At 44.2% G+C, this 288,358-nt stretch overlaps 4 protein-coding genes across 9 annotated transcripts in view; 2 read left to right on the top strand and 2 right to left on the bottom strand.

Annotated features, from left to right (window-relative positions):
• POU4F3 (POU class 4 homeobox 3) overlaps window positions 1-1,993 on the bottom strand; it is a 3,038-nt gene extending 1,045 nt beyond the window's left edge. The window contains exons 1-2 of the mRNA XM_053298495.1: window positions 1,836-1,993; window positions 1-1,519 (exon numbers count right to left, since the gene is read on the bottom strand). The exon at window positions 1-1,519 is cut by the window's left edge and continues 1,045 nt beyond it. Of these exons, the coding sequence (XP_053154470.1) occupies window positions 578-1,519; window positions 1,836-1,955 (1,062 nt within the window). The 5' untranslated portion in view covers window positions 1,956-1,993 and the 3' untranslated portion in view covers window positions 1-577. The remainder of the gene's footprint in view (window positions 1,520-1,835) is intronic.
• A 70,296-nt stretch (window positions 1,994-72,289) lies between these two features.
• Window positions 72,290-152,667, bottom strand: RBM27 (RNA binding motif protein 27). 4 transcript variants are annotated; one of them, XM_053298490.1, is made up of 22 exons: window positions 152,383-152,667; window positions 143,049-143,167; window positions 140,358-140,482; window positions 130,111-130,202; window positions 129,137-129,348; window positions 128,118-128,372; window positions 120,010-120,240; window positions 117,761-117,895; window positions 115,802-115,831; window positions 115,030-115,179; window positions 112,457-112,604; window positions 108,524-108,677; window positions 107,749-108,012; window positions 107,460-107,603; window positions 105,490-105,612; window positions 104,445-104,519; window positions 104,138-104,302; window positions 98,494-98,598; window positions 93,176-93,361; window positions 90,708-90,794; window positions 89,378-89,488; window positions 72,290-75,807 (listed from the first exon to the last, which is right to left on the bottom strand). In XM_053298490.1, exons 1-22 carry the CDS (start codon window positions 152,439-152,441, stop codon window positions 75,721-75,723), a joined length of 3,057 nt encoding a protein of 1,018 aa, XP_053154465.1. In that variant the 5' UTR covers window positions 152,442-152,667; the 3' UTR covers window positions 72,290-75,720. The 4 variants fall into 4 exon arrangements, with proteins under 4 accessions (XP_053154465.1, XP_053154469.1, XP_053154467.1 ...); XM_053298494.1 differs by lacking the exon at window positions 152,383-152,667 and adding an exon at window positions 152,282-152,360; XM_053298492.1 differs by lacking the exon at window positions 152,383-152,667 and adding an exon at window positions 144,415-144,455.
• A 5,930-nt stretch (window positions 152,668-158,597) lies between these two features.
• LARS1 (leucyl-tRNA synthetase 1) lies at window positions 158,598-239,496 on the top strand. The gene is made up of 32 exons (XM_053297446.1): window positions 158,598-158,841; window positions 163,187-163,305; window positions 165,357-165,444; window positions 168,097-168,177; window positions 171,067-171,201; window positions 171,424-171,585; window positions 172,338-172,450; window positions 173,237-173,300; window positions 175,189-175,256; window positions 176,286-176,511; window positions 177,273-177,360; window positions 178,454-178,530; window positions 180,898-180,951; window positions 183,267-183,407; window positions 185,041-185,118; window positions 190,896-190,981; window positions 191,062-191,127; window positions 191,214-191,296; window positions 192,379-192,517; window positions 198,818-199,030; window positions 200,874-200,931; window positions 201,667-201,730; window positions 202,301-202,484; window positions 202,685-202,775; window positions 204,446-204,586; window positions 206,372-206,512; window positions 206,601-206,711; window positions 212,424-212,534; window positions 219,350-219,454; window positions 221,067-221,162; window positions 221,521-221,653; window positions 239,121-239,496. Exons 1-32 carry the CDS (start codon window positions 158,836-158,838, stop codon window positions 239,324-239,326), a joined length of 3,528 nt encoding a protein of 1,175 aa, XP_053153421.1. The 5' UTR covers window positions 158,598-158,835; the 3' UTR covers window positions 239,327-239,496.
• An 11,491-nt stretch (window positions 239,497-250,987) lies between these two features.
• PLAC8L1 (PLAC8 like 1) lies at window positions 250,988-268,778 on the top strand. 3 transcript variants are annotated; one of them, XM_053297447.1, is made up of 5 exons: window positions 250,988-251,140; window positions 259,571-259,676; window positions 260,020-260,092; window positions 265,645-265,781; window positions 268,516-268,778. In XM_053297447.1, the coding sequence occupies exons 1-5, from the start codon at window positions 251,013-251,015 to the stop codon at window positions 268,669-268,671; spliced, it is 600 nt and encodes a 199-aa protein (XP_053153422.1). In that variant the 5' UTR covers window positions 250,988-251,012; the 3' UTR covers window positions 268,672-268,778. The 3 variants fall into 3 exon arrangements, with proteins under 3 accessions (XP_053153422.1, XP_053153423.1, XP_053153424.1); XM_053297448.1 differs by lacking the exon at window positions 259,571-259,676 and having other exon boundaries at window positions 260,020-260,153; XM_053297449.1 differs by lacking the exon at window positions 265,645-265,781 and having other exon boundaries at window positions 268,516-268,647.
• The last annotated feature ends 19,580 nt before the right edge of the window (window positions 268,779-288,358 follow it).

The raw sequence follows: 288,358 nt of genomic DNA, 5'->3' as shown, positions 1-288,358 counted from the left end.
GGAAAATAGCATTTCCCCATATAATTCACATATCTGGAGAAATCTTCATTCTCTCGTGGGCTAATTTTTTAAAAAAATGTCTAAAAAGTTTTTATTTCCTTTCCAAACTACTTATATCATTATATTACTTATTGCGTTCTTTTTTATTTTAGAAACTATAAGTACCTCTCAAGTTTCCACTCTTCCAGCAAAAGTGACAAGCGTCACTTCTGCGCTCTAGTTCACAAGAGGACACACAACCAAGTGGACCGTAACCCAGAATGCTCAATCAGGTCCAGGGGACAAACCAAAAATGACAATAAACTTCTTGTCGATAGATCGGTTGGTCGTTCTCATTTTCAACCGATAAGCCACGGAAGCACAACTGAAGGCAGGCAAAAGAACTTCTGATCACGAGGCCGAGCGCAAAAGGGAAGGGAAGGAAGAGATGTTTAAGGTCCAATGGCTTTGTTGCTTGGTGGGACTGTCCTTTCAGAGATCCCTGCTGTTTGTTGTTTAAAGTTAAGCAATGTATGTATGTTTATATACGTATGGTAGATCTCCCTGTCCAGGCAGGCAGGCAGACGGGCGGGCGGGCTCAGTGCACAGCCGAGTACTTCATGCGTTTCTGTTTTTGTCTCTGGTTGCAGAACCAGACCCTCACCACGTTTTTTTTGAGGTCCAGTTTCTCGGCTATGGCGGCGATCTTCTCGGAAGATGGTCGCGGCTGGATGGCGAAATAGGCTTCCAGGGAGCGCTTCTCGGGCGCCGCGATAGAGGTCCTCTTGCGCTTCCTCTCGGCGCTGTTGAAGAGCTCGGGCTTGGCGTTCTTCTCCCGGTAGGCGGCTTCCGCCTCCTCCAGCCATGCTTGCAGGACGGGCTTGAGGGCGATCATGTTGTTGTGCGACAGCGTGAGCGACTCGAACCTGCAGATGGTGCTCTGGCTCAGCGAGCCCACGCCGGGGATCTTGAGGTTGGCCAGCGCCGCGCCCACGTCCGCCTGGGTGACGCCGAGCTTGATCCGCCTCTGTTTGAAGCGCTCGGCGAATGCCTCCAGCTCCCGCGGATCCGACTCGACGTCGCTAATGCAGGGCAAGCCGTTGTGAGCCGCAGCGGAGACCTGGGCGGCAGCGGAAGGTGGCGGCGGCGGCGGGTGGCCCATGCTAGCCATGGCTTGGTGCAGGTGGCCCATGGCGGCGCCCAGGTGGGGATGGGCATGGGCGTGCGGGTGGATCTGAGCGGCCATGACCGCCCCGTGCTCCGGGGCCCCCATCAGAGTGGGCGAGAGGTGGTCCAGGAGGTCGCCGTCCAGGCCTTGGTGTGCCACGGCGTGATGGTGGTGGTGGTGATGGTGAGCAGGGGCCGAGATGGGCACGGTGGGCGACGAGGTAGACGTGCATGGGACGCTGCTCATGGTATGGTAAGTGGCGTCCGGCTTGAAAGGATGGCTCTTGCCGTGGGAGACCAGATCCACAGCCGCCAGAGCTTCAGCCCGGGCCAGCAGACTCTCATCAAAGCTTCCAAATATATTGCCCTGGAGCTGCAAGCAAGAACGCGCAGAGCGGAGTCAGTGGGGAATACTGTCAAGTCAGGATTCAAAAACATTTTTTTTTTCCTCCTCTCTCTCTCTCTCGCTCGCTCAAGCACAGAGATTCCTCCTCAAAGCTCAGGTCATAAAAATTAATATGAAGGCAGAAGATGCTTTGCTTGAATAGACATGTGGATCAGAGAGGGAGGGGAGAGAGAGACAGAGAGACACAGAGAGACGCGATTGTTCTAGTGACATGAAAAAAACATTAAGCCGGGGCCTGTCAAAAAATGTGCCTTAAAGCAGTAATTATGCTTCATCTACATACCTGCGGGGCTGGGAGGCACACGCGGCGCATCGCCTCCGAGCTGGAGTGCAGGCTGGAATACTTGGCTTCCTGCAGGGCAGGGTGCATGCTGAACGGCTGCTTGGCGTTCATGCCCATCATCTTGGCGCACCTTGCAGGTAGGCAGCCCCTGACATCGAGTCAGGGTTGGCTCTCTGGCTGGCGACTGGCAAAGTGAGCGATTTTCAATGACAAAGCTTCCCTCTCTCTCTGCCCCCCTCCCGCCTGCTTCCACCTCGGCTTCTTCACTCATCTTACAAGCCGCCTGCCTGTGATGGGACCAGCACCCTGTGCGCAGGCGTGCTGGTACTGGCAAGAGGAAAGGGGAAGTGAGCCTCAGGGACGCGAGCCACGCAGGTGAGAAGAGTCGCGGACCGGCTGCTGTCCCGGCCCAGAAGCCCAGCCCAGCCAGGAAGAGGAGCTAGTACCAGGCCGGCCTTCCTTGCCCGCTTGCCCATCCGGATGGAATGTCCCACCCGTAGTATATGTCAAGAGAACTTCATCATCCCAAATAGCTGACCCGCTGGAATAAATGAGCGGATCGCAGCGGACCAAGTTTGGCCATTTCCCCGCAGCAGCAGCAGCAGCAACGATTCGTGTCACTGACGAGAGGGGAGTTCCTAAGTCTTGGTCCGGCCAACTTTGGGGCACGGCTGGCTGCCAACAGCCCAGCTCGCTCCACAGGTTCTCCCTCAGACATGGAGCATGCTTCCAGTAGCAAAGAACGGGGCAGACATTTCTTGCGGGGGAAACGGGCGCTTTACTATGCCGCGCGCTGCAGGTACTGCCTCCCCCCCCCCCCCCCCACACACACACTTAATACCCATTTTCAGTTTCCACTTATGCCGCCTATGAACTAGGGTATTAAGTGGGGGGTGGGGGGGGGAGAGGGCAAATTACATCAATATCTGTTTCTTGGAAAGAAGGCTCAAGTGTTCACGACCTCTGACCGAGGAGGCCTTTTAAAAGCCTGAATGCCCCACATTGCCCTGCCCTCGGATATGGCCCGGCTTCAGCCTCCTCAGCGTTGGAATAAGAAATTGTTTGGCCGCGTGGCTAGTTGCCCTAGCCAGATCCAGGGAAAGGCGACTGGGAGGAGCCTTCTGAGGAAGGAATAGGAAAGAAGTTATTCGGAGGGTGATGAAATAAGGATGCTTGACTGACCAGGAAGGGGACGGGTTGACTTCATGTGTGACTTGCCTCCCTGCCTCTGCAGGAGTCTCTCTGTGTAGTAGGCAACAGCCCCAGACTGGTGGAGGTGGAGGTTTGCAAAATGAAGTTGTTACCACGGTATAAGTTCGTGTTACCTCTTGCTGATGGTTCCAGAGGGCCTGTACTTACAAGCCCCGAGGAATCCGAACTCCTCCTCTTGACTGATTGGCAGTGAAGGCAGGAAGCAGGTCGCCAAAAGATTCAGAGCCCGGCGCGACCCCACGATACTATAGCAAGTGGCACGCTCGCTCCCCTGGGACTCCCAGCCCTAACTGTCAGCGGGGATCGCGGCTTTTGCCCCCAAGCCTGTTTTGTCCAGGCAGCTGCAGGCTCTTCCCCACCCGTGTTTACTTCTTTCCTGGAAAGGGAGTCCGTCTCCAATCCCTCTCTTTCTCGCAAACTCCTTGCTCAGTTCAGGGGACCTCGTTTACTTTGCAGCTCGACTTCGCTCTCTCCCTTTCGCCCAAGGAAAGCGTGCGCTTTCTGGTTCAGTCCTGGAAGTAACACAGAGGAACGCGGGAGAAACCATCAATAATGGATGCAGGAGCCTGTGCGAGGAGCCGCTTGCTAAAAGCGGAGGCCTGGGGCGGCTGGCCGGGTGGGGGGAGCGGGGAGACGTCCAAGCGGTGCGGAGCCAACACAGAGCAGAGTAAGGCAAAGAAACCACAAAGGCCACAGGGGCGTATGCGTGTGTGTCCCTGCCCTGAGCATATTCTACTTACCCCTATTTACCCGAATGGAAGACGACTCTGAATTTAAGAGGACTCGCTTAAAAAGTAGAGGTTAAATACAGGTTATACCTGCATTTTCTCCAAAGAAACAGGGCTCTGAATTTAAGATGACCCCCTGTTTTCTAATACTTTTAAAAAACCCTAGTCTTGGATTAGGGTCAATACAGTAGCAGTGTCCTGTGTGGGAAGTCTCTCGAGTTACCCTTTCAACTGCACCCTCAAAGGCCTATAACAGTGATCAGCAGTTACAGGCCTCTAAGAGTATCAGCTGGTCCTGCACAGGGGTGCAGACTCCCCCCCCCCGAAAAAAACAGGGGCCCTAAGCATTTCAGAAGTCCCCCCCTAAAAACCTAATAATCCATTTCTTCAGTCCCCCAAACTTGTCTTTCTCCCCTCGTCTTTCCTCTCCCAGCAAAACTTAAGTGAGGAGTTTCTAGGAGGAAGAGAAGGGTGAGGAGCATGGCCTGGTCATGAAAACTGGACTTCTGTTCTTCGTCCATGCTGAGGTCAATCCGTGGATGGCTCTCTGGCCAACAACCCTCCTTCCACGCCTCAAATTGGCCCTCCCATAAACTAGTTGCTGAGTCAGAGCTATCCCTGCTGTTTCCAGAACGGAATAAAACCGTACAGACTATTGTTGGAATCCAGGGCATTAAGGCAGACAAAATAATATAGGCACTATTTTTTTTGCTTTAAGAGTAGCATACCTTCTAGTTACACAGACATTTTCTAACCTAGGCCTGTTGTGTAAACAGAAGGTTTGCTTCATTCTGAGCCAACAGACGCAGCGCCAATAATCTCTGTCCAGGTTTGTTTTGTAACTCCTGCACTGTTTTCGTCAAGGAACCGCTGCCACACTGCAGCCACCCTGTGACGTTAAAAGGGTTTCTCTCCTTCCTTCAGTAGTTTGGGACGATATAAATTAGAAAACAAATGAAATAACATTAATACAAACTTTTATACGACCTACTTGTTGATGTCAGAGAGAGTATGCAAACTTCCGAGTGTCACGAATTCTTGGAATTACTTGTCCTGATCTTGTTTTGTTATTAACTTTGAAAAAGTTAATCTACAGGGTTTTAAAAAATCTCTTTGAAGTGACATCCGGAGAATACAACACACGCCAAGACTTTGGTTTCTAGTTCTGCTAATTGATAAAGTGATGACTTATTTGTTTCCGGGAAAACCACGTATCTGTCACTTAAACAAGAACAACAGCAATCTGATACAAACAGGAAAAGGAAATAACCTTCCGGTCCTTTCGCTCTTGCTTGTTTTTTGCTACTTTGTCACAGTTGCGGATTTCTGACTGCACAGGGACCAGAAAGAGAAATTCCCAAAGTCTGCACAGAAGTATTCAAAAGGGCGATTATTTGTTGTCTCATACGTTGGAAAGAAAGAAGGAAAGAAAAAGAAAGAAAGAAAGAAACTTCAGAGAGGGTCCGATCATGCTTCTCAAATGGACTCAAGGTAGGATAGCAAGATCGGACTCAAGATGCCGGGAAATATTGGATAGCGATGGAAAGTGGCCAACTATCCTTTCAGTGGATGTCCTACAGAACAACTGCAGGGAGGGTGACACATCAGTGCCAGGTCACTGGCGGATGGGAGGACACCTTCTTTCATAGGTGCTATGGGACGCCTGATTTCATTCTAGGAATCTACAAAGCTTTGCCTTACCATATCCGAAGTTACTCCAAAGCTTTTCTTGACTACACTTGAAACAGCTCTTTTCAAAGAGAGCAGACCTCTTCCTTGTCCGATTTTGGTTTTTTAAACAGGGGTGTAGCTATAAAAAAAGAACCCGCCGCCCCCCAGCTCAGGAGGCCCCCCCCCAGCTCCACCCCTCCCTATTTTCTTCATTATCTCCCTCACTCCGAGGGGTCGGAGAGAGGGGTGAACACGGGCTTCTTCTCCACTAGCTGCGTCCTTGCAGTGTCCTCCATGTCTGCCGTCAACAAATGTATGGCAATGTCAGTGCAAGGTTCACAACGTCTGACTATGATGCCTGGGAAGAAGTAGGGGGTGGCTTCTTCTTTGCTCCAGCTTGTGCCCTTTGCATGGATGTCTGACTCTTGAAGTCAGGGTGCTGGCCTGGATGCTCTGATCCAGCAAGCACCTCCCAGCTGAATTCTCCAACTAGTCATCTATGAAGTGGCTTTACTACTGGTCAGGCTAGCCCAGTTCAGGGGTGTAGACTTAGTGGGGGCGACAAGGCTCAAGCCCCTTTCAGAATTTCTTGGAGGGAGCAATGCCCTCTCCTGGCTGCCATGTGGGGGAAGCCGGGCTCAAGCCCTCCTCCAGATTTCCTGGGGGAGGCAATGCCCCCCCCCCCCAGGTAGCATCAGCAAGCTCTCATGCTCAAGTTCATCAGTTAGTTGAACAACACAGTCAGTCCTGTGTTGTCTTTGTCGCAACTCAGCAAATTCTTAGGAGGCACAGCTGCCTCTCAGGGCCCTTTCACTCTATAATTCTCTGTTTAGAAGTAGCCTAACAAAGGGGGGAAACTAGTGGTGCTCTATGCATGCAGGTGCTCTGCCCAGAACGACCCCATCCCCTAAGGAAAATATCTTAGAGTGCTCACATGTGGTCTCCCATTCAAATGTAAACCAGGGTGGACCCTCTTAGCAAAGGGGAGAATTCATGCTTGCTACCACAAGACCTCTCCTTCCATGTCCCCCCGCCCTCCGGAAATTGAGAAGTTTATGCCCCTGGCCTAGTATTGTCTACTACTCTGACAGGCTGTAAAGTCGCTGACCTTTCCCAGCATGATTACCTGAGATCTTTTTAACTAGTTATACTGGGAATTGAACCTAGGACCTTCTTCAGGCACGCAAGACAGATGTAGGCGTAATTCAGCCATCCTTCTCTAACAATGACACGCTTCTAATCCAGTAGTTCTTTTCTAAAAAAGAGAAAAGGGCTAAAACCTAACTGGAAGCCGAAGAGCAGAGGGGTGTGTGTGTGTGTGTGTGTGTGTGTGTGTGTGAGAGAGAGAGAGAGAGAGAGAGAGAGAGAGAGAGAGAAATTCCCGAGGAATGCAAACGTCCTTTGCATATCGTTATTATTTATTCGATTTCTATACCGCCCTTCCAAAAATGGCTCAGGGCGGTTTACACAGAGAAATAATAAATAAATCAGATGGATCTTGGTCCCCAAAGGGCTCACAATCTAAAAAGAAAAATCAGTCACTGGAGGATATGCTCAGAGGATGATGATGATGAAGAAGAATATTATTTTATTTTTCATATCATAAGTTATTTTAGTATTTTACATAGATCTCTCTCCAGAATGATTTCAGGCGTTTCAGTTTGTGTCCTGAGACTTGGGATCGTCTTTAGGGCTCCGCGCTCCGGTCCGGACTTGAATCGCGCAAAGCCCTTTTTTTAATGGAAGACTCACTAGACGGCCGAGTTGTTCTTTACATCTTGGACGGCTGCGGCTGTCACTGGTAAAGAGACGGCAGGCTTCTCGCCGGTGCCCAGTTCTTCCAGAGCTGGACCGGACGTTGGCCACAAAGGCCTGGGCACCGCTCCTGGATCTGGATGCCAAGGTCTTCGCTTCGTGTTAGCGTCCAGGGATGGCGAGGTTTGTACCGAAGGGAGGCCAGTCTGAGGCCTCGGCGGCCTCGGCGAAGCTCTCGGTGGAAGGGAAGGGGCTGCATCTTAAGTGCTGGGGTTGTTGACAGGACCCCTGGGCTGCAGGATGCGGGCGGGAGGGCGCCGCTTCTTTGATCCCTTCTCAGCAGGCAACAATACACAACCCGCATAATCCGTGCCTGGTCTTGCGCTCCAGGCGCTGGTTCTTACAAGGGGCTGCCAAGCGGTGCGTGCTCCCATTAAGGAGCCCAAGGAAGGAGAGCGCCTGCCTGACTTGTTGGGAAGCCTTGTTGTTAATGCTGTGCTGTTGGTTTCTTCCAGGTTTCTGGAAGGGCAGGGCTTCGTGGGGCTTGGCACATGGACATCTTGCTAGGAATCAACGGTGTGACCACGCACAGCGATAACCTCTCCCTTCCGCCTCCAGAGTGGGGAATGGAAATGAAAATTCTCAGTAGTTTTAGCAAAGAGGAATGAGGCCTGTCGGAGGAAAATGCAGAGCAAACTCTTGTCTCTGGAACGCATCGGAAGCTGCCTTATACCGAGTCAGGGGCCACATTGAGTATCCACGTTGAGTGGCAGGGGCTTTCCAAGGTATCAGGCAAGACTCAGGAACCTCTCCCTACCTGAGATGCCAGGGATTGAACCATGCCCCTTCTGTGTGCAAACAGATGCTCCACCACTGAGTTATGGCTCTATCCCCAATCTCTGGGCAGGATCCCCATCTTTGGGCAAGGATTCTCATATTAGATTAACATGGGTCCTTCGAGATGGGGTCTTTAGTCCAGGATTCTTACACCTTGTTCAGCCATTCTTTGGGAAAGGGCAAGGGGGATTTGTACACCTCCCCCTTCTCTCCCCTCTCCCTCCCTCCCCCTCCCTCCCTCCCGGTGTGTGTATGGAGAGAGAGAGAGAGAGAGAGAGAGGAAGAAAATAAATAATATTTTCCTTGTGCTTAAATCGTCGCATTTATTAACCTTAGGGAATCCTTTCCCTTTTTTGATCCAGCTGGGCAATGACTACAGGTGTGGACTGTTCCATCTCTTTGGACAGGTGTAGTTTTGATACTGCATGTTTAACATAAACAGGAGGAGGGCTGATTACACCACAGACTGCCCACAGCTGTGAATGGAATACAGCACTATGAAACCGCACAAAAACAGACTGGTGTGGAAGGCACAATGCAGTTCCACTTGGGACTCATAGAGGAAAAGCAACAATGGGATGCTCTGCAAGGAGCACATCTGGAAGTTCATGAACAGGGTCTCCGACCAGGAACTTTTCAAGTGACTGGCCATGGAGGCACTGGCAGTGGGGAGGGATGAAGACGCTATTGGGCCTGACAAATTTGTTCCTATCAGGCTACTCCAGGTTACTCCAGTCACTTGGTGAGTCTGGAGTACATGGTGTGGGCTGGCAGAGATGCAAGAGAAATGGTTCCATTGTTGTGAGTGGCCACAGAGTTCCCAATGTACTACAAACTAGGATGATGCATGTTGTGTGATCGGACACCAGGCATTTTCTTGTCTGGGGTTAGTAACTATTGGTTGATTTTGACTGGTTGCCTGCTTAAGCCTCTGCAGAGGCAGGAAGTAAATTACAGCAAGGGAAGGCATGTCATCTCTTTATCCAGCTAAACACCAAGCAGCAGCTGAGGAAATCTGCATACCTGGCCCTTCCTAATGGATGTAGCCACATCATGAGGGAAAGATGTATCCTGTCAATTACAGGGTCTGGAGAAAAGATTTTGATGTATGGGATTTCCCATTAGGACAGGTAAAAGAAATGATAAAATCTGAGGATCAGAAAAGCAGTTTGTGATGTTGACATTGGAATCAATGACATCTGAAACACAGTGTTGTATTTGTACATTGGTAACATATTCATTTTTTAAAAAATTTGAAACAATGCTTTTAAAATGTTTTAAAAAATGTTTTAAAATTCCTTTCTCTCTTTTCTTTCTGCTGTGCATTAGCTTATGAAGAGTGTTCTTTTTGTGATATGTTATAGTGCCAGTTATTTCTACTCACTATGGAAATAAAATTCATTAAAATATACATTTTAATGTCTAGTTTAAAATGGCATGCAAGTGAGATGTTCTACATTATGATTATGGTCATTTGCAAACCTTACCCTATAATCCCATTCCTTTCTTAAAAGTCCTTATTTTATTACAACTGGGCTTCTAAATGGAGTTTGACTTGTACAATTCCAGATTGCATCCAACTAGTTACTTTGCTGGAGTATTTTGGTTCTTCAGAACCAATTAATCTTGTATAAGTCTGAGGATTCTGTTGTAATCCAGAACTCAGAATGCATTTGCTGATGAGGCAGGGCCTGTGGTAATCTTAGAGGAGCTGCTTTGCTGCCAGAATAATCTGGATCAAATACCCATAAAGACCAGGGGAAAGGGTGCAGGTGAAGCTTGCTTGTACTGGCTATAGGGAGCTTATGGAAATAAAAGGGTTTTAATGTACTCAGTGTAGACTAAAACAGTGCAAAAAATAGAAAAGTGATTGATGTCACTCCTGACATCAGAGACCTCACCCTTTCCATGTCCTCTATAGCATGTTTCAGACTTTTTTTTTTAAGTGGTTCTCTTTAAAAACAACAATAACAATCAGATACGCTCTTACCTCTGGACTTTGGGGCTGAAGTCTAGGGCCTCCACACCCCCTGTGGCCCCCAAATCCTCTTTAGTCTGTCCTGGGTAGTGTGGCCACAGCGCCTGCACTGTGCTCAAAATACTACAGACTTGTTTCCGTCTGAGGCTTTCTCAACTTTTAGTTACAGGAAAAAGGAAAACCCAGTAGCTACAAGAATACTTTAAAAAGCACCCTCAGGTGATATTGGGGTGGCACACTTTAAAAACCATGGTTACCCAGCTGCAAAGAACTTGGATGTAAGAAAATACCAAAATACCTTTAAGAATTTACATAGACTTTTGCATCACCTTAGCTGGATAGATGGGTGTAGGCTATTGTTTCTTAGCGTAGTTACGTTACAGATAAAACACAATAGAACAGTTGCAAGGATATACAAGGCACACACAAAAAAACCATAAGTTTCTGATGCAAACTGTTTAGCAAACTGTTCCCTAGACTAAATCCCTGCACCGGGTACTTTAGAGATGGGTATTACAAAGTATTACGAAGTGTGTTGAAATGTTTCTGCTACCTGTTTTTATATACTTACATTCTTATAAGTTCAGTTGCTGTTTGAACTCTCAAAAACCTTCATGTTAAAAATACTGTGTGTGTCACAATGTGTGTAGGGGGATGATGCTTAACTTGCCGGGCAGGGGGAGAAGCGGGGATGGGGTGGGGTGTCCAAAGGCCTTTAAGATCAGGCTTCAAAATTACCTAGGTGCACCTCTGATAACAACACCAGAGTAAGAATTTCACATCAACTTTCCTGTTATATATATATATTATTCATTTAAAAGCAAAAACAAAAAACAAATGTCAAAACAATACTTTCACTTTCTATACTCCCCTCACTTTCTAAGCACCCAGAAGCAATGGAAGATGGCAGTGTTTCAAGAATGTTTCAGGATTGTTTAGTGGGTGGGAGAAAAATCAGTGGTAAAAAAAATGAGCATGGGTGGACAGATAATTTTTTTTGGGGGGGGGGGATATTATAGTGTCCTCCCAGCAAACAATCCTAGGCAGAACCAAAGGATTAAGGGTCAGATTGGGGTCATCTTTCCAGGTTGCATTCAATAGCAGTCTAGTAGTTGATAAGCATGGAAAGTGCTCTTTCCCTCTGTATTCCTTTCCCTTTAAATTCTTGCAAACCACGGGCAAAAAGGCAGGGCAGCCGAGAGAGCAGAAGCCTGATGACAAGATTGCATGCCACAACAAGCCCAAGAGCTGGGCAAATGGAAGTGGAACATGAACTGGGCTTTGAAAGGCAAAAGGCAGCGAGATGGAGTGAAGCAGCTTCCTCCCATCAGGGGGGAAATCGGTGTGCTGTCGCATAGCTCCATGCCTTGATTTATGATAAAAAATTTAAAGGAAATCATTTATATTTCAAAGGGCCTAAATAGCTGCATGAAAGTTTTATCTAAAGTGGCACGGTATTTACAGACGGCCCAACTATGCTAGAGGTAATTAATAGATGGATAAATTTCAGGCCTTTGTCTTTTTTTAAAAAAAAAAACCCTCCTGCTACTTGGAACTTGTAAGTTAAAGTAAATAAATAAATGAGGGAATGTAGAACTGCACACAAGAGCTCACAGTGATGGTTTCTCATGCAGGCACATGCTGTTCAGCTGGCTGTTGCTGTTAAGGACTCTGATAATGAAACTGACACTTGATCTTCAGAGTTTCACGTACCAGAACTTACCATTTCTCTCTCAGCCAGGATTGTTGTGTGGGGGAGAAGATGATCTTGAAGGGAAGGCACTCTTTTAGGGACACATTCCAGGTAAACATAACAAGCTCAAATTTGTCAAAACCTGAATGAGTTTGTTTCCTTTTCTTTAAAAACAACAAAACAAAACAAAACAAACACACATCTAATTAAACTGATTCTTCATTAAACAAGTACATTGCATCATCAATCATCATCATATTATTGTTGTTGTTATTACTTTTCAACAGACAGTGAGCCGGGTCTCACGATCAATGAGACCTGGTTTCGGAGAGTGTGTGGGGAGAGCGGGCTAAGCCTGCTCTCTCCGCACATGAGCAGGGAGGGAGCCCTGGGCGGCTGGATCGGCTGCCCACATGATTGCTGGCTCCGTGACAGAGCCGGCGGGGGCTGGGGAGCTTGGGGGCAGCGCGGCCCCCGGAAGCTCCAGTATGCCCTGCGCGAGAAAGTATGCCTTGCTTTCCGCTTCCCCTCTGGGGGTCTACTTGTGAGTAGCCGTGGCATGGAGCTGCACCGCAGCTACTCACGATCGGGAAGCCCAGGTTTGCGGAGTGCTCGCTTCGCAAACCCGGGCTTAGGGGAGGGCTACAAAAGCGGGCTAGCCGCTTGTAAGCCACCGGGCTTGCCTGCTGGTTTACATGAGCAGCAAAAATCGGGCTAGGCTCTCCTAGCCTGATTTTTGCTGCTCGTGAGAATAGCCCCAGTGTTTTTCAACAAAAAAGGTTCTCAAAGCAGCTTACATAGCAAAATGAATGCGATAATGAGGCTATTCTCATGAGCAGCAGAAACTGGGCTAAGGGAGCTCAGCCTGGTTTCTGCTGCTCGTGTGCTGCAACAGGAGCTGTGTGGCTCCCGGCAGCCAGCCCTCTTAAATGCTCCCTCCATGAAATGAGATTAGTGGAGTGAGTGCTCTGCTAACCCCATTCTCCTGGTCTTGTGTCACCATGGTGCGGCTTCATGCTGTGGTGACTCATGAGTAGACCCCCGACGGGAAGGCTACAACAAGCTTCCACGTGCTGGGGGACTGAGCACACCAGAATGCCCTGCACACTTGCGCGGGACACTCACGTGGGGCATTCTGGGACTTCCAGGGGCCAGGAGATGCCCGATCCCCACTGCCCCAACTGGCTCCAGGATGGAACTGATAACTGTGTGACCAGTTGATCCGGCCACCCAGGCCGAGCTGCCTGCTCGTGTGCAGGGAGAGCGGGTCAAGCCCACTCTCCCCACAAACCCCCTGCAGGCTCTCCACACTGCTCGTGCAGAGAGCCTCAATGGTTCCCTCTTGCAAAGGTAATCACAATCTAAAATGTAACGCAAGAGTGGCAACAGCTACAGCCACCGGAGAGATGCTGTGCTCAGCTAAATAGGACATTTGCCCTGCCTCTGCTAATTATAAGAGAGACACTGTTCTAAAAGGTGACACTAATAAGCAGTTAACTTGGACACCCCACTGCATGCAGGAAATGTGTCTAGTCCTGTCTGTCCTCTGCCTTCACCTTGCAGACAAGGGAGTCCATAGGATAAACAGGAGCAAGTTAAGAGCCCAGATGGTTTGCCATCGTGAAACTATATTCACATGAATAAAGGGCCCCCTGCAATAGATTTGACAGATCATTCACCTCCTGGTAAATTATTCATGGTATTTCTGGAGAGGGAGGGGGGACAACACACTGACAAGGCTCCATTCATGTCTCATTGTGAAGATAAAATTAGGTGAAAAGTGTGAATTTTATTCTCTGAGTGAGTTCAGAGGCTAAAAGAAAATAAGCAGCTATAATGGAAGTTTCTGCTACGGTCACAGCGATGGAAAGGATAGATCTAGAAACCTATGGCTTTCATAGTCTCAGAGTTCAATATGTATAGAGTTGACATAAACCTTTGGGGCAGAAAATACTGATCTTTCCATGTCTAAATATCACATTATACATCTCATTTAAGTGACCAGATGTATCAAGTGCACTCATTTATTTGAGCTGACAACCAAATGCGTTCTGCAGGTAATCAAGCACTCATTGAGGAACATACATCAAAATCTATGCCTTTTCCTACACAATTGGCAATCTTCTGAAGCCCTCTCCCCTCCAGTGGGGTCTTCCAACAGGCAGCCCTGAGTGTTTTCAGATATTTCCAGTGTCAAAGCCCAGCTGGAAGTAATGATGAAGAGCATGCCCTACTCCTATGAGCACGTCAAAAGTGCCTTTCCTGCACTGACACAAATAGACTTCAAAATCTGAGATTGCAGAGAATGACCACATAAGCAGAGACTGCAACTTTGGGGTAGTTTGACCCACAGTCTAGAAAGGGAGCATATATTGCCCATCATATTTCTATGGTGAAAATCAATATTGGGGGCAATGGTTCAAATACTTTGCATGAAGCTATAATTCTTCCTTCTTTCACAGAGGAATGTCAGTAGATGTGGGTTTTAATTTTGTTTTTAATGGCTATTTTTATTTTAGATTAGTATTATAATTTTGAATTTGCCCTATTTTTTAATAAGCTGCTTTGACTATAATGTGGAAAGGCAGGCTATACAATTCAAGGAAATGAAATAAATATTGGGCAGGATCCAGACTAGTGTTGCACTAGAATTATACACACCTCTATGTGGTTTTTGCAGATCTGAAATGTTGCACAACTGCTGGCAGAAGACCTTCTCTGGGACATTAAAAAAATATTCTGAGTATAATGGTGGTGGTATAGCACCATTTGTGCATAGTGGTACATTGAGCTGCACATCCAACAGGGATGCAGGCTTTCATTATAACCACTATGCACAAATGGTGCTATACCACCACCATTACTACTACTGCTGCTGCTGCTACTACTACTACCACTACTACTTTAGCAGTAGGGTAGTAGACCAAGAGAACTGGTCTTGTGGTAGTAAGCATGACTTGTCCCCTTGGCTAAGCAGGGTCTGCCCTGGTTGCATATGAATGGGAGACTACCTGCTATACCACCGCCACCACCATTACTACTACTACCACCACTACTACTGCTCTTCTTTAGCAGTAGGAGTAGTAGACCAGGATTGCTGGTCTTGTGGTAGCAAGCATGACTTGTCCCCTTAGCTAAGCAGGGTCTGCCCTGGTTGCAAATGAATGGGAGACTACCTGTGTAAGCACCATAAGATATCCCCCTCAGGTGATAGAGCCATTCTGGGAAGAGCATCTAAGTTCCAAGTTCCCTCCCTGGCTTCTCCAAGATAGGGCTGAGAAAGATTCCTGCCTGCAACCTTGGAGAAGCTGCTGCCAGTCTGTTAATACTGAAAATCCTGTAACACTCTTGTTTTGACAGTCCAAGTTCTTGCATGAATCTACATGTGCCTCTTCTTTTTGGGAAGAAGACTACTCTCTTTTAAGTTCAAGATAGCAACATAAAGGAGACTGCATATAAATGGCACTCAGTGTCCATCTCAGTTTGGTAGATCTGAATATGATATCTTTCCTAACCCAAATCCAAATATTTAGCAAATATTCTACACCTCAGCAAGTGCCTTACTTCTATGCAGTTTCTTGGTTTGTGGGAGGAGAAAAGACTAGACTTTTCAAGTCTAGGTTAAAAGCAATGAAATTAGTTACTGTATTTGTGTCACGAGCCATGGCTCAATTCATTTACTTAAAAATGCATTTTGCTCTGTAAAGAATAGCTAAGGGTGTTCCTTGTCACTGCAGCATGTCTTTTTGAATTGCATTTGAAAAGCAGATTTCCTTGACATTTGGAAATGGAGAGAAACTCCGCACGAGAGATGACATGGCTATTCCATTGTACAATCTGATCGAGGAACTGTCTATTGTTACCCAGACTGTCAATTATTTATCAGCTAAATAGCCAAGCATCAATTACCTGGCTTGATTCTCTTATTCATTAGGGAGATTGAACAGCCTAATTTAACAAAGCAAAAGGAAAGTTGCTAAGTTACACTGGCTACCTGGCTGAGCTGTTTGTACATGATGAAAGTTCCTCATCCCAAAGAAGGAAAAAGACAAATGACAGGGTCCTATGTAAGGAACTCTGGGAATATCTGTGTAAGGCTACAGCCTCCAGGTAATACGGCCAAATGATAAACAAACCTACCAGTCTTTCCTGAGAAACTGGAGTAGTGCAAATCAGGGGGGGAAACCCCAATAATGCAATTATTAGGCATATTGAAGTGGTATTTAGAGCATGAAACAGATACTAAATGGATACTAAAGGGATGCCCATTAATTATGTAACACCTTTCAGGTGCTTTTTCCAGGGCCCACCCTCACATGATCTGAAAACACATCATGAAAAAGATAGCCCAATGATGAGGCAAGATACCCCATCAGCTAAGGTGGCCTCTGGCATATGCCAGTTCAGAATTTGGAAAGGGAATTTCCAGTCTTCAAAAAATGGCTTGATATGTCTCAGAATAGAATAGATGTGTCACCTTTGAAGAGTTGTTAAAACTCCAGCAATAGGGATGTACAAGAATTGATTTTTCTGATTCAATTTAAGTTCAAATTGAATCAGCCTGATCAGATTTTAGCTTGAATTTGCTGCTCTCAAATCTGGGTCAATTCAATTCAAATTTGGTTTGATTAGATTTGAATTCAAAACAATTCATCTGAATTTTTAAGGCCTAGGGGGCACCAAAGTGGGTTGGGTGCAGGGCCCCATGGGTTCACCCCTGGCAGTGATGGCAGAAGCTCAGAGAGGACAACATGGAGCTTGCTGGTGACAAAATGGAGGCTCGAATTACCAAATCAATTCAAGCTAAGCCTGTGCCTAAGTCCATCCAGGGCACTGCAAAAGTCTCTGAAACCTAAAGGGGCTTTTAAAGGTTCCCATATCCCTGTTCCTTGCTACTGGGGTGCTTTTGGAAGTATTCTTGCAACTACTGAATGCTTCTTTTACCTGTAACTAAAAGCTGAGAAAGCCTCAGATGGAAGCAGTCTGTAGCATTTTGAATAAAGTTTTTCTCTTTTTGTTCTTTGGATTTTACCTGATTTTTTACTCAGGAAAAGGGGTTTTACTCTGGTTTTACTCTGGTGTCTAAATTTTAATTGCTCATCAACTCTACCAAGTGTTCTCATCACGTGTAGGCTTGCATGTGGAGGTTTTGGGGTAATTTTCCAAAGTGGTGCAGTGGGGAAATGCTTGACTAACAAGCAGAAGGTTGCCAGTTCGGATCTTGCTGGTACTGTATTGGGCAGCATCTATATAGGAAGATGTTGAAAGGCATCATCTCATACTGCATGGGAGGAGGCAATGGTAAACCTCTCCTACCAAAGAAAACTACAGGGCTCTGTGGGCACCAGGAGTTGAAATCGATTTGATAGTACACTTTACCTTTACCTAAAGAGAAGGAGAGTTCCCTGGAATTTTCCCCACACCGGGGGGGGGGGATTAAACTCTGTAAAAAGTGGCCATGGTGGCAGTAATTGAGCTACTAAAGGGACGGTTTAAGTTTAAAGAAACAGCCTTTGTGGGTGAGAGACAAAGGCTGAGTTAAATCTGCTATCCCTATGGAAACCACAGAGGAGAAAACTCAGGCTATTATGTACTTTAAGGCCTACTGCTCACTCTGACTCCAGGTGGAGGCTCACTTGAATGCTCCTCCATACAAAATGGCTAGAGTAGAATACTTCAAGTTTCTTAGGAAGAGGGTTTGGGGTTTAAAAGAAAAACACCTTTGGAGGAGCCAGGAACATTGAATTATCCCTAGGGACATATTTCCACATTTGGTGGATATCTTGATAGCTATACCAATAAACAATCAAAACCAGGTCCCTCAAAAGCATGTTTAGGAAGAACCAGCTAGATTATATAATCTAATGAGATTTTTAAAAGAGAAAGAAAAAGAGTGTTACACTGCACTGAATCAAAGACAAAAATTAAAAAGACTCCTGTCAATAAGATAGATATTTCCAGTAAGTCAGTACCCAACTTGTCTGCAGTATCGATCTATTCTGGTAACACATGTTCAGGTGCCACATAATTCAGCTGTTGTTGTTGAAACAGATCAATGGACAATGTGAGTAATAGAAGGCTTTCACCAGCAATTGAGCACAGTTTCATTCTCCTGTGCTCTGGGATGCTGCTTCATCATCATTCACTTTGTTGTGAATGACAAAATAGCTATAGAGATACCATGGCATATGCCATTTCCAGGCTGCTTTCCAGATTAGACCCTGAAACAGGATCACAGAGGATCTCGGAAGTGTGCTTCCACACTTCCTTCATGGACAGCAGGGTGCCATTCACATTGCCAGTGCCTTGTCTCGAATTTAATCGCTACAATATAGAGCTATGGCGTTGTATATCCAGTGTAATAAAGTTGCTGTTTGGGAGTGGGGGGTTGTTCATTGCTGCAGACTGCTCGCCCTGCTGTTTATGTTTTCAATGCGACTTGCCTGAATGGAGGCATTTTGCTGCTGTTGAGCAGCTAGGCTGGAAAGTGTCCAGGTTACATTTATTGCAACTGATTGGTTGGAGCCATCTTCTTCATTTAATTGCATTTAGACATCGTACTTCCAGCTCTCATTATCCTTAGGTAGGTAGGTAGGTAGGTAGGTAGGTAGGTAGGTAGGTAGGGCTTACTCATGAATAATTTAGTAACCTTTCAAGGGGCAGGAACATTGAGCTATTTGAGTTCTCCCTCGCAGATACAGGTTTACATCTTCAAGTGAGAGGCTGAGAACTGTCACAATTCTTTAGGTGCCTAGATTCTGATTGTGCTCTGTATGTCTGCAATTATTCTTTGCCATAGAAAACAGTGAATAGTCATGGGGGATGGGGCTGTACCTCAGGGGTAAAGCAAGGTCACAGGCTCAATCCCTGGCATCTCCAGAGATGGGAAAGACTCTTGCTTGAAACCTTAGAGACCCACAGCCAGTCAATGTAAACAATATTGAGCTGTATGGTCTGATGAACTGACTCGGTTTAAGGCAGCTTCCTCTGTTACTATGTAGTCTGGATGTCAGCCAATGTATACATCCAAATATGTTTATTTTTTGTAAGTAAGTATAATTATGTAGATGTCTTTTGAGCATAATCTTGGGACAGGTTCCTGTGATGTCCACTCCATGACACTGACAGTCTAATCTGACTGGTACTGGTAGTGCTCCACCTACATGTAATTTTGTTCTTGCAGAGCAATTCAGACATTGGGGCTATTCTTACGATCACAAAAATCAGGCTAGGAAAATCCTAGCCCGATTTTTGTGATTGTAAGAACCACCGGGCTCGCAGCTGAGCCTGGTGGTTCTGGAGCGGCTAACCCACTCCTGTAGCCCGCCCCTAGCAAACCCGGGCTATCTGCTCACGAGTAGCCGCACCGTGGCTCTGTGCTGTGACTACTTGTGAGTAGACCCCCGGCTGGGAGGCTTAAAAGCAGCCTCCTGGCTCGGGGTTCTCCCCAATATGCCCTGCGTGCTTGCGCAGGGCATACTGGGGCTTGCGGGGGCCATGCGGCCCCCGCTCCCCCCACCCCCAGTTGGCTCCGTCTCGGAGTCGGCCATCATGTGGGCAGCTGATCCGGCCGCCCAGGGCTCCCTGCCTGCTAATGAGTGGGGAGAGCGGGCTTAGCCCTCTCTTCCCGCTCACGGCTAGGAACTGGGTCTCACTGATCGTGAGACTCAGTCCATTGAGAGATATGAAGAATTACCCCATGCATGTTTAGCTGGTTGAAGGTAAATTTCACTGAATTAACTGAAACTTATGCCCAAGTAAGCATGCATAAGATTACAGCCTGAAGATCCTTTTAATCTCTCTTCTTCAGAAAAATGGAAGCAATCCTTCACCCAAAGCATTGTGGCTGACTGTGTTTCACTGAATCAAACAGGATCAACCAAAGAAAAGAAAAAGTCTCCAAATTAAAAAAAGAGCTTTAAATGTAAGAACAGAAAAAATTATAGTTCATATAATCAAGTCTGTTCTCTCCTATTAGACCTTTTCAAATTATAGTTTTCACTTCTACTTAATGACATATGTATGGCTGTACGTCTTAATAATTTCCAGTTTGTAAAAAACTTACCTCTGTGTGAATGCACTCAAAATTGGTGTAACCATGAAATGAAACTAGGAAAAAATACCGCTCCTCCTATTGCTGTAGAATGGAAGACCTAGCTTTCTAAGCCCTAGCTTTCAAATAAACAAGCTCTATACATTCTAAATAGCCAGTCAAACTAGTATGAAGGTAGAATGCCCACAGAGGAGGGGGTGCTTCCCAGTGCATTGCACGGAGTGCTGCATGTATGCCTATCTGCCTGAGGGGCAGAAGTCATGGGTGAGTGCTTGGTGCAAAGAGCTCCTGGATCTCAGGTCTGTTCCCTGAAAGCCAAGGTGGCTGACCTGGAGAAGCTCAGGGAGGCAGAGAGGTGTGTGGGTGAGATCCTCAGGGATGTGACTGAAGTGTCCCAGATGGGCAGCTCCTCTGCTGTCATGGAGAATGAAGGTCTTGGGAAAAGAGGACATTAGTCTCTTAGAAGGGAGCCCTTCCTTGGTTGATGAACCCATATCCTCTCACACAGAGGATACTCGTCCAGGGGGTGGGGGCCTCCTAGCAGTGGGCGATTCTATTGTTAGGGGCATAGAGGGATGGGTTTCTGACTTGCATGAAGTCTGCCTGGGGCGAAGGTTGAAGGTGTCATGCAGTGTCTAGAGAGGATGTTAGGCAGTTCTCGGGAGGACTCAGTTGCCGTGGTGCATGTCAGCACCAGCAATGTTGGGAAATGCGGGAGGTCCTGTGATCCAAATACAGGCTCCTAGGTAGCATATTGAAGTCCAGGACCAGGATAGTGTTCTCTGAAGTGCTACCTGTTCCACATGCAGGGACAGCAAGACAGGAGGAGCTGAGGGACCTCCTCCCAGCACCTCAATGCATGGTTGAGGTGCTGGGAGGAGGGGTTTAGATTTGTTAGGCACTGGGATACATTTTGGGGCAAGCAAAGCCTGTACAAAATGGATGGGCTTTACTTGAACCAAGATGGAACCCAAGTGCTGGCGCTTAAAATCAAGAAAGGTTGCAGAGCAGCTTTTAATATGACACCTGGGAGATTGCCAACAGGAACCATGTGGTATCTGGTTCAGCAACCAAAATCCCCTAAGGTGTGAGGGTGCAAATGTTTTGGATAAACCAGAAGGGGACGGAGTAGAACCAAGAGTAGAGCAGACAGAAATACATGGCAGACGGTCAAAAAGATCAAATAAAAGGGAGAGAGATAGCACTTGCCAATGCCAGCTAAGACACTTGGTGTATAGGTGTTTATATACCAATGCCAGAAGCCTCTGAACCAAGATGGGCAAGCTGGAGTGCTTGGTTGCTAATGATAACATAGATATAGTGCACATAACAGAAATCTGGTTTAATGATGAGAACCAGTGGGACACTGTTATTCCTGGAAACAAACTCTACAGAAAGGACAGGGGAGGAAGGATTGGGGGTGGAAGAAGGGATAGAATCCAACAAGCTAGAAAACCTAGGAGGACCAGAACCTTCCACAGAATCATTATGGGTGACAATATGAGGACTGAAATGAAGTGTGTTACTAGGGCCATGCCACTGCCCTCCGGATCAAAATGCTGAGAGTGACCTGGAGTTGGAGAAGCAAATTAGAGAGGCATCAAAGAAAGGAAGAACTGTAATAATGGGTGACTTCAACTACCCACATATAGACTGAGTAAATTTTCATTCAGATAATGACAGAGAGGCTAAATTTCTAGACATACTAAATGACTGTGCTTAGAACAGTTGGTCATGGAACCAACTAGAGAGAAGACAACCTTGGACTTAATCCTGAGTGGTGCCCAGGACCTGGTGCAAGATGCCAGAGTTGTAGAACACTGGGGAACAGTGACCATAGTGTGATCCAATTCAGCTTATACGTGAGTGTAGTACAGTATTGCCAGGGAAGTCCAACATGGATATGTTGCACTTCAGAAGAGGAAACTTCTCAAAAATGAGAAGATTTGTAAAAAGGAAGCTGAAAGGGAAAATCACGAGGGTCAAATAACTCCAGAAAGCATGGAACTTATTTAAAACAACAATAAAAGAAGCTCAATTGGAATGTATACCAAAAAGGAGGAAAAGTACCGCCAAATTCAGGGGGACTCCAGCATGGCTGGTGCCCCCCAGGGATAATTACTGGGGTCAGTGCTCTTTAACTTGTTCATAAACGATCTAGAAGTTGGGGTGACCAGCAAAGTGACCAGATTTGCAGATGACACTAAACTGTTTAGGGTAGTGAAATCCACAACGGATTGTGAGGAACTCCAAAAAGATCTCTCCAAACTGGGGGACTGGCGACAAAATGGCAAATATGGTTCAATGTAAGCAAGTGTAAAGTGATGCACATTGGGGCAAGAAACACCAACTTCACATATACGCTGATGGGATCTGAGCTGTCGGTGACTGATCAGGAGAGAGATCTTGGGGTCATGGTGGACAGCTCATTGAAAGTGTCATCTCAGTGTGTGGCAGCTGTGAAAAAAGCTTATTCTATGCTCGGAATCATTAAGAGGGGGATTGAAAATAAAAATGCTAATATTATAATGCCCTCATACAAATCTATGGTGCTGCCACATTTAGAGTACTGTGTACAGCTTTGGTCACCGTATCTTAAGAAGGATATTGTAGAACTGGAAAATGTGCAGAAGAGGGCAACCAAAACGATCAGGGTCCTGGAACACCTTCCTTATGAGGTTTATGTTTTTATGGCTAACAAGTAGAGTCAGGGAAGCTATGAAAAGAAAGAAGACTTCCCTCAGAAAATGGAAGTCCTGCGCAAATGAAGAGAACAAAAAGGAACATATACTCTGGCAATAGAAATGCATGGAGCCAATAAGAGATGCAAAAAGGGAGTTTGAGGAGCATATAGCTAGAAGTGTCAAGGGGAATAACAAAAACTTCTTTAAATATATCAGAAGCAGAAAAACTGCCAGTGGGGCTGTTGGACCCTTAGATGACAAGGGTGTGTGAAAGGGATTACTAAGGAGGCTAAGGAGATTTCAGAAAAGCTGAATGAATTCTTTGCATCTGATGTCACATTGGAGAATACTGACCAGAGGCACTCTTACCCCTCGACTTTGGGGCTGAAGTCCAGGGCCTCCACAGCCCCTAGGGCCCCCAAATCTTCTTTAGTCTGTCCTGGGTGGTGTGGCCACCCAGTGTGAGTATGATGATGCTTAATGTGCGGGGAGGGGGGGGCTCCAAAGGCTTTTAGATCCAGGCTCCAAAATTACCTAGTTAATGGATACTGATACTGAATACACTCTCCTCAGAACTGAGCTTCTCAGGCTCAGAAGCTGAAGAAATGGGCTAATTTGAGGTGATGAGGGAAGATGTTCTAAACTGTCTTGAAAAACTAAAAGTGACAAATTGCCAGGGTCAGATGGCATCCACCCAAGAGTTCTGAAGGAACTCAAATGTGAAATTGCTGACCTCCTAGCAAAAATATGTGTAACTTGTCCCTACAATAAGGCTTGGTACCAGAGGACTGGAAAGTAGCTAATGTAACTTTAATTTTCAAGAAGGGATCCAGGGGGAATCCAGGAAATTACAGGCCGGTTAGCTTAACGTCTGTGCCAAGCAAATTGGTGGAAAGCATAGTAAAGGACAAAATTGTTAATCACATAGAAGAATGGGTCTTGCTGAAGGAGAACCAGTATGACTTCTGCAAAGGCAAGTCTTGCCTCACTAACTTTTAGGAGTTCTTTGAGAGTGTCAACAGGCACTCCAGGGATCCAGCTGACATAGTATACATAGAGTTCCAAAAAGCTTTTGACAAAGATCCCACCAGCCTCACATATACACTGATGGGATCTGAGCTGTTGGTGACTGACCAGCAGAGAGATCTTGGGGTCCTGGTGGACAGCTTGTTGAAAGTGTCAACTCATTGTGTCGCAGCTGTGAAAAAGGCAAATTCCGTGCAAAGGATATTTAGGAAGGAGATTGAAAATAAAAAAGCTAGTGTTATAATGCCCTTATATGAATATATGGTGTGGCCACATTTGGAGTGCTGTGTTCAGTTCTTGTCACTATATCACAAGAAGGACATTGTAGAACTGGAAAAGGTGCAGAAGAGGGCAACCAAGATGATCAGGGGCCTGGAACAGCTTCCTTATGAGGCAAGGCTACAGCATCTGGGGCTCTTCAGTCTGGAAAAGAGGTGACTATGGGGAGACATGGTAGAGGTGTATAAAATTATCCATGGAGTAGAGAGAGTGGGGGTCATCCCATGAAACTGAAGGTCGGGAAATCTAGGACCAACAAAAGGAAGTACTTCTTCACACAGTGCATAATTAACTTATGGAACTCTCTGCCACAGGATGTGGTGATGGCCACTAGCTTGGATGGCTTTAAAAGGAGCTTAGACAAAGTAACAGAGGACAGCTCTATCAATGGCTACCTGTCTGGTGGCTATAGGCCACTGCCAGACTCAGAGGCATGATGCTGCTAAATACCAGTTGCAGGGGAGCAACAGCAGGAGAGAGGACATGCCCTCACCCTCTTCTTGGAGGCATCTGGTGGGTCACTGTGTGAAACAGGATGCTGGGCTAGATGGGCCTTGAGCCTGATCCAGCAGGGCTGTTCTTATGTTCTTATGAAGGCTCACCACATTTCCCAAAGTGACTGGAAGTTCCAGGGATGGGGGTGGCCTCCCTTCAGCATCTGTTTCCTTGAAGTGAGATAGCACAATAGGTAGATCCAGAGGGTGGTGAGGTGAGGCAAGCATCCCCCCACACAAATACATTGCCCTCCCACCCGCCCCCTTTCTTTCTGGATCTATTGCTAAATTATAAACTGAAAATTGAATAGACTCGCATAAGAGAAAATATGTTTAGAATGGGAGTTTTAATGCAAAATATGCAATTCCTTTTCTTCCAGAAATCTAATATGTGGAACAAAGCCCCATCCTAAAATGCACTTTGCATTTTAAAATGCACTTTGTCTTCTGTGCCCTCCATATTTTTCTTATGGAGAGTCCACTAGAGACTTATGGTGTATTTGTAATATATTTTTATAAGGAAAATCTTATGCATATATAAGGAAATTGTATATAAGGTGTCTACAGCAAACAGAATCCTAAAGCAGGCAGCATAACTGCTTATCCTGCAGCAGCAAGTCCTTTGAATGCTACAGCTGAATTCCTCCAGCAAAATTATTATCTGCTGTCTCCATCTCCAACTTCAAGCTGCAAATGCTCTCTCTCTCTCTCTCTCTCTCTCTCTCTCTCTCTCTCTCTCACACACACACACACACACACACACACACACACACACACACACACACACAATCATCCATGATCAAAAACAAGCAATAAGCTTGAATAAAAGATGGTCACTTCTTTGTCAATACACCAGGAGGATGGCATTTCTGTTGTATCTGGCAATTTCATCATTCAGCAATAAGTCAGTCTGGGACTTCGTAACTAGTGAGTTTGGTATCAACCAATCAATCAATCATCTTTATTACGGTCCAAGACCAGCATAAGATAGAGCAGTAGAGCATGCTTAAAAACAGATTATGGAACCATAAAATTAAATTACTTTAAAATTACTGCTCTCATATGATAAAGCAATAATATAATTCTAAAAGGCTGCTACCTTTAAAAAAGAGGGTAGCTGTGAAATTAAGCATATAAAATGTGGAATATATAAAATGCAAAAAGCAGTGGCTAAAACAGAGTATATAAAACAAAACATCTAGACAGGAACATGAAAAATAATAGTACAATCAGCAGTTTAAAACTATGCAAAGCTGATGCATAAAACTATATTACTTTAAAATTACTACTCTAATAGTAAAAAGCTGCTATCCTTGGAAAAGAGGGTAGCTATGGGGTTATTAAAGAGCTATTTTAAAACAATTATGAACATATAAAATGTAAGGCATCTACATAAGAACACTGAAAAAGATAGAATAGTCAGCGGTTTAAAACTATGCGGAGCTGATGCAAGGGAATGGCTTGGCAGTCACGACCTGGTGGATCCTACACGCCGCCATGCAGAACTTGGAGGTGTTATACATGAAGGCCAGGTCTTCATCTGAGAGCAGCAACAGGGTATAGACATGGTTTGGCCGGCCAAGGTACTTGCGAAGTAGCAGAGATATAAGCTTTGCCCAGATGTCTCTGCAAAAGAGGCAAAAGAGGAGTACATGTTCTGTGGCTTCTACCTCCCCTGTGTCACAAGGAAAAGTCTTTCTGCAGTTGGGATCTTTCTGTATTTTCTTTCCAATACAGTGGAGGAAAGGGCATGGCAAGAGGTGAGGGCAAAAGACCTTCTGTGGCTTGGGATTCCTAGCTGTGAGTGACAGGTATTATTATTTACTAGTGGGCCCGGGCACAGAACATCTGAGTCTCTAGTTGAGAGTGTCCCTGCCGCAGCGGCCGGGCCTGCCGCCTTGCCTCCGCAGCCGCCTGGCCAGGCAATTCTCCTGGGTGTGCCAGGACCAATCAGGCGCCCCCGCAGCCCAGCCAATCAGCTGGGCTGCTGGGACGCACGTTCTAAAGGCACACCCAGGAGAATTATATATATAGATTATTATTTAACACATTTGTATACCGCCCAAAACGCAAGTCTCTGGGTGGTTTACAACGAAACAATAAAAACAACAGATAAAAAGAATAAAATATTAATCTTTGTTTCTAAAACATTATTCGTAGGGCGAGGCAGAGTTTCTGTATCTTTCTAAGGACAGGAAGGTTGGAATCCTGCCTAGGTCAGCCTGGCACTCAGTGTCCTTCATTCATTCATTCTGTTTCTATACCACACTTCCAAAAATGGCTCAGGGCAGTTTACATTAAAACAAAACAATTAAAATCAATTAACAGTTAAAAATAGAGACTATAAAACACCATAAAACAATTAACAATCAAAACATTCAACACAGTTTTAAAAACCCTGGAAAACCAGGTTACAGCAGATTAAAAACATTTGCAACAATTTAAAAACCCTGTAAGGCCAGGTGAACAAATAGGTTTTGAGGCCTCTCCTGAAGGCCAATAATGAATTCAGATTACGGATTTCTTCAGGAAGTACATTCCACAGCTCAGGAGCAGCTATAGGGAAGGCCCCCCTCTGAGTCCCCACCAGATGCACTGGTGGTAATTGGAGACAGACCTCCTCAGATGACTTTAACTTGTGAAGGGGATCATGCAGAAGAAGGCGCTCTCTAAGGTAACCTGGACCTAAGCCATTCAGGGCTTTAAAAGCAATAACCAGCACTTTGTGTTTTGCCCAGAAACATATCGGCAGCCAGTGCAACTGTTTCAAAACAGGCATAAATATGGTCTCTCCACTCCAGGTTGCCTCAGAGACCAATCTGGCTGCCGCATTATCCTCTGCTTGATTAATGCTTTTGCCTGGTCACGGTCCATAGCAAGTGTGGGGGGGAGCTCAGGAGTGACAATTTAGTCCACATGGCCCTTTTCCAGGAAGACTGAAAATTGTCCTGTAGGGTCAGAGGGGCCAGACCCCAAGGGTTGAGGGATAATTTAAGCCAGAGGTTAAGAATGGACAAGCACACTCTGGCCTCAACCTTAATCATGCCCATTTCCAGGCGTAGGCCAGCATTTGACAAACAACAAGGAACTTAGAGGGTCGCTCTTAGAAATTTGGACTGCACCCACTCCAAAGGGGCAATATTGGAGAAGGGGGGGGGGTTGGGGATCATAGAGGAGTCCCACCAATGTCATGGTCTCAAATAATTTGAGTGCTGTGGGTACGTATTGGCCCCCTCTAGTCCATAGGAATTTTAGAATGGCGGTGGAGCTCATTTGAGCAGAGAGGGCAGCATGATCTCAGTGAAACTTTCTTGAGCCAGAGGCATGTAGGACCACTCCCAGATATTTGAAACAAGTGACCTGTTTGACCTTGTGGCCATTTATACTCCAGGTATGGATTTTGGGTCTTCTGGTGAAAGCCATAACTTTTTTTTTTTTATAATTAGTTTCTAGTTAATCATTCTGGTAGTACTGAACTAGAGCTGCCAATGTTCTTCTGAGGCCTATCGAGGTCTTAGAGAGGATTGAAGCATCGTCAGTGTAGAGCAGGGAGGAAATGCTTCTATCCTTCAGCTTGAGAGGATGAAAGTCTGGGCTACTAAGGTGTCTCACCATGTAATTGATGCAAAAGTTGAAAAGGAGCAGGGCCAGGATGTATCTTTGTTTGACTCCCTTCTGTGTCGGGACAGGGTTTGTGAGGTGCCCTTGTGGGTTGCACCTTACTTTAAGGGTTGTGTCTGCATGAAGAATACGGAGCAGATAGAGCAGGTGTCAATTGATCGAGGAGGCTTCCAACTTTTCCCATAGCTTGACTTGGGAGATGGAATCAAAAGCTGCCTTAAGATCAATGAAGGCAGCATAGAAGGAGGCTGAGTTGTTAGAAGAATATTTCTCAATGAGGTGCTGAAGCACCAGGCATTAATCAGTTGTGGATCTACCCTCCCTAAAGCTGGCTTGCTCCTTTGCAAGCAAAGTGAGTTTGGTAATCTATTATATATTTTGAAGAGTTTGTGCAAAATAAAGTCACACTACCCAATTACCTACAGATACCAAATGTTGCTTAAACAATCCTTTCACTTAAATTAGCTCAGTTCACTAGTTTCTACATTGGAATATGCTTGGTGAAAGGTTTAAAATAATTGTTTTTGTTTTTCATTGAGGAAAAGTAATGACTATTGTTATTAGAATTCATAAAAATATTTGCTAACAAAATTAAAATTGAGTTGTCCATTCAACTGTCATTTTAGTGCAAAAAACATTTGTACTGTTACAAATCACAAAATAATTCAAATTAGTTATGGAAAGGGTAATGGAAGCTTTATTTGAGAGGAGTTACCATTTTCATCATTCAAGAAAAATGACTTGCTTTGTGGCCACAATTGGTCTTTTAGTCAAAGTAGAAGTTGTTCTATTCAGAAGGTACAAGCATCGGAGTGGTCTCCTGGCAGGAGATGGCTTTGAAAGGGTCACTTGAGCCACACAGTGGGAAGAGGTTATAACTGAAGGGTTCTGTCAGTGAAAGGCACATTAAAATTTGATGAGCTACTGGATATTAATTGGCCTCCTCTTTTTTTATTTTACTTTGATGTCAAGCAGCCCTATAAACAGAGTGCAATACTAAATATACATATATATTAAAGAATAGGACCTTTCACTGAGAAGTGTTATGGAGTCATGATGCAAGTACTGAACAGAGTCAGACACTGGGACATTTCTAAAGGCATGGGTGGGAGATTATATTTAGTGGGTAAAGTACATGGGATGAAGGGCCCAAGACACAGACACTACCTTTAGGAAACACCGAAGAATCTGAATACCCGTTCCAAAGTGGGATTTTAGCATGAGGTGGGAAGTCTTCATATTCCAGCTGTGTCTTGAATTGCCTTCTTGAGCTGGGGCTCATCAGAACCACTCTGTGATTCTTGCACCAAGGAGACTTCCTTAGTACTGGGGGTTAAGGCTGCCACCTACCTTCAGCAATTACAATCCATGTTCTCTACCTCAAATGTCAGGAACCGCTCCAATCTGCTGGCTGAGGATACCTGAAGAATCTTTAGCTCCAATGGCAAATGGGTGAGCTAGGATTAGGAAGAGGTTACAGGATAAACAGGAGAACAGTCCATTTAAATGATAAAGACCCCTTCAATAGCAGCAATGGATACTGAAGAACATGTATGAAGTTCATGTTCACACTCTTCAGTCCATTCACTCATCCATCCTTCCATCTATCCATCCATCTGGCAGTCAAGAGAATGCCTATCAGGTCATGCATCAGGCCATGTATTTCAGCACATGTACAAACAGATAGTGGGGGAAAGATTTTTCTTGGATCAGGACACAAATCTAGGACCGTGAAATAATGAAGGGCAGCAGGAACCTGTGGGGCCAAAGAACATGGGGCTAGTTCACATGTTTGTTCTGCATTGGGTTGTTACATTCATTTAGGATCTGGAGAGTCCACTCACCATCCTGACTTGTATGTAGCATATGGTACCAGTTTCAGCCATGGAAACCTTCATGAACTCCAATACTTCAAAATGTATGTTGATGTTTTCAGAAGATCTTGTAGCTGTGATCTCTAAGCTGCATACATTTCTTATAATGGCCACATGGATGTAGTTGATGGAAGGTCTTACACAAGGACGCTGTTATATCTGTTCTGACCCTACTTGGTAATGGACTGTTCTATGCAAATATATGTATGCATGAATGGCTACATTTATTTCTTGTATCTTTCTCTCAAATTATAATGGTAACAAAGGCACATGCAGATCTTTGCTAATATCTTGTTTAAAACTGTGGCTGGTATTGGATTCTCAGTTCTATAATGTTTTCCAAGGAGGAGAGGACAATTAAGAGTCCAGTAGTCAGCTTTTGTCAAATTTACTCTGTCCTAATGTTAGAAATATATCAAAATGTAGAATAACAACAGCATTTCACACGAAATTAATGAGGAGCAAATGTGAATTATTTATGGCCTGAAACAGCAGGCCTGCTAATGTTTCTGCTAATCACCAAAGCCAAACAGATGTATGCTTATAAAGGCAGTCCTGGAGAGTATGAAAAGGATGAAAGAATTACACTGAATAGTCTGCTCTATCATCCTCTGTACTAATGCAGCAATTTATCTGAAGTCCGTTTTTACCTGTGGCTTGTGCAGCAAAAAGCAACGATTCCTGCTCCTATTGTAACATTTTCATTCTTAAAATGTTGCATGTGTAGTAGACATAGCTACTAGATGAGGTAACATAAAAAGATCCCATCAGGTGTTGTTGGAATAATAGAATCTTGTTTTCATTGACTGTAAGATAATACATGGCAATCATATGTCATACAAAGTACAACCATTACAAATTATAATGATCCACACAGTACATGGATTTGAATGTGATTAAAATGCAAGTCCATGTCCAGTTTTTCATACACCTTCAAGGAGCCAAAGGCTGGTTGTGTAGCAGGGGCGTAGCGTCCATTGGATAAGGGGGTGCAAATGTCCCTGGGCCTGAACTGGTCAGGGGCCCCACAAGGGGGCCTGCTAGTGTCCACCGGTGCCCTCCGCACCCACCGCTGTCCTGCTGCAGCCCCACCACTCATACTGCCCATAATCTTCACCGCTTGGGAGAGCAGCAGCGGCGGGTGGGCCTCCCCGCCCTCCCGGCTGGCCCAAGGCTTTTCTCAGGCCTGTGCGCCTGAGCACTCCAATTATGATAGTGTCATGTGTTGTGTCCATCCTGTCACTGAGGGGGAGCAATTTTCAGCAAACTACTCTGCCTCCAGAAGCACCCTGTGCTTTCTGAAATATGTCCCTGAGAGTAACACAGCCCTTAGGAATGCATTTCTGGAAGGCAGAGAGCACTTTTAGAGGCAAAGGAAAAATGCCGAAAACTGCTCCACCAAATTCATGTATGGGCGTAGTGACAGTGGGGAAGCCTCTAGCTCTGTTAAGAGGAATCTCCCACTGTGAGGACTCAGCTCTCATTTCATCCTTGCTGCATTCGTCAGGATGTCAGCCACTGAATGCTAGGGCTTTTTGACAAAGTCCCTCACCAAAGACAGTTGAGCAAACTTTACAGTCATGGGATCAGAGCACAGATCCTACTCTGAATTGCTAGCTGGTTAAAGAACAGGAAGCAGAAGGGCAAATGTATGGACAATTTTCACAAAAGAGGGAAGAAAGCAGTGGCATAGCTAGGGGAGAGGAGGCCTGTATTTGCCCCTCTCCTCAGAGGCCCCTCAGAGAGAGGGAAGATAATGAAGACAATAATGAGGGGTGGAGCTGGGGGGCCCAGGTTCTTTGAACCCATCCACCCAATTATAGCCACACCACTGGAAGTAAGAAGTGAGTTCCCTCAAGAATCTGTATTGGGGTTAGTGCTTTTTAATGTGTTCGTAAATGTTCTGCAGAATGATGAAGTCAAAATAGAATGCAAAGAGCCCCAAAGGATCTCTCCAAACTGGGTGAATGGACAACAAAATTGAAAATGTGGCTCAATATAAATAAGTGTAAAGTAATGCACACTGAGGCAAAATAATCCCAACTTCACAAATACACTGATAGGATCTGATGTGTTGGTGACTAACTAGGAAAGAGATACTGGGGTTGTGGTACATAGATCAGTGAAAATATTGATGCAGTGAGACAGCTGTGAAAAAAGCAAATTGCATGCTATGGATCATTAAGAAAGGGATTGCAAATATTATAATGCCCTTATAGAAATCTATGATGTGGTCACATTTGGAATACTGTAACAATTCTGGTCATAACATCTCCAAAAGGATATTGTAGAACTGGAAAGGTCCAGAAGAGGTCAATCAAAAAGATCTGGGGGCTTCCTGATGAGCTTTTTCCAGATAAGGAAAGGCTACAGCGTTTGGGTTTTTAGTTTAGGAAAAAGGCGACTAAGGGGAACACACTATGGAGCTACATAAAATTATGCATGCTGTGAAGACCATGGATGGAAAAATGCTTTTACTCCTCTCTCATGATGTGAGAATCAGGGATCCTCCAATGAAACTTATTGGCAGGAGAGTTAAGATTGACAAAATGGAGTACTTTTTCCTCACAGTGCATAGTGTAATTAAGCGATGAGATTCACTGCCACAGGGTGTAGTAATGCCACTAACCTACAGTAGATGACTAGGGATTCAGACAAATTCATGGAGAATAAATCTACCAATAGCTATTAGTCTTAATGCTATATGCTACCTCCCGGTTCAGAGGCAGGATGCCCCTGAATACCAATTTCAGGAGAGCAACAGAGGGGGGCCGTGCCTTCATCTCCTTCTTGTGGGCTTCCTAGAGGCATCTGATAGTTCATTATGGGAAGCAGGATGCTGGACTTGACTTGTTGGTCAAATCCTGCAAGGCTCTTATGTTCTTACAATTAATGGATCTTCTGAAATGAAATGTTAGCTCATTTCAGTTTTATATCCTATTACCAAATATTCCAAAATGGGGGGGGCAGGCTGGGGGGGGGCCTGAATGGTGGGAAATAGAATGGCGGTAAATAGAATGGCAGCAAATGACGGTGATGCATTGTTCCGATAATCTGTTTGCCCCACAAGCATGGTATGGTAAGCACTATGCTGGTGCCCACTTGTCCCACATTCACTAGACACAAAATAGCATCCATACTGGCCCCGTGGCTCTTTTAAATGTGCATTGCATTAGTGTTGCCTTCACAGGCCTTTAACATTAATGCTCACTGAAACCTTCATTAAAATTTGAAATTAAAATGTAACAATCAAAGTAGGAGGGGAAGAAACCCTTGTCACCTGAAATTAAAATCATCGCTTCACATTTGCATTCTTGGGTTCCTAATTAATTTTAAAAGCCAGGCTTAACACTGTACTGTAGTATGCCAGAGTTTAGGGGAAAATAAACAGTTGCGTACCGGCCAAAAGGACACACATTGTAATAGCTGTGTGCTTGTTGAAATCCCATGTATGATGTCAGTGCTGACAAGCCCAAGCTTCCTCTGCCATTCCTCTATGTTTTATTAAGGACTAGAATGTGTTGTTGGCCCTTGGAGCTGGCAGTGCTTCCTTTTCACACACCGGCTGAATTCCCTCTGCAGCTGCCTCAGAATCTCTCTGGCTGTATGCATTTCAAGGTATTTTTAGAAGCCCTGCGTGCCATCTTCTGTCAAATGTCTCGCAGGATTTCACACTGTTTTTCACCCATCAAACATATCCTGTTGTTTCATGTGGGCTTCAGCACTTGAGGGAAGGAAAGAGGGAAGTCTTGGGCCATCTTAACATGTAAACAGGAAAACTAAATGTTAAGCAGCAAGATGTGTGCAAGTTACACATGTTGTGATGGAAAACATCACAGCTAGGTGGGAGACTTCCAGAATGTCCAAGAAATTCAGCACTGAACACACAATGGGGATGAATTGGCACATCTGAGTGCACTTTTTGACAGAGGGCCCCACACGCCATGGGTCTGAAAACACAGGAAACGAAACACTTCAACAGCCGTGGAATGGTAAGGTTTGAAAGTAGTTACAATGCACCACAGTTCCACTGGCAAGAATCCATACGTAACATTTAATGGCAAGGAGGAGAAATGACTATTCAATATTCCAAGAGAAGTCACTTTCAAAAGAAGCTTGTGGTGGGTTCCCTGTAATTGTTTATAACTATAGTGGATGGATGTTTGTCTGTGGTAATACTGATGATAAAGAAGTGTGCATTGTAAGTGTCCACATAACCGGAACAGTTTGCAGTGATGTGTGGTATAGTTTAACCATGTTTTTGAACTACTTCAGTTCACCATGCTATATAAGATAGGTCAAAATAATTTCCATAATATCAAAATTGTTCCCGACTGCCTCCATTTTATTGTGTTGTGTGTAGGGTTTTTTCTTTCATTTATTAAAAGAGAGAAAAAATGCTGTGATTGTTCATAACTATCTGCAAATTCTGCAGGTTGAAAGTTCTGTGACATAGATTAAATCTTCTAAATATTAAACCTTGTAGAAATGTAAAGATTCATAAATATAAACATTCTGCTCACCTAGGAAAGATTCAGCCTAACAGTCCTTGCATATATGCTGTTTCATGGTCCCATCACAGGATCAATGTTTCATGAATGAAGCATTGCATTCTTTTAGTTGAAGCCAGCCCCCAACCTGGTGGTGCTGCCAGAGCAACTGTGATAGGTTTGGTAGGCAGCCAACTCCAGGGATGTGCATGAGCCGTTTGTACACCCACTGGCGGGGCGGGCAGCAATTCCCTTAAAAACTAAAGCAGGTAAGGAACTCCTCACCTGCACTTCTCCACCCACCCACTTTTCTGCCAGCGGCACCCACTCTCCAAACTGCCACTTGGGGTTGTGGCTCTATTCCCTGCAGCCTCCGTTTGGTGTTGGCATGCCATGGCCAGTGCACCATGTGCTTGCTGATGCTGCGCGGAGGTTGCAGGAAACAGCACCGCAGCCCTGTATGGCTGTTTGAAGAGTGGGCACCGCCAGCAGAAAAGCAGAGGGACGGGGAGGAGCTGGTAAGGATTTCCCTTCCCTGCTTTCTAAGGGAACCACTCCCTACCCCGTCAAGCCCGTTCAGATGCCAGTGCCCAAGCCAGTTCAGCACTTCCCAGAGGTGGCACCAAACCGGCTTGTGCACATGCCTAGGCAGCTCCACTTCCAACATTCCCAGAACTGAGAGAAGGAGTAGTTCTGTATTTTACTCCTGCTTCTCAACTTCACATCTGCCTCTTCCCCCTATGTTTCCTGTTCCAGGCCAAGGCAGGGATCCAGGAGCTTACCAGACCATGGACAGCTCCAAGGGCCAGAGCCAGAATTTTCATTTAGAGCCAAGCAGAGGAACATGAGCTGGGCAATGCAACACTGTTGCTCCAGCGAGGTCTTGCAGCCAACTGCTGTTCCTTATAGATGCTACCTAACCAGGGTGAACTGGACTTGGGTTTTTCTTTGGAAAGGCTCTGCTGGGCCTTTCCTAATTTTTCAAGCACTGGCTCTGGCGGCCTTTGTGGGGTGGGGGTGTTTACTAAAACTGGTAGGTCTCAGGGGTTTCCTCCAAATCAGAGGATGAAGGCAGGGCTGCAGTAGGTGTGCTGGCTCAGATATCCCTGGTTCTCCTGCTGTGGACAAAGGGTTACCTGAGATCTGGATCTTAGGTTGATCGCTTCCTGTTTTATTCCCTGAACTTTCTGCCTCATCCCCCAATTGGGAATACTACTCAACAGTTAAAAATCCTAGCTGTACTCTATTACATATAAGAAGGGAATGCCTCATTGAACTGCACCTCATTTTTGTAATGTAATAAAGCCAGCGTTTCTTCTTCTTCACCCCCATTGGGTTCACACCAAAAATCAGTTATTAAACATAAACAAACTTAAGACCATTTTTAAAGAAGGTGGTGGTGGTGTATGGATTTCAGCAGAATTCAAATGATATTTTAGCAGTTTTTCAGCATTGTGTTTTGTGGATTATCAAACACAATTTGCACACGCTTGCATGTTAAAAAGATATTAAAGAGATCTGCTTAGTCTGTGTATCCTGACAACAATACAGAAATCACTCATGGACAGCCATTCAGGTGTAGGAGTTCAAAAAGGTTCAGTGAATTTATTTAAATGTTTGGCTTTAGTGTTGCCCCCATTCTCCATGGGTGAATCACTTGCAGCTAGGAGGACAGCAACCCAATTCAAACTATTAAACAACTAATTGGCTTCTGTAACCAGACAGTTACAGTTACGGAATATTTAAATTATTGTGCAATATTTTGATATTTCTCTATGGGATTCCCAAATCCAGTCATCTTGCTATGCTTGTTTATATAGACTGAAGTACAAATCTGTTAGATTATTAGACTTAAAATGGATTTGGACCTTTTAGGGGGAGCAAAGTATTTTGGATTAGGATGCACCGTGGCCTCAGAAAACAAGGTGATTGACTGAGACACGTCTCCCTGTCTTCCCCTGCTGAACTGAGCAAAGAGGCACCTTTTAAAAGGGGAGAGTCTCTTTATTTAGCAGGGCAACTGACCCTATCCATTCCTAGCACAGCACCCCTCGAGTGGCAGTGGCTGGTGTCTATCTTATGTTTTGTCTCTAGATTGTGAGCTCTTTGAGGACAGGGGACATTTTATTTATTTATATCTATGTAAACTGCTTTGGGAACTTCTGTTGAAAAGTGTTATAGAAATATTCATCGTATTTGTATTTGTATTCTGAACCTCAAGTCAGCGGATTAGACCTATGTGTATCATTTTATATCAAAATGGCACTGGGCTTTTGGAGACACTGGTGGAGTGAGTACCCTGAAGCCGAGATTATATATCTATAACCTTTGTGATCCCCCCCCAATACAGTATATCTAATAAAAGATTAGTAAATGTGCTAGTACTAGAGCAGGGGTCCCTAGCCTTGGGTCCCCAGATGTTGTTGGACTATAACTTTCATCATCCCCAGCCATGAAGGCCATGATGGGACATTGCAGTCCAGTAAGCAGAGAAATGGCTTGATTAGCAAGCCAGAGGTTGCTGGTTCGAATCCCCGCTGGTATATATCAGGCAGCAGCGATATAGGAAGATGCTGAAAGGCATCATCTCATCCTGTGCGGGAGGAGGCAATGGTAAACACCTCCTGTATTCTACAAAAGACAACCACAGGGCTCTGTGGTCGCTAGGGGTCAAAACTGACTTGACAGCACACTTTACTTTAACATCTGGAGACCCAAGGCTGGGGACCCCAAGATGACAACTTTTCAACAAAAAAAAGGGAAGGAAAAGAAATTTAATTGGTTTATTTCGTTTCTATCAAACAACAGAATATAATGAATTGAGTTCCTGGGACTGCCTTCACGTTAGAATATATACATCAAATCTGATCCCTTGGTTGTTAATGCACATTCATTTTGTGGTCTGTTTTGGTAGGTAAGATGCCATGGCTGCAGTGTCTGGTCACAGGACCCAGGAGCTGATCATGAGCCATCGTGGTAGCCTGTAGAAGAGGGAGAGGCTGCTGGCCTCCTCTGTGCTGCGCAGCAGCTCCACCACTGCAGATGGCCAAAGGGCATCATTGCAGCTACCAGCTTAGCGGAGATCAGGTGGGGAAATGGCTTCTTCTAACTGTTCTTTTAAAGCTTGGGATTCTGGCCTGGCTCCTCTGTCTGAGCAACTCGCTGCTCCCACAGTTGCTTTCAGGGTGTTCGTGTCCACATCTGCTGATTGGCATGAGTGCTCACCCATTCCCTAGTGTGATATCTGACTGGCAAATACTCATTTGCATCCCATCCACCAGCCCTGACACAATAAATATAAAACAAGCGATTGCCAAAGAAAAAGACACAGTAATACAGTTTTATATTAGGTCATGCCCTCTTGCATTTATATTGAGACCAAGCCAGTGTGTGATGGTAGACAGTGTTGTGCTTGAGCTAGGGAGACCTGTGTTACTGTCAGGAAGTTCAGTCACAGGCCTTGAACAAATCACTCTCCCTCAACCTAACCTACCATACACAAGCTGAACAGTTGCAATGCTTTGTAGTGTTTAGTTTACTCATACTTTCAGAGCCATGCAAGACCCGGAGCTGTTTGGAAGAAGGGCAGGATACGAATGTGACCAGTAAATAAGCAAAGGCTTCCACTCAATATGAAGAGAAGCAGCCAGGAAACTTTTCAGACAAAAGTTGTTGCCATTCTCAACTCAAGAACAGGTAGCATAAGTACAGAACAATGTTAATAGGGGATGCTCACCCTCACCATTTATCAAATGGATTTCAAATATTCAAGGCCTGCTTGGTTAAAAACGTGTTCCTTAGCTTTCCCTGACCTATGCATAACCCAAAGTCACTCTAAGATGTGAAACCAGAGAGTGGATGGAATTGTTGTTTGACATATTTTTGGCCACAAGAGACCATGCAGGAGTACATTATAGTGAGTTGACTCCAAATAATTTTCACATGAATTACTAGAGTGCCAGAAATGTATAATTTATTAGCATTTAAATAAATCACAGAGACTAGGAGTGCTTTAAGGTTATCAGTATAAAGATGCACAGAATACGAAATTAAAATAACCTAAAAAGATTACCCAGTATGATTGCCTTGTGTGTACTACAATCCAGAATTGGAAAATTGTGCACGAAAATCATGCACGATCCAAACCAGATGCACCAATTTAAGCATCAAGTTTGTGGAACAGTGGCTTCCAAGCTGTGCTCTGGAGAACCCTGAGGTTCCTTCTTAGTGTGACAGGAGGTCCTCAAGGAGAAGACTAGCAATGGTAAGCATTGATTGCTGAAAGGCAGCTTGCCTGCCACTATGAACCACCCTTGCATCTGCTGGGGAACACTGAGTGTATCTGGAACACACTCTTTGTCCACACCTTAGAATATAAGAACTTAAGAACAGCCCTTCTGGAACAGGCACAAGGCCCATCTAGTCGAGCATCCTCTTTCACACAGTGGCCCACCAGATGCTTCCGGGGAGCCCACAGGCAAGAGGTATGTGTATGCCCTCTCTCCTGCTGTTACTCCCCTGCAACTGGTATTCAGAGGCATCCTGCCTTTGAGGCTGGAGGTGGCCTTTAGCCCTCAGACTAGTAGCCGATGACAAACCTCTCCTCCATGAAGTTATCCAAACCCCCCTTAAAGCCATCCAGGTTGTTGGCTGTCACCACGTCTTGTGGCAGAGAATTCCACAAGTTGATTATGTGTTATGTGAACAAGTACTTCTGTTTGTTGGTTCTAGATTTCCTGGCAATCAATTTCATGGGATGACCCCGGGTTCTAGTGTTATGAGAGAAGGAGAAGATTTTCTCTCTATCCACTTGATCCACACCATGCATGATTTTATGGACCACTACCATGTCTCCCCAAAGTTGTCTTTTATCTAAACAAAAAAGCCACAGGTGTTGTAGCCTTGCCTCATAAGGAAGGAAGGTGCTCTAGGCCCAGGATCATCTTGGTTGCCCTCTTCTGCACCTTTCTCAGTTCTACAATATCCTTTTTTAGATGTGGTGACCAGTATTGTACACAGTACTCCAGGTGTGGCCGCACCATAGTTTTGTATAAGGGCATTATAATATTAGCAGTTTTATTTTCAATCCCCTTCCTAATGATCCCTAGCATGGAATTGGCCTTTTTAACAGCTGCCGCACACTGAGTCGACACTTTCAACGAGCTGTCCACCATGACCCCAACGCAAGATCCCTCTCCTGGTCAGTCACCGACAGCTCAGATCCCATCAGTATATATTTGAAGTTGGGGTTTTTCACCCCAATTTGCATCACTTTACACTTGCCAACATTGAACCACATTTGCCATTTTGTCGCCCAGTCCCCCAGTTTGGAGAGATCTTTTTGGAGTTCCTCACAATCTGTTTTGGATTTTACTACCCTACATAATTTAGTGTCTTCTGCAAATCTGCCCACCTCTCTGCTTACCCAAACTTCTAGATAATCTATGAATAAATTAAAAAGTACCGGTCCCAGTACGGATCCCTGCAGACCCCACCCCACTGCTTACCTCCCTCCATTGTGAAAACTCTCCATTTATCCTTACCCTCTGTTTCCTGTCCTTCAACCAGTTACCAATCCACACATGTACTTGTCCCCTTATCCATGACTGCTAAGTTTCCTCAGGAGTCTTTGATGAGGAACATTGTCAAAAGCTTTTTGGAAGTCCAGGTATACTATGTGAACCGGATCACCTTTATCCACACACCTGTTGACACTCTCAAAGAACTCCAAAAGGTTTGTGAGACAAGAATTACCTTTGCAAAAGCCATGCTGTTTCTCCCCCAGCAGGGCTTGTTCTTCTATGTGCTTTATAATTTTATCCTTGAGAATGCTTTCCATCAATTTGCCTGGAACAGACATTAAGCTAACCAGCCTGTAATTTCCCAGATCGCCCATGGATCCCTTTTAAAATATCGGTGCTACATTTGCTACTTTCTCTGGTACAGAGCCCAATTGTAGGGATACATTATATATTTGTGTAAGGAGGTAAACAATTTCACATTTAAGGTCTTTATGGACTCTTGGATGGATGGCATCTGGCCCTGGAGATTTGCTAGTTTTCAATTTTTCCAGACAGTTTAGAATGTCACCTCTTATCACATCTATCTGACTCTGTTCTTTAGCCTCCATCCTTGTGAAGCCCAGTTCAGGAACACGTATAAGCTCAGTATCCTCTGCTGTGAAGACAGATGCAAAGAACTCATTTAGCTTCTCTGCAACCTCCATATCCTCCTTAATAATCTTATTTATTTATTATTTTTCTGTATAAACTGCCCTGAGCCATTTTTGGAAGGGCGGTATAGAAATTGAATGGATGAATGAATGAATGAATGAATGAATAATCCCTTTCACTCCGTCATTGTCTAACGGTCCAAATGTCTCCCTGGCAGGCTTCTTGCTTCTGATGTATTTTTAAAGAAGTTTTTGTTATTTCCCCTTTATGCTTTTAGCTAAATGTTCCTCAAACTCTCTTTGATGCCAGCTGCTGTCCCCCTTGTGTGCACCCTCCTTCCCCTATTTGTTTCCTCAGTTTCCATTCCTGGCTTTGGTTTGCTTCTGATCTTGGTTCCTGGTTTGGCTGCTTGCTTTTAATGCCTGACTTTGGCTTCAGTTCTTGGCTAATGTTGAGCAAAGAGGCACCTTTTAAAAGCGGAGATTCTCTTTATTTAGCAAAGGGAGAGCAACTGGCCCTATCCGCTGCCTGCACAGCATCCCTCCAGTGGCTGTTGCTGGTGTCTATCTTATGTTTCTTTTTTTAGATTGTGAGCCCTTTGGGGACAGTGAGCCTATCTATCTATCTATCTATCTATCTATCTATCTATCTATCTATCTATCTATCTATCTATTATTTCTTTATGTGAACCATTTTGGGAACTCTTGTTGAAAAGCGGTATATAAATATTCATAGTCATAGTAGTAGTAGTGTTCTGATCCTGGTTAGTTTGACTTCAACTCTTAGCTTGCTTTCTGATTCTGGTTAATGGCTTGTGTGCTTGGCTTTGACCTTAGTGGTGGCTTTGTCCCTTGCCCAAGACTAATCCTGGTTAGTCTGCTTGTCTCACTCAGTCCTGACTTCTGAGGCCTTCCAAGGCTCTGCACTGTCCAGTGGTGGCTGCCCATGGCCCAGATCTTACGTCCACCTTCTAATTCATATAACTCATATCTTGAGTTCAGTTTTTTTGTCCTGTTGAAGCAAGTCTGCACAACTTGCAACCCACAAGTTCAGTTCAGCCTAGAAGCAACCTGTGGAGGCCCACCAGGGTTTTGATAATCCTCTTGCTTTTTCTGTCTTCCTGACTCAAAAGTAGAGAAGTTAGGCATTTGACAGATGATATAATGTGGCTTGTGGGCTATGTGGTTCAGTGGGTAGCAGTCATAACTTTTAGCAGTGTGATCAGGGCTATACTAGTTAAAGGCCACTAATTGCCCCAAAGGGGAATCTGTGTGAAGTAAGCAAAACAAAAAACAAAACAAAACAAAACAAACAAAATCACACTAAAAGGCCAATCATAGTGGGAATTCAAAAAATTCTACTTGCCCCCAGATATGCAACCAGCTAATTCCACATTGAGAAATGGGGTCAGCACCAAGAGACCCTAACAGGGGGCAAGGCTAGCTTATCAAACAGCTGCCCCAAACACCGGTGATTGGGCACACAAGGCCCAATGGACAGAGAAGACATGTTCCATCTCCAGAGGCAGGACACAACTCTAGATCTCCTGCCACCATGCTGGGCAAAGGGCAGCATTCTTTTTTTCAGCTGATCTTATAATCTCTTCAAAAAATAATCTATATCTGACATCCAAATGTAATACAATTATATGTTTTATGTCTTGTGAACTGAAAGACAAAAAACCCCTATTGGATTGATTTGCAATGGACAGGACTCATTATGCATATGGGAACTTCTTTCCATGTTTCATCCACTCAGGCTGCAGTCCTGTGCATACTTACATGAATGTAGGCTCCAATGAATACAGTGAGACTTACTTTTGAGTAAATACTCATAGGACCAGGATATAAATAAAATATAATGTTAAAGGATATTTTTACACAAATTGCAGATCAAAACAACAAGATGATAAGATCAGATTCCTCCTCTGAAGTCAATAATACAGTAAATGAAGTACGGGTAGATCCAAAGTGCTGAAATTGCTCCTGGTCCTGGGTTTACAGTACAGATAACATTCAGTGTTAAAGGATCTGATCATTTCACAAACTGAAGCGTAGCGCTACTGTCCACATTGATGTGGCCCACTTCATGTATTAAGTCTGCGGCAATCGCTCCCATAGGCTTCCCCAAAGGGCCTTTAAGGAAGTTTTTTTTTAGAAGTATGAAAACAAAACATATGATTCAAAGAACTGCCTACAGGTGTTGAGGGAATGGAAATGTCATTGTCAGGAGAATCCTGTGTTATGCATGATGTGTCAAGGCAGACCAGCTAAATATGCAGCATCAGCCTTTTCTATCTATTGCAGTAATGCCATCACCAAAAAATTGAAATCCACGATAACTCAAATAAGTTGATGAATGTTCATTTTACGATATGGTTAAAAGAAAAGTCTAGCTGGAGAAATAATAAACACCAGTACAGGCACTGTCTAGAAACTGAAAGATCATCATAATCTGTCTTGCTACTACAAAGCCACATGTAAGTTTATATTGAAAATAAAATAAAACAGCCAAAATATTATGAAGTGCATCAAATTTCTTGGGTGAACATTGCTAGGGTCACAACAGATATTGCTTTTAAATATGTTTATCTACAGATTAACATAAAGCCTGTTCTGTATGGTATCCAATAAAAGGGACTTATTTTGTGCTTCACTCTTCTCCCAGGGGATCAGGACTCAAATTCAACATACAAATGAAGATGGATGAAGTAAAGCCTGACAGATATAAATAAAGTGGCTTGATGGAAGTGACATGCTAGCATACCTATACATACTCCTTGGGAGGGAAAATGGGATACAATAATGATTAATAATAATAATAATAATAATAATAATAATAATAATAATAATGCTGTGTAAACAACAACACAACAATAATCCCCCAGTGAGGCACTAACTTGGCGTGGTTGTGGGGCTTGCGTGCTCTGAGGAAGGTGAGAGCTATGCCAGAGGTCGAACCATACTGGACAGGACTCACCAGAGGAGCCAGACAAAGAGTGCCTCTCCCATCAACAATATGGTGAGACGTAACTTTAATAAATCTATACCGGATCGGTCGTCGCCCGGGTCAACAAGGACTGCGCCAGGTGCTGGAGTCCCTGGACATCTGGTGGCAAGTGGGCAACAAGACTCAGGATCTTCAGTTGAGCAACCAGGGCTGGAGAGTGCAAGGTTACTGGAAGAAATGTTGCTTAACCGGAAAAAAATATACGAAAAATGCCAACAAGGAAATAATGATCTGCTATTACAAGTCTAGTCCAACTAGAAGAGGTTATTTAAAAAGAATGTACCAAATTTGGAAAGAGAAGCATCCAGATACAGAAATAACAGAACAAAGGCTAGCAGCCCGGAGAAGATTCATAATTAGAAATAAAGTATTCACAGGAGTTGAGCTGGAAGAACTGCAAAGAGCAACACAGGCTCAAGATATGGAAGAAGAATTACCACCAACTGAAGAAGTTGCTCAGGCACAGGTGGAGGAGGTGTTGGAAATAGAGGATACCACTGTTGCTGAACTGTTTCAAAATCAAAACCAGGCAACCTCCCCTTTGCCTCCACCTCAAAAACCTAAATGCCGTTTAACAGAAAAGCCACAAGAACTAAAGCAAAAAATAACTGAGCACATGAACCAAACAACCACCAGGGTTCGACTTCCAGCTCTAAAAACAGTTGCCAAAAAACAACTTGCTCAGGCATTAAAAGATGTCAATGCTGCACTTGCAGAAATAATAACCAATAACTTGCAAGAAACAAACCAACAACACAAGAGCTCGGATATAAGATCAGTGGACCTGTAAAAAAAGAAAGTAGAACATCACCTCAATGGAAGATTAGATTAGAAAATAAAATCTCCAGGCTTAGATCAGATGCTAGTAAACTGAAAGATATGAAAGACAAGAAGTTGACAAATGAAAACACCAAACAGTATCTGATCCAAAAATATCATCTAGATTCAAGGAAAATTAGAGAAGTCCTGGAAATAATAAAGCAGCAAATAACACCAGTGTCAAAGAAGATTAGCAGATATGAAGCGAGAATTACACAACACAGGCAGAATCTCCAATTCCAGTTAAATCAGAGATGTTTCTACCAAAGCATAGAAGGAGAAACTGCAAGAAACCTAGAAACACCAAATAAAGCCCCTGGTGGCGCAGTGGTAAAACTGCCGCCCTGAAACAAGTTCGATCCTGACCAGGGGCTCAAGGTTGACTCAGCCTTCCATCCTTCCGAGGTCGGTAAAATGAGTACCCAGAATGTTGGGGGGCAATATGCTAAATCATTGTAAACCACTTAGAGAGCTTCCAGCTATAGAGCGGTATATAAATGTAAGTGCTATTGCTATTGCTATTGCTAAAGAAGAAACAGTGCAATTCTGGGGAGAATTATGGGACAATCCAATAGATTATAATAAAAAAGCAGGCTGGGTGAAAGAGGTCGAAAAATGTAACCAACAAATGCAAGATCTAATAATAACACCAGAATTAATAAGTGAAAGAGCAAAGAAAATTAAAAAATGGTTTGGCTTTTGGCTTAAACACCTAACAAGCCTTCATAAACAACTATCAAAACAGTTCAATCACATTTCGCAAGGAGGTTATATTGAACAATGGCTAACAACTGGGAAAACTCATCTCATCATGAAAGACCCAGCAAAAGGTGCAGTTCCAAGTAATTATAGACCGATAACCTGCCTGCCAACCATGTTCAAATTATTAACTGGAATAATAGCAGATGAAGTAATGCAACACTTATTACCTAATAAGCAGCTTCCAGCTAAACAGAAAGGAAATTGCCTGAACACCAGAGGCACAAAAGACCAGATGCTGATTGACAAAATTATTTTAGAAAACTGCAAGAGAAGAAAAACCAATCTAAGTGTTGCATGGATTGACTATAAGAAAGCTTTCGACTCACTGGCTCACACATGGATACTAAAATGTTTAGAAACAACTGGTGTCAGGAAAAACATCCAGATATTTATAAAAAAAGCAATGAGCATGTGGAGTACACAGTTAACAATCAATGGCGAGACACTTGGACAGGTTAGCATTAGAGGAGGTATTTTCCAAAGGGACTCACTATCCCCTCTGTTGTTTGTAATCACCATGACCCCACTTTCACAAATACTAAACAAAACAGGCCTCGGATACCAAACATCTAAAACATCAAGTAAAATCAACCATCTGCTGTACATGGACGATCTGAAGTTGTACGGAAAGTCCCAGTCAGAAACTGAATCACGGCTAAACACTGTCCATATATTCAGTAGTGATATAGCAATGGAGTTTGGACTAGACAAGTGTGCTGCATTAATAATGAACAGAGAAAAAATAAGAAAAACAGAAGGAATAGAACTGCCCAATGGAAGCAAGATCAAGAACCTGGAAGAGAAAGAACCTTACAAATACTTGAGCATTCTCCAGTCTGATAACATTGCACACACTGAAGTTAAAAGAAAAATGGAAAGTGAATACACCAGGAGAGTTAGAAAATTCCTAAAGACCGAACTCAATGGTGGGAATACCATACAAGCCATAAACACCCGGGCTATACCTATTATCAGATACAGTGCAGGAACAATAGACTGGAACCAGGCAGAGCTAGAGATGCTAGATCATAAGACCAGGAAAATAATGACCATCAATCATGCTCTGCACCCCCGCAGTGATGTAGATAGGCTATACCTCCCTTGCAGTTCAGGTGGAAGAGGAATGCTGCAAGTCCATCAAACAGTAGAGACGGAGAAAAGAGGCCTTGAAGAATATATAAAGGACAGTGAAGAAGATGCACTTAAAATGGTCAATAATGAGAAACTCTTCAACACCAATGAAACAAAGCAGGCCTACAAGAAAGAACAAGTCAAGAACCAAGCAGAAAAATGGGAAAATAAGCCACTGCATGGTCAATCTTTGCACAATATACAGATGAAACTCGGAAAATTAGAATATCGTGCAAAAGTCCATTAATTTCAGTAATGCAAATTAAAAGGTGAAACTGATATATCGGACTTCTGAAAAGTATAAGCATGCATATGTATTCAGTACTTGGTTTGGGCCCCTTTTGCAGCAATTACTGCCTCAATGCGGCGTGGCATTGATGCTATCAGCCTGTGGCACTGATGAGGTATTATGGAAGACCAGGATGCTTCATTAGCGGCCTTCAGCTCTTCTGCATTGTTTGGTCTCATGTCTCTCATCCTTCTCTTGGCAATGCCCCATAGATTCTCTATGGGGTCAGGTCAGGCGAGTTTGCTGGCCAATCAAGCACAGTACACTGTATACTTTTCAGAGGTCCGATATTGTTCTATTCTACAATCCTTGTCTTCTTGGTTCCATGTAATATTCTAATTTTCTGGGATTGTGGATTTGGGGTTTTCATGAGCTGTATGCCATGATCATCACAATTATAACAAATTAAGGCTTGACTTATCTCGTTTTGCATGTAATGCGTCTGTCTCATATATCAGTTTCACCTTTTAATTTGCATTACTGAAATTAATGGACTTTTGCACGATATTCTAATTTTCTGAGTTTCACCTGTAAGTGGAAAATCAGACATCACCAAGACCTGGCAATGGCTTAAGAATGGCAACTTGAAGAAAGAAACAGAGGGTTTAATACTGGCTGCACAAGAACAAGCACCAAGAACAAATGCAGTAAGAGTAAAAGTCAAAAAATCAACAACAAACAGCAAGTGCCACCTTTGTAAAGAAGCAGATGAAACAGGGTCCCACCTAATCAGCTGTTGTAAAAAGATCGCACAGACTACAAACAAAGGCATGACGAGGTAGCAGGGATGATACACTGGAACATCTGCAAAAAATACAAGCTACCTGTAGCCAAAAATTAGTGCAACTATAAAACTGAAAAAGTTGTAGAAAATGAAGATGCAAAAATATTATGGGACTTCTGACTACAAACAGACAAACATCTGCCACACAATACACCAGATATAATTGTAGTTGAGAAGAAAGAAAAACAAGTTGAAATAATCGACATAGCAATACCAGAGGATAGCAGAATAGAAGAAAAAGAAATAGAAAAAATCACAAAATACAAAGATCTACAGATTGAAATTGAAAGGCTGTGGCAGAAAAAGACCCAAATAATCCCGGTGGTAATTGGCACCCTAGGTGCAATTCCAAAACAACTTGAAGAGCACCTCAACACCATAGGGGCCACAGAAATCACCATCAGCCAATTACAAAAAGCAACTTTACTGGGAACAGCCTATATTCTGTGACGATATCTATAATAACAGCAACGACATTGATAATAAAATGCAGCCATCCCAGGTCCTTGGGAAGGACTCAATGTCTGGATAAAACAAACCAGTCAATAACACCTGTCTGACTGTGTAAACAACAACAACAACTCAATTATTAATTATTAATTTATTAATTTATTTGATTTCTATACTACCCTTCCAAAAATGGCTCAGGGTGGTTTACACAGAGAAATAATATATAAATAAATAAAATGGATCCCTGTTCCCAAATGGCTCAAAATCTAAGAAGACACATCAGATAAACATCAGCAACATTCACTGGAGGTACTGTGCTGGGGGTGGATAAGGGCAGTTACTCTCCCCTTGCTAAATAAAGAGAATCACCATGTTAAAATGTGCCTTTTTGCCAAGTTAGCAGGGGTTGTATACAATAGGTTGTATCTAAGGAATTTTTCTGGGAATGGAATGTGTTACAAAATGGAGAGGAATAACTCACCAATTCCTCTCCACTCTGCCCTGGAAATTAGTTCATAAGGGCTGGGGGACCACCTGGAGCAAGATGGTATGCAGCATGATGGTGGTGGGAAGTATTGTAGCACAAAGGAGGATCAACAAAAATCCCTCACCTGGCATAGAATTCTTCATGAGACACCACCTTAAGATACAACCTAATAATAACACTGGCTGATCGGATGAGGAAGATTACTCCAAGTAGCTCCATTGAAATTAAAAGGACAATTTAGGCACCAGGTTCACTCCCTGGAGTCTCCAGGTAGGGCTGGCAGAAACTCCTGCCTGAAACTTTGGAGAGCCACTGCCAGTCAGTGAGGCTATTAACATGCGTGTGGCAAACCTGCCTATGTGGCTACACCCTTAAGTGAACGCTGCCTTAACCCCATTTTCTTGATCACATGGCAGCCACAGCTGCTTTCAGCCGCAGCTGCCACACTGTGGGGAGCCAGGGGAGGGGGTATCCCCATGATGCACTGCACACTTGTGTGGTACATAGTTGTATTTCCAGGGGCCGGGGTGACACATCCCACTCCCAGCCCTCCCTGCTGCCTAGGCGCATGGGGAATATTTTGGGCATGCAAGGAGTGTACCCAGCAACGGCAGCTCAATTGTCTGCGGGGAAGGTAAGCTGATCCTGCCTTCCCCGCAGACCACCCTCTAGGCCTTCTCCATAATTGTGACAAGAGGCTCAGTATAGACAATATTGAGCTAGATGGACCAAGGGTCTGACTTGGTATAGGGCAGCTTCCTGTGCTCCTAAGAGAAATTTTCCTCTCGGTCAGCCCATAATATTTATACAATGCTTTCTCTATATGCTCAGATAAGTTCACAAAATTATCTCAGTAACCTTTAGAACAAATTGTATAATGGGTTGGCCAGTGGCCATGCTTTAAGGTCCAAAGCAGCAACTGTACCTCCCACTCTGCTGTTCCACTGATTCTTTTGCCTGCTTATCTCCAACCTGCGCAGGGGCATAGCAAGGTTGGAATGGGCACAGAGACAAGATTTTAAAATGCACCCCCCACTGAAGTAAAAAATTAACACACACACACACACACACACAGACACACACACATACACACTGTGTATCACAATAGAACATCATCTTAATTTTTTTTTTTTTAAGGTTTTGTAAATTGTGGACGATGCAAGTCATTTAATGGTACTAGAGAAAGACATGCTGTTCTGGTAGCTCCAGGTCTTAAAACTCACATCAATTTCGGAGGATGAATACAACTGAAGGAAGCCTGGGTGGGTGTGCGGCTGGGGAAGTCAGTCATGTGACTTGCCTCTGGGAGGCCCCCAAGGCAGTGAGCCCCCAGACAACTGTCTCCCCTTGCCCTATTATAGTTATGCCCCGGAACCTGCGGTATAAATTCCTGTTTGTTACAACACTAGGGAGGATGATGAGCAAAGAGTCGAGCTGAGCAGCAGATGAAATAGTTTCATTTGACTGCTTTATCCTTAAAGTTCTTCTACTTCAGACTTCTTTCAAGTTACAAGCATGATCTCTGTGTTGACACCTTTTGACCTTAGTGCATACTAAGTTCACAACATCCTCAAGGGGATCTCTATCCCCTCATGTCCAAGAGCTGGAACTGCGCAGTCTTTCCTGCTTGGTGTGCAAGCACAAACCAAGGTACTAGGTGGCAAAGAATAAAAACTACAGCAATTTCCTTCTATTGTCATGGCAGAACTGCATTTATGTATTGGGATCAACTATATTTAAACATTTGACACTTTTGGATGCAGTCTAGCTTAGGGCTCAAGTAGTCCCTTGAGCACCACATTGGCAAGAATTTGTGGTGGAGGGGAGGTTGTCATATGTACTTCTCTGGTTCAGGGGCTGTTTTCAAAGTTGTGTGAGTGGAAGCAGTAAGAACATCCTCGCCCCATCCTCCTCAAAGCTGTCTTCTACTTGTGTAATGGTAAGAGACAGAGGTAAGAATCAAGAAGTCTCTGGTTTGAATCTCAGCTAGCTCCCATGAACTTGTGGCTTAAGCAAGCCACTCTCTCTCAACTTCAGCCTCACACTCTGCAATATGGGGGTGATATTTCCTTAGCTTTCTGGGCTGTTGTGGGGATAACAGGATAATGTAGTTGAACTGCTCTGAACACTTCAAGTACTAGAAAAATGCTTCCCACCCCCCAAAGAATGGGTTCTTTGCAGACAAAATCTCTTGTATTCGGGCCGACTTGGACGCCACTGTTTTTGCAGAGTTTATTAAGGTGGTGTTCAGCAATCCCTCTTGATAATTATCAAGCAATCCCTCTTGATAATTAGATTGGATTAGTTTCAATGTGTGATGCCTGAGGACATGGACAAGCTGTGAGGCAGCCTACTACTTGCTCTCTGGACCCTTTCCCGACTTGGCTGCTTCTATCTAGCAGGGAGATTGTTGGAAATGGCCTTGTTAATATCATTAACTCATCGCTGAGGGAGAGTAGGATGCCTCCTTGTTTGAAGGAGGCAATGGTTAGACCACTTCTTAATAAGCCTTCCCTCAATGATGGATAGTTATAGGCTGGTCTCCAATTTCCCATAGTTATAGGCTGTCTCCAATCTCCCACTTGGGCAAGGTGAGTGGTGGCTAACCAACTCCAGGCAGTTTTGAAGGAAACTGACTATCTATACCCATTTCAAACTGGCTTTAAAGCAGGCTATGAGGTTGAGTCGGCCTGATGGATGACCTTTGGTCAGCCTGATGGATGACCTTTGCCAAGGAATTGACAGAGGGAGTGTGACTCTGTTGGTACTTTTGGATCTCTCGGCGGCATTCAATAACATTGGCCATGGTATCCTTCTGGATTGCCTGGGGTTGTTGGGGTTGATGACACTGCTTTGCAGTGGTTCTGCTTCTATCTCTCAGGCAGATTCCAGATGGTGGCGCTTGGTGACGGTTGCTCTTCAAAGTGGGAGCTATTATATGGAGTACCTCAGGGCTCCATTTTGTCACCAATGCTTTTTAACTTCTACATGAAACCGATGGGTGAGGTCATCAGGAAATTTGGTGCAGGTTGTTATCAGTATGCTGATGACACCCAAATCTATTTCTCCTTATCACCATCACCACCATCAGGAAATGGCACTCACTCCCTAAATGCCTGCCTATGGGCAGTAATGGGCTGGATGAAAGGATAACAAATTGAAGCTGATTCCAAGCATCCAAGAATCCAAGCTCATTGTGGGGACTGGAATTTGAGGAATGAGTTAGATCTCCCTTTGCTGGATGGGGTTACAGTCCCCCAGAAGGAACAGGTACACAGCTTGGGAGTGCTCTTGTACCCAGGCCTCACCCTGGTATCTCAGGTGGAGGCTATGGCCAGGAGAACTTTCCATCAACTTTGGCTGATTCGACAGCTGTGTCCATTCCTTGAAAGGAACAATCTCAAAACAGTGGTGCATCAGCTGGTATGCCTGGAGATTACTATTGCAATGCGCTCTACATGGGGCTGCCTTTGTATGTAGTTCGGAAACTTCAGTCAGTTCGAAATGCGGCAGCCAGACTGGTCTCTAGGGTAACCAGAGATCACCCCAGAGCCATTTTGGAAGGGCTGTATAAAAATTGAATAAATAAATAAAAATAATAATAAATAACCTGGAGAGATCATATTATGCCTGCTTTTAAAAAGTTGCACTGGCTGCCAATATGTTCCCAGGCAAAATACAAAGTGCCCATTATTACCTTTGAAGCCCTGAATGGCTTGGATCCAGGCTACCTTAGAGAGCACCTTCTTCCGTATGATCCCCATCTCACGTTGAGGTCATCTGGACCGTCTCCAGTTACCATTGGTATGTCTGGTGGTGGCTCTTAACCAGGCCTTCTCTGTAGCTGCTCCTGGCCTGTGGAATGCACTTCTGGCAGATTTCCGCAGTTTAGGCTTGCTGTTGGCCTTTCAAGAGAGCCCTGAAAACTTATTTGTTTAGCCTGGTCTTCCAAGGTTTTTAAATTGTTTGGGGGTATTTTAATTGATTTTAAATGGTTTTGAATTGTTTTAAAATTGTTTTTATATTGTTTTAAGTAGTGTATGTTAGATGGCATGTGTTTTATGTCTTTTTAAACTAGTTGTGCACTGCCCAGTTTGAGGGCAAATGGGAGGGCTTTGTTTGCCCTATTACATATCCAAATCTAACTGGCTACATGGTACCATTATGTATTATCATGTTCACTACGTACTTGGCTGAGATCACACAGTGAAGAAGAAGAAAAGAGGCATCCAAGCAGCTGCAGATAAGGAATAATGGTTATGAATGTATGTAAAAAAGTATGTATGAGGACATAAGGTAGATGTTTTTTTGCAACCATCTTCACCCCTCTAAACAGCCGCTATTGCAGGGGAAATAAATCTTTGTGAAAATATGGCACAGCATGTACACATGGAAACAGTGTGTGCCAAATTGAGATGGAAGTATAAATACGCCATTGAGGCATCGATCACACTGCATTTTAGGGAAGACAGCAACGTTCTCCTTAATTAAATTCATCACACTTAAAGATGGTTCTTCTAAGCTGCTTTGTTGAATTTTAGTACCTCAAAGTAAGTGTGTGTGTGTGTGTGTGTGTGTGTGTGTGTGTGTGTGTGAGAGAGAGAGAGAGAGAGAGAGAGAGAGAGAGAGAGAGGGGTGGGGATCAAGTAGACATTAGTATGGAAAGCCATGCCCTCCATAGGAAAACTCTGGTAACTGCAAGGTATCTTTCTACTATCTGAATCTTCCAACAGTTTATAAAATGACTCCAGCAACTCCACTGCATAACCTGAAAATGTTTTAGAACCAATATCTAGTCCTAGTCCCAAAAGGAGTCACAAGAACAATATTTATTTATTTCCATTATTTATAATTAAAACATTTTTATACTGCCCAAAACTTACGTCTCTGGGTGGTTTACAACAGAATAAAAACAAAGTAAAACATTCGTTAAGACAAAAATGGGGTGGGGGGGGGACACACACACATTACAACAATATTAAAATAATATTTTAAAACAGCACTAAAACTATTAAAACCATTAAAACAACATTAATTAAAAGCCTGGGTGAACAAATGCGTCTTTAAAGACTTTTAAAAACTGGTCAGAGATGGGGAGGATCTTATTTCACTAGGGAGCGCATTCCAAAGCCTCGGGGCAGCAGAGGAAACGGCCCATCCCTGAGTGGCCACCAGACGAGCCAGTGGTAGCTGCAGACGGACCTCTCCAGCAGATCTCAGTGGGCGGTGGGGTTCATGCAGGCGCTCCCTTAAATAGCCAGGGCCCAAATTGTTTAGGGCTTTATAGGTTATAACCAGCACCTTGTAGTTTTCCTGGAAACATATCAGCAGCCAGTGTAGCTCCTTCAATACAGGAGTTATATGGTCTCTCCGAGTGACCCAGAGACCAGCTTGGCTGCCGCATTCTGGACCAGCTGTAGTTTCCGGACTACGTACAAGGGCAGCCCCACATAGAGCGCATTACAGTAATCCAGTCTGGAGGTTACCAGCAGATGTACCACTGTTTTGAGGTCATTCACCTCAAGAAACGGACACAGAGGCTCGGATCCAGAAGCACCCCTAGACTGCATACCTGTTCCTTCTGGGGAAGCATGACCCAATCCAGAACAGGCAGATCAGAATCATCTCTCGAGTTCCGACCCCAGAAATGAGTACCTCCGTCTTAGCCGGATTCAGTCTCAGTTTGTTATCCTTTATCCAGCCCATCACCAACTCCAGGCAGGCATTTAGGGAGGTTATGCCCTCTCCTGAAGATGCTGACATGGAGAAATAGATTTGGGTGTCATCAGCATACTGGTAGCACCCTGCACCAAATCTCCTGATGATCTCTCCCAGCGGTTTCATGTAGATGTTAAACAACATTGGAGACAATATGGAGCCCTGGGGAACACCATAAAAAAGTTCAGATTTTGAAGAACAGCAGTCTCCAAGGGACACCATCTGGAAACTGCCCGAGAGGTAGGAGCGGAACCACTGCAAAGCAGTGCCTCCAACTCCCAACCCCCTCAGACGCTCCAGAAGGATACTATGGTCGATAGTATTGAAAGCCGCCGAGAGGTCCAGAAGGACCAACAGAGTCACACTTCCTCTGTCAATTGCCAATTGGAGATCATCCATCAGGTCGACCAAGGCAGTCTCCACCCCATAGCCAGCCCGAAAGCCAGTTTGAAATGGGTCAAGATAATCAGTTTCATCCAAGACTGTCTGGAGCTGGGAGGCCACCACCCTCCCAATTACTTTGCCCAGCCACGGAAGGTTGGAGACAGGCCTGTAGTTGTTCAAGTCCCAGGGATCCAGGGTAGGCTTCTTCAGAAGTGGTCTAATAATTGCCTCTTTAAGACAAGGAGGCATTCTGCCTTCCCTCAGACATGCATTTATAATCTCTACCAGGCCTTCTACTACAACCCCCCTGCCAGATAATATAAGCCATGTTGGACAAGGGTCAAGAGAACATGTGGTAGGCCGCACCATTCCAATCAGCTTGTCCACATCCTCAGGAGTCACAAACTGGAACCGATCCAACCTAATCACACAAGAGGAGTTGCTGGACACCTCCACATCAGACACTGAGGTAATTGTGGAGACGGAGTCTAAATCGGCCCGAATACGAGAGGTTTCCCCCACAAAGAATTCATTAAACACATCATAGCGGGTAATCGATGGTTCCAGATTCTGATTCGAGGGAGGAGGGATACTCACTAGCCCTCTCACAACCCTGAACAATTCCGTCGGATGTGAACTTGCGGATGCAATACGAGCAGAAGAGAATTGCTTCTTTGCTGCACGTATGGCCTGAGCATAGGTCTTCAAATAAGCTCTATGTTGCAATCTGTCGGATTCAAGCCGAGTCTTTCTCCACTTGCGCTCCAGTCGTCTACCTTGCTGCTTCAGCCCCCGTAGTTCTTCTGTATACCAAGGGGCCAGTTTTGAAGCAGGTCGGAGAGGACTCTTAGGAGCAATCATGTCTACTGCCCCAGTGAGTTTGCTGTTCCAATTCTCCACCAGGGCATCAACAGGATCACCAGCAGAGCCAACACTAAATCCCTCCAAGGATTCTTGAAATCCTATTGGATCCAATAACCTTCTTGGGTGGATCATCCAAATAGGTCCCTCGCCCCTGTGAAGGTGGGAAGTGATTGTGAGTCCGACCTTAACCAGATGGTGGTCCGTCCATGACAATGGGGAAATCACAGGATTCCCCACCCATGGAACACCACCCTGATCAGAGTGAAAGACCAAATCAAGCATGTAATCAGCAATGTGTGTCGGCCCTGAGACCACTTGGGATAGGTCTATAGTCGTCATGGCCGCTATGAACTCCTGAGCCGCCCCGGACAAATTGGTCCCAAAGTGAACATTGAAGTCCCCCAGCACCACAAGCCTGGGGGACTCCAACACCAAGTCCGAGACCAAGTCCGTCAGCTCAGTTAGGGACTCCATTGAGCAGCGGGGTGATCGGTACACCAACAGAAGTCCCAGTCTATCCCTGGTCCCCAAACTTAAGTACACATATTTGATATGGTCCGACACTCTAACAGGGATCCTGGTAAAGGAAAGGTTATTCTTATAGACCACAACCACTCCACCTCCCCACCCACAGTCCCTCACCTGCTCCTCAACAGAGTAGCCTGGAGGAAGAAGCCGGGACCACACTGGGCCCCCAGCCTCCCCCAGCCAGGTCTCTGTAATACATACCAGGTTGGCACCTTCATCCAGAATCAAATCATGGATGGTTTCTGATTTGTTCTGGACCGAACTGGCATTACAGAGGAGCAGGGTGAGGTTCCAAGGATGATTGGCACTGCTCCCCAAGGTCAAAGAGCTGGCAGGACAGCCGGAAGGGGAAACAGCTATTAGATTTCCAAGTCCCCTTCCCCTGTAATGGCCCACTGACCTGCCAACGTTACTTCTTCTGTTCCCCACCACAACCGGAATGGCCGCCCCACAGTCAGTGGACAATCCCCCTGTCTCCCCATCATCCAGCTGGGATGCAGGAAACTGCCAAGTCACCCTCCTCCCCAGCCCCAATCCTGCAAGGCCTCACCTCAGCACAGCAACCAGTCCTGGGGGGCAGATAACAGACAGGGGGACAGCAGGACAAGCAAACAGGCAGGCACCCAGTCTCACACCCTGATGTCTACCTGGGAGCAGATGTTGTCTCTCCTCTTGTCTCTCCTGCAAGCTTCTTATGTAAGCTTGGAATATGGAATGGTCTCACTGATAAAATATGGAATGGTCTCACTGATAAAAGCAAAGCATGAGACAGGAAAGCACATATTTGGGTGTAGCAAGGAGTCTTATGTACAATTTTGGTCACTGCATCCTAAGATGAAATTGTAGAGCTAGAAAAGGTACAGAGAAGGGAAAATCAAAATCATTATTATTTATTAGCTTTGATCGAATTTGATTTATTCAAATGATCAGGACTACTTGGTGTGACTCTCCTGTGAGGAAATACTGTAACATTGGGGCCTTTTTACTATACAAAGAAAGAAAAGGTTTTCTCCCTCTCTTCTAATATTAGAACCGGGGCCATCTTTTAAAGCTAAATGCTAGGAGATTCAAGACAGATAAAAAGAAGCACTTCTATATACGAGTAAACTATCAAATTCACTGCTGCCAGATGTGGTGATAGCTACCAACCTAGATTGTTTTAAAAAGAGAATTAAACAAATGCATGCAGAATAGGGCTATGACTACTTGCCATTGTATGGCAGGGGTGGGGCAAACCCCTGAACACCAGATGCTAAAGAGCACCAATAGAGTGGGTGCTTGCCCTCTTTGCCCTGCTTGCAGGTTTTCCAGATGCACTTGGTTTGCCACTGGATGAGGCAGGTTGCTGGACTGGATGGGCCTTTGGCCTGATCCAGTAGGCTTTCGTTATGTAGAAGAGGGCACCTCGTCTAATTTTAGCAATAGTTTAATGCATGGATTTCTCATAAGAGTTCTAAGCATTCCAAGTAGTGCAGACTAATTCTGTAAATGTTTACTCAAAAACAAGCCCCATTGAACTCAGTGAGCCTTACTCTCAAGTGAGTGTGCATAGGATTTCAACCATTACACACAGAATGATCAAATTGTTACAAAATCCTTATACTTCAAAAGCCATGAACAAAAGTATGCAAAGCTGAGAAATTCTTGAGACTTTAATAAAAAAATAATAGAAGTGTGGACATGCAACAAAGTGCTGCGGTATATTCTCGAATCCCCTAACAGGATTTGAGGGCTCCAGCTTACCTAGTACAGGGAGACTTATAGGGTTTGGGGCTTGTGGAGGGGAAATTTTGTGGGGATAGCATCACCCACTTTCCCAGACTCTGGAAACCTTCCTCTGCTGGTCACCAGTCCCAAACCTGCACACTTTCTTACACAGTTGTGGAGAAGGAAGAGAGGTGACCTCTAAGGAGTAAGAAAAGTGCCCTTTCTCCTCCCTCCCTCCCTTCCTTTCTTCCTTTTAGGGAAGGGAGGTTTTTAACCTGACAACATGCACCTGCAAAATCCTAATCACTCACAGAAGACTACAAGCTGTTAGGGGCTCAAGCTGGTGGAGTCTCCTCCTCTGACACCCAAATACCCCCTCACTCCTGCTCCAAGTGTTCTATGGATCTCAGAAACCACTGAAAAGGTTTAATTAAAAGTGGTTTAATTCCTGGTTTGTTTGTTTTTGTTACAAACTAATATATTTATCTGTACATGGAGATTTGACCAAGAATGTAGAAATTGCTACATTATATTTGGATGACTATTTTGTTCCCAGATATATGCTTGATTACCCAAGTTCTGTTTTAGAAGGGACTCACAATGAAAATGTTGTGGTGTATATCTTCGCCCCCCAAGAGAAGTGCTTGTGTTCAGACCTCTAGCCAGCTTAGAATGGAAGCTTTGTAACACTGAAGTTTACATTCATTAGATGAGCCTTGCTGGATCAGATCCGTTGCTCTGTTTCCCACAGTGGGCCACCAAGCAGGAAATTAAGGAATGCCTCTTCTCAAATCAAATCAATCTTTATTACGGTCTTAGAACAGAATAAGGTAAAAGGAGCATGTAATATTAAAAGCAGATTAAAAGTGGGGGTGGAGAAAATGGGATGATAAGAGTCTATGCCTGTTAGCATAGCAAGGAAGGAAATGTAAAATTGCTAAAACAGTAGCATGTGACTATGGAGTCACAGTAGGGCTAAAATCTATGAGATGGTGTTAGAAGTTAGTAAAAGGTGAAGTGTGCCGTCAAGTCACAGGCTATAAAATTGCTGCAATGCTAAAATCTGTAAGACAATGCCTATAACATATTAAAAGATAAAGTGAAACATTAAAAGCAGTAGGGCTGAATGATTGGAGGTTTAGTTCTGGCTGGCAGTCAGAGCCCAGAGAATTCTACACGCTGCTGTGCAAAACTTGGCAACATTGTCTGCTATAGATATTGTATATCTATATGCATTGTATGCTGGATGGGGTTACACTCGCCCAGAAGGAACAGGTACGCAGCTTGGGAGTGCTCTTGGATCCAGGCCTCACCATGATATCTCAGGTGGAGGCTATGGCCAGGAGTGCTTTCTATCAGCTTCGGCTGATTCGACAGCTGTGTCCATTCCTTGAAGAGAATGATCTCAAAACAGTGGTGCATCAGCTGGTAACCTCCAGGCTCAACTACTGCAATGTGCTTTACGTGGAGCTGCCTTTGTACGTAGTTCTGAAACTTCAGTTAGTTCAAAATGCGGCAACCAGATTGGTCTCTGAGGTAACCCAGAGAGATCATATTATGCCTGTCTTAAAACAGCTGCACTGGCTGCAGATATGTTTCCGGGTGAAAGACAAAGTGCTGGTTATTACCTTTAAAGCTCTGAACGGCTTGGGTCCGGTTTACCTTAGAGCGTGCCTTTTTTGGTATGATCCCCATCACTCGTTGAGGTCATCTGGAGAGGTCCGTCTCCAGTTACCACCAGTACGTCTGGTGGCAACTCGGAACAGGGCCTTTTCTGTAGCTGCTCCTGGTCTATGGAATGCACTCCCAGCAGATATCCAGAGTTTAGGCTCCCTGTCGGCCTTTAAGAGAGCCCTAAAAACCTATTTGTTTGATCTGGCCTTTCAAGGCTTGTAAAGTGTTGTTTTTTAAAAGTATTTTAATTGGTTTTAAAAGATTTTATTCATTTTTGAATTGTTTTTAGCATTGTGTTTGAATTGTGGGTTTTATGTCTTTTTAAAAAGTTGTTGTACACCACCCAGAGCCTCTGGATGGGGTGGTTTATAAATGTAATTAATAGATAGATAGATAGATAGATAGATAGATAGATAGATAGATTACAGTCAGAGTAATTGGGAGACATCAGAGGTGCACCTAGGTAATTTTGGAGCCTGGACCTAAAGGCAGGGGGGTATCTAGCATGGGGCAGGCAGGGCACATGCCCCGGGCACCACTTGAAGGGGTGCGCCATTTTAAAAAACTATTATTTTAAAAAAATGGCTGCCAAAAACAAAATGGCCACTATGCATGCTCACATGGCCTCTGTGAGGCCCTAGGCCAAGCCAGGCCTCACAGAGGCCATTTGAGCATGCACGATGGCCATTTTTCTTTCAGTGGCCATTTTTTAAAAAAAAGTTATTTTAAAAAATGGCCACTGCACATGCTCAAATGGTCCCTGAAAGGCCCTAGAGGCCAGCGGGGGGAGGGGGAACCTTTGCAGACCCCCCACAGCCTTTAGGAAGCCCCCCCAAAGGGGCCACAGGTAATCTTTAAAACAAATAATATAATATAAGTCACTGTACACATATTCAGCTTGGCACTATGTACAGAGAATCAGGGCTTGTGAATACTGAGCTGAAGTTTATGAGCTAGGATTGTATTCATTTGCTCTTAGTTTGCTCCTTGTGATAAGTGAGTTAAATGTGATGTCTTAATAATATGGCTGTTAATGGTGAGTTTGTCTTTGAATCAGTGTGAAATCCTTAGTATTAAGGCCCACTGGGAGTTTCTTGTTCTCTTTCTCTCATTTTAACTGTCTTTCTGAAATACTAGAATATATTCCAAGCAGTGACACAGTTTACTCTGCATATCCTTTAATTATTTTCAGAGTATCTGGGAAAGTCAAATTCTCAATTTATTTTTAAAACTTATATAATCGTGATGCTACAATGCATAGTAGAGAATTAGACAGGCACTTCTGTTTAGTTTTCCAAGTACACCTCCACATAGTATTTGGGTGTTTCATGAGCCACAGCATATTGAAATTTGTAGTTTTCCAGCATTTTTTGGTCTGGCTATGTCCACTGCTAAATAGTTTTTGAAATATTAAAAGATTAACGAGCTTGACTTGTATTTTTGAGCTGATACTATGGTAAAGTTATCTGAAAGATAGGTGTCAGATGTTTGGACTGGGGGCGCAATTTCAGTGCATGCCTTAGGCGCTATTTTCTCTAGATACGCCTCTGCCTAAAGGTCTTTGGAGGCTCCTCTGCTGCAAGTTAAGCATCATCTTGAGAGCACAAACCACACCACCCAGGACAGACTAAAGAGGATTTGGGAGCCCCCAGGGGTGTGGCTGTGAACAGCAGAGCTGTTCTTATGTTCTTAAGTGAAGTTGATGGCACAACTTCTATAGGGTGCCCAGCCTGAACCCTTTCCCAACTCCCCTCCCCCACCCCAAAGCATCTCCAATCCAAATTCCTAAGAGCAGTACTTCAAGATCCCTGTTATGTCTCTAATGCTGGTCTACGATTGGAAGCAGGCCTGCTGAAAGTGGAGGCCAGAGTCTGGCTGTCCATACTCAACTATTGGCTGAGACTATCCCTCTTCCCAATAGGCCTAGCCCCCTCAACACTGATGTATAGTTTCCAATCCACATGGAAACAATCTCTATCTGAGAAACTATCCTTACTTGGACTCTCCCCCTCCCCACCTATAACCCAACTTTCCATGGGTTACACGCCGGCCAGAACACTTATACAACAGCACATAATTGACATATAATGCCAAACTGACCTAGATCAGTCCCCAAACTTCCTCTCTCCAAAATTCTAAGTCACAAAACTACACCTGCTGGATACCTCACACCTGCTGGATACCTCACACAGCTAGAAATACCTAACCACAGAACAGTCTTTACCCTGACTCACTGTGATGCCCTTCTCTCACCTATCCTTGAAGGAAGATACAGGAAGATCCCTTTCCTGGAAAATCTGTGTCCCTGTCCAAGTACTTTGTGTGAAAAAGTACTTCTGTTTGTTGGACCTAGATTTCCTGGTAATCAATTTCATGGGATGACCCCGGGTTCTAGTGTTATGAGAGAAAGAGAAGAACATATACTGAGAGAAGCTGGAATGGGAGAAGATGAGCGTGGTTTTAAAGCTGGAGGAAGAAACATCAATAACCTGCGCTACACTGATGACACCGCTCTGATAGCTGAGAATGTGGATGATCTGCAAGCTCCAGTAATGAAAGTCAAGGAGCACAGTGAAAAAATGGGACTACAACTAAATGTAAAGAGGACTAAACCAATGACAACGGATACAGCAACCAGCCTCAGAATTGACAATAAAGACATTGAAGTGGTAGATAGCTTCTGCCTTTTAGGATCAACCGTCAACAGTAAAGGATCCAGCAATCAAGAAATACACCGCAGACTAGCACTTGATAGGGTTGCAGTGAAGGATATTGGAAAGGATATTTAGATGCTGAGATGTGTCTACACCTACAAAGGTTAGAATTGTTCGGACAATGGTTTTCCCCATGACACTCTATGGATGCGAAAGCTGGACTTTGAAGAAACAAGATAGAAAAAGCATTGTCGCTTTTGAACTTTGGTGCTGAAGACTTGTGAGGATACCATGGACAGCCAGAAAAACAAACAAATGAATCCTAGAACAAATTAATCCAGAATTTTCACTCGAGGCACAAATGACTAGGCTCAAACTATCATACTTAGGACACATTATGCAAAGACCCAGCTCCCTTGAGAAGTCTATAATGCTGGGGAAAGTTGAAGGAAAGAGAAGAAGAGGGCGACCAGCAGCAAGGTGGATGGACTTGATTACGACAGCAATGAAGGCACCATTGAGAGACCTTAAAGGCCAAGTTCAAGACAGATCATCCTGGACAGAATCTATCTATGTGGTTGCTCAGAGTCGGCACTGACTTAAAGTCACTTAATCAATCAATCAATCAATCAATTATAACAGAAGTTTTATTTTAAATCCCCTTCCTAATGATTCCTAGCATGGAATTGGCCTTTTTCACAGCTGCTGCACATTGAATTGACACTTTCAATGAGCTGTTCACCACGACCACAAGATCCCTCTCCTGATCAGTCACTGACAGCTCAGATCCCATCAGCATATACTTGAAGTTGGGGGTTTTCGTCCCAGTGTGCATCACCTTACCCTTGCCAACATTGAACCACATTTGCCATTTTGTCGCCCACTCACCCAGTTTGGAGAGCAACTTTTGGAGCTCCTCACAATCCGTTTTGGATTTCACTACCCAAAAGAGTTTGGTATCATCTGCAAATTTGGCCACCTTGCTGCTTACTCCTACTTCTAGATCATTTATGAATCAACTAAAAAGCACTGGTCCCAGTACAGATCTCTGGGGGACCCAATTTTTACTTCCCTTCACTGTGAAAACTCTCCATTTATACCTACCTTCTGTTTCCTGTCCTTCAACCAGTTACCAATCCACACATGTGCTTGTCCTCTTATCCCCTGACTGCTAAGTTTTCTCAGGAGTCTTTGATGAGGAACTTTGTCGAAAGTTTTTTGGAAGTCCAGGTACACTATGTCAAATGGATCACCTTGATCCACACATTTGTTGACACTCTCAAAGTACTCCAAAAGGTTGGTGAGCCAAGAATTACCTTTGCAGAAGTCATGCTGTTTCTCCCCCAGCAGGGCCTGTTCTTCTATGTGCTTTACAATTTTATCCTTGAGAATGCTTTCCATCAATTTGCCTGGAACGGACATTAAGCTAACTGGCCTGCAATTTCCCCGATCACCTCTGGATCCCTTTTTGAAAATTGGTGTTACATTGGCTACTTTCCAGTCCCGCAGTACAGAGCCCGATTTCAGGGATAAGTTATATATTTTAGCAATGAGGTCTGCAATTTCACATTTGAGTTCTTTGAGGACTCTTGGATGCATACCATCCAGCACTGGCAATTAGCTAGTCCCCTTCTGTTTATCTGAATCCTTTGCTCCCTCGCACTTTAAAGGATGGCGTTTGCTGAACTGGATACTGACCAGCTCCTGTCAGCTATTCCCCAGGTGTCATTTTAAAAGCAGCTCTGCAACCTTTTTGATTTTATGCGCCAGCAGTCTGGTTCCATCTTGGTTCAAGTGCAGCCCGTCCCTTTTGTACAGGCCTTGCTTGTCCCAAAATGTATCTCAGCGCCTAACAAATCTAAACCCCTGCTCCCGGCACCAGTATCTCATCCACGCATTGTAACCCCTCAGTTCTGCCTGTCTCCCTGTACCTGCGCATGGAACAGGTAGCATTTCTGAGAATGCTACCTTGGGGATCCTGGACTAGGGGTGTGCAATTTGGGTTTTTGGTGATTCAGTTTGGGATTAAATCCGAATCTGAATCTGAATTGATTCAGGTAAAAAAATGGGTCACAGGGGCAAAATAGTGGGGTGGGGTGGTAGTGCCCAATGGGTGGAGGCTACCACCCAAATTTCAGGGGGATTGGTCAAAGGGCTGAGTTTTGGTGAATTTTTTGAAGTTTTAGTGTCTTTAGGGCAGATAGGGGGCATAACGTGGGATCTGGGTCAAAAGAGTGGGGTGGGGTGGTAGTGCCTAATGGGTGGAGGTTACCACCCCAATTGCAGAGGGATTGGGCAAAGGGCTGATTTTTGGTGAATTTCTGAAGTTTACATGTCTTTAAGGTTTCCCCCCATGAAGGGTGTATTGCTTCACGTTGGGGGGAAAGGGGTGTCCTAGTGCTGGGTGGGGTTGGTGGTAGTGCCGGGTTGGGGCAAGGAAGCTACCTGAATTTTTTCAAAGGATTTGGGAAGAGGGCTGATTTTTGGTTAATTGTTGAAGTTTTCGCATCTTTAAGGTTTTTCCTCATAAGAAGTTATAATGGAGCTTTCATCAGCCCCATAAGTGCACTTGTGGGGTGCTGGGGTGGCCCAGAGAGAGTGGTGGTGTAGTGCACATAGGGTGCCAACCACCCCCATGGGTTTCTAACCCATGGGGTACAGGGTTCTGTTGTTTCAGAGGTTTTCTGAGTGTGGATTCTATGATAGCAAATTAGGGTGGATTCATGGTGTCTCATTGAAAATCTCATTTGCCCACTACAAGGAGGCCCCCACCCGCCGGAGGAGCATCCCTTGTGTGAGAGCATATGTGCTCATCTTCCACGGAAGGGCTCCCTTCCAAAGGAGCATTTCCCTCTTTCTCAGACTGATGTCCTCCTTCCTCGAGACCTTCATTCTCCTTGCCAGCAGAGGAGCTTTCAGCCCTGGAATGGGATGCCTCTACCATGTCCCTGAAGGTCTTGTCCACATACCTCTCTGTCTCTCTGAGCTTCTCCGGATCTACCACCTTGGTCTCGAGGGAATGACCTTCTTCCCTGAGAGCCAGGAGCTCCTTGCACTGAGCACACACCCATGACTTCTGCTCATGGAGCAAATAGTCATACATGTGGCACTCTGTGCAATACAATGGGAAGTGCCCCCTCCCCTGCTGACTTTCTACCTTCATACTGGTTTTGTTGGCTGTTTACAGTATTTAGAGATAGTTTATTAGGATAGGTCTCAGCTGTAATGGTCAGATATTTAACTGTCCAGCCTTTCTCAATATGAGGAAGAGATCAGTAATTATATGAGGAAGGGATTTGTACTTACCTTCTGTTCTCCACCAGCTGCTTGTGATCACAGAGGCTTGTTCCAGGCTCCCCTGCACATTTCCTGCTAAACCCCTGCAAAAGTCCCACGTCCTGTTTGCTATCCCTGTTCATTATGCTCTGTTTGCTACGCTCTCGGGCCAACACCTCTTTTGTAGCGAGTAGGCTTCAAACTGAGATACAGGATGTGGGTCAAAGGAATGTGGGGCCTCCCATAGCCCTAACTGAGTCCATTCCCTCCAGGCAGGGACCAACAAAAACACTGGAGTTTGCTAGCCCTGGCAAATCTCTCTCTTCTCTCTGTCTCACACACACACTCACACACACGGATTTATCACTTAAGAGAAACCAGCCCCTCAAAAATCTCCCCTCCTCCGATTAGTTTGAAGGGGTGAAAGGTTAGATGTTGTTCTGTTTAGAAAAGCTTGCTCATCTCCTCAATCTGTTTCTGCTCTTCCCAGAATAGGCTTCAAACTTCTAATAGCTTAAGGGTTGTGGGTAAGTATTGGCCCGCTTTTAATCAGAATAATTTTAGAATGGCAGTGGTGCTTCTCCAGGTGTTGTGGGCACCATATCCACTATGGGCCTTCCTAGTCCCAGAAGTGTAGAAAACTACCTCCAGGTATTTGAAGCATGAGACATGACCAATATCATTCCCATTTATGTGCCAGGAGTGTGTCCTCAGCTTCTTAACAAAGATCATGATTTTGGTTTTATAGTAACTGATTTCCAATAGGTCTTCCTTTCAGTAATGGGTGGAGACCATTACTCTTTTAAATCCTATTGGGGTCCCTGAGAGAATTACCACATCATCAGAATAAAGGAGGATGGAGATAGGTTTCTATGCCGTGTGTGTGTGAGTGTGTGTGTGTGAGAGAGAGAGAGAGAGAGAGAGTGTAGGTTATTTAGATGGCCCACCATGTCATTTATATAGAAGTTGACCAGGAAATGAGCATGTATGCAACCTTGTTTGAAATCTTGTGGGTTGGGATGGTGTTAGCTAAGTGTCCTTGGGGGTTGCACCCAACTTTCAGGGATATGTCATCATGCAGTAATAGGAGGCATTGGTCAATTGAGGAGGCTTCCAGTTTTTGCCATAGTTTGGTCCATGAGATGGAGTCAAAAGTGGACTTGAGATCAATGAAAGCTGCATATAGGGAGACTGACTTGAGTGGAGTATTTTTTGATTAGGTGCTGAAGTAGAAGGCACTGGTCAACTGTGGACCGTCCTTCCCTGAATCCAGCCTGTTCATCCACCAGGGTGTTTTCTTGCTCTAGCCAGCCCCCTAGATTCCAGTCTAGCATAATTTAGTTGAGCAGGCTGATAGATCTATAATTGGCTAGGTCATCCCTCTTGCCTTTTTAAAAGATGAGAACTATGACTATGAGGCCCCAGTCCTCAGGGATACATCTGTGCTTCAATCAGCCAATCATCTTTATTATGGTCCAAGACCAGCAAAAGATAAAGCAGTAGAGCATGATTAAAACAAATTATGAAACTATAAAACTGTTATTTTAAATTTCTACTCTAATGCTATAAAGCTATAATATAATACTAAAAGGCTGCAACCCTTAAAGAGGGTAGCTATAAAATTATTAAAATTATAAGCATATAAAATGTGGAATATATAAAATGCATAAAGCAATGGCTAAAACAGAGTATATAAAACAAGAGCACTAAAAATAATAGTATAATCAGCAGTTTAAAGCTGTGAAGAGCTGATGCAAGGAAATGGCCCAGCAGTCACGACTCAGAGGATCCTACACGCTGCCACGCAGAACTTGGCAGTGTTATATATGCCATTTTGGAAGGGCGGTATATAAATCAAATAAATAAATAAGGTCGGGTCTTCATCCAAGAGCAGCAACCAGGTATAGACATGGTTTGGGTGACCAGGGTACTTTCAGAATATCAGAAATATATAAACTTGGCCTGAATGTCCCTGTAAAAGAGGCAATAAAGGAGTTCATGTTCTGTGGTTTCGTCCTGAAATCAGCCTGCACTGCCAAGGCAGCGCGGCTGGAGTGACTCTCCCTGCCTTTTAAAAGGCAGGAAGAGCTGCTCTTGGCCTCGCTGCCAATGCAGTGGGGCCGATCGCCCTCCCAAATGGGGCTGTGTGGCCCCATTTGGGAGGGAAATCAGGCCCCTATGTCTGATGTCAGATATGGGGGTGTGAGTAGCTGGCCCCCTACATCTGATGTCAGGCACGGGACCAGGGGGCCGTGGCAGTGGCTGAACACGGGCCGGTGCCAGCCTCCCTCTGCGCCTGGGTATAAGCCCTTCTGTGGTTTGGGATTTCTAGCTGTGACAGGTACGCGGCAGTGGAAACAGAATATCTGAGCCTTTCCGAAGACAGGAAGGATGGAACCCTGCCTATTTCAGCCTGGCGCTCACTGTCCATTATCCTCTGTTTGATGACTGTTTTCTCCTGATCATGGTCCATAGCAAGGGGTGGGGGATGGAAGCCCAGGAGTGACAATTTAGTCCACATAGACTTTTCCAGGAATATAGAAAACTGTCCTGTAGAGGGGATAATGGGGATAAGGCAGAGATTAAGGACGGACAACCACACTCTGACCTCAACCTTACTCATGCCTGTTTCCAAGTGTAGTGTGACATTTGAGACACAGTGAAACACTTAGAGCCACTCTTAGAAATTTTGACTGCACCAGCTCCAAGGGGGCAAGATTGGAGAAAGGACTCAACAGTGGTGCACCTAGCTGATATTGGAGCTTGGACTGCTGCCGCCGCAGTGAGGCCCCCACCACGAGGCCTCCCCCCTTGCCATTGCTGCAGCAAAGACCAGCCATACCAAACCACAGCTTTTCTGTCATTCTAGCTGCCATGTGCAGGGGTGGGTGGTGAGCCGAGAAGGATCCCCCCATGGCTTGCGATGATATATTCGAACTGTGCAGGTGTGCTTTGCTTTTGAGGGCCACTGTGCTGGACGGACAGGTCCAGCGGTTGCTCTGCCCACCACTGTTACAGGGGGCAGGCTCTACTCGGCTCACCCCTCACATGGCAGCTAAAATGACAGGAAAGCCGTGGTTAGGTATGTGTGGGGGGCAGCGGCGGAGTGAGTATAGGGTGGCAAGCAGGAGGCCCCTGGTCTTAGGACACCTCCCCCCAGACCTTGGAGGCCACAGACCAAACGCCTCTGGAACCCAGTTGGGCACCATAGAGGTGCCCCAATATCTTGGCCTCAAATAATTTGAGTGCTGCAGGTACATACTGGCCCCTTATAGTCTGCAGTGAGGGCAACATGGTCACAGTGGACTTTTCTTGAGCCAGAGTAATGTGGGACCACTCACAGATATTTGAAATAGGCAACCTGTTCGGCCTTGTGGCCATTTATACTCCAGGGATGAGGCTTGGGTCTTCTGGCGATAGCCATAACTTTAGTTTTTTGATAGTTGATTACTAGTTGATCGTTCCTGCAGTACTGAGCTAGAGCCATCAGTGCTCTTCTTAGACGTATAGAGGATTGCTGCATCATCGGCAGAGTAGGGAGGAAATGCTTCTATCCGCCAGCTTGGGAGGGTGAAAGTCTGGACTAATAAGGTGTCTCACCTTGTCATTGATATAAAAACTGAAAAGGAGTGAGGCCAGGATGCATCCTTGTTTGACGCCCTTCTGTATCAGGACAGGGTTCGTGAGGTGCCCTTGTGGGTTGCACCTTACCTTGAGGGTTGTGTCTGTATGCAGAATGTATATCATATAAAGCAGATGAAGGTCGATTGAGGCTTCCAACTTCTCCTATAGCTTGACTCGGGAGATGCAATCAAAAGCAGCCTTAAGATCAATGAAGGCAGCATAAAGAACGTCTGAGTTGCTGGAGAAATATTTTTCAATGAGGTGCTGAAGCACCAGGCATTGACTGGTTGTGGATCTACCCTCCCTAAAGCCAGCTTGGTCCTCTGCAAGCAGATTTTCTTGGTCTAGCTAGTCCTGAAGATTCCCACGTAGATGTCTAGTGTTGAGCAGACTGACCAGCCTATAGTTGATCGAGTCAGCCTTTCTTCCTTTTAACATGTCTTTGTCAATGGATGTGAACAGCACAGCCAGAATGGGAGAACAGCATGTGGAGTAGTTTTTGGTAAGTTCAGAGAGAATTAGGTCATTGCCAGGAGGGTTCCCGGGTTTTAGCTGGGAAATCAGGTCAATAATCTCAGATGGCACCACCTGCAGCCATGGGGGCAAGTCTGCTGTATCTTGCTGAGCACATCCATAGTCCTCCTCTTCTTTGTACAGTTCATTGAAGTGCTGTTTCAGGCCTATGGTGACATGAAGCTGTCCAGATGTGTTGGGCTGTTGCTAGAAAGATCCGTAGTGATGTGTCATCCTGTAGTGATGGGCATCCTGCCTCTGAACTTGAGAGATAATGTCTAGCATCAAGGTTGGTAGCCACTGATAGACTTATCCATTAATTGGAATCCCTAGCCATCTAAGAGAGAGATGAGAATGAATTGTATACCCCACATGGGAAAATAAACAGATCAAGTGCTCTGCCTAGTTTTCTGCCATGCTATTTTCCTATATGCTGCTTCTTCTGTACTGGACAGCATTAAAAAAGTGATGTCCTATCTATAGACCAAGTGGTACAGTCCAAGACTAGTTTCAGCACTTGATTCTACCTTGCCAGGTCCTCTTTGCCTGGGAAAATACTTTCTGCATGTTGCTCTATTCCAGTATGGTTTTATGGACCACATTCAAGTAGACCATGGTCCACAGCTTAAATCTTCACTGATCCAGATCAGCTCTCTGATTCTTCTCCTTGTTTCTGTCATCAAGAAGTAGTTAGATATCTATAGCTAGACTATAAAAGAAGCAAGTTCAATGTTCACTTGATGGTTAATCCAGGTTATGAAAGTTTACAAATCAGAAATTGAAAACACCACATTTGGGACATTGCACTGGAACTGATAAAGATCAAAGGAACATTTTTCTATATAAAACTTTTGCTGAACTTTTCAAAGAACATAAGGAACAGCCCTGCTGGATCAGGCCCAAGGACTATCAAGTCCAGCATCCTATTTCACAGCAGCCCACCAGATGCCTCTGAAAAGCCCACAGGTAAGAGGTGAGGGCATGCCCTCTCTCCTGCTGTTGCTCCTCTGCAACTGATATTTAGAGGTCTCTTGCCTCTGAGGCTGGAGGTGACCTATAGTCACCAGACTAGTAGTCATTGATAGACCTACCCTCCATGAATTTGTCTAAGCCTCTATTAAAGCCATCCAAGCTTGTGGCTGTCACCACAACCCACAGCAGAGCATTCAGTAGATTAATTACATGCTGTGTGAAAAGGCACTTCCTTTTGTTGGTTCTAAATAGGGGTGTGCACGGAACCGCAGAGCTGCGGTCCGGCACTGGGGTGGGGGGTTCCTTTAAGGCGCGGGAGGGTTTACTTAGCCCTCCCGCCACTTTCCCCCCTCTGGTGCCCGTATTTCTTTGAATAATTCCACTTACTATTTCTTTGCGGCAGGGAGATATCCTGCCACTCCGTTTACTCAAGAAAGTACGTGCGCGTGCACACACACAAAAGGCTTCTTAAAGCCTTTTTGCACTGCATGCCAAGCGGGGGAAGGGGTGGCAGGGAGGTATCCTGCTGCCGCATTACTAAAAGAACTTCTGCAGCACAGCGCTGGAGAAGGGGCGCTCAAAGAAATAGTAAGCAAAATTATTCAAAGAAATACAGGCACCGAAGGGGGGAAAGTGGCGGGAGGGGTAAGTAAACCCTCCCGCACCCTTAAGGGGACCCCCCCCCCCGAACCAACCGAATCCGAACCGCCCATGTCCGGACCGGTCTGGAGGCCTGTAGAATGGCCTATACTGGTCCGGGTACATCACTAGTCCTAAATTTCCTGGCCTTCAGTTTCATGAGATGAGTCCTGGGTTCTAGTGTTGTGTGAGAGGAAAATTTATCTGTCCACTCTCTGTACTTCTGATCACTGAGGCACTTTACCTGAAACAAAATCTGGACACACTTCTATCTTCTACCTCAAAAGGTTTACTTTTATAATAAAACAATTACTAACCATAAGACAGCCCACAGGTTTCTGATCTAGGAATAAAGTTAAAGTGTGCTGTCAAGTTGATTTCGACTCCTGGTGCCCACAGAGCCCTGTGGTTTTCTCTGGTAGAATAAAGGAGGAGTTTACCATTGTCATCTCCTGCACAGTATGAGATGATGCCTTTCAGCATCATCCTATATAGCTGCTGCCTGATATACTACCAGCGGGGATTCAAACTTGCAACCTTCTGCTTGTTAGTCAAGCATTTCCCCACTGCGCCACTTAGTAAACGATCTAGGAGTGCCTCCCCATTATTCCAATCATGAAGATGCTTGGGGGCAACATCACCAGTGGAATAAATTAACTTCTCACAGCACACTCTCAGGTTCTTGATTTAATGACAGTACACCATCACTAATGGTCCACTGCAAGTTATTGCCCATAATGTGGGTGCTAACGTTCTGTGATAGAGCATGGTTTAAAAGGTACATGAGGCAACAACCTTGCTTAAGCTAAGCAGGTCTGGTCTGTGACTCAGTGAGAGATTTCTTGGGAACTCTATGCATACTACCTTGAGTGGAATCACGGGGAAAAGTAGTATACATGTAAAATAAATACAGTACATGTTTCATATTTTAGTAAGTTTCTTGCTTTTGTTTTGCAATGTTGGCTTGAGTTGCAAAATTAACAATTATTTTCTTCAATTAGTTACTTTTGTCTTAACAACCACTTTCTTTCTGTGCCCTGGTCTCAAGCATATTAACAAGGAGGAACCACCAAAATGAAAAAGTTTAGAGATGAACTTATGTTGAAAAGCCGAACATAGAACATCAGGCAAAACACCCCAAATTTAAGCTCGCATTCAATTATTCCCCTGCACATCAAAGGCAAGGTGGCAACACAGAACAGATGGGACATGCTCAGGAATTTTTCTAAAAAAATTTCCCAGGCTGCTGCCCTCATGGATCTCCTCTTACTCAGAAGGGGAGCGGTTAGAAAAAGTTTGAGCCAATCATACTCATCTAGTGCACAACCTTAATTAGCTACCTGTATTGCTGCAATATAGATTCTCATCATTTGGGAATTCTAACCTCCATTACTGCTTTCGATACTTTTATAAAACAGATAAAAAGCTATACATTCATGCAAATACTCACCCCCAAAGAAATTAAGAGATACAGCTTTTTTTTTTTTTTTTGGAATGGTTATTACATTTTTCCAAATTTGAATTCAAATTGTTTTATGCACTCTTTTTGTTTGAAGTTTTCCACCATTCCAATTATCTCTTTATTGCAAAAAAGTCAACATGCACCTTAGAAATTCAGATTGTAATCAATAAAACAAACATTACATGTATGAATTTAAATGTATAAACAGTTAGAAATTCAACAATATCTCCTAATATACTATTACACAAGTTCACAATTCTGTAAAAACTATAATACAAGTTTACTATACATTGAGAGGAATTTAATATTCCTTTTCACATGATTTTGTTAAAAACTTTTGAAGCAGTTCCATTGTATGTGGGAATTATATATATTTTTCAAACCAGTTTTCAGATGCTGGGCTCTTTTTTTGGTAGAATTTAGAAAACCAAAACAAAAAAGACTTCACACCACAGTTTGACAGTTTATGTAAGAATAGCAGTAACATCTGTAAGCTTTAGTGGGAGATTCACTGACCATTTACACGGTGGCATTATTCTGGATTTCATACGGCTATATACTGCAGTCAGTGAGGTGCACTCCTAGTGTGGTAACATTTTATTTTAGAATTCTTAAATAACTTGAAATGTATATTTATGATTTAATTATGCTGTCCATTATAGCTTATGAAGGTGAAAGTGACATTTTCACAGCAACTAAAAAATAAAGTGTTACCAGAAGCTACCTATTTAGAAACACAAATGGTGTTTTACAAAACATAACACAGGGAGATCCATAGCTATGTCAAAATGAAGGTCACTTTGAACTAGTTTTCTCTTCTCCTCTGCATTAAATGAATTACCAGTCTGCTGTTCATCACTTACATTCGCAGTAACACAATAGTATGCTTTGAAAACATGAGTTCAGGGGCACAACTCATTTTTGTGCTTCTGTGCTTAGAAATCACATTTAAGGTGTCACTAGAGGATTTATGTAAGCCAACACATAAAAAAAGAGAGAGAGAGAGAAAGAGAGAGAAAATAACCCAGAACAGCTCAATAAATATATCTTTCCCCCTTGGCCCGTTTTTCACTTTGAACCAAAAAAGCCAACATGGATGAGCAAGGACATTCATCCTCTTCTGAACAGTGTGCTAACAAAATGTTATTTAAAACCATATGAAAAGGAATCCCATCCGGGTTAACTGTCTCAAAGGCTACTGAAATTTCTCTTACAGCTTCATTCACTCACTGTAATCTTCTGGATACAAAAATACAAGAATTCTTATGGAAATCTAGATGCTGGTAATTTTAGTACACACAAAAAAAGCAAAATATTTACAAAATAATACAGTTTTAAGAAAAAACCTGTACAATATATATATATATATATATGTATATATATATGTATATAAATCTTTTGTTCCCTCTATCATTCGTTTAAACTGTCCAGATTCAAGCATCTTGCTGCAATGGGTCATTCAAACCATATATTGAGCCACAAGCATTCCAAACATATCACAGGTGATGGGAGAAGAGCAAGGCTTTGCTTGTTGGGATGTGCAATATGCGTGCTTTTTCTCTTTATATGTTCATTCACTGAGATTCAACATTAGTAGGAATGTAGCAATCTTCTAGAAAACAAAGGCCTTTACATAAAGGGCAAAGAGCAAACAGCCACTGACAGATTACATTTCTTTCCAAGGATCACTGGAATCTAAACTATTGGTTTGAATTTCATATACTGCAACAACAGTAACCAAACTGAGAGGAGGAACAGAAAGAGTGCCGGACTTCAAGTAACAAGTCAAATCCTAATTTAGTACTTCTGATACTCAGAGTGAATAAAGTACCAGCTGTAGTAATACAGTCAGATATAAGATCCCTAAAAAATGAAATTAATATTTGTTTCTTATTTGCTTTTTAGTACCACAGGAATTGATACAATGTTTGCCCTGCTCCTTTGATTTTAACATTCAGAGTATAATGGCTTTTCATATTCCTGATAGAACATGGTGCTACTGTGTATGGGATACAGTACAGAGGCACTAAGAGTGAAGGAAAAAAAATCTACAGGATAGTGTGTTTAGGCTTAATAGCAGCAAGAGACACATGAGTTCTGAAGATCTATTGCCCTGGTAAGTCACAACATTAAGCCAGTTTCAACCACCATCAACACCGTTTACTGTTTGTTGTTTTGTGTTTTGTTTTTTTTAAGCACACACACAAAAGGCAAACCAGATGGCATGCAGAAAGAGGCATTTAAGTTAGTGTCCCCTTTGCCTAACACTCATTTTAGAAAATTAATTTGTGTAGATCAGGGTACTCAACTGTGACGCTCCTACTGATGTTGGCATACAACTCCCATAATTCCTAACTATTGGCCGCTGTGGCTGGGGACTATGGGAGATGTAGTCCAAAAACAGCTGGAGGACCAAAGTTGAGTAGCTCTGGTATAGACTTGAAGTGCTCTATCATTCCAAGTACTGGTTTAGTAAGGATGATTTTAGAATTGTATTTGAACGTTTTGGACTAAAGAACAATAACTTGCTTGGAATACTGCACAGACTTTGCCTAAAAAATTAAAGAGAGCTGATTTAGTCATAGAGGAAGGAGAATGAGTTCTAATGGTTAAACAAAAAAGAGACTACATGCATTTACCAATACCAGAAAAGGATGCATTTCACCAAGCTGCGTTAACATTAATGAGTTCAGGAAGAGTTGGCACAGCAGACCCATACGTTCCACTGAGATGAATCTGGAATTCATAGCAGCAGTGATTGGTCAACTACACCCAAAATTAATCCAACAGTCTGAAGTTTAGACTGATAAGAACCAAACAGTATGGCAGGACTGCTGTCATCAATGCTGGCAATGAATACAACACAGTGGATACAAGCTGGGCAAACTTGCACAACAGTTCTACTAGACCAGGGCTGCATAACTTCGGCCCTCCAGGTGTTACTGAACTACAGCTCCCATCATCTTCAGCCACTGTCTAACTGTGAAGAAAAATGGGAGTTGTAGGCAAACATCTGCAGGAGGGAAAAATTGTGCATGTCTATACTAGACAGCAGATCTTGGGGAGTGAAATGTAGGATACTAACCTCATCCACAACCACATTATGTGTAATTCTTGAGGGTTAAACTGACTTAGTTAAGTAACTTATTTGCCACCTAATGAAAGGACTTGAGATAGCAAATTCCAAGCAATATTGATGTATAAAACAACTTTACCTATAACTCTCATCTTAACTCCACATTACTAAATAAAGCCAGTAAAGTCATTGATAGCTTAATAAAACAATCCATATTTTAAAAACAGAATGAACACAAGTTGGCTTGAAAGACTGATACATCTCATCTTTAGAGGATAACAACCATCTTTACAGCTTTGTATAAGTTTTGGGCCTTTGGCTGATCTAGTGTCATGGCTACTTATTTGCCAAATTTATCTATCAAACTCACACTTGCTCTCTTGTGTATATGAAAAGAAAAAAACAAAACAACTTTTTGGCTCATTGACTTTTTAAATAAAAATTTAAAAGTTTTAGTTCAAACAATTCTAAAACTATATGATTCAATTTCAAGTTTCATCTTCTCCAGGAGCGAGATTCATCTTCATCTTCGTCGTCGTCGTCATCATCTTCAGGCAAAAATAAATCGGAAGCTTCTGTCTCCTAAAAATAAATAAAATAAAATTTTTATATATATATATATATATATATATATATATATATATATACACACACATACATACATACACACACACACACACACACGACTATTTATAGACCCCATTTCAATTCACAAAGCAATTTACATAGAGAAAGGAATGAGAAAATGATTTCTTGTCCCAAAAGTCTCATGAAAAGCAACACAAGGGGGGATACTACAACCACCACTGAGAGGAATACTCCTGGACTGAAATAGTTGTGAATATTGGAAGAGCCAGTGTGGTGTAGTGGCTAGAGTGTTGGACTAAGACCGAAGAGACCAGAGTTCAAATTCCCATTTAGCCATAAAACTCACTGGGGTGACTCTGGGCCAGTCACTTCTCTCTCAGCCTAACCTACCACATAAGGGTGTTGTGAGGAGAAACATAACCATGTACACCTCTCTAGTCTCCACAGAGCAAGAGCAGGATCTTCTACTATATACACTGGCATGCTTAATTCTCTCAGTTGGCATGCGTGGGAACGTGGGGATGCGTGGAGGAGAAGAAACTGGCGGTGGGTGGGGGCGAGCCGGGTCGCAAAATAGCAGCCGGCCGGGGCCAAAAAGCTGCGGCAAAAAGGGACAGGTCGGGGGGTAGTTTGGGTGAGGCAGGGGAAAGTGAATGGGCAAAAGAGGCACCAGGAGAAAGTGCTGAGGAGACGCTGGAGGAGGTGCGTGGCAGGCCAGTGAGGAGAGAAAGCAGTGATGGGGGAGAGAAAGCAGCGGTCAGACCAAGAATGGAGAGAAGACGAAACTAGAGGTGCAGATAGGGGTGAGAAAGAACTGGGGCGGGGGGGGGGAGAATGAAATGGGGCTGAAGGGGGGCACGAGTCAGGGGGAGGGTGAGCGAGCAAGTTGCGGGTGGGTAGGGGGGGAGCAAACTAGTGGTGCAGATGCTATGCGCCGGTTACAAGTTCACTTGTAATCTTGACTTAAAAAAACCCAACCACAACCACCCTAAATGTATTTTGTCACAAAATAGAACACAAACAGTCTGCAAGTTCTCTTGAAGGTGTAGGTTAGGGGTATGAGCCAAACTGAAATGCCAGTCCGTAAACCGGTTATGAAGGGATCTGAACCACCAGTCAACAGTTCCGGTTTGGTCTGTTCAATTGAACCAGGTCGACCGTTCAAAGGGCTATGCTTGTAAAGGGGAATCCAGTGAGGATTTACAAGCAAAGGGGTGGGAAATACTTTCTAAGTCTTCTAAGGGCGGTCGGAAGGGGGGCAGTGAGGGAGCACCTCATGCATGGAGGCCAAAACCACACCGCTGCATGGACTGCACTGTTGTGAGGGAGAACTGGCGGATGGAGCACACAGTAGTGGTAAGGTGCCTCCTCAACGCTCCTCCAGCTGCCCTTAGAAGACTTTTAAAAGATTCCCCCACCCCTGTGCTTGAAAAGTGGACTTATCATCAAATTCCCCTTTACAAGCACAGCCCCTCGAACAGTCGAATTGGGTCAAGCCAGTCTAACTGACTGGGCCTGGTTTGGTTCAAACTCAGACTGGCCACCTTTTTTGAGGCCGGTTTGGTTCAAGTTCAAAGTGGGACAGTTCGAATCAAACCTGGTTTGGCACCCCCAAAGTGCAAGTTTAAGTTCAGCACCTGTCTTTAAAATGGCTGGAGTCATATAGATGGCCAGTGTGCATGTGTGGTGGCCTCCAAAATGGTCACCACCAGTGTGAAGAGGCCCAGAATGGGCCGGAAACACACTCGAAATGGGCCGATTTGAGACCTGGGGGAGGGGGGGACGGGACCGCCAGAGACCTCCCTGCAGCCACGGCAGTGCCCCCACAGAGGTGGTGAGTTCTTAACTCCCCCCCCTTAGATTCCCTGGACTGGAGAGGGGGGCAGGGTGGGTTGGCTCGAGGGTGAGCCAGGGGCAAGCCAGTTTACACATCTCTACAAGGATGTTTCCATACTGTATTTGCCCAAATCCAAGATGACTCTGAATTTAAGAAGACTCCCTTAAAAATGCAGATTAAATACCCTGCGGTTCACAGTTTTCCAGATCTGGTTCTCAAATGAGTACTAGCAGAAATAGTTTGGTACTCACATTGCTACTCTGTGTGTACCAACGGAGCAGCAAACTGTATGGTCTCCAGTGCTCCCAACTGATCTCCTAGCAAAGCCTCCATCTCCCTGCTCACCCCTCAAAATCCATCCCCAAACATAAACAAGCTTAAAAACCCAAGCAAAAGAACACAAAGGCAGGACATTTCTCTCTCCCTCCACTGTTACCATCCTCATCCCCCGCCTGTCCTTTTGGCACAGCCTCCTCTGGGGAGCACCTTATCAGCCACTTGCTTTTTGAATGTTTTTGCTTTTGTCTGGGGTCCAGATCCTGCTGGCTTGTCATGCTCCTTGTCTTTCTTCAGGAGCAGGCTTGGGCAGCAGTGAGAGGCTGGCAAATTGGGGCAGGCAGGCTACTTTGGAGCAGCAGCTGCTGCTTCTCTCACCCCTTTGCCTCGACAGGAAGAAAATGAGCCGGGTATGGGTGTACACAACCCAAGCAACACCACCCACTCACGGGGTGGAAGTGCTGCTGTCACTCTAAATGCACAATCTCTCTCCCCTTGCAGAGAAGATCTGAGTGAGTTTCAAGCTGCACTTGCCCCAAAAGCAGAAAGATAAAAGGAAGCAATGTGGAAAAGTGCTGCACCTGCAAAGTCAGTCTGGGAAAGAAGAGAAGGCAGACAAGCAAGGGTGGGGAAGAGGGAGAGCCGCATGCATGCCACATTGGGAGTTTGCCTTACTTGAGAGGAGAAGGAAAAGAGGAGAGAAAGTAACATTGGTAGACTTAGGATGAAGGTTCTTTCTCCCCAGTGTACAAGGGTAGCTGTTGTAAAGGGTTGCCTATGCCCAAAGGGTTGCCTATGCCGTTGTAAAGGGTTGCCTATGTTCCCTGGAGGCAGGACTTAAGCAGAAACTAAACTAGCCCTATGCTTCTTCTGCAGGATCCACCCAGTCCCAGGACTGTCTAGAGATGTTATCAGGTCTGCAGCTTCTTTACAGCACTGGAGAATGGACTAGAATAAGAAATGCACAGAGGAAAACCCAGACGGGTCCAGAAAGGAAGAAAAACACATACAAAAAAGGCAAGCAGAAGAAAATGCCATGAAAATGAGCTGCTGTTTCCCACAATAGCAGGTAAGCGCCAATTATGATCAAACCAAAATACAAGTACCACGCTCAAACTGAGAGTGGGTTGGATACCCTCATACACTGGGGAGCAAGAACCTTCATCCTAAGTCTACCAATGTTACTTTCTTCTCCAGTGTGTGATGGTATCCATTGTAATGGGATGTATCACAGTGGTAGTCTCTGGGTGGGCAGTTTATGGCAAAGATAGAAAGCTGAGGTAGAGACTACTTGTTGGAGCACTGCATGCCCAAATGCCGCCAAGTCTGACTGATAAGTGTGCAGCTTGGAGTGTCTAATGAAGGGAGAGACTGTAGTCCATGTAGCAGCTTGGCAGATCTCGGAGATGGGGATGTTTGCAAAGAAAGCCACTGATGTGTCCATGCTGTGGGTTCAATGCACCGTGATCTTGAATGGTGGGTGAAGACCCAGAGATTCGTAACCAGTAGTTATGCACGCTTTAACCCAGTGGGCAAGTGTTGCCTTTGAAGGCTTGGATCCCATCATAGCTAGCTGGAAAGAAATGAACACGGAATCAGTCTGGCAAAAAGATGAAGTGCATTTGAGGTATATTTTAAGGGCTCTCTTAACATCCAGGGTATGCCACAGCTTCTCTTTCGGGTGATGAGGCCTTGGGCAGAACATTGGGAAGATAACATCCTGATTCCTATGAAACATAGTGTTGCCTTTGGGACAGAAGGTAGGGTCCATTTCAAGGACCACTGAATCTCATTGGAAAATGCATGATAGTTTATGCACATAGAAGGTCCCCAGCTCTGACATTCTGTGGGCAGACTTAACAGCTTTCAGGAAGACCACCTTGTAGGTGAGAAGCTTGAGTGACACCTTCCTTAGGGGCTCAAAAGGTGCCTTAAGTGAGTGATTTAAACTGTTAAGATTCTAAGAAGGAAAGCAATGGATTGTTGGAGGAGGAATACAGAATGCCCCCTTCAGGAAACGTCTGATGTCAGGTGTAAAGTCAAGGATTTGGAAGAGCTATGGAGAACGGATGAAAGGGCAAAAACTTGCCTTCTGTGGGTTTTAGGTTGTAAACTCTTGTCCGGGCCTGCTTGAAGAAAAGCCAGAACATGTCGTATCTTTGCTTGCAATGGTGGAATGTGTTCCTTCACGGCCCATTTCAAGAATGCCATCCAAGTAGTTTTATATATGTGATTCATGGAAGGTCTGTGTGAAGCCAAGGTAGTGTCTAGGATGTTAGGGAAGTAACCCTTGGCGGCTAAGAGCATGTGCTCAGTCGTCATATGTGAACGTGAAGCCATTCCAGTTTTGAATGGATGACTGGTCCTTGGCTTAGAAGATTTGTCCACTCTGGGAGGAGCCAAGCTGGTTCCACCACTAATTTCATCAGATTCGAGAACCAGGGTCTCCTGGCCCAGAATGGAGCCACCAGCAAAAAGAAGCCCTGAGGCCACGGAGCATTCCTACTGAAATGTTCCTACTGAAATGTTCACTTTGATGGACAGTAAGTGTTTTCCCACTGAATTGAAGCGACTGTTGGACTCTTCCATCAGTGAACGAAATTGCGTGCCCCCCTGGCGATTGATGGCCTTAGTGGCCACATTGTCCTTTCTGATTAGGACATGTTTGTTCTGGGCTAGGTTGGTGAAGTGTAGGACGGCCAGACAAAAGGCTCCGAGTACCAGCCAGTTAATACTGTGCTTTGACTCTGATGTGGACCAAATGCCCCGCGCTCCACATCCCGCTATGCTGGCAGACATCGTCAGTTGGAGTTGTGGTGGTGATCCCTAGGTGATCAAGGGGGAAGCCCGCCACTGAAGGAGGTGTGAGTCCAAGCCATTATCTGGTCCTGGTAGGGAAGTAAGTCATTGAAGGGGTCTGGAATTATACCAAGCCCATGGTAAGACATCAGTGTAGGAGATCATGCCCCTAGGACACAGGCCAGCAGAAGAAGGGCCTCTGACTGGCAACTCATGAACTGTGATGCCTGGAATGAAGCTTGGACTGGTGGTCCCTGGAAAGGTAGACTGTTCCTTGTTTGGTGTCTATGAACACTCCCACCAAGTTTTCAATCTGCTGAAACAGACTGTGAGAGCTCTTGGAATACTGACCAGAAACCCGTGACTGGAGAGAATTGATAAAGTTCTGGTGAAGTCCACCCCTGCCTTCTGGAATGATCTCGATCTGATCAGCAGATCATCTAGATACAGACAAATGTGTAGTCTTTCTGTCCTCATGGGTGCAACAAGGAGACCATCACCTTTGTGAATACTCGGGTTGCAAAGGACAGCCCAAAAGGAAGGGCGTGGTACTGGAAATGTTGGTTGGCATAATAGAAGCACAGAAAGCATCCGGGGGCTGGCAGGATAGGTATCTGAAGGCATGCCTCTGTCAAGTCTATAGATGTGAGATAGTCATCCGTCTGAATGGCTTGGAGAATGGTGTGCAAGGTTTCCATCCAGAACTTTCATTTTTTGAAGAACTTGTTGAATGACTTCAGGTCCAATACCTATTGTAAATCTGTCAGGCTAGCCAGATGGAGCGTAAAACAGGCAGAGGCAGAAGTAGAATAGCAAAGTCTTATAGCAAGAAATTTTCCAAGCCAGGTTCAGTCTGAGTCAAATTCAATCAATCCAACAGAGTCCAAATCACAGTCCCCGGGCAAGGTCAACACAGTCCAGGGTCCAAACACAGCCGATTAGCTCACAGGAAATTGGCGTTGCTATCAGCATGGTAGCTGTGGTGCAGTCATCTTAAATAGGCTGACCCCTGGTGCTGTTAATCAAGAGATCCTGAGTCAGCAGCTTTGCCTGTTCTACGCATGCAGGTCCTTAACTCTTGCTGTCTCTTGGACCAATGCCTCTCCACAGCTGAGTCTGGTTCTGCCTCCTCCACAAGAGCTCCTCACCCGGCTCCAACACATCTTCAACTCTCCGTGCATCGGACCCACTCTCCTTTGCAACTTCTGGTCCTTGCCTTCCCTCCTCTGCTGTAACCTCCATCCCCTCCTCGGAGTCTTCCATCATGCCCATGACAATACCACTCTCCAGAATCCGTCTTTTTTGGACACGAGAAAGAAAATTGAACAGACACCATGACCTCGGTCTATCAAAGGAACAGGTTGGATCACCCTGATTTGCAGAAAGTGTTGAGTCACTAGGGCCATGTGGTGATTTTCCTCCCAAGTTCTTGGAGGGAGGAATCAATCTGAAGTGCTCTGGTGGCCTAACTCGCAGGCCTAGAGAGTAACCCTCCTCTATGGTGGAGAGAACCCAGCAGTCCAGGGTGGAGTGTCTCCAGGCTGGGAGGAACTCTGCAAGATGCCCCCCTCCACGGGGGGGGGGGGGGCAGTCATTGCTGTGACTGTTTCCAAATGAAATTCCTAGATAAGGCAGGGTTACCAAAGGGGCGGTTGGCTGGAGGTTGTTCGACAGGCTGTTGGGTCCTGGAATTCCAGGAAGTCTTCCATGCTGGTTGTGTGGATTTGGTTGTCTCTGGGTCTGGATCAGAAAGGCCAGAAAAATTAGACCGCTTAGGCAGAAAGGTGTGTTGGTTGTTGTCCCTCCTAGTAGAGGGCATGGCTTTTTTCTTGTCCCTGGTTTTGATTATTACAAAGTCCAGAGAATCTCCAAAGAATTTTATTCCCTTAAATGCTGGGGAGACCAAATTAATTTTAGACTTAGAATCCATGTTCCATGATTTAAGCCAAAAGCTTCTCCTAACTGCCACATCTGAGGCCACAGCTCTGGCTGAGAACTGTAATGAGTCCAAGCTGGTGTCCAACATAAAAGCAGCAGCCTTGGCCATCTTATTTAAACCCTGCTTAATTCTAGTGTTTCGCTGTGGGAGGTCCTGTAGAAGTTCTTTCACCTACAGAACAGAAGCCCCGACGAAAATAGGAGGTGGCAGCCTTTGCCTTAAGATCAAAAGGTGATGTTTCATGCAATATTCTAAGTAAAAAAATCACACTTTCTGTCCTGGGGACAACTGAGTCTTTCATCACCATTTTTGGAAAGTACCGAGCCTGAGATCAGAGAGGCCATGGGCGCATCTATCAGGGGCACTGCCAATGATGCTGCTATGTCTGGAGGTAAGTTGTAGAATCACTTGGGGAGGGACCCCATGAGGATTCTTCCTGAAGTATATCCCGGAATAGAGATGGGAAAGTACTGAGTCGTGAAGTCTGCACTCCTGCAGTACTTATATTAACTGGGGGAGAGTGATAAGCCTCCCCCTGCACATTGGAAAGCACTCCAGATTTCCGCCTCCTGGGGACAGAGTAATTTGAGAGAAAATGAAACAAAAAAGGTCTGGTGGGAAAAAGGGCCTCTACAGACTCCCTCTCCACATTAAGGTTTGCAGGTGGAATAGCAATGGTTTCTGTGTTGGTTAACCTGTGAGAGTGCCCTAGATTGTTATGAACTGGAGATCTACTCCTATATTGGTGTCTAATCCCCCTTGAATAATCCCTTGGGTCAGGAGAGTGAGAGCAATCACTATCTGAAGAGTGTGCTCAAGTGTGTTGCCTCTTGGCAGGCGGCCTGGGTATGAACCTGCCCCTTTCCCGCACTAGAATAGCTTGCCTAGCTGGGCTGGACAGCACAGAAGAGTGGGAGCTTTTTCTGTGAGCTCTGCCTGCTAGTAAGCAACAGTGCAGCAGGCCCTGGTAGCACTAGAGCAGTGCTAGGAACCAGCAAAGCAGGTGGCAGGTTATTAGTAAAGGGAGTGCCAGTGGTTTCCCTGTGGCACATCTCTCTAGAAATGATATCCCTGATCCATTGGAAGAGATTGGGAGGGAGTCGTTCTTCATGCAATGAGGGAGGAGCAGAGGAAAAATCAGGCTCTGCTGGGGTGTTCTCTGGCACAGAGTTTGCAGGCTCTGCTGGCGGGATGTCTGGAGGATGAAAGGGTACCGGGTTACTCACTGTGACCAGTGCTGGGGGCAGGGCGGGATGGATGGTAGCTACCACTAGAACAAGCTGTGCTAGTTCACCAAGGATCGGGGCTCAATTGGCCAATTCAGAGGCCCTTTCAGTACACCTCCCCCTTTGGAGGTTGGCTGCATGGTAAGGGCTGGATCTGTTGGCTCTGCTGGTTGTTTGGGGTGTGCCTGGGGTAGAGGAATCACCCTGAACTGGTGAGTATGCTGGGTCCTCTTGGTGGGGCAGCAGCAGATCAGTGCCCACTTTGGAAGGGGAGGCAACTGGTGGTTGTCCCTTTGTTGGCTGCAACACGCCCTCTCCCTGTGCCGCTGAGGACGGCTTGGAGAAAGGTCTGCTTCCTGCAGCAGCGCACCCAGTCTTCCAATGGTGGGGCATAGGCCTTATTTCAGGCCATTTGACTAGGGTCCCATTTCCTTGTTTTTGGCCTGCCCCAGAGTCCTTTCTCCTTGTCCTCGGACAGCGAGGGGAGAGGCCCACTCACCGCATAGTTAAGATAAAGGGAAAAAAAAGAGGCTGAAGAGGGTTTTCTAAGGTTATGCAGAGAAGGCAGGAGGGAAAAAGCCAACAGGAGGAAAAAATGGAGCAAGAAAAATGAAAAGGATGCAGGAAAAGCTTAGAAAAACACACTGTAGAAAGGAGAAATCAACCTGGAGCAAAGCAAAAGTCCTGTTCACAGGAGAAAGACAGACTGGAAAAACAGGTTGCTCACCTATAACTGATGATCTGGTAGTGATCTGTAGACATCCATTAGAATGAATTCTGCACCTGAGCTGAAGCCTGTCGGTGTGGAGTAGTACAGCTCCTCTTGGTGCCCACACCCCACCCCATGTGGCTATTTAAGGCAGGAGGAAGCACGAGCACTTCAGTTCCTTGGAGACCGCCAGAGAAGTTGAACATCTTTGGAGCAATAGGCGAATTCTACAAAGGAGACTTGAGCACTACTGCAGAGGGGAGGTTTGGGAGGGTCTAATGGATGTCAACGGATCACTACCTGATCATCAGTTACAGGTGAGCAACCTGTTTATCTGAAGCGTAATCTCTTGAATCCATTAGAATGGGTGTTCAGTTAGCTCCTTTAGGAGGAGGGAGCAGTAGTGTAACTGTAACACCCTTTTGAGAACACCTCTCCCAAAATTCGCCTCCGCTGCAGAACGCAAGTCAATGGGATAATGCTTTATGAAGGGCTGTTCTGAGGACCAGGTTGCAGCTCTACAAATGTCTCAAAATGATATGCCAGAAAAATGAGTCGCTGAGGCACTGTAGGTTGATAAACTTAGGCGGCTGTACTTTTTGTAACGTATAAGTCAACAGGATTAGCTCAACTAGCCAGTGGGACAGCCTTTGTCTTGATAAGGCCTGACCCATAGACCTTCCTTTGAAGAATATGAACAACTTCTTTGTCTTTCTAATCATCTTTGTTCTTGATAGGTAGAATAGAAGAGCCCTTCTTACATCTAAGGAATGTAGAGTCTTCTCAAGAACTATGATCAGAGAGCTGAAGGTGGTAGGAAGCACGATGTCTTGGTTTATGTGAAATTCTGTCACAACCTTAGGTAGGAAAGTAATGTCTGGATGTAGCAGCACCTTATCCGGGTAGAAGTATGCATAAGGCACATCCATCCTCAGGGCTATAAGTTCACTCACTCTGTGGGCAGTTATAACTGCCACCAAAAAGGCAGTCTTCAGAGAAACCAGATTCAGGCTAGATGTAGCTAGGTGCTCAAACAGCGTATCTGTTAGAAAGGATAAAAGATATACTCCAATGTTCCAGTGGCTGTCTTATTGGAGGATACAGATTTGTGAGACCCTTCAGAAAACTCTTGTGGCTGGAGTGGGAAAATACTGTTTTTCTATCCCATCCCGTTAGCCTAGCTGAGATCACTGCTAAGTGAACCTTTATGGAGACATTAGAAAGCAGAGAGGTCTTTATTGTGATTAGATACAGCAGGAACTGTCGGACAGTAGCTTTCAGAGGATAAAAGCCATTTGAGGCTGCATAGCAAGTGAACCTCTTCCATTTACTAGCATAGTTTCTCCTAGTGGAAGGCTTCTCTGGTTAAGAAAGATTTTATTTAGAAACCTATCATCCATGCTGTTAAGATGTAGAGTGGACACCTCTGTGTGCAGTACTTGACCAATTTCTAGTGACAGAAGATCTTGATGTTGACGAAGTCTCCTGTATGTGTGTGTCGGCAGTTTGAGTAGATGTGGAAACCATGGTTGCCAAGGCCTGATCAGGAACATCAGAATATGTGTTGGTACATCATAATATAATTGGTACAGAATATAATCGGTACATCAGAATATGTGTCACTACTCTCCCTACAAGAGATAGAGAAGGATATATGTTCTATAGGTGCTGAGACCAGTCCATCTGGAACACATCCCCTATTGACTGTGGGTTGTGACCTGGCCTTGAGAAGTATTTTGTGCACTTGGCAAAGAGTGCCGTTGTGAACAAGTCTATTTTGGGGAACCCCCAAGCTCTGAATATTGGAAGCAAGTACTTGTTGACCAATTCCCACTCATGTTGCTCTTCCCTGGTTAATGAGCGACTAAGATCGTCCGCTATAACATATTCGATCCCCTTTATATTTAGGTAGGCAACTGCTGTTGTGTTATCCAATTGCAACTGCACAGTTCTCCCTCTGAGCACTGGTAGAAAAGCCTTCATGGCCTGGAAAACTACCACAAGTTCTAGGAAATTCATGTGGAACTCTCTTTGCCGGCGACTGCACTGACCCTGGGTCATGTTGCCATTTCATTTCCCCCTGCCAGCCCATCAATGAGGCGTCTCTCATCACCCAAACTGGTGGAGTCTTCAGTTGAAATGGGACTCCTCGCAGTTGATTCTGTACAAGAGTCCACCAACTCAATGACCAGAGGATTTGTTGCAGAATAACTAATTGTTTCCTGGTATTGTTTATGTTCAAACGGAAGGTGGATATGCACCATAATGGCAACTTTCTCATTTGCAGGCGCACGTGTTGAATTGTCATCTTGTAGGAGGCCATAAGGCCTAGTAGACGTTGAATTTGTCTTGCATGCTGTACTGAACCTGATTGGAACTGATGTACAAGTTCCACAATGTCCTGGAATCTCTTTTGTGGTAAGTAAGCTCTTCCTGTCATGAGTATCCAGAACAGCCCCTATGTAAGAGATCGATGTCACAGGGTTTAGATGAGATTTCTTCCAGTTGACCTCTATCCTGAGGTACCAGAGAAGGCACAAGTACTGTATCTGAGAAAGTAAACCTTTTCTGTCTTTTGATGCCAGGAGCCAATCATCTAGGAATGGGTAAATCGCCAGCCCCTTTGTTCTTTGGTGCGCCACTACCACTGCCATGCACTTTGTGAAAACACGAGGGGCAGTGCAGAGGCCAGAAGGTAGCACCTGATATTGGTAAACTGAGGTCCCTACCATGAATCTTAGATACTTTTGGTATGAAGGTCTGATCCCTATGTTAAAACAGACTGAGAATAAGCTCTGGCCAGTGGATTTTTTCCATTGAACCCTGCAGATCTCTACAACCTGTCTTCATCATAATTGTAAGCCATTCCTGGAGAAGTCTGGCCAAGAACACTCACTTGTCCATTAGCAGACATGCCATGAGAGAATCCACACGTGTGCCAAGATGATGAAGTGGTCAATTGTGCTGCCATTAAAGTATAGGGCCCTTGTTGATTAGCATGTGCTGTTGAATAGGTCATCTCTAGAGGTAGAGAACGTCTCTCTATCTCTTCTGACTGTGGGAAACCCTTAAAAGTTGACCAGGTAGTGGTGTTGGAATCAAACATTGAAAGAAGGGATTGTGCAGTATTTGGATCCAATGCACCCACTTTCTCAATACCTGGAGAGGAGTCCTCCTCAAGTTTGAAAAAAACCGGCACTCAGCATTACATATCTGTCAACTGCTTTTCCTTTGGCATCAATGGGTAATTTAATGGCATTGTTGCCGGGGACAAAGAAACCACTTCAGATATAAGTGCTGGCTTAAGTGCCGGTGGGGATAATGGCCTCGGTATCAATCGTCTTGATGCCGAGAGTGTCCATGTCAACATTGCAATAGCCAATCCCCTTGATGTCGATGCCTGGATATGGATGGCACTTGTCGTTGTCAAGGGCCAATTTTTCGATGTTGATGCAAGGGATTGATCAGAACTTGTCAACGTCGAAGATAGTTCCTTCGACGTCGAAACTGGCATCGAAGTTGTTTGTCTCAATGTCGTATCAGTCGGTGTCGATGGTCTTGACATCGACATGGAAACTACCTCCTGTGCCGAAGTCGGAGAAAGAGTTGCTTTCGACTCTGAAGTTTTCTTCCTCTTTTTGGCGTGCTCTGATCACCATTTTGTCTCCATGCCGTTTCAGAGCCTTTGGAGACTTAAAAGTAGGCGATGCGGGTTTAGACTGGGTTGAAGCCTCAGCACTTGAGTCATCCTTCTTAGGAGATGGATGAGTTCCCTCTTTAGGTGGGCCAGGGGAACTTAATACATCATAGTATAGCACAGCCCTCAAACGAAGCTCCCGGTTGCGTCACATTTGTTTTGAAAATGACTGACAAACCTTACAAGCAGAGGTGTTATGGGCTTCCTGCAGACACAGTAAACATAAGACGTGGCCATCTTGTGAGGGTAACTTCGCTTTGCGTTTAGAGCAGCATTTAAATGTCTTTTTTTCTGTTCTTCTCTCTAAACGTTTAGGGTTATCCATTGCCACTCCGTTCTCCAAACCAAAATATCTGTCCACAAAAAACATTTCACCGCAAATAGTCTGTTACACAAAAAACATAGTCAAAAAACCAAGTCCAAAAGGTCAGAAAGTAGATAAAACAATTTATTTTTCTTTTGAAACTCACTCAGATCAAGGAACCAGAACAAGGAACCACAGTGACCAAGGAACCGATCGCTACGGTGGTTGAAAAGGAACTGAAGTGCTGGCGCTTCCTCCCACCTTAAATAGCCACCTAGTCACGGGGGGTGGGGCGCAAGCACTGAGAGAAGCTGTGGTACTCCACACCGACAGGCTTCAACACAGGCACAGAACCCATTCTAATGGATTCAATGGATCATGCCCCAGATCTGGGTTGATCCTGCAGAGGAAGCATGGGGCTAGTTTCATTTCTGCTTAAGTCATGCCTCCAGGGAGCAAGAGGGTGTGACAACCCGTTACAACGGATACCGTCTTACACTGGATGATAAAGTGCTCAGTTCCCCGTCGTCCTTTCACTTTTTGTTCTCCAGGGTGAACTAGGCAGAAGACTGAATTTACAACGACCCGCCAATTGCTAAAATCAAAGAACTTGAAAAAACCTTGTCGTGGATTTGGGTAAATACGATAGTAACTTAAAAATAAATAAATAAATAAAAAATATGTATACACACACACACACACACACACACACACACACACACACATATGCTAAAGATGTTTTGAATGTCAAACTAATCATGCACACTGTTTGAGTACCTCTTCTTTAGGTTCCTCCTCCTCAGTTTCTGTAGACACAGAAGGTACCTTAGGTTTGTGCCATGATATCTGCAGTCGTCGATCTTTGAACTTTAATCCTTGGTTGGCAGCCTAAAGTAGGATGTTTGAGAGAAAATTAACAGTTCAAATGGTGAGAATCAGTTTCTATACACCATGTGTTTGCATACCAGAAGGATCTTCACTGAATCTACTAGAATCTACCAAAGATAGATTCAACCTAATAATCTGCAACATAATAATCACTGCTTATATTCTCCGATCCAAATCACTCTCAGAATTATAGCTATTAGTTATTCATTTACTAAATTATAGATCAATGATGTTTAGAAATAGTAACAGGACTCAAATATTCTTGAGCTGAAAGGAAAAAACCCAATAAAATAAGCAGTCTTTAGTAGATGTTTGACTTGGAACAGTAGCACATCTTACAATGCAATCCTATGCATGCTTCCTTAGAAGTAAGTCTCACTAAGTTCAATGGCTGATATCCTCAAAGCTGCTTTGAGTCCCGTCATTCAGCACTACTTCCCGGGTCCTCTTGCACATATGCTGTTGAGGAAGAGGGCTTAGAGTCTGGAACGCTCCCCATACTCCAGAACTGCTCTGTACAATTAGAAACATGTTGCTGACCCTCAGGGAATATTTCCAATTTTACAAAGCTGTCCTGGAGTGTGGGGAGCACTCTAAACTCTAAGCAGTCTTTCATATGCTAGAGGACCCAGGGACTGGACCCAGGGACTGGTGCGTAGGTGAGTGCCCACAGGGGGCTCAAAGCACATTCACTTTGTGAGTCAGGATGTCAACCAATAAGATTTATTCCCTATAATAGTATTTAGGCTTGTAGAACTACAGGTGGCCCTCGTTATCTGCAGGGGTTCCGTTCTTGGCTACAACTGCAGATAACGGAACCATGGATGAGAGTTTGAGGCAATGGGAATTGGGGGTTTAGGTTCCTGGAGGGTAAAAAACCAGCTAGACATGGCAGTAATTAGAGAAATAATATGCCAAACTGTGCTCTGTCGGTCTCCAGCTGTCCAGCAATGCCCCCCAAATTTGACCGTTTTGTGCAAAAAATTCATGATTTTTATTATTCGTTTACAAAAGAGCCACAAAATAGCAAAATGGTGGCCAGAAATAACCTCGGAGATCATTTCTGGCAACCTAGGAATTGCGGATAGGCTAATTGCTACTATTTTTTGAAGTGTGCATACTGAGGTTGGGTCTCCATTGCCTGACTGCGGAAATGCGAAACTGCGGTGTTGGGACCACAGGTAACAAGGGCCACCTGTACTTGCAATACCTTACTTACATTTTCAGCTTCAGAGCGGGATTTAAATGTTAGAACAACACTTAAAGGAGATTCCTCCTCTTGAAGGCCTTCTATATCTCCAAATTTCTGAAAGATACATAATATAAAGATCAGACATGTTTTTTCAATATTGCATGCCAAAGCACCATAAGGAAAAACACTCTTTTCAATCTGTACCAGAGGGGGTTTTTGGTGGGGAAAAAGAAGTGTGGACAGAGAGAAAGACTCGATGCAGGGTGTCTTTTAAAAATATCATTTGTTATTTTAAATTAAATTATTTTTTTAAAATCAAACTGGTTTTTTTCTTTGTTAAAACGCTTTTTAAAAAAGACCTAGATATAGTTTTAATTTAAGATGTTTTAAAGTTCAAAGATATCACCATGAATATTGAGGAAGAGAGCTGGTCTGCCCTGGTTTGCCTTTGAATGGGTGACTACACTTTAGCACTGTGTGTTATAAAATACTCCCTTTAGGAGATGGGACTGTAGCTCAGAGGCAGAGCATCAGCTTGCATGCAGAAAATATCAGTTTCACTCCCTGGCATCTTCTGGTAGGGCTAGGAGAGACTCCTGCCTTCAACCCTAGACAGCAGCTGCCAGTCAACTCCGAGCTAGATGGACCAGTGGTCTGACTCAATATAAGGAAGTTCCCTATGTTCCTGTAATAGGGATACGTTCTAAGTACATACTATGAACATGCTAACTAAAAGCAGTAAATTGAAAAGACATAACAGATTTGTTCAGCCCTCCATCACTGCAAGTTTGTGGAAAGAGAGAGTGCATGTGTCAGACGCTAACCTCTTTCTAAAAGCACAAGTACAAACAGTCATGAATAGAGGAATTTGGGGGGGTGGAGTCGATTTGGACAAGGAGGAGGAATCTGGTGGCAAAAAGTGGGAAGAAAGTAGAAAATGAAACAAAAGCAAAACAATTTGAGCAGAATCTTCTTGAAATTTTGAGGGACTTTTTCAGATTCTGAGTGTACCCTTCATTGATTTTGAGATCTACCAAGGGAACGTAGAAAGGAATTCTATCATGGCAGTAGAGTGAAAGAGACAACCCCATTTGGCGATATATTTATAGTGTTCCTCTACCTCTGGATACTAAAATAAAATAACCCTAAAGTCAATTTCCCCCCTAAAATATTTTGTTTTACAGAACATAGTGTGTACCTTCCTTCCAAAAACGAAAACTGCATCTATCCCTAAGTAATGAATATATATTAAGATTATATCAAGCAAGAATGCACTTGAAGTAGACAATGCTCAAATGGAATCTTCATGATGTGATTTAAGCCATAAAAATAAAGTCTAATTATTTAAATAATAACTTTGATTGATTTGATTTTAATCAAATCCCCCCTTTTGATGCTAGCGAAATGTCACAACTAGTACTATATTAGTCCAAGGTAAATCCTAAAAATTTGCCTCAAGGGGAGTACTTGGATTTCCAATTAAAAACCGATCTGTGTATAAGCATATACTATATTCACTCTGGAAGACAGAATCCCTTTTGTACTAGGCCAATTAACTTTGTATTTATTTAAATATGTATACTCTGCCCCTCCAAGGCACTACTGCTTGGGGCAGCTTACAACATTAATAAAATGGATACAATATATAACAATTTAAAAACTAAAAAATTTTACAAGAAAAATTTAAAAGGACCAGAGTAAAACCATAATTAAATTGACAATTTTTGGAAATTTGGCTGTAAGAAATCTTGCTTTTGTTTAACAGCTTCTTTGTTTCCCCCTGTGCTGCTCAAACTCTGGCCACAACAAAGGATTAAGCTCAAATTCCATAATACTTAAATAACAGAGGAGAAAGTGGTAGATGTAACCCTCTCCCAAGTTAAATGAGAAAAAGAACACAGACCTCTGTCAGCCAAACTTCTAATTGATTACAGAACCTCAAAAATCCCTACCTGCTAATGTCTACAGAAAGGGGTGAAATGATATAAACTACCTGATGTTAGGCTTTAGCATAAAAACCCAGATTAACTGGCTTCTCTTGAGAGTATATAGTCATCACAGAGTGATTTCAAGGTTAGCAAATGTGCAAGGTCATACCAAGTAGGTCTTTGAACCTATGACAATTCTAAGATATTGGCAATGTCTTGGAATGCATTGGGATATGTCTCAAGAAGTTTACCAAAAATCTTACGAAAATGGCAAACTGAGAAATATAGTCAGATAACACTTGGGATAGTTTCATTTGCCCCCAATACTTCAAATGAATGCAGACATGTTTCCATTCCATTCCTAATTTTAATCAGGAAGCAGACTAGAGTCACATAATTTTATGCTGCTCTCACACTGCTCTCCAAATGACACTCACTCTAGAATAAGAATCTTATGCGCCCTGGATGACTCACTCCAAATGAAAGCAGTTAAGTTTGAAGGCAGTCATCCCTTTTGATCATTCTGAAGCACAAAAAGTGGAAGTTAGCTGTTAGTTGCTGACTTACTGAGAAGTGCTGTAGCAACTCATCCTTCTCCTCTTCCACGAAGCCCCCAATTGTTAGTGCTTTGGGACGGTGATCCACCACCATGTGATTCACTGTACCTCTCCCTCCACGACCTCGCCCTCTTCCCCTGCTTTGACCAGACAGCACCTTCCCACGACCAACAGGTAAGATACCTAAACGGGCAGCCTATAGAAGAAAGGAAAACACTTCACTTTTCATAGGCACAGTAGATATTTATTTTTGTGCATTTATTTTGTGGATTTTTCACTTCAGAACAAAGCACTCGGGCACTGGATCAAAAACAAATTACATTTGATATATTGTTCACATACAACAATAAGAAGGAAAAAAACCCTACAAATAATTTCCCAATGGAGCAGAGAAAAGCCATTCAGGACCAGACCAGACAAAAACAACTCAGCAAAATAAATAAATAAATAAATAAATCTTTAAAAGGCAATGGAAAACCAGCAGAGAGAAAAGCAAGAGAGATCTCTTAGAGCATGGAGTTCCTCAATGTGGGAGATGCAACAGAGAAAGCCTTTTCCCTTGTTTCCATCAACCATGTGTGGGCGACACATACAGAAGCACCTCTCCTACTGATTGTAGGGATGGGCAGGATTACAGTGAGGCAAATAAGTATTTGATCCCCTGCTGATTTTGTCCGTTTGCCCTCTGACACAGAAATGACCAGGCTATAATTGGAATGGTAGGTTTATTGTAGCTGTGAGAGACAGAATAACAACAAACAAACCCTCAAAAGCCCAGTGCCCAAAAGTCAGCGATGGATTTGCATTGTAGTGAGGAAAATAAGTATTCGATCCCCTATCAACCAGCAAGATTTCAGGCTCCCAGGTGTCTTTTCACTATATGCAGGTAATGAGCTGAGATGAGGAACACCCTCTGTAAGGGAGTGCTCCTAATCCCAGCTTGTTACAGTACCTGTATAAAAGACACCTGTCCATAGAAGCAAGCAATCACTCAGCTTCCAAACTCACCACCATGCCCAAGACCAAAGAGCTGTCAAAGGATGTCAGGGACAAGGTTGTAGACCTGCACAAGGCTGGACTGGGCTACAAGACTATCTCCAAGCAGCTTGGTGAGAAGGTGACTACAGTTGGCACAATAACTCGCAAATGGAAGAAACACAAAATAACTGTCAATCTCCCTCGGTCTGGGGCTCCATGCAAGATCTCACCTCGTGGAGTTGCAATGATAATGAGAACGCTGACAAAGCAGCCCAGAACTACACGGGGGGAACTTGTCAATGATCTCAGGGCAGCTGGAACCATAGTCACCAAGAAAACAATTGGTAACACACTACGCCGTGAAGGACTGAAATCTTGCAGTGCCCGCAAGGTCCCCCTGCTCAAGGCAGCACATGTACAGGCCCGTCTGCAGTTTGCCAATGCACATCTGAATGATCCAGAGGAGAACTGGGCAAAAGTGTTGTGGTCAGATGAGACCAAAATCGAGCTCTTTGGCATCAACTCAACTCGCCGTGTGTGGAGGAGGAGGAATGCTGCCTATGAGCCCAAGAACACCATCCCCACCGTCAAACATGGAGGTGGACACATTATGCTTTGGGGGTGTTTTTCTGCTAAGGGGACAGGACACCTTCACCGCATCGAAGGGACGATGGACGGGACCATGTACCGTCAGATCTTGGGTGAGCACCTCCTTCCCTCAGCCAGGGCATTGAGAATGGGTCGTGGATGGGTATTCCAGCATGACAATGACCCAAAACACACAGCCAAGGCAACAAAGGAGTGGCTCAAGAAGAAGCACATGAAGGTCCTGGAGTGGCCCAGCCAGTCTCCAGACCTTAATCCCATAGAAAATCTGTGGAGGGAGCTGAAGGTTCGGGTTGCCAAACATCAGCCTCGAAACCTTTCTGACTTGGAGAGGATCTGCAAAGAGGAGTGGGACAACATCCCTCCTGGGTTGTGTGCAAACCTGGTGTCCAACTACAAGAAACGTCTGACCTCTCTGATTGCCAACAAGGGTTTTGCCACCAAGTACTAAGACATCTTTTGTGAAGGGATCGAATACTTATTTCCCTCACTACAATGCAAATCCATCGCTGACTTTTGGGCACTGGGCTTTTGAGGGTTTGTTTGTTGTTATTCTGTCTCTCACAGCTACAATAAACCTACCATTCCAATTATAGCCTGGTCATTTCTGTGTCAGAGGGCAAATGGACAAAATCAGCAGGGGATCAAATACTTATTTCCCTCACTGTATACTGGAGGAGACTTTTAGGTATCCTGGTCCCAAGCTGTTTAGGCTTTAGCAATGATAAAAACAGGTTGCTTACCTGTAACAGGTGATCTGGTAGTGATGCCTCGACATTCATAAAAAATGGGGTTCTGCGCCCGCGTAGGACAACTTCAGGTAGTATTGATTAGCTCCTCATGACGCCTTTTAACTGCCATAGCATGAGCCGTGCAGTACCTATACTGGCAGTTAGGCGTCTATTGCTCAGTTTCTGAATGACCGTTTGACAGTCTATAATGACCACGCAACTGTAGCTTCCTAGTTGCTTTTTCTCTGTTGGAATGTAATGCTCCAATTGCTTGCACTCTGTAGCGGGGCCGGCTGGGAGGGTTTTATGAATGTCGAGGCATCACTACCAGATCACCTGTTACAGGTAAGCAACCTGTTTATCTGGATAGTGATGCCTCAACAGGCATTAAAAAATGGGTGAATCACGAGCTGCCCAAATGGAGGAGGGCATTGCATGTTATTGGAGCACCCTCCTTAGCACAGCCCTGCCAAATTGTGCCGCCTCTACAGAGCAAAGGTCTAGTGCATAATGTCTCACAAAGGTTTGATCCAAGGCCCAGGTGGCTGCCATACATATATCCCTGAACTTTATCCCCGAAAGGAGAGCCGCGGAGGCAGCATGAGCCCTTGTAGAATGGGCTCTAATAGAGGATGGCGGGGTGACTCCCTGAACATCATAGGCCATCCTAATGAGTTCCACTAGCCAAAAAGACAGTTTTTGGCGGGATGGCTGAAGGTCCCTGTTCTTCCCATTTAAGGCAATGAAAAGATAGCTAGTCTTTCTTATCTCTTTCGTTCTTTGCAGGTAGAAAAGGATGGCCCTGCGTACGTCCAGCTTGTGTAAAGAAGCCTCCAGTGGAGTGGACGGATTGCTGAAAGGTAAGACAATATCCGCATTCAGATGAAAATCTGTAACTATCTTTGGACAGAACTCAGGGTCCAAACGCATAACCACTCTGTCAGGAAAGAACTGAGTACAAGGCTCATCCATCCGAAGGGCCCGCAACTCGCTGCAGGAGATAATGTAATACAAGTTTCTCCCCATCCTCCCAACGGGCATAAACCTATCGGTGTCTTCTTCGATGGAGTGATTGAAGGTGTCCTGGGAGGAGGAAGACTTTCCACATCATCATCAACATCAAGTCCCTGGGATATAAATCCCTGGAAAGTAGAGATCAAAGGAGATGTATTATCAGACTGAAGGAGCTGCAGTAGGTCAGGGTCAATATCCATTTCCCCCTCCGCTGGTGCAATCTCAGTCTGCATTCCACTATCCAGAGAGTCCAGCTCAGCCCGTGTAGGAATCACAGTGTCCCGATCTATAGGGGATGATTCTGCAGTGTGGCTTGTAGCAATTCTTGACGCAGAAGAAGTGGCTGCTGCCGACATCAGGGAGGTTTCCCTATGCAGAAAGGCTATCGACGTCGAAGGAGCGCTTTTCTCTTTCGATCTCGTGGAGCTCTTGCTTTTAGCCTTGCTGGTATCCACCCGATGTTGAGTTGGATTCTTTTCAGCCGGTATCGAGGTCGGGGTTGCAGGTGACCGACATGGAGTCGGGGCAGGAGATAAAGACTTTGCTCTGCCCCTCCGTGGCTCATTCTGGAGCCCCAATGGCGACAGGGTGTTGTGCCGTGAAGTCGGAGCTGCCTTATGCTTCTTATTTACCGCATTTGCTGGCGGCGAAGAGCAAGGGCGCTTCAGGCTTCTACCCTTCGGTGCCGAGGGCTCTTTGAATAAGCCTGGCATAGTCGATTTCAGGAAGGTCCCCGTAACATCATTAGCCATGTCCAAGGGTTTAGACTGCATAAAAGCAGCCCTCAGCAAGGAGGAGGAGGAAGACGGGCGAAGTGCGTCCTCCATTAAAGAGACTTTTAGTCGTGCCGCCCTGTTCTTCAGGGTCTGTTTTGAAAATGTTTTACATATCAGGCAAGCAGTCGTGGAGTGCTCTTCCCCCAGGGAGAGGAGACAAAGCTGATGGCCGTCAGTTGACGGAAGCTTCGCTCTGCAGCGGACACACCATTTAAAGGTGGTTTTTTCTCTCAGAGGTGCACTCATGAGTAAAGGCGTCAGTGGCTGTTAGGGACTGCCAGTAACCAATTTATTAGGTTTAGTAAGCGACAGAGCTGAATAAGTCCGAATGGGGCAGAGCTAGAATGATTGAGTTTCCTGCTTGTCCCTTGCCGTTCCGTGAGTGAAGGTATCCCCTTGAGTAAATTAAATCCGTTCCGTGTCAGTTCGTGAGTAAATGTATCCTTTAAAAGTAAACTAAGTCCATTCATGTGGTTTAATAAAGATCGGTTGAATTGTCCTAAAGTCGATACACTGAGTCTAACAACAAATATCTTCCGAGGAGCAACAAAGTTTCCGAGGTCCTAACGCATAGACGGTCATTCAGAAACTGAGCAACAGACGCCTAACTGCCAGTATAGGTACTGCATGGCTCGTGCTGTGGCAGTTAAAAGGCGTCACGAGGAGCTAATGAATACTACCCGAAGTTGTCCTGTGCGGGTGCAGAACCCCATTTTTTATGAATGTCGAGGCATCACTATCCAGATCTTGCACTTTGAATTGCTCCTAGAAATAAACTGGCAATCAGTGAAGTTGGTATACAAGAGGAATCACATGCGTCAACGAAAAAAGAAAAGGCTTCACTTAAGAGACTTGCCACTGCATTTAGAACCAGTTGAAGTTTATGAGTGTTCCTTGAAGGCAGACCCATGTAGAGTGTGTTACAGTAAGCCAATCTTGATGCAAATATGGCATGTACAAGTGTGACCAGATCTGCCTTTTCCAGAAATGGGTACAGTTTGCACAGGCACAGTTAAATTGGGCAAATGTACTCCTGGTCATCGCCACAACCTAATCTAAGAGAGCTACCACTGTCTATCCAGTTTTTCAAGAAGTGCTATCCCATTAAAAAACAGTTGAATCCCTATTCACAAAGGATTCACAAAACTGACCAAGAACACCTGCTGTACAGATATTAAACATAATATTACAATCAATAGTGCAGATAACTTGTGCAAACTCACCTCCACCTGTAACTGGGTAAGCTTTTTCCTTAATTCTGTTGTATCTTCTCCTGAGGACAGTCTTTTGTGAAAGTCCAATTCTGCATCCAAAAGTTCCTTTTGTGCCTTTAAGTGAAGAGTAAAAGAAAAGATTAAGGCAAATGCATATTTTAAAATTTCATTTCTTACAGTTTCAAAGTGTTAAGATGCTTCCTCTTGGGGTTTAATTCTCACCCTCACTCAAATTCTTTCCTGGAACAAGTATTTGAAGTGGGGGTGGGAAAGTGGCTTATTTCACAGCACTGATACTAGGGACGGACAACACCGATTCAGATGGCACGTGCCCCTACGGGCATCTTGTGCAGGCTTGATGTGGTTGGAGACTGAGAAACCCCACTTTCTAATTTTTAAACAAATGCATTTGTGGTACTAGTGACCACATTAAGAGCCTTGAAAGATTGATGGCAATGGGGAGGAGCTATAGCTCTGTAGCAGAGCACTGACCTTGCATACACACATTCCCCAGTTAATAAAAGATCAGCTAGCCAGGGATGAGAAAGTTCTCTGCTTGAAATCCTGGGAGAGTTACTGTCAGTCAGAAGAGATAATACTGAACTAGATAAACTAATGAGGTTTAATGATAAACTAATGACTCCAAATAAGGCAGCTTTATATTTTCATATGTTGGTTTCATATATATTCTCATGCCAAGTTAGAAACAAGGTGACAAGGTTTTTTAAAACCTCAATTCCAATTTTTAAAATGTCCTGGTATTTAAGAAAAACCATCATCCACCCCCCCGCCCCCGGCCAACATTGGCCCTTTATATTTATGGACTACTGTTTCAGGGGAAAAGAAAATCTGGTTCACTAAGTGCAACTAGAAGATCAGTATAGTTTGCCACCTGTCATGTTAATAGGAGAATATTAAATTTACATGCACAAAAAATGCACTCTCTAGGTAATCATTCACTTCTAACACTGATCTCCATGAGAAGTATAAGGCTGTGCTTCAATAATTTCATGATGCTAAATAGTTTATTAAAGTTACACTCATTAGCATTAGACTGCTACAGTTTTCATGAACAATGAATGAACATTGTACAAAATATATTTTTAAAGATTAATCTGTTCATTATAATTCAACAGCCCACTGTGTCATGTATTAATTTGTCTCACAATTATACCTCCAAGTGGATATCTGGGTTTGGAAATAAAATGCAAAAAAGAGGAGAGTTTTGGATTAGTGCTAAAGGCAAACACTTGTACAACATGTTGCAAACAGCACAATTATTTATAGTATATTTCCTTTGTCTTGACGCCAGTCTATTGTCTTGGTTTAACAAATAAAGGAGGCCTTGTATTCTAGATATACCCAATTGCTACACATTGACAACCAAAGAAAGAACACACTTGCTCTCAAGTAATAGTCAAATTAAGTTTTGTAAAAACGTGACATGTGAGAAATTCAGTCACTGATATAATTTATATATCTATTGTAATTATTGTACCACTAGTTTTCTCTGTGTAATACTCAAAGTATTGATTGCTTATAATCAATATCCAAGCACAAAAAGATAGAAGCTATTTCTACACGTCCCCAGTTCAGCAAATTAATCTGAGACATTGCTTCAAAAAGCTGGCACTGACATATCAGCTGCGAATGAGCAAGTTTGGAAGCAGCTGGGCATGGGCAGGAAACACAGTTCAGCTTCTGAACGGTGACACATCCCTTTAAAAATGGAGGAATCACACATCCCCTTTAATATGGAAGAGAGCAGGTTCATACCTGCTCCTTCTCCACTCGCCATCAATTCCATAATTGCAGTACTCCTTCCAGCTATAATTCCATGCCGATGGGGCGTCTCCTAGCAGCCTGCACATGGTTGCTGACCACATAAATAGTTTCTGCACATGTGCAGAGGCCATGCGCGTACTAGTGCTATGCAGGGGCAGCGCATGATCATAGCTGGGGAAGTGCTGCGATTACGTAAGTGGCAGTAAGCAGAGGATGAGCAGGTATGGACCTGCTCTCCTCCGTGTTAAAGGGGATGTGTGATCCCTCTGTTTTAAAAAGGGATGTGTCGCGATCCAGGAGCTGAATTGCATTTTATGCACATCCCTAGAAGCAGCTAGGTACCATACATTGTGGGCAAGAATCCTAGAAATGTGTTCTATCAAGTCACATCACATTACTATGTTTAGTCAAAGGCTACTATATCATGTTTTTATGATATATATGATAGTTAGAATATGGACTACCTGCTTAGTTACTGAATCCTAAGGCCAGAATGAAAACACAGATGACTATTTAGTGTATAACCAATGCTGAACAGAGGCCCCCCTGATGGCTCTAATCACACAGGAGATGTGATCAGCATTACTACGCTCCCCGCAAAGTTACAGCAGCATATGGGAGCTGGCTTAATGGCAACCACACCGTGAGTGTTATCTATTTCTATCTAGAGACTACTTTCAAGATTTGCTCTAAGTAAAATATTTAATTTTCAGTGGGCTAGTTCAGATGGTATATTCCTGCCTGGCCTGCACAATGAAAAGGTGTGTGCGTGTGCGCGCACACACTGAGTGCATACCTATCATAATCCATCCCTTTATTGTGTGTGGGGGGGTGCTATTAATCTGAATGTTAGCTCTACATGTGCCCTAAATACTATTATTTGGAGTGCATATATTCAGTTGAATAGGAAGTTTCCACATTGCCTTCAAAAGGCAGCTCCATGGAGAGAGAGAGGCTGAATTCAGATGTAACAGGAAACTTGAGTTAAACAGGACAGAGATTGGAACTCCATTAAAATAGAATTCATGAAACCACTGTTTCAAGCCGAGAGCAACCTGTGGTTTGCCTTGCCAAACTGCAATTTGAACCTTCAATTTGCAGCCGAGACCTTCGGTTTGGCCACCAAAGGGTTACATCCTAACCTGGATGCCACCATAACCATTTCCTGCTGACTATGGAACCGCAATCATAGAAGTGGCGGTGCAGACTCACCCAGGGCCTGTTCTATGCAAGCCGCACCTCCCGCTGGCCGCCTCTTGACCACGGTGTAATGCCTCCACCACCCTGCCCTCTCTTCCCCATTCTGCCTGGCAACAGTCACGTGTCTGGAGAATTTAAAGAGACACAACTCTTTTGGCTATTCCTGAATTTTGGCTGCTGTCAAAGGGGACTGGGAGCCTCCCTCTGCCATTTAAGGGGTGGGGTGAGCGAGGGGATGATGGGCATTGGGCCTTTTAGAATGAGAGCCTGTTGGAGACAGAGGACCATCTTATTTAGGTATTATTTTTCTATGTAAACAGCTTTGAGAACTTTGGTTGTAGAGTGGTATATAAATATATCATTGTAGTAGTAATGGGGGATGGGTGGTGCCGGTGGACGGTAGTGGGGTGAAAGTGGTGGTTGGTGTTCTGGGGGTGGGGGGTGGGAGGTTGCATCATGTGCTGCCCGTGGATGCTAGCAGGGTGGAAGCAGTGATTGCAGTGCTGGGTGTGATGGCAAGGTGGGTGTGCTAGTCCCATCTTTTGGGGGGTCATGAGGGGGTGTGTGCAAGACCAGAGCTGGGTGTGTGCGGGGTGTATTATCTGCCATCCAACAAAGCACGTTCCTATCTGGGGTGGATGGCACTGGGGGTGGGGGGCGCAGATGCATAAGCTGGATGGAGGGTAATGGTAGGCCAGGAATAAGGCATGCCCCCTTAACAGGAGAAATGGGGAAGAACTCCCTGACCCCACATCGCACCTTGTCAGATCACACCACAGGATTTATCATACCTATACTGCTCTACCTCTCCATGCCCACTCTCTGCAATGTCACCAGAGGAGGAGGAGGATGAGGATGGTGGCCCGCCACTATCATAACTGGAATAACCAGCCACGCCAGCCGTGCCAGCACCCATGCCCCTGGGCCAGCCCAGCTGAGCAACAGGTGGCGGCGTGTTGACCACCTCCAGCTTGCCAAGCTGCCAGGCCACCTGTGATGTGCTGCGTGAGCTAGACATGAAAGAGGGGGCAAAGCATGAGGAGGAGAGATGGGTCTTCTAGGAAGCCACAGACCGGACTGTGCATGCATAGGAGCACAACATGGACTTTGTGAGTGCTTTGGAGCATCCCGATGAGGCTGTTGAGAGGCAGTTTGAGCACCACACCAGCTACCGCGAATGCATGGCCATCTCCATGGAACAGCTTGCCAACCAGCCGCCACCCTTTACCTCCGCCCCCCAGCACCAGCTCTACCATCCCCAACTGCTGGGGCCCTACTTGCCCTCACCAGCAGGCCACTTCCAAGCCACTCCAGCCTTCCAGGTAGCGGAGGAGCAGTTCTTTGCTCGCCTCCACACAGGCCTGGACTCCCTTTTGGCCTACCACAATGGACCTACAGAGTTCTGAAGGCTGGCCACTTGCCACCCATGCCTGACACACCCCTAAGAACCCCCACTTTAGGTCCACAAGCAGGGCCATCTTGTCAGACCAGTGAGTGTGCCAAGGCAGCAGGCAAGGACCCCTCTGCATGCCGAGCCCATCTCCCTCCAATCTACCAAGAGGGCATCTGCATTTGATTGGAAGGGCACACCGCCCTGTAAACCACTGATGGAAGCATGGGGTCATCACCTGCACCTGCAGCAGGATCAGAAGTTGAAAACACTGTCCTCGCCTTGCTAATCAAAGGGCTGCCAGTGTATTAGAGCCTAATAAAGTTAAAGCATTATTTATGAAACCGTTGTGTTTATTTCCAAATGCGCGTGGAACTACCCCCTCACAACTGGCCAGTTGCATGGAGGGGGTTGGAGCTGGGGGTTGGAGCTGTTTAGGGGGTTGGACGGGGAAGGTCAGGACATGGGATCCCCCTTGCAAGTGGCAGGGAGGATGACGAATGGTTTGGGTGTTTGGCAGGGACAGGGAACAACATAGGACCCCGCCTCCGCCAGTGGAGGAGAGGGCAACAGGCAGTGGGGGGGATCCCCCACCCCACAAGACTCGCCGTGTACAGCAGGGACTGCGTTGGGGGTATATACAGCGCAAAGAGCTTGGTTCTGTCAAACCTGGGTGTGTGTGGGCTCATGAGTCATGAGGTTCTGAGAGCAGAGGGTGCGGAGGGAGGGAAAGTCAAGGCATTTGGCAGCCCTGAAGGGGGGATAGAAAGCGGCCCCCCAGCCCAAAGCTGCTCACATGCAGCAGAATGAACAGAACTTTAAATAAAACTGAGCCCCTGCCCATGCTCCCCCTCCCCACTGTCAAGTATTTGGCCCATAATCCCATGTTCTGCAGCAGTTATATTAAGACACCATTGCTGCGAGTACAGTGAGGAAGGCGTTAAGCTGTTAGCAGTATGAGGAAACTGGAGAGAGCCAAGCGTGATTGACATGCCCCCTTTGGAATTGCGGCCAATGGAGGCCGCCTGGACGACATGCTGATGTCCTGCCTTCAGTCTGGTGATGCAAGCTGCTCACAGGTGCCTGGGATCTGCTTCAGCAGCTGAGGAGCAGGGACGGGCTCCCCAGTCCTGGAACAGGAGGTTGGATGAACATCTGTGGTGCGATTTACCATTTAAAATTAAAACCGTGGCCTCCTTTGCCAGCCTCCGGTTTCGCATTACATTTGAATTTGGTCAGAGAGAGAGAGAGGGAGAAATGGCGGGGGGAGGGACCTACCTCTGTTTTGGATTTCAGTTTTGATGTTGTAGAAGTTGCAGATGATGTTTTTAGTTCATCCTTCAACTGAGAGATTTTCCCTGTTAGCTCTTTCAGTGTCTTCATGATCTCTGCTCTTTCCTCTGGTTTCATGCCTTTACTTTTCTCCAGTTTTGATATCAACATCTATGCAAGTCAAAATAAAAGCCATCCAAACTGAGACAACTTCACCCAAATTCCTCTTCAAAAATCCAAGTTACAAAGCTACTGAAACAACAATACACAAAGGTTCATGCCAATGTTAAATGAAAAACAACTCTAAGCCTACCTTTTGACATTCTATTTGTTTCTCTAGCATTTCTTGCTTCTTCTTCCTCATGTCTTGTTGCAGCTTCATTGCCTCCTATTCAAAAAGAAAATGCTTCTCGTGAACAAAAACGAGCACCTCTCTTAACTACAATCTGGAAAACAGAATTAAGTCACCATTTTCTCCTACACAATATCTGATTTATATGCTGCTCTATGGAGCAGTATCATTTTAAACACCAAATGTGTATCTTATTATGATTATGCTCTGTCATTGGCATGTCAGTGACAGAGCATAAGTCTCAGTCCCTGACTGTATCCATGCCTCCTGAAAAGGTATTGCCCCGCTATCCTAGACATACTGTCAAAGATATATCAAAAACATGTCTTTGGCCATAATCCAATATAATAACCAGTGCAACATGCCCAGCAGAGCTTTTATTACTTCTTACTCCACTCTAACAGCCTTGCCTGTTGTATCAAAAGATGCTTTTTGAACTAGTGAAAGACAAACTCAATTTTGCCAGGTTTTCACTCACTCACTCACTCAAAGTTTTGCTGGGCATGCACAAACTCTTCCATGTGAATCAAGAGGCTTGCTGTGTAATAGTTGTCAAGGTAATAAAATAAGCTTTAACAGTTCAGGGGTGTTGAAGAGCCATCACACACAAAGATTAAGAAAATATATCCTCCAACGTGATGAAATTTATTTTTATAGAGACAGAAGACTCATTATACTTGGGCCAGAACACTCCCCAAAACAAGGCCAAGCCTGAAAGAAATGCCTCTCTCATGTTATTAAAGGAAAAGAATTCACCACCTGTTGGATACAGACTGTTCGATGGCTATGAAAAGAAGAATGCAGTTAGTACTTCCTATGCATTCAAGTCAAGTAGTACATTGTGTGTACATAGAGCTCACGGCTATCAAATAAAATGCAACTGTATGCTAACAGTTGATTGACTGGTTAAGTGCCATCAAGTCGGTGTGGCATCTTAGTGGCCACATAGATAGATTCTCTCCAGGATGATATGCCTTCAACTTGGCCTTTAAGGTCTAAGCGTTACCTGTTTCTTTTTAAGAACTTCTTGGATATCATGAGATTTGTTTCCTGCACCAGGTTTTATAGATGTCTTCAAGTTGGAGGAACTGTAAACCATCTTTGTATGGCTAGTTGAAGTAGAAAACATCTGAAAACAGTAATACAGTTTATGACAGCACATGTTATGACAAGATGAGGCTTTGTTCAAAGCCCCTACATTGTGCAAGTTCTGGATGTCATTATGTATCAGTTTTACTATTCATGTTTATGTATTGTCTTATTTTTACACACACACACACACAGCAAGTTCCTATTAATAGAAACTATTTTTATACACACACACACACACACACACACACACACACACACACACACACACAGCAAGTTCCTATTAATAGAAACTAGCTTAACCCACCCAGAGCATCTTCAAGCTAGTACTTGATTGCTCCTCTCGCCTTGAAGATCTCTACACCCTCACCTGGGCCACACTCCTGCTCCTCCTCCCCCCACATAGCTTCCACCCCCCACCCCTCTTCGTTATTCCTACATCCCTTTACTTCATCCCCCTCACCCCTATTTGGTCGCAGCTGCAGCACTGCTGGCGCCTATTGGCCGAGCTGCAGCTGCCTAACCCCAGAGACCTTCCCACCCCCAACAGAGTCCCACTCCTGCTCCTTCCCACAGAAGCAGCAGCAGTTGACCAGGCCCTTCCTCACTGTCACCCCCCACTATGGCCACTCGATCCCCTCAGGCCTCTGACAGGCCCGGGCCCATCTCTTGCATGTCTGCCTCCCTCTGCCAATTGCCTCGGTAGCCCCAAACAACAGCAGTGGTTGACTGGGCCCTTCCTTGCTGCCGCCACTGCCATGGTCACTCATCCCTCTCAGGCCACTGACAGGCTTGGCCCGTCCCTCACCCTTCCTTCTTTCTCTCTTCCCCTCCCTTTCTCTCTCCTCCACTTGCTCTTCCCTTCTGTCTTTCTTCCCCTCACTTCTTTCTGTCTCCATTCCTGAGTTAACAGATCTTGTTCATCTTGTTTCCTCATCTAATTCACACAACAGCAGCCTCCTTTGCCTGAAGGGGCTCTTTCCTCCCTCATGACCCCTCTCTTCACAGACCCCTGCCCACCATCTCTCTCTTCTACAATCAAGAACATCTTCCGACCAGTAAAAGTTGCATTCCAACTGACCTGAACCATCACAGGCTCCTCCCCCTTATCTGCATATGGAATCCCCACTGCCCAATCAGGTGCTTCTGGTTGCAAACTCTCACGAGAGCTGCCACACCTGGGATTAGCCATGGGTATGTCTTAGATAATTATAGATATAGATAACAGAATAGAAATAATCCCACTAAAGATGATACTAAACTGTTCAATGTTTTTTCTGAAGATATTTTGCAGGCTGTGTGGGGGTGAAGTGTTAAAACATATCAGTCAGTATCAGACTTGTTAGGGCATTTGGTGAAAGGTCATCCCCATAGTATAGAAGTCCATAGAAAAGAGCGAGTAACTGTGGCTATAGACTCAGGTTAGGGAAAGCAGCTTTATGGTGTGAGGGGAGAGGAGAGACTCTGCTTAGCTGCTATCCTGCTTGATATGGAGACAGGAATATTTTCTATGATGTAAGGCAAACGCTGAAGCAGCTTCTATGACATCACCATTGTTCAGCCTCTGGTTAGGAAAATCTTAGTCTACAGTCGGTGCTTACCTCATGTTTTATCCTTTTGGAACTCCTGCAATTTTTTTTATTTTTTATTTTTGGCAAATGGACAAACTAACTTCCTTTTTGCAGATCTAATATTTTGTTTTGACACCTCATTCATCCCTCTCTGATGACAATAAACACTCTAACACTTCACCACAGTAGCTTTTAAAATGGATATTACATGTGACAAATGAACAAAAATAACTATTTTGTTTAGGATTCATAGTATGTAGGTAATGTGCGCCACAGCTCCCCCCCCCCCCACACACATGCATGCATACACACTTACCTGAGCATCCTCTGAAGAAGCATTGGGTTGGTTAAACAACACATGTTGAGAGTCTTGCTGATTTGCACCAGTTACTCCAAGGCGATGTTTAATCGGACCCTTGTTAAGGACATAGGAACCTGGTGTCAGTGGTTTAGTTGCCACCTGCATGAATATATATATAAATCATGTGATTATGCGGCATTTTAAAATATTTTCTGTTCTGCAGAATCACAGACCCAAGGTGTTCTCTAGAGAGCTTGGGGGCAGGGGGAAGAAAAGCACTCAGATTTTTACAAGAGTACTATACCTTTGGGATACTGCTGTGCACTGTTACAGCTGGAGGCTGTGTCAGCATTTGTTGCTGCAGGTGAAGTTGGTGAGGAAGAGGTGGTTGTGTTGTCGTCTGCTGCTGCAGCTGCAGCAATGGTTGCTGCTCACTGTTTTCTCGGTGCCATAGAACTCTTATAAACCGATTGTTCAACACTGCCTGTGTGCTAGAAATAGCTTTTCTGGCTTCATCATTTGTTAAGTACTGAATCAGAGCAGCTTCAGGATCATTCCTGAAGGCAACCTAAGGAATAAAACATTCAGAATATATAAGTCAACATTATCAAACACTATTACATGGGAAAACAAAGCACTCAAAACAAACCTTGTGTTTATTTTAAAAGAGTTTCAGCCCCTACACCAGACAATCCTGCAAACTCATTGTGTTTTGCAACCTGTGTCCATATGCAGATAAATCAAAGTTGTTTCTATACAGAACTGGGCATTCCTGGTCTTCCCAAGCGATAGCACTAATTTCTTAGGGGGAAAGCCCAATAACTTCTTGTACAACACACAGATCTGGCTACTGATGTTAAAGAGCTAAAGCCCCAACATAGTGCTTTGGGACTGACTGACTCCATAGGATTGCTTGAACAGGCTCAGCATAATACAGTGTTGTATAGACCAAAGTAAAACACAGATTGGCTCCACAGTCTTCCAGCTCAAGCCTTCTTCTTAGCATTGCAACACACTTTACCACAAGAGGCATATTATTGACTTCAGCTTGTATTCTAGATACAAGGTATTGACTTTACCTGAATGTTGACAATTGTTCCAAATTTGCTGAAGTGTTCATTAAGTTGAGTAATATTGTTAAGTTCAGGTGGTATTTTACGGACTTCCAATTTGGTATTGTTATACTGATTCTTCTTCAGGAATCCTTGCTTATTCTGGTTGTTATTAGCTTGCCTGAAGAAAAACAAGTAAGGCTTATGTCAACCTTTAAAGGAAAAAAATTAACTTTTTGTTGTCAGTATGATACCTATTGACAAAGCAAGCACTCAAGATATGAACACATACAGCTACCATTGTCTACCTAGCCCAGAATGGTCTCTTCTGAGTGACAGCATTTCTCTATGGTTTCAGACAGGGGTCTTTCTCAGTTCTACTGGAGAGGCTTGCAACTAAACCTGGGATCTCTTGCATGCAAAGTAAGTACTCTGCCACTCAGCTATGGCTCCTGCCCTAAACTTGAGAGTCAGTTTTGTGTCATGTGAACTAGGGAGACCCAGGTTCAAAGCTTATGAGGATCCCTGGGTAGCCTTGGGCTGGTCACTATTTCTCAGCATAACCTACTTCACAGGGTTGTTGTGAAAGTAAAAGGGGAAGGGAATGTAAGCCACTGAGGAAAAAATGGAACAAAAGAAGAAATTCAATAAAGTATTATCTTCGAGGCAATGTAAAATGTTTAAACACAAACAGCAATACAAAAAACGACAACACAACAGTGAGGCAATTCAGCTGTAGTAGCTGAACACACATACACAGCTATCTCCATGCTGGCCAAACTTGACAATAACCAAACAATCATCTCTCCACTATTTGAGAGGAGAGATGAAGATCACAGGAAGATCTTCAGAGTGAGGAGAGAACCATCTCAGGCACAGCATGCCATATTCTGAGGGCAATACAGAGAAGGCCCTATCTCACGTGCAACTGGGCCTCAGGCAACATCAACACATGGAACAGGCCCCCCACCAATGACCTTGTAAGGCAGACAAATTAACCAGGGAACGCACAGTCCTTAAGCTATCCAAAGCCTCCATTGAGGGCTTTAAAGGTAATAACCAGCTCCCAGGAACAAATTGGTAGCCAGGGGAGCACTTTCAAGATCGGAGAAATATGCTCTCATCAAGAGGCCTTGAATAATACACTGGCACTTACGTTTGCACTAGCTACAGTTTCTGAATACTCTTTAAGGGAGGCATAATATGCACTGCAATAATCCAAACAGGATGTAACCAAGGCACGGCTGATCCTTGAAGGAACAAAACCTCATTAGGACTGGGAGAAGACCACAAACAGGCACAAATACAGGATAATCTCAATATTTGTGGTGGTTCTGCTCCGCGGTTGTACTGAGGATACGGAAACTGCAAATATTGAAGCATTGTTTCAATGGGGAATTGGGGGTAAGGTTCCTGGTTGCTGGGAAAATGTTTAAAAATGCTGATTTGGGGCCAATTTTGGGGGGGGGGAGACGCAGAGGGAGCTCCTTACCATGCTTTGCTGCTCCCCCTGCCTTGCACTATGCCCCCCAGAATGCCTGAAATTGACATTTTTTTAAAAAACGGGGGCCATTTTGTGGCTCCGAGAAACAAAAATGTGGCCAGAAATGACCTCCACGGTCATTTCCAGCCACCTCCAACCCATGGGTACACGAGGTCAATGTTTCCCCTCCCCCCACCCACATATGCCGAGGTTGGGTGTCTTTTACCTGACTGCGGATATGCAAACCCGTGGATAACGAGGTTTCCCCATATCAATTATCGATTCACCCCCTTCAAATGGCCTGCCTGATCTTCACTGAGATATCTTCCCCTCCCCACCGTCTGATGAGTAGACTCTCAGACTATCCCTGGTTCCATGCTCTCCCAAATACAATCCCGCACACCTCACTACCCTTGATTCCTAGAAAATTGCACCCAAGAATTCCCAAGTGTTCAAAACACCCCTACCCTTTGGCTTTTCAAGAAAACATAGAGCGAGGACCAAAACAAACACTGAAATAACAATTGCTGGCCCCAAAGAGAAAAGACACCCGCCCCCCAGTTTGTCAGGTGTGGAGGGTGGGGACATCACCATCGTGGAGAGGAACTGTTCTTACCAGTTCCAAATTCCACCAACAGTACCTCCCTCAAGTCATTAAACGAGCACCATTCCCATCATATTTCCCCTGCATCCCCCTCCTCTGTTCCACCACTACCTAAGGCCAAAGCTAAACAGGGAGGATGTCAGCTTGCACAATTACTATTGGTTGTCATCCCAGGTAAGCTCAGAATTAGAGAATCGTTGCAATATCCCCACCCCCACCACTGTCTCTCTCAGCAGCAAGTAATTTTCTTCCTACTTATCAGTGCCAATTGTCAGTGATCCTCTATTAACCCCCCCCCCACCAAATCCAATGTGTGTACATCTATGTCAGTGGATGTCACAACATTATGCAGCAATGAATTCTATAAGCTGATTGTGCAGTATAAAGAATTACTTCCCTTGGTTCATTGTAAACCTACTGCCAATCAATTTCATTGCATTTCCCTGGGTTCTAATGCAGAGACAGTCATTTTCTCCAGAGCACTCATACTTTTTAAAGTCTCTATTGTGTTGTCTTCCTGTCATCTTCTCTTTAAAAATAAAATAGAAGTCTTACTTAGCAAAAGAAAACGCTCCATTCCAAAATCATATTAGTTTTCTGTATCTTCTGTAGAAACAGGCATCCTAGTCCAAACAGTTCTATGATATATATCTTGTTAGTGGGTATTATATTTAATGCCTTTCCTAATAATGCTCAATACCTATTTGCCTTTTAAGTTTCTTTCTGGTTGCATCTATACCTGTGATTAGCAACAGGGAAAGCAGTTAAGCAAAGCCAGTTCCCCCCCAGCCTATAGACCACTGGCTATGCCCACCAAAGACCAACACTCATTTAAGTACCAGCCATTTTACACAATATAGAATCAGTTTGATGCTACTGAAGGCTATGTCTGAATACAGATAAATACCATAGGCCAAAATCCTTTACCAGATATGAGTGGGTGTTATTTGACAAGTCACTGGGCAGCTGTGCATGGTCACCTACAAGTATGTTAGAGGGGATCGGAGCTTCTTGGTAGATCATGTAGTCACCCTTAAGTATGAAGTTCGGTGGAGATTCTTGGTAGAATCTCAGACAGAAGTTGGTAACCAGGTGCATTGCCTGGTTCGGACGACGTGCCTGCTGGGAATGTGTGCAATGCAGGTTCCTCCTACTTATTTTGTACTTATTTCTGGGCAATTGTGCTCAGTTGCCCACTGTCCCTTAGGACCTTATCACACTTTACTAGGCAGACTGAGTCCTCATGTCTTGGAGTCAACTCCTTTACATTTGTAGAGGTGATGGGTCTACACCACCAAGGAACATTTCTAATCACAGGATGATACAGGGCAGGGCAACTGGCCTCTGCTCCGTTATATGGGTTGCACTCATGTGTTTGCTTTTAAACACTGTGTTCTTCATTGCACAGGCATGCTGGAAACACACATGACATTAGTAGTCCTTGATCTAATCTACCTCATAAGGTTATTTTGAGAACAAAATGAAAAATATATACACACACACACACCCCAACAGGGACACAACAAACAGTAAACCTCAACTAGGTTTGCAATGGCAGATGAAGAGCTTGCCACTTAAGAGAAACCACAAGCTGAAAATTACTCAGCCCTGTTGCATATGTTTCTTTTATCATTAAGACCACACAAGAAGTAGTAGTCACCATTTCTCTTAAATATTTTCAAATAGATCAAATAGTTCTTAAATAAACTGGTTGACATCCTGATTAAATTTACTAGAGAAAGTCCTACAGTCACTGAAGTTTAGTAGTCCTTTAGAGTAACTCCTGAGTAGTACTATTGAGGAATTTAGTCAGCCATTGAAATGAGTTGATTTTATTCTGCTGATATTTTTAAATCAACCATGACATCCTTACTTTCCAATCCAGGGTTTCTTGGCAGATGGCCCTTCAACAGTGTTTGAAATCCGCTTCCTGTTGTCTGGCTCAAGCACCACTCTGGATACATTAGTGCTGTTGCTCACAATGCCAATTGGAGGCTCAGTCTGGATGATTATATTAGCAGCTAGAAGAGAAAATAAAGCTATTTATCCTTGTAGTGGATTGAAGATAATTTATAAAAAGGGCAAACTGTTTAAACGTAAGCTTCCCCCCACTCCCACAGACATCCTGAATACATTAGTCTCTCTAACATATACATACATTGTGTTGAGATGTATGCTCACTGGACCTTATCAATAACAGTAATGTAACTAGTTGTGCCATCTTGCTACTAGTTCCAGGGCTGGGATATATGAGCTCCCCTCAGATTAGAAGGAAGGAAGACACTATATATTAAAAACCTAGGCTTTTTAGGGAGACGGAGAGGAGAACCAGAGGGGCCTTTTTGGTTGTGGCCCCTCAACTCTGGAACACCCTCCTGGATTAACTCCTCCATGCTTCCTCCCACAGAATTTTAAAGAAACATTCAAAGACATATTTTTAGAGAAGCTTTTAAAACTTCTATTCTTGTTTGTCCTAGTGGGTTTTTAATTTTGTGAGTCTGGTTTTAACTGGGTCTAGTTTAGCCGCACCTAGTGTGCACACATCACAGACAATGTCATGCATGTGTGCAGATGGTACTTCCGGCCAGGAACGGGGGCAGGGAGGTATGCTGCCACCCCAAAAGCTTTGCAAAAAACTGAGCGCTGGAGGGGGAAGTGCACCCTCCCCCACCCTTAAAGAACCATCCCTCGGCGTCAAACCTTCAAGCCGGCGCCACATTCGAACCGGTTCAGAGGCCTCTACAATGGCCTCCGAACTGGTTCATGCACATCCCTATAATCTAGTTGTAACTGAGTTTTATTTACTTTGTTTTATTTTGTGAGCTGCCCTGAGTAGTACTGCACTGCAGCGATGGGAAATTGTAACAAACTAAATGCAGGTTGGGCTTTGCAAAACACACCGGCCATGCTTCACTGCTGGCTCATAAAAAGACTCAAAATCACAACCCAACAGATCCAATAATTAAAAATACAAAAAAGCATGAGAAATGAAATATATTAACCTTAACTATATCATAAATCATAGAATCATATTAAGAAAGTAAAAATAATTGATCATACAAAGTAAAGGTACTAATTAAAACATGAAACACACTACACAGCATCCAATCCAAAAAGGACTATGTTCATAATATATGCCAGAATGGCACACGACAAAAGCCTGGTGATAAACTGTTTCAAACTGCTTTATCAAGTGTCCACATGCAAATTTGTACTGTTTCTAATGAATCACAATATTTTCCTTGTGACTCAAAAACCATGTTGAAAAAATGTTTGAAGACATGGATTTAATCATCCTTGTGGGGAACTTCAAAATATTCTCTTGTAATATATCCAGATTCTTTTGCAACCTTACTTCTACCAAGTCGTTTTAAGGGATTCTATTATTTATTATATAGTTACGGTCAATATATTTCATTTTTCATGCTTTTGGGGGGGTATTTATTTAATTACTGGATATGTTGGGTTGTGATTTGCATTGTTAGTTTCAGATCCTTTAATGCTGATTGTGTGGTGTTTGTTCATGAAAAGACACATCAGGGCTTCCTTTCTTCCCTGTTGGCAAAAGAATAGGTGGTCCTTGTTGTCCTCCTGCTGGATTTTTTGCAGAAGGCAGCTGCAAGGGATTGTTGGCTGTTTTCATAGAAGTCTAAATTGCAGGAGAAAAATTGCCTCCCTTTTCCTCGACGAACAGTGGGCAGGAAGGAGACGCAGTTTCTCTTTAGCACAAGTTAGGCTTTTACAGAAAGCAACAGCCATGCCTCATTTCTGTCCCCTGCAACAACCTAGGGGAAATGCAGAAATTATCTTCGCCTTGCCCCCAAAAGAGCAAGCAGAGTTTTTCTCCATTAAGTGTTTGCAGGAGACAGTGGCCAGTTGTGCTGCAGGAAGCACTGTGCAAGCAAATGGTTGCTGCTCATTACAGCATTCTCCATCTCCTGGTGCCTGAGGATTCGGGAAGGAATTCCCCTCCCTCTTTCAGTGCTGTTTAAAGCAGATCAGGGAAGCAAGCTGACTACAGGGTTGGGGATGGGTGGCTACTAGTTTTCTCTCAAAGCATCAAGATGTGTTAAGTGCACCCTTAATCCCCAGCAGCTGCCACTGAGCAACCAGGAAATGGCGGAATGTGCATAGTGGAGGGAGGAGGGTGAGTGAATGAGGAGTATTTTGGGAGGCTCTGTGTGTGTGTGTGTGTGTGTGTGTGTGTGTGTGTGTGTGTGTGTGTGTGAGATCACCCGCACACGCGCACCCATGACTGCATGCTAGGGCAGTATCATATTTAGCTAAAAAGTCAAGCTGAATTTTGTGGACCCTTGTCCACAAAGGCAAAGACAGAATTTTCATCAGCGCTGGGTGGTTTTCAAAGAATGCCCAAATCTGTTACGATATCTTGCAAAGCACATGTTTAAAATCCTCAAAGTTTGGATTCAAGACAAAATGGCTCACCTCTTGGATTTGTATCCATTTCACCAGACGTTAGGCCAATAAGATTTGGACGCTGCATTGGCGTCCTTGAAAAGAACTGTCTATACTGAGATCTACCAGCACTGGTAATACTAGGAGCCTCTGGATTATAGCCATCTGGTTCATATGTATCTATTTTAAGATAGAGAGAGAGGGGTGGGGGTGGAAGATACAGAATGGGTTTATGATCAGTTAAAATAATCCTTATGAGCAATTCTATGCAAATAAGTTACAATTTGTTTTGCAAGATAGCCTTAAGTTATAATGCATATTACTTCAAACTTTGTTGAAGTCCCCTTTCAATAATTTCCTGCAGTTCCATGTTCTTAATGAACATGGATGCAAGTCCAGATAAACAACTACTGGAATCATCAATCTGGAAAAATATTCAACTTCTAATGGTTCTGCCCCAAAACATCCATTAAAAAACATGGAGATCAATCACATTTGAAAGCAAGCTAGATAGAAAATTATGTGCATTTTTTAAAAGAAAGCAATTCAAATTATAAGGTATGTTGTACTAAGTGCTTCATTCTAATATAAATAATTCAGATCATAGCTCTTCCTTTTGATATTTCATATATTTCCAAAGAAAAAACCAATGACTGTGCCAGGTAGTGAACAGTCATAACTTGTCAACGAGAGAGAGAGAGAGAGAGAGAGAGAGAGAGAGAGAGAGAGAGAGGAGAGGAGAGGAACAAACACAAGGGAAATCATTTAAAATATCTTCCAAATTTTGACAGATTCAACCAACCTTGGGTGATGGTGGTGGGGAAACCCATGCCTGAAGGAAATGGGGGTGGGAGGAAAAAGGGAGACTGTCTATTATAGGAAACATAATGAGGCAATATTATCCCACAACATCTAGCTTCTATATCCTTGATTAGCTGCATTTCTTATGCAGGGTAGATGGATAACCACTTAGGCAGATCAACTGAAGGCTTCTCATTTATGGCCTGGCTCAGACGCTCATTGGAGCACAAGACTGAATTTCTGTGCTGGAGGAGCAAGAAGCATGCACGCCTTCAACATGCTCATAATGTTGGTGTGCGATACAGTTGCTCCAGGCACAGGGATTAATCACACCAGCTTTCCTCCCTTTCAAAAAGGGAATAACAACATAATTTGGCCCTCTGAATATGGGTAGAGTGCCTACACATAAGTATGCCCCATACTAACCTATGGACTCTCTCTCCTGCCACTTCATTACTTTTAAGATCAAACTTTTTTAAAAAAATGAATTGTACAGAAACTTAAATATTAAGTGTACAAGAAAACACACCAAGTCTGGATTACTTGTCGTGTGGTGCAGTACACTTTTTACCAAATAAAAATAAAAATGTATGAAGGGCTGGGAGATTTAAGGAGAAACTGAGACTTCAAATAAATGAACCATATTCTTTTCTCCAGAAGGCAGCAAAAATTGTAGAGGCTTGAAATCAAAAGGCATGCACTGGCACTCAAAGAAACTCCTTTGTTTTGTATTGAGAACCAATTTCAAAATGACAGGGAAGTATAAGTTGTCCCTTACATGTTCTTAGTGGCTTTGCCATGCATGGAGGAATTTAGAGAGTCAATTCAGTGCCCAGGCACTGAAAATGATCAGCCTAGGCCACTGTTTGTTTTATAGTAGACAGCTTAGCTCTCCACTCCCTTCACAAAACTATCTATCCACCCACTTTCTCCTTCCATAGTATTCGACTACCCCTCATTGTTTCCTCACTTCTTTTGATCTAAAAGTCCATGTCAGTCTGAATCTTCAAATCTCCTTTTATTTGCTATTCCTAGAGAATTCTCACACTGTAACTAAATGGATGACTCACACATGAGTGTGAGATGCTGGCAGAAGTATAATCAATATCTTTGTAATCTCAGCCAGTAATACTATGCTGACAATCGAACACTACTGTCTTAATTCTGTTCCGAAATGGTCCAGTAACTCATGAACATACGATTGCCACCAACTTATATCTCTTCACATGTATACACAGAGTAAGCGCATGGGCACATTGTGTGGATCTGCAGTTTATTCTGAATACAGAATATGAAGGTTGTGTGTGCATGTCAGCAGTTTGTGCTTGACTTTGCAAAACTTCAAGTATGTTTGTACCATGCTTCTTGTAAAATCTAAGATGCTCACTATCTTTACCTCAGTGGTCATATCCAAGTACATATTTATTTAAATATCAAAGAAAACATTGTTTACACATTTTCTTACCTGTAATTGTTGATTCATAATTTGCATAACAGACATAATTCTGGGCACTGAATCTAGCCCACCCGCCTCTCATGCCCATTTGATTGTTTGCTTCAGGCTATGGGCCATTTCATGAATGGCAACTATCCTAAACAGATATCACCTTTACAAAGAAAGTGCATTTATTGCATGCAAGCTATATTATATATCACATGTGACAAATGCACATGTCTATATTTATTTATTCATTTCAAGTATCCCTATGCCAATCAATAAACACATCTCTGGGTAGTTCACATAGTACAGTTTGGACTGTTTCATGCAACAGGAAGCTTTAAGTGAACTGATGCAGGATGTGTCATGAAATGTGCATGCACTTATCGCATGTGATCTCAGAAGTTCATCATGCACGAAGCAACTATTTTTAAAGAAATGAGACACCACCATTTCAGATGTACAGCGCTAGCAAGATCACCAGAGCCACTATATTCCAAGAAGAGTAGAAAAGTTGCTTACGTTCTGATACGGAATATAGTAGGTTTTGGGGTAGTGGGGGAGGTAGTCTTGCTCCCACTGGTGCAAGGCTGGGCACTGCAGCTGTCCCTGGAGGGTCTCTGTTGTTGATCAGATTTGTTTGTGACAATGGTGGTCCTGCAACGAAAAAGGAAAATAAAAATAATAATAATATATAGATAGATATAGATAGTCTTGCATACAACCACATTAATAGCTTATTAATGGTCACAGTAAGCAATATTTATATAGTAAAGTGTGCCGTCGAGTCGGTATTGACTCCTGGCGACCACAGACCCCTGTGGTTGTTTTTGGTAGAATACAGGAAGGGTTTCCCATTGCCATCTCCTGCACAGTATGAGATGATGCCTTTCAGAATCTTCCTATATTACTGCTGCCCAATATAGGTGCTTCCCACAGTCTGGGAAACAAACCAGTTGGGATTTGAACCGGCAACCTCTGGTTTGCTAGTCAAGTCATTTCCCCACTGTGCCATTAAGTGGTTGTATTTATATAGTAGCCTTATTTAAAGACATAATATAAAGAAATATGTTGATAAGTCTGATTAACTTTTCGATATATTACCAAGAAACAACAGGATCTTCTATTATCCAAGAATAGGGCTTTTAAAACTAACTAACAAACACCTCCCCCTGTCCCTTTTCTCTCACTTTAAACTGCTGAGAATTTTCCTCAATTCATTGTTGCTGTTTGAAATAATCTGAAATCTTTTGTAATTTTAGGCTACCTTTCATCATATAGACCAAGGTGGCTTCCAACAATTAACAGAGAAAAATTAGCAACAACCACCCCCCGCCACCCACATTCAAAAATAGCAATAAGATACAGACCAAACACACCAATTTCAAGCAGCAATTGTTTAAAAAAAAGCCATCAGGGTACATTGCCTTTATACCTCGATTGTAAGAATCCCCCCACCCCATATGCCATATTTACTAATCCAGATCTCCAGTTAAATCGAGCTTTTAATTTTGCCCCAGCCCCCAAACAGTACATAATCTAAGTAGAGAAAAGACCTGAATGTACGAGAATTTCCCGCAACAATTCTGTAGGGATTAGTAAAATTTCCACTGTGGTTCCAAGTTAGCGTTTTAAAACCTAACTACTGCGTTAGTGGGCCCATTTTTCAAAGCCAAGTAGTATCTTCTTTACTTCTGTCTTTCTGCTAAACAACTTTTATATTTAACCAAATCAGCTCTTTTTTCTGCCTTAACTGATTGTTTTATGAACAAACTAAAACAAGGCCCATATTCCAGACAGATTGCTACTTCCACAGGAAGTTAAAAAAACATTATCCACCTGTTGCTTCACAAGAAAATGACACTATCCTGTTCCAAACAACTGCCTGCCAGTTACTGGGTTCTAGAACTGCCGTTACAGACCATTTGGCAAACCTCTATCCACAAACTCCTCCAACGTAATCCCTCTACCCACCCACAATCAAGTTTCTCATTTGATAATCCTCATGCCTGAGATCTAAGATTACAATGCTGTGGAGTCTGAACCCCAGGTCATCCTGTCTCTTGCTCCAATGTGTTGCGTCCTGTGCAGCAATTTTTCTTAGCCACAACCTTTCGTCTTCCTTTTCTATGCAGTCTAGGATTAATGCATAAACAGTAAACCTAGTAAACAGTTTTCCAGCTTATTCCATTTCTTCAGGACATATCTACCCAATTCACACTTTATTTTATCCCCAAAGTTACACTGATTCCACACTTTGGTGACTTAATTTTTACTGGCAAACTTTAGAAAGCACTCCTGAATAATGGACTTCAAATCTGACTGCTTTATCACAGATCTCCTCAAATTCAGACTATGGCCAGGATCCCAAGTTGGAACATGAACACAAGAACTGGTTCTCAACCATTGTGCTCTGATGAATGTAAAGATTTCAGAAAAGAACCTTTCTGAAAGATGAGGTATGGTGGAAAGCTCAACGATTTTCCTAACATACTACAACATTAGACGACTACTTTATCTGAACACTGCCATTCACAGAAAACATTAATACAGTACTTTACCAGAATTATTATACAGTTTAGGCCACAATCTGTACAACTGGAAATTTAGTATCAATTATCTGTTTAGATTCTTGCAATAATATAACTTAAATATTTCCAGTTTCCAGTAGCAGAGCTCCAAGTCTGGTTAGCACATTAATAATCCATTACTATGGAGATATATAAGCAAGAGCAATATTTTTAGAGTGCTGTTACTAAAAGAAATCTTACTTGGTATAGGAATTCTAACAGGTTGTGGTGGTCGAGGATGTACTTGTGGCCCTGGCATTCTCATGTTGTGAGCTGGGCCTTGTGTAGGAGGCATCAACATTCCAGGAGGAGGAAGTCCTGGAGGTGGTGGAGGGAAAGGAATCATGCTTGGCAAAGATACTTCATCTACGACTAATGGGTCATTTCCATGATCATATTGACAGAGGTCACCAAGTACACAAAATCCTCGCTCTGTTAAAAAAAAGAGAGAGAAAGAGAGGATGTAAAATTGTCATTTGCAATAATGGTAGCTAACTATTATGTGACTAGCTCAACCATCTTCAAAAGATACAACAGATCAGAGAGGTCAGCCACACCCTCCCCGCCTCCGCATGATGTTCCCTGAAGGCTTGTGCGAATGTCAACATATATCCAATTCTTCAGAAATTGTGACACAATGTGCAACAGCCCTGCATAATCTCCATGTGGTCCATAGGCAGAAATAGGCATAGGAGAATACTGTGGGTTTGGTTTCTGTGGTTTTAACCTTTTGCAAGTGATTGCCTTGTACAACACTTTAGTTACTACAGGACTGGCCTTTTGCAGGATTTTCCAGTTTGGATTTGAAATTTAAGGGGGGAAATGCATTTAACTTGTAAATCTCCAACCCTGCAAATGGCCAAAACTATGGTTGATAATTAAACCTATGTATGCAGATGAGCAGCCCCACATAACTTCTAAGCTGGAAAGGGGTTGAGGATTTAAAAGTTAAAGCATAGGCTTCACTGCTTCTCACCAAGGGAGAGAAAGACAGAGAAAAAAGGGAGCCCTTTGGAGGTTGCCTCTTGTAATTCTATCTTAGTGCTGTCTAGGTTAAAAGCTGTACAACTGTAGCTGGCTTGGCCTGGGTGTGCATGTGCAAAGAGTGAGGAAAGAAAAGAAAGGGGGGGAAATGGTGGATGAGCAAGCTGCATTTACCACTTGGTGGCTCATTCTGCTTATGCATTCTTTGCCTTCCTTTCCAACAGAGAGAATGAAGCGTTGGCACTTACCTGAAAGGTCATTTTCTTCAGAGGTATGGGTTGCATCCGCAGCTAGAATGGGGTTGTCTCGACCTCCTGCTCCTAGACAGGGCCAATCAAGAGCTTTGGCTCACGGCAGGAGGGAGGGGCAATCCCCTGATACTCCAGTTCATAGCCAGCCCTAGCACTGCTCCAGAAGAATCAAGTCAAAGTTAAGGTTAAATGCAAACAGACCTAGCAGAAACAGAGATGCCAGGCAGAAAAAACAAACAGCAGAAAGGACTCGGCAAGGCCAAATTCCGGGAGGAAGAACCCGGACAAACTAACGCCCTGCAAGGGGGAGCCAACCACCCTAGAGCGAAACCACCCCACAGAAACATAGGAGACAGATGGGGTATCGGGTATCAGGACAGCAGGATAAACAGACCAGACGAACAAGCGGGCGGGGGCGGATGCAACCCATACCTCTGAAGAAAATGACCTTTCAGGTAAGTGTCAACGCTTCATTTTCCTTCAGAGGAGGGTTGCCTCCGCAGCTAGGATGGGACCTACCATAGCCCCTGAGATACTGGGTGGGAGCTGTGAGGTCTGGCTCAAGAAGAAACCACCTGCTGTAACACTCTTCTCCCAAAGGACCTTCTGCCGAGGTCCAATCATGAATTTTATAATGCCTCACAAAGGTAGAAATAGAGGCCCAAGTGTCAGCGTGACAAATATCAACCAGGGGAGCCAAGGTGGAAAACGCAGCAGTAGAGGCCGCGCTTCTAGTTGAATGTGCAGTAATCCCCTCCAGGACCGGGGTAGCTGAACTAGTGTAGGCTAATTTAATGCACTGGCAAATCCAGCATGACAAGGTGGAAGTTGAAACCTGCTTCCCCAACGAACCATTCCTAAAAGAAACGAAAAGGGAGTCTGAGACCCGAAACGACTTAGTGTGCCTCAAGTAAATCCTCACTGCCCTGCGCACATCCAACTTGTGCCATTCACGCTCCCTGGGTGAAGAGGGATTTGGACAAAAAGAAGGTAGCATAATCTCCTGCGCTCTATGGAACACGGAGCTCACCTTAGGGAGGAAGGAAGGGTCTGTGCGAAGAAGCACATAGTCCGGATAGACTAGACATAATTCCTTTCGCACGGACAAGGAGCGTAGATCCGAGACCCTCCTAGCGGACGTGACAGCGACCAGAAACAAAACTTTAAAGGAGAGTAACCGTAAGGGAATGGTCCGCAGGGGTTCGAACGGGGCTTTGGTAAGGGCCCTCAGTACTAAATTAAGATCCCAGGTCAGGAACCTATTAACAGTGGGAGGACTGATAAACGAAGCACCCCTGAGGAACCTCTGCACATGGGGATGTTGAGCCAACTAAGATCCCTCCAATGCTAGCACCGAGGAAATGGCAAAAACCTGACGGTGCAGCGTATTGGGGCGGAGCCCTTTATCCAGGCCCTCTTGGAGGAAGCTCAAAACAAGGTTCACAGGGGCAGACCTAGGTAGCACACCCCGAACGCTGCACCATCCCGAGAAGACCTTCCAGGTCGATTGATAGACCCTGACCGTGGAAGGCCTCCTGGAGGCCAGGATGGTGGCTTGAATGGAGCTTGAATATCCGCAAGCTGCTAGTGCGTCCCGCTCAACCTCCAAGCGAACAGATTGAGCCACACCGGATCCGGATGGAATACTGGACCCTGGCGAAGCAGGTGTCCGTGCGACCCCAGCGGAAGAGGCGGTTCGATGGACAGCTCCACCAGATCCGAAAACCAGGGCCTGCATGGCCAGTGTGGGGCCACCAGCATGACCTCTGCCCGCAACATCCGAACCCTTCGAATGGTCTGAGGAAGGACTGCGAATAGAGGAAAAGCATAGATTAGCCCCCGAGACCACGGGAAGGTCAGGGCATCCACGCCCACCGCCCCGGGCGAGTGATACCTGGACAGGTAAAGATCCACCTTGGCGTTTTCCGGCTTGGCGAACACGTCCATGACCGGTTAACCGAAGTTTTGAACTATCCGCCGGAAGGCCAGAGGGTCCAGTGACCACTCTGCCGGGTCTATCTGGGAACGGCTCAGCCAGTCCGCGACTACGTTCATCACCCCACTGACGTGGTCCGCTTCCAGGGACAGCAGGTGGGATTCCGCCCATGTCAGAAGAAGGGAGGCCTCCTGCATCAGGGCCTTGGATCTCGATCCGCCCCGCCAAATGACGTGGACTTTGGCTGTGGCATTGTCCGTACATACCAGGACGTGGCAACCCCGAATCACCGGAAGGAATTCTGAGAGCGCCAAGCGAATTGCCCGCAGCTCTAGCCAGTTGATGGAATTGGCGGGTTTGACCTCGGACCAAAGGCCCTGAGCCATGTGCTGAAGACAGTGCCCGCCCCAGCCCAGAAGACTGGTGTCCGTGGTCACCTGGACCTGCTCAACCGGAAGAAATTTGACCCCTTTTGCCGTGGCAGGAGACACCCACCAGTGAAGGGACCGGACCACCTGAGGCGGAAGAACAATTGGTTGCCTGGACCGGCTCATGACCTGGTCATGATATTTGAGGAGAAACCACTGGAGCGGGTGAGAGTGGAAGCGGCTCCATGGCACTATGCCCAGAGTGGAAATAATGCGGCCCTACAACTGGGACAGAGATAGAATGTCGGAGCGGGGGTGAGCTATGAGGGCCTGACAGGACATGATCAGGGATCCCCTGCGTTCCGGAGTTAAGCAGATGGTCCCCTGGACTGTATCTATCTCCGCCCCCAAATGGAGAACCTTGGTCCGTGGGAACAGGGAACTCTTTGGTCTGTTTACGATGAACCCGTGATTCTGTAGAGTGGAGAGTGTCAGCCAGACGTCCTGGTGACCTTTGGCCAGGGAGGGGGACCTGATCAAAAGGTCATCCAAGTACGGGTACAGATGGACGCCCCTGGTCCTCAAGTGTGCCACGAGTGCCACCATGATCTTGGTAAACACCCGAGGCGCAGTCGATAGACCGAAGGGGAGAGCCCAGTGCTGGGAGCAATAAGCAAATCTCAGGAAGCGTTGGTCCTGTTCATGAATGGGCACATGAAGGTAGGCCTCCTTCAGATCCACTGACGCTAGGAAGCCCCCCTGCTGGAGGGCCATCAGGATAGAACGGAGGGTTTCCATGCAGAAACCCCTCCTCCGAAGGAACCTGTTCACGAACTTGAGATCCAGGATCGCCCTCCACTCCCCGTTCTTCTTGGGGACGAGAAACAGTATGGAGTATACCCCTTGCCCCTGTTCCCCTGGGGGAACGGGTTCGATGGCCCGAATGGCCTGCAGATGGTAAATGGCCTTCAGCATCAGGTGGTGCTTGGCTTCCTTGTGAGAGCGTGGGGAGGGGAGAAAGCGATTTGGAGGCTGGGCCGCAAACTCCAGAGAGTACCCTGAAGATACAGTTTGCAATATCCAGGCACTGGAATAGGTCTGTGCCCAGGCGAACGCAAAGTCCCCCAACCTGCCCCCCACAAGAGGGAGATCCTGATCCCGAAGAGGGGACCCTGGAAGCAAGTCATTGGGTCTGGTTTCATTTGAATCCGGACTTGGGGGGTTGGGCGGAGTGTTGGGTCTTACGAAAGGAATTGTCCCGAAAGGAGGACTGATTCCTGTTCCAGGTGGGCCTATCGGGCCTGTTGTGTCTGAAACGGAAGGAGGGCTTGTAACCCCTGAATCCAGAGGAAGATGAAGGGAAACCCCTACGGTCCGGACGCTGGGACGGAGCCGTGGAGGGCATGGCCTTCTTGTTATCCTTGGTCTGAACCAAGATGGGCTCTAAGGCTTCACCAAAGAGCTTGCCCCCTTCAAAAGCGGAATTTGCGAGGTTGGCCCTTGACTTTTGGTCAACCTTCCAATTTTTCAACCACAAATGGCGTCTGACTGTGATGTCAGAGGTCAGGGCCCTGGCAGACAGCTGAGCGGCATCCAGGGAGAAGTCTGCCATGAACTTGACAGCCTTCCCCAATTTATTAAGGCCCTGCCGAAGGTTAAGGAGTTCGGGCAGGACCATGGGGGTGAGTTCCTGCACCCACAAAACCGCGGCCCTGGCGAAGATGGAATTGGCGGTTGATGCTCTGATGGACAGAACGTTAGCCTCATGTGACCTGCGCAGAGCGGCATCACACCTCTTGTCCTCTAAGTTCTTTAGGGAATCCGCCCCCGTCACTAGGGTGGCCACCTCAGCGTCAACCAAAGGGACCTTAAGCCTACTCATGAGGGAATCATTTGAATTATACATGCGCCTCACAGCGGGAGGGGGCCCCTTGCCCTCAATAGGCTTGTCCCATTCAGACTGAAAAATGTCTAAAAACAGTTGGGGACAGGGAACATTAACCTCCTGAGGTCTGAGTGAAGAAAGCACAGTGGGATCCCCTTCAGAGTTCACTGGAGGTGGTTGAACGACCCCCCAAGCGAAGGGTTTTCCTTACTTTGTGAAGGAGAACCGGATAATCCTCTTGAGAAAAAAGGTGGTGATTGGATTGATGCGCGGAAGACGGGTCCTCCTCGTCTCCCGAGAGCTCTCCCTCCTCCCTGTCGGAATCCAAAGCCTCCGAGGACACAGGCCTCTCACGGGGGTCCGGGACAGGCAGGGGGACGCCGGCAGCAGGTGGGCAGGTAATCGGGCGGCAAGGAGACAGTGAGGGGGGTCCGCTGTCGGGGGGGGGCGTGCTGCCGGGCCCGCGGGTGGGATAGATGCAGGCGCAGATGGAGCCGCGACCAAAATGGCCGCCGGCGTTTTGGCGGGAAGTGGCTGGGCGTGATACAGGCCTTGGGCTGCAAACGGCTGCACGGAGACCGAGTATTGAGCCGCAACGGGCGGGAGCAGCCAGGGGAGCTTCTGAAGCTCCTCGGAGACCACCCTCCCCAAGAGCGCCGCAAATCGGGGCGGGATGTCATCTTCCTCCTCTGCAGGAGCTACTACCCGATCCGGGGCGGCATCGACAGCCGCAATAGTGTCACAGGGGCGCTTGGCGGGAGGGGCGGAGATGAAGTCCCCCACCCCCGACATCCCCCCCGAAACTGCCTCAATCTCACCTGCCACAGTCCCCTCTGTCCCCGATTCACGGAGCAAAACAGGAGCCGGGGAGAAATCCCCACCATCTTGGGGAAGGAGTTCTCGAGTGGGCGAAAGAGGCAGAGACCTGCCTTCAGCCGGACGGGTCCCCAAAGAAGGTTTGCTGCGCTTGTTGGCCCGTTTGGACGCCATCACCGACCCCTGGGACTGAGTAACGGGCGCGGGGTTGGGAGCCGCAGCCCACTCGGCTTGGCACACTGAGTGTGCTACAGAGTCCTCTGAGAGGGAGGGAGAGACCTCCCTCTCGCCGCGGTGAGACTCCTTCACCACTGAGGGTCTAGGGAGCCGTGGGGAGGTTAGAAAAAAAAACTTTAAAAGTAATCCCTTCTTACCCCCTTGCAAAACCCTGACAGCAATTGCCGAGGAAGGAGGTAAGGCAGTAGAAAATAGAGGAGCAAGAAAGGAACAGCCCTGCTGGAGCGAGACAGGGCGAAGAACTGGAGTATCAGGGGATTGCCCCTCCCTCCGGCCGTGAGCCAAAGCTCTTGATTGGCCCTGTCTAGGAGCAGGAGGTCGAGACAACCCCATCCTAGCTGCGGATGTAACCCTCCTCTGAAGGAAAAGGAACAGCAACTGGAGAACTGAAGGATGAGCCAGCCATGGAGATGGAGCAGCCGAGGCAGCCAATTAGCTGAGAAGCAGCCGGAATAACCTCTTTTAATTTTAAAATCCCCAATCCCTTTAAAAGTTAACCCCTTCCTCCCACCCTTCCCTCCCTTTCAGCTGGGAAGGGGCTGGGGATTTACAAGTTGAAAGTGTTATTCTAGCTGCTTCTCAGCTGAGAAGCAATCCAGGTTGCACTTTAACTTTTAAATCTTGAGACCCTCCCCAGCTGAAAAGCGGCATGGGCTGATCATTTATGGAGTTGGGGGAGGCAGGGATTAACTTTTAAAGAGGTTGAGTATTTAAACCCACTTTAAAAAAAAAACCCTATTAAAGGGGTTGAGACCACAAACCAACAAATCACCAGCCCACACCACTTCCACCAAGAACCTAACTCCATTCTCCAGGTTAGGTTTAAGTCTTGAATATCACACTTTTAACTTGAACAGACATTTTATGGAACCTCTCCCCTGCCATATTCAAGAGCCTTTAAGGCTCTACACATGATCTGTGTGTAAAGCCAAAGCAGGGTCTGCGAAGGGAGCGGGTTTGACCCGCTCTCCCCGAAGACAATCAGGCAGCCCTCCCTGGGTGGCCAGATCGGCTGCCCAGATGATTACTGGCTCCGTCATGGAGCTGGTTGGGGTAGCGGGGTATCGCCCTCAATACCCAGGTTAAGCAGCAGGCTCCATAAGCAGGCTTGCCACTGAGCCACCGCCAAGAGCTGCGCAGCTCCCATTGCTGCACACGAGAAGCAAGAACTGGGCTGGGCTCCCTTAGCTCAGTCCTGCTGCTTGTGAAAAGAGCCTCTTTGTGTCAGTATTAAGTTACCTTGTGCAAAAAATTGCTCATATTTCCATCAGATACTCCAGCAGGTCCCCCTAACCCTTTTTTTAAGGGGCCACTGCAGAGGAGGAACTGGGGAAATTGCTCAATATAAGCTTATTTTGCTCATGCTACTGAAAGGCCAACCCAATTTTGTTTTTGCTACATGATCACTCATTAGGGGGGCAAGAGGGAAGTGACTTCCAGAACTCTCTTCTCCACAAAACTAAACAGAACACATATGGGTTTCAGCTAAGCAAAAGTCTAAGTTGTTAATGGATATGAACATCTTACTCAACATTAGTGCTAGTCAAAATATTGTCTGCATTTCTAAGCATGGAATTATGTTAACTGCTACACTGAAGAACTCTAACAAGAAAAATACTTGACTGACATTCTCCTCCCCACCCCAAAATCAAACCACAGCCCCAAAGTAAAATGAAGGACTATGGAAATCACTGTTTGATCTGTATGATGGAATTCTTATATTTTATGTATGATAACATAAAAACTGACTGGAAAGGCTTTAAATAATGAAATGTCTATGTAGAGCAAGAAAAAGATACAGATCACTGAAGGGAAGTAAAAGCAACACTTACCGTCATAATCTCGACAACGCCTTTTTGGTGGAACATTTCTGCCAAAAGAATTAGGAGCAGAATGATTGTTGTAGTAATTTGACCAGCTCTCAGTTGTGTTTTCAGGATGGTGAGCAGGTGCAATTACAGTAACAGCACTGGGAATACATTGTGCACCAGAGGAATACTGCTCAGTAGAGTTAACAGAAGACAAAGACACTGGGTTATAGGAGCTCTCCATGTCACTCCTTTCACACTTGAATTTGGCTCTGTGCTCTGAAAAAAAATACATTAGGTTAGCCAAGTATTTATATTCTTCTCATCACTTCAAGATTCTCCACTACCACAAATTTATGCTTATTAGATTAAAAACTTTAAACACACTATCCAGGCAACCTTGTTGCTATTTTGAACCGTATACACAGGCTGGTTCTTGACTGTTCCGAGCTCCTCAGAGGAAGAGCGGGATATAAATGTAACAAAAACAAACAAGCAAACAGCATGTGGACATTCCCCTTACAATGTGCAAAATATTTTTCTTTCTCAGTTTAAACTGTCTTTTTGCAAGTAATCAAATCAGTTTAAACTGTCTTTTTGCAAGTAATTTCAATTACAACATTTTCTCCAAAAGGCTATTTCACATAAGAAACTAGTCTTTTATTTAGAAGGGGCAGGGGGGGAAATAGAATCCAGCACCTCTTTCCTGTAAGAAAATGACCAGCAATGTAATGCAGCAGTTTCTGCCAACAGGCAAGGAATAATATAAGGTACTGAGCTACCAGAATACACTCGAGAACAAATTAAAACAAAACTCCCCTGACTAGATCACTCTACAGAGCATAGTTTTTAGCCTGTTTTAATGATGTCAGCAGTCACTACTTTCCTAAAGCAATTCCACTTTTGTTTTCTAAAGATGTCAGAAGTCTAACTGAAAATGTTATGTTCATAAAGATGTATGGATAGATCCCCAACGACTTTTTCATCAGCTGCCACAAAGGTTGAACTGGGAAGTACAATATTACACTACTATAGCAACTTACCAACATTTCTGTTTGCATCCCTATCTTTGTTTGCATCCTGGTCTTTGCTTCTACCTCTACTGCGGCTCCGACTTCGACTTAGTCCTCTGCTTTTACTGCGACTCTTACTTCTACCCCTTCGCCAGTCATATTTGTCTCTGTACAAGTCGTTCCGGTCATAGTATCTATCGTAGTCTCTCCATTTGCCATCGTCTCTTTTTCTCTCTCTAGTTCTATTTTTAAAAATCGAGAGTAAAACAAATTATGTATATGTATGTGTATATTACACATGAGTAAAACAAAAACAGAATTCCATAAAACAAAAAATTTGAAAAGACTTTCCACTTTCCACTGAAGTGTCAAAATGCAACAAAGCTTTATAGAAGGCAGTATGTATAAAGATTAATCAATATTTTACACAGCAAATATAGCTTCTTCTGATGCTAATGAGGTCAACATAGGTAGACCCAGGAGGGGAAAACCCTGAAATGGGATAGAAGGCTGTCTGGCAGATCTACTAGTAGCCCTAAAGCAACCATACTCTTATAATTATTTGTAGGATGGGGGCCCATCGCTTGGTGGTAGAGCATCTGTTTTGTAGGCAAAGTGTCCCAATCCCTGACATCTCCAGGTAGGGCTGAGCTAAAGAGTAGTGCCTGAAGGCTTGGAAAGGCACTGCCAATCAGTATAGAGAGTACTGAGCTAGATGGACCAATGTTCTGACTTAGTATGGTCGCTTCCTATGTTCCTACCAAAGGATGCTATTACAACATACAACATCTTCATTTGTATTAGCATGAGTGGAAAAATATTTCCTCCATGAAGCAGCCATTTGCTGTTCCCTGGGTACAGCAGATCCCTGTAGAGAGATTTAGTTCCAGAAGCAGATTCACACATATCCAAAATGGCACGCATTCATACCCTATTTACCCATAGCAAGGGATCTGATCATAATATAGAGGAAAGGATAGTTATTACTAAAGAAGAATACTAACCTTTGTTCATTAGGATCCGGACGATTTTTCTGTGGGCTTGTATATTTCTTCTTTTTGTTCTCTCGCTCTTCTTCAAAAGACTCCTGAAATGTCTAAAGACAAATACCAAATAATTACCTCACACAAACCTTTTCTCTGAAGAAAGAAAAAGCTAAAAACTCAATTTTATGATTAAATTGCAACTAACAGAAGCCATTAAAGCTAAATAAATGGGTCAGTCTATTTGTTGCAAAGCAGGATGGATTACTGCTTCATATTTGAAGATCATATGGATTTATTTTATTTATCTACAGTATTGTATTTATACACTGCCCTAAATAAGATCGCTGGACACTTTACAATTAAAACTTTTGGAAGGGCAGTATACAAGTCAATCCATCAAATAAATAAATGAAACCCGACAGAATCAAAAATCATATAAAACAAATTAAAATAACGATCAATACAACTTTAACACATTATAAACTAAAAGCCTGTCAGAGATGGGGAGGTTCTGATTTCATATGCAAGTGTGTTCCGCAGCCCTAGAGCAACCCTAAAGGCGGCCCTGGTTTGGGTCTTGGCCAAACGAGTTTGTGCTAACCGGACCTACTCTAATGATCTACATTTATTATGATATGCATAATTAAAAAGTTGTTACATCTTCCCAGTCTTCCTTTTTTCTAGTACTGCTGTCACTTTTGCAGTGACATTTTGTTTTAATGAATTCTAATTCTAATCCAGCAATGACCCACAGTCAAATATAAAGTGCCTCTAATTCTAATCCAGCAACGAACCACAGTCAAATGTAAAGTGCCTCTCACACACAGTGTTCAGCTTCCAAATCTTTTTCATTAAACAGGTCATCTTTTAAATGTAGATTCTTACAGCAAAATAATCAAAAGCTTCTTGGGGTTTATTAGTTCTCAAGCACAAAAGCTGCAGCCTCTAAACGGCCACTGAGAATAGTTTTGTACAGAATGTAATGCAAAAAAATGCATTACGGTAGTCTAGCTTTGTCATTTCAAAGCCATTAACTTTCATTACATAATGCAAGTCATGCCTCTCTGAATTTTCTGTGTAGTGAGAAAAGCAAAAAAGTCATTGAGGATATTGAACTGCCTACATAAAGACAAAAAGTCTGGTCTACACATGACTGATATATCCCTCAATTAATCATCTGCTAGTAAAGGAAATAATTTAAAGGTAAAAATAAAAATCCCTTCTAACATTATAAAATACATGCATATGAGATGTGGGAAAGAGAGAACTATGTGGAGCAAGGATATCATCTCTCATATGACCTTATCTAAGTATAGCCAAGTTCTTTACTGTAATATGTTCAACACTTAAATCAGCTCAGCCTGTCTGAGCTAAGAAAATACTAAAGGAACACTGGTTTATTTCCCATATTACATTTATTTTTAAACAAAACACCCACTATGCTATGCACTGTAAAAGCTTAGAGGAGCTCCAATAATTAAAACAGAGTAAAAGACATGGAAGAATAGGCAGGTCCAGTGAGACTCTGCACCATTATGTCACTATGGCAAAACTATGTAACATTTGAATTAAGATCTGCTACACAAAAGTAATCATCTTTTTTCTATCAAAAAAATATCCAATGCAATCCAAAGTGAATGGCTGGAGCAATAAAACTTGTTCTCAGACTGCTGCATATGTGTGTGTGTTTGTGTGCATGCATCCCTTTTTTACATTATGTTTTATGCTCCATATTTAGTGTAAGCTGTCTTGTGATTTTTTTAAACCTTGCCTTGCCATGAAAATTATCTATATATATAATTCTCCTGGGTGTGCCAGGGAAAAATGCGTCCTGATTGGCTGGGCTGTGGAGGCGCCTGATTGGCTGGCGCACCCAGGAGAGAGGACAGTTGGCCGGCGGTGTGGGCCAGGGACGCTGGCAGGCCCGGCCTGGTGGCGACGGGTGGTGCGAGGCGAGGAGGAGGACCGGCTGAGGGGCGAGGCGGCGGCAGCGGTGGCGGGCCCCAATACTAGGGGAGGGGTTGGGGGGAGAGGTGGCCGGCCCCCAAGAGGCGGGCCTCAAAGACTGTCAAGCAGCTCTCGGCGGGCCCGACAGGCAGCGGAGGCTGCTCTTGGCGGCCCGATAGGTGGCGGCACTTGGCCTGCTGGCGGCGTCGGCGTCCCAGCAGCCCAGCTGATTGGCTGGGCTGTGGAGGCGTCTGATTGGCTGGCACACCCAGGAGAGAGGGCAGCTGGCCGGCGGCACGGGCCAGGGACGCTGGCAGGCCTGGCCTGGCGGCGATGGGTGGTGCGAGGGGCGAGGTGAGGAGGAGGACCAGCTGAGGGGCGAGGAGGCGGCAGCGGTGGCAGGCCCCGATACTAGGGCAGGGGGTGGGGGGGCGGGAGAGGTGGCCAGCCCCAAAAAGGCGGGCCTCAAAGACTGTCAAGCGGCTCTCGGCGGGCCCGACAGGCAGCGGAGGCAGCTCTTGGCGGGCCCGACAGATGGCGGCACTTGGTCCGCTGGCGGCGGCAGCACTCGGCCCGCTGGCGGCGACACGTGCAGAAGACTTCTGGGAGCCTTTTCAAGTGAAACAGGGGAAGGGGCGGCATGGACATATCCTGCTGCCCCAGTTACTAGAAAAACTAGGGGCAACGTGTGCGTGCGCAGAAGACTTCTGAGTCTGGGAGCCTTTCGAGTGAAACAGGGGAAGGGGCGGCAGGGAGGTATCCTGCCGCCCCAATTACTAGAAAAACTATGGGCGACGGAGGGGGAAAGTGGCGGGAGGGGTAAGTAAACCCTCCCGCCCGCTCTTAAAGCAACCCCCCACCCAAATCTCCTGAACCGTTCCAGAGGCCTTTAGAATGGCCTCCGGACCGGTCCGGGCACATCACTACAGGAGTGGGGCTCGAGTGAGGGGGATAGGGGGCTGCAGCTTGGCCAATAGGTGCCAGCAATGCTGCAGCTGTGACCAAGGGGATGAAGGGGATGGAGTAAAGGGATGGAGGAGTGACCAAGAGGGGTGAGGGGGATGGAAACAACCAGATGGACGAGAAGGAACAGGAGAAGGAGCAGGAGTGCCTCTCAGGTGAGGGTGGAGAGATCTCTGAAGTGAGGAGGGCTGTGGCAGGGGGTGAGGGGTCAAGTACTAGCATACAGATGCTCTGCATGGGTTAAGCTAATTAAAATATAAATCACAAGATGTGAAATGTTCTCTTCTCGGCAGTACTGTTTCAGTCCCAGATATTATTCACAAATTTGGATTTTTAATATTTCTAAGGCAGTGCTTTAGGATAAAACATATAATTTTAAAAGATAAAACATTCTGTAACACGCTTGCTACCAACTTAAACTTCGGTAATGATAAATCCGCCCACATAGAAAGATACAACAGCATCCAGAAGATGCTCAGACTCAAATAAGCCTTTCTAGAGAAACTAGTACCGTACCTATTAGAAAGCCAACTGTGTGTCCTTGTAGTATAGGAGATAGAGGGGGAAGCACCAAGAACATTGTAAGACGCAGATCTTAAGTAGTGTTTGAAATAATTTATTATGTGAATATTGCCCCAATGCATTTCAACCAGTGATCTTCATAAGAACAGCCCTGCTGGACCAGGCTCAAGGCCCATCTAGTCCAGCATCCTGTTTCACACAGTGACCCACCAGACGCAACTGGAAGCCTACAGGCAGGAGTTGAGGGCATGCCCTCTCCAATGCTGTTACTCCCCTGCAACTGGTATTCAGAGGCATCCTGCCTCTGAGGCTGGAGGTGGCCTATAGCTCTCGGACAAGTAGCTGTTGATAGACCTCTCCTCCATGAAATTACCCAAACTCCTCTTAAAGCCATCCAAACCAGTAGCCAACACCATATATTCTGGCAGAGAATTCCACAAGTTGAATATGTGTTGTGTGAACAAGTAGTTCCGTTTCTTGGAGCTAAATTTCTTGCCAACCAAATTCATGGGATGACCCGATTCTAGTGTTATGTGGGTGAAAGAGAAAATTTCTCTCTCCACTTTCTCTACTCCATGCATGATTTTACAGACCTCTAACATGTCTCCCCGCAGTAGCCTTTTTTCTAAACTAAAAAGTTCAAGGTGTTGCAGCCTTGCCTCATAAGGAAGGTGCTCTAGGCCCCTGATCATCTTGGTTGCCCTCTTCTGCACTGTTTCCAGTTCTACAATGTCCTTTTTTAGATGACAAGAAGTGTATGCAGTACTCCAAGTGTAGCTGCACCATAGTTTTGTAGAAGGGCATTATAATATTAGCAGTTTTATTTTCAACCTCCTTCCTAATGATCCCTAGCATGGAAATGGCCTTTTTCACAGCTGCGACACAATGAGTCAACACTTTCAATGAGCTGTCCACCACAACCTCAAGATCCCTCTCCCGGTCAGCACTGACACCTCAGATCCCATCAGTGTATACTTGAAGTTGGGGTTTTTCGTCCCAATGTGCATCACTTTACCCTTGTCAACATTGAACTGCATTTGCCATTTTGTCGCCCACTCGCCCAGTTTGGAGAGATCCTTTTGAAGCTCCTCACAATCACTTTTGGATTTCACTACTGGAAAGACTTTGGTAGCATCTACAAATTTGGCCACCTCACTGCTTACCCCAACTTCTAGATCAGTTATGAATCAATTAAAAAGCACCGGTCTCAGTACAGATCCCTGAGGGACCCCACTTCTTACTTCTCTGCATTGTGAAAACTCTTCATTTATACTTACCTTCTGTTTCCTGTCCTTCAACCAGTTAGCAGTCCACACATGTAGTTGCCCCCTTACCCCAGGACTGTTAAGTGTTCTCAAGTCTTTGATAAGGAACTTTGTCAAAAGCTTTTTGGAAGTCCAGGTATACAATGTCAACCGGATCGCCTTTATCCACATACTTGTTGACACTCTCAAAGAACTCCAAAATGTTCATTAGGCAAGATTTACCTTTGTAGAAGCCATGCTGGTTCTCTTCCAGCAGGGCCTGTTTTTCTACACGATTTACAATTTTATCCTTGAGAATGCTTTCCATCAATTTGCCTGGAATGGATATTAAGCTAACCGGCCTGTAACTTCCCGGATCGCCCCTGGATCACTTTTTAAAAATTGGTGTTACATTTGCTACTTTCTAGTCCTCTGGTACAGAGCCCGATTGTAGGCTAAGTTATATATTTTTGCAAGGAGGCTGACAATTTCACATTTGAGTTCTTTGAGGACTCTTGGATGGATGCTATCCGGCCTTGGTGATTTGCTAGTTTTCAATTTTTCCAGACAGTTTAGAACGTCATCTCTTGTCATGGCTATCAGACTCAGTTCTTTAGCCTCCGTCCCCAAAAAGCCTGTTTCAGGAAGAGGTATATGCTCAGTATCCTCTGCCATGAAGACAGATGCAAAGAATGCATTTAGCTTCTCTGCAACCTCCATATCCTCTTTAATAATCAATCCCTTTCACTCCCTCATTGTCTAAGGGTCCAACCGCCTCCCTGGCAAGTTTCCTGCTTCTGATGTATTTAAAGAAGTTTTTGTTATTCCCCTTGATGCTTTTAGTTAAATGTTCCTGAAATTCTCTTTTTGCCTCCCTTATTGTCACCTTGTATTTCTTTTGCCAGAGTTTGTGTTCCTTTCTGTTCTCTTCATCTGAACAGGCCTTCCAATTTCAGAAGGAAGTCTTCTTCCCTTTTATGGCTTCCTTGACTTTACCTGTTAGCCATGCTGGCATCCTCCTGGACTTAGTGGTACCTTTCCTCCTTTTGGATATACAGTGTAACTAGGTTTCTAGTATTTTGGTTTTGAGTAAACTCCATTCTGTAGTGAAGTGACTCTCCTGATTCTCTTTTCACCATACTCCTCAAATTGGATAAGTTTCCTCTTCTGAAATTCAAAGTGTCTGGGTTAGATTTCCTTGCTGATTCTCTCTCCGCATGCATGCTGAATTGGATCGCACTATGGTCACTGTTCCCTAAAGAGTCGATGACAGTGACATCACACACCAGGTCCTGGGTGCCACTCAGGATTAAGTCTAAAGTTGCCTTCCTCACAGGCAAAGGGTCTAAGAACATATATAACAGCCCTGCTGGACCAGGCTCAAGGCCCATCCAGTCCAGCATCCTGCTTCACACAGTGGCCTACCAGATGCCTTTGGGAAGCCCAAGAGCTGAGGGCATGCCCTTTCTCCTGCTGCTGCTCCCCTACAACTGGTATTTAGAGGTATCTTGCCTCTGATGCTGGCCTATAGGCACCAGGTAGCCATTGACAGACCTGTCCTCCATGAATTTGTTTAAGCCATCCAAGCTAGGGATGTGCACGGAATCAGGCAGGGGGTGGCTTGATGGCAGGGGTGTGTGAGCACGTACCCTTCACTTTAAGGGTGGGGAAGGGTGCACTTACCCTTCCCTCTGCTTCCCCCCCGCCGGCGCTCGGTATTTTTAACATCTTACAGGGCGGCAGTGTACTTCCCTGACACCCCGTTTGCTCTTTGGCCGGAAGTGGCCAGAAATAGCTGGCTCATGTCACGCTCATGCATGTTATGCATGTGTGAGTGCAACGTGCAGGCGCATGTGCGCCAGCTACTTCCAGCCACTTCCAGCTAAGGAGCAAACGAGGTGGCAGGGAAGTACGCTGCGGCCCTATAGGATATTAAAAATAGCGAGTGCCGGCAGGGCAAAAATGGGAGGGGTAAGTGCACCCTACCCCATCTTTAAAATGAGACCGCCCATGCCTTCAAACTTTCCAGTGTTCGAACCTGTTCGAAGGCCCATAAAAGGGTCTCTGAACAGGTTCGTGCACACCCCTAATCCAAGCTAGTGGCAATTGCCACATTCTGTGGCAGAGAATGTCATAGATTAATTACGTGCTGTGTGAAAAAGTACTTCCTTCTGTTGTTCTTAAAATTTCTGGCCTTCAGTTTCATGGGATGACCCCTGGTTCTAGTGTTGTGAGAGGGAGAAAAATTTGTCTATCCACTCTCTCTACTACATGCATAATTTTATACACCATGATCATGTCTCCCTGTAGTCACCTCTTTTCCAGACTGAAGAGCCCCAGATGCTGCAGCCTTGCCTGATTATGAAACTGGTTGGCCTCTTCTGCACTTTTTCTAGTTCCACAATGTTCTCCTTAAGAAACGGTGACCAGAACTGCATGCAGTACTCCAAAGGTGGTCGCACCATAGATTTGTATAAGGGTATTACAATATTAGCATTTTTATTTTCAGTTCATTTCCTAATGACCCCTTGAATGGAATTTGCCTTTTTCACAGCTGCCATGCTCTGAATCAACACTTTCAACTAGCGTTCATAACCCCAAGATGGTCAGTTACTGACAACTCAGACTGTCACCCAGGTACTGTCACCCATAATCATTCTGCGGATGACTCCGGTCCTCCTAGGTTTTCTAGTTTGTTGGATTCTATCCCTTCTTCTATATACACAGTGCTACTCCACCCCATTCTGCTGCTCTCTGTCCTTTCTGTAGAGTTTGTATCCATGAATAAGTGTCCCACTGGTTCTTGCCATTCCACCAGGTTTCCATTATGCCCACTATATTTATGTTTTCATTAGCAACCAAGCACTTCAGCTTGCCCATCTTGGCTTGGAGGCTTCTGGCACTGGTATATAAACACCTATACGCTGAGTCTCTTAACTGGCAGTGGTGTGTGCTATCTCCATTACTGTCAAAATGTATCCCAGTGCCTAATAAATCTAAACCCCTCCTCCTAGCAAAGCTGTCTCATCCATGCACTAAGACCCCTCAGCTCTACCTGTCTTGCTGACCCTGCGCATGAAATAGGTAGCACTTTAGAGAACACTACTCTGGGGGTCCTGGGCTTCAATATGCTACCTAGCAGCCTAAATTTGGCTCCCAGGACCTCCTGACTGCATTTCCCAACATCACCCACAACCAGGACCTTTCCTTTTGTACAGACATCCAACCCCTGGAGGAGTATTCTCTGTGAGAGAGGATATGGGCGCAACACTCATGAAAGGGGACCCTTCTAAGGGAGTATTCCCCTCTTCCTCAGACTGAAATCTGGTTTATTGGCTATATAGAATATAGAGATCTTGTTTACTTGCCAGCTAGGTCTTTGGTGCAGTTGTTTAAGTAAAGGTTTTAAGCTCTTCTTCCAAGAGAATTACAAAAGTGGGGTTGTACTCATCTTCTCCCCATGCTAAGAGTCTCCTTTGTGATAAACAAGGACTATTTGTGTTCCTCCTCACACACTTCCCCGCTAAACTCCATGCAAAACTCGTTCGATATCTGTTTGCAAACTCCTATTAACAAAACTCCAGGGAACAAAGCTCCTCTGTTCTGAGCCTCATCTTCTCAAGAGCTGGTTCCAAAGGCCTCAGGAATGGGGCCCCTCCCACAAGCTGCGACACTCACCTGAATCCCCCACCCAAACAAATTGCTCTGTCAAAAACACAAACCTCTAGACAGCCAGAAATCAAAGGTTTGCTTCCTCCCCTGGTCTGAGCCTTGTCTCCTCAAGAGCTGCTTCCAAACTTCATATGTCTTACATGAACAACCAGTTAAAATAATCCACTAACGGATATACTTTCACAATATAACTAGAAATAGATCTCAGTGTTGATGACACAAGAAAGATTTTCAGAAAGCACATCCAAGTTGCACAGGACTTTTGGGAGTCAAAGGCAGCCATCTTGAATCATGCTCAGAAAACATTTAGACATCAATGCAAATTCCTGGTACAGTATGCTCAGTGACCTACCCATTTAGCTGCGACCTCAGAGCAGCCCTCAAAGGCAGCTTCATGCACATGGCACTTCAGTAGTTCTGTTGCAAGGTTATGAAAGCATGACTTGTTTAATTTGGTTAATTTTATTAGTCTGATTTTATATTGTAACTATTTTATAAATGTTGTGAGCCGGCCCAAGCAGTAATGTACTGGAGGGATGAGGTATAAATATTTTAAATAAATAAAATAAATGGCAGACAATTGCCAGGTCCAAATATATAAGAACAGATTGGCTTGTTTCACCAGATGGAGATACTGTGAAATACTTCTATTCACTACAAGAAGTCAGGGGATCCCCATCATCCTCCAAACTCAGAAGGTGTGAGTCGATTACTATTTAACATGTCTGCATTCAGTCCCTGACTTTGGGCAAACAAAGTAAATAAGTACCCTGACTAGGGATGTGCATGGAACCAGTGACTGCCAGTTTGAAGGTGGTGGGGGGGGATAACTCTAAGGACTGAAGAGGGTGCTCTTCCCCCCGTTATGTTTTCACTGCTGGCGCTGTTATTAAAGTCAGGCCTGCCAGGCAGCAGCATACCGCCTGGTTTCCCTGGTACGTTGCAGACAGTCTGCTGCACTTGCTTGTGTGCACACTACAACATGTGCATATGCAGCGGACACTTCCTTCCACTTCTGGTTCACGACATACAGGGGAAGCAAGGAGGTATGCTGCCGCCCCATGGGACTGATTTTAATGACAGAACTGGTGGGGGAAATGTGGTGGGGTGGGGTAAGGGAACCCTCCCCAGTCCTCATTTCCCCCCACCTTTGAAGTGGTTCAGAGGTCCATAAAGGGCCTCCGAACCAGTTTCGTGCACATCCCTAACCCTGACTAAAGGATCCAACACAAATGAGAAGGGACAGGAGCACAGTGATGTAATTTCACTATAAGCAACTACACACACCACACTCAATAGCCCAAGACATCAAGAAGCACAAGATGGATCGCCACAAAGAAGGCTTTACAGAGATTACAAGAAGTTACCCCCTCAGGCACAAAGTCATCCAGTAACTTGCCCCCTCCCCTTTTTAGGAGGCATGGATAACACCTGTTAGCCAGCTTCATCAATGAGGATGGGCACAGGTCCTGATTGCAAGCTAGTCTGAGCCTAAATTCCACCTCAGTGAATGATGTTAACCAAGGCATCCAAATAATCACAATACTGGCCATTCCAGCTTCCTAAAAAAAAAAAAAGTCAAGCTGGCCTTATCAAGTGATTATGTCTGAAAAATATGACAAGTGTAGACAACCCAAGTTTACCAAGCTATTGCATCACCCAGAACTCCTCCTCTATGGCAGTGAAAAAAGAAGAACCTTTCACCTTGGCTACTGCCATGGATAGTTAATTAAAAAGGATATACATGGCATATAGCAATGAAACTGCACTAAAAAAACCCAGTAACCACTGCCAAATACAAGAACACACAAAGCAACAAAACTAATCAGCGCATCTACTTACTCTGAAAATAAAACTATTCATATTGTAAAGCCTGAATAGGCAATGATCTGGAGATACTGAGAAATTCAACATTACCTCCTCTTCAATTTCTTCTTTCCCCTGTCCTACAGGCTTCAATTCTGGTTTTGCTGGTTCATTGGGAGATAGGTAATCCTTGGTGTATAGGCTCTCGAAGAGTTTATCAACAAAACCTGAAGTTTCTGGTAGAAAAGGCAGACAGAAAAGATAAATCAACCCAGACTACAGGTGGCCCTCATCAACAGTTTTGTGTATCTGCAATATATACCTGACCTTGAAATCCGTGGTACACGGCTTCACAAATCCAAGGTTTTCAGTAGAGCAGTTCTGCCCTTACATGTTTGTGCTCTTGCTACACGTACTCATGGGCTGTGAGAGGAGTCTGAAGGGGGATAGTAGAGTGCTTTGGTCTGCATGATTAGAGCCATTTTGGGTAGCATTTGGTATCCTTCAGGAGCCATTGATCTGGAGCTTTTGGTGACATTCCTGTGGAGCTCTTTGGAACCATTTTCTGTAGCCTTTTGCAGCACTGTGCTGCCCTCGTAAGATGCGAATTATCGTTTTATAAATTTAATTTTAATTTTGAAGAATTAAATTTTTTAAATTGTGATAATTACTTAATTTTAATTGCAATTAAAATTAAATTAAAAATTAATTTTAATTATCCATTGAAAACGGATTCTCCTTTCACTCTTTGATTCTCACATACTACTCTGAATTGGATTTAATTTTGTGCTGCCTCTTAGGCCAACTGACCAACCAATCAGGCCAAGGGGCTTGTGCTTTTGTTATTCGCTATAATATGCCAGAATGGAACCCCCGCAATAATGAAGGTTATCTGTACTTAATTTTGTAGGAAACATCAGACAAACAGAACTAGATCCATGTTTTCAATGCCGCTTTGGACACTCCCCCATACTCAGTTGTATTGCAATCCTCTTTTGAAACTGTGGGGTGCTTCAAAAGGAGTCCGAGACATTGCAAGGAGTCATTTAAAGCGGGGGCGGGGGGGGGGGGAGAGTCTAATACTCTGGACATGCCTGAAGCAGCCCTTTAGATTTCAGCTGTACAGTCTCAAAACATTCAAACACTTAAGTTAATCACTGACTGTGCAGAAAAATATGGTGTTAATGTGTGACAGGTAAATATAATCCACATAAAGTTAGTCTACTAAGGCTTGAAAATGCTTCAGACATACCTGCCAGCACAATTTTAATTTTAGAGTCTGTGTCTGGTGAATTAAATGCTAGGATTTTATCGAATATTTTTTATTTTATAATTGGCTACCTTAGAGATTAGTTGGTTTATCCACAATAAACCATTTACAGTGGTCCCTTGACTTACGTAATTAATCCGTTCGGAACGCACGTTCGGAGGTCGAAATTTTCGTAAGTTGAAGAGTGCACCACGGAGGTCTGGAATAGAGATGTGCACGGTCCGGACCAGTCCGGACCGGCACCGAAGGGGGGCCCTTTCTTTTAGGGTGGGAGGGCTTTCTTACCCCTCCCGCCTCTTCACCCCCTCCAGCGCCCGTATTTAACTGAATAACGGGGCGCTGGAAACCAGCAGCCGCCGCCACCGCCCCCCCCCCAGCAGATTCACATACAAAGGTGCCCATACCCCTGCCGCCGCCGCCCACCCGCCCGCCCTCCCTCCCTCCCAGCTGCCCGCCCGCCCGAGTCCTTACCCAGCTGCAGGAGAAAACGAGAGGAGCTCCCGGACAGAGCTCCTCTCGTTAGAAAGGCCTGCTGCAGAATGAAGGCGCTTTGCGCGCGCGCACTGCAAAGGACGCCGGAGGCCCGGTCTACCCGCCAGGAAAAGGCCGGGTAGACTGGGCCTCCGATCGCCGGAGGCCTGGTCTACCCGGCCTTTTCCCGGTGGGTAGACCGGGCCGCCGGCGTCCTTTGTGGCACGCGCGCGCAAAGCGCCTTCATTCTGCAGCAGGCCTTTCTAACGAGAGGAGCTCTGTCCGGGAGCTCCTCTCGTTTTCTCCTGCAGCTGGGTAAGGACTCAGCCGGGCAGGCAGCTGGGAGGGAGGGAGGGCGGGCGGGTGGGCGGCGGCGGCAGGGGTATGGGCACCTTTGTATGTGAATCTGCTGGGGGGCGGCGGCTGGTTTCCAGCGCCCCGTTATTCAGTCAAATACGGGCGCTGGAGGGGGCAAAGAGGCGGGAGGGGTAAGAAAGCCCTCCCGCCCTTAAAGTTATACCCCCCACCCGGACCCGAACCAGCAAGGGCCGAACCGGTCCGGCAGTTCGGCCATTCCTTAGAATGGCCGCCGGACCGGTTCGGACACACCCCTAGTCTGGAAACATTCGTAAGTCGAGGAAACCGCATCTAAAAATTCGTAGGTCGAGTAAGCTGAATCTAAACCGGCAACTACTTCCGGTCTTTTTTGTCACTTGTAACTCGAAAACACCGGATGTCGAGTAGTTCGTAGGTTGAGGGACCACTGTACTACTCAAGGTACCATAGCACTTTTTGCAGCTTCCCAGGCAATTTATAGATGCCTCTCTCTAATGATTGTACTAGAAGTCAAAAATGGTGAAGAAAAATCTGTTCTTTTATTACAGTGTAATTAGTTTCTTCACGAGTACAGTATAATGATTCTGTAAAGAAGGGGCGAGTATTTATACATTTGCCATGCTACAATTCAGTTGTGTGTTTAATCTTCTAACTTAAGGAATTCCATCATCATGTATATTCACAAAATGTTGCTGTTAAAAGTACAAAGAGAAACACAACAGTACCTTTCTGGAGAAAGACATCTAGTTGATCAGCACAAAAGGCTTTCAGCTCTTTCTCTGGTTTATCTTTCTTGACCAATGCCACAACATAGTTAGCCAAGGCTGAGGGATCAGCGTCACATCTAAGGGAAAGTTAGTTATCAGCACATAACTTAGTTTTACCATTCTAAATGAAATAAAAAGAAGATACAAATATAGTTGAAACAGTTTCATAGAAGTCATCTTTAGTGAGGGCAAATTACCATACAGGAATACAGTATACCAATTTCTAAACATTTAATAAGGATGCTCCTGTTGATATCAGTTGGACACACAAGTAGATGTGTGTCCAACTGATATCAACAGGAGCATCCTTATTAAATGTTTAGAAATTGGCATACTAAGAGCTGGCGGTGCGCATGCGCCCTTCATGGCACGCGTGCTTGTCTTTGCTGCTGGCGCGCGCGTGCCACACAGCGCACATGAGCCAGCAGCAGAGACGAGAGCACACGCCGCGAAGGGCGCATGCGTGCCGCCAGCTCTTTCTAGTTTAACCCTTACAGACAGCAACAGGGGCAGGGGCAGCAGGGAGGAACACTGCCACCCCAAGAACATTTTTGGCAACTCCAGCGCCAAAGGGGGAAGAGCGGCGGGGGGGGGAGTACTACCGCCCCCCCTTAAAGACACACTCCTCCCAGTGCTGGACCACGCTTCTGTGGTTCCGTGCACATCTCTACAAAATGCTGCAATGACAGAAGAAGTCATACCTAGCACAATTTCTTTCCCAGGATCTACACTCTTGACCTAGCAACCCTGTGTTCCCTTGGTTCTCTTTTGTGCCTGCCCTGGCAAATACTACAAAGCTCCTTCTGTCATAAGGCCTCATGTGAAGATTTGTCCTAGTCTTATTTTCTCCACCTTCATGTCTCCAACAATAATTTTTTCTTTAGGTCTCTGCTTTTCAGGCCACTCTCTATTCCCCTACACCCTTTTTGCTATCCTGTCTCTGGATTAACCTCTCTAGCACTTGTCTCTTCCTCCTCTCAGAATATACAGCCATATGTCATCTTAAGTGTGGTGAGATTTCTATAGAGGTCCTCTTCTTTCCCTAATTCTCACTCTCTGCCTTTCTGCTCAAGCCTTCGTCTCCACTTATGCCACACTGAAGTTCTTTTTTCTTAACTCATTGGCTTCAAAAACCATTTTGTGACCTGGCATGGGGATATGCCATTTGGGGGGGGGGGAGAAAAGAAAGTGAAATATTCTACAGTGCACCCAAGCTTTTGAGCATGCCTAAAGTAGCTCACTGAATCTCAGCAGTACATTATCAAAACATGCATCACAAATATATTGGTTAATCACATTTAGCCACTCCTCTCATCTTCCCTACCTCTCTTGGAGCCTCTTCCTTCCCATCTGTGCAAGGTTTTAATACCAGCCAAACTGACAGATTTTGCTTCCCTCATGGAAGCTGAACTGCAAATGGCTTAGTTCCCTGGTTGAGATGGTGTGGTGTTAAAACCAATCTGTGGTAGACACTTTACCAGCACAATTAAGTATACATATTATCTATCACTCAGAAGCAGTGTTCCCTCTAAGGCGTGTGTGCGTGCTCACACTTTTTTTTTTTAAGGTCCACTCAGTTAATTTTAAATCTTGCTCAGGTTGAATCAGGAAGGCCCCACTCTGAATGCAGGTGCACACACACTGCCTTGATACTGTTGCCCTGAACAAAATTCTTTCCACACACAGATGCAAAAAATTAGAGAGAACACTGCTCAGAAGTCATAGGAAAACAGATTTTCCTTGCTGAGGTGTGTGTGGGGAGGGGTTCTTATGAACCATCTTCCTTTATTCTTATTTGCTCAGTTATTTTAATACTTTGAATAAATTATGTAACATCTTAAGAATGTTTAAAATTGCTACCAACAGATACAGGAAGAAAGAATGCCAGCCTCCAAAAGAGTTTGCAGATATTGGATTCACCCACCACACACACACACACACAGAGCCCTGGATGGTATTTCATACATCCTAAACTCTGTTTGTTTATAAATTAGGATGATGAAGGCCCCATTGATTTGTCCAAATTTGCTATTTGGATGCAGTCTCTGACCCCTACCTATCTCCTCAACTATCTTAACAAATAATAGGGAAAAGACTTAAGCAAAGAAACCGTTTCTATTAGGTTAAAGTTTATTATTTTACCACAGTAGTAATGTATTTAAATACTGTATTTTTAACAATCATAATTTCTCTCAGAAGCATCTTTCAAACACTAACAAGTCTCCTGACTAATCTCAATCCCTTAGCATACCATAACACTTAGCCATCTCCTTCAGGAAGGAGTTCTTGCAAGTTCATAAAAAGAACTGTTTCCATCACACACTTGAAATTAATTTGGATCCTGAAACATGAAGGCAAACCAGAATAGCAACTGTTGATACATAAAGCTTGTAACTCATGTTTTAAAGCACTGATCTTCAACTGGTGGTCCTGACCTAAGAAGTGTTGCACCAGGGGTGCCACAATCTTCTGTCATTCAATTTTTATGCCGCCTTCCATTAAAACAATCTTAAGGTGGTTTACAAAACATTTAACACAATATTACACAATACAAATATGAACTTGGACTATAAAAATACAAATCTAATTAAAAGTTTAACACAAACACACAAAAGGACCATAAACTATAGAGCAGCAGCAACAAAACATATTTATATAAAAGCGTGCAAAAAACCCATGGTTTCACGTGCGTTCTAAAAACTGTGATGGAGACTGAGGAGCAGATGCCTACCAGGAGAACATTCTAAAGTCTGGGGGCAATAAGTGAGAAGGCCCTGTCCCATGTAAACAACAGCTCGGCACATGGCGCAGAGCCCCCTCCAAAGACCCTGTCAAGAAGGCAGAAACCCTTGGGAGCTGGTAGTCCCTCAGATATCCAGGACCCAAACCATTAAGGGCTTTAAAGGTCAAAACCAGCACCTTCAATTGGACCTGGAAACAAATTGGCAGCCAATGTAGCTCTTTCAAAATGGGCTTAATATGATCCCAGTGGACAGCTCCAGATAAAATCCTAGCTACTGAATTTTGCACTAGCTGCAGTTTCCAAAAATCATGTATTATTTATTTATTTAACACATTTTTATACCACCCAAAGTGCAAGTTCTCTGGTCAGCTTATAACAAAACAAAATTCTTCAAGGGCAGCCCCAGGTGAGCGCATTACAGTAATCTAGTCGTGACGTGACTAAGGCATGGGTAACTGTGGCCAGATCTGCCTTTTTGAGAAAGCGATGCAGCTAGCACACTAGCCCAAGCTGTGCAAAGGCATTCCTGGCCACCGCTTCCACCTGAGCTTCCAAGGCTCAGAGCTGGGTCCAGCAACACCCCCAACCTGCGCAGCTGCTTTTTCACGGCAATATTTCCTACAATCTTTTGTTGCACGAGAAGACAGGTGGGGTAGGTAAAGGATTAAAGAGGTAGGTCCCAAGTTTCAGACTTGAGTTAAAAGCAAGCCTTGGGTATGGAAAGGCTGAAGACCACTATTTTAACAGTTTGTGTGGCGTGGGGTCACATCTTACTGGCAGAGAACATGGTGTGTATGCAGAAGGTGTGAGTTTCAGTTCTTGGCATTCTCAGCTAAAAAGCTCTCAGGCCTTGGAAAGGCTCTTCTTCAAGACCCTGGAGAGCCCCTATCAGATAAATCAAACAATATTGGACAAGATGCACCAATAGTCTGAAACAGTGTAAGTTTTATATGTTCAAGACACATAAAATGCTACGTCACTTTTTTCTATAAAGACTATGTTTTTCAAAATCTCATATTTTGGAAGGAAAAACTTACTAATGACTCAGTTCTGAAACCAAAACTGAAAAGATGCATGTATATGTTGAAATACCTTTCTTAACATGTGCATCATAAACTAGATTTCAAAAACAGCCACAACACAGAACTATGACTCTACAAGTGTAAACCAAACTACTGGAAAGGTTAGTCCAATTGCTGCTGAAGAGTCCAAACTGCTAAACAAAACAGTTTGTTCTGAAAGATTCATGAATGACTATATATATTGGCAAGCAGTAAACAATTTTTTGCTTTCAGTATTCAGAAAACTTAATTTGAAATTCCCCAGCTATTATCTAAAAAATGTTGGTGTACCAACCACTCCACTGCAATTCAGTCTCTCTGCCTGAGGTGGCAAGGGTGGTCTCGGAGGTGGCATTGGGTTCCCCTAGGTTTATTGTCTTGGGAGACTTCAATGTCTATGCCAGTGCCCCTCAGTAGGAGTGGCTCAGGACTTTGTGACTGCCATGGCAACCATGGGCCTATCTCAAATAATATTGGTTCCTACTCATGTGCTGGTACCATATGCTGGATCTGGGTTTTGCCAACCAGGAAATAAATAATCTGCAGGTAGGGGAGTTTGATATAACATGGGTAGATCATCATCAGGTGGGGTTTAGTTTCACCAACCACTTCAGGGATGGTAGACCAATTAGAATGTCTGCCTGCAAAGGCATATGGATCCGCTTGATTTCTAGACAGCTCTCGCTGAGTTTCCAGTGTCTAGAACTGGTGACTATCAAGGCTGTGGTGAATCTCTGGAACGTGGAAACAGCCGAGGCTATTTACATTATCGCTCCTAAATGCCCTCTCCAGCTTGGAGGAGCCCGTTATGCTCCTTGGAGCTTAAGGCGATGAAACGATATGGACAATGGCTGGAGCAGGGCTGCACAACTCAAATGTCCTAGTGGGCCAGAACCATCCACAGCTTGGCGTGAAGGGGCCGAGGTCAATTGTTAGCACATTATTACTTTAAAATTAAAAATATTATTAGTTACTTGTGGATCTATTCTCCCTATCAATGGACTCATAGTTTTAACCAAAGATAGTGGCCAGAAAATAGGTCCTGTCCCTGCTCAATCAGTCGGGCCCCTGGAGTGCACACCAGCCCCAAACAAATGCCAAGTCCTCTCCTCTCCCTAAATTGTTGTTGCTTTCAGGCTGTAATCCTAGGCATGCTTACATGGGAATAAGCCTCACTGGTACACCATGGAACATATTTCCGAGAAAACATGGATAGGATGGTGCTATAAGGCAGTTTCTAGCTCCTGTGTTGCTGCAGGATACTGGGGGGGGGGGGGTGTCCAGTAAAATAGTCCCTGTGGGCTGAATCCGGCCCCCGGGCCTTATGTTGTGCAGGCCTGGGCTACTTCATGGCGGTGGGGGTGGCAAAGAAACTTTTTTCTCCGCCTCCACTGCATCTGTCCAGTATAGTCCAGTGGAACTGTTTCACGTGGTGAAGTCACTGCTTCACACAGGCCCCTGTATGATGGGGAAGAACTATCAACAGCCTGCCTGACCAGTTTTCTTCTCACTTTGCAGATAAAGTCACGGGTATCTGTGTCAATTTGGATTCCAGGATTTAGCAGTTCCAAGAGATGTGCCTTGGCAACCGTCTGGTCCGACTGTGATGGATTCTTTTCAGGTGCCGTCTGAGGAAGTGGACAAGATCCTAGGCAGTGTGCATGAGCTCTGGACCCTTGCCCTTCATGGCTAGTAAAATCTGCCAGGGAAGGAACAGGTAGGTGGCTGGAGCCAATTATTAATGCTTCATTAAGCGAGATGGTGGTAAGATCACTATTAAAAAAGCCCTCACTTGATTCCACCAACCTTGATAACTATTGGCCTGTTTCAAATCTTCCCTTTAGAACAAGTTGATAGCATGTGTGGTGTCTGTGCATCTGCAAAGGGTCTTGAATGATATGGATTATTTAGACCCTTTTCAATCTGGCTTTCACCTTGGGTTTGGGACTGAAATTCCCCTGGTGGATGACCTATTCTGGGAACTAGATAGGGGGAGTCTGTCCCTGTTAGTTCTGGATCCCTCAGCAGCATTCAATACCATTGACCCCAGTATCCTTCTGGACTGCCTCTCAGGCATAGGGATCGGGGTGTGTGTGTGTGCGCGCGCATTGGAGTGGTTCTGATGCTTTTTGGGGGGGAGCTTCCAGAAGGTGGTGCTGGGGGACCTGTTTGACTCCTTGGGCTCTGGCCTATGGAGTCCCCAAGGCTCAATATCGTTCCCCCATGATGTTTAACATCTACATGAAACTGCTGAGAAAGGTCATTAGGAGGTTTGGACTGAAGCAGTATTCTCTCTAACTTTTTTCATCTGTGTGCAGAATGAGTTTTGTTCTGGGCGGCAGTAGCAAGGCAGTGTGTGCGAACATGCATTCTGAGTGGGACCTTCCTGATTCAACCTGAGTGGGATCTAAAATTAATTGAGCAGACATCAAAAAACGTGTGAGCACATGCACACCTTAGAGGGAACACTGGACTGAAGTGTCATCAATGTGCAGATGACACTCAGCTCTACCTTTCTCAGATGTCAGTTCCTAGGGAAGCAGTGGGTGTACTGAACCAGAGGGGCTGGAGGCACTGTTGTGTTGGATGTGGGCTAGGAAACCAAGATTAAATCCAGACAAGTTGGAGGTGCTGCTGGTCAGTAGAAAAGCCAATCTGGATAGGATGATTCAACCTGCCCTGGAGAAGGTTGTGAGAAAGTGTGCAGTTTGGGGGTGTTGCTGGATCCAGCTCTGCTTTTGGATGCTCAGGTGGAAACAGTGGCAAGGAGTCCCTTTGCACAGCTTCAGCTAGTGTGCCAGCTTTCTTGAAAAGGCAGATATGGCTACGGTTAGTCACATAGTGGTTGGATTACTGCAATGTACTTTAAGTAGTGCTTCCCTTGAAGAATATTCAGAAACTGCAATTGGTGCAGAACGCAGCTGCCAGCGTTCTCAGTGGAACTGCTCACTCGGAGCATATTACATGTATTTTGAAAGGATTGCATTGGTTGCCAATTTGCTTCCGGATCAAATTCAAGGTGCATGCTATTACCTTTAAAGTCCTTAATAGTTTGGGTCCGAGATACCTAAAGGACCACCTGCCCCCATGCATTTCTGCCCTCCCAGAAAGGCTGGCAGAAGGGCCTTTGCTCCATGTGCTAATGATGAGAGAGACTAAGTTGTTGTGTAAGGGGACAGGGCCTTCTCTGTTGTTGCCCACAGGCTCTGGAGTGCAGTACTTTCCCAATCAATGTCCACTCTTTGACATTTGTGGCTGCTTTTAAAAAACTAAAGACCTTTTTATTTGTTCAGATATTTATCCATTAAAGGGCTATCAGGTTTCTCAGCTTTCCTTCTTTTATTTGTCTTTTTAATGCGTTATTTGTCTTTTTGATGGAATTTTATTGTATTTTAACTTTTGTAAACTGCCTTGGGATGTCTTATGAAAATGGTATCAAACTTGAATAAATAAAAATATTTTACTGTTGAATAATAAAATTAGAACTGTGGAGAAGTAGGATAGGAAATGCATATTGATGCCAACAAAAATATGAAGACTAAATAATTAGCATTTGAAATGTCTGTAAAGAATGGCAGACATTTATATGTTTATCCTCCACACTGCTATATGGCAGAAAAATACATGGGATAGAAATGCTGATAGATTATTTATATCATAATATTACTCAAGATTGCTTTTACCTCCGGAAGGTCACCTCATTTTTGCATACTGAAGCTTATTGGTCCAATTCAGCATTCAGTTCTCTAAACTCAGAACTTACCTCAGGGCAAGTGGGATATCTATTTAATCACTTCAAATAGGCACTCTAAAGTTTAGTACTGAGTAGCTGACTTAAGTTAGGTCCTCAGGGTTAAAGACCCCCAGGACAGTACCTCCAGTGACTGTTGCTGGTGTCTATCTTGTGAGTTTTTTTAGAATGTGAGCCCTTTGGGGACAGGGAGACATCTTATTTATTTATTATTTCTCTGTGTAAACCGCCCTGAGCCATTTTTGGAAGGGTGGTATAGAAATCAAATTAATAATAATAATAATAATAATAGTAGTAGTAGTAGTAGTAATAATAAAGAGACAATTGGAAGACCAACTGCATGAATTTCAGAGTCAGGACCACTTAAGTATTCTCTCTAGGATCTTTACTCACTTGCCACTGTAACATTAATGTAGTAATGTACACTTAGAACATTTAAATGGCAGTTTAAGGAAAACCTAAGATTAAGTGACAATCCAATTATATTTATATACTAGTGTCAAGGCATGACAATAACATAGCCATAAAATAAATATATGCCTGACCATACTAAATACATGCAAAAATCTGATCCCTCAATTTTCCTTCCTAAGCCAGAAAAGAAAATACAGGGTACTTAACATCTTTTTAATCCATCATTCAAAAGTGATTTAGATGCGCCACCTTGTACACAATCAGAACTGTTGACTGGGTAAGACTGAATACCTGCTGAGGTTCAACTGATTTAAGAGTCTGCTCAAATGAGAGAATGCCCCTAAATTCCTGTGTTGCCAAAAGGGATTCTGGGGAGCACTCCAACCTTGACTAGGAGTCCATCCTAGTCACAGGTAGAGGGCTTCCATAGGGATTCATAAATACCTGGCATCAGTCCTGCCATAACCCTGAAGTTTGGACCTGCAAATATAGATGGTCTTTTTCCCTTTCAAGAGCACTTCACCGCTTCTAAATGCACACCCCATTCAGCATCACCAGTTCAAAGATTATGGAGGACTGAAGAGAGAAGGCGACAAGGCAACATTTAATCTCTGTGGTAGAGTTCCTGCAGTGCAACACAATTGGACTAACACTGAACATTTGTATTTTCAGGCAGCAGCTTTGAAGAGTGGCTTCTCTGTCAAATGATATATGGCAGTAGTTATGTGTTATTAAACAAGTAGTCACTAGAACAGTTTTGTAGTATTACAAGTACAGAAACAAACAAACCCCAGCATCCACTACAGAAACTAATTGTAAGCCTAGCCTGCGCACCCCAACACACTCTCTCTCTTCGCCCTCCTTTGCTCACGTGTCTCCGCATACCATCCACACACACTCATTTTCGCAGCCCCTTTCAACCTTCCTCTGTAAGGCTTGTACCAAGCCACAGTCCTGGCAGTCCCTGCACACCAGAGCAGCCTTTCACACACGCTCTCTCTCTCTCTCTCTCACACACACACACACATATAGACCCTACCCACCATGGGCAGCAAGTCTTCAGGGACTCTCTCCCTTCCTCCCCCCACCTCGCCCCGCCCCCACCCACAGATCTACCCCAATGACCCCTTCACAAAAACGCCCGACTCTCCCCCGCTCGGTGCCCAACTCTCCCCGCCTCCCGCGCCCTTTCTGGGCTCGGCATTCCCTCTTGCCCCGTCACCTCATCGCGCGTGGGGGTGTCGTATCCCGCCGCCGCCTCCGCCACCCCTTTTCCCTCTCTCTTCTCCCCCTCACCGCCCCCCACCCCGCAGCGCTACTCACATTGGCTCCAGTAACTTGGCCAGCCAGGACTTGAGCGCGTCCACGTTCTCTATGATCATGATGGTGATGGCGGCAACGGTGGTCCTGCAGCTACGCTCCGGGCAGCATAGCCCCGCGCCTAGACCGTGCCCGTCCACCTCCCACCGAACAGTTACTCTTCAGCAGCGACAACTCTCCCCTCCCGTCTCCTAGTCAAGGCCTAGAATCAGACCAGGAACTAGCTAACCGAGAGCGCAACCGAACCTGCTGGGTGCCGGAGAGGGGGGCGGACACCCGGTCTCGCAGCGGAACCAATCGCGCAACAGGACTCCCTGGCAAGCCAGCCAATCGCAAGCTACGGAGAGTCGGGGGCGGGGGTCAGTGGTGAAAGGCCGCAGCAGGTTAGGTCGAGTCAGCATGCGTGAAATCCTTGTGGTGCACCAGTCAAAATGACGGGGAAGAGAAAAAACATTGAAGGGTCGACGACGTCTTTCCCACAGAGGAGGAGGAGGGGAGAACAACCAGGCCCTGTCTTAAGCCAGGCTTTGCTGTGTTGGGTTTGGGAGTGTGTAAAGTAATAGTGAAGAACAGAGTATCTCTGAGCACATGCAAAGTGCAGTTCCCCACAGCGCTGTGGAACCTCACACTCTGTAGCAAGGGTGTATAGGACTGCACTCTAACGTAGAATTGAATTCCTCCTATGTCTGACACGTGATTTATTTCCAAAACATGGAAAGAGAAGTTCCCATTATTTGCAGCAAGTGCAAGATTGCCTGTGAAGCAGAGAAACATAATTAAGGCTTCACACTTTGACATAAGGCCACTGAGTAAAAAGATGCATAAGATCGGGCTGCAATATGTTGAATTGAACTGTTAAGGGTATGTACACCCTATGAAGTCCCCTGTTATTTGCAGTGGGACTTGCTCCTGAGTGAATGTGCTTAGGATTGTCCTATACAATACCTTTTTCTTTTCCTGACTAGAAAGTTACCTAATGAAATTGTTCATCTCTCATGTAGAGGTAGGCTTGTAATGTTAGTTCTGACTTTGTTCTCAGTGTTATCTCTGTACATAATTAAAGCTGGAACTTTAAATATAAGCAATCTTACCTGGAATAGTACAATTCTTACAATATGTATTGCCCACTTTGTGAGAAATAAGTTAGAGTTGTTAAGAACAGCTGCAAACAGGATAAAGTTGAAGAGGTGCAAATTCTATAAAAACTTCCTTGGAAATTCAGTTGAAATCGATTGAATTTGAATTGACTTCCCTTCCCTTATCTATTGAACTTAGTTTGGTTGACATTCTACCAGTGTAAGAGTGGAGTGTTTGTTTCTCTTACATATCCAGACACACCATATTATCAGATTGCCTTAATGCCCCTGGGCATAGTGAAAACTGGATGCACAGCACTACATAGGCATATCTGAAGAATATGGGTTTTAAACCAAGCAAAAACACGTTGTAACTTTACATACACCAACCTTGTTTAACAAAACGTTATGGAACACATGAGAATTTATGGACAAGAGCTTAAAACTGTAATTAAAAATAATAATTCAGAATGTGAGACAAAGGTACATAGATTTATATGGGCAACAGTACGTAAATCCAGTCAATTTATGTGAAAGATAGCCAACTTGAAATTATCTAATGACAAGGTAATGCACTAGCAATAGGCATTATATCATTGATACGTAGATAGCACGTTGGTCCATCAGAAAACAATCCATAAGCCTCAATCTAATTATACCTTTATTGTGCCATAGAGTCGATGTTGACTCCTAGTGATCACATAGATTTGTCTATCCATGTGATTTTCTTCATAGAATACAGGAGGGGTTTACCATTGTCTCCTGCCATGCAGTATGAGATGATGCCTTTCAGCACCTCCCTATATCTTTGCTGCCCAATATAGGTGACTACAAATGTATTTACTAGGCAGTCTGGGAAGCACATCAGTGGGGATTTGAAGTAACAGCCTCTTGCACTCTAGGCAAGCTGCTTCCCTGCTGCGCCACCACAGCTGATATACCTTTATTAGGACCAACCCAAATGACACAAAATATTACCTAGTTGCTCAAGATTTTATGTCATGTTGGTTGGTCCTAATAAAGGTATTAGATTGTGGCTTTGTGATTATATTTGTTATGTGATTAAGCATGTTCTACTCACAATTTTGAATAATGGCTATCAGATATTTTTGGAGGTTTTATGATATAATTAAGAGTATTACTAACTGGGCAAAGAGGCATTTTTTTTTAAAAAAAAAATAGTGGCTCTCATATTTAGCAGGACAAGATCAACTGTCCCTATTCAATTCAGCATACCATTGCGCTTCTTAGTCCTTTTGGATAGGATTGGAAGCCATTTTCTCATTCCTTTTGTTATGTAAACACTTTGAGAACCCTTTTGTTGAAAAGGTGTACAAATATCTTAAATAATAAAACATTGCCTCTGAATACTAGTTGCTGGGGAGTAACAGCAGGAGAGAGGGCATGCCCTCAACTCCTGCCTGTGGCTTCCAGCAGCATCAGGTGGGCCACTAATAAAACATTAGTTCCATCATCATCATCATCACTACATTTATAGCCTGCTCTTCCTCCAAGGAGCCCAGAGCAGTGTGCTACATACTTGAGTTTCTCTTTTACAACAACCCTGTGAAGTAGGTTAGGCTGAGAGAGAAGTGACTGGCCCAGAGTCACCCAGCTAGTTTCATAGCTGAATGGGGATTTGAACTCGGGTCTCCCTGGTCCTAGTCCAGCACTCTAACCACTACTATTTGATGTATTAAAACTTGTGTCCTTAAGTGTAATGGATTCACTTGGCTCAAAAACAGAAGCATAAATAATCTGGAATGCAACTTGTTTGTTTTATTATTAGTATTTATGTAACATGATTCATCAGTGCTTTTAAATAGTAGGAGGGCTATACACTACCTCCAGCTTCGGTGGCAGGATGCCTCTGAATACTAGTTGCAGGGGAGTAACAGCAGGAGAGAGGGCATGCCCTCAACTCCTGCCTGTGGCTTCCAGCAGCATCTGGTGGGCCACTGTGTGAAACAGAATGCTGGACTAGATGGCCGTGGGCCTGATCCAGTAGGGCTGTTCTTATGTTCTTAAATATGCTCCAGGTTTCTACTGTGAATCTGGAGTAATTATAAATGAATACACTGCAAACTGAACCAGTGATTTGGGTCATTACAAAACCATAATGTTGAAGTTTCCTGCTAGGTCTTGATATTCTGGTATTATAGGAACAAACATAGGAACATACAGGTGAAACTTGGAAAATTAGAATATCGTGCAAAAGTCCATTAATTTCAGTAATGCAAATTAAAAGGTGAAACTGATATATGAGACAGACACATTACATGCAAAGCGAGATAAGTAAAGCCTTAATTTGTTATAATTGTGATGATCATGGCGTACAGCTCATGAAAACCCCAAATCCACAATCTCAGAAAATTAGAATATTACATGGAACCAAGAAGACAAGGATTGTAGAATAGAACAATATCGGACCTCTGAAAAGTATACAGTGTACTGTGCTTGATTGGCCAGCAAACTCGCCTGACCTGACCCCATAGAGAATCTATGGGGCATTGCCAAGAGAAGGATGAGAGACATGAGACCAAACAATGCAGAAGAGCTGAAGGGTGCTAATGAAGCATCCTGGTCTTCCATAATACCTCATCAGTGCCACAGGCTGATAGCATCCATGCCACGCCGCATTGAGGCAGTAATTGCTGCAAAAGGGGCCCAAACCAAGTACTGAATACATATGCATGCTTATACTTTTCAGAGGTCCGATATTGTTCTATTCTACAATCCTTGTCTTCTTGGTTCCGTGTAATATTCTAATTTTCTGAGATTGTGGATTTGGGGTTTTCATGAGCTGTACGCCATGATCATCACAATTATAACAAATTAAGGCTTGACTTATCTCGCTTTGCATGTAATGCGTCTGTCTCATATATCAGTTTCACCTTTTAATTTGCATTACTGAAATTAATGGACTTTTGCACAATATTCTAATTTTCCGAGTTTCACCTGTAGGAAGCTGCCATATACTGAGTCAGACCATTGGTCTATCTCTAGCTCAGTATTGTCTTCACAGACTGGCAGTGGCTTCTCCAAGGTTGCAGGCAGGAATCTCTCTCAGCCCTATCTTGGAGATGCTGCCAGGGAGGGAACTTGGAACCTTCTGCTCTTCCCAGAGTGGCTCCATCCCCTGAGGGGAATATCTTGCAGTGCTCACACTTCTAGTCTCCCATTCAAATGCAACCAGGGTGGACCCTGCTTAGCTAAGGGGGCGTCATGCTTGCTACCACAAGACCAGCTCTCCTCTCCAGACATCAGGTAAAGATATTGTTATTTGTCTTGGCATTCCAGCATGTCACGTAAACTGGTTTAAACCTTGGTTTTATCTGTTCTGCTGAATGTTTAGAATTTGCAGTGGCTTCATTTTATGTATTACGTTTCATCTAATTGTATTTTTATAGATAGTATTTTAATTTTTTATTTCTGTTGCTGTCCTGATAGTTTCACTGAATGGTGGTCTATAATTTTAAAATAAATAAATAAATAAATAAATAAAATATTTGCATAATTGAAATCAGGCTTTGACAAAGGCTCATCATGGGCCTAGCATATACTCTTTGTTAAAGCCTGCATTTCAGTAATAGAAAGATATCAAGGGATGTCAGCACATTTCAACATTTTGAAATGTATAGGCCTCAAATAATTATATACATGTTTTAATTAGTTAATATAAGTATAGACCATTGCATTGTGAATGTTAATTTCAACTTCCATTGGGCGGGATCAAGTTACATGTTTAAGCACTATTGAAATAAATGGGACAGATTTACTACTAACCCGGTCCCACATCCTATTAATTTCAATGGGACTTTGTCATAACTAACCTAGTCTGGATCCTGCCCATTGTTGTTACTTTTTTTAAACAGGAACATTGATTTAGTTTAGGACATTCAGTTTGAATTGTGACTAATTTCTAAAATGTTAATATGGACATACTGCGAAAAACTTAACCAAGCCTTCATTAGTTTCAATTTAGGCCGCAGAATGGGAACTCAAATGATCATAAATCTCACAGCTGTATACAGACTGCACTGCTTTTTAATAGACTGGTATGTATAAGTTTTTGTTTTCAGATTGATAAAGATCAATTGATATTCTGGTATTATAGGAACAAACATAGGAACATAGGAAGTTGGATAGAAGTTTGAAAAATGTGCAGCTGATTCCAGTCTCTCAGACCTTCTGAGAGTAATGCACAGGAAAGTAGATAAGATGGATATTCCTCCATAAATCTACTTTGATCTACTATGAAGTCTGGGAATGATGCTGCCTAATCCTGTGCAGAAATAAATCTCAGAGAGTTCTGCAGGTCAAAAAAGCAACTGTATTTCTGACTGCAGAAATACATTTTAAGATGCACAAACTTTAATATGCTGTGTCAATTTCTACCAAGTCTTTTAAAAATCTAACTAAGATTTTTCATGCTTGTGAGAACTATGTGGAAAGTGGCATTATGGGTGAATAGATGAATTCTTTACAAATACCCACATTTTGATCCTCTTGTCTACTTTCTTCATTTGTTGATATGTGATTTTGAAGATGGCTTGTGTTTTTAATAACAGTGACAGCATATTGTTCATTCTGCCTTATTTGGAGTACAGTGCAACTCTGAAAACCTGCATATGGTTTTACCAAACAGAAAGTGGTCCAGTTTTTATTTTTGTTTTAAAATGCATTAATCTAGACTGTACTAATGCTTATTCTTTAGATTAAAATTATAGCAACAACTACCTGTATGGTAGTGCATGGTGGGGTTTTTTGGTTATGGTGAAACAATACTGAAAAAATAAATAATAAATCCAAGTGATTCTTGAAAATATGCACGTGCCATAAATTGCCACAGCAGCTGCAGCAGTCGGTTACAAGAAGCCAGAATAAAACTGAAAAACCCCATCGCTAAACCCGCTCTGGAAAACAAAGGCCCTCTAGTAGCACTCAAGTCTATTCCAAGACTCAGTTCTTCATAGAGAAAAGCACAACGAAGAAACAGCTGTAGCGCCCTCCCTTGGCCCCCGGTGCTCAAGCCATAGTAAAGAAGATCAAACTTGGGGACTCGCCCCCATCATCTCTGGGCTCTTCCCTGAGCATTATGGGAAGTGTAGTACTCCGTCCCAGGAACGCTTTTGAAGACCTACATGGCGGCGATGGGGAAGCGCTGTTTCCAGGGAGTTGTAGTTCGGTAGCCTGTCAATGCGCCTTGGCGCCGACTAGAGAACAGCGAACTCCTGCCTCCCAGTAGCCTTTGCGACGGAAACGGGTTGCGCTCAGTCTCGTTGCATTGTGGGCGCCGGCGGCGTGGAGGGAGTGAGAGGAGGCAGCGGAGGGGAGGAGAGCAGCTGTTGGGGGAAGAAGCCCCGAGTGGCACGGCGCGATGACGGTGACTATGAAGACGGGCCATGAGGACTTTCCTCATCGGGTGTTGGCCTCGGGTGGTCTGACACGGGGCTGGCTGGGTTTTGAGTTGGGACCAGGAAACGCCCCCCCCCAACATGTTTCTTTGTGGGAGGGAAACGGAGAGGGAGGAACGGGGGGGGGTGCAGACGGCAGATCTCTCCACGCTCAGGCTCCGTGGTGCTGCTGCTGCACGTCAAGGCACACCGCAGCTCCATTCATGATAGTGGGTCTTTGGTCGTTAGAGCCCATCAGGAGTTGTTCAACCCTCCCTCGTCCGCTTTCATGTCAAATCGCAAGGAGCGTCATACGAAACAGCATGTCGCATGCTTGCTTCAGACAGACAGTGATCTGAAAGAATTTGTTTCTGGGAATCATTGGACTGAGCTAGAATCAAGGAATTGTGGGGACAGGAGTCAGACCATTGATCCAGCTAATATTGTCTACATTTATAAAAACAAATCTCTGAAGTTTTCGTTCAGCTGTTTCTCCTTGCTTCTCCTGGAGATTGGACGCATCTGATTACTTCCCAGTTTTTCCGCTGCTAGGTCCTCTCCTTCACTGTCAGTGCCTAGAAATGAGTCAGAAAAGAAGGAACATTTCATCACAAGGAACAAAAGTGTCTAGAGACAAGAGGAGAGTGGGGTTTCTGTATGACAGATGTAAATTGTCATGCTGAGATGAGGAAAACTTCACCTCATTCAAGGAATAAGACTCTGCCTCTGGTCACCCCTAGGACATGGGATTTGCCAAAGGCTGTACAACTAAACAACCTATGGACCAGTAGTCTGCAGAGGACAGTATGTTGGTGTCTAGCAGATGGCAAACCTCATTGCATGTGCTGCTTCAGTCATGAAACTGGGGTGATCTGCTGCAGAGGGAAGTGCTCTTGTCAGCTGTTTGTCTAACAGGGAGATTTAAGTGTTATATTCAGGATGAGAGAAGTTGCACCTGTGAACATTTCCTCTTCTTCACAACTATGAAAGGCACATAAGCCTTGTCTTTTGTGTGTCGGATCAACCTACTGTTCCAAAAGGTAGCTGTTTTAGTCTGATGCAGCAAAAGCAACAAGGAGTCTTGTGGCATCGCAACACATTTAGTGTGGCTTAAGCTTTTGAGGCCAGATTCTGTCTCTTCAGATGGATGTTCTTGCTTAGCCCTGAAGCTAGGATCTCAAGATATAAAGAATGGCGTCCCTGCGCTTTTAATATCCTCATAGATGAACGTAGGGAGCCACAGCAAGTGTAGCTTGTCATACAGTGATAAAAAATGCTGAAATTATATTGGTAAAAGGTAGGAGCTCTACCATCCTCTGCAACTGGTTGTACTCTAAAACTCTTTCTTCATGGAAAAGATAGTTACTGTGTAATCTGTCAAAATGTGGAGTGTCTTTCAAATCTTCATAATTTGTAGGCTGCCTTTGGATGTAACGCAGAACCGTGGGTCCAGTGGAACCACAGTTCTGCATCCCTGCTCTCCTGTCTACATTTGGACAAAACAGTGAACTCTTCTGCAGTCTTGCTGACTGTAGAGAGGAGGGGGAACTGGCTGTGCAGGCTTCCTTCTTTCATGAAGGACAGCCTGCACAGCCAATAGCAGCTAAGTGAGGGAGAAGCACTCTGTTCTGGTTGGGAAATGGGCAGACTGCCAGTATTCAAACATAACAGTGGCACCATGGAATTGGAGGTCCAGATGGCAGTCTTCACTACAAAATGAAGGTACAATTTTTCTGTCTGGGGAGGGAAACCATGGGTCCATTTTTTGTGGAAATTGTAGTTGCCCGCATTCGGATGTGCAGGTTTTGAAACTAGAGGTGAAGGGACCTCCAGTTACATGCAAATGCAGTCATAATTTGTCACCACAGTTTTGTCTAAAGGTAGGTGGCATTTATTACTATGCCATGATGCATTTATTTATTGCCATGATGTCTTGTATGGAAATGATTCTATTATTGTCAGCTGCTATCACCATTCTATAATAGCTTCATTTGTGGGGCACCATAAATCCACAAAGAGTGGTGAGCTAACCTGAAGGAGCTTTCCTTTAAAATATAAGCTGCCTTGTTTAAAACTAAAATCAAGCCTTTGACCCTGGGGAATCTTTCCCTGAGAAGTAATTTGAGTTGTCATACGGTATCCACCATGAAGACTCAAGAGTTCCCATGTTACTTCAAGGCCCGGCTTTGATCATTACCTTTAGAAGATTTGTATTGCTTTTGAATGATGTATGAAGTGACAGTGACAAACTGGAAATACAGTTCTTTCCTGGTTCATCATCTTTGTAGTCTGCTGTCAAATATGGTCAGTCTGAGTGTTGCTGGTGAATGCAACACTTCTCCCATTCTGCCCTTGCTTCATTAGCCAGAAAAATGACAGACTGGAATAGAAAGTTGCATGCTTCACTAATCAGGAAGAACTGTCAGATTGTTCCTGGACTTGCATAACATCTCAGTTATTAAATTAAAGGCATCATCCAGATGGCTAAATGTAATTGGTATGTTTGTGACTAGTGAAGTCAGCTTAGATTAAACAAAATCTCCAGTTCAAGTATTGCAGACTGTTTTTGTGATGATGAGCTTTTTGGAGTTAATAACATTTCTCCCTGTAACTTCAAATAAAAGTGTCCAAGCATTTAAAACATTTCTTTACAGAAATGGTACTTTGCGGTGGCATTACTTTAATTGCTTAAGTGATATCTATTCTCAAGAGAAAATCCTTTCAGTTTAGCATTTTGCTTTAAGCAAAATAAAATAAAAGCTCTGAACTCTAAGTGTTTGAACAGGGGCACAATTTCAGACTGATGAACGAAATCAAGAGGACAGACCTTGTTCCTTCCTCAATGCTGTTCCCACATGCACCCTATTGTTTTCTCCCATGTTAAGTAAATAACATTCATTTCTCCGAAGGAGGGGAGTGAAGCCAAAATGTGCTTGGAGCACTGTTCTGTGATGAAGACAAAAGCTGCCTTCCATTCCTGAAACTGTGTGATTCCCACAGGGAGGTGCAGTATGTGTCTGTCACAGAGTATGCAGAACTGCATTAGAACTCTGTAGAGGTCCTTATGATAAATAGTCTCTCTTTGTAGACACAAACATCAACCATTGTAATATCTTGCTAGTTCTGAACAGTGGTGGTTTTGCGGGGTTTTTTTTGGTCATATTATTGTTTGGTGTCAGACGTTTGTTTTGCCTGTTTGCAAATGGCAACTTAAAAGAAAATGTATAAGAGTTTTATGGATTTTCATTAATGAAATGGTAAATGTAATGGTCTCAGCCCAACATTCTAGAGGTGTAATCCTGCCTAACCGAGGAGGGTAGGTCAGTTAGCTGTAAGCAAATGCTTAGATAAGATACTTTATCCTCTAAAAACATGATTTCTATAATTATAATGAGGCCTTAATAGTGCCTATGCAGAATGTTGCACACAGCAGTAACTGGGCACAAATGTTCATCGGTGTAGGCCTATCATCATATTTAATACTCTATGCAGTCATGCATATGTACTTGCCCATTATCCGAACAAGTCATCAGACTGTTTAGGCAAGAGAACCATGGAATTTGCATGTTACAGTGTAGCAAGGCACATGGTATCTGACATGATATCCAATAGCTTGAATTGCTAATGCAAATACTGAGAAACAAAACTTCTATTTGTCACTGACTAACATCAAGACTAAATTATTCATGAGTACTCCCCCTGAAGTTAAGTTAGTAATTAGTTGGGACAAGTTAGTAATGACTGCTCGTGAGTAATTTAGTCTGGATTTTAGCCACAGTTCTTTAAGCTCAAAACAGAATTATAAATGATGTTGAAACCCTCTCCTGCCATTCAAAATAAAAATGTATAGTGTAGCATGTTGTAATTGAGCAAATGTGCCATTTTGCATAATTTTGCTTGTCACCTGTTCAGATAATTGATTCTGGTCTATCCATCTGAAATTAGGGCTTCAACATCTAACTAGTGAGCCAACAATAGATTGAGACATTTAAATTCTGGCAGCAACAAATGCACAAGTTATTAAACTAGCAGGCCTTCTCCTTTCAGATTGCATAATCGCAGCAAAATTACCAAGATCTGAACTCATATCAAAAGGAGAGTATACGTGCTAAATGTTTCTTGAAAGTGCTCATATTCTTCATTTAGCCAGTGGCCTTGAACCGTACATAAGAAACACTTATGCTTTGCTTTGATGAATCCACTAGAGTTCCTGTTGGCAGTGTGTATTGGGTCTTACCGTTTCTATTAGTGGTAGGGTTCAGAAAACTTCTCTATTTACACTTATGGACGTTTAAAGCCAATCTTGTTAAAGATTTTTTACATGTGTTTCTGAAGGAACGGAAAGGTACGGCTAAAGTAGACTTCTTGAAGAAGATCGAAAAGGAAATCCAGCAGAAGTGGGAGAATGAGAAGGCATTTGAGATTAATGCAACAGATGCTGCAAGCCACAAAAGGTGGGACTACTTTTTCCAGAGCTAGCAGGAGCTTGTGAGAGGTGTGGGATTGGTCGTGTGCGCAAAATACTGTGGCTTTGGATAATTTTAGTTGTATAAATTCACTGTATTTAAGATGCATCTATATTTAAGTTTGTGACTTAAACTGTTGAAGCCAGGAGGAAGGCAGTTTCATTTTGGATTAGGCATATACTTTATAACTTTTGTATTTAATTCTGTGAATGTAACATATGCTTATAAAGGCTATTATGGATGTGCAGAATGAACTGCCAGTAAGTCAGAAGCCTTTACTTATTGTAGAAACCAAGTACAGGTTTCCCTTGCTAGACACTGAGTAGGATCTGGCTTGAAAGATTAAAGCTCCACTAGAAGAAGTAAGTCCACTGTCCACATACAATCCAGATGACAGACAAACCAATTATGGGGACAAGTCTGATATAAGAGATCATCTAGGCAGACGGAGCAATGGAAATGCCAAATCAGAGTTATTTCTGTGGTACTGGCAAGTTGTATTCTGGATTGTGCCTCTCTTTCTTGGCCCTTGAAGTTTGCCTACAGAAGTTGCTATGGTGATTTATGAGTTTTGGCATCTGAGATCTCTTTATCTGGGAGAGTATGTCCTTCTGAAATAGTTTGGAATTGGAAAACAGCTGGTCCTGCATGACAGGACAATGATGTTAGCTCAATGAGCAAAGCCAACCTAGGGAAGATTTTTTAAAAACTGGTTTTCAGAGACCTGCAATTTTTAAAAACATGGGACATGTATAATTCTGTTAGACTTAGCTTTCATGATGTTTCCCTCAAAAGGTCTTAGATTAATATTTAGAACTATTTGTAGCATCTGAGTGAGAAACATACCTAATGGTTACACCCCTTTATGAAGTAATTTGGATGGTAAAATGCTCAGTATAGTAAAAATGCTAGTTGGCTGTAGAACCAGGAGTTGGGTTTCATCCTACTTGAAGGTTTTAGGAGATCATCTGAATCGGATCCTGTTTTAAAGTAAGTTGAAATAACAGTTTAGCATAGGTATAGCTTGATGTTCTCTTCAGAAAACAGTTTTGTACACTTAAATCATTTAAGGCCAATGCCAGAGCAGCCACATTTTTCAGTCCATAACTAATGAATCCTTATTAAATAAATATTTAAGATAATTGTCATGTTTTTATAGATTGTCCTCATGCTTTAGTATGATAGTTGGAAGGGGAAAAGATAAGATCAAAGTAGACCAGAATATTTCGGGGGAATAAGGAAATAAATCTCAAACTCTGGATGTCCTTGTAAACTATGCAAATAGTTCACTATTGTAGGTTGTATTGGAAAAGCTTGTGTGTGGTGTATTTGACATAATTTATTAGAAATGAACCAGGGACAATTAGCAGTCAGATTCAGCTTCCCTTGAGGGTAATGCACATCACTGGATCATGTGAAAAACTGTGAATTGGAAGTTAAGTGACATGCTTGAATTGTGTAATAGAGGAGGATCAAAAACATACTGTGGCAATTAAATGCACTAGGATAAGTGGTACTTTGAATTTATACTAATCCCAGTTATGCCTGAGAACCAGGCAAATTTGCTTGAAGTGGTTGGTATGGACCAGAGCTAGCATTGTGAGTTTGCTCTGAAGAAATAAACTGAAGAAAATCAACATTGAGTGGCTATTGATTTTGTACTTTAGTGGTCAATTTTGGTTCAATTGTTGGAGTTCCTCAGTTCTTAAGCTTTGTAATTGGTGTAAGAAGTTTTAACTAGCTTTAGATTTATATTACGCAGCATGATCCAGAAGCCACATATAGGGCATAGTTCTATCGAAAACTACTGATGTAGGAGAGCTTGAAAGATTTGCAGTCTCTGCTACTTTTAAAAATATATGACATTCTTAGTATCTATACACGAGTCAATCTGTGTCCCACCCTCCCCTCAAACGAAATTAATTTTCACCATTCTGTAACTGCTTATGGAAATCAAGTTTAGGACTGCACGTATTTGTCTTTGGGTTTAATTTCTTTACACTAGGTGATGTCTGTCTTATTTTGTAATCTCTACTCAGCAATGGCAAGTATTTTGTCACCTTTCCATATCCATACATGAATGGCCGGCTTCATCTGGGACACACATTTTCTTTATCTAAATGTGAGGTAAGAATTTCCTTCTGTTATCAACTGAACACCAGCCTCTTAATGGAAGTTGATGTTCATCCTTGAGACAATTGAGTACCACGTACATATTCTTGATTAAAAAATAATAGTGAAATGCTGTCACTTGTACATCTTCTCTGTTCTAACCTACACAACTTTTAGAGAAGATGTAATGAAAGCTTCGTTCATGTAGAATGTGGAGACAAGCTGCAACTATGCTCCTGACTCTTTAATGACTCCTTACTGTTACTTCCCCTATACAGTCTACACCCCAGTATGCCAGAGAGACCACCTCTTGTCCTATATCCTGTTCCACTTTAACATAGCTAGTTCTGGGCTATTCCACTTCAGGTTGCAAGATGGGGATAACATGACTGAATGTTCCTGTATTCAAAACATTCCCTCCATGTGGAAAACTAGATGTTAAGAAGTTCTAACCTAACATATTGGTTTTCAATATGTTGGTTTTCAATCAATCATCTTTATTCAGTCCATTGACCAGTAAAGCAAATAAATACATAGCAAGAACAAATCACAAAATACATTCAGATAATCCCAAAAGACTCACCCTACATCTGTATACTCCGGATTCTGCTAGAAATGTAGCAAAACCTTGCCACTGGGTAAGAAATATCAGCATCCTTTCTTCAAGAAGAAAATTCATTAGTAGATAATTAGGACTACTGCTTCGACAGCAACCAAAATGTCGTGATAATAAGGGTACAATGAAGCGTTTCCTAACCTCTTTATACAATTCACAATGAAGCAGGATATGAGCAACCGTCTCAATTTCATTAGAGCTACAAGGGAAAATTTGTACTTCTATTGGCCAATGATGGGATCTGCCATAAAGTAATGCAGATGGCAGTGCATTAAAACAGGCTCTAGAAAAGGTCCAGCGATACTTGGAAAAGATGGTACTAGATAAATATGGAGCAGTAGAAAATCCTAGCCATGATTTTAAAGGTCTGTACAGTTTTGGGAGAAGGGCAGTCTCATTTTGTAGCTCAATATCCAGAAGACGTTGGTAAACCAGAGCCTTTGCACCCTGGAAGCCCATCTCCAACAGATATTCAGGGTCTAACCCTATTGACACCAGTTTGTTGACTCCTTTCAGACCAGGAGGGATGGGGGGAGATAGCAAGAAAGAAAGGTATTAAACCTACTGGCTACAAATGAATCTTCAGCCAGTAGTTAATAGTAATTCTCCGAACCCTAGTTTCCACCTTGGGTAGTCTGGCCTCTTGACACAGTACTGCATTAGCAGTACATTTGGGAGTACTAAACAAAGCTCTAAGAAAACCTGACTGTGTTCTTTCTAAATGGGTAAAATTTTTTATAAAGGCCTAACTGGGCTCCATAGGTAAGTTGTGATCGTATTGGTTTTTTATGTGAAGGAAATTGTTTTGTATGATGGAGTGTTCATTCATGTGAGCCTCCACCTGCAACCTGAAGTAGTACAGTCCAGACATAGGTATACCTTCGTTCTCAGTTAGAAGTAGGCCATAGACTGACCAATGAAACTTGTATACCTTCCATGGAGCAGGTCATTTGGCAGTGGCACGTAGTTGGTGGTTGTCCTACCACTGAAGTTTTTAGTACTTTCGGAACAAATGGAAGATGTTTTATTTGGCCATACATGAGTTTTAACTTAATTGGATATCTGTTTTGTGCAAACTTTTTAAAATATATTGCCTCCCATCCACAGCCCTTGAGAAAAATTACGTTTTTATACAATTTAGACTGTTTCTGTTTTCTGTGCTGTAAAGATGTTGGAATTAATGATTTTAAGGTGCTTTCTTATTAGTTTCAAATTTTGTACTGTGGTAGTTGTAGTACAATGGTTGCATAAGGAAGTACAGGGAGTCTTGAACTTTCAAACGGGGTTGTGTTCCAAATGTTTGTCTGTAAGTTGGATGTTCATAACTCAGAACACATACAGTTCCTATGAGGGATTACTTGTTTGTATGTGTGAGTTGGTGTTTGTAAGTTTGGAACTTCATTAATTAAGGAGAGCTGGTCTTGTGGTAGCAAGCATGACTTGTTCCCATAGCTAAGCAGGGTCTGCCCTTGGTGCATATGAATGGGAGACTTGATGTGTGAGCACTGCAAGATATTCCCTTCAGGGGATGAAGCAACTCTGGGAAGAGCATAAAGTTTCAAGTTCCCTCCCTGGCTTCTCCAAGATAGGGCTGCTCTGGGAAGAGCAGAAGGTTCTCAAGTTCTCATCTTGGCATCCCCAAGATAGGGCTGAGAGATATTCCTGCCTGAAACCTTGGAGAAGCCGCTGCCAGTCTGTGAAGACAGTACTGAGCTAGATAGACCAATGGTCTGACTCAGTATATGGCAGTTTCCTATGTTCCTGTGTTCCTAATATGTTCCACTTTAATGTTAATATGGTGGAGCTTTGTTTGTAAGTTGTTTGTTTGTAAGTGCGTTTTAACACTAAATACAAAGGTTTCTTAATTTTATTTATTTATTATTAAAAATTTTATACTTTTATTTTTTAATGCTTCTGATCCCTCCATTCATGCCTGATCCTTTCCCTGTCTACAATCCTGTATGTTTCATCTTCTCATTTTTTCTTCTTCAAAACTCATTCGATACAGGCTGTATTAGTATAATGCTTGCTATTGTGTTTGTTTTCTACAGTTCGCAGTTGGGTACCAAAGGCTAAAGGGGAAAAGCTGTCTATTCCCTTTCGGACTGCATTGTACTGGCATGCCTATTAAGGTAAATTAGAGCTCTGTTTTTCATTCATAACTTTCTCCTGGTGGTGGTGGTGGAGAATCTCATGCGCAGTCCAGTTCTATAATAAAGTAATATAGGATCTGGAGTGTAATCCGTTGCATTCATAAGGAATGGGTTCTGCGCCTGCGCAAGGACCTCACAGATCGATTAGCTAGCTCCTCGCGCTGGCCCAAACTGCCAAGCACGTGACGGTCCTTCCGTTTATCCTAGGCAGTTAGGGCACGCTTCAGTCAGTTTCTGTTAGACTGCCGTTGTGTCTACACCTCGGATTGTATAGCTCCTCGGACTTACTTCTTTTAACTTGGAAAAACGACTTGGACTGGATGACGAAGAATGGTTGGACTTGGACTTTTGACTGGAAAATGGACTCGGCTCTGAAGACCCTTTGAACTAAGTGTAAAAACGATTGTTTCCCGCCCCTCGGGGCGATGGCTGACGCTGCTAACCCAAAGACTTTGTATAAATGCTGCTCTGAGTGTCATGCAAAATTACCTTCGACGGACACTCATGATGCTTGCTGTGTTTCGGGGAACAACATAATATGACAACTTGTAAAATTTGATCTTCGTTCTCGAAACAAACGCTGAAGAATCAGGCATTATGCTTAAGAGCGGGCCTTTATGATGATGTGCTTCGCCCTCCAATGCTGAGACCCTCGACATCGGGGTTGGGATGATCTGCCCTGAGGGCCGCTAGTTCACTAACCCTTCTCGCTGTGGTGATCCACAGCACAGCCTCAGGGAGTGCCTGCCTATTCCTGCATGTGAGCAGTATGTCCGACACTTTGCGTTCGCAGCAGTTGCAAAGAGGTCTATTTCTGGCCAACCCCAGTTGTTGAATATATCCTTCAGGTAGACCATGTTGAGTTCCCACTCGTGGTGTTGGCTGCGCAGCAATGTTCAACTGAGGGCTGTCCACCCCCAGCACCGTATCTCCAGTGACTGTTGCTGGTGTCTACATTTCTTTTTAGATTGTGAGCCCTTTGGGGACAGGGATCCATCTTATTTATTTATTATTTCTCTGTGTAAACCGCCCTGAGACATTTTTGGAAAGGCGGTATAGAAATCAAATCAAATCAAATCAAATCAAATCATAAATAAATAAATAAATAAATAAGATTTAGACAGATTTTCATATTAACACGGATATAGTTCTGCCTACATTCTTTCTGAATCCTGAAACGCAGCTGGAAAGAACTATGCACACATTGGACGTGCGGCGCGCTCTGCTGTATTACTTATAAGCTACGAGGCAGGTGCACTCCACAGACAAACTCTTTGTGATGTACAGGGGAAGGTCTAAGGGCCAACCAGTTACAAGACAAAGACTATCACACTGGATTGTCCAGATGATCAGATTGGCGTATAGAGGGCATTTAGCGGGCATTTCAATGGCAGAGATGTGTAAGGCGGCGACTTGGTTGTTGGACCAGCCATTCATTAAACACTATGCTATTGACTTGAGACAGACAAGGGAAGGGGAGTTCGAACGTGGAGTCCTGAAGCATATCCTACCTTGATTATTAAAGAAATTATGGACCCACTGCCTGGGTTAATTCTCAGCTGGCTAGTCACCCATTCCTTATGAATGCAATGGATTACATTCCAGATAAACAAGTTGCTTACCTGTAACAGATGATCTGTAGGTAATCTGTTGTATTTGTAAAACCGGCCCGACTTCCCTGCAAGGATGGAAAGGCTGGGTAATGAGGGTAATGACATTTATACTTGTCATGGAAGGCAACTGCCGGTCCGCCAGAAACTGACCGAAGCGCGCCCTAACTGCCAATTTTTTGTGGCTGGGTATGCTGGAAGTTGTAGTTCAGCAACATCTGGAGGGCCGCAGTTTGGGGATGCCTGGCCTAGGATAAACGGAAGCACGGTCATGTGCTTGGCAGTTTGGGCCAGCGTGAGGAGCTAGCTAATTGATCCGTGAGGTCCCTGGGCAGGCGCAGAACCCATTCCTTATGAATACAATGGATTACCTCCAGATCATCTGTTACAGGTAAGCAACCTGTCTTTTTGTGTTCAGAGGCAAAGTGGTGTATCTGGCTTGTGTATTAGGTTGGGGTCAGCTAATATTCTGACCCCAACATATTCTTTTGGAATATTGTAGTTAAAGATCTGGGTTTTTTTTTGTTTAAGCATAGTACTGTCAATTGATAATTACCATAGTAGTGCTCATGTGCTCACATCAGTTATTTTAATGTATGGGATTATAGTTTTATTGCTGTAAGTGGCAGGCTGGGATGCATTGAGTTACTTCAGATGTGCCCAAGGATTTAGGCATGCCTGGTGGCTGTTTGTTTTTACTTTGAATAGCAGACCCCCCATCATAATCTGTTTTTAAAAGTCTCCTCAGTTTCAAAAGTGGTCTGCTACTGTGGGGATATATATGGGGCTACTCAGAGCTTTTTTTGGGTACATGGCACTATTGTATGGCACTATTTGTGTGCGTCTTTAGACCCTGACCACGGTGTACTGGTGAGAGAATGGACCTCTGAAAGGTATCGAATGCTGGCCTGTTCCACAGGCAGAAAGGTCTTTGTGTATGTAAATTGCATGTTTCATCAGAATCTGTAAATATCAACAGGAATTTAGATCATCATTAGAGACTTTAGATTACTCTACACATTCAGTATCTCTCTTGGAAGTGAAAGTGATTAGGCCATATATTTGAGAATATGCCAGTGCTCAAACTTATTGGGGAACCAGCATGACAGTTCACTTGCGACATATTGTGAAATCCAACTCTTAGAAAATATTAAAATGTGATGTTTGGAAATGTCAAAGCAGTTGATCCCAAATCTTGTATGCATTACTTGTTGCCCTAACCATAGCTGTTGAGCCCATTGTGCAGATTTTCTCATAGGCATGTGCAGATAAGTTGAAAAGAGAAATGGAGCTTTATGGCTGTCCACCAGAATTCCCTGATGAAGAGGAGGAGGAAGAGGAGGAGTCAAAGGGGGAAGAAGTTGTCATCAAAGACAAGGCTAAAGGCAAAAAGGTATTGCTTCAAGAACAAATGCATTATGATGCCATTGAAGATTTTTTTCCATTTCAAAAGTACAGCTTTATCCTTGCATACTTTCTCCTGAAATGTATTCCTTGGACCTAATCAAACTGAATTTCTTCTAGTACTGTAGTTATTTCTGCTAAGATTCTTACATGATGCTGCCCTATATTTTTTCTGCTACCTATTTACTCTGCTTTATCGTTTTCTCTGAAGAGTAAGGCTGCTGCCAAGACTGGCTCCTCCAAATACCAGTGGGGAATCATGAAGTCTTTAGGCCTTTCCGATGATGAAATAGTGAAGTTTTCAGAGGCTGAGCATTGGCTTGATTACTTCCCACCTCTAGCTATTCAAGATTTAAAGAGTATGGGACTGAAGGTACCTTTCCTTTATTATTATTATTTTTCTATGTAAACTGGTTTGAGAACTTTGTTGAAAAGCGGTATATATCAGTAGTAGTACTAATAAAATTATGATTTTTAAAAAAGTTTGTCTTAGGATTCCATTCCCCTCCTCTTAACGTATCTTAACTTTACATTATGTTGTATAAACACTTTTTAATACAATATCGAGTCACATAGATCGAAATTATTTGAAGAGCATTTCATAAATATTCCTTCATATTTATAGGAAATGTTTGGATGTGCCTATTTCAGACAAAAATACCCTTTTAAGACTGAAACAACTTGACCAAAAATATTATTGAGATATAAAGTGCTGTTTAGGTTTATGCAAGCCCAGCAGATCTTTTTCCATCCTATGAAGAGTTGATGCCTATAGCCCTATTCAGAAATTATGCTGTACGTATCATCAGTATCTATAGATGTCTGACATGTGTACATGTTTTTGTGTGAATGACTTTATATACATTTACTTTATAAGTGAACCTGGGTGGAGGTCCCTTAAATGCGTGGTTCCGATAGGAAGTGTTCTACGTGGTTCAGATAAGAAGAGTACTACATGCATTGAACATGTGAATAACTGTACATACATAAAGATCTTTACATGTGTACACTGTGCACAGATTGTACATGCGTTAAACGTAATTTGTGAATAGGACTAGTGTCCTATCACAGATTGCTTCTGAAAGTTCCCTTGGTTTAAAAATCTTCATTTTTGTATATTTTCAGATAGATTGGAGGCGTTCCTTCATCACCACTGATGTTAACCCCTATTATGATTCTTTTGTACGATGGCAATTTCTAACCCTGAGAGAAAGAAATAAAATTAAATTTGGAAAACGGTAAGTATATTTTCTTAATGTTTCTGTAAATTTAAAATTTGATAATGAACTAAAGTCTGCTCTTGCCTACCTATTTTGTGCTGCTCCATAAATGTAGTTTTTGCAGTTATTTATGATTCTATGCACACAACTTCAGTTTTCAAGAGTTTCTTTCATGTGACGATTTGTGGATGTTTCTTTGGAAATATGGGGAATATAGATGCATCTTCAAACATGGATGAGTTATCTCATTGATGAAATAAAGATTTTTTTTTTACTTCAAACAGTGATTTATTAAGTGGAGTAGGCTAAATAATTATATTGGAGGAAACAGTAGTCACAGTATTTGGTAAAACTGCAAATAATGCTTGCATGTTTGGTAAATGAGTAGATCTATAATTATACTGAAGTGGGTACTTTTTATTTTGTATCTTTAGCTTTGGCAAAGGGAGAAGGAGCCTACCTTGTATGTAGTTCTATATGTTAAAACATCTGCTAAGTGTACTAAATCATTAAGGCTGAGTATACTAAAATTTAGTTCAGTCAAGTGAGAACTAGAGACATATTGACCAGTTACAGTGGTCTACAGATTTTCAGTAGGAGGTGAAAGCAGAATGGGAAACCAGGAACAACACTCAATTTCTTCCTTTCTAAGCAGCAGAGTTCCCCTTGGAATTGTTCTACATAGGGCCCATGTAAATGGAAACTCTTATTGGCATGTTTGTTAAATCTGAGTTTTGTTTTGTGACCTCCAGACACAAAGGCTTCCTTTCACACAACTCAATAATGAATGAATTTGTCTTTTAGATACACCATTTATTCACCAAAAGATGGACAGCCATGCATGGATCATGACAGGCAGACAGGGGAGGTAACAAATCACTTTGAAACATTTGACTGTTGACAGATTCATTGCTTTTGAACTTAGGAAGGGTAATGTGCAATATATTTTGAATTCTTACTTTAATTCTCTTGAATCTCTAAATGGGAACCTAGAGTGTTTGGGTAGCATATAGTGTCGGACTCCAAAGAACTGTGGAAGTAGTTCTGTGAGGCCAAGGCACCCATATACTTGTGTTTCCTCAGTCAGCAGCTTTCCCTTCCTCTTCCTCACTGCTCCAATATTGTTGCATGGCAAGCTGCTTTTAAAGTGAGGGAAATAGCTTGAGGGAGTTTGTGATACAGAATCAGATGTTAGCTTTGGAGAGGGAGAGAAATATCCACTGGCTCTTGGGCAAACGCTTTCGATCCTGGCCACTGTGTGTGTAGTAGTTTGCGTTGTTTACCCTAAATTCCTTCCCATCCCCTCTTCTGGATTAGTGAAAGTCTTATTCTTGTGTGATTGTGCATCTATTCCATAGATGAATGTGCATTAATCAGCAGGGATAGCACAGTATCTGGACTTCTAATTGATATATGGGCTAATCTAGTGAAATCTATATATCTTTTTAGGCTGCTGCTTTTATATTGGGTGGCATCCAGAGCAGTGCTAGTGGAACAGAGTTAGTGTCAGCCCTTCTTCTTGTAGTCCTCCACTGGTTCAGTACTATGGGTACTTCCTACTCTGTCCACTAGAGGCAGGTTCTTTGAAGTAGCACTTGCTCAGATGTGGCCTAGGAGGCACTCTGCACTCTTCACACATGGCCAGTCTCTCTCCTGCCTCCAAAGTGAACAGAATCAGGATCACAGCCTGGCTGGGGGACCGGTTACAGCTGGCTATTTCTCCCTCTCCACTGGTTGGTGCGAAGAAAGAAGATTGAAGAGGACAAGCTAATCACAGCTTGCTTCAAAGGGAGATCAGGCCATCTTGTGCTACCCCTCAAACTCCTAGTGTCTTCTTTTCCCCTTGTCATCCAGGACTACTGAGGGAAGTGTGCCCCAGTCCTCTGTCGTGGTACAGGACTCTGCACAGAAAGTCTCAGAATAGATCAGCAAGTAACATGGACCCTGTGTCCCCACTCCCTTTCCCAATGTGCAGTGGCCAGCCAGCGTGGTGTAGTGGTTAGAGTGCTGGACTAGGACCGGGGAGACCCGAGTTCAAATCCCCATTCAGCCATGAAAACTAGCTGGGTGACCCTGGGCCAGTCACTTCTCTCTCAGCCTAACCTACTTCACAGGGTTGTTGTGAAAGAGAAACTCAAGTATGTAGTACACTGCTCTGGGCTCCTTGGAGGAAGAGTGGGATATAAATGTAAAAATAATAATAATAATAATGTCTTGCTTCCTCCTCCTGGTACTGCCCCTGGTGTTTTCTCAGGGACCTCCTCCTCACTGTAGCCCTGTTGCTGTTGAAAAGCCATTTGGGAAGTTTATTTATTTATTTATTAACATATTTATTTGACATATTTTTATACCGCCCAAATCTTACGAAGTTGGGGGACCTTCAGCAATGGCAAGATATGTACTATGGGTTGCTGGATGGGGAGAGAATGGTTTCCGGGGACCCTCCCCTCCCGCTCCAGGCACCTTGCAGTATGCCCCTTGGCACTATGAAGGGTCCCTCAGCTTTTCAGTGGCATGGGGTTGCAGTGAGAAGAGGGGCCTGAGAAAAGAACTTGAGCTAACTCTTCTGCTAGTGCCTCTCTGGATACAGCCCATCATCTTTATTTGCATTGTATATTTAATCTCTGTCTTTGCTTTGTAAGCCGCCCTGTGTTTTTGTTTTTTAACAGGGGAAGGAGGGTTATATAGTGTTAAAATAATATGAGAGCTAGTGTTCTTCAGTACATTTGGTGACTCATTGTGTGTTGGCTCTTTAGGGTGTGGGACCTCAAGAATACACTTTAATAAAAATGAAGGTGGTAGAACCTTACCCTGTGAAATTAAGGTAAGTCTCTTGGATAATCATTGGTTCATCCATCCAGCCTCAGAGGCACTATGCTTCTCGATACCAGTTGCAGGGGAACAACAGCAGGAGAGGGGGCATGCCCTCCTCTTTTGCATGAGGGCTCCACAGAGGCATCTGGTGGGGCACTGTGTGAAATAGGATGCTGGACTAGATAGTCTCTAGGCCTGATCTAGCAGGGCTGTTCTTATGTGACCCAGATAGAACTTTTCTTTTTTTACAAGTTCTAAAGATTGATTTAATGTACTTCTTAAAACTTTGCAGTAGAAATATATTCAGATAAAGAGTTAAAATAGATTGCTTTTCATCATTGGTTATATCTTGAATTTGCTGGAATCAGTGAGATGTGGTGACAACTACCAATTTTAGATGACTATGAAAAGTTATGTCTCTCTTATAACAGGGCTGTTTTGAACTCTCTTTCTGCTCACATTTTAATGTGGTAGCAACAGAGATATTCCTTTGTTTTCTAGTATGCAAAATGAATGTGCTGAAATGGGTTCAATTTTCGTTAATTTTCTCTGTTTCCTTAAACAACTTGAGTGAGTGCTGCAGCCCCGGGGAACTCCTGTGTGAGTAGACGCCATATTAAAAACTCTGATTAATACTTGGCGCTGGAAAATGAACCTTACCAAGTGGATGGATACTTTTAGGATAACTTACATTTTAAAACAAAACGAAACAAAAACCCAAACACATCATAGACATGTATCAGGTTGCTGTGGATGGCTGAGGTCTTGTGAAACCTTTCTGAGACAATCTGATTGTATGGGTTATCTGTGTGATAAGTCTTAATTGTATTGCCAGATTAATTTGGCTGGAGCTCTCAAAATGGAGAATGTTTATCACTATAAATAATATCATCTATTGGGGATATTGGCAGTAGGCTATAGAATTTCAAATATGCAGTTTTAGCTTCTTGAATTATTCTTTGGGGGCATCTCATAAATAATTGGTTCCAAAATATTTTTCTAAACTATATTTTTTATTTTATTTTATTTTATTTTACAGTGGCCTTAAAGGAAAGAATATCTTCTTGGTAGCTGCTACTCTACGACCAGAGACCATGTTTGGGCAGACTAATTGTTGGGTTCGCCCTGATATGAAGTATATTGGCTTTGAGACTGTGAATGGCGATATTTTTATTTGCACACAGAGAGCTGCCAGGAATATGTCCTATCAAGGCTTCACAAAAACCAATGGAGTAGTACCTGTTGTGAAGGAGCTCATGGGAGAGGTGAGCATCTTATGACGTCTGGATAAAATGATTCGTGTGGCATATGCATATCCACAGACAAGCTTAGAGGAATATTTAACTTGGATTTACCTGTGCCACCAGTGTATTGTATTGGTGCTAAGCTGAAGGTTCTTTCTCACACAGTCTTTACATGATCTGGGGAATGTGTGCAGTCACCTCCAGGACCAGTGTTTATGCTGCTGAAATTGACTGCTTTCAATGGCAAATTGCCGTGTTACAATGTAGCACTCTGTGCAGAAAAATAAAAATGTGGGCATAGAAATGCTGTGCTAATGCCTTCCTTTGCCATTTTGGGCTGCGTTGGTCTGGTCCCAAAAGCAACAAACTACCATTAGCCATAGAATCACTTCCAAAAGGCCGCGGTTTGGATCCAGAGATCCAGTGTGTGAGCAGAAGGCCCTTTTATGAATACATTGTGGGGGTTCCTTCCCGCTCTAGGTGTAGCTCTTCATGCTTCTCCTGCAAGGCATTCCTGTGAGTTGGGGGATTTCAAGAGCAGTGTTCAGTTGATTGTGGTGGAGTACAGTTCTGTATATGGAGTTGGTGAAAAGCTGTGTGTAAACATTCCTAGTAGTAGTTGTGGGAGTGGAGGGGAAGGAAGTCTTGGGCTTCAAGGTTTTATCTCTAGCATAATATATATTTTAAATGTATTTGTTAATTGTGCATAAGTTGTAGGGGATCACCTGAGGATAATGTGACAAGCTGCCACCTCATATAAATAATGCCTCTCTCTTATTTAGGAGATTCTTGGGGCTGCACTTTCTGCCCCTCTAACATCCTACAAAGTCATCTATGCTCTTCCTATGTTGACCATTAAAGAAAATAAAGGTAAGGCTTCTGACTCTTCCTCTGTAAACAGTAACATCTCATGCACAACACTAGCAACTTTCCTTTTCGCCATTTGCTCTGCACACGGCTTTCTGTAATGCATCTCTTATCTGCTTTTTGCTTTCTGTGGTTTGGATTCCATAGGCTGACCCGTGATGGCTAGTAGCTGGATCATTTTGCCTTTAGGCAGGAAGCCACACTAGATGCAGTTTTGGTTGCCTTCCAAATCTGCTTATAAAAAAAATTTGAAGACATCAACATCTTGCTCCCTCCTTTATTTTATGTCTAAGTTTTATTTATTTATTTATTTATTTATTTATTTATTTATTTGAACATTTTTATACCGCCCAAAACTTACGTCTCTGGGCGGTTTACAACAGAATAAAAACAAAGTAAAACATTCGTTAAGACAAAAATGGGGAAAAAACACACATGTTTCCTCCATCATTTCTTTTGTGTGACTTTATTTATTTATTTATTTATTATTAAAACTTTTATACCGCCCTTCCAAAAGGCTCAGGGTGGTTTACATTAAAACACCATTAAAATCAGTTAATAATTAAAACAAAAATTATAAAGCATAAAACAATGATTAACAATTAAAAACATCATAAAACAACAATTAAATAATCAGAACAATTTAAAAACAAGTTTTAAAAAGCTGAGACATTACTCTGTCTTATCCTCCTAGTTCTCTGAAATGTGTCCGAGTTATCAGCAGAGTTGCTTTGCTTTGAAGTTTCAGAGAGGGAGCAGCCACATGTGATCAGAAAAAGCAGTCAATGTAAGAGTATTGTCTGGCTGGTACTAAAATGTATTTCATAACAGCCAGTATATACTGAAGTAAGTTTATTACTTCAGTACAAACTTACAAGAAGAGCTGTATTAGCCCCCTACCCCCATTTCTTCCACCTAACATAAACGTAAGACTGAAATGATTTTTAATTTGACTTTACACTTTTGAATTTGCACATACGCACACCTGTGCATAGAAACCTTTTCGAAAATTGTCGTTTATTTGGGCATTTTTCATGTCTATTTTGCTATAAAAATCACAATGGAATAATTATGCTTCCTGAACATTCTTTGTTAGGTACCGGAGTGGTGACAAGTGTCCCATCTGATGCTCCAGATGACATTGCAGCCTTGAGAGACTTAAAGAAAAAACAGGTGAGCCTCTTTAGTTTGTATCCTGAAAGTTGTCTCCTGCTTTTTGTTAAATTGTAGAGTAACAGCTAAAATAATGTATGCCCTGAAGCTTCTCCTGAAATGCCACATACATGTAAATAGATAGACATTTTTATTGTCAAACTCCTGTATAACTCAGGCCATATCAGTTGAATTTCATTTCCTGTGCATTGGTACAGTAAGACTGGTATGAAGAGGACTGCCCTTAACATTATCTACAGAAACAGGCACTCCTTAGATCAGAGGTTCCCAACCTTTGGTCTCCCCATGTTGTTGGACTACAACTTCCATCCCATCCCAAGCCATTTGTGGCTGGGGATGATGGGAATTGTACATAGGCGCAGAGGAAACTGCCATATACTGAGTCAGACCATTGGTCCATCTATCCAGTGTTGTCTACAATGACTGGTAGTGGCTTTCTAAAGTTTCAGGAAGGACTCTTTCCCAGCCCTCTTTGGAGATGTCAGGAGTTGAACCTGGGACCTTTTTGCATGCAAAGCGGGTGCTCTACCACTGATCTGCAGATCCATCCCTAACAACATCTGGGGTCATAAGGTTGGGAACCTATCTTAGATGTCACATCAAAGATATGGGAACCATTTTTCTGTGGGGTTGAGAATTGGGATTGGATGGGGCAATCAGGTAGTAAAGAACTGTGTGACTGGTCCTGTACGTATTGAGCTGAACCATTAAATGCATCACACAGTGCTGTTGTAAAACCCATAGGAAAGCATCTCTAGCACCACTGCTGTAAAGTGGATTCCATCCTCTTAACAACCTCTGGGATGTGCTTCACCTTCTACAGTACAAGTAAGATGTTTCCCTGACATGCTTACAAGCCAAGTATCATCTAGTTGAGCTGCCAGTGACTGACCAGGAGAGGGATCTTGGGGTCGTGGGGGACAGCTCGTTGAAAGTTTCAACTCAATGTGCGGCTGCTGTGAAAAAGGCCAATTCCATGCTAGGGATCATTAGAAAGGGGATTGAAAATAAAACGGCTAATATTATAATGCCCTTATACTAAACTATGGTGCGGTCACACTTGGAGTACTGCGTACAATTCTGGTCACCACATATAAAAAAAGACATTGTAGAACTGGAAAAGGTGCAGAAGAGGGCAACCAAGATGATCAGGGGCCTAGAGCACCTTCCTTATGAGGCAAGACTACAACACCTGGGGCTTTTTAGTTTAGAAAAAAGACGACTGCGGGGAGACATGATAGAGGTCTATAAAATCATGCATGGTGTGGAGAAAGAGAAATTCTTCTCCCTCTCACATAACACTAGAACCAGGGTTCATCCCATGAAATTGATTGCCAGGAAATCTAGGACCAACAAACGGAAGAACTTTTTCACACAACGCATAATCCACTTGTGGAATTCTCTGCCACAAGATGTGGTGACAGCCAACAACCTGGATGGCTTTAAGAGGGGTTTGGATAACTTCATGGAGGAGAGGTTTATCATCGGCTACTAGATGGAGGGCTAAAGGCCTTCTCCAGCCTCAAAGGCAGAATGCTTCTGAGTTCCAGCTGCAGGGGAGTAACAGCAGGAGAGAGGGCTTGACCTCAACTCCTGCCTGTGGCTTCCAGCGGCATCTGGTGGACCATTGTGCGAAACAGGATGTTGGACTAGATGGACCTTGGGCCTGATCCAGCAGGGTTGTTCTTAAGTTCTTATGTTCTTAGTTGCTTCAGGTACCACAGTTGTGGTAACTAGCCACTATCTGTCATGTTTGATTATTGCAGACCTAACCTCCAGTTAGCAATTTGTCCAGTTAGTAACTAAACCTCCAGTTGGTAACTCTGCAAATGGAAGATGTTCTGCCATTGATCAGTTTTATACATTCTAGTGTATTTCACAAATGGGAAAATTGCGTGAAAATAGAATAGTTCTGAAGCAAAAATAATACTCTTTGTAGATAAGGCCATATGTTCATCATGGCAGGCATAATCTTAGAAAAGGCACTCTCTCCCCACTCCTCTCTGCCATGAAAGAGAAGAATGAATGCCTCCAAAGAGATGTTTGCCATCTGCATTTTTCTAATAAGTAGGTGTATTAAAAATAATTGGCTTTAACCAATCTGCTGCCCAATTGATCAACTACTTCTTTGCTCAATCAAAAGTTTAACTAATTAAATCTATTAAACACTGTAGCAAAAACCTTTCAAGTCAGGTAATGCTATTTTAAAAACACTGGAAAACATCCAGGTTAAGTTAGTCCTGACTAACTTGTCTCATTGATTGCAGTGGTACTTAGTCATGACTAACTCATCAGAATGTTGTCCACCATAATTGTTTGTTTCTAATTATGAATGAGATAAAAACTCTGTTTCTAATTTCTTTATAGGCATTTCGGGCTAAGTATGGCATTAAAGATGAAATGGTCCTGCCATTTGAACCAGTAAGTTCAGTGAAATATGCTTGTGATTAATAAGCATGTTGGTCATCTGCATTTCAGTCTTTGCATTGTCTCCAGGAGATTTACATCTGCTTAATTTCTTCTAAATTCTACCATAAAAACAAAATCTTGATGGATTTTGCTTTTGAAAAGCACCTCTGCCAGATTTGAGGCAAACCGCCCCCCCCCCCCCCCACACACACTAATGACCCCACACCTGATCTAATCCTGTTTGCAAGAATCCTTCAATTCTCAGGAGAGGCTTCTGTGGGGAGAGGAGGAAGTGGGCCTTCCCCTGCAGGAGCCTCCTCCCACATGTAGTACTTGGGACCCATCTCTGGAGGCCAGTGTGGTGTGCATCTGCTTTTTCTTTTAAAGTATTTAGTTGCCAAACCTTGGTGTTTGGGAGGATATTTTCATAAGGGTTGTGTGATGGCAGGCAAGATACCTATTTGTGGGAAAGACTCTGTGGTTAATGGATGCAGGAATGCATGGGGCACTTAATGTAAAGCAAACATGGGGCTGGGAACTGGTGTTGGTTGGTGGGTCCATCCTGCATCTCACACTTTACTTCACAAGTAATTCCTAACAAATTCACTTCTTAGGAATTATTTGTGAAGTAGAGATGCAGGATGGACCCACCAACCAACACCAGTTTCCAGCCCCATGTTTGCTTTTACATTAAGTGCCTAAAGAAAGAGACTAGTTTGAATTTAAGTGCCCAAGGAAAGAGGCTAGTTTGAATTTAGCATGAATAGTTCATTTTAACTGAAAGTATATTCTGTCAGCCCAATAGTGCTCTGCTTTTCATGCCAAAGTACTAGATGTGCAGAGCCAGTTGATTATCAGATGGGAAATTTTAATGCTCATTAGAAGGTAATTTTATGGAGGGCAATGGCTTAGAAAATGCACTCATGCTCGTTCGTAGAACTTTTCTGAATAGCTGTATTTGTCACAATAGTAGCAAGTGTCAAGATAAGGGACCACACAGGGCAAGAAGCCACACACGACAACAAAAATCCCCTGTGTCAGACAAAGAGTTATGTGTCTGGGGAATGCTAACTGAATTTGTGCATCTATAAGATTCAGAAATATGCACATACAACCCAATGTAGGGAAAATGGTAGCCCCTGAAAATACCATACACCACATAGTACCAAATGAAAATCTAATAATAACCAATAAAACGATTGTAAACATGGGTATTTACAAACTTTTTATTGGTTATTATTAGATTTTCATTTGGTGTTTATATATATTGTTTACAGTATTGTAATCATTTTTCATTAATATTAATATTAATATTTATATTTGTCAATATATTAAATGTTTTTGTCCATACTATATGGTGTATGGTATTTTCAGGGGCTACCATTTTCCCTACATTAGGTTGTATGTGCATATTTCTGAATCTTATAGATGCACAAATTCAGTTAGCATTCCCCAGACACATAACTCTTTGTCTGACACGGGATTTTTGTTGTTGTCTGTGATAATAGTAGGAAGAACAAGATTTTTTTTGGTTAGAATGTTGTAAACACTGGAAATACATTATCATTCATGATTGCCTGATGTTGCACATGCCCTGTTTGCAAATAGTTGGGCAGGGACAATCGCTGTCACCAATGAATTGCAGTTCCAATTAGACAGATAATGACTCTGGTCCTGCATTGTCCTAACAATGCCAGAAGAGATCTGAAGGTTTTTATGGTTCTGCATAACCTTCTCTATAGCCGACCAAGGAAGTGAGTCAGTCCCATTCATTCTTTAATGGGAAGTGTACAGCTGTGAATCTCCATTTGAAAGTTGAATCTGTTTGATCTGGGGCTTTGCTTTTATTCAGTCTTTTGGTGCTGCATATATGTCACAGGCACAGGCCAGGAAATGATGCTTTTGATGCAAGATTGAAAACTATGTGCCCACTGGGTAATTTCTGAAACTGTATTTATGGACATTGCATAGAATATTGTCTGCTCTCATGTGAATAGTGTTTGATCACCAAAGAAAAATATGACTAAGAAACAAATAAAATAGTCCTCTGAGTCCCTAATCCCCATATTCTATCCTTCTGTCTTTCAGATCTAAGACTCTTGCATTGTGATGTAGTTAACAAACTTGCTTCATCTTTTTCTTTTCATAGTTCACATAATTAGCACCTCATCAGACAGTGAACAAGACATCCTGCTGATATACCATATAAAATATAGATCCTGGGGTTTTTTGGTGGCTACAGGAGTAAGGATTGAATTCCCTACAGGACTCTTGATTCACTTGCACAATTCCTACAAGTGCTTTACAATGCTATCTTATATTCACAGGTGCCCATCATTGAGATCCCTGGCTATGGCAGCCTTTCTGCTCCATTGATGTGTGACAAGCTGAAAATCCAGAGTCAAAATGACAGAGAGAAACTTGCTGAAGCCAAGGAGAGCATTTACCTGAAAGGATTTTATGAGGGAGTAAGTAAATGTTAAGGCCTTATGAGAGAAGGAGCATTTTTGAATTAAAAACAGAAGTTCAGAAGGAAACTATCTCAGAGAAATGTACAGTAGGTGATCAGTTTGACTTTAGTGTGTTCAGGAGTGAGAAGGAGTTACTCCAAAATCAGTTTGTTTGGGGCTCTTTGGGATTTGGTGTCCTCCTCTTGGTTTAGCATCTAGCATGACTCCCTTGCTCATTATCGAGGGTTGTTTTACTAAATATGATATTTGTGTGAAAAGCATCTCACATGCTCAACTGGTTAATTTGGATACAGGTCGGGAATCTTTTATCCGGACACCACTCCGAGAGAGAGAAAAACTGCATGTAGCTTCAACCTCTCACACACAAAAAAACACCCTCAGCCCCCAAACCAATCCTGGCCCCAACTCAGCAGCTAACAGAGTATATACAGTACTGTATAACAAAGCAGCAAAAAGCCCGCAACTCACAGAGAGGACATTACGGCGGCTCTGTAATCATCTGGGAAGCATTGGGGCCGGGATTGGGCGGGACGCGCAGTTTGCAGGAGCGATCGCTTACGGCCCCTAAACTTGCTGTTGTTGCTTCCTCAGCTCGTTAGCTCCCCTTTTAATTCTTCTCCTCAGGCTTTGCTATCTACCTTTTGTTTACTGCCTCTCAAGCACTGCCACTCACATGCTTCTCAAGCCGGTCTGAGAGAGAGGAAGGTGGGAAGGAGTGTGACCCCATTGAGAAGTGTGTGAATGTGATCCCATTGAAAAGTGTGTGAGAGGGGAAGGAGGGAAGGCGCTTGGCAGGAAGGTGGGAAGGAACTTCATTTTCATCTGAGTTTCATTTCCACCTAAAATGCCATGTTTGAGTAAATTCAATGCTTATTTGATTATATACTTTAAATAAAACCTTTAAAAAAACAACAACCCAGTAACCATTCATGCCCAAGATATCTCATTTATGAAAATATTCCGAAATCCGGAAAAATCTGAAATCTGGAACACCTCTGGTCCCAAGCAGTCTGGATAAAGGATTCTCGACCTGTATATACTAATATATAAGGGATTTCTAGAGACACAACTTCGTTGCAGGTTGGGCTTCATAAATTTCAACCCTTTTTCAGGTCCTTCATATTTAAGACAATATGGCTAATCTTTAATTTAGTCAAAAGTTAATTTGAAATCAACTGAAATTCTCTCCTATTCAGTCAGGTGCTCTGTCCTGTCGCTCTCTTCTTCTATATGCCCAGCATTCAAGTGGTCAGTTGTAGTATCCTCCTTAGCTTTGCACTTTATATTATTCAGCTCTTCATGTTACTCTACTGAACCAATAGATAACTCTTTTTACTATAAGACAGTAAATCTGGTTGCAGTTACTCCATCTTCTATAGTAATTAATCTCTTTGTATAGTCTGCATATGAATATTTATCTTTTTGTCCTCTACCTCCTGCAGATTAGGCCTGCAGGAGGTAAAATTGCCAGGATTAAAACCTATAAGCTGTGGACAATTATTGGATTTAGATAGATTTGTGGAGGGGAAGTTGCAGGCACATTCTGCAAGGCAGGCCAGCTAACCCATGCAGCCTCTTAGATATAACTTCTGAAACAAATTGTAATCTCTGCAGTGACCTCTCTTTTCAGATAATGTTGGTGGAAGGATACAAAGGTCAGAAGGTTCTGGATGTCAAGAAGCTTATTCAGAAGAAAATGGTAGACAATGTGAGTATTGGTTTCTGTTTTTTAGAAAACATAACATAATTTTACTGACTGGTTTCTACAAGGCACTCTTTGAGGCATTTCACACGATAAAAGTGAAGCGCCTCAAGGCAGTGTGCGGGAGGAGCACTCACCCTGGGTGGCTGGCTGCCCACATGACTACCGGCTCCATCACAGAGCTGGTTGGGGTTGTGGGGATCGGGGGCACCCGGCCCCTGGAAGTCCCAGGATGCCCCGTGCAAGCATGCAGGGCATTCTGGTGAGACCCCCAAAGCCAGGAGGCTTGTAGGAGCCTCCCAGTTGGTGGTCTCACAACCAAGAAAAACATGTCGACCCATTAACCTGGTTTAAGGGGAGGGGAATTAGGCAGGCTAGCCACTGTAGAACCACCGGGCTCCCCTGCGAGCCTGGTGACTATGATACTCACTGGAAACCAGGCTGGTCTCCCTTAGCCAGGTTTCTAGTGATTATCAGAATAGCTTCTTTGATTGCTTGGAACAGAGTCATAGCCATGTAACACGAAGTGGCACTAAGTAAAATGCTTTGATTTCTTTGTAAAAGAAATTTTACATTTGATATATCAAATAGAAATAACTGTTTTTTAGGATAGTATTTTGAATCCTGCAGAACTTGCTGCTTTCTTTTGGGAACTGATCCATGTCTTTATTTGCTAAAGACAAAACTTTGTGACGTTTGAAACTGTCCCTTTTTGGTACATTGGAGAGGAGGGAGGTGTAGGAGACACATAACAGACAGGCTACAGTAAGATATTGTGGGCTGGCTGAGGCATCACACTGAACCAAGATTAAACCTTGGCTCCATGCTCCAACTCTTAGCATTGGGAGTAGAAGTTCATAGATGAGAACTTCTCCACCCCCTCCTCCTCATGTGACTGTCTGGACTATTTCTGCTTCAAGTTGTTGTTAGGAACAAGCCAGGGTTGGTTGTGATGCCTGAACTGAGCAATCCTGACTTATTCTAACCAGAGCTCTTGAAATTAACCATATTATGAACCTCACTTCAAACTTGGGGTTCAGATTGTGGATTCTTTGAAGAATTCTGGTTGGAATAAGCCAGGATCAGTAACTTTGGACTCGCGTTCCCTCTAATTTTTTTCATCAGTGAGCGGAATGAGTTTAGTTCTGGGTGGCAATATCAAGGCAGTGTGCGCACATGTGCATTATGTACTACTATAGATACACACGCCATAAATATGGAAGGAAAGAAGTTTACTTTACAATTCTATTTATCTGTTTTCTGTTTTAAAAGCAATTGTATTTGCCATTGGAGGTTAAAGGTTGCCTACGAAATAATAATAAAAAAGCTAAACTAAACATTGTGTAAGTTTTGTTTATTTCAATTTGAATTCATCCTTGTTTTCTTGCTCTTATCCTATAAAATGCCTGAGTGTTAGTTGCCCCTATAATTTGATAGTCATACAGTAGGCTTCCCATTTCCTTCTAGATATCCTGGAGCTAATAGATTTTGTTAATCTGATGCATTAGAGTAACAAAACCAGCTGCTTGACAAAATCAGAGTATTAAATAGGCCCTGGGTACTTAAAAGACCCAGGGCTTGGGCCCACGGGGCCTGCCTGAGGCCCACAGCTTCCTCACTTTTTGATAATTAAACCCTTTCATGCTCTCTAAAGGTATCCAACACTCTCCTCCCCACAAGTTTGCTTTACTGCTAAAAATGAATCTCCTTTTTCTCCTGCTATCACCCAATTGGCAAAGAGGCACATTTTTAATGTGGTGATTCTCTTTATTTAGCAGGGGGAGAGTAACTGGCCCTATCCACCCCCAGCACAGTACCTCCAGTGACTGTTGCTGGTGTCTATCTTATGTTTCTTTTTAGATTGTGAGCCCTTTGGGGACAGAGATCCATCTTATTTTTTTATGTATTATTTCTCTGTGTAAACCTCCCGGGGCCATTTTTGGAAGGGCAGTATAGAAATCAAATAAATAAATAATAATAATTGAGAACCAGTGTGATGTAGTGATTAGCATGTTAAGACTAGTGTTGGAGGACTTGGGTTTCCCATTCAGTTATGAAACTCACTGTGGGGCTTTAGGTGAGACTCTCTCTCCCCCCGCCCCCCCAAAACCCCACCCTCCTCCCTCACGGGATTGATTTGAGGATAAAAATAGAGAGGAAGAACACCACTCCTGAACTCTTTGGAGGAAGAACAGGATACATGTCATAATAAAATAATATATGTATACTAGCTGGGCCGGGCGCAGAACGTCTGCAACTCCGCCAGCCCAGCCAGCCCACTTCTGCCCCCCCCCAAGTGCTTTCTGGCTGGAGAGCCGGCCGGAAAGCTGGCCTGCCATCTCCTCCCACCCACCTGCCAATTCCCGGTGGCCGGACCAGACCACTGTCGCCTTTTCCTGGCGGCTGGCATAGCCCGCATTTAAAGGGTTTTTTAAATGAGTTTCCTGTGATGGAGCAAGTGTATAAAAATAAGACTTTTGGTGGGGGAGGGAGAAATGTTTAATGCTCATTTTAGCAATTTGTGAAGCCGCTTTCAATAAACTGGGATATTTTAGTTCATTATAAGCTAATTAAAAAGATACTATGTAAGTTTTTAATATATGAACTATTGTTACAAGTACAAAGCAAAATAAAATACTATTTATTATAAGGAGCATATTGTGAAATAACTGTTTTCTCTTATATTTTCTATTTAAGCCATTTTGAGAACATTGTTGCTAAAAAAGCAGCATACAGTATAAATATTTTAATTAAAATATTTTTTTAAATAAAAAGGCAGGAACAGCAACAGATCTGTTTTGTTAAAGCATTTTTACTTCCCTCTTATTCTTTTAAAAGCTTTTAATACCCCTACTGACTAATTTCCTCACAAGAAGATATATTCTTGGGCTGGGGAGGTTTTTTCTTACAAGTTTGTATCAGAGAGAGTTTGAGAGTTCCAAACCAGGGAGGGAAGCAGGGGAGAAGAAACACAAGCAAACTGGCTTTAATGTACACACAGGAACATTTAAGTTTTTCAAACTGGGAGGGAAGAGTGTGTGTGTGTGTGTGTGTGTGTGTGTGTGTGTGTATACACATACGTACACATACACACACGGTTCATACAGGGTGGAAGAAGAGAAACACAGTGGCTTAAGCAAGGGGAACGAATAATAATACAACAACAAATATTTATATACGTAGCATTTTTCCAAAAAAAGGGTTTCCAAAGTGGTTTACATAAAGAAATAATAAATACATAAATAAGATGGATCCCTGTCCCCGAAGGGCTCACAATCTAAAAAGAAACATAAGATAGACACCAGCAACAGTCCCTGGAGGTACTGTACTGGGGCTGGATAGGGCCAGTTACTCTCCCCTTGCTAAATAAAGAGAACCACCACATTTAAAAAAGTGCCTCTTTGCCCAGTTAGCAGGGGTTAAACAAACAGATATGTGTTGGGGACAGGGTTTTTGTTTTACTGTCCTTGAGAAACAAAGTTCAGCTAGTCCTCTCTTCTTCTCATTCAGCTTCCTTCTCGCTTTTCCGACCAGGAAGCAGCTCAGAAATGCAGCCTAACCAGTTAGGCTGCTGGAGAGAGAGGGGCAGGACTAGCAGCAGGAAGGGAACTTAACCCTTTGTTTACACTGCTGCTGACGATCTCACTACTGCCTTTGCCAATCTTTATTCAGATTTACAGGGACTTTGCGGGGCCTAGAATCAGTTGAGCGGGGTGTGTGTGTGTGTTAGATTTTTCTGTGTGGGCGCGCAGCTTAGAGGGGATAGTGCTTTGGACATCTTAGCTTGATTCTAACCACAACTGGAAGTGGAATACTTCTAAGGCTCTTTTGCAAAGGCAAGTAGGGGAGTGCATACTTTTGAAACTATGAGATGCACAATGCAAGGTTTTAATCTTGGTTCCACAAGACATTTGAATTGGCCTAGTTTCTCAAATCTTTGCTCTAAAGTTTTGAGAAGGGAAGGGTATCTCTCTTGCATAACTTGGTTGGTAATACTGTGTCCTTCCATCATACTATGCATCATGATTTGCCTAGTGTAATTGTGCGTCTTTTCCACTAGAGGGCAATTACGTATTCCAAATCATGACTTCTGTTTGATTGCTTGGATGGATCTTTTAAGATTTTCTTGATTGTGGAGTTGTTTGAGGTTAACATATTAGTCCACTGATACTTACCCTGGATGAGCTGCATGTGGTACAGACTTAAACTCTGTAATAAATGCTGAAAAGCATTAAAAATTTAGTCCCACTCTATACAAAATAAAGCCATTTCGCAGGTTGGGCAAGGAAGCCATGGGTAAGGAAGAGCTGGATTAGCAGTGATCCATTCCTGTAAGTTTTTATTTATTTATTTATTTATTTATTTTTGCATTTTTATACCGCCTTTCGTTAAAATATAGCCCCAAGGCGGTTTACAAAAGTTAAAAACATACAATAAAAACACAATAAAAACAACATGCTAAGAGTATAAAAACATATAAAAACAGGCATAAAACAATACAAGAAATAAAAACACCCAGAAGCAGCAGTAAAAACGATTATGTAAAAGCCTGGGTAAAAAGCCAAGTCTTTACAAGCTTTCTAAAAGCCATGATGGAGTCCGAGGAGCGAATGACCACTGGGAGAGCATTCCAGAGTCTGGGGGCAGCAACAGAGAAGGCCCTGTCCCGAGTGCACGACAGCCGGGCCTCTCTCATTGTCGGCACCCGGAGCAGGGCCCCCTCAGATGTCCTCGTCAAGCGGGCAGCAACCCTTGGGAGCAGGCGGTCCCTCAAATACCCTGGGCCCAAACCGTTTAGGGCTTTAAAGGTCAAAACCAGCACCTTGAATTGGACCCGGAAACGAACCGGTAGCCAGTGCAGTTCTTTCAAAATGGGGGTGATATGTTCCCAACGGGCAGCTCTGGATAACACCCTCGCTGCCGCGTTTTGCACTAGCTGCAGTTTCCGGATATTCTTCAAGGGCAGCCCCACGTAGAGCGCGTTACAGTAATCCAGCCGCGACGTGACTAAGGCGTGGGTAACCGTGGCCAGATCTGATTTTGTTGATTTTGCTGTTGCTGAATGTATTCATTGTGTTACGTTGCTTGGCTGCTTTTCACCAAGCCCCTATACAGCATTGTCCTACTCTTGTGCCATAGGAATTAAATCACCATCCTAAAGTTGGCAAATGGGACAAGGATACATGGCTGAACTTACTTGCCTTGATGAGCAGCTCTGTTAAAACAGACATACGTCTTCACTAAGCTGGATGATAAGGCTCTCAAGCATAGCTCTTAGGGTGCTATGTGGACCTTGATTGCACTGCCGTTGCTCCATGTTTATAACAGTGCACAGCAAGACAGGCAACAAGTTCCAGTGCAGTGGTTTCTAGAGGGGTTGCCTTCTTAGTCGGTTGCAGTAAAAACAGCTAAGCATCCCGTGGCACCTTTAAAGACTAACAAATCCATTGTGGCATAAACATTCATGGTCCAGAAACCCACTTATGTGCATCAACTGTATGGCAATATGAGTGAGGTCCTGGCACAAGAGTACCAACAACAACAAATATTTATATGCCGCTTTTCAACAAAAGTTTCCAGAGTGGTTTACACAGAGAAATAACAAATAAATAAACTTTATTACAGGTTGATAAGACTTGTCTGGTCTGATGTATCCTCCAAATATTAGAACATACATTTTGGCTGGAATTTAGGATAGTTGCATGTCCAAAGGTACTGCCTTAGTTCATAACAGTACTTTTTGTCAGCATAGCACTGCATTTCTACCTCTTTTCTTTATTCAGGGTGAAGCAATGATCTACATGGAGCCAGAGAAGCAAGTCTTATCTCGATCAGCAGATGAGTGTGTGGTGGCTCTTTGTGACCAGTGGTAAGTTGGATGTAAAGAGGCAGCTTAACTGTGCCCATGGCGTTTCTTTTTTCATTGCAACTATCTTTGTCTGATTGTAGGTACTTGGACTATGGTGAAGAAAACTGGAAGCAGGAGGCTCATGAATGTCTGAAAACCCTGGAGACGTAAGTTGTGGGGAGTAGTACCAGGGAAGTTGTGTCAGATGTAAAACAAGAAGTTGTAGCAAGGATCCATGCTTTGCTTTCCCCAGATTTTGTGAAGAGACAAGAAGAAATTTTGAAGCTACCCTAGGTTGGTTGCAGGAACATGCCTGTTCGAGAACCTACGGATTAGGTAGGAAGAATGTTATTTTACTGAATTTACATAATTATAATATTACATAATTATGAGCCCCTGGTGGTGCAGTGGTAAAACTGCCGCCCTGTAACCAGAAGGTTACAAGTTCGATCCTGACCAGGGGCTCAAGGTTGACTCAGCCTTCCATCCTTCTGAGGTCGGTAAAATGAGTACCCAGAATGTTGGGGGGCAATATGCTAAATCATTGTAAACTGCTTAGAGAGCTTCCAGCTATAGAGCGGTATATAAATGTAAGTGCTATTGCTATTGCTATAATACAACATCTGATATGGGGCCAAACTAGGCAAGATGATGGAGTTAATTAGAACCAGTTTACTGGGGGAGAGGCTTAACTATTTTCCCACTGTGCCATTTTCCACATGTAACCCTCCCCCTCTGTTCCATGAGAACCTCAGAACTTAGCATAAACTGATGGTTTTTTTGTGATTGAGGCAAATGGCTTCAGGGAGAAGAGGGCCCATGATTTTCACTGGGGAAAATGTCATGAGGGAAAAGGGATAACTTCCCCTCCTCCAGTGCTGTGATTTTGATATGTATTGGGAACTCCTCATAATTGTTGTTTGTCAAACTTTTATGAAACTGGAGACGTGATCATGGCTCTCCATCATCTTGTTTGGTTCATAGTGGGACAGTGCATGCAGAATAGTTATCACTGTGTATGATAAGCTCAGATCAGGGCAATGTTCAGCCTTCCATGTAGAAACACCTTCCAAAAATTCATAGAACTATCATGGGGAGTGTTGCTTCAGAGCTGGCTTGGAATGTTGTTAATCAGTCTGACTTCCTGAACAGCATAACCATGTTTCTTTCCTTACCTAAGCAGTGTCCAGACTTGTTTATCTCTGCTTCTGAGATAGTACTATAGTTAACACATTACCATGCTAATGCATGCAAACAGAGAGAATCTGATATCTGCTGATTCGTCATAGCATGAAAGCTTTTTTCTGACAGTTAAGGCATTTAAGTCCCAGTAACTTGCTTTTTTCTTCCTGCAGTAAATCCAGGAAACTGGATTGCTATTTTGTTCTCTGTAATAAACTTATTTTGTCACCTTGTAGGTAGTCGTTTGCCTTGGGATGAGCAGTGGTTGATAGAATCTCTCTCTGATTCTACTATCTACATGGCCTTCTATACAGTTGCTCATCTCCTGCAGGAGGGTAATCTCCATGGACAAGGAGAGTCTCCATTGGGAATTAGGTGAGTGACAAGGAGTAGTGGCATGTGTTTTTGTGCAGATACCAAGTACAGTGGTCCCTCGACTTACGAAGATAATCCGATCCGAACGCACGTTCGCAGGTCGGAATTTTCGTAAGTCGAAAAGCGCATCCACGGAGGTCCGGAACACTCGTAAGTCGAGGAAACCGCATCTAAAAATTCGTAGGTCGAGGAAGCCGCATCTAAACCGGCAACGACTTCCGGTATTTTTTGTCGTTCGTATGTTGAAATCTTCGGATGTTGAGTGCTTCGTAAGTCGAGGGACCACTGTATATGTTTCATGTAGTAATGATATTAAAGATAAATATCTGCTGCCCCCCAAATCCTGCTATGCTGCCTCATTGCGGCGGCGGGGTGTGTGTGTTCCTGCGAGGGATGAACTAAGTAAGTCGGGAGGCATACTCCCAGTAGGGTCACCCAAGGTGCGAAGGTCATCCCAACTGCCCAGCTAAACCAAGCAGGCACCTATATTGGGCAGCAGCGATATAGGAAGGATGGTCACTTCAGTGACAATGACAAGGACATCATTTCCTACTGTGTGGGAGAAGGCAATGGTAAACCACTCCTCTCTTTTATTTATTTATTATTTATTAAACATATTTTTATACTGCCCAAAACTTAAGTCTCTGGGCTGTTTACAAGATAAAAACAAAAGTAAAACATTAGTTTTAAAAAAATTAAAACACAGCAATTTAAAATGTTTAAAACAATATTCTAAAAACAACATTAAAACAATCAAAACAATATCGGTTAAAAGCCTGGGTGAACAGATGCGTCTTTAAAGATTTTTAAAAAGTTGTCAGAGATGGGGAGGCTCTTATTTCACTAGGGAGTGCATTCCAAAGCCTCAGGTTAGCAACAGAGAAGGCTCATCCCTGCTAGACGAGCCGGTGGCAAATGCAGACAGACCTCTCCTCATGATCTCAGTGGGCGGTGGGGTTCATGACGAAAATGTTCTCTTAAATACTCAGGACCCAACGTGTTTAGGGCTTTATAGGTTATGACCAACACCTTGTATTTTGCCCGGAAACATATCGGCAGCCAGTGTAACTCCTTCAATACTGGAGTAATTTTACCAAGAAAATGACATGGATCGACAAGATAGAATGATTATCGATGTAGTGCCGGATGATGGGCTCCTCAGGTTGGATGGTACTCAACATGCTACTGAGGAAGAGCTGAAGATCTCTCAGAGTCCTGATGGTGTTTATGATGCAGTTAGGCTAAAGCCTTTTCAATGTCTAGCGGCTGATATTGTCATGCGGGAAAAGAAAATCTGAAGCTGCAAAGACAGAATTACAATGGGAACGTGGAACATAAGGAGCATGAATATGGGGAAGCTCAACACAATGAAAGAGGAAATGAATCGACTACAGATTGACATCTTAGGCATCCACAAATTAAAATGCACTGGAATTGGACACTTTCAGTCAGAAAATCATACCGTTTACTACTCAGGGCATGAAAAACAAAGAAGGAACGGTGTTGCATTCATAGTCTGGAAGGATGACAGTACTTGGATACAATGCAGTCAGTGACCGACTAATATCAATTAGATTTCGTGGACAACCCTTTAACATGACAGTTTTTCAAGTCTATGCCTCAACAACTGATGCAGAAGAAGAGGAAGTTGATGATTTTTATTCTCAGGTTCAGTCTGAAATTGACAGAACATGCAAGCAAGATGTGCTGCTGGTGGTTGGAGACTGGAATGCCAAAACTGGAAATGGTAAGGAGGAAAACAATGTCGGACTGTATGGCCTAGGAAACAGAAATGAAGCAGGAGAACGACTTATTAGTTTCTGCTAATCCAATGATCTCTTCATTGCTAACACATTCTTCAAACAACCAAAGTGGTGCCTATACACAAGTACATTACCAGATGGAGCACACAGAAATAAAATTGATTACATTATTGGTGCAAGGAGATGGAAGAGCTCATTTATAACAGCAAAGACGTGGCCGGGGCCAATTGTGGAACAGATCACGAACTGCTTATGTGCAAGTTAGGAACATACGAAACTGCCATATACTGAGTCAGACCATTGGTCTATCTAGCTCAGTATTGTCTTCACAGGCTGGCAGCGGCTTCTCCAACGTTGCAGGCAGGAATCTCTCTCATCAGCCCTATCTTGGAGAAGCCAGGGAGGGAACTTGAAACCTTCTGCTCTTCCCAGAGCGGCTTCATCCCCGAGGAGAATATCTTGCAGTGCTCACACATCAAGTCTCCCATTCATATACAACCAGGGCAGACCCTGCTTAGCTATGGGAACAAGTCATGCTTGCTACCACAAGACCAGCTCTCCTCTCCAAGTTCCAAGTCAAGCTAAAGCAGAAAAACAAAGTTATCCAGTTACCATGATATGATCCTGAGAATGTACCCACCATTTTCAAGGAGAACATCAGGAACCGCTTTGAAGTTCTGATCCTCATTGATAGGGAACCAGAGGAACTGTGGAATGAAATAAAAGAAGTTGTTAAGTACAAATGTGAAAAGAGACTGTCCAAGAAACAGAAGAAAGCGAAATTGATGTCAGAACAGATGGTGGGAATTGCCAAGAAGAGGAGAGAAGCCAAAGTCAAGAAAGATAAAGACCTCAGGGAAGAACTCAGAAAGCTGTTAGAAGATACAAGGAGCGGTACTACAATGACATCTGTAAAGAACTTGAGGATGGAAATAGACACAGAAAAACAAGGAAAGTTTCCCAAAAGATCTCTGAACTCAGAAGGAGATTCCAACCTTGAATTGGTATGTTAAGGGATGCCAAAGGACAGATAGTAACTGATTCAGAAAAGAGCAAACAGAGATTGAAGAAGTATACTGAAAATCTGTACAACAGGGATGTCAACATCTAAAATACTCTAGAAGATATTCCCTACTTGCAAGAGCCTCTAGTACAGGAAGAGGAAGTTAGGTCAGCACTCCGGTCATTACCAAGTTGGAAGGCTACAGGAATTGATGGAATAGCTACAGAAATGTGGTAGGCAACAGAAGAAGAATCAGTCAAGGCTCTAACCAAACTATGCCAGCAAATTTGGAGAATGACACAGTGGCCAACAGACTGGAAGAGGTGAGTTTACATACCCGTACCAAAGAAAGGAGACTTAACAGATTGCACAAACCATCGCACAATCTCTTTAATTTCACATGCTAGCAAAATAATGCTCAGGATCATCCAACACAGATTAGAGCCCTAAGTGGAAAGGGAAATGCTGGATGTTCAAGCTGGTTTCAGAAAAGGCTGAAGAACAAGAGACATTATTGCTGATGTATGCTAGATAATTGAAAAAGCCAAAGAATACCCAAAAGAAGTGAATATGTGCTTTTATTGACTACAGAAAAGCCTTCGATTACATCGACCATGTCAAGTTGTGGAATATCCTTAGAAAAATGGGTGTCCCAGAGCATCTCATTGTTCTTATGAGAAACCTATACACAGGACAGGAAGCCATAGTCCAGACGGAACAAGGTGAAACAGACTGGTTCCAGATCGGCAAAGGAGTAAGACAAGGCTGTATACTTTCTCCTTATTTATTCAGCTTATCTGCTGAACATATACTGAGAGAAGCTGGATTGGAAGAAGATGAGTGTAGTTTTAAAGTTGGAGGAAGAAACATCACTAACCTGCGCTACTCTGATGATACCACTCTGATAGTTGAGAATGCGGATGATCTGCAAGCTCTAGTAATGAAAGTCAAGGAGCACAGTGAAAAAATGGAACTACGACTAAATGTAAAGAAGACTAAACTACAAACAGGTAGTTTACAACAGGTACAGCAACCTGTTGACAACAGGTACAGCAACCTATTGGAGATCCAACTCCAGATGGTATCGACCTTTTGCACCAGTAACCCTAATGGCCACTAGGGGCATTGGGAGTAGAGATAGATAATTAGGGTCTCCTTCTCTTTTCTTATTTATCTCTGCCTCTATGATCCCTCTATTGACAGAATGTACTCAGGAACTTCCTGGGAGTAACGATGACTACTACTGCTTCATCATTGTCATCTTTGTCTTCCCAGAATGCTTCTAGATCTCTCTGAGCACCATGCTTCTATAGGTCTCTCTCTGTCCAACATGTAGCCAGAAGTTAGATATAGGTCTTATCCTATCATCATGTACTTCTGAATAAAGTAGATTAGTTTAACCTTACATGAATCTCCATGCTTATCATTTAGAAATTATTGCCCCTGAGACCCTGTTGAATTCTGCTATAATGGGAATAAGTTATCTCCTGATATATTCTGCTGTATAAGTAATTACCCCCCAACACAATCAGCCTCAGAATTGATAATGAAGACATCGAAGTGGTGGATAGCTTCTGCCTTTTAGGATCGACCATCAACAGTAAAGGAACCAGCAGTCAAGAAATATTCTGCAGACTAGCACTTGGCAATGAAGGCCTTGGAAAGGATATTTAGATGCCGTGATATGTCTATACCTAAAAAGATTAGAATCATTCGGACAATGGTTTTTCCCACGACACTGTGGATGCGAAAGCTGGATTTTGAAGAAGCAGGACAGAAAAAGTATTGTTGCTTTTTAACGTTGGTGCTGGAGAAGGCTTTTGAGGGTACCGTGTACAGCCAGGAGAACAAATCCAGAAATTTCACTCAAGGCACAAATGACCAGGCTCAAACTACCAAACTTTGGACACATTATGGGAAGACCCAGCTCGCTTGAGATGTCCGTAATGCTGGGAAAAGTTGAAGGAAAGAGATTGTTTTTAGATTGTGAGCCCTTTGGGGACAGGGATCCATTTCGTTTATCTTATTTATTTGTTATTTCTCTGTGTGAACCGCCCTGAGCCATTTTTGGAAGGGTGGAATAGAAATCGAATAAATAAATAAAATAATAATAAATAAGAAGAGGATAACCAGCAGCAAGGTGGATGGACTTGATTAAGACAGCAATGAATGCACTGCTGAGAGACCTAAAAGGCCAAGTTGAAGACAGATAATCCTGGAGAGAATCTATCTATGTGATAGATTTGACACTGACTTGACGGCATTTAATCAATCAATCAGTACAGCTAATTCATGTTGCTTTACATTCTTTAATGGCAGGTAGGAAGCCTGGACCTTCACAGATCCAAGTTGTCTATGGATGTCTTTGCAGGACAACTGTAAATTTCAGCATGGCAGCAAATGAGCTGGACATTCAGCTTCTCTCTCTTTCCCTCTCTCTCTCTCTCTCTCTCACTCTCTCTCTCAGACTTTTATCCCACCTTAAGTGGCGCAGTGGGGAAATGCTTGACTAACAAGCAGAAGGTTGCCAGTTCGAGTCCCCACTGGTACTATATTGGGCAGCAGCGATATAGGAAGATGCCGAAAGGCATCAACTCATACTCTGCGGGAGGAGTGAATGGTAAACCCCTCCTGCATTCTACCAAAGAAAACCACAGGGTTCTGTGGGCGCCAGAAGTCAAAATTGACTTGACAGCACACTTTACTTTACTTTACTTTCAGACACAAAGGCCTTAAAAACAAAAAGTAGCAATGTAACAATAAAGATACGTAGCTTAAATACAGTGTTCTCCAGGCCAGCAGAGCAGCCTCGCTGTCTTTCCTCACCCTCTATTCCAGCCTGTTGTCACTTTTTTCTTACAGAATGAAGAAGGTGACTGATTGCCAGTCTGTGGCATTGGACCAGGGGGATAGAACTGATTGCCCCTGCTGTGGCCCTGAATCAGATCAGGGACCCCCTCAGCTGCTGCTGTGTGGGAGAGAAGCTACTTTTGACACTATTGACAGCTTCCCTCTCAGAGCAAAGTGCGGCTTCATCCCAGTTCAGGGAAATGGCCATGGGTAAATGATTCAGCACTGCCCCCGCCAGCCAATGATGTGGTCCCAATCTGGATCTTGTCCCCTCTCCCCTCTGTGACTGCTTACCAAAAAACCCCAAAACCTTAGCTCTGTCCTTCTCTTATCACTTGTCTTTTAAAACATTGATTAATCTCTTATGAGATTTCTTTTCCAATCTTGCAAGGTTATGCTAGACTCCACCCTTTAGTTTGCTTTGGCACTCCCAAAATTAGTTTAAAAAATAAATTTAAAAAATCAGTTAATTTAAATTGGTTATGGTTCTAAGAGCAAGGGTGGATCATTTTACCACAGTAGTTCATGAAATCTAGTTGGTGTAGATGGGTAACTGAGTTATCCAGTCAAATGAAATGCAGAAGCTAAGCGATGTATATTCAGTTAGCAGAATGCTTGTAAGTAACTTTCATTATATTTTTCTCCTTGTAAACCCTACTCCCACACCTTCACCCCAATACACAGGGCAAATCAGATGTCGAAAGAAGTTTGGGACTACATCTTCTTTAAGACAGCTCCATTCCCTGCAACAAAAATCCCAAAGGAAACTTTGGATAAGCTGAAGCAGGAATTTGAATTCTGGTATCCTGTTGATCTGCGTGCTTCTGGCAAGGATCTGGTTCCAAACCACTTGTCATATTATCTTTACAATCACGTGGCCATGTGGCCAGATCAAAGGTTGGTTGGTCTATCAGAATGCATGCCTCTTCAGTCACATTTCTTGACAAGCCTCTCTTACCTTGGTTCAGCAGAAACATGAATAGGCAGGCCATTGTGAATGTGAACTGCTCCCATGCCCCATAATAAAGGCAAAAGACCCTGATTTGGAAGGTCAGAACCATTTTAAAATTTGATCTGCAGCTGGAGACCTTACTTCAGTGTTCTCAGTTCCATTTCCTCAGTTTTGGTTAACTGGCACTTAAGTGAGACTTTGTTGGAACTTACTGGCTGACATCCAGGCTAATGTTGCATGCACCAGAAAACATTTTGTGTATGCAACAAGGAAGGGGTGATTTTTGCCCATCTTCCCCTGGCTCTGCATCCCACTATGCCTTTTGAAATCATGTACCTGTGAGTTGTCACAGTCTCCTGCCACCTTCTTAATGTTGCTGACCTTGGCGTGGCTGAAAGTGTGTCAAGGAAGGCCTGACATCATTGTTCAACCTTAAGCTGAGTTTTGTCCTAAAGGATTATGTGCCTCAGGTCCCTGACATTCAGTGTACCTTGAAAGGGTGAATTGGGTAAGGCTTCTTTGACCATCTTGGACTGCTCATCAGTGTACTCTACGCTTCTCTTTCACTGCCCAACCTGCATTGTGCCTCCTGGCTGTGACAGGATATCCCCAGCCCTCTGAACTCAATCAGTGCAGAGTAGGTTCAAAAGGACTCCACTCACTTATTTGCAAGGGCAACTGGGGAGCGCAGAAAACTCCTGCTCAGCCCCATTGGTAACTAGCTAGTCTTACACAAAGGAAGTATAGAGGGGGAGGGCACCATGCCATGGCTCTGCAACGTGCACCGAGAGAGAGAGAGAGCCACTTACCCCATTCGCTGGGCTAGCTGAAGGCCAGCAATTCAACTCCACTCCCTCTGCCAACCCCACCTGCCTCATACTTTGTTCCTTTTGAGTGGTGTGGATGGTGGCCAGTCTGAAACCAGGGAGACATCATTAGTATGAGTAAACTTCTTGTGGTGATTCATCATACATTTTCAGGAAATATTGAAGACTCTAAGCCTAGGCTAAGCTGAAATTGCCTCATTCTTGCCATCCCAGTTGCAGGTGGTGAAGATGGGTGAATTTGACTTTTGGAGGGCAAAAGGGAGGCATAGAGGAGGTGGTGGGGTTCTCTGGCAGTTGCCTCCCCCCCCACCCCGAGAATGCTCCCTGGAAACAATTCTTGATGATGTAGCATTGTTCAGAGAGAGCATTCTGGGAAAAGAATAAAATGGTAGCCTGGGGCCACTAGGAAAACTGCCATTGCCAGTTTTGGTGACAAAACAAAGTGGTGGTAGTGGTGAAAAGGGGAAGCCAATGTAAAAGTTAGACAGTTCTGCTTTCTGGATACCCCTGCCCCGTATTTGAAGTGGAGGTTCCCCCCAATAATGTTTGACCCAGTCAGAGAGTGAAGGCAGAGTCCACTGGGAACTTCTCCTTTGCAAGCACTGTAGAAGTAAATGGGGGTCTTGGAGGAACACTGTGGTGCTCTGAGATAGAGGAGATATGCCTGGTGTTATGGGATCTGTGTTCATGTGTCTTACAAACTACAACAGAGCTTCCTGATTTGTACAGCATCTGGTTCTTCCGTGTTCTGTTGGTTCACTTAATTTTGTATTCCATTGATCTGGATTTATCCTTAATGAATACATAGCAGAGACAAAATACTTCTTCTGCATTTATTGTTACTTTCAAGGGTGCAGTAATCCCCAGGGCATACTTTTTTAGAAGTGTCATTCTGCCTAACTTAAAATCTGGATGACTTGTTTAAAGGTAAATATTAAATAATGTTTGTCTTTCAATGCAGAGAAAAATGGCCTCTAGCTGTGAGAGCAAATGGTCATCTCCTCTTGAATTCAGAGAAGGTACAACCTTTTGTTTCTATTATACACTTGTGATAGTCAGGACTTGCAGAACAAATCTTGTCTCTTCTACAGTGGTCATACGTTCATCCAGCAGATATCCACTTGCTTTTGCATTTCTCTGTCTGTACAAGCTGAAACTTTAGTGTTTGTTTAGGTATTTATATTGCTTGGTTATCCATCTTTATATCTGGATTTCATTTTTCCATGGTTTAGTATAAGTGTTTTATCCCAGAGTTTCTCCTTGTGTGGCCAATAGAAATCTTTGCAGTATTTTGAAGTACAGAAAGTTTATAAGATGAAATTTTCCTGAACTTTCCTGTAGTTGAAGCTTCTCCTCAAAGTGCTAGATCTCACTTTTCAATCCCAACCATAGAAATGTTTTGCCTTGGTAGTGTAGGCAGGACACCTGAGATGATAACTTATTTTAAAATGGAACAACACATCAGCAAAGCCAGAGCTTTATTGCTGTCCCATGTTTAATATATTAAAATTGACTCATAGAATCAAGGCATACTGTTGATTATTCAGTTCCGTATTAATCATATAGAGGCCTTGACCTCTCACCGGAGATGGATAGAATGGAATGTGTACCAGAATGCAAGCTATAGTTACAGGCATTGAATTTGGTTGTTATTCTCATAGATAGGCCATCCTTGAACTCCCCCCACCCCTCCGCCATTGAAAAGTGCACAGATTGACAGGCTACTTTTTTTCTTTGATCTTCTTTTACTGCAGATGTCTAAATCTACGGGCAACTTCCTTACTCTGACTCAAGCTGTTGAGAAGTTTTCTGCTGATGGTAAAAAAGGCATTAACTTGAAATTTGAAAAATTATGTTGCATTACTAGACAGATTATACTGCCTTCAGTGGCAGAATGGTTATTTGGGGGGGGGGCGGGATACACATTTATGTACTCTCTATCTCTATCTCTATCTCCTCCTTCTCAACTGGAGCAAGATCTGTCTGAATAATTAGCAATCTTCCCAACCCTTGGAAAAGGGTAGCTCTCTTGAACAGCCTTTCAGGATGGTATACAGAGAAGTCTTATTGCATACCTTGAGGCATGCTCTGTGTTCCTACCTGCTGAAGGAGAGGCCATAGCGAATAGTATGGCACAAACGTTTCGTATATAATGTCTCAGGTTCTATACCTGCCATCTCCAAATAGGACTGGGAAAGATTCCTGTTTGAAACCTTGGAGGGCCACTACAGACAGACCGCATGGACAGTAATGAACTAGATGGGCTAGATACTTCTGTCTTTTGGGCAGGAATCCTTTTAGCATACTCTAGGAGGTGAAAAGCAGCAGTCAGGCTTTGCTGTCTTTGTACATAGTAGCTCTAGACACTAAAATCTGTTTCCTCTCTAGGCATGAGGCTGGCATTGGCTGATGCAGGTGATACTGTTGAAGATGCAAACTTTGTGGAAGCCATGGCAGATGCTGGCATCCTCCGCCTGTACACCTGGGTGGAGTGGGTGAAGGAAATGCTTGCTAACTGGGACAGTTTAAGAAGTGGGCCTGCCACCACCTTCAATGACAGAGTCTTTGTCAGGTATCATGAAGAAGCAGCAACCTTACAATTGTTTTCTCAAAAGATCTTGATCTTTTTTCTTTAAGAAAGAAATTCAGACTCTCTTGAGCAGTTTTGTGCTGTACAGTTACATCACAGATGAGTGACTTAGTATTTCTCCTTTATCTGGTCTAACTCTAACTTTCTCTGTTCTTTTACCTTCTCCCTGCTCTTCCCTACAGTGAAATGAATGCAGGCATAATGAAAACAGATCAAAACTATGAGAAGATGATGTTTAAGGAAGCTCTGAAAACTGGCTTCTTTGAATTTCAGGTAGGCAGCATACTTTGCTCTGTGGAGTGTTAGATTTTAAAATTTCTATCCTGCCTTCTAGCCCAAGGCTGTTGAGGCACTTTACAAGTGGACCTCGTTAATCGCTGTCCCAACACCGTGTATCCACAGCTGGGCAATTTACACCCAACCTCAGTATACACAGCAAAAAAATGGTTAATTTTCGTATATCCATGGTCTCAGGGTGGTCAGAAATGACCTCCTAGGTCATTTCCAGCCACCATTTTATTAAATGGAGCCATTTTGTGGTGTGTGTGTGTGTGTGAGAGAGAGAGAGAGAGAGAGAGAGAGAGAGAGAGAAATCCACTTGCAATTTCTTGCTTAACCCTGCAAAGCACAGTATGGCATTTCATTTCATTTCATTTCAATTATTTTCACAATAGCCTTTTTAAAGCTATTTGCCGTGCAGGAACCTAACCCCACAATTGCCATTGACTCGATGCCTCATAATCCACTGTTTTGTTACCCACCGAAATCTGCGGGAACAGAACTCCCGTGGATAACAAGGTCCACCTGTTATGAATTTAAACCATGAATCTGAACCATAAGCAACCATGAACTAATACGAACACAGCAGATAAAACAAAGTTGCCACTGTTGCACTTTCTGTGGAGTCTCATGTTCCCAGTAGATGGCGTGGGGGGAGAGAGAGCTTCCTTATAACAAGTCAGCCCTTTGGTCTGTCTAGCTGCTTGCAGTCAGACCTGACTGGAAATGATTCATCTTGATAGGCCAATATTCTGAAACCTTGGGCTTCTGAGAAGAGGGAACAGTCTTACTCATCCCTGACGCTTGATATCTTGCACTCTGCCAGTGACCTACAGCCCTTCCCATAATGGCCGACCCGTTTTAACTCTTTTATGGAGCACAGATTGGCATTGTGTTCAGGAAGAAAGTAAACATGAATTAAGACCCATACAATCAGTTTTCACTTTGGGAAGCAAAGCATTATAGTCACTGGAGGCAGTAAAGAGGGAGGGCAAATAATTAAAGAAAAGCATTGCTTCCTTGCCTCATTGCGCCTTTCTTTCTTTCTTTTTTTTTAACAAAGCAAATTTTCATCAAGGATGGATGGATCAGAAAATGTATCAGTGCTGCCATTAAGGAGCAGACTGTTTTTCACAACAGTCCATGAGGTGTCAGCAACTCTCCAAAGTGTCTGCGGCAGCATATTGCTTTGCTTAGTAATGAATTGCTCTGACTCCTTTCCACAGCTGACTTTCCGAAGTATGGTTCGGCTGGCTGAACTATGTGCATAATAATAGATCATATTTATTGTCTCCCCCCCCCCGCCACCGCCCTTACTACTTAATGGTAGCTTTTTATGTGGGCCATTCAGAATGATAGTGCCTAATATACAGTTACAGTTACAGTTACGCTTGACTTTTATGTCTGTGCCAATAGATGTCTCTTTTAAGAGCTATCATAATGTAAAGCTATATAATGTCCAAATGGCAGAATTTCATTCTGTTCTAATCCCATCTTTTTTAAAATAAGAAAAAAATTTTTTAAAGGCATTTTAATAATCTGTTATAGAATTGTGAGTAGTTTACGTTTTAAGGACAGATTCAAGCAAGGAAATTGGCATTTATGTGATGCTTTTCCATGACGGTTGGAATGTCTTAATGGAGCTTGTGCTGGCTCTCTTTCAGGCGGCAAAAGACAAGTACCGTGAACTAGCTATAGAAGGAATGCACCGGGATTTGGTGCTCCAGTTTATCGAAACTCAGACGCTCCACTTAGCTCCAGTCTGCCCTCATGTGTGTGAACACATTTGGGCGCTGTTGGGCAAGGTACTTCTTTTTACTGATTGCTAGTGATGCACCTGCCATTCTGATGGGAGGACTTGTGGGGGGAGGGCCTGCACTTGTCGGGGGAGGACCTGGATGTTTCAGAGGCCTAGGTTTGGAGGTATGGTGAAGCATTTCTGAGAACTCTGTACTCTCTCATGCTGTCCTTCTCAGTGGAGACTGGGGTACCCACTGTAACGACACACTGACAGTGGGATTTTGCAAGAGATGTGGAATCTGCAGAGATGGTGGTACTTGCCATGCTATCCTCATTTTGCAGTCGTCACAATGCATGATATTACATGCTGGCTGACATCCAGGCAAATGCTGAGCTAGCGCAACAGGCCAAGCACGAATGTTAGGGAGCTGCATGAAGTACCGGAGATGATCAGTGTTGTGCTTGTGCCAAAGGATAGCGGAACAGGTCGTGGGAGTCTACTTCTGGGCCTTGTTGTGCAAGTGCAACACTAGTCTGCAATGTAAGCTCCTAACTTAGCAGAACTAGCTTTTGAAACATCCTTGCGCTAGCACATTGCTTGGATGTCAGTCGCCGGGTTTAATATTTATTTTATTTTTATTTAATAGATTTGTATTGCGCTCACTACTGAAGTCTCTAGGTGGTTTACAGCATAAAACAAGCCAAGAATTTAACAGTTAAAACATAAAAACCAGATATACATTTTAATAAATTTTAAAATGAACCATATAAGAATGTCAAATGCATGTTTTCTTCTGCACCACCATAGTGTATAGGTAAAATTTAAGTAGCAGGCTTCTTTAAATCAGCAAACTTGGTTATCGAGTTGTGAAAACATGACTGCCATTTGGCATTAGCATGTCAGTTATAAATATGAAATATATCAGAGTGCAGAGCTAGACTGCTTATGTTAGTTATGAGCAGGTTCCTGTGTATTCCAGTCCTCTGTGGCCTGAAACATATCTCTTAGAGAAACCTTTGAAGCCTGGTTTCCAAATATGAGTGCAAAAGGAAGTTTAAAACATGCTAAGAGCACCTGTCCTTCCCACAGAGATGGGAGTGGAGAGCTCTTACCTAGGAGAGCCGGACTCATCTCCTGATGTGATGGTGGTGGTAGGGCCCTGGCATTACTGATAGTGGCTGTTTTGAGGAGCTGGCTGAGGAGGACGGAGAGCTTCAGCAGTAAAAATCTTTGGAGGCTGTGCTTGTAAGCTATGGTGGAGTAATTGCTCCTGCTGAGCCCATTCTGTCCATTTGCCTTGGGAAGCATCTGCTCAAGATTGGAAAGGACTCGGACCAGTGTTCCCTCTAACAGGGATTCCTAGATGTTGTTGTCTACAACTCCCATAATCCCCAAGCAAAAGCTATTGCAGCTGGGGATTCTGGGAGTTGTGGTCGGCAACATCTGGGAATCCTTATTAGAGGGAACACTGACTCGGACCCCTCAAAGTTATACACAGCCTCTGGATGAATGTTTGGAAATCAAAAGAGGCTTACAGTGGATCTTGCTAGGGAGATTTCTGTGTCTCCATGTCTCCTTGCCTTTCTTCCCACAAATCTCCTCTTCTTCCTGCATAATTGCCTCCCAGTTCCTGTGTTACCTCCTTGATTGTACCAGTGAAGCATCTGCTGTCCGAAGGCTTCAGGCCAGCTTATTTGTTGAGGATTGATGGTGGGGGGATTACAGTGCAAATAAAAACCCTAACTTCTGCACAGCCCTATTACACTCTGTGATTAATTTGGAAGAGGAAACATGATAGCTGCTGTTATGTCCTAATCCCCGGTATCTGTTGTTGATCTGAAATTTAAAGACAGACTCCATCATGAAAGCTTCCTGGCCAGTGCCTGGCCCTGTGGATGAAGTATTGATTCGCTCTTCTCAGTACCTCATGGAGGTAGCCCATGATATCCGCCTGCGCCTCAAAAGTTACATGGCACCAGCTAAAGGCAAGGTAAGTGGCCTGTGAACCCCATTCCCTTCTACAATGCTTTAAAGATACATGCACTCTGCTAAGAGAGGCGTTCCTTAATGTTTTCTAGAAGGGCAATAAAGAAGCACCCAAGAAGCCATCCCACTGCACCATTTATGTGGCAAAGAACTATCCACCATGGCAGCACACCACACTGTCAGTTCTGCGCAAGCATTATCAGGTGATGATCCTATCCAAATTCCTCCTCTTGTTATTTATGGATTTAAAATATTTATATTCTGCCATTGCATCAACTGTTCAACAAGGTGGCTTATATAAAAATGAAAAACTTAGATTAACACCAGTGTAACAGAATTTCAGCACAGCATAACAACAAAGCATTAACACTAGTATGCAGAAATCAAGGCCATCAGTTATCCCACCTCTCTCTCTCTCTCTCTCTGTCTCTCTATCTATCTATCAATCATTATCTCAGGCATACCCATGGCTAATCCTGGCCATGGCAGTTCTCGTGAGAGTTTGCGAGCAGAAGCCATGGACAGTGGGGATTCCATATTCATATAGGGAGGAGGATCCTGTGAAAGCAGAAGCACCATTGTGATTGGGCAGTGGACATTCCATATGCAGATAGGGAGGAGGAGCCTGTGATGGTTAAGGTCAGTTGTAATGCAGCTGTTACTGGTCGGAAGATGATTGTAGAGGAGAGGGATCCTCTCTAATAAAAGCCTTGGTGTCCGTCCGTGGACGGACACCAAGGCGTGTGTTCGTGCCTCCCTGGCCTGTTCTGGGCATGCGCAGAGCGCATGCCCAGAACACACCGAGGGAGACATGACCGCAGCGACCAGGCGGCCATGTTGGGCGGCCAGAAGCAGCCGCCACGAAGAAGCCGGGGAAGCCCCGCAAAGACAGGGAAGAGGCGGTGGGGAAAACTGGCAGACACGGGCGGTCATGTTAGACGAAAACAGGGGGACCGGGAGGACAGAGACATCAGCGGGGGAGCCGGGAGGGCTGAGGCGGCAGAGGAGGAACTGGGAGGGCTGTGGCAGCAGCGTGAGAACCGAGAGAACAGCGGGGAACCAACAGAAAAGACCAGGGGGAAAAATAAGTAAAAAAACGGGCCCGCGGGAGTGAGAAAGCAAAAGCGGCAAGGAGATAAGAGTGGGGAGAAGAGACCGGCATGACGAACATGATGAACAAAAAGAAAGAGAGGTGGGAGCCGAGAAGGGCAGAAGCAACAGAAGTGGAACTAGCCTGAAGCTGCGGAATCCAGAGGAAGGCAGAGACAGCAAAAAGCAAACAAACAAAATCAAAAAAACGGCGAAGGCAGAGGCGGAAGCGGCGGAACCAGCCGTAGACCGGGGATAGGCGGGGATTACACACACACACACACACACACACACACACACAGTTAACATTAAGCACTACACACACACCCCGCCTACACACACACACACACACACACAAAGTTGACATTAAGCACTACACCCCCCCCGCCCAGCTGCCCGAAAACCAACAAAGCCAAAAAAACCCCAAAAACCCGCCACACACATTCAAACGGGAGAGGGGGCGAGTCCAGCCCAGGCGCAACTAGCCCAGAAACATCAGAAGTGGTGGGAGAAAAAACGCCGCGAAATTCACAATCCCCCCCCCACAGGCCCAATTATAAGCCCCCACCCCCCTCCCGACGGCCAAGGGTGGGAAAACAACCTACATGATTGGAGCATGCGCACCACAAACAATATATATATAATAACGGCCGCCACGAGATCACCAGCACACAGGAGCAGCTGCTCAGAAACTCTTTCTCCTCTGCGCATTCCAAGGGCGAGGCGAAGAAGTCGGTGTGCGGAGTGGGGAGGGCTTCATAGCCGGAGAAGCGCCTGGCTGGATCAGCCCTCCAGAGCCCATCGGGTCCAGAGCTTTGTTCCCAAGAGCGGGCTGAGAGAAACTCACAAGCAGAGAATGCAGGAAAAGCATTCACATAACACCCCCAGCTCTGTTTGTCTAGCGTCAGCAGCGGCTGCTCAGACAGGTACACTACCCCTGAAGCTGGAGGCTCCACTTAGCCAACCAAGCAAGAGCAAGCGAGGCCGCTGCCGGCGTCCCGAGGGAAAGGCGCCGCCCCTCACCTGCACCTCGGGAGCCCTTAATAAAGAGCAGCCTTCCTGAGCAGCCGATGGGCAGAAAGCCAGGCCTGCCTCCAGCCAGCACAACAAATGGGCCGGGAGCGGGTGGGGCAGGGATTGTTAATTACCGTAGGCATCTCTCGGGAGGAGTGGCTCATTATCACCAATTAGGGCCAAACACTTTAATTGATACAGCATCCTGTGGGGGGCGGGGGTGAGAGAAAGAGAGAGCGAATGAGCAGCAGAATAGCTGTGGGTGCAAAAGGTGGAAGACGGGGATGGGTCCCTGCCTCAGACATGGCTGCGGGATGCGACCTTTGTGTGCCTGACGGTGCCTGAGCACATAGAAGTCATACCTTACAAAGGGCAGTGGTTTCTATAAGGCGCGGCCGCTGTTCCATCTACCCTCCGGGTGCGCTCCACCAACTGGCAAAGGCTCCCCAAGGCGGTTCCCAGCATTGACTCGGTGACACCTCTGGAAATGGCCAGGCCTACGCTTGGGATCCTACTTGGTCGGAGTAGGTATTATGCCCTCTAGGAGTTTGTCTCTAGAAGAAAGCGCGGCATACACAGCCTGCCCACCCCGTCATAACGCACACTGCCCCTATTGTATCAGTGTCGCTTCCAGCACCTCAGGCCAGCTAGAGGCACTACCACATGGCAATAATATAATAGGCTTTCACAAGGAGAGTAACCGGAAGGTTACAAGTTCGATCCTGACCAGGGGCTCAAGGTTGACTCAGCCTTCCATCCTTCTGAGGTCGGTAAAATGAGTACCCAGAAATGTTGGGGGCAATATGCTAAATCATTGTAAACCGCTTAGAGAGCTCCAGCTATAGAGCGGTATATAAATGTAAGTGCTATTGCTATTGCTATTGCTGTTGCTATATGGGTTGCTCAGGGGATGGAGAAGTATGTGTGCGCAAATGCATGTCAGGTTGTCCCTCGAATCCAGCCCGCGAATCTGCACTTGAATAGCTAAAATCTCGCAGAACAGCTGTTTTAGGAAAGGAAGAGGGCATGGACCTATTCTTAAATTGTGTGTGAGAGAGACAGACAGAGAGAGAGAGAGAAAGGAAGGAGTGAGGGAGGGAGACAGGACAATAGAAAGATGGAAAGAAGGAAGGAGAGAAAAGAGAGAAGGGAAGGAAAAGGACAAAAGAAACAAGGAGGGAGGGAGGGAAATTAGGAAAGAGAGAAGTAAAGAAGGAAGGAAGAAGAAAGCAAAAGGAGAAAGGAGTGAGGGAGAAGGACAAAAAAAGACAGAAGGGAGGGAGGAGCAGCCATCCCCAAAGAGCGAGCCCGTTAAAGAAAGAAAAGAGGAAAAGAGAAAGAAAACAGAAAAATGGAAGTGAGAAGAGGTGGAAGAAAGGAAGGAAGAGAGGGAGAGAGAGGAAAGGAAAGAGAGGAAGAGGGAGAGAAAAGGAAGGAAATAAAGAGAGAGAACAAAATAAAAGAAAGGAAAGGAGGGCGAGAGAGAGGGAGAAGGAATAAAGGAAACAAAACAAAAAAGGTACTAGCGCCCGTTATTTTAACGGGCTTAAAAATACTAGTCTCTCTATATGAAAGGATAGTGGGCAGGGGTCTGTGAAGAGATGGCCCGTGAGGGAGGAAAGAGCCCCTTCAGGAGAAGGAGGCTGCCATTGTGTGAATTAGATGAGGAAACAAAATGAACAAGATCTGTTAACTCGGGAAGGGAGAGAAAGAGAGAGAAATAAAGAAAAAAAGAAGGGAGGAGAAGAAAAAGGGCAAGAGCGAGTGGAGAGAGAAGAAGGAAGAGGAAGAGAGAAAGGGCGATGGATGGGCCCCAGCCTCAGCAGCCTAAGGGGAATGAGTGGCCATGGTGGCAGTGGCAGCTGCAAGGAAAGGCCCAGTAAACCACTGCTGCTGTTTGGGGCTACTGAGGCCATTGGCGGAGGGAGGCAGGCAGGCAAGGGACGGGCCTGGGCCTGTCAGTGGTCTGAGGGGTACGAGTGGCCATGGTGGCGGCAGTGAGGAAGGGCCCGCTCAACCGCTACTGCTGCTCCTGTGGGGAGGAGCAGGAGCAGGGCTCGGGTGAGGAGATCTCTGGAGATAGGGGGCTGAAGCTTGGCCAATAGGCACCAGCAGTGCTGCAGCCGCAACCAAGAGAGGTGGGGGGATGGAAGCAATGGGATGGAAGAGGAGCAGGAGTGCGGCTTAGGTGAGGGTGGAGAGATCTCTGAGGTGAGGGGGGCTGTGGCAGGGGGTAAGGAGAGCAGTCAAGTACTAGCGCGCAGATGCTCTGCATGGGTTAAGCTACTATTTTATTATTCTCTCTGTTTACACTTGGTGCTCTTTCTCTCTCTTTCATGCGCTCTCCCTCCCTCCCTCTGAATAAAACTAACTTGACAGCAAGTTCATTCAATTGAGAAAAAATATGCCTTTCCCATGCTTTAATAGAATTGTGCAGGAATTGCAGTGTTCAGTAATAATGGTCTTTTGGGTGCATGATTAAGTTTGCATGTGACCTCATTTGTAGTAACATTTTGAAAATGAAGTATGGCCTCAGCTTTATTATTCTTAATCTTTTGCACACACAAAGCTAAGCAAGTTATTTACTTCAGCACCAGTTGTGCTGCAGAAATACCGGCGGTTGTCAGACTAATGCAACCTTCTTATTAGGCAAGTAGCTTTAAACCCCCTACTCCAGTCCTTGGTGAATATGATAATTCTCTGGCTTTGTAGGAGATGTACTGGAGCACAGTAAATTCTTCTGTCTTATAACTAACACAGTGCAAAGAAATCTGGCTTTAAAAGCTGCAGTCCCTGAATTTTTGAGCTGCTGGAACTGATCCTTTAACTGTTGTGACACAGGAACAATAGCACTGTTCATGCTGAACAGCTAAATATCCGAATTGATTTGTGGACTCAAGGGGAATCTTCCAACTACAGTAACATAGTTAATTTCCTTTTAATTGGAAACAAGCATGTCTTTGTAACTTGGTGCTCATTGCCATCAATCCATAGTGGAGGTGAATAATCTGGATCTTATTAGTGGAATAAAACGTACTGTCGTCTTTCATCTACTTTGGAGCTCCTATTGAGGGAAACGAAGTGGAAATATGAACGTAGAAGTAGGCGGGAAAGTCAAGGCAGATTATGAGAGAGTAAAGCAGTTTTGTTGCTACAGTTTTACATATCAGGTAAATGAGGTCAGATGAATGTGGTGGGTTGTGAAGGCCTGAGCCTTGCAGCACTTGCTCAGTGATTTAAGACAGGGCATGCCATTTAGGGTAAGGTAAGGTGTGCCGTCAAGTCCATTTCGACTCCTGGCGCCCACAGAGCCCTGTGGTTTTCTTTGGTAGAATACAGGAGGGGTTTACCATTGCCTCCTCCTTCGCAGTATGAGATGATGTCTTTCAGCATCTTCCTATATCGCTGCTGCCTGATATAGCACCAGCGGGGATTTGAACTGGCAACATTCTGCTTGTTAGTCAAGCGTTTCACCGCTGCACCATTAGGTGGCTCATGCCATTTAGGGTATGGGAACATAAAAAAATGGAAGACTTTACACAGCGAGTTTTGAGGCTATCTATATGGTTTTCTCTATGCACTTTCTAAAATTCAGTATTTAAAGGAAATTAGAATTTAAAGGGTTCTGAAGAAACATTGATTTTATGGAAATAAGGAGGTTTTTAAGGAGGGATTGTTGCAGGCAGAGATCTACAAAACCAAATTGTGTATCCATCTGGGAGAAGTTGATATAAGGAACACATGTGTGCACCTGTTAAACTAGAACTGACAAGCAGTGACATAACTGGATCTTGGATGTGTTTTTGTTGTAGACTAATGGAGGACAGCTGCCAGACAATAAAATAATTGCCAGTGAACTCAACTCCTTACCGGAACTGAAGAAATACCTGAAAAGGGTTATGCCATTTGTTGCTATGATTAAGGTCAGCCTTCTTGTAACTTACTACCAATCTATTGGAAAAGCAATCTCATTTTCTTACAGGGTTCTTGCTTTTAAAAATGTCCTGAAGATGACACAAATGTTTGAGTTCAGGAGCTGTATCCTGAAGCTTTTATCCATCCTGCTGGCTGTGGGTGACTCTTTATGAAATATTTTTGCTGATTGCCAATAAGTATTCACCAGTCACACATAAAAACATTTAAGCAGTTTGCTCTGCCTTTAAGAGCTCAAGTCGTACTCTTCATAAATAGGTCAGTTTCCTACATAAAACGCTCGTTGTTGCTTAATTTTTAGCCAAGTTCCTAGATGAACGTCTCCTAATAAGAATGCACTTTAAATTCAGATGAGTGCTCAGACTACTAATTGTACTCTGGCAGCGATCCAGATCTTACACTCTGTTCCTGAGCATTTGAATCAAAAGAGGGAATGAAACTGGTTCTTATTTTATCTAGTTTGGTAATTTGACTGAAAAAACATCTCACTGTTTTGAATTTAATTTGGAAATCATGACCTATGGAAAGAACTCCCATTTGGCTCCATATTTTGGGATCACAACAGAGTAGGGGTGTGCACTGGCTGGCTGGTGGCTAGTGGCTGGATTGAGTTCAAGCCAGACCGGGCCAGTTTGGTTTTGCCCCCCTCGTACCGTTCCCTCCCCCCAGTTCAGCTTGGGGAGTTCACAATTTTTTTCCAAAAAAAATTTTTTTTACTTGCTCCCTCCTGGGCCTTCTCCAAAGCCGTGGGGGAGGGTATCCCCTCCCCCCGCTAGCCTCTGTTATGCCTTTAATCGCCTGGTTGTGGTGGTCTTCAGCCCTTTCCAGGCCTTTCCCCCATTGCGGCGACCATTTGGGAGGCCACCATGCATGTGCAATGGGCCCCTGCGTGGCCCCTGATTGGTTTAAAAAGGTGCCAAAATAGGCTTGATTCAAATTAGAACCAAATTTTTGGACTGGATTTGAATTTGATTCAAATTCAAAATAAATTTTAAGGAATTTGATTCAAATTCAAAAAGAATTGAAAAATGTTTCATGAACATCTCTAGTAACTATTAAAACACAACTGTTAAGCATATTTAAGCTTATAATTAATAAGACATATTTAAGCTTATAATTAATAAGACCTACCTCCAGTATGAATGCTGAAGTACATTTAGAACTTACATGGATTCTAGTGAATACATTTTTAACGCACACGTGCACACCCTTTAATTATATCACACGTATAATGTCATTGGCTTATAAGAACATAACATAAGAACAGCCCTGCTGGATCAGGCCCAAGGCCCATCCAGTCCAGCCAGGGGCGTAACTATAATAGGGCAAGGGGAGACAGTTGTCTGGGGGCCCACTGCCTTGGGGGGAGGGGGCCCAGTGGCAAGTCACATGACTGGCTCCCCCAGCCATGCACCCGCCCAGGCTTCTTTCAGTTGTATTCATCCTCTGAAATTGATGTGAGTGTTAAGACCTGGAGCTACCAGAACACCATGTCTTTCTCTAGTACCATTACCATTAAATGACTTGCATCGACCACAATTTACAAAACCTTTTAAAGATTTCTTTACTTCATGAGCTGAGCTTCAGTGGGGGGCGGGGGGGTGTCCATTTTAAAATCTTGTCTCTGGGCCCACTCCAACTTTGCTACGCCCCTGAGTCCAGCATCCTGTTTCACACAGTGGCCCACCAGATGCTACTGGGAGCCTACAGGCAGGAGTTGAGGACATGCCCCCCTCTCCTGCTGTTATTCCTTTGCAACTGGTATTGCCTCTGAGGCTGGTGGTGGCCTATAGCCACCCTCTATCTAGTAGCCATTGATAGCCCTCTCCTCCATGAAATTATCCAAACTGCTCTTCCAGGTTGTTGGCTGTCACCACATCTTGTGGCAGAGAATTCCACAAGTTGATTATGCATTTTGTGAAAAAGTACTTCCATTTGTTGGTCCTAGATTTCCTGGTGATCAATTTCATAGGATGACCCATGGTTCTAGTGTTATGTGTGTGAGAGAAAAATGTCTCTTTATCTACTTTCTCCACACTTTGCATGATTTTATAGACCTCTATCATATCTCCCCATAGTCATCTTTTTTTCTAAACTAAAAAGCCCCAGGTGTTGTAGTCTTGCCTCATAACGAAAGTGCTCTAGGCCCCTAATCATCTTGGTTGCCCTCTTCTGCACCTTTTCAAGTTCTACAATGTCCTTCTTTAGATGTGGTGACCAGAACTGTACGCAGTACTTCAGGTGTGGCCACACCATAGTTTTGTATAAGGGCATTATAATATTAGCAGTTTTATTTTCAGTCCCTTTCCTAATGATCCCTAGCATGGAATTGGCCTTTTTAACAGCTGCCGCACATTGAGTTGACACTTTCAACGAGCTGTCCACCACGACCCCAAGATTACTCTCCTGGTCAGTTGGGGCTTTTTGTCCCAATGTGCATCACTTTACACTTGTCAACATTGAACTGCATTTGCCATTTTGTCACACAGTTTGGAGAGATCCTTTTGGTGCTCTTTGTTGTGGTCCAGGCCTCATTTATATACTAAATATGCTCATTAGCTAGCATACAAAATTATGCCTGTCTCATCAGTGTCACCAAGTGACCAAGTTCTTTTATATAATGACCATGTAGGATCTGGGCGCAAGGACGAAAGGAGATCAAACCAATCTTAAATGATTCAATGGGCTTTATTGAGTATAAACGAATAACATTAATCTAACTGAGCAGAAAGCAGAACATTCTATCAGTATTACTAACCGTATTTCAACCCTAGCCAGCAACAACATTCACCCAGTGTTCCTAACTAACGTGTGTGTGTGTGTGTATGAAATCTTCCTAGAACCTAATATAATTCAGATATAGACGGGAAAGGGGGGGTAAGGAAGGTTGAGGACTGGCATGGGTTGGGGATATCAGAAATTAGCGGGGGGGGGGGGGGGAGAAGGAAGGGAAAGGATCGAGGGATCCAAGGCTTGTGGAGGCAGCATATTACCCAGATCAGAGGCTTGAGAACGGTGGATCTTTCAGCTGAAGGAGAGAGGTTGTAGCTGGGGACAGGAGCCTTTAGACTGGTCATCAAGCATGCAGTTTGCTCAGAGCAAGGCTGAGAGTCAGAGCACCATGGTTGGGGAAGTCTTGACTTCTCACTGCGCAGCAGAAGTCACAGAGTTCCTGTCCATGGACAGAGTTCCTGCTTGTTTCCCCGCGGCTTAGCAGCAAACCCTTGGATTGCTCATGAGCAGATCTTGCTTGTAGGCACAAGATTGCTAGGGAGTATCATGGCTGGGGAGTCTTGACTTCTCACTTCGCAGCAGAAGTCACAAACAGTCCCTTCTCCCATGGAAAGAGTTCCTGCCTCTAGCCCTGCGGCTTGGGCAGCAAACCCTTGGATTGCTCATGAGCAAATCTTGCTTGTAGGCACAAGATTGCGTGTAGGCACAAGACTGCTCGCTCTCTGTCCAGTAAGCCTCATTCTTTATAGTTGTATCTTCCTTTGATCTCCCATCGAGTCTATTTGAAATCTCCTCATCCCTCGAAAGGTGACAATGCTGTTACCTTCTGGATAATGTCTTTTAATTAGTCAGGATGTTAGCCAATCCAGAGAGATCTGAATCCCATCTTCTGTAAGCTGTAAGCTTGGAAGGTTGGGGGGGGCATTGCCCAAAGCTAATCTGCATCTCAGAGTTGCAAATGGGCCCCTTCTCTTGTCCCAGATTTGCCGGCCTCATCCCATGAGGTGTTAAGGTGTTAGTAAAGTAAGAATTAAAGTCTATAGGTGTTTTCTTTGTGTGCATTTATCTATGTTGAATTTCTATAGAGAGCAATTGAGTATAGCAGAGCAATCATTGACAAGGATTAACATAGACTTCTTGCAACAGGAAAGGGGAGATCAGCCCCTGGCCTCTTCCACAGACATTATCTGACAGTGAGTCACATTTTAGCATTTGGATTGTTCTGGCCTGGCTTTTGTGCTTCCTTGAGTACCCATTTCACAATACAATGCTGGATCGCCTCTTTCTTCACAGTTCAGATCTGGGTGTCAATTCACCTTGAGTCCAGGCATTAATTCCTGTCTTAACAAAATGGAACCAGACACAGGCCTGAATTCCACATACTTCTGGGTTGGTACCTCTGAGGCTAAGGTTGGGGTGCATGTGCCCCCAACAAAAGGGAATGGACTTGTGTGCCCCCAACATCTCCATGAATGCTGAAAGGAGAATATGAGAAGATACTGTACAGAATACTGGCTTACATACTGTGCATTGCTCTGCTGATCCAAGAGTGGGGCACTCGCATTGATTCCATCCTTCTTAAAAACCCTGTCCATACTGCTCCTGATTGCAGAGACGCTCCATGAGGCCTACAAATTGCATCAGTGCTCTTGTGACAATTTCCCCATCATTCCTAATGGGAGAAGTGTTGCTAGAGCACTCACACAAATTTTAGTCGTCATGGAGCCTCTCTGCACTCTCTAGCAGCGTGGACAGGGTTTGGGGATGCTTAGAACCAGCACATGTACATCCCACTCTTGGACTGAGGCAATTATGTACCGCGCAGTATGTAAGCCACTGTAACTTAGACATTAGTCTGGAGTTAATGAGTACTTTCATAAATAGTGTGATTAGGCCAATGCATTCAGAAAATAGGAAGTGCTTCAAAAAGGAGTTTTCTTTGTTGAACTGTAGGAAGGAGCAGTTCCCACAGCCAGCCCCCTTAAGGTATTGTGGGTTTAAAAAAAAAAAAAGGTTTAGGGAAGCATTCAGGTCTGTCACCCTTCATAAATGACAGACACACACTCTTTTCCTTTTTCTGGCTTCAGCACTGATCTAATTTGTCCCTTTTCTGTTGAAGCACAAAGCCTTTGGAATGACAGGAGAAGGCGAAGACAGCTGTTGTTTTTTATCAGAGCTTGCTCCCTTAAGCCAAGTTACTGAAGCTGCAGCGCTGTTCCAATTCAACTCAGTGGCTCCCCCCCACACATCCTTTACCAAATACACAGGGGATACAGGAAATAATACTTTGTTCTTGCACCCTTGATATGGCAGTAGTCGGATTCTAGCAACTCCTAACCCTTTGTTCTTGGTCTGTTGCAAGAGGTGCAGCTTTTTGGCTGACATGAGCTTACATATGAAAGTTCCCAGCTCATTTGCCCTGGATCTGATCTTTTCTTTTTCTTCTTTTTTTTCTTTCTTCTTTTTTCTTTTTTCTCCCTCCCTCCCTCCCTCCCTTCTTTGCTTACCAGTCATTCTGTTGGCACATAAGTTCCATTAGGCAGTCTGCAATTGGTGCAAAGAAGCAATTGCATAACAAGACCTAGAGATGTTCAGCTCTAATGCTCTAGGCAAGCACAAAAAACTGCAAAGCTGATTGCTTGGCAACTCAGATTCACCCAGCTATTTCCATTTGTTAGTCCTGTTAGTTAGTTCAAAGAGGACTTTAGTATCACAGCAATATTTACTGTCTTGCCAAGTGAAGTGAATTACTCTTAATTTCAAAAGCACCATCCATGTTAGAGAGGCAGTGAATGGAAATGCAACAAACTGTTGCTGTCTAAGCATGTCTGGTGATCAACTTCAATATTCAGGGAATCAAGCTACACAAAAAGGGATAGAGAAGCAGAAACTTCAGTATGCATGTTTTACTGCTGAAAATGCCCCCAGAAGATCAGTTTGCTGTCTCAGCTTAAGAGCTTCCTTTCTGTTCCTGCTCTTGTCTGTCTCACTTGATGAGAGGGCAGGGAAGTTGTCCCATTACTTTTTGCACAGTTTCAGCCAGTCTTTCCGATACTGGGGAATAGGCAGCCCTAAAGAAATGGTGGTACCTTTTTATTTTTCAGATGCATGGAATATTGGCCCCAATATGAGCCCCTGGTGGCGCAGTGGTAAAACTGCCGCCCTGTAACCAGAAGGTTACAAGTTCGATCCTGACCAGGGGCTCAAGGTTGACTCAGCCTTCCATCCTTCCGAGGTCGGTAAAATGAGTACCCAGAATGTTGGGGGCAATTTGCTAAAATCATTGTAAACTGCTTAGAGAGCTTCGTCTATAGAGCGGTATATAAATGTAAGTGCTATTGCTAATATTTCATGAATCCTGTTTGAAAAATCTGGGTAAAGTGTTTAAGAAGACTCCTGTTTACAGTGCCCATTCTGTGACTTAGACTGCTCTTGGAGCTATTTTTGGTCAGTTCAGATTGTTGTTTCTCCCCAGACTGGATGTGTTGGACGAGGGAAATGCGGGGGGGGGGGAATTTGGGCCGCAATCTTTATTGGCTACCCAAATCACAAATTTATGTGCACGTGTGTGGAGAAGCCTGTGAGGATTTTCTCATGCAGCCCGTGAACTGTGTGCTGGTTTTAGCTTTTTGTGGCAGTCTGTTCACACAAAGAGCTCACTGTGCACACATTCAGTTTCTGAGGAGATAAAGGATCCAGGGACAATAATAAGCTAAATCATGGTCATGTGATTGGGCCCTCAAGCTCAGTCATGTCCTGGAAGAATAGAATGACCTGGGCATTTAAGAAGACTGGAATTGCAGTTTCTAAGCACAGTCTTGTGAAGTATGCTTTGAAAGAAATCCTCTTAAGACAAAAATACTACAGTATTTTTCCCATTTAGTGATGGAAACTGCCATCACTTTATGAATGGTTATGACTATGCTAGGAGTGTGGTGAACCTATTGGCTGTCAGAAGAGTTCTGTCCTGCCTAAGGCTTGCTCAGCTATGCTGTTCAGTTCCACAGTGATAACCCAATTTGAAGTCTTGATGAGCCTTAATATATACTCTTTCTACTACTGGACATGACAGGAAAATCTAGAGAAGAAAGGCCCACGTGTCCTTGATCTGGAACTGGAGTTTGATGAACGAGCTGTGCTCATGGAGAATATAGTTTATCTGACAAATTCCTTGGAGGTGAGCAATTTGTTCAGCAAAATGCATGGCTCAGCTCACTGAAAGAGCTGAAGGTTCAGTGCTCTTTGAATGTCTATGTATACTTACACATTTAATATCTGAACAGTGTTCAAGCTTGCATTAATTACTGATCTGAGGGTTAGGCAGGTGGTAATAGAAGTGGGGAGATGTCTAATATAAAAATGTTTGATTTCCTTGGATATCTGAATCACATTGGTCTGTCCAGAAGGATATTCTGGATGCTGGAAATATTCAGTGAAAGAGGTTGTCCAGATTTGGACTTAATTGACCTTCTACAAGAGATGGGTCATTCATCAAATATGGCCTGATGCTATATGCTCTTTTATCTTCCTATGTTAGTATTTACTGTATTATTTCTACTTGGGTTGCTTTTGTTGTTCCATTGTAGGAAAACGATTTAGGAGTTGTCAACCCTTTTAGTAGATCATTTTATTGAGGATCTTTCTTACAACAGAAGTGTCTGGCTGTGAGTTAGAGCTGCTGCAAGCTGGAAATATATTTAAGGCATTGAAAAAGGTTTTTGACGTGGGCCTGACTTGAGGTGATTGAGACACAACCTGCCTTCACGGTCTCTAATTAGTAAGGCTGTGAAACTTCAGGGCCTGTTTTGGGTTCAGCCCAAAGCAAAGAGTCATCTGGTGGAGGCCAAAGTAAGGTCAAAATGAAGCAAGCTGGGCTGAACCCTTCAACCCCACCATTCCTCACTACCCCACTCCTCAAACTACTTAACGGAACAAGCAGGGGGAAGGAGTCTAGCCTCTGTTCTGCCTCTTCACTCCCTGCAGCAAGGGAGCAAGCAGCAGATTTCTATGGCTTAACTGTTAAAAGAACTCCCCCCCTCCCCCACCGCCATGGAGTCCAGAGAATGGTACAAGTGTCCCTGGAATTTGTAGTCTCTTCTGAGCCTGTGACCATTGCTGTAGCCTCAGAAAAAAACTACAAATCCCAGGAGTATCTGCACCATTCCCTGATTCCATGGGAAAAGAAAAAAGTCAAATCACAGAAGGCTCCTCTGTCATGGGGATTGAAGAAGCAGAATAGAGGCTCATCTCTCGTCCCCTGATGGCCCTGGTAAATCGTTTGAGGGATGGGGGGCCAAAAGGTTTGGCCAGAAGCAAAGTAGGCTCCCTTGAAGTGAGGCCAAAGGGGACTGAGTCAAATAGGGGATGCTTCCAACCCCTGCTAACTTGGTAAAGAGGCACCTTTTAATGTGGTGATTCTCTTTATTTAGCAGGGAGAGAGTAACTGGCCCTATTCACCCACAGCACAGTACCTCCAGTGACTGTTGCTGGTGTCTATCTTATGTTCCTTTTTAGATTGTGAGCCCTTTGGGGAACAGGGATCCATCTTATTTATTTGTTATTTCTCGTAAATCGATAGAAATCAAATAAATAAATGAATAATTAAAATAATAACAAATAATAATTCAGAAGCTCCCAAGTGGTTCCTCAAGTGAAGCAGGGCTGCTTCACACAGTTCTGTTAATTAGAACACTCAGAGCTACTGCCACAATTCAGAGATCCACAATTTTTCCTTCAAATGATGTAAAGGTCTATTTGTCCTCCTGTCCCCCCCCCCCCCCATTCTATAGCTGGAACACATAGAACTGAAATTTGCTTCTGAAGGTGAAGAGAAAATTAAAGAGGATTGCTGTCCTGGAAAACCATTTTGCACATTCAGAGTAGAAGTAAGTGTATAAGTCTGCTGCCTATGATTGTTTGTTTCCTTGCTTTGTCCCCAAGTGCAGTACTTGATTGCTCCTTCATGTGAGTGAATGGGGGCTGGGATCTGAAATGTGGGTCCAAGCAAGAATAAAGGCTATAGCCCTAAAGTAGGATCATACACCAATATTGAGAGTATCGACACAGCTTTCTCTCTCTCTCTCTCTCTCTCTCTCTCTCTCTGACATTTTCTGTACATGGAAGTGAGCCATATTGGCCAGTTGGGTCCAAGGCAGGCAGAGGGTGACTATGAGGACAGAGTCTCTGTGCATGCATTACATTTTTTGTCACACAGTTTCTTCTATCTTTCTTACTTTCCTGCAGCCTGGTGTGTCTGTATTTCTGGTAAATCCTCAGCCAGCAAATGGCCACTTCTCTACAAAAATTGAGATCAGACAAGGTGATGGTCGAGATGCAATAATCAGACGCTTGATGAAGATGGATAGAGGAATCAAAGGTAGCTTTCTGGCTCAGATCCAAATTTATCATTCAGTCACTAGATGTTGAGAATTTCTGCACAGTAGCTTGTCAAAAGTTCACTTTCTTGCTCACTTGGGATCCCTTCATAACGATTCCAATTATTAGCAAAATACACACTCTTTTTTGTTGTTACTGTTCTATTGATTTCCTCTTGTTGGTGTGCAAAACACTTTCCAATATTTATCAGCTAAAGTTTGTCAGCTGCTACCAAAGAAATGTTAGTTATCATTGGCTTCCACGTAAGATTTTCTTGAGATGGATCTTATTGAAAAAGAGCGCCAAATGTGTATATACAGCCCCCACCCCCACCCCAAACCCGGCTTTTTTTTGGTAAAACCTACTTTGCTTGTGATGGTGCTAAAAGTTGGTAAGGTGACAGTTTTACATTATGTATGAAAAGTGACAGATCACCCTGTTCTGCAATTTCCAAGGGTACTTCATGTGCCTAAATCTTCAAGTTGAACCTCCTCCTGATGAAAACTGTCTCTATTCCAAAAGTGGGCAAAATTTAGGAATGCTGGCCTAATTCCATACAATCTGTATAAAATGAAGTCTGACTGCGGGCTTTTTTGAAACATGTCAGGTGGGGATTTTGGCTTGGAGGTTAGTGAGAGTTGGTCTGCTCATGAGGCCACATTCAGAGGAAACCTTAAGGGCGGTGACCAGTACACTATGGGAACTTGTCAGATGTGATATCAATCACAGCCTTGAGCCAGCAGATAGTTCACTCTGTCACCAGTTGCAACAATACCTGCCTTGTTCCTGCCCTTTTAAGTCAAAACTTAAGCTATGGAAGCACTAAAATGTGATCTCACATCCAAGCTCTTCTCTTCTTCTCCATCCCTTTGTAGGATCAATTTATAGTTTTAAAATGAGAGAGTAAGAGGATGGCTGATTGTGATTTCCTTCTGGATATTTTTGTTACCAAAACATTGGTGGCAAATGTATGATTCACCAGCATGGTACCCGACTAGGGTTTCCCCCCCTCCTCCCAAGTTTGATATTACAAATCAGGACCTTCCTTAAAATCATAGTCCTGTTCCTCTGGAATAAATGCACGTATTTAACCTCTACTTTGGGTGTGTGTGTGTGTCAAATTCAGAGTCGTCTTCGACTCGAATATGTCAGTCATTAAAGGTGTGTGGCTGCAGCAGAGTGCATTGTGATTTGTGCCAGAGTAGCTTCGGAGTATTCATATATAATGGGTAGGCAAGTTCCTTGGAGGAGGCAATTCTGTATTGTGAGGCAGCCTCCTTCTCTGCGAGCCCTTATCATAACTGAATTGATGAATAGACAATAGAAAATGCTTGTCTGATCTTGGAGATAACAGCAGAATGTTTGGAATAAGGCAGCCTCATAGGTGAGTGTAAGCCATTTCCCCCAATGCAAAAATAAATAAATAGAAATTGGAAGGTGTTAAATTGTAAATTGAAGTGTTTAAATAAGAGATGTTTTGCATAGTTTGTGAGAGAGGTCCTTAATACTGGTAGAACCAAAAATGGGATTCAATGATGAGACCTGTCATTGCTTGCTTGTTTTCACACTTGTAGAATCTATCTATCTATCTATCTATCTGTCTGTCTGTCTATCTATCTATCTTTATTTATTAAAACATTTTTATACCGCCCCAAACTTACATCTCTGGGCGGTTTACAACAGAATAAAAACAAAGTAAAACATTAGTTAAGACAAAAATGGGGGGGGGGGAACACACATTACAAAAATTTTAAAATATTTTAAAACAGCATTAAACCCATTAAAACAACATTAATTAAAAGCCTGGGTGAAGGAATGTGTTTTTAAAGACTTCTTAAATGCTGTCAGAGATGGAGAGGCTCTTATTTCACTAGGGAGAGCAATCCAAAGTCTCGGGGCAGCAGCGGAGAAGGCCCGTCCCTGAGTGGCCACCAGACGAGCCGGTGGCAGTTGCAGACGGACCTCTCCAGCAGATCTCAGTGGGCGGTGGGGTTCATGCAGAAGAAGGCGTTCCCTTAAATAGCCAGGGCCCAAACTATTTAGGGCTTTATAGGTTATAACCAGCACCTTGTATTTTGCCCGGAAACATATCGGCAGCCAGTGTAGCTCCTTCAATACAGGAGTTATATGGTCTCTCTGAGATGACCCAGAGACCAGCCTGGCTGCCGCATTCTGGACCAGCTGTAGTTCCCGGACTACGTACAAGGGCAGCCCCACATAGAGCGCATTACAGTAATCCAGTCTGGAGGTTACCAGCAGATGTACCACTGTTTTGAGGTCATTCACCTCAAGAAACAGACGCAACTGGCGTATCAGCCGAAGCTGATAGAAGGCACTTCTGGCCATCGCCTCAACCTGGGACACCAGGGAGAGGCTCGGATCCAGAAGCACCCCTAGACTGCGTAGCTGTTCCTTCTGGGGAAGCGTAACCCCATCCAGAACAGGCAGATCAAAATCATCTCTCGAGTTCCTGAGTACCTCCGTCTTAGCCAGATTCAGTCTCAGTCTGTTATCCCTCATCCAGCCCATCACCAACTCCAGGCAGGCATTTAGGGAGGTTATGCCCTCTCTCGAAGATGCTGACATGGAGAAATAGATTTGGGTGTCATCAGCACATTGGAAGCACCCTGCACCAAATCTCCTGATGATCTCTCCCAGCAGTTTCATGTAGATATTAAACAACAGATTTTGAAGAACAGCAGTCTCCAAGGGACACCATCTGGAACCTGCCCGAGAGGTAGGAGCGGAACCACTGCAAAGCAGTGCCTCCAACTCCCAACTCCCTCAGACGCTCCAGAAGGATACTATGGTCGATAGTATTGAAAGCCGCCGAGAGGTCCAGAAGGACCAACAGAGTCAAACTTTGCCAATTGGAGATCATCCATCAGGTCGACCAAAGCAGTCTCTACCCCATAGCCAGCCCGAAAGCCAGTTTGAAATGGGTCAAGATAATCAGTTTCATCCAAGACTGTCTGGAGCTGGGAGGCCACCACCCTCCCAATTACCTTGTCCAGCCACGGAAGGTTGGAGACAGGCCTGTAGTTGTTCAAGTCTGAGGGATCCAGGGTAGGCTTCTTCAGAAGTGGTCTAATAATTGCCTCCTTAAGACAAGGAGGCATCCTACCTTCCCTCAGAGACGCATTTATAATCTCTACCAGGCCTTCTACTACAACCCCCCTGCCAGATAATATAAGCCATGTCCAGCAGGGGTCAAGAGAACATGTGGTAGGCCGCACCATTCCAATCAGCTTGTCCACATCCTCAGGAGTCACAAACTGGAACCGATCCAACCTAATCACACAAGAGGAGTCACTGGACACCTTCACATCAGACACTGAGGTAATTGTGGAGACAGAGTCTAAATCGGCCTGAATACGAGAGGTTTTTTCCACAAAGAATTCATTAAACACATCACAGCAGGTAATCGATGGTTCTAGATTCTGATTCAAGGGAGGAGGGGCACTCACTAGCCCTCTCACAACCCTGAACAACTCCACCAGACGTGAACTTGCGGATGCAATACGGGCAGAAGAGAATCGCTTCTTTGCCGCACATATCACCTGAGCATAGGTCTTCAAATGAGCTCTATGTTGCAATCTGTCGGATTCAAGCCGAGTCTTTCTCCACTTGCGCTCCAGTCGTCTACCTTGCCGCTTCAGCCCCCGTAGTTTTTCCGTATACCAAGGGGCCAATTTTGAAGCAGATCGGAGAGGACGCTTAGGAGCAATCATGTCTACTGCCCCAGTGAGATTGCTGTTCCAATTCTCCACCAGGGCATCAACAGGATCACCAGCAGAGCCAACACTAAATCTCTCCAAGGCTTCTTAAAATCCTATTGGATCCAATAACCTTCTCGGGCGGATCATCCTAATAGGTCCCTCGCCTCTGTGAAGGTGGGAAGCGATTGTGAATCCGACCTTAACCAGATGGTGGTCCGTCCATGACAATGGGGAAATCACAGGATTCCACACCCACGGAACACCACCCTGATCAGAGTGAAAGACCAAATCAAGCGTGTGACCAGCAATGTGCGTCGGCCCCGAGACCACTTGGGATAGGTCTGTAGTCGTCAGGGCCTCTATGAACTCCTGAGCCGCCCCGGACAAATTGGTCCCAAAGTGAACATTGAAGTCCCCCAGCACCACAAGCCTGGGGGACTCCAACACCAAGTCCGAGACCAAGTCCGTCAGCTCAGTTAGGGACTCCGTTGAGCAGCGGGGCGATCGGTACACCAACAGAAGTCCCAGTCTATCCCTGGTCCCCAGACTTAAGTACACACATTTGATATGGTCCGACACTCTAACAGGGATCCTGGTAAGGGAAAGGTTATTCTTATAGACCACAGCCATTCCACCTCCCCGCCCACGGTCCCTCACCCGCACCTCAACAGAGTAGTCTGGAGGACGAAGTTGGGACTACACTGGGCCCCCAGCCTCCCCCAGCAAGGTCTCTGTAATACATACCAGGTTGGCACCTTCATCCAGAATCAAATCATGGATGGTTTCTGATTTGTTCTGGACCGAACTGGCATTACAGAGGAGCAAGGTGAGGTTCCAAGGATGGTCAGCTGACAGATGGTCCCCAAGGTCAAAGAGCTGGCAGAACAGCCGGAAGGGGAAACAGCTATTAGATTTCCAAGTCCTCTTCCCCTGTAATGGCCCGCTGACCTGCCAACGTTACTACTTCTGTTCCCCACCACGACTGGAATGGCCGTCCCACAGTCAGTGGACACGGTCCCTATCCCCATTTCCAATTAAGCCCAGACATATTCTAAGATTGTCTCACCCAGGACAAATTAAAACAGAAGCTCCACTATTAAATGCCACTCCCCCCTATAAAAATACCTAGGCCAAGAGACCTGGCCCTCGGCGTTCCCTGAAGTGGCTCCCCAAAAGGGCCTTTGGTGTCCCCTCTTCGATGGCTACTCCTCCCGGTGGCAGGCCCGCGAGGCGGCGGTGGGCCCGGCCATGCGAGGTGGCGGCGGTTGGCCCGCCCACGGAGGGCCAGGCGAGGTGGCAGGCCCGGCCGTGGAGGGCCAGGCGAGGTGGTGGCAGCGGCGGGCCCGCCTGCAGGCCCAGCCGTGGAGGGCCAGGCGAGGTGGAGGCGGTGGGCCCGGCTGCGGAGGGCCAGGCGAGGTGGCAGCGGTGGCGGACCCGCCCGCGGAGGGCCAGGCGAGGTGGCGGCGGTGGTGGAGGGCCAGACCGCGGAGGGCCAGGTGAGGCGGCGGCGGCGGGCCTGGCTGCGGAGGGCCAGGTGAGGTGGTGGCGGCGGCGGGCCCGGCCGCGGTGGACCAGGCGAGGTGGTGGCGGGCCCGGCTGCGGAGGGCCAGGCCGCGGAGGACCAGGCAGCAGAGGCCAGGCACCAGTGGCGGGCCCGGCCGCGGAGGGCCAGGCAGCGGTGGGACCTGCACTCAGCCTGGCCGGAGACTAGGGCAGGTGCAGGGGGAGAGATAGCCGGCCCCAAAGAGCGTACAGATGATCTGGATCGTGATCCGTTGATTCCATAAGTAGATGGGTTTTGCGCCTGCGCAGGCACCTCTCGGGCCAACTAGGTAGCTCCTCGCTACACCCAACCGCCCTTCTGCACGTGCTTCTGCCCGCTAATTATACTGGGCGGTGGGCATCTTCCGTTAGTTTCTGTTTGACCGCCACAGCGTTCACACCTCGTTTGGGCTCCTCGGTAGCAGAAATTGTTGTGATTTTAAGTGCTTAGGCATTGTTTGTTGACGGATTATTTACGGATCTTTGAACTTTGGACTGTGTTTTGGACTGGGAAACTGCTTTACGGACTAATTTTGACGAAAGATCGGACGGATTCTTTGGATTGAACTGGACTGGACTGTTAACGGCAAACGCTCGGAGAATGGAAACAAAAACGACCTTTAAACGGTGTGCAAAGTGCCGGGCTAAATTGCCCTCCACTGACCACCACGATTCCTGTCTACTATGCCTTGGAGAAGAGCACAACATGGCCGCTTGTAAAATCTGTTGTGCTGTCTCTAAACAGACGAGGACAAACCGAGCTCTGTGTCTGAGAGCTGCCCTTTATGAAGACGCGCTGCGCCCTTCCACCCCTCGACCTGAAGCACCGTCGACATCGAGATCGGCATTGGGGGCGGAGGGACACAGAGCTGTCTTCGCACAGTCTAAAACCGTGTCCGCCGATACACCTTTTAATAGACCCTTGGAGATCTCTTCTACGGAACAGGGATGCCGAGGAAAGAGGCGTCATCAGGAAGCTGCGGAAGCTGCTGCTACGGAGCACTCTAGTCGGAGTGAGCATAAGCGAAAGACCCCTTCACCCTCATTGGTTCAAGGCTCAGAGACTGAGTGGAGTGCAGAACCACGGGCTTCTAGCCCAGTATCGGAAACTGCAGCTTTGGAGAGCGCACGCATCCCATCGACATCAAAGCCTCCTTCGACATTGAAGCTGTTGGTACCGAAGCCATCGACATCGGAGGAGCGAGGGAGGGATCCCTCGATAGCGAAGCCCTCGACATCGAAGGCTAGAAAGGCTAGAGACTCCTCGACATCGAGACCCCTCTCGATGCCGAGAGAGGAATCTCATCCTAGAAGGCGCCACTCACTGTCACCAGCTCCTACACCACAGCAATCTCCATCAACCCCACAGCAGCAAAATAGCCAGCGCTCTGATAGAAGCGCAACTTCTGCTCTCAGAAGCTTGATGGACTCTGGTCCTAACACCCCAGCAGAGTCCACTTTCCAAGGTTTCCTGAGTGCTGGTTTGGATGATGAAGAGGATGATGAGGAAGCAGAAGAGGGTCTTCCACCACCCAAGACTCCATCACTTTCCCCAAGGGCTGCAGCTGAGAACTTGCTTCAGTCACCCCTGGCTGTGGTACAACCATTGGCAGGTGTAGCGGATGGAAGTATACGCCACCCTACTACACAGCCCGCGCACACTTGTGGTTTTAGACATTCTTTGCCACAAGACTATGCGGAGTACCTAAGATGGAAGGCCATGCAACCTGCTCCACAACAACCAGCAGCGAGAGGTGATGCATTGCCTGCACCTGGCAATGGAGGACGTGTACAGGGTCCCCCTCTGGAGGTGCAGACCAGGTCTATGAGGGCACTACAAGACAAACCTAGTGGAAAGCGGAAGAGCACCCCGCCTACTCCAAGTCCATCATCTAGGGAATCGTCTCCAACTTCGACACAACGGGACTTTGAGTCGGAATATTCGGATTCTGATCACGCCAGTCGGCAGGTAGAGCCTCCATCTGAAGTCCCACCGTGTCTATCAAGATCCCCGACTGAGGAACTCAAGGGCTATCATTCCCTAATCAGAGAGATGGCGGAGGCATTGGGTTTGGACCTGCAACTGCCTGAAACGGAGTCTGCTGACCCTGTGTATAATATGATGGTTCAGTCCAAGTCTTCCCACCCTGTTTCGCTGCCAATGATCCCAGCCATTGCAAAGGCAGCTAAATCAGCTTGGGACAGCGTACAATCAGCAAACCCAACATCTAAGCGCATAGATAACTTATATAGAGTCCAGTAAGGTGAAGATACGTATCTGATACGCCATCCAGATCCGAACTCCATGGTGGTGGATTGCGCATCAACATCAAAAGGCAGTCGCCGGCATACAACACCTGGAGACAAGGAGGGGAGGAAGAAAGATGTGTTAGGACGTAGACTATATGCCACATCGAGCCTAGCTATCCAGATTGCGAATTATGCAGCATGTATAATTTGGAATGGGCTGCTCCAGCTCTCTGTTATTGTTTCCCAAAGCTTAACTTGCAGTGTCTGCAACTGGGAGTGGGGAGGCAGGCTGCAGCTGTGCCCTGGGCACCAGGAACCCTGGGCGATGAAGCTACTAAAGACTTGGGAGCATGGGAAATTATATTTCCCCCCTGTGCTGGAGCTCATCAGAATGGGTTGTGGACTGAGCATGCTCGCGACAGGGCTGGATATGACACTAGTTTCCTGTTGCCAGGAAGTGCCATAGCCCCAGGCTGGCCCGTACATTCCCCCCTTGCTAATGGCTAGCCTTGTGATTATTATGGTGGAGGGGGAACCAGCTGATCAGCCCCCCCCCATGGTGCTGTATCCCAACCGGGACAATTTGCATCACACTTCCTGCAGATTCTGCTGGCGGGGCCCCATCTCGTGAGGAAGTGGTGGAGAAACCAGAGGGTGCCCTTCCCGTGTCCTGAGATCTGCCTCCACCATGGCTGCTGATATAAGTACTAATGTCCCTCCTTGGGGACTGTCAGTTTCCTTTACCCCAGATGTTGCTGACTGGTTGAGGGATTTCATTGCTCAGGAATGCAAGGTGTTATGCAACCCCTCCCTCCCTCCCCCTCTCCCTCCCTTCCCCTGCTCCCCACAGGGTCTCCTTTCAGACCCAGATGTACTCCTGGGCGAATGTCTTCCTCCTCTCCTAACTCTAGCCCCAGGAGGGAGGCAATTTCACTTCATAATGGAGCCTTTTTGTACCATTCAGGAGAAGGGACACTAGACACAAAAGGAGGGTGCACACATCCTTCTCTGAGGATCAACCGCCTCCACCTAAGTGCCTAGGTATGCAACCAACAGTCCCTATCCCTGGTGTTGCCCACGCCTGTATCTGTATTGCCTCCACCACTGCGATTCTACCACATCCATCTGGGAACCTGATCTTGTCAAGATCAGATTCTGAATACTCTCACTCTTACCCTCTTAACCCATGGGTGTCTGATAGGGAGGAAGGAGAGTTATCTGAGGAAGAGGTCACACAAGTACCCATCTCTTCCTGTCTTTTCTCATCCATAGATTTTGAAGTCCTTCTTGCTAAGGCTAAGAGGACTATTCATAATGTTACTCCTATTGAGGAACCATAGCCCTCAACAGAATTGGATCGAAGTGTCTTCCCTTCCTCCCACCCCCATGTGCTAGCATGACTAAGTAGGTCATGCTAGCAGAGTGGGAAAGACCTGTCTCCTCTAAGCCAGTGGGGGTCTTCCCCAAGGAACATTACTCTCTTCTACAAGATGTTATGTCACTTCTGGCTGTTCCATACATTGACAACCTTGTGGCAGAGCTCATATCTTGCTCTATTCTGAATCCTGAGGGGCAGGAGCAACTCAAAATACCCGAGGATAAAGAGTTCAATCTGCTCCTCAAAAAAGTTCATAAGACATTCTCCACGGTCATCAAAGTGGCAACCATGAAATTGATCTTGGCCAGAGCATCAATCCTTTGGGCAAAAGAACTGGCACACTTATTCTGTGGGAAAACACCAAACTCTGCCATGGCCTCAATAAGTTGGTGAAAGCAGCTGCTCTTATGGCTGACTCCAGCCTGGATTGCATACAACATGCTTCTAGGGAAATAGGGTCTGGAGTTGTGGTCTGCAGATCTCTCTGCCTGAAGAAATGGAACGTGGATGCTAAATCCAAACTAGCGCTTCCATCTTTTCCTTTTTCAGGAGCCAACATATTCAGATCCTTCCTAGACGGCATCCTAGTGGAGACCAGGGACAAGCAAGAGGTGATGCCATCAGTGCGCAAGGACTCACGCAGGCCTTTTCGCTCTCCAAACTCTTCCTTTTGTCCCCATAGGCAATTCAAGGGGCCACCATCCAATCAGCCCAGGGAGTATAGGGATAATAACTACTACTACTACTTCAGGGGTTTCAGATGTTCCCAGTGGAGACAGCACTGCAGAGTTCTCTCCAGATCACAAGCACTCTGCTCCTCCGCCTCCAATGCACACTATAACAAAAACAAAAAAGACTCACACCCTGTGGGAGGGAACTCTTTCTTCACCACATGGATGTCCACCACCCAAGACCAATGGGTGCTGGACATAATCTTCAGGGGCTATTCTCTAGAACTCATGCATGCCCCACAAGATCACTACATCCAGAAACCCAGGCAAAAACATCCAAATGACTCCAGCCATTCAACGTACTGCACATTCAGGCCATCAAACCAGTAATATCAACAGAAACATGTCTAGGCATCTACAAAGTTCAAGATTAAGTCTCTTCGTGCCATCAAGGAGGCAACAGCATCAGTGAATCTCTTGGAGGCCTATCTCCATATCCCCATTCGCCTGGCCCACAGGAGGTTTCTCAGATTCTCATATGACCAGAAACACTACCAATACTGAACACTCCCGTTTGGCCTATCATCGGCCCCTGGGGTCTTTACAAAAATCATGGTGACATTAATCGCATATCTCTGTCTCCAGGGTACTCACATATACCCATGATCTTTTGCTCAGATCAGTCTCCTTCCATCAAGCCCGAAGAGATGTATACAGGACTCTCCAGTGCCTAGACGACTACGGCTTCATAGTCAATCAGGAAAAAAGCCAGCTCCATCCAACACAGTCCCTTCAGCCCCGGGATCATTATTCAACACCGTCCAAGTATTGGTCTCCAGGAACAGAAAGACAAGATATCAACTCTCATCACACCTCTCTAACACCGAAGGAAGATGGACCTGATGCCCTTGACCACTGAACTGGGATCCATGGTGGCCTGCATGGAGTGCACTCATGCCCCTCCATTGGTTGCTCCTTCCCTATCAGGAATTGATCATGCTAGGAGTACACAAACAGGTAAACATCCCTCTCAGGATGTGCCAGTCATTCAGTTGGTGGATCTCTCCAGCAATCCACAAAGGCCTCCCTCTCTCAGAGAATAATAATGACCGCAGATGCCAGCTTCACCAGTTGGGGCATCCACTGCTTGAACCAATATGCCCAGGAGCACTGGTCCCCCGAGGAGTCATGCCGAAACATCAACTGGCTAGAGCTCTGGGCTGCCAGACTCACCCTCCTACAGTTTCACCATCTTTTGCAGGAACACCATGTCCTAATCCGCATGAACAACATCACCACCAAGTCCCATGTCAGTCATGGGGGCACCAGATCCCGGTCCTTGATGGTGGAATCTGATATCCCAGTAGGCAAAAAACCATCTAGTGTCAGTCACAGTAGTACAGTTCATCACAGTGCAATTTGTTTGAAGATGCCATTCATTCAACATGTGTTCATCCTCCCAGCACGTCTTTGAAGATTTACACTAGTTAGTATGGACATTCATGGACACCAGTTTTTGGTATCATATTGTCAGAACAGATTTTTTTGATATGTGTATACATGGATATTGTTTATAATCTTTTAACTGGTTATTATTAGTTTTTCATTTGGTGTTTATACTTATATATTTTTACAGTGTTGTAATCATTTTTCATCATTTTTTAAAAAAAATTTGGTTAATGTTTTAAATGCCTTTGTCCATACTATATGGTGCATGGTATTTTCAAGGGCAACCATTTCCCCTACTTTGGGTTGTATGTGCATATTTCTGAATCTCATAGATGTACAGATTCAGTTAGCATTCCCCAGACACATACTCTTTGTCTGACACAGGGGATTTTTTGTTGTTGTCTGTGGCTAATCCGCATGAACAACATCACCACCAAGTCCCATGTCAGTCATGGGGGCACCAGATCTCGGTCCTTGATGGTGGGATCTGATATCCCAGTAGGCAGAAAACCATCTTGTGTCAGTCACAGCAGTACAACTTAGGGCAGTCATCTTCCCAGGAGTTCTCAGAAAGCTCATAATAGAACAAGCAGAGTTGATCCTCATAGCACCGGCCCCAGAGACCCTGGTTCTCCAAACTACTGTCTCTTTTAGTCCACCCACCCTGGCAGCTCCCCCTTTGAAGGGACCTTCTCTCACAAGGTTCCCTCCTTCACCCAGCCCTAGAGGCTACAACTCTCCACCTGGAGGTTGAGCGCACAATGCTAAACACTCAGGGCAATGCCCCCAAGTCCAAGATACAATTATGGCCTCCAGGCACCCAGCCACCAATCACATTTACCAGGCCACATGGGCAGCCTTCTCTCGCCGGGCATGTAGTAAACACACTGACCCTATCTTGGGGGGAATTCTCGGGGTCCTGGCTTTCCTCCAGTCTGGGCTCGGGTTACAGCTCTGCCTTGGCACCCTGAAACACCAGACATCCACCCTGGCATCAGTTTTGGACCTCTCCTCTACTGGGTGGTCCACACTTCACCCACACATTACAAGATTCCTCAAGAGGACATCCAGTCTGACCCTGCTCCTGTTCACAGGCTCCCATCGTGAAGCCTGAACAAGGTCCTGAATGCACTCACCCAACTGCCCTTTGAACCCTTGTCCTCTGCCTCCCTCAAGGACCTATCCTACAAGGTCCTGTTCCTGGTAGTCGTCACGTCGGCCCATAGAGTATCTGAACTGGGGAGCCTTCTCGATTAGGAAAGAGTACTGCATCTTCCAACCAGACTGTAGTCCTAAAGCTTTACCCCAGCTTCATATCTAAAGTTAATTCTTCCTTTCACTGCTCTCAGGACATAGTACTACCCTCCTTCTGTCTGTCACCATCCCATTCTAGGGAAATGGCGTGGCACACCCTTGAAATCCTCAGGGCTCTGCATGTATATATCTGTCACATCAGAGAATTCTGCAAATTCTGACTCTCTCTTGGTTTCATTCCAGTCCTCTTCACTAGGCTCCAAGGTCTCCAAAGGTACTCTAGATGGATCAGGCCTTGCATCCTCCTGACTTATGAAACCCTTAATTTACCAGTCCCTACTGGAATTATGGTACATTCCACTCGCAGCACAGCTACCTCAGCCACCTTCTCAGCACATACCCCTCTGATAGATATCTGTAAAGCAGTTACATGCTCTTCTATTACTGCCTTCATTTGGCATTACAAAATAGCCCCTTCCTCTCACCCCTAGTGGCTTTTGGCCACCACATCTTACAACAGGTAGTCTTGTGTATACATCCTTCCCACCCAATTTTTCAATCCGCTTGGGCATGTCCCATTCTGATGAGCTCCAGCACAGGGGGGAAAGGAACATTGGACTTACCATGAAGGGTTCTTTTTCCCTGTGACTGGAGCTCATCAGGCCCACCTGTGGATGTATACATGGTTTCTCTGGTTTGGGAAGTGTACAGTTATTGGGTGGAAACAGGTCTCAGGGTACTACAGTGTTAGTATATACCTCTACGTTCTCTTGTTTGTATTGTTCTGGTTAACATGTTGCCTTCTTCAGCGTACTCTCTCTATTTCTGGTGAACCAGCTTGGTGTAGTGGTTAGAGTGCTAGACTAGGACTGCGGAGACCCAAGTTCAAATCTGCATTCAGCCATGATACTTGCTGGGTGACTTTGGGCCAGTCACTTCTCTCTCAGCCTAACCTACTTCACAGGGTTGTTGTGAGGAGAAACCTAAGTATGTAGTACACTGCTCTGGGCTCCTTGGAGGAAGAGCGGGATATAAATGTAATAATAATAATAATAATAATAATAATAATATATGCCACACTCTACACTACAGTCCTGGAACTGGGGCTATGGTGCCTCCTGGCAACAGGAAACTAGTATCACGTGATCTGCCTGGTCTCAAGCATGCTCATTCCACCACCCATTCTGATGAGCTCCAGTCAAAGGGGAAAAGAACCCTTCGCGGTAAGTCCAATGTTCCTTTCCCAGTGTTCCTGGTGTTTAGAAGGCTTCCTAGGGCATAATGTAGGCCTTGCTAAAAGCCATTGTCAGTGCTGCTAACACTGGTTTGAGAGGTAAAGGCAACAATATAATCAAGTTTAAGGCTTAGGGTTTCCAGACTGATGGAGTGTGTTTTCAGACTCCACAATTTTGAAATTCACTGCAGTCACTAGTTTACCTGCTTGTGCCAGACTTTCAACTTACAACTTATGTGAGAGATGCATTAATCCATTACAAGTCCCCTGAGCCACCCACTCCCACTCAACCTACATTTTCCTAATGCATAAACTGCATTATTTCCCAGTCTTAAATTTCAGTCTGTAGTGTGTTAGAGGTGGTAAGTATTAGCCCCATCTCTCTGAAAGCACTTAGGGTTCACTGGCAGTAATGACTTGCAGCATAAAAAGGCATTAAAGCAAATGTGTTTCCTCACTCGAGCCAGATTTCATATCCACAGTGCTGTGAAAAAGGGTCTGTCTCTCCTCAGCTTGCAATATGGAAGTCAAGCTATCTTTTAACAAATTATGTCTTTTCAGTGATGACTGAAATCCAATTTGTATATTTAGCTTATAGTAAACATTGTTTGTGTTTAGAAGTACAAATGCTACCAAACCTGTGCAGATACCAGTGCCTTGTTAGGATCTTCTTACATTCTTTAATCTGAAGATTGCTTCGTTACATTCTCTTTATGCACAGTAACCTGCCCTAATTTTGACAGTTCGGTAGAGGTGCCGTGGGTCAGGATCCATATTAAATTGGTGCTGGCTAAGTTCCATTGAAATTAATGAGGCTCAGTAATGTCTCATTTATTTCAGTGTTGGTTAGTCATGACTGATTTAGTCTGGATCCATCCCAATATGTTGGAATGCAGACTGAAAACGGCAGTTGCGAAATTTATATGCTTACAAAAACACTTGCTTCAGTTTGGCAGCTAACTTCTCTGATCCAAAGAAAATGATTATGTCTTGTTTCTGAAAGGTGCTCAGGCTTTGGCTTTACTTTGCAGTGGGATGAGGCAGGGGAAGAGATTAATTTTTACTTGTCAAGTCAGCAACTAGTGGCCCCTAGCCCAAAAGTAGTACCTGTGATTATGATGATGGAACTCTGCAGTAGCAAGCTGTTCGGTGTGGTGGGACAGGGTGGTTTGCCAAAATGGTCCTCTAACAAAACCCAATTGCCGACCAGTACTGAACTGCTTTCTAAGACAGCAGGTGGCTTTTGATGTGATTTCTCTTTCCATGCTTAAGTCCGTTCCAAAATTAGAGTATTATGAGTTCCTCATGATTAAGCTGTTGCTAATGCCCTTAATCTGCAGGTATGTTGCATCCCTTACTTCAAATAAACATGATATCATTTCATTCTGGGTTGAATCACTGGTTGCTGTGGTGAATAGAGTTGACATAATTCCTTCCAAAAAGCAGAGATAATTTCCTCTTTGCTTGCTGGCTTTGCTGATTCTAGCAACTGTGAGCCAAGTTAGAGATTTATGCCTTGGTCCGAACTTTCCCAGTAGGAAAGACAATTTATTTCCTCATCACTTTAATAGCTTGTGTGTTTTGATTTTGAGAAATGAGACATTTTTTATATTACAGAGTGAAGTTGTGTTTTCAGAAAAGAGCTGAGCGGAAGAAATACATAACTTGTCTTGCAAAGCAAAAACAGTGTACAACACATTTCAGACTTGGGCAGGCAATTACTAGAGATCCACAACCTGATTGTTGGAAGTGAATAAAAAGCAATTGAAACTAGATCAGTAATTCTTCTAAATCATTGTTTTCCAGAAGATGTCACTGTTAGGCAGGCACTTGAAAAGATTGTTTGATAAAAGCTAGTGGGGAAAGAGCAGCAACTTAGACAGACTAAAATAGCTGGCTCGTTAGGAAAGTTTTGTGTAGCAGTCCTTACTGAGAATTCGTTTGAACTTTTAAAAAGGACTTTTTGGGGTTTTTTTTAAAAGAAGCAATTGTGTGTCTGATGCCAAAACAGACAGCGCTGGTATTTTTAAAAACGTTGTTTATTGAAAGACTTTCTATTTTTATTGGAATAACAAAATAAAATTCCCCTTAGTTTCCGCCCCCTCGTAACAGCTCACAGCTATATTGCCTGTATACCCACCCTTCCTTCCCTCTTATCACTCTCTCTTTTTAAATATAAGAAGGAAGTAAGAAATTTGATAGGAGATGGAGAGTCATTTATTGCAAATGAGAGCCTCAGTCCTCCAGGGATACATCTTCATATGCTTTGAGGTAGTCCCTCCAGGACTTCAACTGCAGTATAATACTCTTGCCTACATTGCTGATTTTAATGTGTCCTTTTGCTACATGCTTTTATCATAGGAATTTTTGACTTCCGTACCTTTAAAATAAAATTTGGGGTGTGATAGTAATGCCCAAAGAGGAAACCACAGGATATAACCTAAGATTTCGGTAATGAAGGGAAGTTTGTCTGGAGGATAGGTTATCTAGCTTATTATTATTATTTGTTTTATTTTACATTTTATATCCCTCTCTTCCTCCAAGGAGTCCAGAGCGGTGTACTGCATACTTAGGTTTCTCCTCACAACAACCCTGTGAAGTAGGTTAGGCTGAGAGAGAAGTGACGGGCCCAGTGTCACCCAGCTAATATCATGGCTGAATGGGGATTTGAACTGGGGTCTCCCTGGTCCTAGTCCAGCACTCTAGCCACTACACCACACTGGCACATTCGATGACGTTGTTGTCTGCCAAACCTCTTTATCAGGGGGCAACTCACATAATATGTGTTAGTGTCACTTCTTGCTCTGTTGTACGCATGCAAATAGGAAGAACAATATATAATATAATACATTGAAGTCTAGGATCACTATAGCCACAAAGCTCTGAGCAGGATTATTTAAGTATGTATGTATTTTTGGCATGTATATACTGCCTTTTCACGCAAACTTCCCCAAGTGGTTTACAGAAAATCATTGAAAGGGCAAGTATAGATAAAAACCTGTACAACAAGCAACACAAAGACTCTGAAGAGCTAGATCTTTACATGTTGTATTTTTTAGGCTGTGTCTCTTTTCTGCTCCAGTTAAGAGCAAGATGGCTCTTAAGTAGCTCTGAGACAGTTTTTTAAATTATTGATTGATTGATTGATTTGATTTGATTTCTGTACCGCCCTTCCAAAAATGGCTCAGGGTGGTTTACACGGAGAAATAACAAACAAATAAGATGGATCCCTGTCCCCGAAGGGCTCACAATCTAAAAAGAAACAGAAAATAAAAATGTTGAGGGATGGAGACGCCACCTCTATGGGAACATGGGGAGGTGGATGGGGGTGGCTTTCCAGGCTGTGTCAATATGGCAATTGAGTTGTTCTGTGGTGGCAGTTGAAGGAGGGAGGGGCCATCACAGCCAGAACATGAGGAGCTAGAGGATTCCTATCATAAGCAAGGTCTTGCAAATTATTGCATGGAAGCCACTAAGTCAAGTGTAGATAATCGCATCTATATGAAAAATTGCCTGGGGGTCAGGATTCTCCCCCATTGTGTGAGCACTGTTAATGCTGCTATCCTGTAGATGCAAAATTAATGAAAACTGGAGATCTTCATCCACCTGTGCATCCCTTTCTTGGTGGAAGAACTCAGTCGCGCCCCACCCCCCAGCTTGCTCTTCATGCTGAGGCACGCCTCAGTGTGAATGCATTCATGCTGTGTTTTCTTGACCCCACCTTGCCTTTTAATTAAGCTTTAGTAATTAAGCACTTCTATAGCCTTTGAAGCTTTGAAAATAACTGTCCCGCATAGCAACATGTTAACACACACAATGGCACTGTTTAAGCAGTTCCGGCAGTAATCATTAGCCGGTGCTATTAAAACTATCTATCTTTGCTAGGTAGCTTGCCTGGTCTTTCTTTGATGTGCAGACTCATATTAAAATGTTTGTCTCTTACAAGTGTATTCTTATGTCTTCTTTTTTAGATCTTTCCAAAGTGAAATTAATGCGGTTTGATGACCCTCTCCTGGGCCCTCGTCGTGTTCCTTTGCTTGGAAAAGAAGATGCTGAGAAGTCCCCCATCTTAGATCAAGCTGTCTTTCACATAGACCTAGCTGAAAAGCGGGTTCACCTCACTGAAAATGGGTTAATGAGCGATATTGGGGATACGCTAGTCTATATAGTTAATTAGATTTTAGATAAAGCTTGATTAATCACCAATGAGTCTTTCAATAACATGAATAGCTTTAAAATTTCCTAGTGGACCACAGCAATTTAAATTTCTGAGAGAAAACACTGCATCATCTTGTACGTAGGTTACACTCTTTTAAAATCTGGCTATAATAAATATATTTTCCATCCCTTTGGCTTTTTTGAAAATAACTTCTCTTATGCAAATCAGGACTCTTATCTATCTATCTGTCTATCTATCTATATCTATCTTTCATCTCTGGGCAGTTACCAATAACATAAAAACAAGTTAAAACCATACACACAAACTTAAAACAATTTAGATAATTTAAAATCAAACACAGATTAATACCTAAAAATTTAAAAAGCTGAAAATGCTTGGGTGAAGAGGTGGGTTTTCAAATGCTTTTAAAAAATTGTCAGAGATGGGGAAGATTGTATTTCAGTAGGGAGCACATTCCACAATCTCGGGGCAGCAACTGAGAAGGCCTGCCCCTGTGTGGCCACCAGCTGAGCTGGCAGCAACTGAAGACAGACCTCTCCAGACGACCTCAGTGGGCAGTGGGGCTCATAATGAAGAAGATAGTTCTTCTTCTTCGTTATTATTTAATTCATTTTTTGAGTGTGTGGGGTTTTTTGTTTTGGTACATAGAATGGTATCCAATCTTAACATATATTAGAGTCAGTGTAATGCTTCTATCTGGTGCATATGCTGGCTGGTGTGCCAGAAAATTCCTGCCAAGAGACAGTGGGAGCTGCAGTCCCCCCTCCCAGTAGTAAACTACATGATGTCGTCTTTTCTCCTTGGAAGAGAGAGGTTCTACAATGTGGCAATCTCTCTGCAGCTCTACTTGCATGAAAAACTAAGGAGCAGAAGAAGTGGGCAAATAATCTCCAGGGACTAGTCCAGAAAACCTCTTCTGCCACCTCATGTAGTTGTTCCTATCTACATTCTGTTTAGAGCAAAGATTCTCTGCTCCAGGCGAGCAAGGTCAGAGGAAGGCAAAAAAAGGGAAAAAGAGTCATGTCCCACTAGGCTCCATTACAATGTGATGGGACACTGCCTCCCTTCCTAATAGCCTGCACCGTAAAATTCCAGTCTACCTAGCTGCTACTCTGCCCAGTTCCAGTTGAGGGTAGGAAACTGTGTCCCATTAGGTCAGTGGCCATGCCCTTGTGGGATATGGCTATTTCCTTTTTGCCTGCACTCAGCTGGAAGTGATACCTTAATTTCAGTACAGCTGGTCCATGCTATGGGAGAAAAGAAAAGGGGTGAAGCTGGGGTGTTAGGGGAAATTAAATGGAGTTCTGTTCCCTGCTGTACTTGGTGGGCATTTTACAAGGGGGAATATAACACAATATGTTGGATTCCGTTGTAGCAAAACAGAGTCTTGTGGCAGAGCAACCCTTCATATGGCTTAGGCTTTCATAGCCAAGAGTTTCCTTCATCAGATTCACATACGAATCATCAATAAGATGCGATGGTAGAGTAAAATAAGGAATTTGCCCTTACACACCATCTTACTGCTTCAAAAGGTGAGGTGGTTTGAAGCAAAAGTTGGGCTTTTTTCCTAGGAACATAGGAAGCTGCCATATACTGAGTCAGACTATTGGTCTATCTAGGTCAGTATTGTCTTCACAGACTAGCAGTGGCTTCTCCAAGGTTGCAGGCAGGAATCTCTCTCAGCCCTATCTTGGGGATGCCAGGATGAGAACTTGAGAACCTTCTGCTCTTCCCAGAGCAGCTCCATCCCCTGAGGGGAATATCTTACAGTGCTCACACATCAAGTCTCCCATTCATATGTAACCAGGGCAGACCCTGCTTAGCTAAGGGGACAAGTCATGCTTGCTACCACAAGACCAGCTCTCCTCTCCTTTCTTCAGGTTTGCAGCTTAGAAGTGATTTTACAGCATACTTCTAAAGAAAAGTGAATAGGGTAGTAATAGCCAGTGGAGTTATAATTGGGAAATATTGATATGTCTGTAACTGTATTCAAACCTGAGAAGTTATGAAATAAGGTGCCTATATGGCATCCTTTAAAATGCTTTTTATGGAGACTTCCCGGAAGAAGAAAAGTGAGAGATCTTTTGCAAATTGCTGGAATATCACTGGCTTTTACTAAAGTGGAACTTCAGCTGGTAAACTCTCTTCTTCCAGTTGGTTTTGTATAAGAAAAGCAGAGCATTCCTCCCACCATGAAAGGCAAGAATAAAGCAGACTATACAAAGTGTCAGCTACTTAGAGTGAATATAGGACAGCATTCTGGGGGGAAATGGGTGCGGAATCTTTTGCATCACATCTGAAGTTTTTTTTTTTTTTTTTTTTAAAGAGCTCACTCCTTCGCTATTATAGATCTCTTTGGTCATTCATTTTTCATTCTCAAAAGTGTGGTTGGTAACTTTGTCGCTTATTACCTAATTTTTCTAGTCTGAATAAAAGGAGTTGAGGGAAAGAGCCTCCTTCCCCCTTTTTCTCCTTTTCCCTCTTCTTCAGGGCTTTGATCAGTCTCTGCAGCCAGCCAGGCTGCCTCCTAGCATCTCACTAACTATAGCATGCCAGTAAGAAAATGAGCAGTTCTAGCTCTGCAATTACACTGTCTGCTGAATGCCTGCCTCTGCAGCAAGAGGAACCCAAACTGTGTACAGAGAAAAGATTATAGCCAGGGCAGCAGGCTAACTGCACCCTGTAGCTGTGAGCGAGAGCTGGCAGGAATGAAGTAGCCCTTGGCCCATATCGCCTTTTGGCACACAAAACACTGAGAAACACTGAGCGCTGCTTTTCAAACCATTGTGAAGGGAGTTGATGGTAAGGAGCACTAGTATGTTCTCCATAAGAAGAAGAAAAATAGAGGTCAAGGATGGCTATGTGTTGACTCTCCTATATCCATAGGTAAATGCTGCTGGTAGATGCAGCAATTATGTCTGTAAAAGATGCCTCATGACTGTTCACCGACTCTTAGGGCTGCTCCTCCAGCCTCTCCATCTCCATTTGTATAAAACCCTATGTTTTTTCCCAATTCCCCCTCTCCCCACACACCTTTACTGTGTATTTGAAGGGAACCATATTTCTTGTTTTATTCACTCAACAGCTTTTGACATATAGGAAAATATAAAATGCACTTTTGCAAGTTGTGAAGAGGAGGGAAATGGAAGCTGGAGAGCTTTCAAATAAGTAATGGAGCGAGCAGCATGGTGTAGGGGTTAGAATGTTGAACTAGGACTGGGAGACCCAAGTTAAAATCCCCATTCAGCCCTGAAACTCACTGGGTGACTCGGCCTGCTATTCAGCCTGACCTACCTCACTGGCTTGTGAAAATAAACATAACCATGTGCAGCTCTCTGGGTTCCTTGAAAGAGCAGGATCTATATCTATCTAGTAGTGGGGTGAGGATGTGTATATCACATGATTTTCTGTGTAACAGAATCTGATATTGGCTGCAGACCAATATTGTTGAGAGATTTGGAAAAAGTAGTGCCACAGAATGGTTTAAAGTAGAATTGGCTACTATAGCTTTTAGTGGTTGGAAAATGGGACAATAATCAACCAGGGTTGAGCAAAAGGTACCCACTGGACCACTGGCCACTACTGAGGGGAGCAACTAGCACCTGCTGGGATTCTTTGCAAACAAAAAAAATCCTAGACTAGCAAGGCGTCTTAGATTCTTAAGCAAGATTGCATCTACAGGAAGAGACCATACCACCAACAAGGAGAGGCAGGGCAGTAATAATGGGTGACTTCAATTGCCCACACATTGATTAAGTGCTGTCAAGTTGGTGTGGACTCTTAGCGACCACATAGATAGATTCTCTCCAGGATGATCTGTCTTCAACTTGGCCGTTAAGGTCTCCCAGTGGTGCATTCATTGCTGTCATAATCGAGTCCATCCACCTTGCTGTTGGTTGTCTTCTTCTCTTTCCTTCAACTTTTCTCAGCATTATGGACTTCTCAAGGGAGCTGGATCTTTGCATAATGTGTCAGAAGTATGATAGTTTTGAGCCTGGTCATTTGTGCCTCGAGTGAAAATTCTGGATTGATTTGTTCTAGGATCCATTTGTTTGTTTTCCTGGCTGTCCATGGTATCCTTAAAAGTCTTCTCCAGCACCAAAGTTCAAAAGTATCAATGATTTTTCTATCTTGCTTCTTCAAAGTCACACATACCCACATATAGACTGGGTAAATTCACAGTTGGGTAATGACAAAGAGGTCAAATTTCTAGATACACTGAATGACTGTGCCCTAGATCAGTTGGTCATGGAACCAACGAGAGAGAAGGAGACCTTGGATTGAATCCTGAGTGGCACCTAGGACCTGGTGCATGATGTCAATGTCATCAACCCTTTAGGGAACAGTGACCATAGTGTGATCCAATTCAGCATACATGTGGGGTGGGCAGGGGGGATCACCAAAGAAGTCTAACACTGAATTTCAGAAGAAGAAATTTCTCCTAAATGAGTATGGGAAAAAGAAAATATCAGGAGAGTCACATCGCTCCAGAATGCATGGAGTTTATTCAAAACCACAATAGTAGAAGAGCAGATAGAACGTATACCCAACAGGAGGAAAGGTACCACTAAGTACAGGTGGATACCAGCATGGCTAACAAGTAAAGTCAAGGTACTATAAAAGAGAAGAAGACTTCCTTCCAAAATTGGAAGGCTTGCCCAAATGAAGAGAACAGGAAGGAACACAAACTCTGGCAAAAGAAATGCAAGGTGACAATAAGGGAGGCCAAAAGAGAGTCTGAGGAACATTTAGCTAAAAGCATCAAGGGGAATAACAAAAACTTCTTTAAATACATCAGAAGCAGGAAAACTGCCAGGGAGGCAGTTGGACCATTAGACAATGAGGAAGTGAAAGGATTATTAAGGAGGATATGGAGGTTGCAGAGAAGCTAAATTAGTTCTTTGCACCTGTCTACATGGCAGAGGATACTAAGCATATACCTGTTCCTGAACCAGGCGGGTGGAGGGGACGGAGGCTAAAGTACTAAGTCAGACAGAAGTGACAAGAGATGATGATCTAAACTGTCTGGAAAAATTAAAAACTAGCAAATTGTCAGGGCCAGACAGCATCCATCCAAGAGTCCTGAACTCAAATGTGAAATTGTCAATCTCCTTGCTAAAATATATAACTTATCCCTACAATCAGGCTCTGTACCAGAGGACTGGAAAGTAGCAAATGTTAACACTGATTTTCAAAAAGGGATCTCTGGCGATCTGGGAAATTGCAGGCTGGTTAGCTTAACATCTGTTCCAGGCAAATTGATGGAAAGCATTCTCAAGAATAAAATTGTCGAGCGTGAGCCAGCGTGGTGTAGTGATTAGAGGGCTGGATTAGGACCGGGAAGACCCGAGTTCAAATCCTCATTCAGCCATGATACTTGCTGGGTGACTCTTGGCCAATCACTTCTCTCTCAGCCCAACCTATTTCACAGGGTTGTTGTGAGGAGAAACTTAAGTATGTAATACACTGCTCTGGGCTCCTTGGAGGAAGAGCGAGATATAAATGTAATAAATAATAATAAATACAGGTGAAACTCAGAAAATTAGAATATCGTGCAAAAGTCCATTAATTTCAGTAATGCAAATTAAAAGGTGAAACTGATATATGAGACAGACGCATTACATGCAAAGCAAGATAAGTCAAGCCTTAATTTGTTATAATTGTGATGATCATGGCGTACAGCTCATGAAAACCCCAAATCCACAATCCCAGAAAATTAGAATATTACATGGAACCAAGAAGACAAGGATTGAAGAATAGAACAATATCGGACCTCTGAAAAGTATACAGTGTACTGTGCTTGAATGGCCAGCAAACTCGCCTGACCTGACCCCATAGAGAATCTATGGGGCATTGCCAAGAGAAGGATGAGAGACATGAGACCAAACAATGCAGAAGAGCTGAAGGCCGCTAATGAAGCATCCTGGTCTTCCATAATACCTCATCAGTGCCACAGGCTGATAGCATCAATGCCACGCCGCATTGAGGCAGTAATTGCTGCAAAAGGGGCCCAAACCAAGTACTGAATACATATGCATGCTTATACTTTTCAGAGGTCCGATATTGTTCTGTTCTTCAATCCTTGTCTTCTTGGTTCCATGTAATATTCTAATTTTCTGGGATTGTGGATTTGGGGTTTTCATGAGCTGTACGCCATGATCATCACAATTATAACAAATTAAGGCTTGACTTATCTCGCTTTGCATGTAATGCGTCTATCTCATATATCAGTTTCACCTTTTAATTTGCATTACTGAAATTAATGGACTTTTGCACGATATTCTAATTTTCCGAATTTCACCTGTAAGCGCATAGAAGAACAGGCACTGCTGGGAGAGAACCAGCATGGCTTCTGCAAAGGTAAATCTTGCCTCACAAACCTTTTGGAGTTCTTTGAGAGTGTCAACAGGTATGTGGATAAAGCTGATCTGGTTGACATGGTATACCTGGACTTCAAAAAGCTTTTGACAAAATTCCTCATCAAAGACTCTTGAAAAAACTTAGCAGTCATGGGATAAGGGGACAAGTACATGTGTGGATTGCTAACTGGTTGAAAGACAGGAAACAGAGGGTAGGTATAAATGGAGAGTTTTCACAATGGAAGTAAGTAAGTGGGACCCCCCAGGGATCTGTACTGGGACCGGTGCTTTTTAATTTATTCCTAAATAATCTAGAAGTTGGGGTAAGCAGCAAGGTGGCCAAATTTGCAGATGACACCAAGCTGTTTAAGGTAATGAAATCCAAAACGGATTGTGAGGAGCTCCAAAAAGATCTTTCCAAACTGGGTGAGTGGGCAACAAAATGGCAAATGTGGTTCAGTGTTGGCAAGTGTAAAGTGATGCACATTGCGACAAAAACCCCAACTTCATGTATACGCTGATGGGATCTGAGCTGTCAGTGACTGACCAGGAGAATAATCTTGGGGTCATGGTGGACAGCTCATTGAAAGTGTTGAGTCAATGTGCGGCAGCTGTGAAAAGGGCCAGTTCCATGCTAGGGATTATTAGAAAGGGGACTGAAAATAAAATAAAATATTTTAATACCCTTACAAAACTATGGTGTGGCCACACTCGGAGTACTGTGTACAGTTTTGCTCACCACATCTAAAGGAGGACATTGTAGAATTGGAAAAGGTGCAGAAGAGGGCAACCAAGATGATCAGGGGCCTAGAGCACCTTCCTTCCTTATGAGGCAAGGCTACAACACCTGGGGCTTTTTAGTTTAGAAAACAGTCAACTACGGGGAGAAATGCTTGGTCTATAAAATCATGCATGGTGTGGAGAAAGTGGATAGAGAGAAATCTTTCTCCTCACATAACACTAGAATCAAGAGTCATCCATTGAAATTGATTGCCACGAAATTTAGGACCAACAAACGGAAGTACTTTTTCACACAATGCATAATCAACTTGTGGAATTCTCTGCCACAAGATGTGGTGACAGCCAACAACCTGGATGGCTTTAAGAGGGGTTTGGATAACTACATGGAGGAGAGGTCCATCATCAGCTTCTAGTCGGAGGGCTATAGCCTCTGAATACCAGTTGCAGGGGAGTAACAGTAGGAGAGAAGGCATGCCCTCAATTCTTTCCCGTAGGCTTCCAGCCGCATCTGGTGGGCCATTGTGTGAAACAGGATGCTGGACTGGATGGGCCTTGGGCTTGATCCAGCAGGGCTGTTCTTATGTTCTTAGTGGTAGGGCACATGCTTTGCATTTGACAGACAGGCATTGCTGTTTTCTATTGTGGAGCAAAACTCACAAGATAAATCTGCTTTGCACGACACAGGCAGTTCTATTCAAGAGGAAAACTGATTGCTTTAATTGAGTGAGAAGCAACAGGAAAACTGAATGGACTGTGCTGTATATTTTGTTTTATTCCAGGAGATGTCACTGTTAGGCAGGTACTTAGCTGCTTGGGATGATAAAGCCTAGTCATAGAAAGAGGAGTGAGGTTTATTACCAATAAAGTCTCCGTATTATTTACAAAACCTAGAAATCTGGGTAGGTCAATTTTTCACAAGGAATAGCTTTTATAAAAAATAATGAGCAGAATTTCTAAGCTAATTAGTTCAAAGTTAAAGAAAGTTGAGTTGGATGGGGGGGGGGATTCATATTCACAAAACTGAATTGGATCAAGCCTGCAAAGGCAAGGGGGAACTGAGGGTTCGTCATAATGACAGGAGGCAATATAACAATATGCTCCAATTGCGCTCCAGTCCCCACTTTCTAGTACCTCCCATAGTTTGCCCCTGTTCTACCTCTTGTGGAGTCACTGGAAATGCCTTTTTAAAAACCTGTCGGTAGGCACTTGTTTCTTCTCCTTCCCCACATTTTTGGAAAGGAATACCACCATTCTGCAAAAGTGAATTGTAACTGAAATTCCGTTCTAATCAATGGGTCAAAACAAAGTCCTATTCCTTTGCTCTTGAATTAAGTGCTTAATTGCAAATAATTTGTGCAGGATTGCATCCTAAATCTCTGGGAAAGGGGCTGGCTGCATCTTGAAAACAAAATGTAGTACACATTACATATTCTCCACGAGTAGTGTGAAGAGCCTAAGAGGGTTCTACAGGGAGAGCGAGCTTGACCTGCTCTCCCTGCACACAAGCATCTGTCTCTCCCTGGGCAGCTGGATGGGCCGCCCACACAATTACCGGCTCCACCACGGAGCCGATTGGGGGCCTTTTAGCCCCGGGGAGTACCGGAATGCCCCACACAAGTGCACAGGGCATTCTAGGGAGCCCCCTGATGTTGGGAGGCTTGTTGTAACCTCCCTGTCAGGGGTCTTCTCATGAGTTGCCTGCGACACATGACCGAAAAAACGGGGTTAGTGGAGCGCATGCTCCGCTAACCTCATCTAAGGGTGGGGGCATTTAGGGAGGCTTGCTGCAGGGAGCCACTCCCATTGCAGCACACGAGCAGCAGGAACCGGGCTGGGCCCCCTTGGTCCAGTTTCTGCTGCTCGTGAGAATAGCCTCTGTGTCTCTTTCATCCACCCCCAGGGGACAGATGAAATTTAACAGCTTTGTATTAGTCATTTAACAGCTTTGCCATTTAACAGCTTTGTATTAGTACCCAGAAATAAAGGGATCGATTTACATTAATGTTAGAAAGGGAGATAGAAAGAGAAATACTAAAATAGTATTAATTGAGCTATTTTATAATATATACAGCCAGATTTTTTAAAATTTATTTTTACAGTTATATCCCTCTGAGGAGCCCAGGGTGGTGTACATGGTGATGTTTCTCCTCACAACAACCCTGTGAGGTAGGTTAGGCTGAAATGTGACTGAACCAAAGTCACCCAGTGATTCATGGCCCAGTGATTCGGGCTCAGGTCTCCCCAGTCCTAGTTCATCAGGGTTCTGTAGCACATATAGAGAGCTAATTTGAATGATCACTACCCTTAAGCTTGGAGAAGCAAAATCTGGCTGCTCTTATTTTTTTTTAGACATGGAGAAGGTGTTTGACATGGTTCATCTGGGGTTTCTGAAATGAGGTTTGATTAAATTTGGATTTCCCCCAAGTTTTTTTGACTTGGGTTACTATGCTGTATATGGCTCCTTATTCACAGGTTAACACCAATGGGCTATTGTCCCCTTCAATTAGGCTAGAACGAGCAGACGTCAGGGATGCCCTCTATCCCCTTTTTTTCAATATGGCATAGCATAGTGGTTAGAATGTTGGACTAGGACCGGGAAGACCCGAGTTTGAATCCCCATTCAACCATGAAACTCACTGGGTGGCTCTGGGTCAGTCATGTATCTCTCAGCCTAACCTACCTTACAGGGTTGTTGTGAAGATAAAAATAAGGATGTACACCGCTTTGAGCTCCTCGGAGGAAAAGCAGGATATAAATGTTAAATAAATAAATAAAAACAAACTTCTGACTTGTGCTATCAGAGATTCTGATAACATAAAGGGTGTCACACTAAGTGGGGTTGTGAACAAGTTGATTTTATATGCATATATTTTATTTATAATTGATAAACCAGAGGACTTAGTTCCTAATCTTATTTCAAAAGTTTGATAATTTATCTAGTTACTCCATAAATTGGGGTAAACTGGATTTGATGCCTTTAGGTTCTACAGATGCTGTTGATGATTAAAAGGTTTGGGGTTTTAGGTGGTGTCTAGATTTCCTTGTGTATTTATTATTATTATTATTTCTTGTTTACACAGTCAGAGAGGTGTTATTGACTGGTTTGTTTTATCCAGACATCGAGTCCTTCTCAAGGACCTGGGATGGCTGAATTTTATTGTCAATTGTTATAGATATCGTCGCAGAATATAGGCTGTTCCCAGTAAAGCTGCTTTTTGTAATTGGCTGATGGTGATTTCTGTGGCCCCTATGGTGTTGAGGTGCTCTTCAAGGTCTTTTGGAACCGCACCCAGGGCGCCAATTACCACTGGGGTTATTTTGGTCTTTTTCTGCCACAGCGTTTCAATTTCAATGTGTAGATCTTTGTATTTGGTGATTTTTTTCTATTTCTTTTTCTTCTATTCTGCTATCCCCCTGGTATTGCTATGTCGATTATTTTGACTTGTTTTTCTTTCTTCTCGACTACAGTTATATCTGGTGTATTGTGTGGCAGATGTTTGTCTGTCTGTAGTCAGAAGTCCCATAATATTTTTACATCTTCATTTTCTACAGCTTTTTCAATTTTATGGTCCCACCAATTTTTAGCTACAGGTAGCTTTTATTTGGTGGGACCATAAAATTGAAAAAGTCGTAGAAAATGAGGATGCAAAATTTATTATTATTTCTTGTTTAAATTATTATTATTATTATTATTATTATTATTATTATTATTATTATTATTCCTCTTTTCAACAAAAAATGTGCATAGCAAGGAATTAAAACATGAGAAAAAGAATGAGGAAATGGTTCCCTGTCTTAGAGGAAACACCAATTTAAACACAAACATGGGAAATACTAGCAGCAGCCACTACTAGAGATGCTAATCTGAGCTGAATATGGACAGTTGCTCTATGCTTGGGCGTTTTCCACACAGCAGACTTTATCACGGGTTTACTGCGAGGCTTTACTGTGAGTCTGAAGTTTCAAAAAAACCCCAATGCAAAAAGTGGATTTTTTTTTAAACCCTGGATATAAATTGGGCTACACTCCAACATGCAATGAAAAACCTGAATTCTGTGTGAAATGCTCCCCAATAGCTTGCAGGGACCTCAGGATAAATCTGGCTCATAAATGAACACAGACACCCCAATTCCAGAGGAGATGCAAGCTAAAAGCCCTGTGTGAACAATGCCCTGCTAATACAAGAGAACCACTACTTGGAAAGGTGCCTCTTGCCCAGTTACAGTGGCTATATGTCTATTTGCACACACAAGTGTGATTCTAGATCTACTACACCACAGTCTGTTATGAAGATAGGAAACAACAGCAGCTCTTATTCAATCCTAGTGGTTTCTATTTCATTCCTGTAAGTTAAGTGCACCTTTAAATGTTCTAAGGACAGTCTTGCTATCTTCAGATTGGGGGAAAATGCTGTACAATGGGTGGCATTGTGGGGATCATACTTCACAGCACTAATCTGTGAAAAGGTTGATTTCAGCTGTACTGTGACACTAACTAGAGAACATTGTGATGTCAGCATTCTAGAAACCCCCACTTCACATTTCAGTTAAAGCTTGGTATTTCTTCGGCCATTCTCCTTCCCTATGGACCAGCTTGGAAGCTTCTGCTGTAATGCGACTAAGAATAATGTGTTGACTAACACCACACAGTCACCACTGATCCTTTCTCCACCAGCGTCTGAAGAATGGAATGTCTTTCTGTCTATGATGGGGTAAGAAATAAATGAGCTCACCATTTATTTGGGAAGGAAAACTGGGTGTGTATTCAAACATGCCTCACAACTTTGAGTAGATCATTTAGGGTTGATACTGCAACTTCCATCCTTAAAGTTATGCTAAATTTATAACTGTCTCATTCAAAATATTGAATTCCTGAAACACCAGTACCTGGGACCCTATCTTCAGATCCAGGTTTGATTTAAAATGGTGGCTAAATAAGCAAGGGTTGCCTGGTTCAGATGTAATGAGAGATCCCTGACTCATTCTAAACTAGGATTAGAAGTAGAAACTTTTCTCTCCTTGTATACAAAAGGGACTGGGGGCACACAGATTCCCCATCACCTGGCTAGAAGACACTGCACAATACCTATATTCAATCTGGACTCGGTGTTCTGTCTGAACTGGGCAGATGTCTTAGAACTTCTTGCTGGGTCAACCATAACAGAATATCAAATATTAATACCATTTCACATTAAATACCAAAAAGTGACTTACATTCAAATGAAGAGTTGCACATGGGAAACACTTCTGCACATGCACAGAAGGGAGGGTTCCCCCCGCCCAGTTATTCTGCCTTCCTCCTGCAGCCACCTTTGCCTCCCAAAAAGAGGTCCCTGAGGGGTTGTGCTGCTCTGGAGAACAGTGGCTGACATCCTGACTACATTACTCAATGGAAGTCTCGCTGAAATTAATAGGACGGGTTGGAGCATATGACATTGAAAACAATGTAAGTTGCACTCCTAAAGTGCTGGTATGCAGCTTTAAGTATTTGTGCACTTGCACAAGACTGCTGGCACACCCACAGCAGTGCAAGCCTGTCAGAGATGACAGCATAATGCTATGCAACTTGGGCCAGTGTCTGTACATTCAGAAATATCTCCCCAAGGACTAGAAATTTGCTCAAATGCATGAGAATTGGAAGTCCTGGGGTTCTGTACCTGTTGACAGATCATGCCAAATTTGGCACACAATTCCATGAACATATATTACTGTCTGAAAGTACTTTTCCCCTGCCATCGATGGCCAAAAAAATCCTTCATGCCATTATCAGACTGCAGTGTTTCTCACAAAGATAAAGTTCAGAAACAACAAAGTCTGTGTACAGGAGTTGTCTCCAGAGTGTTGTAGTTTAAGACCGGAGCCTATTGGTATTGGCATATAAGGCAGCTACTTTGATTTAGTGCTGCCTTGGGATGGCTGTGTTCTTGAACTGATGTAGGAGGGTGGGGAAAATAGTCCCTGTAGGGCACTGCAGTGTCAGTTGTAACCGCTGTGATTTACTGAGATCCTGCAGCTGCGTTCAAGTGCCAAAAAGGACAATTTGGGAGGGGGTGGGGGAAGAGAGATTGTTTTGCTGGGATGCCAGAGCAATTCAATCATTTTGATTAACATTCTTGAAGTATCTGTACATCCATGTTCCACGCAGGCCAGGATTTGGTTTCCTGATAACTCTACTTTTCCTTTAAAACCAGAGGTGGTCTGCTGGCAGGGGGATGCCCTTGCAAAACTGTTAGGAGTTCCAGAACTGGGAATTCCAGAACAGCTGCAGCATCCTATCCCCATGGGAGCCTGAAAAAGGCATCCCGACAGCCCAAGGAAGGTTTCCTACATGGAGACTCCAAAGCACCTCTGAGACTTTCAGATTAAGGCAGCCATGGCTCTTTATTTAATCCTGTATATACTCGCCCTCTGTCTTAACCCAGCATTTTAGCCACTCAGTCTTCCTTCCCGGATTCTTCAAAGCTTTAGAGCAAAAAAAAAAAAAAAAAAAAAAAAAAAAGCCACACATAAAATCCCTAAAATTCACGCTTCACTTCCAAGATAATCCCATTTTCCCACTTAGCTCTTCTCATACCCTATTCTAAGGATGTGCCTGAAGCGTTTCAGAGGCCATTATAGAAGCTTCTGAAATGTTTCAGCCACTGAGGCCATTTTGGAGGTGGCAGGGGTGCTCTCTTAAGGGTGGTGGAGGATGTACTTACCCCTTGCACCGCATTTCCCCCGCTGGCGCTCCATTGTATCAAAGCCCCTTGGGGCGGCAGCATACCTCCCTGCTGTCCCGTTGCCTCAGCTGGAAGTTTCCAGGCGCACATGCACAGCAGATGGGCACATGCACCCGGTACTTCTGGCCACTTCTGGACGAGGACGGCAATGGGGCGGCAGGGAGGTATGCTGCTGCCCCGATTGGGCTTTGATACAATGCATTGCTGGCCGGGGAAATGCGGCGGGAGGGGTAAGTGCACCCTCCCCCACCCTTAAGGGAGCACTCCCACTGCCTCCAAAACGCGGAGGAGCAGTTCCGGGCACATCCCTACCCTATTTTGTTGTTTTCCATCGAAGACATTAATCCATTTCCATTAATGTTTAAGCTAAAGGGGCACAAATTTAGAATCTTTTTACCCTAGTTGGCATCAAAGTTTATTATGGTCAATGACCAGGCAAAATCTTACAGCAACACAAAATATTTCATCATAAACAATGACACCAACCCATTATACAGTGACACCAAAAAGCTGCAATGCAATCAAACATAGTCAAGCCTTTGTCAACTGCTTCCTAGCACAATTTGCAGTATTACAAAACTTTCCCACCCTATAAATGGTATTAGAGTCTGAGAGGAGAAGAAAAATATAAAAACCTGATGACCTGCCTGGATAATTTACTAAAATAGGAGTTATAAGCAGTACACGAGAATCTCTATAAAATGGGCAATGGTATAAAACATGATCAATTGACTCAACCATCCCAGATTGACAAGGGCATAGACACAGATGATATAGAGTATGTGAATAATGACCTTCCACAACAGCCAAGGGCAATACAATAAGGTGCATCAGGGTAAACATTCTCCTTACTTTGGAGATGGTAAGATTATATAAGTAATTAGCTGGTCTATATATCTATATATGGTGTCATAATTGCCTATTTCATCCCCTAACAAGCTACAACATGTTGCCTGGTAGAGCAGTGTAACATAATTTTACCCCATCCTCCTGAAAAGCTATATCGCAAATATATTGCTTAATGATCTCCTTGGCTTTCACAATACCCAGGGAAATCAGTGTTTGAGGGTGAAGGCCTAAGGTCTGGATTTTCTTCTCAATCTCCCCGTTCCATACAGACACAATATAGTCTCTTAGGATCAAAGACGCAAGTCCTATCTTGTTTATCTCCAATTTAAGCCAAACTTAATAAGCCAGATATGGGCCTCAATTGGAACCAGCCCCAATTCCAATCTCAGGACTACATTTGGTGTACTCCACAGTACTCCAAGAAGTGACTCGACAAATTTAGTTTGAACTGATTCCAGTAGGTGGTAATTCTTTTATAAGTACACAACTGGGCCCCATAAAGTAACTGAGCTATCACCTTATCCTTGAATACCTGCATTGCTGTGAGAACAAACTCTCCTCCCTTCCCAGGGGAAAAAAAAATCTAAGTAATGCCATAATACATTTCTGCACTTCCTGGACCACATGGGCCACATAAGCCCTCCAAAACTCATTACATTAAAACACAGCTCCAGGATAGTTATACAACTTAACTTGTTCAATTGCCTGTCAATTAATCTGTCACATGTGAGGAATAAATTTCTTTGAAAATACCAAAACCTTTTTCTTCTATTAGTTGATCTCAAGTCCTTCCCCTGAACAATAGACAGCAAAGACATGGAGGGGGGCTCTTCGAAGGCCTTCCTCAGAAAAGGAGATAATAGCTGTATTACCAGCATATAATAGCGCTGGTATTGGCCGTGAACATAAATTGGGGGTGGGGGGTGAATGTCAGGATCTAGTAAGGGCTGTATCATTGAATTTATATAAGATTTTAAAGAAAGGGAGCTAAAATGCAACCTTGTCACACACCTCTTTGGACTAGGATCTTCCGAGTCAAGTTACACTGCACACTGCAACACACCCTCAGCCAATTATTACTATTCAACATGAGTATAAGGGCTAGTAAATAGTAATCTATGGAAGATGCTTCTAATTTTTGTCACAGTCTATCTAGGGAATCAAAAGCAGCTTTAAAATGCACAAATGCCACAAATAAGTAGGGGTGTGCACAAAACTGACTGGTCTGAATTGAACTCGAACTGGACTGGGTTAGTTCTTTCCAGCACCCCCTCGAACCTACCCAGTCTGGTCTGTGTGTGTGTGTGTGTGTGTGTGTGTGTTTGTGATCTTCATTAAAAAAAATTTTTTTTGTACTTATTCCCTCTGGGGGGCTTCTCCGAGGCCACATGGGGGGGGTCTCTAGAGGTTCCCCTCTCCTGCTGGCCTCCATTATGTTGTAAATCACCCTTTTCAGGCAGTCTTTGGCCTGTTCTGAGCCATTTTGGAGGCTGCTGCGCATGCTCAATGGGCCTCTTTACTGGAGGGGCGAAGTTTTTTTAAAAAACATAATCTAAAAAATCTGTTCAACCCCCCCCCCCACCAACAGCTGGTGGTTTCAGTCTGGTAGCAAACTGGGGGTGGTGGTGGTGGCTTGGCTCGATACTGGACCATCAAACCAAACATGTTCAATGTCAAACTTGTTCAACATTGAGCTTGTTTGCACATCTCTACGAACAAGGCTCCCTTTGAAAAAAAAAAGCCCCAATATTTTCCAGCAATCAAACATTGGTCCATTGTGGAACAGCCTTCTATGAACCCAGCTTGTTCGGCAGCTATTATACCCTCACTGTCCAATCACTCTTTAAACTTCTCACCTAAGTGCCTTGAATAGTGTTTCCCCACAATACTCAATAGGCTTATTGGGCAGTAGTTAGTGGGGTCTTTGTTTCAGTCTTCATTCCCTTAAACAATGGTATAATTAATGCAGAGTCCCAATCCTTAGGGGCCTTCACTGTACAGTCAATTGCCATGAACAGTTCTGCCAAAATCGGAGCCCACCAATCAGCATTATTTTCAATCATTTCAACGGAAATGTGAGCATAACCAGGAGCTTTCCCACTCCTCTACTGCACTATCAAATTGTTAATCTCAGATACTGTAACAGGGGACCAAGGAAGTAAATCTGCCAGATTGTGTGCCCATGCTGACGAAGGGCCTGCCTGGGCTGTGAAATGGGAAAGAAAGAAGGTCTCCCATGCCTTAAAAGCTAACACTGCTAGCCAACCCATCAGGATCTCCCCATCAACCACCTCTCACTATCGCTCCAAAGTATGCAGAGTCCTTGGTATAAACAGCCTGCTTCAGCTTAGCCCTGGATACCTTCCGGGCACTCTTTCTTTCCCCCTTTCCACTCAGCATTTTATATTGGTTCCTTTCTTGTTGTAAAGTAGACATTTTTACCATTAAAAATTGACTAGCCAAAAGCCCCCGTATTTGCACAATATTTGGGATCCATTCTGGAGACTGTGACCCTTTTGCTTTTTCCGTCATCACACCCCATTCCTCTAGCTGAGAACCTGGCTTCTCTTCCCTTCCCACCAGACAGGTAAATATAGGGAGAGCCCTTCTTTCCTTGCTTCTGGGAGGTTTCCCCCCCCCCTTTCCCTCTTCCCATCCCTGAGTACATATACGTATGTATGTGTGAGTGCTTGTGATTTCACTGTGCTGGGCTAGGAGGTTTTTCGTTCAGATCTGTTTTTCACCAGAGAAAGCAACTTCTCCCCTCATTAAAAAGGTATCCCCCATAGGAACCCTGTTCCCATAGGATTCACTCCAACAGACCACAAGGCTCATTTATACCGAGGCTGTGCACATGATGACAAGCTGCTTGTGCTTTCCCACATGGAGCACAGAGCAAAGCCCAAGAGAGATAGTCTCTAGAGATTCCCCCCCACCAATCAAGGTTACCTACAGGGTGTCACTTTTGGTTCAGGCAACCGTAGCCATACATCTTTTGTTGTCTTAAATCCCCAGAGCTTTAAAACAGTCTTCCGTTTTTCCATTGACAGCCCCCAGCAAGCCAAGAACTGCCACCTCTTCAGAGTCCATTTCCTGCTTCCCAGAGTTCCCTCACCATTTATATAACCCAACCCTCTGCTCTGCCCTTAGCTGTTAGTGAGCTCCCCACATATAGCGAAAGAAGCCATTTCCCCTCAAGTCAATTCCCTTCAGTGCGTCTTGCATTTTCTTTTAACCTTTCTCTAGTCAATTCCTTTCAGTTGGTCTTGTGTTTGCTTTGAACCCTTTTTCACTTTTCCTTCTATCCACCCCCAGCCCACCATCTCTTGCCTTGTTGGATCTTGAGCCCGCCTCGTGCCTCCTTTCTCCACCTGAACTCACTTGGGTTCCTGTCAAGCCTTCTCTCAGGCTTTTTCTGGTTCTCCAAATCAGCGCATCTTTTGCTTCCAGCCCAAACTTGTTCAGGCTTCTCTCCAGCTCTCTCCTGGTCTCCAGACAAGCTCTGCCCTGCCATCATCCCTGAACTCTTTTGGTTGCCTTGCCCTGCTTCCCCCAATTGCCTGCCGGTTCTTTGAAATGGCTTCTCCTTCTCTAGTTGCCTGAACCCGTTCAGGTACCTATTTCTTCCTTGCTTGCTCTCCTGAACGGCTTTTTCTTCTGTCCTGCCCTGAATTTCTGTCCTTCCCTGAATGGATCTCTTTTCCCTTCCTGCCTCCCCTTTCTTGACTGATTCTGGTACCGACCCCTTTCAATGTCTCTACCCAGTCTCTGCTGGCTCTGTTCACTTACTCCTTTTTCTAAGCAGACCACCCACTACCACTTCCCTTCCCCAATCTCATAGGAAGCTGCCATATACTGAGTCAGACCATAGGTCTATCTAGCTCAGTATTGTCTTCACAGACTGGCAATGGCTTCTCCAAGGTTGCAGGCAGGAATCTCTCTCAGTCCTATCTTGGAGAAGCCAGAGAGGGAGCTTAAAACCTTCTACTCTTCCCAGAGTGGCTCCATCCCTTGTGGGGAATATCTTACAGTGCTCACACTTCTAGTCTGCCATTCATATGCAACCAGGGTGGACCCTGCTTAGCTAACAGGACAAGTCATGCTTGCTACCACAAGACCAGTTCTCTTCTCCTACTATCTCCTTCAATAATAAAACTCATTTAGTAACTATATTGCAAAGATAAAGCAGGAAGCCCAGACATGTGAACATCATGTGTGTTCTGTGTAATGTGGGAATACTGGTGTCATCCTATAGTCCAACCTCTATTTTGTACTTAATAAAATCTGTTTTGATTGAGCTCTTAAATCGGTGGTTGCGTCTTTCTTGGGAAACTGCCTGTTTTATAACCTAGCTTACAGGATTCCTCCAGGGGGCAGAATGCTCCCCTTGTAACAAAGGCATGGGCAGCATTAACTGGGTCCTTCCAAAACTGGGGCCTCCTTTGCTGCCCACAGCTCGCTATCTCTCGCTTTCATGTTCATAGTCCATACCACACAGTCAATGAAGCATCATGGCTAGATGGTACAAACGGAAAGTCTCCCAATTTTAAATCTGAACTCTGCAAGTGGCAAAACCACTCACTCTCATCTCCCCAGCCAATGTGTTTTAAGAATCAAAAGACATGCCTACCTGACAGGGTGGCTGTATGGATTACAGAGCTCATATATGCAAAACACATATGAAGAAGTACTATGTAAATGCTAAGTGTCTTAGCTTATTGAAATGCTTGTCTTAAGGACAAGATGTGTATGTCAGAGGGATGGTGTATATTTCAGGGAACCCTAATGCAGCACCATGCTTCTCTATATTCTTTGCAGGCTGAAATGCACAGCATTCCTGATGGGGTCCCCCACTATCTGTCTTTATTTACTTAATTCCATGGAAACCTTTGAGAAAGTAATCAGGATCACTGTTGTGGTGGGAGGGATAATTTTAGGTGCACAAAAAAGTGGGATGGCATCCCACCCCACTTTGAGCACTGATTGTGCCACATTATTTGTAAAAGATAAACCCAGCTACAAGTCCTATTGGGTATGCAAACCAACTTGTGCAGTTCTTTGGATCCTGGTTAGCAGCACACATTCGCTTTGTGAGATATTGTCTTTTCTTAGGAGGCAAAATTGAGCATCACAACATAGAGCCAGTTCAGATGATACTTCCTCCTCGGCCCCCAGAACTAGCCTACACTATTAAGAAGGGGATCCACCCAGAACACTCCTGCCCTGATGGCTTTTCCAAATGCCCCCCCCCCCAATAAAGGAAAATGTTGAGACATCCAGGGAAGTTATTAGGATGGGTATCTTCTTGGAGTGTCCCTCTTAACTGTATGCACCAGTCGGGGGGTGGGGAGGTGGGGGTGGTATCATTTGAACCAGTCCAAATCCGATTGTTATATGTGTACATGTACAGCATATACATCCTCAAGAATACTATAAGCCATTAGAAGCCTAGTTAATATGCATTCCTTGAAAGCTAGAAAGAAGGAGGTACCATTTAGCTAGAAAGAGTAAAAAGCCAATCTGAAAGAAAATCAGTGTGGGCACTTTAGAATTTGCTTGCTTTCAAACCAGGAAATCTTTTAGGGCATTCATTGTGATGCCTGAAGATCTCTACACTGAACAGCTGTCTGGCTTTCAATGTGGAAGAGGAAAATTACACTTGAGCCAGTGGATGCAGGTATCTTTCTAGATCTTGTATATTTATACTAGAAGCACGTCAATAATTGCTTTCCTCATGAGAGACTAAATGGCCCTGACAATGGAGCATGTCTCATTCTTCTGTTGTACAAGTGGAAGGCTGGGAAACCATAGCTGCACAAGCCAGGAGGAATGAATCTGCAAAAGAGAGTGGTTGCTATCAAACAAAGCAAATTGGTGGCCCTAAACTAATGCATCTTTCTTCCTGCCTTCTTCAGACTGCTTGGGTCATGAGCTCCCTGGCTGAACCTCAGGCTCCACCCCCCCCCCACTTTTTTTTAAACTCTGTGTGTAGTGATGGTGTGTGTGTTTCTCCCAATCAGGAGCAAAACCTCAACAGAACCTATAATGACTCAACCAACTCCTGGTGCTGCTACATCCAGGATCACAACCATGGTGCGTACCGGAGGCAACTGGTCCACAGGCCTATTTGATGTCTGCAGTGACAAGAGAGTTTGTAAGAGTTGCCATAGTTCCTCTTAAAATCTTAAAGACCTGCATTCCCAGGTGCACATGGGAGAAGTGAGGGGTTTTGGGGGGTAGATTTAATACAAGACAGGTTGTGATTAACGAATTTGCTGTTGGGACAATGAAAAAGAGATGCTGTTGGATAAAAAGGAGCACAGGTCAGCCTTGATTCCTTGACCCAGGTCCATTGAAACCCTCATTTACCCCATTCAATACAGTATCTTTCAATGGCAGTTAGTTTATTACAGTCACAGACCAGATTAACAATTGATAACAATTAATAACATTAACAACAATATTCAAGAAAATTCAAAATTTACAAAATTATGAACTGTTGAAATTACTAATACAGTCTTTATGGAGCTTTGGCGCCACAAAACAGAACTCTTCCACATTTACTGAAATTACAGGTTTGAAATTTAACAGCATAGTTTCCAAATAAAATTGGTCTGTGTGACCAGGAAAAATGGTTAAAATGGGTGCAATAGATTTGGTGTGAGCGTCCCTATAAAATTGGCAATAAAGAATAACATGGGTGATCCAAGGGCAGGTTCCTTGCTCTCCTATGAAGAGCCTACCATGCAGCAGCGATATAGGAAGATGCTGAAAGACATCATCTCAGACTGTGCAGGAGGAGGCAATGGTAAACCCCTCCTGTAGTCTACCAAAGAAAACCACAGGGCTCTGTGGGCGCCAGGAGTCGAAATGGACTTGACGGCACACCTTACCTTTACCATATTCAATCCAATTTTGTCTTACTAATCCCAAAGGGAAGGTACTGGTTTCTTGGCTTTACCCCCCTCCTACTCTCCCATTGCAGCAAATTCTTAGCACCATCTGCCTGAGTGTGTACCATTTTGTTTGATATTCTTAAAGAATAAGAAAAAGATCTTGGCTGATATGGAGAGCAGCCTGACATAGGTGCTGCTAAGGAGCACCTGGGCAGCTCCAGTTCTGGTGTGCCACTCCACACTCTCCCCAAAGCCTGGGTGGCTAGTCTACACGGGAGCCCAAATACTTTCCAGAGCTCATCTGCCCTCCGCAAGTGCTCGTGGCAACATGTCACTCACCTCTCAGTGATGTGTCTCCTCCCTAACAGAGTGCTTCTGGCACGCCAGTGGATGTTTCTGAAAGAAAAATTGCCCATGCTTCAGGCAGAGCAGAGAGTGGTGCCAGGGCTTGTGCTGCGTGGCAACTCCTGTTAGGAGCGCCTGCATTAGACTGCTCTGGATGTCAGTCCCTGAAACAACAATCCTGATTGGTTTGGAGAGGGGAGGGGCAGGGACCCTGAAACAGAATTCAAAACTACTGCCCAATGCAATATTATCTCTGCTACCACCTTTTAGAACTATAAGTATTTAGAACACTTGGTAAAAGTAATCAGCAGCCCCGATTCAGCTCTATTTGTGTATGAAGCAGACATGACTGAATGCCTAGTTGCACAAAACTATGGATGGTGTGATTCAAAGCATGGATAGATTGGATCATCACTTGGATGCATGCACTCTGCTTTATACCCATGGTTTCACACCCAGCCAGTGATACATGTGTAAATCTCCTTATGTGTGCACTTCTCCTTAGCTGAATTGGTCTGAGAGGTTCTGGCCTCATTCTATTCTAAATCAACTCTTACGACAGAATCAAGAGTCAATTATACATACATGTAATCAATTTATTGGTAATCTTACAAGTATCAATAAACCTCGTCTTGAGAGAGAAATTATTCACAATAGTCCACAATGCCATTTACAATATTGTAATATTGAGATATATAAACTATTTTCAATAAAGTCTCTTCAACATTACAATATGTAGTCTCTCCATCCAAATCCTTTCAGGATCATCACATGTACCAAATTAGAGCCAATAGAAGCTAACCACCAGAGCTATTTCGACTATACAGTCTTCCTCAGTGCCTTCTCTACCTTATTCTGTTACAAGATCTGTTCTTCTATGGCTTCTCAATCCTTCCCATTTCCATTTCCATTTACCGTATCTGCATCTAAGGACTCTTACTTGCATACTTGATGGTACTTGGTTGTTGACACACAAGTTCAATGAAAAATGCTGAAATGGTCTCTTTCACTTTAAAATGTGAAAATTCACTTTCCCACTCGCTGCTCATGTATTTTAAAGGGAAGCAGTGATTTACACATATAGGCATCCTTCATAACTGGTGCAGTGTGTCATGCTTGTATTTTGTATTTAAGCAGACAAGTAGGAAACATTGCCAAAGAATCAGCCCTTATTCTTGGTATATTAATGTATATTTTGATCTTTCTTTACATACCAGGATAAACCAGATTAAAAATTGGTTACTGCCAGCCCCATGTCCAGAACAAGTTTTTCCAGGAAATTGCCAACTCTGGTATTAAGGGAATCTAAGAATGAACTCTTGCTTAAGAACATAAGAAAAGTCTTTCAGGATCAGTCCCAAATCCACCTAGTCTTGCATTCTTGAGAAGAATTCTAGTGGCCAGCAGGTACTAGAAAGTCAGCTAGAAATTCATCAGTGAGCCTCACGTGACTTCCTTCTGCCCACTTCTGGATTAAATCTTAGATCCTGTCTGCTTGGGGATCGTGTACAGGAACTATGTCTGCTGCATGAAAATGCCCGGGAAAGCCAATTTTAAATTGACTTAACCAAGAGACAAAAATGAATGTGAGAATGCAGCCTTAATACACTCAGTGGGCTTCTAGGGACTGAATCCTGAGCACTTATTTCACTTTTCATTCTGGTTATCAAAGTTATCACTGATGACCTGCCTTACTGTACCAGCAATGCCTCAAATGAGCTCAGAGCTTGGGTTTTGCACATGTATTTCAAGGTTGTGTGTGTGATGCTCTGTGTCACCAATGAAATCCTTTATCCTTCTCTGTATCTTGGCACCTCAATGGATGCTACCTATCCTGATATGATGGAGGATCTAGTTACTAGTTAACCGCTCGAACTACATACACCCAAACATACTTTAAACTAGTAATTCTTTTATCACTTACTGAGATAGAGAGCAGTTTTCCAAAGAAGTATCATGTTCTCTCATATCAAAATTGCCCAGACCTGTCCTAGCATGAAGAGATAGGAACATAGGAAGCTGCCATATACCGAGTCAGACCATTGGTCCATCTGGTTCAGTATTGTCTACACAGACTGGCAGAGGTTTGTCCAAGGTTGTGGCAGGAGTCTCTCTCAGGCCTATCTTGGAGATGCTAGGGAGGGAACTTGGAACTTTCTATATTCAAGCATGCAGGCGCTCTTTCCAGAGCGGCCTCATCCCCTATGGGAATACCCAGGGGTGTATCTAGGGTGGGGCAGGCAGGGCACATGCCCCAGGTGCCACTTGAAGGGGGGTGCAATTTTTTAAAATAAAAATAATAATAAAAATGGCTACCGAAAACAAAATGGCCACCACACATGCTCAAATGGCCTCTGTGAGGCCCGAGGTCATGCCAGGCCTCGCAGAGGCCATTTGAGCATGCGCGGTGGTCATTTTGTTTTCAGCAGCCATTTAAAAATATATATATTAAGAAATGGCCACCGCACATGCTCAAATGGTCCATGCGAGGCCCTAGGCCATGCCAGGCCTCACAGAGGCCATTTGAGCATGCATGGCAGCCTCCAAAATGGCCACCACACCGATCTTTGCAGGCGCAAACAGGCCTGAAAATAAGCCCGGGATGGGCTGTGGCGGTGAATTAAGAGGCCGGCAGGGGGAGGGGGACCTTTCCAGACCCCCCCCCCAGCCTTTAGGAAGCCCCCCAAAGGGGCTACAGGTTAAAAAAAATAATTTAATATAATATAAGTCACTGTACACATATTCAGTTTGGCACTATGTACAGAGAATCAGGGCTTGTGAATTCTGAGCTGGAGCTTATGAGCTAGGATTGTATTCATTTGCTCTTATTTTGCTTCTTGTGATAAGTGAGTTAAATGTGATGTCTTAATAATATGGCTATTAATGGTGAGTTTGTCTTTGAATCAGTGTGAAATCCTTAGTATTAAGGCCACTGGGAGTTTCTTGCTCTCTTTCTCTCATTTTAACTGTCTTTCTGAAATATTAGAATATATTCCAAGCAGTGACACAGTTTACTCTGCATATCCTTTAATTATTTTCGGAGTATCGGGGAAAATCCAAATGCTCCATTTATTTTTAAAACTTATGTAATGGTGATGCTACAATACATAGTAGAGAATTAGACAGGCACTTCTGTTTAGTTTTCCAAGTACACCTCCACATAGTATTTGGGTATTTCATGAGCCCCAGCATACTGAAATTTGTAGTTTTCCAGCATTTTTTGGTCTGGCTACGTCCACTGCTAAATAGTTTTTGAAATATTAATAGATTAATGAGCTTGACTTGTATTTTTGAGCTGATATTATAGTAAAGTTATCTGAAAGATTGGTGTCAGATGTTAGGACAGGGGGTGCTATTTCAGTGCTTGCCCTAGGCGCTATTTTCCCTAGATACACCTCTGGGAATACCTTACAGCGCTCACACATTCAGTCTCCCATTCAAATGCAACCAGATGACTCATAGATACATTTCAGACGACACATAGAATCTTGGAGTATTTTGATTCAGCAAGAAGCAGCTACATGTGGCCCGTCCCTTAATAACGAAGATAGTTTGACCCATTTAAACATCAGTTTAACAGATTATATTTCATTCTGACAATTTAATATAATATATCCCAGCTCTATGTGACATGGTGTCATGCAATTGCCATAGGTTGGTGGTCCAAAACATTTCATTTATATATGAGTTTTCATAATTGGCAGAACTACACAGTGGACCTTCTGCTGGACTGTACCATTTCAGACTGCAGGGTGGGGATTACATTTTTGAAGGTTTCCTCATGGGGGAAAAGCTCCTGAAAATTGAAAACTGGCGTGTCAGGGGGAGGTGATCAGGAGAACTACTTTTAAGTTGTGGGTGTCTGATAGTTACCATATATATTCCTAAGGATTTCTAAATTTTCTGTAGCCAGAAAGTGCACCATCTCATGATTTGACAGATGTCTGATAATGCTCTGCTAGATTAATTTTAAGGCTGGAAGAAGTTAAATTGTTAACATTTAGAAGATATAAGTGTCTATAACGCAAGAGAAATCTCATCCCAATGGGCTCCATAAAATGTGGTTGTAAAGCAGTTCCTGGAGCCAGTTTGTTTCTGTTCTAGTCATCAGGCACAATAGAATATAATGAAAAGTAACTCCCTGTGTAGTCTGCATTGGTGTAGTGCAACAGCCAGTGCCATTAATATACTTGTGTTGTGAATCATGTGGGTTATACTTGTGGGTTGTGACTCATGTGGGTTATCAGCAGGAGACTGGTGTATGGATGATCTTGCCATATGGTGAGAAGTTGGACACACTGATGGGTGTGAATGCTTTTTAGCCTGAGAAGCCTAAAAATATTCAACATACATACAACCTTTGTCATTTGACCTCAGCCTTTCTGTGATTGTGCTTCATGGTAGGTGTGTGTGGTTCTCTGTGCAGTCCCTGTCTGGAATGTAGTCTTGCAAGCCGCTACGGGGAGTGCTTTTGTTTCCCGCTGCTGTTGGGTTCCACCTTAGCATTAAGAGCCGGCACCAGAGAGAGATACAAAATACGTGTAAGTCTGCGTGCGTGTGCTGTTCAGCTTCTGTCCAAGTGCATCTGATCTTATTCTTTTTCTCAGGACTCATTCCTCATGGAAGACAGCTGTGGTTTAAAATCTGCCAACACTGGAGGATTCATTTTAGTGTGATAATACATGCTAATCAATAGTGATAATACATGCTAATCAATAGATTAGTGTGATAATACATGCTAATCAATAGTTTCACTCTTGTAAAAAATTCAGCTGAAGCACAACATAAAGCTTGGGGCTTCACAGTATAATGACCTTACCTTTAGAAAAATCTCAATATCTCTTCCTTATAGGACAAAGGCATTCTTCTAATCTTTCCAAATACCCCAAATATTTCCTCCTTCCAAATATCTCAAATATCTCCCCACCCGCCCGGGCTGGGCTGCACAACTTGTCTGCCAGCTGTTATTGGACTACAACTCCCATCATCTCCAGTCATAGTGGCCAATAATCAGGGATGATGGGAGCTGCAGTCAAACAACAGCTGGCAGGCCAAAGTTGTGCAACCCTGTTATAGGGCAAAGATCTCTTATTCTATAGCTTGATGCCTCTTTAAATGCATTAAGCTCTTGAAAGAGCCTCTCTCTTAACACAGAGGAAATGGCAACATTTATTTTATAATGGCATGTCAATACCAAGAAAATACATGCTTTTGACGTATTGGGTAAGAGAAGCTCTGTTTTTCTTTGTTGTAGCTGCAAAATTGCATGGAATATAGAAAAAAAGATAACTGCAACTTATAAACTTTTAAAGGCACGGCATTCTAATTTATGGAGTCTTCTTAAAATTTCAGTGGAAGTTAAGAAACTTGAGGTATCTTTCTCATATAGCAATTTGTAAAATTGCAGCATAAGAACAATGATCATTAAACTTTCTGCAGAAGTGCACTGTGGGGTTGAAAGGATAGCAGATCTGTGGTGTTCCTGGGCACTGATGCTGACAAAATAGCTGCTTTTCCAATGGCATACACATGCACATTTTTGTCAGAAAATGAAGCAAGAGACAGTCCATATTCCTAGTGCAAATGACTCTACACAAACTTTCCCCCAGTATTTTGGAAATACAGTAAATGGGAATCAAGGCAGCAAACATCCCCTCTCCTGCTTTGCTGAGAATATAGAAATCTGACCCACCATTATCATTTAGTGGCTGACATTCTCTGAAGCCATACAGAGAGGGTGGGAGGTGCAAGGATGCTTCTGTGGACTGCTAAGCTCTGAGGACTTCATTATTGATGTGCAGACATAAAAGCAGAATCCTTTCAGTTTCCCCCATTTGACGCAATGGGGAAAACTGCAGGGATACTCTTTTCACACCTGTGCATCAGCATCATTCGCCGAAGAAGCAGCATCTTTGCTGCTTAGGTGTTCGCAGAAACATTCCTGCACCTCCTTCATCTTCATATGGCTGTGGAGAATGTCAGCCAATATCTGTAACACGCTTTGCGTAGTGCTTTACAGATGGCTATCAAAGACACTGGTTGAGATCACATGGCTATTGTCCATACTGGTCTTGGTCATGTGATTCCTGGGCTTAGAAGACACACTCTCTCATACCTTTTGCTCCAGCAGCAAGAGGCTGAAAGTCCTACCAGCCAAGCTATCCTGGGATGGATGGGAAGAGTTTCAGAAACACAACTATCTGTTGCTGAGAGGAAGGAGGCCCTGTGGTGCTACTATGGGATTTGGGGCCTTGACAGATGTCAGGTGGTGAGAGCAGAAGTAGCATTGCTGATGCATCACCAGTGGTGCTTGTAGGAAGAAGGATAATGGCTTTTTAAAAAGAGAAGGGTGATATTCAATGCAGAGAAGCATGAGCACAGCCTGGGAAGGAGTACATTTAAACAAACAAACAACAACACAAAAGGCTAATGAAAGAACAATGCATTGCTATGTGGAAGAATCACCATTTCTACAACAACTTTAAAACAACAACAAATGAGCAGTTATTCAAGCTGCAAAGGGAAAACATAACTAAAGCCCTACTCTGAAGGGAACTGGAAGTGACTAATTAAGGGCTACTATTTGCCTTGCAAGTAACACGAAGCAACAAGTTAAAGTGGCAGAAGCTGAGAAGCAGATGCCGAGGAATACTGTATTAATGTGTCAGTAACCCTGGAAAGGTACCACCTTAACTGGTGCAGTGAGGAAATGCATGCCTAATAAGCAGAAGGTTGCCGGTTCGAATCCCCGCTGGTACTATATTGGGCAGCAGCGATATAGGAAGATGCTGAAAGGCATCATCTCACACTGTGCAGGAGGAGGCAATGGTAAACCCCTCCTGTATTCTACCAAAGAGAACCACAGGGCTCTGTGGGCGCCAGGAGTTGAAATTGACTTGACGGCACACTTTACCTTTAACCCTGGAAAGGCTCAACAATGCTTTGCCAGTCCACACTAGGCATGGTGGCACTGCAATTGCGTTTTCACTGACAGTTACCACAAATTGAAGAGAGAGAGAGAGAGAATATGCAAGACACTGGAATGCAGTGGGTTGGCCATGTTGTTATCTGGACTTTTCATAAAAAGTGAGTGAACAAATAATGTTCATGAAAGTCTAAATGGCTCATGTAGAAGCAACCCATGATTGCTCCTTGTGCTAGGTAGAATATGGGTGTGAAGAAGTAGTTTAGGGGATTCTAATTAGATCAGTGCCTAGTGACATGGAGAAATAGTTCCTCAGTCATTCGGATGATCCATTCTGGTTTTCCTTCCAGGGAACCCTATGTGAAGACTGGATGGCAGTTCATTGCTGTTGGCCTTTTGCAGTCTGTCAAATTGCCCGAGAAATGAAGAGGAGACCTATACTCCAGGTCTATGAAACACACACATCGCCACCGCCTCTTTTGTCAGTCAAAGATGCCCTTGTCTAAAAATGTGCAGATGAGAAAGTGGAGTTATGTTGCTTCTCTCCCATTCCCCTACAATGGCGAAACTGGCTATAGTGTTTTTATAAATAAAAATACATTCCTGCATGAAGGCACACTTCCTCTTGAGTTTCTGTGAAACCCTGTTGCAGATACAGTAGTCTAAAATACCAGTCACAGAGCATAGTCGCTTTAGTTTGTTTAGAGTTGGGTCACTGATCCTGTGTTTTTCCCTCCAGCTCAATTGACTTATGGGGATAAGAAATAACTGATATCCTGCACAGTGCATATGCTGGCCTCCCTCTCCCTGCTGTGTCTGAGCAAATCACCCATAGCTCGGTGGTATTGCTTTGTCCTAGGTGCAACTACTGGCATCTCCAGTTTGTTTATTAAAGTTGATTTCAGGTAGCAAGTCTAGAAAAGAGCTCAGTCTGTGTCCTTGAAAGGCTACTATCAGTCAGATTAGGTGACTCGGTGTTTTTTTAGACCAGAGGTCTCAGAATAAGGCAGCTTTATATGTTCATATATTTGGGATATATTACACGCAGTGCCCTCACAGACAATCTTTATAAGATCAGCAGTTTTGGCATACCAGACCTTCACCCCTTTCCCATTGAATGGGCCTAAAAACGGACCTTGTATAGGACATTTTTCTACTTAAGGCTAACTCTAGATTACAAGATCAGAAGCATGGAAAGTTCTTGTGAAGATGTAACCTGAAGCTACTACCTTGCCCAAGGGAACTTGCTTTACTGGAACGTCGGTTCAGAAGATAGGTTTGATTTACAGAAGAGGTAGCATAATAATTGTTGTTTATCATGTTTATAAATCCGCAACAGGTGCGTGAAGCACTCTGAACATCCAAAGTGCTATTTAAATGCTTAGTTATGTGTTGGTACAACTGAGGCAAGGACAGTGGACCATTGTTTGATGATCTTGTCTGTCACCGTAGCATCTTTTTTGAGTGCTGTTTAACTGCTACAGGCTTGTGTGTTCATGCTGGAAGCCCCTGCTACTTCCTCATGAGATTATCTAGCACCTTTACAGACTGTGGACGTGTCTCAGTCGAGATGAGTCTGGTCTTCCTATTCCTATCCCCTTGGGTGAGACCTGGGAAGAACTCAAAGGAATGAAGGGACAGGCAGGCCTTAAGTGGTGTCACAGTGTGATGTGCATTTTGTACCTTTGTGGCAGCGAGGTGTTGGACGTAGGTGCTGGCAATCATTTTGCTCCCTAATTGGGCAATGTCCAACAGCTCTATCCGTATGCCAAAGGTGAAGCTCTAATGGACAGGGGAGCTGCAAGCAAATACCACAAAGAATGATCAGAGAACTGATATCCCTGTTTATCCATTAACAGTTTCTGTTTTAAGCCAAAAATGGTTTCCATACTGTACTGGGAATAACTGTGACACAGAAATCATTTCAAATCAATACAAATACAAAGGGATTGTGTTATTTCAGGCCTGAATAATTTCCATGGCAATCCTAAATAAGATCTGAAAGCCTGGCCACACTTCTTAAACTGTGGAACTCCTCACCTTTGCCCACTCTTGCTATTTTAATTAGCAGAATATTGCTTCTCCTTTTGGTACCTTAAATCCCAGTGGAGAAAATACAGGGACTTGCTAGGCTGGCATTATCCATGGTCTACAGACAAGAGAAACCTTTGAGCCATAATACACATGCGCTGATCCTGCAACAAAGATTGTGTGTACAAGCAAGGGCAGCTCCCTCATGAAGTCCAGTGAGGCAACCCTGGGGCTGCAAAAGTGCCCCCCAACACATGGGCATCACCCCCCCCCCACTTGCTGCGGCCACTGATCTATGCTGCTGTCCACCCTTGGGCTGAGAGTCCAGCACTGCTTTCCACCCCTCTTCCCTCTCCTGCATCCTGGGCAACATGCAGTACTCTGGCGTTCAGTCACCGCTGCACCTTGCTGGAGCAGACAGCAGGCATTCAGCATCACCAGTCAGTCCCTTGTGCAGCCACTGTTTGTGCCAGCTCACTTTCATTCCCCCCTGCTCTCAACATGGAGGACACACGTGCTGAAGGGGAGCAGCAGGGGGGGGGGGAGAGAGAGAGAGATTGGGTGCTGTGGGGGCAGTGAGAGAGAGCAGTCAGTGGTGCGACAGTGCTGGCTGCATAACTGAGCACTGCATGCCACCAAAGTAGGGGTCTACACAGAACCACTAAGGGCGGTTTGGTCTGAGCTCAAACTGAACTCAGAATGAACCGCCTAGTCCATGAGCCGGTTCATTCAAACTGGCAGCAGGCCAGTCCAAGCAGTCAAACTGGTTTGACCCAATTGGGATGCTTGTAAAGGGGAATCTGGTAAGGATTCCCCTTTACAAGCACTGGGGGGGGGGCTTGAAAAAGGGTAGGCGGGGCAGGTGGGAGGTTACCTTATGTGCTGCAGCAGTGGTGTGTCTCCATGACAATGGCAGGCCACTGGTGGCTCCCCTAGGCCCTGCCTGTGCTCCCCCCACATCAGCCTAAACTGTGCCCCCACTGGCCTGGAGTGATGGGGGAGCGCTGGCTGAGCTTGGGGAACTGCCGCTGCCCCACCACCACCACCACCACCACCACCACCACCACAGAGAAGCCACACACTGCAGCAGCACATACGGTCACCTCCTGCCCACCTTGCTACCCCCACCTGCTCTTTCCAACCCCCCCTTACCAGATTCCCCTTTACAAGCATCTGAACTGACCAAACTGGGCCCACTTTGGCTAGAACTGGTAGGACCAGTTGCGGTTTTACCGGCAATTGTTAGAGCCAGGCCGGTTCGAGCTCAAATCCAATCTGCACACCCCTATACCAAAGAGACCAGTGAGGGGAAGGGGGGGTGGCAATTAGTGCAGGGCTTCTGGCCAAGGGTGTCAAGTGGTGAATCAGGTGGCCGGGGGCAGAGCCGGTAAAGCAGGGAACTGGGTTGGGGGTTATCTAAAAGAAACATAAGATAGACACCAGCAACAGTTACTGGAGGTACTGTGCTGGGGGTGAATAGGGCCAGTTACTCTCCCCCGGCTAAATAAAGAGAATCACCATGTTAAAAGGTGCCTCTTTGCCAAGTTAGCAGGTGAATAAAATAAAATAAAATTTATCTTTCCCATTTTTGCACATCAGATGTTCTGAAGCATATGATTTTTAATAATCAGTAACTGATTTACTGATTTTTAATAATGAACTCTTTATACATTCCTTTTAAATGTTTACATAGTTAAATGACATGATATGCTTGTAATCATACTATCCTCTATAATAAAACCCTTGGTGTCCGTCCGTGGACGGACACCAAGCGTGTGTCCGTGCCTCCCTGGCCTGTTCTGGGCATGCGCGGAGCGCATGCCCAGAACAGAGCAAGGGAGACACGACCACCGGCACCCGGTGGCCATCTTGGGTGGCCAGAAGCGGCCGCCCCGAAGAAGCCGGGTGAGCGGCGCCGGGGGACACTGGCTGCTGCCGCCTTGGCCAGAGGATACGCTGCGGCGACAAGGCAGAGGCCCCGGGCAGCGGAGGGCCCGGCCGAAGCCGCGGGCGGTGGCGGTGGGTGGCGGGCCCGCTGGAGCCGCGGGCCGCAGCGGTGGTGGGTGGCGGGCCCACTGGAGCCCTGGGTGGCCGGCCTGGCCGGAGACACAGGCCGCGGTGGGTGGCGGGAGGGGGAATGGCGGCGGGGGTCCAGACCGGCCCAGGGAGACGGAGGCCGGGACCGGGGGCCGAGCGGAGGCCGAAGAAAACTGAAAGTGAAAATGCTGCCGCCGCTGCCGCCAAAGTCCCACCCTCCCTCCCTCCCAACTTCCGAAACCACCTTACCCCGGCCCGTGACAGTTGAGCAAAGGATGACCTAAATTGAAGAGGGAGAGAGGAGCTCGCAAGCAGTGCTCCTCCCTCTGCAAAGGCTCTGCCCGAACTGGCGCTTTAGGCGGAAAGGACGCAAGAGGCGTCCTTTCCGCCCCAAGCGCCAGTTCGGAAAGAGGCTTTGCAGAGGGAGGAGCACTGCTTGCGAGCTCCTCTCTCCCTCTTCAGTTTAGGTCATCCTTTGCTCAACTGTCACGGGCCGGGGTAAGGTGGTTTCGGAAGTTGGGAGGGAGGGTGGGACTTCGGCGGCAATGGCGGTGTCAGTATTTAAAAAAAAAAACAGTAAAGGGGAGAGGAAAAGGCTAGCGCCCGTTATTATAATGGGCTTCAAAATACTAGTTTCTAATAACAAGGCAGTCAGAGGACCAGTCTGGAATGTGAAGATGCACAGAGTTCTGCAGCTGGCTATGTAGATCTGTATAGGCCTGTAACTGTGGAAGACTGTACTGTGTGTCTTTTTCCATTGGTGAATTGGCTGAAATGTGAGTGATAAGGGTGAAATAGAGGGTTTTTTACAGTTTGCATTGTTGATTTCTCATTTGAACTGGTAGCAGTCTGGTCTGAGCACTTGAACCAATTCAACCAGGTTCAGATGCTTGTAAAAGAATTGGGGGGTGGGGGTGGGGGTGTGAAAAATGGTGGGCAAGGGGGCAGGAGAGAGGCTACTTTATGCACCACAGTGGCGCAGCTCCTCAGTGGTGGCGGCGGGCTGGGGGCGGCTCGCCTAGGCCCTGCCGGTGCTCCCCCCACATCAACCTGGGCAAGGGTGGGGGGGCTTGGTTCTGGCCTTCGTGCAAGTGCAAAGGCCATTTGCATCACCACACAGATTCGACTGCCCTTCAGACCCACAGGTGGGTGGCAGACTGTCTGGGTCCAACAGACTGTATCTCAGGGTTACTCTCTGGACCTGCTCTCTCCTCCTCCCAACAGATCCTACCAGCCAGCCAAATACAAACTCATGATGCAGGCCACTCAGCCTCTTTCCTAGATTTGTGCCATCGAACCGGTTCCTATGGAGGAGCATTGCCAAGGTGTGTGTATTTGAATCTCTTCATAGCACCAAAGAAGAAAGGGGAGTGGAGGGCGATCCTAGTCCTGAAGTACATGAATTGGTACATGAGAAAGAAGGGGCTTCAAATGGAGACTCTACAAACCATCTTATTAGTGATCCAGAAAGGGGACTTCTTGTCATCAATAGAGTTAATGGAATTAACTTAATGGATTGTGGAATGCGCTCCCTGCCAAGATAAGATCCTCCCCATCTCTGACTATTTTTTTTAAAGTCTGAAGACCCAACTCTTCACCCAAGCTTTTTCAGTTTTTTAAATGTGTAGGTTTTAATTTTATGCTGTTTTTAAATTGTTAAACTGTTTTAACCTTTTATATTTGTTTTAATTGTTTTCATGTCATTGTTAACCACCAAGAGACGAAAGTTTGGGTGGTATACAAGACAGATAGATAGATAATGGAGGCATATCTTCAGCCACTCCCAAGAAGGGAGTTTTCCTCCTTCCGTTGCCCCAGGTACAGATCACCACAGATGCCAGTCTCTGTGGGTGGGGTGCCCACTATCTCCATCATCTAGCCCAAGGTCAGTGGTCTGAGGAAGAAAAACTTCATAGCATAAACAGGTTGGAGTTAAAGGCCACAAGGCATGCTCTCCTAAAAAAAACTTCCATCCATCCAGCAAAGGTATGTGCTGGTGCAAACAGACAATGCCACAGCAAAGGCCCATGTAAACAGTCAGGTCTCACTCTCTCGTGAAGGAAACTCAGCTCCTTCTGACCGGGGCAAAGTCCAACTTACAGTCCCTCACAGCAGACCATCTAAAAGGGGACATCAACACTGTAGTAGGCTGGCTAAGCTGGTCCCAGATAAACCAAGCAGAGCGGTACCCACAATCTCCAGGCATTTCTAAACATCACCAAAAGGTCCAGCACTCCTATAAAGGACCTGTTTCCAACCCCAACCAACATCAAACTACCTCGTTTCATTTCTAGATACCAAATCAGTGGGGCCCAAACACATAGACCCCATGATGGTGTGGTGTTGAGCATTGGCTCAAGGGGCTGATATATGCCTTTCTTCCGGTATCAATAATTCCCCAAGTCCGTCACAGGTTTTGGGTACCACAGGCAGAGAGATCATTCTGGTCACCCCTCACTGGCCGCACCAACTGTGGTTCTCAGACCTGCTAGAACTCAGCTTACTAGCACCACTGGATCTGGGACCACATCCTCACCTCCTCCATCAGGGTGTTCAATCTGGAGCCCCAGTGAATGAATCTATTTGTCTGGAGGCTGACCAGAATTCCCTGAGGACATGCAGCGATCCTCAAGTGGTACTTACAACCATCTTGGCATCACACAGACCTTCTACCAGCAGAGTATATCAGGCTAAACGGAAAGCTCTCATGACCTGGGGTACATCTCAGGGTCTGCAGCCTCTGTCAGCTTCAGTTACCCATCTCTTGGACTTTCTCCAGTCAGGTCTGGAGAAGGGTTTATGCCCCAATACTCTCAAGCAACAGGTGTTGGACATCACTTCTGTCCTGGAAGCAGATGGTAAGAAGGTCATCTCTACTCACCTGCACGTGATGAGGTTTCTTAGGGGTGCTTCTTTCCTCAGACCTCCTCCAGTGCACAGGTTCCCCACATGGGATTTGAACATTGTTTTTTCAACTTTAACCAGTGCTCCGTTTGAGCCCCTTAGATTGGTTGCATTGGATTTTCTTACCTACATGGTCTTGTTTTTAGTTGCATGGTGGGTGTTAGGCACCCAGAGGTGCCAACTACCACCTAAACGCCAAAGCAATCGGACACTCCTGTGATTTTTAATGATACATTGAAGATTTTTTCCACTTTTTGCTTTTCTCAGTTTCAGTTTCAAACTGAAACTGAAAGCTTTTCTCCCATAGGGAATAATGGGGACTTGAGGCATCCCAATTCCCCCCTTTGCCCCTCCCCCTTTGGGGGGATGCCTGGGCACCCCAAAGTGGGTTTGGGGGCATGGTAGTTTGTGCCACAACTCTGCCCCAGGAGCCCCAAGCCGATGGGGTTTATGGTTCCCCCCCCCCGGAATATTTAAGTTTCTGGCCTCTTTCACAGTCTATTAGAGTGGATTCTTAGGTTTATATGTATGTGTATGAAAAGTTCTTCATAGGGATTCATTGAGAGAACTCATAACAAGAATCCAATTTGTGTTTGGACTTGCTGCTGTATGAATTCTCTCAATGAATCCCTATGAAGATCACACACACACACACACACACAGACGAGAGAAGCTACTCTAATAGAGAAAGACTTGTTAAAAGGACAGTAACTGAAAAAAGTCTTGGGGAAAATACCATGAACCCCACCAGTTTGGGGCTGCCTGGGGGGAGTTGGTACAACCCACCATGGCCCCAGACCCACTTTGGGGTGCCCTGGCACCCTCCAAAGGGGAGGAATTGGACTGTCTCAAATCCTCATTATTCCCTATGGGAGAAATGCAAAAATTGGAAAAATCTTCAAAAATTCATTAAAAATCACAGAAGTGTCCATTGCTTTTGGGTTTGGTGGGTGGTTGGCACCCCTGGGTACCTACCATCCACTCCAGCTTTTGCTCTCTAGGTGCTCTACAAATGGATTAATGGGCCCATATGAGTCCCCATTGTACCATATGTAGAACCTTTTAGAACTGGTTCAAACTGGGTTTGAATTTGAACCAAATACAGAGGGTGTGTGAGCAAAACCAAGACCAAACCTACCCACCCTGGTTTGAAGCTGGTTTGAATTTGAATCAAACAGGCCAAGCCAGTTTTGTGCACATCCCTACAGGCCACATATCAGGATGATATTTTGCAACAGGTCAACTGAGCCATTAATTCTGGTGGGTCCAAAATTCCTACCAAGTCCTTATAGCCACTTTGTAGAGGACCTATATGTGCTAGATGGAATTCTTTTCAAAGGTACTAGATTTGTCATTTCTGGCACTCAAAAGGCAGAAATGCTCAAACGGGTACATGAAGAACCCATGGGCATGGAAAAGCAAATGACATTCTAGAAGTGTCCTATATTGGCCTAACATGAACTTCGATATAGAAAAGTTTATATAAAATTGTGGAACATGTCAAAAATACAGAGACTATCAACAAAAGTAGCCCATGATGGTGATTCCACCAGTCAGTGAACCATGGTCCCAGGTAGGGATCTATCTGTTCTTTCATTCAAGATGAAACTATCTGTTTGTTCTGGAGTATTATTCTCTTTTTCCTGAAATTGCTCTGCTATCCAACCTGACTACCAAACATGTCATTACCTGTCCTTCTTTGCAAGGCATGGCATTCCTTCTGTTGTCATGTCAGATAATGCACATCAGTTAGCCTATTGTGACTTTACAGCATTTGCAAAGCTGTATGATTTCAAGCATATTACTTCTAGGGGTGTGCACAAAATCGGTTTGTTTGGTTTGAGCCTGGACCGGACTCAAACTGCACCAGACATGTTCAGTTTTGCCACCCTCAAACTAGAACCCCAGCCTGGCTAGAATTCAAGCCAGTATGGGGTTCAAAAGGGTCTTTAAAAAACAAACAAACCGCCAGGTCCGGAGGCCTCCAGGGAGTGCTGCTGCAGCCACAGTGTGTGTGTGTGTGTGTGTGTGTGTGTGTGTGTCTCCAAAGGTTCCCCCTCCCTCCACTGGCCTCCCCCTGATCTTATTCGGGCCATTTAGGGCCCAGAACTGGCAGACAGTGCAGACCTAGTATTTCTCTCTAAGTATAACATGGACTCTTTAAATATGTAAATAGTTAAATTAAGTTTTGTTGTTTATTTCATAACAGAGAAACTGGAGTTATTCACAGTTATATCACAGTTATGTCCTAAGGTTTCCCAGAAGAAGAAAACCTTAGAACATGACCCTGTCTTTGCAATATCAATTTGTACACTTGTGCTGCTTCTAGTTCTTTCCTTTCAAGCTGGGAAAGGGAAGAAAGTCTCTGTTTATTTCCCTGACTGAGTGGAATGGACATGAGAGAAGTCCCCCAAATCCAGTAAAAATCGTGGATTTCTGAACCGGGTGACTGCATATATACTGCAAAATACAACACATATGAATCAGCACGTGTGACACTGTGAGATGTGTTGATTCTTGTATGTAAGCTTCATCTAGGAATTTAATCAGATGACTGTGATAATAGTTGTATATAGTCCAGGGCCACTAGGTGGCCCTGTGCTTGGAGAGGGAAGAAGTTGTGAAAGGGAAAATAAAAGTTTCTGTTTCAGCTCAACTGGTCTCCAAGCTTTTTGTTATTATCACACTGCCCTTTCTTTCTGCACAATACAAGGCTCTGCACAACAAGCAAACTTGATGCTTAGCTGGTTATGATACAGAATACATTTTATTATAAAAAGCACAGGATGATTTGGTGTCAGAAATGAAACCATCATTTCAGTTAATGTATAGTCTCTTTAGTTTGGATTACATCATTTTTGTTAAGCCCCTGAATGTCCAGAGACACCTTGAGCTCATGCAAAATCAATAAGGCTTTCTTGTGGTTGATCCAACATAATATCATGCCCTTTTGAGTTTTTACAGACAGTGGAACCTCTTATAAGTCTCAGAAGGGTAAGAAGGCTTACCCTGAAATGCACCAGGGAGTATAGATTTTCCATAAATAAACTTTATATTCAAGATTCCTTTTCGAGGCTTTGTCTCTTCCCCACTCCCTTTTTTTTGTTCTCCTGTTTTTGGTGCTGCCCTCTTTTTCTTTGCTGATTCAGTATTACCACATTGCACCCGGACCCAATGAAGATACGTACTTGGAGTTAAAATGGGCCACAACTCTATTGTCATTGGGTAGGACTGAATCAATAAGGAGGACTGGCTCTCAATAAGGAGGATTGTAGGGTTACCTCCCCTACAATGCAGTAGCTAGGGACTTGCTGACATCAACGTAAGTCCCACCTAAATGCATAGGGTGGCACACATGGGCTCCAGACAGCATCAGCCCTAAGGTAGATGCTCCCACACTTTGCCAAACTAGTGTCAAGGCACCTGCTAAAGGAATCCTCTCCCTCAAGACATATAGCCTTTAAGATTGGTGACCCCACCACAGGTTAAAGGAAGTCCAAGACAGCACTCCCTGAGCCATAAAGCATTTAGGAGAGCTGGTTTATGGGAAGAGATCTGGTCTTGTGGTAGCAAGCATGATTTATCCCCTTTGCCAAGCAGGATCCACCCTGATTGGCATTTGAATGGGAGACTACATGTGTGAGCACTAAGATATCCCCCTCAGGGGATGGGGCCACTCTGGGAAGAGTAGAAGGTTCCAAGTTCCCTCCCTAGCATCTCCAAAATAGGTCTGAGAGAGAAATTCCTGCGTGCAACCTTGGAGAAGCTGCTGCCAGTCTGTGTAGACAATACTGGACCAATGGTCTGACTCAATGGTAGACCATAGATGGGCCAATGGTCAGACTCAATATATGGCAGCTTCCTATGTTCCTTTGACTATCAAGGACCCCTCTTCAAGCCAGACATGTTCCTGAAGGTGCTCACTGACCACTATCCATGTATGTTGGACTGTACCTGACTAAGGGAAACTAACTAGATAAATAATAATAGTGTGAGGTACGCAAAAAGGACCCACAACCAATGCCAGGCATTTAGGCCAACCAAATGCCCTAAATACCCACTTGGAGGCAGTAATGGGCTGGATGAAAGATAATAAACTGAGACTGAATCCAGATAAGATGGAGGTATTTATAGTGTGGAGTCAGAACTCTGAAGACTATTTTGATCCTTCGGTTTTGGATGAGGTCACACATCCCTAGATGGAACAGATACACTGTCTGGGAGTGCTTCTGGATTTACATCTCTCCCTGGTACCTCAGGTTGAGGCAGTGGCCAGAGGTGCTTTCTATCAGTTTCGGCTGATATGCCAGCTGCGTCTGTTTCTTGAGATGAATGACCTCAGAAAAGTGGTGCATATACTGGTAACCTCCAGACTTACTGCAATGAGCTCTATGTGGGGCTGCCTTTGTACATAGTTCAGAAACTGCAGTTGGTACAAAATGCGGCAGCCAGGTTGGTCATTAGGTCATCTTGAAGAGAGCATTTTACTCCTATACTAAAAGAGCTACACTGGCTGCCTATAAGTTTCCAGGCAAAATACAAAGTGCTAGTTATCTTCTCTCTCTATATATAATTCTCTAAGGAGTACCATGGCTAATTCCATGTGTGGCAGCGAGAGAGAGAGAGAGAGATAGAGAGAGAGAGAGAGAGATGCCAGGAAGGGCAGCTGCAGCCGAGGAGGGAAGGAGGTCGAAGTGGAGGCAAAGAAAGAAAGAAGAGACATTGAGCAATGACATCCATCACTGCCGAGTCTCCTCGTGAGGAGGATGGGTGAGCTGGGGAGTAATAGTACACTCAGGGCCATCTGTGCAGGCTGGAAGGGAAGCCCTGGCTCAGCTGTCCTCCTTGCAAGGAGACTCGGCGGCTATGGATGCCGTTGCTCAGTGTCTGAGGGGAGACGACTGGGTGAGGGGAGGCTGGCTGAGGGGAGAGGACTAGCTGAGGGAAGATTGGCTCATGGGATGGGAGGGAGACTGGTTCAGGGGAGACCGGCTCAGGGAGTGAATGAGCTGTAAAGTCCTAGAGCGCAGATGCTCTGTGCAGGATAAGCTAGTAACCTATAAAGCCCTAAACAGTGTAGGCCCTAGGTATTTAAGAGAATGTCTTCTTTACCATGAGCCTCACCACCCGTTGAAATCGTCTGGAGAGGTCTGTCTGCAGTTGCCACTGGCTTGTCTGGTGACCACACAGTGATGAGCTTTCTCTGTTGCTGCCCTGACACTCTAGAATGCACTCCCTGCCGAGATAAGAGCCTCCCCATCTCTGACAACTTTTTAAAAGTACTTACAGACTTATCTCTTCTCCCTAGCTTTTAAACATGTCTGTGGTTTTAAATTGTTTTAAGGTTTTTATTTTCAGTTTTAACGTGTTGTAAACCTCCCAGAGATGACAGTTTGGGGTGGTATACAAATTTGATAAATAAAATAAAATATATCTGCCATGGGCCAAAAATATTCCTACACAGCCCCCTGAAGGGACAACCAGCCAGAGCCTACACTATGTCCTGGGAGGGAGGGAGGGTCACTCCCTAAGTGACTGAGAAAGCCTGGAGGCAGGTGCCCAAATGATCAAGCAGTCCCCACCTTTAAAGCCCCAGAGCCAATAAAAGCAGCCCCAATGCCTCATGCTCAGTTTGAGCAAGGCTGGGGCAAAGAAGCTGCACCCCAGATGGGGCTGGAGTGAGTGGCTACATGATCTTTTGATTCAGTATTACCACATTCTCTTTTATCTTTTGACTCTTTTCATAAAAAAGAAAATCCTGTACACAATATTTGAAAGTATCTTTGAAATAAATTCTTGAAATTCTTGAAAGGGTATTTGAAATAAATTCTTAATAAATAACATTCATAATTTTGACTAAATATTGAGGCCAATTGGATGAAACATGATGGTGACTTGCTAAGTCTTAACACATGTGAAGTCTCTTGCTTGCTTTGAAGGGCATTTCATACAAAATATCACCTTAGGGACATTTGGTAACCCTACAGTGACCTACCTTTGACTTTGAGAGAAAGCAGTGGGAATGGCCAAAACTGGCAAAGAGGGGCAGAAACACTGTCGCTTTCTCCCCATGATCTGCATGGCATGTGTCCAGAATACTTCAGTCTGAGCTGGCATGAACATGTTCCTTGTGTAGTATTCAGCTAGAAAGGATCTGTTTCAGAAGGCAGTGCCAACAAGGAGCCTATCTCCAACACTAGGACCAAACTAGCCTTGTGCTTCATTGAATATGAAGTTTCATTGCATAAGGGGTGTGCATAATTGCATGGAAGAATATTAAGATGTGTCAAGTTGCAAGGCCATCCACAGTGGAGATGCGAGAAAACTTTCCCCAGGAATGGGGTGGAGATGAAATTAATCAAACATATAGAAGCAGAATGGCTAATCCTGAGCAGTGGGGAATTCTGGGTTGGCTTTACTTATTCTGAGACATGGGAAAGTGGGAGGGTGGGAGAAATTGAGGCCTTGCTTAAAAATTTGTTCCTCCCAAATTGCTAACAGGGTGGCACAGTCACCTTTTTACCATTCCTTTTTCTTCTCCTCCCTCATAGAGGACAAAGCGACTATTAAACAGGAAAGTGGGTGTATTTTGCAGCTTTTAAAAAAGATTCATCACTGTAAAATATGTCCACCCCCACTCTGAACTCCTCTCATCCATCTTGCTCTATTTTGGTCTTTCTAAGGAACCTATCACCATGGCATCAAAGCACTGAAGCATCCTGCACAAGCAGCCTGCTTTCAGTATCTCCTGCTCTGGCTCAAAATAGTTCCACGCTGTTCTACAAAAAGCACCAGTTTCATCATCTTTCAGAATCTTAAATTCACGTGACTGCGTGTAAGCAAAACCCCTCTTCTCTCCTTAACCTGATTCTGCCACTGTTGTGCTGTTAGAAGATAGTAGGAGTGTGCAAATCAATTCACCCTCAAATTGATTTGGGTTGAATCAGGGGTGATTTGCAGATTTGACCCCAAATCGAATTGATCCCAAAATAGAGGGCCCAATTCAGGGGCAAGGAGAATAACCCCCGATTCATCCCAAATCAATTTGGGTGATTCACACACCATTTTGAAGTCCATTTGGTGGGGGAAAAGGCCTGAAAATGGTGTTTTCTGGAGAGAGCTGGTCTACCAATTGGGATAGGCAGGTAGACCAACCATCCACTCCAGACTTGGCACATCAGCCTGCCTCAGAGGACTGGTCTACCCGGGTAGACAAATCCTCCAAGGCGGGCTAACGTTACATCCAGAACAGAGGGTTGGTCTACCAACTGATCCCAACTGGTAGACCAGTGCTCCCGGGGCGGAAGTGCCATTTTGTGGCCCATTTTTTTCAGCAAAACAGGCCTCAAAATGGCACACGAATTACTGAGATCAATTCAGGTGATTTGGGAATGATTCTTCAAGGCAGCTGGCTGCTTTTAATAAATCAGTTCAAGGGCACTGTGATTGAATAGCAGATTTTGATTCGTGCATACTCCTACAAGTTAGTGAGTGGGGACATGTTCTAAGGAAGTCTAATTAAATAGGTGGTAACTGAATTCATCAGGCTTTAGCAACCAGCCATTATTCATTTATTTATATTTATCATATTTATATACCACCTGATAGATATATATTTCTAGATGGTGATATCTAGCATTTACTTTGGCTGTGAAAAAAGTGGCATTTCTCCTATATGTTCCATGAAACCTCTCTCCTCTAGGGCAGATCCATATGGTGGTTTCATAAAAAGGAATGGATGAGTCTCAATGTATGGTCAGCCATTATACTCTACACATTGACCCCTATAACTTAACCCCACAGTGTCTCCACCCATGAAGGCATGATCAGCAAGGGCCATGCTAATGGCATAGGAGGAATCCTGCTCTTTGTAAGTTTCCATCTTGAGACATTTCCATGTCTCTTTGTAAGTTTCCATCTTGAGGCTGCCCAACTCCTGATAGTAGCCTAAAGGCTGGAGACCTTGTACTCTGGGCCTCTGATCCCCCCTATCTGCCATTTAGTAAGACTGCATAATAGCAAAATTGACTATGTAATATGGTGGGTGTTACACAAAAATGGACAGGAAAGAGGTGTTTGGGGTGGGTTGTTTGTTTTTTGTTTTTTGTTTTTTGGTTTTTTTTAGTTATTTTGCTGGCTCTGCTTTTACACTTGATTTTTATGTCAGAAATCTTGGTTCCCTGCAATTACTACAGCTGTCCTTGGGAGCATATCATTTCTCAACATTTCTGGCAGCAAATTTCTCAGAGGTTTCTTTGAAATATCTCAGCATGATTGTTTCAGCTGAGGTCACAGAAAGCTTCTGTTCAGCTACCTTATTTTTAACCCCTCAGAATGAACATCTTGTTTCAGGAGATATTCCAGTCATATCTTTTAGTCATGTATTTCTGGACAGTATATTTGCTACAACTGTCGGTTAACTTTGCATATTATTTTATTATTTTTGTTGAGATGCTAGCTGACATCTAGACTAGTATTGTTCTGGTGCCACAGTGCGGACATCGAGATTAAGGCTGTGCTATCACATGAAGTGTGGGGTGGAAGTGGTAATTTTTGCCAGTCTCCCTTTCCCTCTGATGTCTACTGTGTTTCCTGAACAATATGTCTCTGAATGCTGCATGACCCCCAGGGACATATTTGTGGGAGGCACAGTGGGCTTCAGGGGCAAGGGGTGATCCATGGAAATCGCCCCTACCCCCTTGCATGACAGTGCAGCCTTAGTGCAGTGCGAGTCTGGATGTCAACCACTGGAAACAAGCGTTCGGTTGTGTCCCATACAACTCCCTTCAGGGTTGTTATAAGGTCTTAAATACTCTATTTCCCCTGTTCCTTTTCTTATATCTTGCCAGTTGTCTCTTCTCCCTCTAGGGGCAGTAAATTACTGTTTTCTCATACTGATGCAAAAAGCATTTCATGGAAGATATACCAACTGAGGTAGGGATTTGGTGACATGGTTATTGCTTTGTGCCACACTTGCTGTATCATCCAGACAGATGGTCAGTGTGGTCATCTTACAAGGCAGCAAAAGGATGGGAGCAGCCTCTGCATGGATTGCAGGCATTAGAAGTGTGGTCCAGGTGTTACAGAAATCGGGTACACTGTACTTGTTTACTGCATCCACTCTGATCCTGTTCGCTTAAAGCATTTGTCAGAAAGGTGTTCTGATTACGGGAAGAATCTCTCCCCAGTATAGTGTTTTCTCTCTTTAGACAAATAGTGTAAGAATTGAGGAGGGGGAAGAGACAGGTCGGATTTCAGATCACATCTATTTGTGTGTATGGGGGTGGGCTTCCACATGTGCTTTCAGTGATGCTTTGTTTAGCTTTTGAACAGGAATTCTGAAACCTGCAATCCCCATTTTGTATAATGCCTGAAAAGAGCTAGATACACTGGCCACATTCATATGTAATGCGGAACTGCAGGTCTAATAGACCATGGTTCCATGCCCTGCCTCCCCCGCTCTCCCATCCAAATTCGGATGTACTAGAGAGTAGTCTCTCTGTAGTCAGTGAGACTACAGAGAAGAGGGGGAGCTGGCTGTGAGAGCTTTCTTCTTTACTGAAGGACAGCCTGCACAGTCAATCATGCTGGAATTGAGGGGAGAGCTTCCTCACTCCGATTCCAGGGGAAGCAGCCTGTGGTTCCAAATTCAGACATACTGCAGGCGGCCTGGAACATTGGGTTGTGGTGACAAAACTCACTACAACCCAAGGGTTCAGATTGGAGTTCCAAGTCTGAACCCTTGGTTTCGTCACTGTGCGTAACCTGGGTTGCCCGCATTTGGGCATAGTGTCCGGGGAACTGCAGGCCGATTCAACTGCAGTTCTGTGTTATGTGTGAATGCAGCCACTGTCATTCAGTAATAGCCTTTGTCTGGAACTGGGCTAAAGCCCTTCATATAAAAGTCATCTCTTTCTCCTCACATTTTGTTATATACACCTCTCCTCAGGATGCTGGTGTACCATGTATGCAAGATACGACACACACACACACACACACACACACACACACACACACACACACACACACACACACAGAGTACCCTGCCCCTCAGCCTGACTGATAGGCTTTAGAAAATTACTGCTAAGTTCTCCCATTGATTTATGGAAGTAATTTTAATGGGAGTACTCATGAATAACTCATTCTGGATATAAGTCTGTCGTTAGAATAGCCTATCTCATAACTGCAACATCTAAATTTGTGCACACACACTCTCTATGGGGTATCTGAGCTGAAGGTTTGCAATAGAAGAGGTACACTTGTTAAAAATGGTTGGGAACCCCTGATCTATGTTTTTCTCCCTACATTTCAATTTAAAAACACACCACCCAAACTCAAATACATGAATAATAAGAAAATGGTGCTAGTGCTGCTGCCAGCTTTTGAAGTAGCCCCTGTATCTGAGTAGCAGTTAACAGATTGTCATGTTTACCTCCTTGTCTTGTAAAGCTTCATTTGTTGATTTCTGCATATCAAATTTCCATGAAAAGGTTTTTCCCCTGCCCTGGCCTGTTGGCATCCCTGCTGTCCAATCTTTTGTCAGTGTGTGACACAGGTGTGGTTCATGACCTACCAGAAGAAGACCATGATTTAATCTGGACCAGTTGTCTCTCCACACTGCCTTGACTTCCATACTTACAATCAGGTTGAGACTCTCCTAGACCAAAAGTCTCCTAGACTAATAGACTAGCTGTCTACTGAAAGGTAGAAATATGTGTCCATTTTACTACTCTTTAACCCTCCTGGATTGTTGTGAGTAGTCAGAGTGCCAAAGAGTAACAGGACAGCAAATCTACCTAGTTGGTATTCTAGAACCCCAGGGCCCTCTGGGCAATCTCAGAGTCCCATTTGCCCTGAAACCAGAATTCCATAATCAGGACTGAGTCTTTCACAATCCAGTGGGAGCTAGAAAATGCTTGATTTAGGAAAGCAATGTTTTTTATATCAGCACCAGGACTGAACAGCTGCCTCAGTTGGACTGGAAGGGTTTCTCTTTGTTTTCAAATTACTCCTCTTGGCGAATAATTACAGTAGCATCATAAGCTAAAGCCTTCTCAGAGCCAAAGCTCCTGCTGTTTAAAGGCAAGCAATCATAAGGTTGTCATGGTTTTGCATCAGGGCTGTCAGATCTTTGGCCCACAGGCCTCATCGGACGCAGCATAACTGTCCTTCTGGCTCTGCAAACCCCATAATTGAGTCAGCCAGGTTTGGCTTTAGAAATAAGCAAGCTAATGCAAATGGATGGAAGAGATTTTGTGTATGTTCAAAGGCTCCAAAATGCCAAACCCACTTTCGATGTATTTGGTATCTGTTCCCAGCTGGCATCTACCCACCACTATTTTCAGTGAACAGAGCATTTGCCAATGACTCTATCTGCATACTTAATTCTTAAGCAATATATATATTCTTGGCTTAAGTGTGCCTCATGAACGTGTATGCCCATTTATGAGCAAGGTATAAGTAGGCAAGAAGCCAAATGAACAGTCTCCCACCTCCCCACCCGCCCCAAGGTCTGATTTTTGGAAAGCTACTTTGCTTATGCTATTATACTCTTTTGTGGGTACCGAAAAAAAGTGTGGTCATCCTTGGTGCAGGAAAACCTTTGGGACATTTTTTAACAGTCTTAAAAAAAAAAAAAAGGTGAGCTTGATGTACAGCAGGCGTTCTCAAACCTGTTTGAGTCCACAGATGATGCTAGACTACAACTTCCATCATTCACAGCCACAGCAGCTGGAGGCCATTGTGGCTGGGGATAATGGGAGTTGTTGTCCAACAACATCTGGGGACCTGAGTTTGAGAATCTCTGATATACAGTGTTCACCCTTCTGAAGTATGCTTTAGTCACTGAAGACGGTTAAAGTGTATTAGGTTGCCATTTGCATCTGTCTGCCTACTTCTAAAGCCAAACCTCACTGACACAGGATTTCCAGATGTGGCATATTTGTGGCATGTTTCTTCATTGGAGGCTTTTAATTATTTAATTTTAATTGTTTAATTCAGAACTATTAACTGTATGAGTTCCCTGGAATAGAATTAAAGCTCACTGATGAGGAGCCTTTTTTCGGCTCAAAATATATTTGCTACTTTTCATTAAGGACCTTTCTGTGGTAACTGTTGGTCAAACTAATTGAGATGTTGAAGAACCATGATCAGATCTCCAATCTATTTCAATAGAGGAAATAGGGGGTGGAGTGATACTCATGTAAGCATGCTTTTCTCTTAAAGAGAAAAATAATGACTTGTGGGTGTGATTTACATTGGGGCAAGGGGAATGCCATGGGGAAAAGGGTTAAAACTCTCCCCCCATCACCTTGGTCCCAATCCAGTTTGCCCCAATGACTGCTTTCTTTAAAAAGATTTAAATTTGATCTGATCATGGCTCTCCAATGATCAGATCAAATCCTCATCTAGTTTAGCCTTCAATGTGATGTAGTGGATAGAGTATTGAGTCTGGGTGTCCTGGATCCAAGTCCTTGCTCAGCCACGTAGCTCACTAGGTGCCCTTCAGTCAATGGCTGACACTCAGAACAAGGAAGCTCCGGAGCAGTGAGAGCACAGATTAACAGAACTGCTCAACTAGATGCACCAGTGCAGCAGAAGAGAGATTTTTTTTAAAAAAATGTTCTCCCCTTCCTCAGAAAGCTCTCAACGTCACCTGAAAAATGTTGCTGAGGGCTGTACAACCCTCAGGGACATATTTCTGGGTGGCACAAAAGGCTTCCTGGGGAAGCGGTGGGCATCAAAAATGGCCCCCTCCCTCTGCATTTACTTGGGAAACTCTGTTAGGCCGCTCTCTCTTTGCACAGGTGCATCCTGGCTCTGTATGTTGGCCACGATCTGTAAGCCTAACTTATCTCAAAAAATTATTTGACAACAGTATAGGACAAACTTGTGTTATTTTGTTTCTACCACAGAGTCTGTGGTAAAGCCCTCTTTCTTCCTTCTGGCAGCAAAATAGACACTTCAATAATTTTCCGCACATGATGTTGTACTTGGTTGTATACTCTTTACCCCACCTCTGCATACAAAAGCTATCATGTGTGAAACAGCTCTGAATCAAATGTCAGTGAGGAACATTAATCAGTCTAATGCAGGCATCCCCAAAATGTGGCCCTCCAGATGTTGCTGAACTACAACTCCCAGCATCCCTAGACACAATTTTTTGTGGCTGGGTATGCTGGAAGTTGTAGTTCAGCAACATCTGGAGGGCCGCAGTTTGGG

This window comes from Hemicordylus capensis, chromosome 2 (genome assembly GCF_027244095.1).
Source record: "Hemicordylus capensis ecotype Gifberg chromosome 2, rHemCap1.1.pri, whole genome shotgun sequence".
Classification (NCBI taxonomy): domain Eukaryota; kingdom Metazoa; phylum Chordata; class Lepidosauria; order Squamata; family Cordylidae; genus Hemicordylus; species Hemicordylus capensis.
This window is presented reverse-complemented; position numbering and strand designations above follow the sequence as displayed.

Bases quoted from the DNA above. Each gene is read 5' to 3' on its own strand.
- RBM27 (XM_053298490.1), bottom strand. From the start codon at position 152,441: ATGATCATAGAGAACGTGGACGCGCTCAAGTCCTGGCTGGCCAAGTTA. The intron at 115,180-115,801 runs GTTGGTTGAATC...ATCTTAAAATAG, and splicing joins CCCCACCACCATCACCCAAG to ATACATATGAACCAGATGGC. The intron at 75,808-89,377 runs GTACTCAAACAG...ATTTATTTTTAG, and splicing joins AGGAGGAACCTAAAGAAGAG to GAGACAGAAGCTTCCGATTT.
- PLAC8L1 (XM_053297447.1), top strand. From the start codon at position 251,013: ATGGACCAGCTTGGAAGCTTCTGCTGTAATGCGACTAAGAATAATGTG. The intron at 259,677-260,019 runs GTATCTTTCTAG...TCTCCCAATCAG, and splicing joins ACTTGAGCCAGTGGATGCAG to GAGCAAAACCTCAACAGAAC. The intron at 260,093-265,644 runs GTGCGTACCGGA...GCTTCATGGTAG, and splicing joins CATCCAGGATCACAACCATG to GTGTGTGTGGTTCTCTGTGC.
- LARS1 (XM_053297446.1), top strand. The intron at 177,361-178,453 runs GTAAGGCTTCTG...ATTCTTTGTTAG, and splicing joins GACCATTAAAGAAAATAAAG to GTACCGGAGTGGTGACAAGT. The intron at 212,535-219,349 runs GTCAGCCTTCTT...TGGACATGACAG, and splicing joins CATTTGTTGCTATGATTAAG to GAAAATCTAGAGAAGAAAGG.